Below are 287,495 nucleotides of genomic sequence, written 5' to 3' on the forward strand. Positions count from 1 at the left end.
TTAAGCTAGACTATAAACTACACACTTACCATGAGATCAATGCCAGCTGAGAGAAAAAGTGAAAAGTCAATTTTAGTATCAATTAAAATTAAGAATATTCAATTTGGGTAAAGTGTAGATTTTAACATTAGTTCTGATGGCTATAGTTGTATCTCAGTTTGCACTCTGGTATCTTCTATACCAATGGTCTAATTCAATGAGGGTGGATTATTCTATGAGGGTAATCAGTACATAGGCCTCATGCTGTCCCTAAACACATTAGTGAGGTTCATTCTAAATATTTAAATCACTATGAGAATCAAATATTTGAAGTGTAAGATTCAAATCCGCCCAGATAGTTAACACAAAGGTGCAAGTTATTTCCACATTTTAGAACTCACAAAACAAAAAAAACAAAAAAAATCAATCTGTAACCATACAGCCAGTACTTTTTGCAGTGGATACTATTATCTAATACATGTGTCTGTAAGCTTTGCTAAAAGGATTTTTTTTTAGTATTTATTATCCAGACAGTAAATCTGAATTTAGGAACCAAATAAGAACCAAGCAAAATATGGTGGAATTCAAATCAGCATTCCATAACTTGTATCTATCTCAATTCTAGTTATTTTTGTAGCAAACACCATTCTCCTTAAGAACTTTAAAATACCTTTTAAAAAGATTTAATATCCTATTAATCTTGTATTGTATCCTATTAATCTTGCAAAGGTATCCTAGAAAAGGCATTCTGAGTTGGTACTTCAACATGCAATTAATGGACTACAAAACAGCGATTGTTTTTTTAAACTTCTTCCGTTCAAAACATCTCCACAGAAAAGGTCCAAATGGAAAAATGATGTAATCAGTTTTACCATCATTCCAACAGTGAATTGAGAGCTTAATTTTAGGGTTTTTTTTGTTTTTTAAAAAGACCACACAAAATCTCTCTCTCTCACACACGCACACGCACGGTTCTCCCTAGAAAAGTTTGAAAGTGATGGTTCATGTATATTTAAGGGAGTAGCGTTAGAAAGCCAAAACACGACTGCCACATTTTGTACTCCAAATCCTTTAACCAGACTAAGCCCTGATCTACAGTTACTGGGCGATTCGGCGGCAGTCGACGGGAGTTATGCAAACTACGCAGAGTAGCTTGCGTAACTCCTGTTGACTGCTGTGCTTCCCTTCTGCGCAGCATCTTCACTGCACTACGCCACTTGAGGGGGTAGTTTAATTGGGTCGACTTCTGGATCGACTGAGCGGGTCTTCACTGACCACTCAGTTGCTGCCATCAGTGTAGATTTTCTGGATGTGTGTCTTGGCCTGAAAAACTGTACTAGAGAGTTTTACATTTGCTGAACTTAAAATCGGTCATTGTGGTTTTTAAAGGACACACTCTTGTAATGTAGGGAATAAAAACAAGGGGCTGAATCTAAAGGAGAAAGTTGATCTTACCAGCTATTTATTTGGGTCCAGTGAGAACACTGCATGTGGTTCAATCAAAAATGAAAAGGTGAATAATTAGCGCACTCACTTGAGAATACAGCAATTGTTTTACCTTTTTCTTAAGAGCTGACAAAACTTAAAATTATACATAATAAATAAACCCAAATATAAGCAGATCACTTGTCATGATTTTCCATTATTGTAATGTATAGTATGCATTGCATTACTGGAAAAATGGACATTTCTATAAATGTAGATATTTTACTGCACAGTGTAAGACTTTTGGTACAAAGTGTGCTATTAAGCGTTTAAAAAAAACTTCAGAACAAAATCCTTAAGCTTTGCATTAGATTACTGCGTGTTGTAATTTAGAACAAGCTGAACTGGACAATCATAATTACAGTATTAAATATTCAAGTCACTTTGTATATTAGAGCTGCAAGTTTCAACAGTGAACTTGTTCATGAGGAGTAAGAATATATTAGTTCTAATTCGTTATACGCTGCAGCAAAAATGTCACTATTTTGGAGGGAACAAGTATCCTTATAAACCCTAACGTGAAAAATGCTTACAAAACCTTAATGTAGATAAATATTTAAAGAAAAATTTGATAAAGGTTAAATTGCTCTATAAATATAGTTTAGTAAGATGAACCCTGTACCATTTAGACACTTGTCTAAGAATGCTTCTGATTTTATATTTAAGCCATCATAAAGATTTAGTTCAAACAATGTGTGTGAGCAACTGGAGGTTTATTTTTTAAAAATTAGACTTGGCACTTCTTTCCAATTTGTCTATACTAAAGGTTTACTTGATAACAAAATATAAAAGCATATATACTTTATCCTCCTAAAACTTCATTAGGATTAATTCTGAGAAATCTTAAAGAAATTAGGAAGGTAAAACTTAAATTTCATTTTTCATGTAAGTCTACAGGCAAACTGAAGTTATCTGAATAATATGTTTAAAAATTTAGTGAGATCTCCTCCCATTCTCCACTGTTAAATGCAAATCTTGCCAAACAACAAATATAGCATATTATCACCATTACAGTAAATTCAATGTTGTAACTCAGGAAACATTTAGAATGTGCACTACTGCAGACGTTTCCTCCCAACTGTAAACAAAGCTATCAAACACTGAAAATATTGGTATTAAAGCTAAGGTTCATAGAATAAAGACTGGCCCATGATAAGCAGTTTACAATGTTTCATCCTTTTCACATTATGCAGAATTTCAATACCATCCACAATGCTAGTACAATAACTGAAATGCTAGAAAAGGCAAGTCTATGCTTGCAAATACCATCTGACATTTCAGGGAACTATTCCTCCTATTATGCGTAACTTCCACTGGTGTGAATGGAAATTGTGCACACATGTTGAGTGGAGAACAGACCAGACCCTCTTCCAAAGTTTTGTTTGGTCATTCACACGCCTTTCCCCCAAAAATGTGAAAATATTCAACATAGATAGAATATGAGAGCTTGCAATATTCACATTGAATTAAGTCTTCAAAGACATGCTTTTCTTGTTCATTATAATAAAACTAAATCCCATGTGGCCGTGGGTATCTTAAAATGTATTAAAAAAGTTACGCCACAATTACCTGTACCTCATTAATTCATCAAAAGCAAAATATATATGTACCACACAACATACAAAAGTTACACATTAAAAGTGCATATTCAGAATCCATTTGGCCCATTTCATAAATTTACATTTGGTCATTCTATGCATCCTTTACTTTTCTATGTAACCATACATGTGGGATATAAATAATTTTTCTTGAAATACAATACTATTCTCTCTTCACAGCGAAATCTTTACCTCTCACCCTATTCTCCGTTAAATGTAAACTAGTGATGGACCATAAAGAAACACAGGCAAAAGGTTTATTATGTGTTTCTTTTTTAACATTTGTTGAACAGCTTTGACATACACACAATAGGCATTACAAACTATATTGAAAATACATTTTTGGGCCAAACCATTGCATATTTGCCCCCACAATGAAAAATAAATTACGTTCAAAGCAGTATATTGCCATTAACAGCCTGTTGGCATCTTCTGAAGGTAAACTGGTTCTCCCTATGTATAGTACTTGGACTAGAAAACATTATGTGCTTCCAGTTCAAGTGCTTTTAATGAGAGTCTAGCTGAAACCTTCCAGTCAGCACAGAACCAAACTATAATCTTCATTTTTTTTTTTTTTTTTAAATAATGGAAGATCCCTTTCAAAAGTTAATCTTCAGTTATCAACTTTACTGCGTTATGGAGCTAGTGCAATCCTGCATAGCCTAGTCAAAAAGACAAGGCACAATAAAAAAAAATCAAGATACATTAGACTATATGGACTAGAGAGTCATTGAAGATAATTTAAGGCCTTTCAGTGAATTAGAGAGTAATCAGTCAAATTTAAAGCTGAGGATTAAACCATAAATTATCCAACTGAAAAGCAAACAATAGGCTTTTTCAGCTTCTGTTCTGCGGACAAGGATAACAAAAATTCTTGTTATGGTTTGTGAAAACACCTCTGGACATGGAGGAGTAGAGTCATTTCAGTTTCTCTAAAGTTCATGGAAGATTTCATGATTGCTTTAGCCGTTTGCGTGGAATGCCAAACTGTGGACACTGTGCAGATGCTAGTGCTCGAAAGGCCTCTGCTACTAAGTGAGGATGAGAGTGGATCATGGACTTCCAGCCTGCTGTTTCCATTATGTCTGTTGCTTGGCTGAAAACAGAAGGTTTATGAAGAATCACAGTTAAAATTTAGTATGTCCATTTAATGCTGAATCCTATAAAACCTGAATCTGGAAAATACTTAATGATTTGACACATGGAGTACTGTATTGATTATAGTTGTATGCTATTTGTAAATAACACCATATTCACTTATATTTTAGTGAAATTACAGGTTAACTGGAAGAAATATATTTAACATTGTTCTGTAATCGGAATTTTCCCTAGAATGAATTTATCTGTGCCATGCCTTCAACCAAGACTATACACTAATTGTGTGGCAGTCTTCAAGAACAGTATCAATATATTTTGTATACCAGTTGTAATTCTTTACTACTAAGCTCATTGACTCTGTGACAATACATGCTGTACCCTGGGGGACATATGGATATAAAAACCATTTGTTCCAGGTCTGTAAAGCAAAGGCACACTGAGAAACAGTTCAAAAGCTCTCACTTTGGGAGAATGCATGAACTGACTGGCCAGGCCTACTCAACTTCCTCCTCAAGACCCACTTTAGTTACAATATCTACAGGAAAGCAGGCAACCACGGACAGCTAGGTTGTACAGCAGTATACATTAACTGATTTTTATTTGTTTTTTAAAGTGACCTTTCTAGATGATTTGGAACAGTCAAGCTGTGCACCAGCTACCCTATGTAATTGTGTGATCTTATCCATCTAAGTTCTTATACTGATGTACAGCACTGGAAATAACTGTCACCCTATTTGTCCCTCCCCTTCCTGCTTATCTCACTTATTTGTTGCCTCTTCTTTCATATTAGAATGAGAGCTCTTTGGGACAGATATTGTGTCTGCCTGTGTATTTGCAGAGTGCCTAATACAACAGTCCTGATCCTGGCTGGAGCCTTTGTACACTGTTAACACAAAATAGTAGTCCCTCTCCCCCCCATCTATGTTCCGGCCTACCCTAGCTGCTCTACTCCAGCTGCTCTGGAGCAGGGTCTCTTACTTTGCTGCAGCCTCCACGGATGCAAAGAGAAACGTGGCAAGTCTATATATCAAGTGAGGAAAAGATGCTTTTGCACAGGTTGTTGCTGCCCTCTCACTGCTCCGCACAGCAGCAAACTGAACCCAAGTGAGTGAGTAAAAGTTAATGTTGGCTGCTATTGCCTTCTTCTGGCAGAGGGCAGGCAAGCCTCAGTTCTTCTCCTTTGTGGAAGGGAAAATAAAGTGGGGGTAGAGCTGTGGGAAATATCTCCCAGAAAGCAAGGCTGCTGTTTATCTCAATTATCTCAATGCTGCAAGAATGAAGGTGGCATTGATGTTTACAAAGGACGCCCTCCACTCAAATGGATTATACCAACAGGTTCGTTTTTCTCCCATAGCGGTCACAGCAGAGTGTGGTTCTCTTGTACTAGGGGTAATCTGGGATGTACTACTGTGTAGAAACAGGTAACTTTAAACTTTGAGAGTCATTTTACTTACTTGCTATTCCAGTTTTTCCCATCTTTACACCCAAGTTGTCTAAGAACACTGCACCTATGATAGGGGAAGTTATACAAAATATTTAGAAGGAAGGCATATTTAAGAACAGATATTTAAGGCATTCTTTTAAGTGTAATAAAGAAACATCACTTGCCTGTTAATAAAATCTATTGCTTGTGCTTTCAACTGTTCCGCGCTGTGCAAATCTGCGAGGATAAGAATGTCAGCAACGTTTTCTACTGAGAGGTTACTACAGAGTGCCTCTTCACACATGACCTTCAGCCGTTCCAGTGCATACTAATGAAAGAAAAAACTATACTAATCATTCTTCACACTTATTCTTCCTGCTGTAGTCTGTGAAGTACAACAAACCTAAAAACAATTTGTCCCAATCCTGCAAAATGCTTAGCACCATTCCTCAGGATTGACCAGTGTCCCTCACAGGAGAATTATTGAAACTGCAAAATAAAAATTAATTCTGAACTTTGTACTTCCTCCTCCTATACTAACATGAAGAAAAGCTGAAGACAAATATTATTTAAATATTAAGAAAATAGGAACTGCAATACCAGAGCAGACCACTGGATCAATAATCCAGGAACACATTTGACAGGGGCCGGTCCCAGATATTTCAGATGACGGTGCAAGAAACTGCACAAAAAAAAATTAAGTAAAATTCCACTATAGGGGAAGGTTCTTCCTAAACCCTGCCAGAGATTTGCTTATTCCCTAGAAAGAGTATCCACAATTCCATTATTAGCCATTCAACTCTTTTAAACTCCTCCTAACCTTTTACCCTCAGTGGTGTATTGTGGAAATGAGTTCCAAAACTAATTATTCGAGTCCAAAAATATCCTGGTCAGTTATAAATTTGTTGTTTCATAAAAAGTTCAATAATTCTTGTACTAAGTAAAGGGATGAAGAATAAGGAGTACCCGATTTCCCTCTCTAAAACTTTCTTTTTTTTTGTAGACCTTTAATATCCCTCACTCTCCTGTGTCAGGGCCAAACTGCAATAGATATTATGCAAATAAATGTATCACTATCCAGCTTTAGTTTAAAGAATCCCAAATCTGAGTCACATAATACAGAATTTTTTTCCCATGCCTCTAATAATTTTGTTTTCTAATCTCTGAACCTCTCATATATCTGCTATAGCCTTGAGATAGGGTGATTAGAACTGAACCCAGTACTCTAGGTAAAGGTGTTTGTATAAAGGAATGTGTAAAGGAATTATTTTGTGTATTCTCTATTTCATATTGTATACATCTTAACATTGTTTACTTTTTGACTACTGCTGCACATTGAGCAGATTTTCATGAAGCTGTACCTACCACCACCCAGATCTTTTTCTGTGGTTACTTAATTTCGAATCCATCAATTGTACAAGTAATTCCAAAATCTCCATGACAAATTTAGAAACAATCACTGCATAAAAACACTGAAGCTGCCACATGTATTTGTTAAATATTAATATAAATAAAATGTAAATAAAAAGTATCTGAACAAGATAAGAGAAAACTCCACTGCTTTATTTCTTAGCGAAATTTCTCTATTCTCAGACTAAATTACTTTTTATTTTAGATTTATTGTTGTACTTCTCTCTAGGATGCTTCTATTTTAATTATATAAATAAAAGCCAGTTATGGTAAAGCTATCCCTAACAGACAGCAGAGAAGCGTAATAGAGTTGCTTTTGTAACACTGCAGAACTACTTTCTTAGACTATTTTTCATTCAGGAGAAAGGCAGAGTAAGCAGCCTTTGGCAGTTTCTAGTTATTACACACTCTGTATTTAGCAATCGTGCGTTGGATAAAAGCCTTCATTCATACAGACACACCACTTCTCCAGTTCTCTCCACTCTTGAGTGCCTTTAACATCTGTCTCAGACTCAATGAGATCTCAAATATGAGGCACTGTCAGAGAGAGTTATGAGAAGAAGACTGAACTACTGCATTATCAAAGCCTGGATAGCAGTAATCCAATAGTTCGGAAGGAACTTAAGAATCAAGTTTTTGACAAATTTAGCCACTAAGGGGCAGTCTGTGCTATATGTATGTTAAAGAAGGTGCTAGGGTAGATCATGGGAACTACAAACCTTACTTTAGTACCTGGAAAATTACTTAGATATAATTTTGGGTGAGCATAACATAATGAAAAAATCAATAGTTTTCACAAGAAAAAAAAATCTGCTTCTCTAACTCACTAGGAGTCTGTGCATAGTCAACCAAACAGTTGGTAAAGGACTTAGTAACAGCTACATTATTGGGCATGACAACTGATAAAATGTAGACACGTCTAAGGTAATGCACCTTGAAAGGAACAAAGTGAACAGTTCACATACGGCTGGCTTTTAAATTATCTGTACCCACTTAGAAGAAGATAACTAAGACTTCACAGCAGACAGCTAGATGAAATTTTAGCTTAGTGTGCAAAAGCAGTAGAAAAAATAAAGATGATATTACACTGTATTCTTAAAAGATTTTGGAATAGTATGTTACAATATGAAATGGTATGATCTCACCTTGAATACTGTGTTGTTTAATTCCCCCATTTCAAGAAGAGCAGAGCAGAAGAAGGAACATTTCAGAGGAACAGTGGAAATATTTAAAGGATAGGCTTAAAGGACAAATATTTGAAGGCAAGAATTCAGTACAAGGAGAGATCAGAACTATTTAGGTTAGTGAGAAACAAAAATGACAAAGTTATAGAAGTAGTAATGGTTTAGAGAAGGTGGTCACTAAAGCCCTGCTATTTATCCTGTCTCACAATACAAAGATCAAGGAGACTTTTGTCAATACTGATTTTCTAAAGGATATTTGATGCTCCCCCAATTTCTTCAGAAGAGTCTCAGTAGGACATAGTTCTAGCAGCCATGGAAGGTTTAATATATTTCTAGCCTTCCCACCACTCAAAAATCTGTCCCCCACCTCCCCAGCCACTCCTTTTCTTGTATCTGTTGGTGCATCTGTTGTTGCTTATTTTTCCTAGATGTCAATTGTGGTGGTGTTTATACAATTCAAAATATGCATTTTCTGAACAGGGATTTCTGAAACAACAATTCTGAGGACTTTAAGAGCTAATTACTTACTTTGTCTGCAGCTGCCAACAAGTTGTCAGCCATTTTGTCAAGGTTTGGCGCTTTCCCTGTGTAAATGAACCTCATCATTTCTTTAAAAACCTCAGGGTCTACATCATTTATTTCTACACGATTCTGTTGCAAAAAAACAAAAAGGGAAAACCATAATATCTATAATTTTGGAGTAAAAATGTAAAAACATCACCTGATTTGCATATTACAACTTTTTATTTCACACTGATGATAATGTATCTTACAAGGTAAAACTGGCACTTTCTAGATTCAACTATATTTGTTCAATTTAATAGGGCCAATTTGTTCTGAAAGTGATTTTTAGAGGAAGCCTGGCAAAGACTGTATTCGTACCTTACTTGAATCCCACAGTTTAGGGCTCTCAACTGAGAAAGGCCTTATCCTGGTCTTTGCAAGTTAGAACCTGTATTCCATCAGTATCCCTAAATACAGCTGTTGCAGTAGGATAGGGTGTTGAGACACAGGCTGTAAAAAGGACCAGGATCTTGAAATGGATACAGAATTGGAAAGGCCATTATGAATTTTGAAGAGGCTGTAGTGTTTAGGAGTACAGGGTCCTCACCTGTGGGATTCACTTACAAGAAGCACCATTGTACCCTGCAGGACTCCAAGTCAGAGCCCGAGAACCCTCAGTGAAAGTGAGAACTGCCCATCAAAAATCCTTTGGGATCTGACCAAGAGCAAAGCATGAATCCACATTAGTGAAATTCCACCTACTGCTGCTGCACCATGCAAGCTCTTAGCAGCATAGTGTAAAGAACAGAGTTACTATAAGCATCTATGTCTGAGCTGTGTATAGCCCTATAACCACAGACTTGTGTACACCAAGGCTCACTGGGACAAAATTATTTTGCAAGCAACCCTAATATTGCCACAGAATGTAACTCATTGTATCTTAATGAAATGTACTTCATACTCCATTTCTCACACTCGATGGTTTAGTTGAAAATCCTCATGAACATTAAAATTAGTCAGTGATATTTAACTATGGATTTTTTTTTTTGGTTGGTTCTTCATATGATCCAGCTCCATGGGCTTTCACAGTTGCATTGTTATCCAGGTGGCCTGGGTCAAAATCTTACTTCCCATGTATGTTAAGTAAGGAAGAAGCTTGTAGCCAACTACACTAGCTCAGTTTCTTGGCTCAACAGGCTTGAGCTGCTGTAGTGTTCTCCAGACAGTCCAGCTGGCCATTCTAGTTTATGGTTCTCTATACTCCATGGCTGCAAATTGGATCCTATTTTGACTTCCTGCTGACTAGCTACACAGAACAGGGTAGAGAGCATGTCCTGTAATCCAACTAACACCCTCTTGTGGTGAAAACTGGAGAGCAATAGACAGCTGCAGGAAGTCCCAACAGAGCAGGGAGAAAGGAAAATAAAGAAAACCTTTCAGGCACCTGAGGGCAGCAGAATGGTGAATTCCATGTCATCTTGGAAAAATACCATATTTTGGACTATGAAACCATTGAATCCATCTGTCACTAACTGTGATGAAGGGTACATTCACACCTTTTATAGCTATTGTTACAGGCTCCCGGCAAACCCAGAAAGAAAAATACTACATAATTTTGTGCTTTGTTCATATTTTCAATGTTATCGTCACATCCATAAAGGCTAGAATGAGAACTGAGATTCAAGCACATAACGCTGCTCAAGGGTTGAAATCTATTGCAAGTTCTATAGCTGTAGAATTATGGGCTACACAGGGTCAGGACTATAACAATTCAGATGAGTGTCATCTGCAGATCTAATAGGGACTAGAAGGGCTATAAGGTGATGTTACAGGTAACATACTACTGGAATAGTTTAGCCATTATCTACAGGATAGCTCCAAGGAGGACTTAGAGATTTTGGGATAACTAGCATGTGATTGTTTCTAGAGAATGTATGTCCTTCCTAGATTTTTACATTTGTTAGGTCGCCCTCTCTTAAGAAGGTGATGACATTCAAGAAGTAGTCCAAACACTCAGAGCTAGCTTTCACTCACCAAGAGGAGAAAGGTTCTAGTTTGCATAAAGTAGCACTGATTTACCTCAATGCTTTTACCTCAAAGCTAGCCCAAACCCAGTCAGAGGAGGCAGTACAGTTACCTATTCTACACTAGCTCCCCAATTCTATGGAACTGGAGAAATTGCTAGAATTTGAGGTATTTTTTTTCCATGAAATAGGTAGATGGCTCCTCACATTAGGAAATACTAAGAGTGTGAAGCTATCTGAACTGATTAAACAACTATCTCTAAAGATCAGTTCTATGGGTCAAGAGTTTGTGGAATCTGTGGTTGAAGAGAAGGACATCAGTCTCCCTCACTCAAGGCTTCAGTGCAAAGTTAATTTGAGTTATAACTCTAACCCTAACTCTAGTCATGTCGACATATAAAACCCCTTAACTCAAGTGTGGTGTTGATTTTAACTTTAGTTGGCTGTCTTCTACGAGGTACAGGCTACAGCTGGAGTGAGTGCAACATGCTAGTTGCTAATACAACCACTAGTGCGAATGCAGACCAGCTCCACTTGAATGCCATTAGTTCTCTAGGGTCTTCCCACAATTCCCCTCATATGCTCAGAAAGGACAGATAAAGTTTTCACAATTAATTGGGAAACAACTCGGAGTGGCTCATCTTACTGCAGCACAAAGAACCAGGGGATATGCCCCCAAAACTCTCAGTGCCACACACGAGTGCAGCACCAGCACGGACAGAACAGCTCAACTGTAATTTCCTAACATGGTCACTTTAATTTGAGCTACGCCAGCTTGAGAGAAGATAGCTTGAGTTATTGACACAGGATAATGTCAATTCAGTGATATCTTGAGATATTAAACTTATTGATATAACTTTTCCATGTCTATTAAGTACTCACTTTTATCTCGATCAATCCATGAAGTACAATTGGGTTTTCTATACATTTTTCTTTTTCTTTGGAATCAGAATGCAAGTGGCACATTAAACTTTCAGTAATGCTTACCTTTTTGCTTTCCTCCATTTCATGTTCAAACATTGCATTAAAAACTGGTGAACGAACTGTAGCAAAAGAATTAAACATTTAAGACAATTAAATAGTAGGATTTTAACATTTTTATTTAACAATAAAACAAAATGTTACAATACAAAAGTAGAAAGTACCTGCAAGGACAGACTTATGAGCTTTGAATTCTTGTCCTCCTACATAAAAACTGCAATCTGTAAATCTTGTTGTTTCCCAGAGATTCCCTAAATCTTCTGCTAGTCGACATTCAGGTACCTTCAAAGTGTTTGTATTAGACTGTCCTGATATATTTACTGAGTCTTGGACCACGCTTACCTAACAGAAAATCACAGCAAGATAGAAACTCCTTCATAACTGAATGCCAGCAATCATTAAATTATAGCACCTACACTAGAACTTGAGCAATTCTTAGACAAAGCAAGAACATATTTGGTGTTTCTGTGTCTAACCCACAACCCTAAACCAGTCAAAATGCAATATTGGGAAAGACCCTTCAAGCACTTGAGAAACAGAACACATATTAGGAAACAAACAACACTTAAATGCTCTCCCTTTACTAACTTCAAACAGATTATGTGAGCACAGGAGAAGCAGAGTTTCATAAAAGTGATACTGGGTGGTTCTTATTAGTAAATTTCTTCAGTCAAAATGAACGTGAACAACTTTATTTAAAACTGTAGACCAATAAAGCAAATGAACCAGGTACAAGTAATATACAGCCACTTCATTATTCAGTTTGCCTGTGCTCCACTGAGGAAGAAATCAAATGTGGGTACTTTCCTCTTTAAGAGATGAAAAGTGGTTCTTCTAGAAATGTGAGTCTATCAGTGTAGCAATGAAGGCACCATGTAAACTCAAATAATGAAATGTTTGTTCAGAAGATGTAAAATTTGGTTTTAAATTAAATTAAACCAAGAGGATTGTGAAAGATTTGCATCTAAAGTGGTTCTTGACTTTTCCTGGCTTTTTTTTTTTTGGTCTTTGGGAAGGAATGGAAAGATGATAGTGGAGTTCTTCTGATGTGGACTTTGAGGGTATGTCTATACTGCAATGAAAAACCTGTGGCTGGCTCATGCCAACTGACTCAGGCTCACGGGGATCAGCCTAAGGGGCTGTTTAATTCCGGATAAAACAACTGGGGTCAGGCTGCAGCACGGGCTCTAGAAACTTGCAAGGTGGGGGAGTCTTAGAGGCCAAGCCCAGGCTGCAGCCAGAGTCCAAACATCTACACCACAATTAAACAGCCCCTGAGCCTGAGTCAGCTGGCACAGGCCAGCCGCAGGTTAATTGCAGTGTAGACATACCCTGAGAGTCTCCTCACAGACTGAACACCACTAGGTTTTTAGTTTGGTCTGTTTGCTCTACAGAAATGGGAAAACAAATGAGAAGCAACTCAGCAGGTCTGATTTGGTGACAAGTGCCTGGAAATTAAGTTCCCTCAAGGAGAGTGAGCTAAAGCAGTGTTTCTCAACAACTGGTCAGTGGACCAGCACAACTCCCTGTGATCTCCATCACAGTTTAGGAAGGCAGCAAGTCGGTACTTGATATCAAAAAGATTGGGAAACACTGAGCTAAAAGGAAATTGATCAGTGATCCCCCGAACTAAGCTATAGAAATTTAGGAGTGGAATAGATAAGGTGAGCGCACTCAACTGACTGCACTATTTGGATTTCCAGAGCCACAGAATATGGCTCATAGGCAGAAGGGTGTGGCCAAACCCCATGGACACGTACGAGTTGAACAGTCCAAACTTCATCTGAGCAATCCAAATATCAGATAAGGAAAGGAAGGATGGTCCAGTGGTTAGAGTACCACCATAGTACCTGGGTTCAATTCCCTACTTCGCCACAGATTTCACATGTGCCTTTGGGCAAATTCATTGAGGCCTGGGTCAATACTACATTTTTTTTGCCAATTTAGCTATGTCAGACTGGAGTGTGAGGGAAAGGGGGAAAGAGGAGGAGACACTTTACACATCCTAGCTGATATGGTTATTCTGGCCACACCTCATCCCCACTGTAGATGCAACTATATCAGCAGAAGTGTGTTTCTGTTGGCATAGCTAATGTCATTCAAGGAGGTGATGTGGCTATGCTAGTAGAACTCTTTCTGCTGGTTTACACTGCATCTACACAAGGGGGCTCTGTCAGCACAGGGATGTCGAGATGATAAAAACATTACAGATTGTGATAATCTCATATAATGGTAAGAAGGGCCATATAAGTACCTAGGTGATATAGATCACGAGCCAGAAAAAAGTCTAAAATATTAGCTTAAGTTAACAAGCTATTATCCAACATTTTCATCTCCACAATTTTAACATGTTACGCTACACATTTTATTACAGTAAAAGATAATTAATTAGCTACTTACCTATTACATACTGACTCCAAAAGCTGAGTTTCACAATCTCTGCTATAGCTATATAGTGATTAGTGTCAGTTTCTGGATGCCTGTTACATAGACATTTTTTCCACGGCTGTTTTAAAACAACCCTGAACTATGTTCCCCCTCCCCCCCCGAATCCTTATCACAAGTTTATAACTCAGCAATTAAAAACTTTTTAGGGCAGAAATTTGCAACTACCACATATTCTACTAGTGAAAACACAGTGTATAAGGCTTTAATAGTACTGAAAAGACTGCAATGGCTACATGCCAGAAAGTGGAGGGCCACAGCTAATCTGCATCCTACTCTGTACATAAATGGTGCAATTCTGTAACAGTCCACAAAATCCCAAGCAGTCTTTCCTCTATTTCCTAACCTATCTCGCTCTGTCTTCCTTTCTCCCTTTCATTGACAATCACAACAACATCCCCCTTCCCTCCCTCATTTCTTCTGTTAGGTTTATCTTTGTCTTCTCCCAATCTTCCATTCTCCCTTCCCCTTTTCCTTAGTCCCCTTCTTTCTCCATTCTTAAAGACTCTCAGACTTTAAGGCCAGAAAAGATCATCATGACCTCTTGTATCATGATTTAAAGACTTCAAGTTACAGAGAATCCATCATTTACACTAGTTTAAATCTGCAAGTGATCCATGCCCCTATGCTGCAGAGCAGTGTTTCTTAACCTTTTTGTGCTGGTGACTTCCCCTTGGACTTAAAAAAAATTGTGACCCCCTACTAACACTTGAAAAAATTGTGACCCCCCCCCCCCCCACCTTAATCATCATGAAGTAAATTATGAATAAATATCCAGGGCTGGGATGAGGGGTGGTAAGCAGAGCAATTGCTTGGGGCCCTGCAAAGCTAAGTTACATGCTACAGCCCTGGGTGGTGGGGCTCAGGCTTCAACTTGAGCCCTGCAGCCCTAGGCTGAAGCATGTAACTTAGCTTCGTGGGGTCCCTTGCGGCATGGGGTCCCAGGCAGCTGCCCTGCTTGCCACCCCCTAACACCAGCCCTGCACTTGCGACCCCCCCTAAACCCATCCCGCAACCCCCCAGGTTGAGAAAAACTGCTGTAGAGGAAGGCAAAAATAATCCCAGCATCTCTGCCAACCTTGTACATTGGAGATCAGAAATGCACACATTATTCCAGATGTGGTTTCTCCACATAATGGTGAACCACATAATGTTTCACATAATGCACCACATAATGGTACTAACACTTCACTAATTTCCACTGGAAATACCTCGCCTGATGCATCCTAAGATTGAATTAGCCTTTTTCTGCTGCATCAAATTGGTGGCTCAGAGTCATCCTGTGATCAACCAAAACACCCAGTCTCTCTCTTCCTCTGTCGCTTCCAACTGATTAAATCCCCATCTTAGAGCAAAAATCCTTGTTGGTCCTTAAATGCATGACTATTCAATTTCATCCCATTTCTATTACTCCAGTTTTCAAGGTCATCCAGATCTTCTCATATGATATTCTGGTCCTCCTTCGTATTGGCAATACCTCCCAACTTTGTGTCATCTGCAAATTTTATTAGCACTCTGCCACTTTTTGTGCCAAGATCATTAATTAAAATGTTAATGAAGATTGGTTCCAAGACCAATCCCACTCATAGCCTCCCTGCAGCTGAGAGTTCACCTTTCAGCATAGCCCACTGCAATCTCCCCTTTATCCAGTTCCTTATCCACTTTTCAATTCTCATATTAATCCCCATCTTCTCCAATTTAAGTAAAAACTTTCCATGTGCAACTGTATCAAATGCCTTACTGAAATCCAGGTAGATTAAATCTACTGCATTTCCATTGTCTAAAAAAATCATTTATCTCCTGAAAGAAAGAGATCAGGTAGGTCTGGCACATGGTTTTGTAAAACCATGTTGTATTTTATCCCAATTACCGTTTACCTCTATGTCCTTAACTACTTTTCTTTGAAAATTTGTTCTAAGACCATACTTACAATTGAGGTCAAACTAACAGGACTGTAGTTTCCCAGAACACTTCTTTTCTCTTTCTTAAAGCTAAGTAGTATATTAGCAATTCTCTAGTCATAGGATATGACTCCTGAGTTTACAGATTCATTAAAAATCCGTGATATTGGGCTTGCAATTTCATATACCATTTCCTTTAAATTCTTGGATGGAGATTATCTGAGCCCCCACATTTGATGCCATTAAGCTGTTTGAGTTTGACTTCCACTCAGATGTGGTAATTTTCTACTTCCATATCCTTGTTCCGATTAGCCACCCTGCCACTAGCTCCTCATTAGTCATTAAGTCAAAGTTGTAGAAACTAATTCCAAGCCTCCTCCACATTCAGATTCCTGAGTTCTTCAGTCCAGTACACTTCCCTAATTCCATTAATTTTTTTAAGTTTGCCCTTTTGAAGTCAAGGACCCTACTTGCAAACCTGTTTTTGTTTATCTTTCCTTTTAGTTTAAACTGAATGAGCTCATGATCACTCAAACCAAGGTTGTCCCCTACAACCAGTTCTTCTAGGAGGTCCTCACTACTCACCAATACCAAATCTAAAATGGCATCGCCTCTTGTAGGTTCGGCGACCACTGTGTAAAGAAATCCATCAATTATCACATCCAGGAAAATCTGAGCCCTACTACTGTTAAGCAGCACTTGTCCTCCAATTTATATCTGGAAAGTTCAAATTTCCCATAATCACACAATTCCCAGTCATATTTATTTCATTAAAACATTAAAGAGATCTCTATCTATATCCAAATCTGATCTGGGAGTCGGCAGCATACCCCAAGCAATATCTCAAGAGAGCCTCTGGTAACTCTCTTTCACAAAGTGATTTTGGCTCAAACTGACTGTTTTATCCATTCCATCAGAGTCTGCCTAATTAATATACAATGCTACTCCATCACCTTTAACTTTATCTTTGTCTTTTCTAAACAGAACTGACCCTTCAATATCTGTACTCCAGTCATGACTAGTATTCCACCATGTTTCTGTTATCTCTATTTCATCTGGTTTCACTCCTGCACCAGAAGTTCTAGTTCCTCCATTTTGATACCCAGGTTCCTTGCATCGGTGCACAAACATCTTAGTTATTTCTGCTTTGCTTTGCCCAGACTCCTCACCTGATTAGATACAGTTATTCTACTGCCAGTATTGCCTACCTGTTAAATTCATTGGTACTGGCACTATATTTCCTCTAAATGTCCATTCTCCTATCCACTATTGTTCCTTTCTTCGTTGTTGTACTCTCTTTCTTAATTTTCCTTCCACTCAATATTAGAATCAAGCATGGAGATTACAAATTCCCCCAAATTCCTAGTTTAAAGCTCTTTTAATCAGGTGTGCTAACTTCCATTCCAGAAGTCTAGTTCCCTCCCTACTCAAGTGAAGCCCATCCCATGAGAGCCGTCCTCTATCTATGCATGCCTCCTAGTGGCTGAACATCCCAAAGCCCTCTTTACAGTACCACTGCCTAAAGTCATCTGTTGATCAACATCTTTTCTCGACTTAGTTCTCCTCCTCTACAGACAGGTAGAATCCCAATGAAGATCACCTGAGCCTCAATTTCTTTAAGTGTCTTCCCAAGCCTGGCATAGTCTCCTTTGATGCATTCCAGAGAGAATCTAGCACTATCATTTGTTCCCACATGAAGGACAAATCAGTGGATTCTTTCCTGCTCCCACTAGGATCCTCTTCAGTCTCAGGTCAACATCCTGGTTTTAGCTCCTGGCAGATAGCACCCCTTTTTGTTCTCCAGATCATCTCTAGTGACATGCCTGTCTATTGCTCTTAGTAGGGAGTCACCAATCACGTAGACCTGCCTCTTCCTGGTGTTGATGTGATTCTCCGGCCTTCCTCCTGTTCCTTCTGGCTGCAAGTCCTCTTGTCTTTTGTTCTTTCTTGTAATCTTATGGATACTCTCTCTGCCCTCTCTACACTCCCCACCCCCGCTCTGTTATTTGTCACCTCAACAGCAGGCAGGATATGGGAGCTCTACTTTCCAGTGATCAGCAGAAGGCAGGGGAAGGAGATTGGTGGCAGCAGCTGCTGGCCAGAGCGGATCTCCAGGCCAAAAATCATGTTCGACTGCAAACTTTTGAGGGCAAGATCTGTTTCTTCTAATACATTTTCATAGTGCCTAGAGCAATATAACTCTTCCATCTCAAATAACACAGCTAGAAGTACTGGCTAATCCTTATATATCCCTTATGCTTACTTATGACACTGACCTGATCCCAAACTTGACTGTATCATACTTCTGCAACTGTAGTCCTATTTCTCCTCAAAAAGTACACTGTGGCTGTTATACAATATGTTAAAAAAAAAAGGACTATGCTGTGACTAAATTCTGAGATGCAACTTGAACACAATCTCAATTTGTCTCCTAAAAGTGAATGGCTTGTGTATATGGTATACAGATATGCTAGTGTTATTTGGTTAGAAAAACTTTTAATCTTAAATACAAACATTTACTGAGCTCTAAAATGCCTATTACTACTTGTCAAGGTGGAGTGATTAAAATCAAATGATTTAAATAATTGATTTAGATATCAGATTTTTTTTAAATTAAGATTTAATCAGACAGGCTTTATAAAACTAATTAGACAATTTGTGATACTGTAACCAGAAAGTTTATATTAATTAAATTGTAAGAGCTTTTTTTTTGTTTGTTTTTAAATGCCACTGGAGGTAGAGTTTCCTATTTAAATTTTATAAAACTGACATAGGCAAAAATAGAAATATTGAAAATTAAGGCCCTAATCTTGTAAACACTTCAGCAAGTACATAAAATTACTCAGAGGGATAATCCCATTGACTTCAATGGGCCTACTCATGCTTAAGGTTCAGACTATTTCAGAACACAAATATTTGCAGCAGCAAAGACTAAATTTGCATTTTTTATTGAACTCAGTGATAAAATCTTGGTCATTTCAAAACAAAGTTGCTCCAATGTTAACCATGAAAAGTTATTTAGACTCTCAATATATAAACAAAGCCACTATGACCTTTTTTATATATACACGCCAGGATTTAAAACAAAACAAAACAAAAAACAAAACAGGATCCTATAAGTTAGGCTCCAAACCCATATTTAGGCACCCCTGGGTAGGATTTTCAAAAGCACCTACACAATTCAGTGGCATAAGTCCCACTGTCTTCAAACTCAATCCTGATGGAGGAGTATGGCCCAATGAAGCATTTCAGCTTTCTTGACTTGTGGAAAGTCAATATGTCAGACGATGGTGCTGGTTGCACATATGGCACGGGCTACTTGTTGTTTTGTTGAGTTTGAGTTTTTGAGTACTGTTTTGAGTAAAATGGTAAGAATATTAATGAAGCCCAGGACTTCTCTCTTTCACAACAGATTCATAAGTAAAATTCTAAACTTCTCAGGAGAAGAAAAAATTTCTACACAAAATTTAAAATTCTACTACTGAAGGAATACATCTATGTTAGTCCTTTAATAGTATAATATGGGAAGGAACTAAAGAACTAACAACATGTAAATAAAAAGTTTAAATTAAAAAATAAATTTAAATTAAAAATTGATTTAAAATCATGCTTTTTATTCATCCTGCTACTTATCAGTGGTGACTCAGCTTGGTAAGCAGCTGAACATAACCCTGCTTGGCTTTTTGTCACTTTAGTCTTTGCTGTAACTGAAATCATAACCATATCACCATATCCTGCTGATCACAGGAACATTCTGCAGTGTATTACAAGGGGCATTTCTGTGTGTAGCACTCTACATTAACTCTGAGGCAGACTGAGTAATTCCCCTCCAGCCTGAAGGGAAGTAAAAAATGTGTAAAGTTCTCCCTGCTGGACTAGGAGAACTGGAACCACATGCATTTACCCCTCTTGAAAACCCTGGCTATGTGTATCTACTAATTCTTTTTAAAACTGTGCATACAATAGATTCTTTTATTAGTAACCTCTTCATTGCCAGCAAAAAGTTGCCATTATCTAGCAGATGTTAATAAGCAGCAGGCAGGCCTGTGGGGCTCAAGCCAGGGAAGGAAGTGCTGGGATATGCCTTCTGTGGCTGCAGATTTGTAAAAGGAAATCATGCCTCACTGAAGCCATGTTGACTTTTTCCCAACATATTGTGTTTATTTGTGTGTGTCTGATGATTCTGTTCTTTACTACAGTTTCAACCAATTTGCCAGGTACTGAAATTAGGTTTACTGGACTGTTATTGCCAGGATCGCCTCTGGAGCCTTTTTTAAAAATTGGCATTACATTAGCTATCCTTTAGTAATTTGGTACAGAGGCTGATTTATGCGATAGGGTTACACACCATACTTTGCAGTTCTGCAATTTCATACCTGAGCCCATTCAGAACTCTTGGGTGAATACTTCATGACTTAAAAATTGTTTAATTTATCCATTTGTTCCAAAACCTATTCTATTGACATCTCAATCTGGAACAGTTACTCAAATTTGTCACCTCTCCCTGTGCTGTGAGGTGGGAGGGGAAGCTGTGGGAGGCAGCAGCAGAGAATTGTGGGCACTGGGAGCCCGTGGAGCTGCGTAGGACCCTTCTCCCTGCAAGATGCAGGAGGCAGCAGCAGGGGAGCATGGGTTCTGGGCACCTATGGAGCCACATACTATCTTTGTCCCTGTAGGCTGTGGAGGAGGCCGTGGGGAGAGAAACCATGCAGCTCCACAGGCCCCCAAACACTTTTGGCTCTGAGGAAAGCCCTGGTACCTGGGCTGCAGCCTCCCTCCCCAATGCTACCATGCCCACAGCCTTCCCATCAAGCTGTAGCACCAGGACTTCAGCAGGGGATCCCCCATTGGGTGGGGATATGGGCTATCCAGCCCCTTATCTCCTGTGCAGTCACCAGATGCAAGCAGGTTTGCGGGGCTGCAGCCAGGGAAGGAAGCACTGGGATGTGCAAAGCACTGACACTTCTTTTCCTGATTGCAGCCCTTCAAACCTGCCTGTTCTCAATACATGGCATGCTATTGCCAATATCCAAATCCCACTAACATGAAAGCCAAAAGGATGGGATTGGTTCCTGGCAGAATGTTGCTGTTTACCAGAAGTTGTCAATATCAGGATTGCTATAAAGAAGCATCCACCGTATATCATTGTAGTTTAAAAGTAGTAATTACAGATTTTTGGCTAGGAACAGTCTCCAAGCCTGTGTATAAGTGATGCAAAAACTGAGAATTAAGGCTGAAAAAAATTGTCATTTGTAGGTGGGTTCCTTTGTCAAAACAGTATAAAGTCTTTAATAGCATAGAGGAATGAGTGCAGTTTAAGCATGATTTTTACCTTAGTTATATGGCCTTTGTTTGGGTGTTAAAACAGAAGATATTTTAACAAATTTATGTCTACTACTAAATGTGATGCTTCCTTTTGCCTCTAAAGGGAGAAAATCTCTAACATTTATTATTAGCCAATGATATTTTGAAAATATGGAGAATTTTAAAAGGGAAAAAATATTTGTTTTGAGATTAAATAGTTATGTCTGAACTTATTGTTAGATATACCAATTTCTTAGTAGAACAGATAAATCTCCTATGTTCAAAATTATATATTTATTTAATCTTTAAAATTATATAATGTATGTCATTTTCAGATATAAATACTATCAGGTAAAACTAGTTCAGTGTAAACTATTCGAAACTGAACAGGTTTTAAAAAGAGCTCATGAGAATCCTTGCATAGCCATAAGATATTTGTTTTTATGAACTGTATTCAGAATAAAATCATCATGCAGCTAATTTAACTTGTCTGTCTAAGTGAAAGTAATATACCCTATATTTGCACCATCTAGTCTCAGGGGCCACATTTCAATTTTTCTTCCTACACAGCATAATGACATATAATTAAGTTGTAATCTTGCCAAGACAATTTTACACATTTCCTGTAAATACGCAGATCAAAGCAAACTTATTAGTAGTTAAAGCATCTATCATCCCCCCTAAGCCACTAATCAGTCCATGGCAGCAGTGATAACCTGCCAATGTATATTTAATACCAGCTGCACTAAGAGCACAATCTTCTTCTCTGGTTTCCATTTTCAGAAAGTCAAACTGTCTTACTAGATTTTTGTAAGACAATTTAGGCTACTGCTATAATTTATCATCATTTACATTTTATTTCCTCATATATTTCTCCAAAAGGCTAAAATTAACTCCATGATATACACTGTAAGTACACAGGTATTTATTCTGTTCTGTTTTAAGTAACCTGCACACTTGTTCGGATTGCAATGTTATAAAGGTAATAAGTTATGCAACTATCATGTAGGCTAAAATACAAAATAAAAGTCAATTTTAAAAGTTTAAATACATCAATATTTTAATTCCCTTTCATGAGTAGACGTTGCTGTAGGAACCTTGCCACTGGTTGAGAAATTAAGACAGCTATTCACTGAAGAACTGATGTCCATTTTACTTGAGAAACTTACTCACTTGCTAAAATGTACCAGTCATGAATGTAGTACTGTTTCCTCTGGACATTTAGCTTGTTTTGTAATAACAATCTAGGATCAAGATGTATTTCTGATCTAGTGGAGAACTCTGATTGTTCTTCTAAACAGATGGGTTTTTACTCATAAGAACAACGTTACTACACTTGAATTTCCATATATAGAATGTATATCAACCACCTTTTGCTATAGTTCATCCCCTTGTCACCTGGAGTCCAATAGGTTCACTGTAATAAGACCACACCTGTTTTGGTATTTAGTACATATATAGCAAAGAAGGAAGAAATCAACACACCATATTCATATTTATGGTTTTAAACCTGATAATTTAGGATATCTACAAGAAAGTACCTAATTGTATTAAATAGAATCTTTTTGCTTAGATTTTAAAAGCTGTCTTAATTACTTAAAAACCCGTACCAACCTCACAAAATAATGTAAGCTTGTCATCTGGTAACAAACCATTAGCTTCATCAAGTAAAAAATCTCTTCGGATAAATTTTTTAAAACCCCAATCCTTGCCTTGCACAAATCGATATGCTCTTTGGCTTTCTGGTAAAAAAACAAAAGACAAACAGAACAGGTATGTTCAAACAAATCATTTTGTTAAACAGAAAGCTAACAATGGGTAAAATGAGCTAAAAAAATCAATATTGAGAAAGCTTAAGAGTTAAATTGATTTAATTTCAGGCAGTTTAACAGTCATGTTTTTCATCATTTGTTAGAAAATCCATCATTAAGCACAATCCTACATTTCTCTAAACAATATCAATTATGGTGTTTTTTCAAAGACTTGTCTAGAATAATCTTATTTGTACTAAAGCAAGGACTATTTATTTAGCTATTTCCTCTCTAGCTAATTTGTGTAGTCACTCAAGCTGATTGGGAAAAAAATTTCAGTCAGTCAATTCTGATTATTCAAAACCAAAATTCTTTGGGTTGGTTTTGCTGAATTTTTTGAAAAAAGTTTTGAAATGAGAAAATGTGAAAAATTGACAAACAAGAGAGTCCTGTTTTTCAGATCAAAATGAGCTTTAATTTAGAAATTGATATTTTGTTATTGTAAAATACAAAAATAAAAGCAGTTGTTTTGATTTTGATCTCTCAACTGACCAAATTTGAATTATTTAGATTTTTGGTTAGTGAAATTTTTCCAAGATTTCAACTTTTTGTCCTGTTTGGGTTAGGAAGGTTTTTCAAAATCTTGAAAACAATAATGCAAGCTTTTATCTTAACAGCTATAAATCTACTGAAGTCAGATTGCACATGTATAACTGAATTAATGAAGGTACAATACGCTGTGCAGAACCGGAGTATAATGCACTCAAGAGAGAACTCAGCTTGCCTCTCAGAAACTATATTGAGTTTGTAGGACTGGTAAGTTTGAGAAGCAATCTTTTACTTGCAAAATGACCATATGATCTGAAGTCAGAGACACAAACATGGAAACCCCCACCACCAAATGCCACTTTTCACTTTATCCTGGTATTAGTTATCCTTCTGAATATGATAAAGATCAGAGTATGTGCAAGCCAAAGTTATTCACTTTGGTAAACATTATGACCAAAAAGGCTTACCTGGATTGTATTTATTTGTATATCTGACATCCTAAATGTTTTAATAATCAAGCCTTTATAGTAAAATTGTATAGTTATTCAGACTGCAAAGCCAGTCACTTGAAAGTGAGGAAATGCCATAAATAAGGCTCCATGGGCAACCTGAATTCTCCCTCTTGGGCATTATTATACAATCTAATTCCACAATCACATACTATTTTTCCCCCATAGGACCTGGTCCCATTCAGTGCATTACTCAATATTTTTCCTTGTTGCCCAATTTCTTGTTTACTGCAACATCGAATTCTGCACTTAATACAAAAACACCCAAAAACAACGATAGTCCTGTAGCACTTTAAAGACTAACAAATTTAATTTCTGCAGGCATAAGCTTTCGTGGGCTGCAACCCACTTCGTCAGATGCAAGAAACAGAAATCAGATAGGGGGTATATATACACATCCAAGGGTAAAGAATAACAATAGGGAAGGTAGGTGTTAGCAAAGTCCATTTAGTTACAGTAGATGAGGCCTATTCACAACCATTGATTAGAAGGTGAGAATGTGTGAACAGTGACAATTACTTCTTGCAATGAGATAACCATTCTAAGTCCCTATTCAGACCCAGTTTGATTGTGTCAAGTTTGCATATGAGTTCCAGCTCTGCAGTTTCTTGCTGAAGTCTGTTTTTAAAGTTTTTTTGGTAGAAGTATGGCAACTTTCAAGTCAGCTACAGAGTGTCCTGAGAGATTGAAGTGCTCTCCGACTGGTTTATGGATGTTACCATTTTTTGTGTCTGATGTGTGTCCATTTATTCTTTTGCATAGTGACAGTCCGGTTTGGCCAATGTACATGGCAGAGGGGCATTGCTGGCACATGATGGCATATATTACATTAGTAGATGTGCAGGTGAATGAGCCCTTTTCCTGACTGATTGTGTTAGGGGGCTCTGCCTGTCTTAATCACTCTGGACCCTAAGCTGAACAGCCTGTCTCCTGGGAACCTTTGAGCTGTAGTGAGTGGTGAGAAGCCTCCTCTTCCCCCAACACTTTCTCTCTTTCAGTCCAGGTATAACTTTCTACTTTTGTAATCAAACCTGGGCTGGCCTTCTCCAATACCCCAACTGAAATTGCGTAGTACTGTAAGCGTTTGATTGTTTTTCTCTCCTTGTATGGTATTACTATTAGTATCATAAGTTTTATATACCTTGCAATAAAATAATTGTTATAATCACGCTGGTTGCCAGTGTCTCTCTCCAAATCCACTTACTCCTTTGTATTCTTGGCTTCCCTATCTTGCTCTGCAGCAACGCTTCTTTTACCTAAGCCAAAGATCCCTAGAGTGCCCAAAAATCCTGTGCGGTTTGCTCATCAAGGGGGTTGCTACTAGAACAATTGTAGAGGGGGTGGGGGAGGCAGCTGAGGAGTGCTGCTCTGCCTAGCCTACAGAGTCCAGGGGCATATAAGGGTGGCAGCTGAAAAGTGCTGTTTGGACCCAGCCTGCTCAGAAGCGTGCTCTATTCAGCGGTGCAAAGGGGCATATAAGGGTGGCCACTGAAAGTGTTGTGTCATCCAGTCTGCTGAGTTCAGGGACATATAAGGGGTCTGAGAGTGCTGATAGCCTGGTCTGCTCAGACGCACTCAGCTAATCCGGAATGTGTGTGTGTATATACGTGGGGGTTTTATTTGAATCTGGGGCTGGAGGAACCCAGCCCTGAAAACCTTAGGTCCTGCAGGATAGCTCCATTGGGAGAGGACCTGTAGCCATATGAACACACAAGTAACACAAGCAGTACATTAATAGAATCCCACACCCCCTTCCAGGAAGGTAACCCTAATAAATGAGCAAACTCCGAGGTGACGGGCAAATCTGGTAACAGCTAGAAAGAAGTAAGGATTTCAAAATTCAAGTAGGAAGAAAGATCTGAAAAACTTAGTCCAGGGGGTCTGTCCAAAAAGCCAAGACACTACCCAGTGGTCCTGTGGTGCTCTGAATTTCCAATCCAGAGATCTGCCAATTTGTGCATTGCTACAGACTCTCATGATATTGGTGTTTTTCTTAAGCATTCCAGCTCCTTGAATCATGTAGTTACAGTCATATAAAAAAAGTTTCTAGACCTCATTCTGGGAGAGAAATTTTGAGAACATGAACCAAAGGCTCAAAAGCAAAAAGGCAAATAAAAAACCCCAATTAAAAAAAAAAATCTCATGATCCAATATCATGATTTTTGAAAGCTTGGGATGCACTATACCAATGGTTCTCAACCTTTCCAGACTATTGTACCCCTTTCACGAGTCGTCTTTGTCTTGCGTACCCCAAGTTTCACCTCACTTAAAAACTACTTGCTTACAAAATCAGACATAAAAATACAGAAGTGTCACAGCACACTATTACTGAGAAATTGCTTACTTTCTCATTTTTACCATATAATTATAAAATAAATTGATTGGAATATAAATATTGTACTTACATTTCAGTGTGATACTTAAGCCTGATTTTTACTTGTGAACCGTGTCTGAAGCCTAAGCTCTCAGCAGTGGGGCTGAAGAATGTAACTTAGCTTCGTGGGGCCCCCTGTGGCGTGGGCCCCTGCCTGCCATCCCCTAATGCTGGCTCTGCACTTGTGACCCCCCTAAATCTGTCCTGTGACCCCACTGAGGGCTGTAACCCCCAGATTGAGAAACACTGATCTAGATGAGTTGATATACCCACTGAAAGACCTGAGTACCCCCAGGGGTATATGTACCCCTGGTTGAGAACCATTGCACTATACTACAACTGGGAAGAAGTTGAACAAAGTTTAGAGTTCGACACACACGTAAAGAGATGCCAATAAAAAAGAATTTCAGCTTAACGTAATTAACTGTGGAAATTGATCAGCATGCATCAGCTCATGACACTGCAATTATCAACAAGAAGAAAATAAATCCTTTACAAAAGAAGCAAAAATAGGGTACCAAAACAGAATCCATTACAAGAGGCAGGTAACAGACTAAAGATTGAATCTGAAATGACTGTGGTTAGCAATCTATTATAATTTACAACGTTTAAGATTAGCTCATTGTTCATAGTGGAGCAAAATATGGAAAAAAGTGTTTCTTTTTAAATTGAATGAAGATCCTATGAGGACCTTTAAACATTATAGTTTAAAGTTTGCCTCAGTGTTAAATCCTCTACTTTAAAAGTGAAAGTGAGTTCACTGCAGTTTTATTTCATGGGGATTTCCTTATAAGCTTGCATTACACCATTTGTAATTCCACTTACCCATTGCTTTTGTTTCTTCTCTTTTAGCATTCAGAAGGGAAAATTTGAATTTTGCTCTGACTTCACTTTTTGGACAACTGACTAAAAGCAAATATAATGACAGGTAGTCCTTGCTTTCATCATCTAAACCCTTTGGGTTTACTCTCAGGCACCTGAAACAAATTAAAAGACTAAATTTTAAATTGAACAGAATAAATTTAGAAACATTTTGATAATACATCATTATGATGTAAACTGACAGGTTCATGTTTCCCTTACATACCCCTACCCCTTTATGATTGCTATAACCATGACTTATCTGAAAAACACTAGATACTTAGTATTATAAGCCTTTCAAAAACGTCTCTTGATTCAGTGTTTAATGCATTACTTAACTTCAGAGCCCCTTAAGTTAAAAAAAAGACCACAAGCAACTGTCAAAAATAAGAGATCTTACCACTTCATTTTGTCATTTGGCCCTGATGAAAATGTAGAACTCTTTAAAACTTCACCCATTTCTTCTCGGCAAAAACTGAAGTTATTAATGGTCCACATGTAGGAAAATTTTACTACTTTAACCTGAACAAAAGTTGTAGAAAATTACTTCAACTTGATACTTCAGTTTTTAATTTATTTTTCATATAGGTAACAATTACCGATGAGAACTAGTTGAATTTTCAGCACAGTTCAAATTGTTATAAGAAAAACATTTGCGTAGACTGATCTTGTGACAAGAAAAGCCCAATCTCTGAAGTTTTATATAAGTTACCTGTGTGTAACACCAGCTTTCAGCCACAGGTCCACTGGACATCTCTCCAGGCGGTGGAGGCGTGGGGACTCTCGACATTGCCACCTTTATTGCAGATTTACAGTATCAAGGCAGCAATCCACACTTCAGCAATTTTTCTACAAAAAATAAGATTATTACATTTAATAAAAATAGATTGACCAAAGAATAATTTAATGGGGGGAAAATAAGCCTATTACTACATTTTGGTACCCAGGCTATTGTTTTATTTCTGTAGTTTTCAAATTGCATTAGATAAATTACTGCAAATAACAAAAGCAACATCTAATAGAGAAGGCAATAGTTTGCATTTATATCTACACAAGTTAGGTCCCACGCACGCATTGAGAATCACATTCTACCCAAAGATCTGCAAGCTGGATTCCAATGTGATATTTAGTTTTAGAACAGTAGAGACAACCTATATTTTGTACATCAAAAATAATTGTGCTATTCTAACATTACCATCACCAATTACCACCTTGACCATTCTAGTCATATTATAAGCCTTCCCTTGTGGACTATGTCTTTTGGTTTATAAAGTGTCTTGCACATTGTGTGAAATAAATTAATAATGATAAAGTGTCAGCCACAAAGTTGGCTTGTCATCTCAGGACACGAGAGAGTCAAATAGTACAGGGATTCTTAAAAGAAAGGATAAGAAAAATTATGATATTTTAAAAAGTAGTATTCTCTTCACACTTCTATTAAGTAGTACTAAGGACACAAGATATAAACTCAATTTCTTTTTAAATGAAGGAGTCCCACTTTTAGCAATAAGCCAGGGGTCAGCAACCTTTTAGAAGTGGCGTGCCAGATCTTCATTCATTCAATCTAATTAGGGTTTTGCATGCCAGTAATAGGTTTTAACATTTATAAGGCCCCAGCACCGCCCTTTCCCATGTGATGTGGGCCCAGCGCCCTGGCCAGGAGCAGCTCCTGGCCCCAAGCAGTGCCGTGCAGCAGCCACTCCCCCTCCTGGCCCTGCTCCTTCCCCCCCACCGCTCTGCCACTTGACGTGGGCCCAGAAGCCGCTCCTGGCACCACCAAAAACTATACAACCCTGGCACCAATAGCAGTGTGAGTGCCGCTCAAAATCATCTCGTGTGCCACAGGTTGCTGACCCCTACAATAAGCCATGAGTACATCAGTAGGCAACTGCCACAATTGTCATGTAATTGGGAGCTCATCTAAGTGTCTCGAAGGCATAACTTAAAACTTTCTTGGTATGGTTTACTCTTACATCTCTATAGCATGTTTTCTCCAACACACTAGAAGTTGAGACAAACTGGAGAAGTGTAAAGCATGTTCCTACAATAAAATATTTTCCAAAATTTTCTCAGCACAAAGATTCTTTTAACCAAGTCCCTAAGTATCATTGAAACGAGAACATGATCACCATACTACAGGAGTGACACTATAGCAAGCTAACCATGAGCAGTTTTGTTTCCATTAAATACCAAAATGATTTAAATACCACAACCATTTAATATATAAGAAAGGCTTCACATTTTCTGATAAAAGAGATTTAAATAAGCCTATCATATTTTCCCCACCATTTTCTGAGTCATAATAATAACAAATATAACTTTTTGCCTAACTTCAAGTATATTTGATCAATTTTATCCTGAAATTTTTATCCTGATTGATTTATCCTGAAGCCAAAATTTTAAATTGTTTCAGTATGGTTTATATATAAAGCAACATGGCTAACTCAATGACAGAAAAAGCATACATATTTGCATTAAAGTGGCAATGATTATGACGACAATCCAGATTAAGTTCTGAAAGCTTATTTTACTCCCATTAGAGTCTAACTAGCAACTATATTGACAATTATTGCACTGAATGAGAAAGCAGTCTTATAGATGGTAGTGAAACAGGAAAAAAAAATGCAAGACATTTTCCCAAAGTGAACAAAACACCACCAACAGATTAAATTTTCCTTTGCCTCCCTCCCCTTCCACAGTTCTGCTTTCCTATTAAGTTTTAGTATTTGCCAACCCTTTCAACCAAATTAAAAACACAAATTTGATTAGTTGTGCCTTTTTGCTAAAAATACCAAAATAGCTTTTTTTTCTTCTCCCCCCATCCGCTCAGGTCTGTCCCCTTCTCTTACTTCTTCCTATAACTAAGCTTGTAGATTCTCACTAAATTAGTACTCCCCTAAGCCGCAAAGACACTGGGCTTACGGTCTCTCGTCACTGGTTTCTCAAAGAAGGTACTGGCCTGGAATTCAGGATGAAGTCCACAGAAACTCAATCCCTCTCCATTACATGGGAGCCACAAACACCAGGGGGCTCTGCATTTCCCAAGCAAGCCCCAGCCTGGGATATCAGAGAACCACAGCCAGTCTTGTTATAGAGAGGGACTAGGGAGTTGGGCGTAAAGGCCTCTAACCAGACTTGACAGCAGTGGCAGTATCCATGCCGTATCTAGTGTCCTCCACTGGCAGCCTGAGGGGAGGCAGCAACTGAAAAGGCAAGAGCATGGCTGCTGTTGCAGGCTCTATGGACATAAGCATCATCTTCCCACTGGCACTGGCAACACTCTCTTCATAGTGATGAGAAGGAGTTGCTTGTCCTTGGAGCCAGTTTTTCTCAATCCTGCCCAAGAACAAAGAACTGTGTGACCCCACTCAGACTGGCTATGAGGAGGAACCGTGTACTGTCCATAGAGCAGGCTGAGCTCCAGGAGAGAGACAGATATATCTTTTTGCCTCTGGCCTTTTCAAGCCTAGCTCATTCACTGAAGGGGCACCAGCTTCTGGAAATATCTGAAAAGGGGAAGCAGTGCTGAGGGGACAGTATTCCTTAAACACAAATACTGTCCTGAGGCACAGCTAGGAATTAGATGGACAAATGTTGTCCCAAATTGTCAGAAATTTGAACAAAGTTTGGAATTTCCCTCAGAAAAGCTCTGCAGCAAGGAGGTCTGGCTAGGTCACCACTGGAGGCAGTAAGACTGAAGGAAATTCAGGGAACAGGACATTCCCCTCCCACCAGCGACTGACAGATTTGTGCCCAAGCCGAAACCACGCTGATGCACCCATTGTAACAGATCTGTGAACCTCTGAACAATTAAAGTATTTCCTTTTTCCTGGCCTCAGCTACTGTCCTTAGCTGTGATCTTTGCCAGACTCGGGTCAAATAATTATTCTGCTTCTAATAGCCAGAAATTTTTCCTTCTCCACACAGGACAAGTCATGGTACAATCTTTATCCCCTTCACATTCCCCTAAAACTCCTGGCCTTGGTTTAATTTTCTTGGCCAGCAGTGCCACCAACAGAAGCTCTCCAGCTCACCCCAATCATCCTTTGCAGCCGAGACAATGCAGTTACCCTAAGTAGTCCGCTATAGGAAACTGGAGTGCCAGTATAATGGGGGGGAGGGGGGGAGATATTTTCCACAGAAACTCCTGGATTTTAAGATTCCAGGAAACATGCTACCACCATGCCACCAAGAGAGGAAAGTCAGAAAATGCATCATATCCATATTCTTTGATCCAAAGTAACTAGTTTCCTTCCTGCACAATCTTGGCTCAACAGTTTTAACCTCAAAAGCAGCAGAAAATAAATACTGCCATGATTTCCTTGAAGCAGTATAATCTTCACCTCCCTGTCTCAGACAGGTTTTCAAACAGTTAACTTTTTCTAAATCCATGTGTTAGAGATTTTTTTTTTTTTTAAAGTTGTACATCTCAGTTTTATTGCAGTACACTTTTACTTGGGTTTTCCTTTCATTGTGAACTCAGATCATCAGTGATAGGACAGAAAAGCAGAGAGAAAATAAGTGAATGAGGAATACCTGGATGCAAAAAATGATAGAAGCTAAAGGAATAGAATGAGAAAGGAAGCCCTTTCCAAAAAGATGGTTTCCTAGCTAGTGGATAATTACTGAGCTTCTTTTCCTGACCAAAGCCATTGATTCAGGTAGTTTAATATCAAAACAATCTAAAGAAGAGAGTTTCACAGTTCATTGCCTCCAAGGGGTCTGTATATTTTCTGGGGGTACACAAAGGGCATGAATTTTCCCTGTAAAGTATATTTACAGAAAATAATCAATTATGTTCAGCAGCTTAACTTGTCCAAACTTAAAGGATGGTCTTAACATTCAGAAATAACTACTGGCCTAAGACATTTTATCCATTGTAAAGCATGTTGCCAGCATTCTTTTAAACTGTGTAGATAAAAATAATAAAAAAAGTGCAACTATTTGTACCAATTCCTGCTGGTTGTAGTTCAGCTATCAGAGGGTCATTTATATCTAAAAAGTATTGAAAATGAGTGACAAACACTCAAAATAAGCATACTTAGCATTTACAAAGTGAAAATTGACAGGTGATTAGCCATAAAATTCTAAAGGCTAAAGTATCAGATGTTAAGCATCTTAAAATGAGCTACAGCACATGTGAAACCTTTATAGAAAAGAGTTTTATTATACTATGTTACTGGATTTGAAGTTTAATAACATTTTCCTCCACAAAAGTTAAGCAGTGAAGAATGATTTAAGAAGTCTGTTGAAGACCAGTGTCACAACTTACCCACACCTGTTATCCTGTAAGAACTGTTCCATTCTGACACTCATGGCAAAACATGCACTCAGCCAATGAAAACTTGCTTTATTCTAAACAGATTTTGAAGACAGAAACATTTTGTATCAGACCATTCCATCTTAAAGAAAAATACTTCAATTAAAGAAAATACACTTACACTCATGGCACTGTTTTGCAACGTAGGTAGGTGCCACCCCGCCTTGCAAGTTTCTTTAGTGGCCTGCAAACTTCCCTTTTCTCCCTTTACACCACCATACAATTAAAACTGTACTACTGGCAATTCTTACAGGTCTTAAAGAACTTCTGTTCTGAAACCACTTGGGTTTGTTTCTCAACTATCAATTCAACTAATAGTTTAGTTGTTTTTAGCTACTAATATTGGCCTTAAGTTTAATAGCTGTAGGAATAGTACAATAAGAATAAACAATCTAGAAAGACCAATACAGGAAAGATTAGAGAAATATTTTGCCAAAGGAAACAATGTCATTCTCAGACACTTGGAATGTCTATATAAATATTATATACTAAATCAAATTTTTTTGACTAATCAATTTTAATTATTTTAATTATGATTTAAAGTAGCAAGCAGGAAAGCATTATTTAAATCTTTGATTTTAACTGTGTTTTGCATTTGTACTTCTTAGTTATTTGCATAAAGAAAGGAAGATTCTGATTGGTTGGTAACCATTAAAATCTGATTTCCAACTACACTAAATTTGGTGCTGCTTCTTGCTAACCAAGAGGATACACCATATCAGAACACATTTCTTTGAGCAATTATATCGCTTAACTTTTTAATAGATAATTAAATTTTTTCGTGTGTGATTTGTGTCAAGCTCTGTTTGGATTAAAATTCAAATAATTACAAAATGTACAATTTAATAAAACTATCTTAAATGTGCTATATACAGAAGAAGAAAAATTTATCAAAACATTATTAAAATTAAATTTATTAAAGAAAGGAAGTATCTAATTAGCTAATTTAACTGATTGTTTCTGGTCATTACTTCAAGATTTTGGAACTAGTACACCTCATCCTCTTATACCTAGTTTTTATGCAGATTGGAAGATGAAAAACAAACGTTTTTGCTTTTTCAGCTACCTATTGGTTTCTTAATTTTGAATGAGCTGAAGAAATAGAACAAACTGAAATGAAGAAAAATATTCTCTTCTGTACCCGCAGAAGAAGCTAATGCAATCAAAAGCTAGTTTATCCATTCAAACAACTCCACTTTCAGGTGCTTAGCCACAGACTTCCACCTGTTCAGTGGTTTGACTTTCTTTGAAACTTGGCAGCAAATGTGTACTGCTTAATATTATTTTTTTGTATTTAATTTAAATTACTTTATTATTTAGGCCTTAACATAGGTCCACTTTTTCAAATTTAAATTTTTTTTTAAACGAACCTAGTTTTAGTTTAAACCAAAAATATTCAATTTAAGTAAAAAATTCATTTTTTTATTTAAAAAAAATCATTGATTTTTATCCACCCTGATTTGAATACATATACAACCATCAGAGCAATTCTTCCTTACATTAGCCTGGAAGCCTACTGAAATACAACAGCAGCAGTAACTTGGCAAAAAACGAGAGGTTACCTAAAATAAGGTTGTAATATGCAGTATCATCTTTAGTCAACTGATCCCCCATGAGTCTTTAGATCTTACTGCAACGAATACTGACGGTAGTAATGTTACTAAGAAGATATTAAGGAAAAGACTAAAAATGAAAGTGCTGGCAACATATCTTAACTGTGTATTTTACAGCATGTCTGAGTGGTCATAATATTTTTCTGCCTTTAGATGCACTGAACATGCTTCAAGAACCATCATAAAGAGGTTAACAAACAAGCTGACCTTTTGTAGTTTAGACCTACCCAAGTTTTGTCTTTGATGGAAATTTTAAAAATGCAGACTACTTCTTGAAGTTCAGCTGGTGTATATACACATTAGTTCCACTAATTACTGCTTTCATTTCTATTAAATATCTAAATTTAGAAACAAGGTATGAAGTGGAATCCAACATGCATGTTTACATGAATGAACTTTTAATGTATTAATCTGAAGTCAATACAATCCCCTCCAATCCAATAAAGTGATTCTGCAAACTGATGCATATTAACATGCTACAGCTACAGCAGTTCCTCTGGATTTTAATTTAAGACTTCCTGTGATTGGAATCAACATAATAGTATGACATTTGCTATTTTGGAGAAGAAAATATTAAGTCTTCCAATACCTGATCATTTAAAATCTCACTGGCTCCCAATCTTGGACTAAAACACAGTGCAAAAGCCCAAGTCAGGATGAAGGATGTATCTCACTATCAAACCAGCGCATAGCAAACCCAGACTGAGGGGCATGCAAAGTTATCTTAAATGTCCTCTTTCCTTTGACCACAGCAGTGTGCATGCAGGAGTAGTGTAGCAGCTGTGTCATTAGAGATGTCCCTTACACTAAGGCAATATACCCATGGCTGGTTAAAATGGCTTTATGGTCACTTTACAAGGGCCATCATCTTCCTCCCCAAATCCTACAGATACTTTAAAAAAATTCCTCAGTCATGAGAAACCTTATATTTACCGAGTTGTTCTGTTGAAATATTAGTCTTGTAAACTGATCATTTGTTCTTAAAAATAATAAAATGTTATTGGAAAGAAAATCTGAATATGAGGACAAGATAAGTCAAAAAGCTAATTAAAAGGAACAATCTGTTACCTTTATCAGGACTTACGTCCTTCTGTAAATCACTACACTGAATCATACAAATAATATGATCAGTACACCTGAATACAAAGATTAAGTACACTTCTGTCCAAATGTCAAACTGCATTCCCTGTATACCAAACTATGCTAGACTAAATTTCCTGCTGGAAGACACACAACATTTACTCAACATGTTTTTGAAAAGAAAAGACTATGCAATTTGCCAATTGGTTAATTTATTCCTCTGAAGAGGATGTTGAAAGTAACAGGTAATTCTAAAAAACGCTTACAAAATACTATTTACCTAATATTTACTAATTTAAATTCTTACCACACTCTACTCTGGCACTGGCATCTAAGCACCTAATGAATGCTAATTCAATTACTGTACTTCAACTACTAAACATTTTAATTTTTGTTAAATATTAGTCACTTTTCCATGCAGTTAGAAATATTTTGTGGGCAAAGTACCTATTTAAATTAGATGATGTTTATACCTTAGCAATGTTAGCAATATAAAAAGTCTTCCTCTTTTTTTTCTTTTGGAGGATTTGTTGGATAGTTTGTACGAGGAATAGGAGCTTACTTGCTTAAATGAAGGGATAGGAGTGTCAACTTCTTCAAGGCAGATTCTCTCAAGCACTTTAAAACCGATGTTGACAAAGACAATTTTCTAGTCTCTGTTTTTACATCATTCAAGCCCCACTCTCTCCCTTGCCTACTTTTGCCTCCTTTCCATCTATTTAGTTTCTTTTCTGGCAGATTTACAGCTACATACTCCATACCACACTGAACACCCAGATGTGCCCAATGACCCAGATCCTGATCAGAGCACCAACTGAAGCAGCAAGAAATTGACAAGATGGTTCACTTTCACTTCACTCTAAAATCAAAGCAGCAGAGCATGAGTTTTGTTAAATTTCTATGCACTTTAACTATAAAACTGCTTTAGTCAAGACGCAAGCTGTCCAGCAAAAACATACCACACCCTGATCTTCAATTTATCAGCCTTACAGGCAATATGACTATTCATCTAAGTCACCTATCCTAATTGTCTGCTGTCCCAGAAATAGGATTTTTCCAAGTCTGACTACACCACAGGTAATAAAAGTAGGAAAAAGCAAGGAAGTGCACATCAACTATTCGTACCTTTAGAAAAGTGCCACTTCTGGACAATAAGCACAAGTATAATTAGCTAATCAAAGGGGTACCAGAAACTGAGTGGGGGCATATTCATCTAAAGACTGTTCCCACTGGAATCAGACATGTTTATATAGAAAAGTTTTAAAACCACCTCAACTATATTTACCCTTTCTTTCAAAACAACACTTCTCATTCATTATTTTAGTGACACTGGATGTGTATTATACCCATTAATACAAGAAGCTATAAGTATGTAAGCATAATAATTCTAATATTCCATTTGTAATCCAATATATTTCTTGCCTTAATATGAAGTTAGATTAAAAGTGGCAGAACTAGTAAGAGAGAGTAGTTCATTACAAACTGGTTGATCATAAGCTTCCCATTTTATAAAATGTCATCTTCTCCATGTCTCTCTTGGATGCTATTAGTAAAACAAATTTGAACTTACATTTGGGGAGGTAGGGGAGGTGTTTAAATCCACAATAACTCAGTTACATGCTCCCATAATACGTATCACCAGCCTTGATGATGAGATCATCTATCCACTGAAGTCAATGACAATAAAAGTGGGGAGGAGCCAGATAAAAATTTTCAGTTCTGAACAAATTATACTACAGATGTACTGAGGGTTTGCTAGAGCAGTGGTTCTCAACCAGAGGTAAACGCAGCCCTGGGGGTATGCAGAGGCCTTCCAGGGGATATGTCAACTCATCTAGATATTTGTGTAATTTTTCAACAGGCTACATGAAAAGCACTAGCGCAGTCAGTACAAACTAACATTTCATACAGACAATGACTTGTTTATACTGTCCTATATACTGTATCAGTGTTTCTCAACCTGGAGGTCAAAATTTTATAATTACAGTATATAGTAAAAATGAGAAAGTAAGCAATTTTTCAGGAAGTGTGCTGTGACACTGTTGTATTTTTATGTCTGATTTTTTTAAGCTAATAGTTTTTAAGTAGGGTGAAACTTGGGATACACAAGACAAATCCTCCTCCTGAAAGGGGTACAGTAGTCTGAAAAGGCTGAGACCCACAGTGCTAGAGGATAGGGAACCATTACCATTTTCCTCCAACCATGTATGCATTGCAGGGAAGGACTGGAAACGCAATATCTGAGTTATCTTAATGTATCTTTACAGTTCTTATTTTCCAATTATCATTGTTTGTGCTCTCTGAATTTTCTCTAATTTTTGAGGTGCTCAAAACTACATGCTGTACTGTTAATTGAAGGAAACCCACTGCTGAGAAGAGTATAATAGTATTCCTTCTTGGTTCACATATATGACTATTAGTAAAACTTGGAATTATCCTCGCATCAATTATTTCATAACAGGATGGATGAAAATTTTATTAAAAAATCAGTTTTATTTAAATATAAAAAATATATCTATTTTAAATTAAACTTGAAATCAACTGCCTGTGTTAAGATTATTATAATCATTTAAATTAAGTACAAAAAGTATTAAGCAGTTCATGTTTACTGCCAACTTTTAAAGAAAGTCACTGAACAGGTGGGAGTCAGTGGTTATGCACCGGGAACCAGAGTTTGCTGAAGTGCTAAAGCAGCTTCTGACTGCAGTAGCTTCTTCTGCAAGTGCAGACAGAGTATCTTCTTCATTTCAGTTTATTCAACCACTTCAATTCATTGACTAGTTCATTCAAAATTGAGAAACCAATTGAAGTTGAAAAAGCGGGAATATTTGTTTTTCTCTTCCAAACAATAAATAAATCTTGGTTTGACCCCGTGAGAGGATGAGGTCTACCAGTTCCAAAATCTTCAAGGAATGGTGAGCAGAAACAATCAGTTCAATTTGCTAATTAAATGTAGAACCTGAGAGTTACAAACACCTCTGAAATGGAGATTCTTCTGAACGAAATGTTATGGTGGTTCTTTCGAAAGTTTAAGCTGAACATAGACTTAACACAGCTTTGCAATTTTACTAAGCAGAAGAAAAATGCCTCTTTTAATCACCTTAATTTAAATGAAACAATCACAGAAAGTTTCCTTACCTTGTGAAATCTTTGTTTTTTTAAACTTTTCCTTTATTTTTTTTAGTAGTTGATGTTTAACACAGTACTGTATTGTATTTACTTTTTTCTTTTTTTTTTTTTTTTAATTTTTGTCTCTGCTGGTGCCTGATTGAGTACTTCCGGTTCCAAATGAGGTGTGGGGTTGACTGGTCAGTTCGTAACTCTGAAGTTCTACTGTACTTCCTTTGTTTTATAAGTTACTTAGTTTTAAATGCAAAACATGTTTTGATAAACTTTTCTTATGTATCCAGTACACTGAAGAACACTATTTAATAAAACTAAAATGCTGTTTTTGTGCCTTTTCAATTATATTTGTATTTCCATCCAAACAGAGGTTGACACAAATCAAAAGTAAAAAATGAATCTAGTAAATAAAATTCACCTTTTTCTAATGTAATAAAAAATAAATTAATAAACTGAATAAATGTAATTTAAGCTACATAATTGCTTACATAAATGTACATATATTTAAAATGTACCTTTCTGGTTAGCCAAAAGGAGGCCCAAATTTAGTGTAAAAGACTACATGTAGCTGCAAATCAATATATTTTAATGGTTACCAACTGGAATCAAACTTGCTTAAAGAAAACAAAAGGTACAAATGCAAAACAGTTAAAATATATTATTTAAATCAAGGATTCCTGCTTGCCAACTAAATCATAATTAAAAATCTATTATTTAAATAGTTTTGATTTAAATCAACCCACCTTGCATATTATTATAGGAAACGACTGAAAATACTGATTATGTAATCTAGCCCATTTCCTCCAGGAGACATCTAGTCCATTTCCCTGGGGATCAAAAGTAATATTATTTCTTTACAGCATATTTCTTTTGGATTACCCAGACTAATTTTATATGACCCAAGTGATGGGTGTTCCGGCTCTACTCCTTTTGGGAGACTATCCCATTCTAACAGTTTATTGCCATTAGGATTTTTCCTGGTATACACCAAAATGTTCCCTCCACTGCTTAGTTTCCCCACATTATTCCCCTCCTTACACAAGTTGTTAGCATGTGAAACTACATTAAATTAACAAAAATCTCTTTTCGAACAATTTTAAAGTTAAATTTAAAATACATAAGATGACATTTTGCATACAAAACAAAACTACAAGACTGAACAAGCTGAAAGTTATTTCAACTGTTAAACGGATGTAGAAACTACTTCTTTAGCAAACTCACAAAGAGCATTTCCTTAATTTGTAGGATTTGGCCAAGGCATTGGATTGTATTCTCTAGAGACAGTAGTCATATTTTGCCACAGAAAAGTCGCAACAGGAAGTGCTAACATAATCTTCATCATGCTGTCCTGCTAACATTTCACAATCCTGAGAGTTCATATGAAATGGTACCATATGATCTCAGTGAGCAAGCCTAGGTCACAGCTAAGTCACTAAGGTCACTAAGCCCCAGCCTAGGAAAATTCTACTTGCTTGGATAAGGTATTTTTCCTCCCTTCAGCATCAAACAACATGGCAAACTGTGGGCGAATAAATCTGTGCACCTAGGCTAGTACATTTTCATGACAATTTTGCAAGGCTGATTTAACCCATAGTTGAATCTATGCCCATTCCATTACTAGCCTCTCTGCTGAGACAGCCAACAAGAGGACTTCTCTGTGCCAAATGCGACTGTCACTTATAGACTAGGGAATTGAGAGAAACCCCTCAGAAGTAACATCCTAGTTCCAGGAATCAAGTTTTTACAAACAAAAAGTAGCAGATCATTATTGAACAACACTCACTGCCAGCACCACCAGTGAAGTCTTCTATCCTGAAGTCTTCAAGGGGAGAACTAGACTCTGGATTGCTCACCCTGTCTGCAGTCAATGGACCTATTTGTGTTCAGGATCCAGCAAAGGTACTGAAATCTTATACCAGAAGAGATTAATAGGCTGTATTTACAATCATGAACTGTCTCCCATGGCCAAAAGCATGAATGCCTTCTCCTGTTCATAATCTTCTCGAGGACAGGTTTTTTGTTTCTTTTTTCTTTTTTTTTTTAAAATGAGAAAGAGAAAGACAGACAGAAGTGAGCCTGGTGGCCATATGTTGTCCAAGAAGGTTCTAGTTCTTGTATCCATTTCAGGTGACATCCACCACTCAGCTATGCCTCTACAGGAAAGATCTGCTCTCAACATCTAAATTATACAACCAAGCCTAGAGTAATTAAACTAGCTACAAAATAATTGAGAGATATTAATTAAAATAGTTATTCGTAAGGCTGTAAGAAAATCATGGGCCATAATTTTGTTGCAGAAACCGCAACTTTTAACACGCACAGCAACTCTTTATAGTTGCTGCAAATTTGAGTGTCCTTGAGAACTGCATGTGCCAGGTTGCGCCACCATTCATTCAAATTTGGCTTGGCTGCCCCTCTGTCATTGCAACCTTTGCATAGAGACACAGTGCCACTCAAATTTGGCCCAGCTGTACCTCCCATCATGCTTACCTTCTGGAGCCAAGCAGGAAACACAGCATCTCTCCTGTCCTGCTGTTCTGTTTTGGAAGGCAGGCTGCATGCCTTGAACCATAAATTTAACAAACTGTGGCCGCAACTTTTGAGCCAAAAAAATCACAACTTACAACCTTATTCAGATGTGTGTATATTGAGCTGTCAGCCTTGAGAAGTTATCCCACAAACCGGCATCTTCACAGGGCTAGTCTGTACCTAAAAATTAGGTCAACCTAGCTCTATTGCTCGGGGCATGAACATTTTCACACTCCTGCGTGCCATAGTTAGATTGACCTAATCCCCACTGTAGATGCAGTTAGGTTGATAGAAGAATTCATCGGTCTAGCTACCGCCTCTAAGAGAGGCGGATTAGTTACATCGATAGAAAAGCCCCTTCCGTCAACAGCACTGTAGATATAATACTATAGGGTAGACAAATCTTTAGTCACTAGCATGGACAGATTTGGTCAAGGTAAGGCAACTTTTTTTTTCCAGCCAGAGAGGTGGGGAGATAAGAGTTCTTACAGTAAAATCTTAACATAGGCCTAAAACCCAACATTCTAAAATCCAAGCGGTGGACATTTCCAGCTCCCTAGACAGCAAGTGGGCTTTCCCCTTACCTAGACGTAGCATTTCTTATAGCCACCTACCTTTTCATTCATGTAGAGTTAAGAATAATTCCCTGAGGACCCAGCTCTTGTACTAAACATCTTGACTAAGTATCAATCAGAAGTGCCATTAGGACTTTTCTATCATTGAAGTTGTCCCGGCTTCAATCCCTCCAGAAGGCAGCATTTTCAGAGTTAAGGTCTTATCAGGGAACAGAATTAGTACCCCTCTCCTGAGGTCTAAGTTGTGGAAAGATCATGCTGTTTCTATTATGATCACAGTTTCATGTATGTGTAGTATTCCTGCATTTTTACTTAATAGCTATTTTTGATTCAACAGTACTATTGGGATACTTTTGTAAAAAGATCTTTTGTTATCTTTGTTTTCTTCACATGTATTAGTGATGACCTGCAGCTTTGCTGCTCAAGTGCATGGATTCACTGTATGCATGAGTCAGAGTGAGCAAGTGTGTGTGTTGTGCTGGGAGTTTATGTGAATTTCTGCAGCAAATGAAGGGTGTGTGCTGCGGTGAGGGGCTACATGTAATTGGGTTTACTGGTTATATGTTGTGTGGGTGGTTTTGAAGAACTGTAGCACTTCGGCCAAGTAATCCACCATATGTCCAGTCTCCCTCATAGAACCAATGCAGTTGTTGTAGGCGAATTAGTTGTACAGTAAGGGTGGTGACTGGTTAATTTACCTCTAATATCACAATGGGGGTAAAACTCTTGGCAAGGCACAGATACATGCCCTACTGTCCCAGGGTGTAATTCATAAAATCTAAATGGCTGAGAACTTAAAAACTGGACAGTAACTGACCACGAATCCCAGTGATAATTGATGATTGAACCTGGTGATATTCAGAACAAAAAGAATTCTCAACCATGTTTATAGCTATTTCCATCACTTCACACTGACTCAGACATTCTAGGTTTCAGAGCGACACACAGGCAGGTGACAGTCCTGGAATATTAATATACAGATTAGCATTATATTGCAGTAATTCAGATTAAGAAAGTGGATTTGGGATCTTGTTCTAACAGAACTCATTTCCTTTTTTAGACTATTATAAAATATACATAGTTCAGATATATAGCAGTTGTTCAAAGTGAAGGGACAATGAAATAGCATAAAGATATAATTTACAAGCATATCTAGCAAAAGTAAAATTAATCCCATTCACTAGGGCTGGTATTTTGCAAATGGCCATGTTGACATGTTTCAGTGTAGAACCACTATCAGATAGAGTAAATAATATCACGTTGTGTACCAAAAACCCTGATTTATCAATATTGTGCAGCTTTGCCCCTGCCCCTTCTTTCTCTGGTGCAATATGAAAGAGGCATAGAGAGGTAGGGAAAGTTCCACAGTTTCATTACATTACATGATCATAAAGGAGTGTTTCAAAGTTCATATGCTAATGATTACTCCTAAAGTAGGCTGTACAAAATGCAATAAAAGCACATTTATGTAGCCCCTCTATCTCAAATTTTTACAAATTCATATGTAAACATTAGTAGAATGGGGATGGGAGACTACATTATGGCATCTGAAAGATCACTGAGGCTATGTCTACACTAATGACGGCAAAGTCGCCGCTGCCAGATCAACTTATCTGGATCGACTGAGCGGTCAGTGAAGACCTGCTCAGTCGATCCAGAAGTCGACGTACTAAAACCACCTCCTCAAGTAGCGTAGTGCTGCATCGACGGGAATGCGGTTCCCAACGGCACAGTGCAGTGAAGATGGCACATAGAAGAGAAGCACATAAGTCGACGGGAGTTACACAAGTTCTTTGTGTACTTTGCGTAACTCTCGTCGAGTGCTGCCAAATTGCCGAGGTAAGTGTAGACCAAATCTAAGTTGAAGTGTGGCAACTGTTTAGCAACACAACACAACAAGTTGGGTCTTCTCTGATCCAAATACAGGACAAACCCTTGAATGCCAATCTAGTCTCTGACACTGACTTGTTCTGTGGTCTTTGGCTACTTAACCTCTGTCTCATTTTCCCTATCTGGAAGAGGGATCATACCTCACAAGTTTTGGTGTTGAAGCTTAAGTGCTTTGAATATCAAATGTGCTTTAAAACTGTTTGGCCAAGAAACTGACCTTATTTAAGCTAAAACTGCCATAGGTAAGCAGTGTAACTTGTTTTGACACAATCCATTGGTGGTGCTGGCAGTGAATGCTCTTCCATCATGCTCTGCGGCTTTGTGTAAAAACGTGACTTCTGGAAACAGGATGTAACCTGAGGTGTTTGGCTCATTTTCTAGTGTATAAGTGTCAATCTCCAAATTTGGCACTGAAAGGTATTCTTGTTGGCTATCTTGGCAGAGAAGCTAATTATACAATGGACAAAGATTCAACTATAAGTTAAATGAGCCTTGCAAAATTATCATGAAAATACACCAACCTAGGTGCACAAATTTATCCATGCACGGTTTGCTGTGCCTTTTAACTAGGGGTGCAGTGGGGTGATGAAGTTTCCATGCAAGTAGAATTTTCCTAGGTTGGGACAAACTATTGGTCACTCAGAAACAGAAAAGATTAGATACCCAGAGCCAGGTTGAGGATGAAGCACTGCCAAAGTGTTGTAAACCATCAGCCATCTTGGCTGATTAGGACTATTGTTATGGCTCTTAAGTTATAACTGATTGTTCTCAGCTTGATCCAACTAATACTGTGTTGAGATCTATATTCTTCTGTTAATTCTGGATGAAGCTGTTCCCCGAATGAGCTTCTCTGCTCTTGAACCTGGAACCGATTCTCCACACCAATCCTCTCCAATTCTAACAGATGGTGGTGGACCCCTGATCTCCCTTTTCCCATTACCAAGAGCCAAGTGGAATGATAGGTCCTGTGGGCTCAAGAAATTAGGAAACTTTGGAGAGGACCCATGTGAAACCTCATTCAATATGCTGGTGCAAAAGACCATTGATCTGATCTAAGATATCAGAGCCCCTATAGACATGGCTGAGGAATGAACAACATTGTGTCTTGTGGCCACTAGTTTCTGAATCTGTTTTCCGACAGATATCAACCCCTTTCAGAAGTTTTTCTATGACAACTCCCAAAAGTAACAAGACTACAAAGAGTTATCTGGCTCTTGGTTGTATTGACAAATTCAAATTATTCCAGAATATATTCTGGGTTACGTGATGGCTGCTTTATGGACCTTTTCCAAGAAAACAGCTCCAATGATCAAGACATTTCAGAAGGGATTTACGTGACCCCCTTCTCCATGCAAGGGAAAGTAGAAGCACGTAAACCAAAAAGTAAAGTAGCATACTGAGCATTGTCCATTTCATGTGAAGCTGAGATGCATGTGAAGCTCATATAATGATGTGCAGATAATTGATCAAGAGAACACCTGACAATAAACGGAGGGGGGACCCCTTTGAAAATTGCTGCTATGGTAGAATTTAAGTTCTCCATTCTGAACTGTGCTCCTGGACTAATCTGTTCACGAAGTTTAAGTTGAGCTCTCCTCTGTCTTTGGAACACCTAAGCCTTCTTATTTGCTCGAAGATAAGTTTCCCCACTTTGAAATATATATATTTCAGTCTTCATACTGTTTTTTAAATTGATTAGACTAAAAAGGGAATTGGCTTTTAATTTAAATCTATGGTGCAAGTGAGGCTGGATACCTCTGCTAAAGTTTATTTTTCCAATGTAGTATTGAGCCGACACAGATTCCTTGCTATTTGCCCCCCATTTAGAGAGCACCACATCATAGAGTCATCCTGTAGTCATGCTTGCTTGAAGTATGGAGAGGGTTTTCCTGAAGTATCTCCTTTCTCCCTCATGTCAATTGGTTTATTTGGTCAGCTCGTTAGATATCCTTCCTATAATTATCTGGATTGAAAAGTGCATCAAGACCTATAGTAGGATCTATATTTCCTTTTGCGCTCCAAGGCCTCCTTTAATTGTTTTATTTGCTTAATTTAAAAGTGATTTCTATGACAGTGCTATCTACAGTCACAAGAGAGCCTACCTGACAGGATATTAGAGGTACCTAGTACCTGCTTTGTCTATGGATTGGCCTTCCATGGTTTTAGGCAGGCAGAGCTGATCTTGTGACACAGGATTAAGTACAACACACTACTCTTACTGTGAATCTCAGGCTTGCTGGAGTTGGAGCATCTCCCACAACAGCCACTGTTATGAAAATTTTGCTTAAAAAAAAAGGTCTACTAGTCCAGGGGATCTTTTGATTTTGAATGGCACAGTGGACAACAAGGAGTCTGACCATGTGCGCATGGCTCTAGCACCAGATATGGAGGCAGCATATCTACTAAATGCTGCTGAAGTAGCTTCACTTTATTTTTCTTTATTGTTATTATTTTAAACGAGACTATTGGGAGTATCAGTCAGGATAAGTTTACTTGTGGGTGGGCTTACTCCTTTTCCAGGCTCATCTGGAGGAATGCAAAGTACTCTTGAGAATAATTTCAAAACAATGCTCCTAATTGTTTCTGAGGTTCCTCCTCCATGGGTTCTGGCTTCTAGTCCAAAAGAACAGCCCTTGGTCCCTGGAAGATGAATTGAAAAGCATTCTTTGTGCTCCCTGGGCCCTTTTTTGTCCCTCTTCATGCCTATACACTGAAAGGATTTATATTTATGTTAATTTTGTTTTACTGGGGAGGGAAAAAAAACCAAGCCTTAGAAATGTTCTTCTGTGGAGGAGTAAACCCCATGGTCAGAATCTGTAGTGTCCTTCCCTGATGCCTTTTACTTTCTTTCCCAATTTCTCAAATTTATTGGTGGGGGTGGAGGAGAGGAGGGAGAGAAATGAACTTCTCAGAACTCCGATAATGAGGACTAGTTTACACTTAAAACTGTAAGAGTGCTTATGTAGCCGCATCATGTAATAACGTTATTAATAAAACCAGTTAAACAAATGGCGGTAGTTATGTTGGCATGAGAGCATTTCCCGCCAACATGGCACTGTCCACACACACGCTTATGCCGGCAAAACTTATGTAGCTTGGGGGGGTGTTTTTTTCACACCCGGAGTGACAAAGTTTTGCCAGCAGAAGTGCTAGTATAGACAAGGTCTTTGTGCTTCTTTTCCTTATTGGGATTTTACTCCTTCTTTGTAGGACAGAGGGAGAGTGGCCTCTGGAACCACACCCTGCTACTGTGTTGTAGAAATATGTGTAACACTTGAAAGGTTCACTTTTGAGATGATCCCTAAATGGCCTCAAATTTTACACATTCCCTAAGCTCCTGCTCAAGGGAAAGGCAGCAACATGGAACAGCCTTTTTGTTTTACTTTATCTCAGTGAGTAAGTCAGAGTTACATAAGAGGAACATGAGAAATGGGGTCTTTTACTGCCTACTTGTTCTTCCATGTGTGGGCTGCTCTCCCGTTCATCCCTCCAAGGCTAGCTATTTGAAGAAAGTGAGAAAACAGGGATGGCATGACCAATGGATGATTTGAGAGGCCTCTCGTTAGCACATCAGATGTGGCATAGCTGATCCACACCAAGCTGGATCCAGTTAGCCCAGACATTTTTGTGCTCTGTTCTGCCAGCTTCTCTATTTCTCTGGGTGCTTGAGAGGTGTTCCTGCCAAAGAAGCCTTCACAGTTAGCTGGCTGTAGCAGATTCTAGTGGGTGTTTCCAGCAAGTTTGCTACAGAACCACCAAGGCTAATGCTTATAATCAAATAAGCCAAACACTAAAAATAAAAAGGTTGATTTTTTGGTTGTTTTGTCCTATTTTCTTGTTGCTCAAAGCAGCAGGTCTGGTAAAGCCTTCCTGCAACTGTTGAAGGCAGAATGATCTGGCTGGGTCTTCACAGGTGTGACTGCTGCCTTGACTGACTGCCTGTAAGGTAAGACCCATGCTGGGGTAAGACCCAATGTAATGAATCTGCAAACTTTCCCTGCAAAGAAGAACGTCAATAGCATGGACAAAAACAAAGGCTACATCTACACTAGCATTTTTGTCATTGAAACTTTTGTCGGTCAGGGGTGTGAAAAAAAATACACCCCTGAACAATGTAAGTTTTACCAACAGAATAACCGGTGTAGACAGCACTATGTTGGCAGGAGATGCTCTCCTGCCAACATAGCTACCACTGCTCATTGGGGGTGGCTTAATTATACTGACAGGAAAGCTCTCTCCTACCGGCATACAACAGCTACACAGTAGACCTTACAGCAGCAGAGCTGCAGCAGTACAACTATGCCACTGTAAGGTTTGTAGTGTAGACAAAGAGCAAGTGCGGACTGCTCTTAGAATATCTGATGGAATACCTCCCCATCCACTACTGATCATGTACTATCCCTGTACCAACTATAGCAAATTGCTTTAATAAAAAAGTAAAGGGAAGAGTTTAATGTAATTTTGTAGCTTGAAACCAAGAGGAGAGCCAACACCATATGCTCTCTGCAGACCACAGTTTGAGAACTGTTTGAAAACTGTGGTACTACAATGTATTTACTATATATGTTAATAGATAAATCCAAACTACATTTATCAGATATTTGAACAAAGTACATTTGATGACGCAGCTATTTGAAATAACTGTTCCCTTACAAAATGTAGTTAACTGCAGTGAGTCACTCATTATTTTGGAAGGTTGCTTCTTGCCGCAATTTTTGCTCTGCTTTGCTTCAATTTCTTATTAATCTTTAGACAGGCTCTTTGAATATTAACCTGATCCTGAAAAAATAAGGAATGTACAACAATGCATGTTAACATTTTATTGTAACTTTGCCTTAATAAAAAGATTTTTTTAAAAATAATGCCCATAATTTAATGTAATACCCAAACTGAAGACTAACCAATACTGAGCAAGAATACAAGTTACCTGGTTTAAGTTACATGATAATCCTATTAACATAACATTTGGCTTTTTGTAAAGTTATACTGCTAACTCATCAACTTTACTCACACATCTTGTGGTTTTACTAATGTAGTTTCCCTCCCACCTCTTATATTAATGCAATCCTTGCACAGAGAACTCACCTCAATTAGTTACAGCCCCCAGGAGCAAGGGGTGTCTTTAGTAAGAACTCAGTGTAATTGCCCATGAAATTACTAGCCATTTAGAGTGTCCAATGCTTTGACTGATTCTTCAAATCTTCATTGACTCGTTTTTTTCATTCCAGCCATTTCTCCAAAATATTATTCAAAGTATTTTTATATTCTAACCTTAAATTCTAATTATCTCTAAGCTATGAATCATCCACTAATTTGCTATACATACAGCCCCTTGACACTAATATTTTTTTCTTTTCGAAATCAGGGGGGAAAAGTTGTGTTAACTGTACGCATTCAGAAAGCTAGCAGAAGCACTTTTGACACATTCTGCAGGAACATGAAGGACATAAGTTCTATAAATTGAATTCTGTCCATTCTTCTTCCCTAATAACTACTAGATGCCAAACACGTCATAACCCTAGTCAGGTTTCTCTTCCTGGAAGCCCACCAGACTGAAGACAATCCCAACCTCTATTTCCACAGGTGTTTCAAGCCTCTAGACTCTGCCCAGAGCCCCGGCTCAGGCACTGTCTCAGTTCTGGAATCCTAGATGCACTCTCGGAGTAGACACCCTCCTTTTAATATTTCCTTCTGAAAGCTATTATTACATGACCCAGATGCTTAGCTCATGGAACCAGTACTGATGCCTCAGACTCCCATTGTATCTTAAATACTCTTTTTCTTAGAATTTCATCAGAGAGAGGGGATGGGTCTCAGAGCTCAGCCTCCAGATGAAGCAGGAACATCACTGCTATTTTTAGCCTATAGCATAAACTTGAATTGGCTCGAGACTTGCTGATGCAGCATTTTTTTTAAAATTATTTATTTTTTCAGTGTAGACATACCCTATGGCGGTTTGTCAACTGAGGCAAGCAATCTGATCTGTCCAAACTGAGAGCCCCAGCTGTGTCCGCATGTTGCATATAGTCAATTTAGCCTGAGAGTTTTTCCTCTATAAAAATGCTGGGATAAAGTTGTATGCCAGATGACAACCCACACCACAACTGGCGTGGGGCAACCCAAGGATGAATGCTAGACCAGTTGATGGTGAAAACAGTTGTTGGAACTTCAGTATACACGATGCCATCAATTGAAGCACAATTAATTGAATGTACACAATCAGAGTAGAAATACCCAAGACTCTGGGCTTGATTTTGTTAACATATATTTAGTTTATTGTCAATATCTAACATTTTGGAGAAAGGATGTCTTTTTAAAAGATTTAACACGTTCTAATCCTTCAAGAGCTCACCATTTCCATTCCCTAAAACCATTCACTCCCTAATTCCATTCCATAAAAAGTCCAACACAAAAACAGGGAAGAATATACTGATTATTCTCAATGTATCTGAAGTAACTCAGTTTAGCAATCTTTCAGTCCAGGTAACCTGAATTCAGTTTGTGTAGAGTCCACTTAAAATCAATACTGCCCTGCCTCGGCTTCTGGAAAAGCAGCACAGGGAAGGGAAACAGTTTGGATAAATTAAAAGAGAGGTCAAATTATCAAACTGTTTAGCTAGTTAACATGTTTTACACATCAAGTTACTTTGGTCACTACTTCAACAAAGTATTTTTTAGAAATATAGAACTGCAGCTTTTACACTTTCCTGTCAAAATGAAGAGGTAAGTCAATTTTGAGAGAAATAAGACAGTACTACTGATATAGATAAGTAACACAATTCACTGAACTTGTAGATTCATTCTTTCTAGATCCTGCAGTAGCAATGAATATCTGAATCAGTAGAGAGTGTAACACATTTCTGTCTGTTAAGTTTCCTAAGTAACAACGCATGCATACACAAATCCAAAACAACACTGGCAGTCAGTTAAGAGATTACATTACTTCACATATATACATTAGATCTTGTCATTTTTAAAAGACCTCCATCTTTGACAAATTAACATTTTCACCAGGTCACTGAACCTAGGATCCCCTTGCTCTGTTAAATGTTCTCAAAAATAGGCAAATCAAGTTGAAATTTTCAAAAAAGTTTGCTCCCAAAATGCATAAAACTGCAGCTAAAAAAAATGCCAAAGTTACAAGTCACTGAAAATGGCCCCCTAAAAATGATATCTTCCATTGTTGTATGCAGTGTCACTGTAGGTGTGTCAGTCCCAGGATATTCAATACACAAGGTGGGTTAAGGTAACATCTTTTATTGGACCAATTTCTGCTGGTGAAAGAGACAAGCTTTCAAGATTATACAGAAACATGGTGAAATACCTGGAGTACAGGTATTGAAGAGTATGTGCTGTTTAGGAAAGACAAAAATAAAGGCAAAGGTGGTGGAGTAGCATTGTACATCAATGATGAGGTAGACTATAGAAATTAGAAGTGATGGAATGGGTAAAACAGAGTCTGTCTGGGCAAAAATCACATTGGGGAAGAAAGCTACTAGAGCTTCCCCTAGGATAGTGCTTGGGGTGTGCTACAGACCACCGGGATCAGATATGGATATGGACAGAGACCTTTTTAATGTTTTTAATGAAGTAAATACTACTGGGAATTGTATGATTATGGGAGACTAACTTCCCACATATAAAATGGAGGACAAGTGCTGCTAATGATAGTAGGGCCCATCTTTTCCTGGACATGACAGCTGACAGGTTCCTTCACCAAATAGTTGCTGAACCAACAAGAGCGGATGCCATTTTAGATTTGGTATTGGTGAGTACTGAGGACCTCATAGAAGAACTGGTTGTAGGGGACAACCTTGGTTCAAGTGACCATGAGGTAATTCAGTTCAAACTAATTGGAAGAATAAATAAAAATAGATCTGAGATTAGGGTCTCTGATTTCAAAAAGACTAACTTTAAAAAATTAAGGGAATTCGTTAGAGAAGTGGACTGAACTGAAGATCTAAAGGTTGAGGGGGCTTGGAATTACTTCAGTCAAAGTTGCAGAAACTATCTGAAGCCTGCATCCCAAGGAAGGAGAAAAAATTCATAGGCAAGAGTTGTAGACCAAACTAGATGAGCAAGCATCTCAGACAGGTTATTAAGAGAAAGCAGAAAGCCTACAAGGAATGGAAGATGGGAGGGATCAGGAAGGAAAGCTACCTCTTGGAGGTCAGAACATGTAAGGATAAAGTGAGAAATGCCAAAAGCCAAATAGAGTTGGACTTTGCAAAGGGAATTAAAACCAATAGTAAAAGGTTCTATAGCAATATAAATAGGAAGAAAAAGAAATAAAAAGCACTGAAGGTTAAGGATAATCTAGGCACTGACCAAATATCTAAACAAATACTTTGCCTCAGTTTTTAATAAGGCTCCTGAACAGTTTAGGGATAATGGCAGGGAATGAGGATATGGAGGTAGAAATTACCACATCCGAGGTAGAAGCCAAACTCAAACAGTTTAATGGGACTAAACTGCGGGGCCCGGATAATCTCCATCCAAGAATATTAAAGTAACTGGCACATGAAATTGCAAGCCCATTAGCAAGGATTTTTAATCAATCTGTAAACTCAGGAGTTGTACCGTATTATTGGAGAATTGCTAACATAGTTCCTATTTTTAAGAAAGGGGAAAAAAGTGATCCGGGTAACTACAGGCCTGTTAGTTTGACCTCAGTAGTATGCAAGGTTTTGAAAAAAAATTTGAGAGAAAGTAGATATGAACATGAGGTTAACGGTAATTGGAACAAAATACAACATGGTTTTACAAAAGGTAGATCGTGCCAGACCAACCTGATATCCTTAGAGAAGACAATTTTTTTTAGACAAAAGGAATGCAGTGCATCGAATTTACCTAGATTTCAGTAAGGCATTTGATACAGTTCCACATGGAGAATTATTAGTTACATTGGAAAAGATGGGGATTAATATGAAAATTGAAAGGTGGATAAGGAACTGCTTAAAGGGGAGACTACAATGGGTCATACTGAAAGGTGAACCGTCAGGCTGGAGGGAGGTTACTAGTGGAGTTCCTCAGGGATTGGTCATGGGATCAATCTTATTTAACCTTTTTTATTTAACCTTAGCACAAAAAGTGGGAGTGTGCTAATAACATTTGCAGATGACACAAAGTTGGGAGGTATTGCTAATACAGAGAAGGACAAGGATATCATAGAAGAAGATCTGGATGACCTTGTAAACTGGAGTAATAGAAATAGGACAAAATGTAATAGTGGAAAGTGCAAGGTCATGCATTTAGGAACTAATAAGAATTTTTGCTATAAGCTGGGGACGCACGAGTTGGAAGTGACAGAGAAGGAGAAGGACCTGGGCGTATTGGTTGATCATAGGATGACTGAGCCACCAATGTGATGTGGCTGTGAAAAAAGCTAATGCAGTCATAGGATGCATCAGGCGAGGTATTTCTGGTAGAGATAGGGAGGTGTTAGTACCATTCTACAAGGCGCTGGTGAGACCTCATCTGGAATACTGTGTGCCGCTCTGGTCTCCCATATTTAAGAAAGATGAATTCAAACTGGAACAGGTGCAGAGAAGGGCTACTAGGATGATCTGAGGAATGGAAAACCTGCCTTATGGCAGGAGACTCCAAGAGCTTGGCTTGTTTAGCTTAACCAAAAGAAAGCCGAGATAGGATTGCTCTTTATAAATACATCAGAGGGATAAATACCAGGGAGGGAGAGGAATTATTTAAATTCAGCACCAATGTGGACACAACAACATTTGATATAAACTGGCCATCAGGAAGTTTAAACATGAAATTAGACAAAGGTTTCTAACCATCAGAGGAGTGAAGTTATGGAACAGCCTTCTAAGGGAAGCAGTGGGGGCAAAAAACCTAGCTGGCTTCAAGACTGAGCTTGATAAATTTATGGAGGGGACGGTATGATGGGACAGCGTAATTTGGCAATTAACTGATCTTTGACCACTAGCCGTAATTATGCCCAATGGCCTGTGATGGGACGTTAGATGGGATGAGTTCTGAGTCACTAGAGAGAATTTTTTTCCAGGTGTCTGGCTGGTGAGTCTTGCCCGCATGTCAGAGTTTAGCCAACTGCCATATTTGGGGTCACAAATGAATTCTCCCCCATGGCAGATTGGCAGAGGCCCTGGGGCATTTTCACCTTCCTCTGCAGCATGGGGCACTGGTCACTTGCTGGTGGATTCTCTGTAACTTGAAGTCTTTAAACCATTATTTGAGGATTTCAGTAACTCAGTCATAAATTGGGTTCTATTACAGGAGTGGGGAGGTGAGGTTCTGTGGTCTGTGTTGGGCAGTTCAGACTAGATGATCATAATGGTCCCTTCTGACCTTAAAGTCTATGAGCTTGAAAAGCTTGTCTCTCACAAACAGAAGTTGACCCAATAAAAGATGTTACCTAACCCACCTTGTTCCTAAAACTGAGACATTTCTGCATTATATAGGCTTAGTTTCACACCTCTACTTATACACACATGCACATACAGTGCTAAAAAATCTACTAAGCTACAGTGAGTAGTCATTTTTTCAAGCAGAACAACAACTTCCACAGAATCCAGGCTTTCATTTAAAAAATTCTCTGGCCTTTATGGTGCAAACATTACCTCCCAAACATGGATCAATGTAAATTAAGGCAGTGATGTCTGTCCCAATGTACAGAAAAACAGCTGCAGCAGGATAGTGTGTCTGCCTCTGCTACAGGGGACAGCCACTGCACTGGAAGTAGGGTGCTTTAAGGGGATAACTCTGAAAGCAAAAATATTCTGGGAAACCCAGCTAACCTAGCAATGGGATATGCAGGGTAGGGATAAGGGGAAAGGAGACAAGGGAGGTTTCTGTCACTTCAACATGCAGAGGATTCCCCTGGGGTGATAGTGAAAGCCTCCCACAAAAAGAGCTTTCCACAGGATCCTGCCCTGCTACAGAATCATTCATTAGGTGGGATTATTTTTATTGCAGCAGTGCTTAAGGAGGACTCAAATAACACAACAGACATTTTGATAGGCCTCTTACAAAGATATGGGAATAAGAAAAAATAGCAAACAAGCGGGACAATGGGTATACAGTAAAATTGCCAAAGGAAACCTCAGTCAATGCAAAAACTAGGGAGGGATTCAATTGCTGTCCATCCCAATTAAAATATTTACATGCACCATTCTAGACAGAATAAAGAAAGCTGTAGATTCAAGGCTATGACAATAATAGACAGGGCTCAGACAGGAGAAATCATGCATACTTGAAGTAGTAACTCTACTGATCTCAGAACTGTTGTCAGACACTATGAATTTCATAGATTTGCCAAAAAGCCTCTGACACAATGGATTGAAGTGTTTATGGAAGTTTTTATGCTATTATGGAATGCCCTCAGAAATGACTGCATAGATCATTCAGAGCTTCTATAAAAATATGACACATCAAGTAATACATAACAGGATATTGACTAAGCTATTAGAGCAATGGTTCCCAACCTGGGTGTGGGGCCCCCTTGGGGGGGGTACCAAAGATTACAGGGGGTCCATGAGACTTCCATAATATTGAGATCATTTAGCCCCCCAAGCTCCATGCCGGGTGCAGCCCCCCCAAGCTCTGCACCGTCCGGAGCAGAGGAGCAGCCTCAATCTCCACTCCAGCCAGAGTGGAGGAGCAGCTACTCTAGCCCCGAACCGGTCGGGCGCACGGCTATAGAGGAGCAGCCTTGCCAACCTGCCAGGACCCGCCTCCATTACTGTCAGTCTATTAGGGACAGGAAGAGGCGAGGCCACATGGGGCATGCGGTGGCGGCTGTGCCAGGGAAGACTTAGCTTCTTACTCAGGTAAGAGTCAGTCATTTATTATTATTTATGTAATTTAGTGCTATTATTATTATCATTTTATGTGTTTATAGGGGTTATGTGCATTTATGACCGGGGGAGGGAGGGGCCGCACCTAGTGTTAACTAGTGGGGCTTTCACTCAAAAGGTTTGGGAACCACTACATTAGAGTAATCATTGGGGTCAGACAAGGATGTCTTACATCACCAACGACCTTCCTACTGGTAATGGACTGGGTACTGAAAAAGACCACAGAACATCCAAAAGGGATACAATGAACTTTCACAGAGAAGCCAGAAGACCTTGACTTTGCAGATGACATCCACGTGATGTCCCATACCCATAGAGATATGCAAGGTAAAACAAATTATCTCCAGCCTTATGCACAACTAACAGGGATGAATCAGCACCAAGAAAACAAAAACCACGAGAATCAACACAACAAAAATCACCAACACAACTTACTGGGATTGACATAGACGAGGTCTGTTGTATTAATTCTGATATCATATGGGCCCAAAGAGTCAAAGAACATGATCTGGAAACTGTCCAATATTTAACAGTTTTAAATAGGGTTCCGTATATAGAGACATCAGCCTATTTAGAATCATGGAAACCAAATAATTACATTTTTTTAAACTTTCATTAAAGATCCAGAAAAAGGAAAAAAATTAAAGCATTTGCAACATAAAATATTAAACAACATTTTAATTTAACAGCATTCCTTGTTCCCTTTCTCTTTAGCTAGATAGTTTTTAGAAAGAAACCCTCTGGTCTGCCACTCTCTTAGACGGTATTAAAATGGTAATAACTGTCCTTCTCTTTTCCCTAAAAGAAGCTCGCTGAGATGGGCTGGAGCTGACGTTTTTGTTGCTGTTGTTCCAGTCTGATCCTATTTCCTAGAAGGCAAAACAAGACAAACACACAAAAGGGGAAAGAAAAGAACAGCAGAGATGGAAAATGCAGCTTCTGTGTCTAGTGTTGACTCTCACTTGCAACCTTGCTGATAGACAAACATGCATAGAACAGTCTTATCAACCACTCCAAGACCTGGCAAACTTGTACCAGCATCTGGCTGTTTAGGGCATTGCTTTTAGCTGTCTCTTTGGTCACAGGCTTACTCCAATGTTGTAAAATATAGTCTTTTCCAGATGAGCTAAACTCTTAAACAGAAGGCAAAAGTAGAAGGATGGGGGAAAAACATAAGGTGGGGAAGGGAAAGCGCACACATTGGGCTGGGAGGCTTGTGACAAAATCTCACATCTAGGGATTTAGCCAGAGCTAGTGGAGATGTCATCAGGATCCCTCCCTCTAGCCCAGACTCGTCAGGACATCTATCAGAATTAGAACAAAGAAAAGGTTGGTGGGGCTAAAGTTTCTCTCCTAAACCAGACCCCCTTCTACCCAAAATTGTGAGCATCAGGCTGAGCGCCATGGAGGCTGCCAAGTTAGCAGGGCTCTAACATCTCATTTTAAGGCTTTTATGCATTTTAGTCTATACAGTCTTTGAGAGAGGGATCGTCTTTGTTCTATGTCTGTACAGCATTTATAACAAATGTTGAAGGTGAAAAAGGGATTAGTACAAGTAAAAAAAGGCTGAATGATATAATTCAAGGACTGCATTGATATAATGGCTGGAAAACAAGAAAAGTGGGGGACCAGAAATCAGTGAACCAAAACTGGTGCGTCGAAATTAGGCCTATTTGGTTGCTGAAGTAATTAAGGGATGGGCTGTTCCACCCATCTCTCCCTTTTGGGATCCTTAAAAGGGGACTTTTGGGGGATGGAGGTGAATGCTGACTTATTGAAAGACAAGAGAGGAGGAAGGAGTGAGCTTCACAAAGGTGGCTGCTACGTCCACAGTCTCCTGGGACCCCAGACCACCAGTGCCACACCAGTAGAAGACTCTTAATTGTAATGCAATCTGCCTAAATTAATTGGGGGAGGTAAATCAAGCATTAATGTATTGTTTACATAACCAAGCAATAGTTGATCCTGTATGAGGAGAATCAACATAATTGATTGGTGTGCACGGCTGGGGCAGGAATAACTGGTGATGCAGAGTTCAGCCACTGGAAAGCCAAGACATAGTGCCCTGCAGCAGGAATAGGATCCTGTGGGTCCTGCTGTCATAACAGCGGGACTGGGTAAAATGCACTTTGCTGCAGGTGGGTTTGGGTGGGCCAAAACAAAAAACAAAAAAACAAAAAAACCAGACTGCAGTAATTTGCAGAAAAACACTAAATCTCTCATCAGTTTGTCATAAATAGAATTTCAGCATTGTAAAGCAAGCTTTTCTTTTCTTTTTTTTTAAAAAAGGTTTTAATACTTACATTTAAGCAAGGGATAGAAAGAAATTTGATGTCTATTATAACAGGAGTTAAAGTATTTTTTTACATGAGTTAAGCAACATTTGTTTTATTCTGTTAGTGGTAAAAATTGTGTCTGAATTCTTTTATAAAACTGATTTTTTGTTTATTTGTTTTATTAGTAGCATGTGGGATTTACAGGATCTAAAGTTTTTGCAGGGGGGATAAAAATACAAGAAACAATATGGGTAGGGGTGTGTATTGCAGGGCGGGACAGGAGCAGGATTTAAAAAAATAGTCCTGCGCAGGGCTCTACCAGGATCTTCTGATCCAAGTGGTGCTGAAGAGCAGGAGAGGGCATGGCTGTGGACTCTATATATTTTGATTGACGAGTAGGCGTAATCCTTGCTTTACTCGGTGTTGGGTAAAATTTGCAAATAATTTATATACATATGAATAAATGCACGCGCGCACACGCACAGAGTGAATTCGTGTCTTTTTTTTATTTATATTTAGCTACATATATAAATCTTAAATAAGTTAAGAAGATACCCAGAAAGCAAAGGACGGCTTTAAAATAAAGGACATTGATACTTAAAAATACCATGCAAGTCAGAGTATTTTATAAAAGCAATACCTAGTCCAACATTGCTTGCAATCAGTTAACTTAGTTTAACATCTAGTGGCCTCATTTAAAACGCCCTATTCTGGCAGAAATTCTTAACTTTATTTAAGTTTTGCTCAAGGATTTTCTTTTCCAAAAACACATGAATGCTTCTCAACAGTGTGATCCTGTCAGAGAATGCTTCTGGAGGAAAAGCCATCCCAAATCTATTTCTCACCAGTACAGTGAAAATAATAGAGAATGTAAAAATAATGAGAAATCTTGGTACTAGTAACTTTTGTTATTATATAGTGCCTATCACCATAGTATTTGAGCACTTTACTACAGTAAGAAACGGTTTCAGAGAACCAAGTTATGCAAGGGTGCAGGAGGTAAAGAGAAAAGTGGACTATTCAAAAGGTTGAGGTTGAAAAAAGCTTGTAACTGAAACAGAAGGCAAAAAACCCCAAAACAAAATAAGCAAGAGTCAGTAGAAAGAGAAATCATCAACAAACATTGCTCATATCTGAATCTGAACACCTATTACTACAATAAACAAAAGATTACAGAGAAAAATATTTTTCCAATAGTTTACTTTGTGCATTTGATAGTAACTGGTTTAACTATTTCCTCTGCATAATCAGTCAGTTTCTCTTATTTGCAGCACAAAAAGTTCAGATACTCATAAAAACACAAAAACTGACAGGGGTATTTACTAACTGAAATTATTTTTATTTAATTTTTTGAAAATGACTAGCTTTCAAGCTGGTATCCCTCTAAGAATTGTAATCAGTATCTATTGACTGTTAAAGATAGACAAGCTTTTCCTAATTTTAATTATCAGGAGATTTTTGCCTTTGTTTCCTTTTCTCTTCTTTTGCTGACATATACATTTATGGACAGCTACCGACAGCTTTAATTTGCCCTGGTCTTCTAGGCCTCATGGGTAATCATATATAAGGCCCTGCTTGAATTGCGAGATGACTGTAAAAAAATTGGGGCTGAGTTGCAGATAAGCCATGGAAAATTGAGGAAAAGTAATAATGGATCTTATTATTTGTGGTAATAAAGTCCATTATTACTTTTCCATGATTTTCCGCTGTCGGCCACCCTGGGCTCCCACTGTCAGGTCTGCACACAGCAGGACTCTCACGACCAAAATTGCAGTGGATGCATAATATTGCGGAATCTACAATTATCGCAATATAAATAGGGCCTTAATCATGTACCTAAAAACTCAGCAAGTTACATATTTTGAAAACAAATTGTTAGTTGTTGAAATTGAAATCTGCCAGAAGCCTGTTTAATGGATGTTCAGTGTAGCACAGAGACATCAGTAGTGTATTTCTGTATATTTTATAGAAATGTCAATCTGAAATCTAGTCAGTTTCAAAAGAGTGAGTTAGAAGTAGTGTCAGATACTATACTTGCCCCACAGCATTTTGTGGTTTTACAAATATTATTTTAAAATGTTTCTCTTTCTCCTATGACTGTTGGAAAGATCCACACAAAGGGAAAAATGACTATGCAGCAGAAACAGTGAAACTGGCATACAAACAAAATGTTAAATACAAAGAACAAACCAAAAATTAGGGGGGAAAAATAGGTTTCCCTACTCTCAGGTATAGGATTTCTAGGAGTTAGTTATAACAACATTAAGTAAATTTCAGACAGGAGTGTGATTTCTAAATTTCCTATGTCCCTTTAAGATGCTCATTATGCTTTATTACTTCAGGAACAGTTGAGAAAAACAGATTGATTTGTTCCTATTTTCATAATTTTGCTAAGCGATCTCAAAAAAGCCTTTAGAAATAGACTTGGTTTTGTCTGAAAACTTTAAATAAAAAATCCCCTATGTTATCTCACGTGATTCCTCAACTTCAGTTCCAGAACCATAAGAATTCCTTTGCACTGTTCAAACCACAAGAGACACTGACAACATAATTTATTCTGCAGAACTGTTATAAAGATTAGGAAAGAACCCTGCTTCATTCTCAGATACCAAGTTGACTTTGCATGGCTGACAGCTAGAAACTCCATCTTTTGATTCACATATACACATTTAATCTGAAAGCCACTGAGCCTCAAAAATGGAAAAAACTATTAAAAAAATATTAACACTTAGATATCTATGGATGAATAACACTATACAAGAGCTAGGCATTAACAGGAATAATGACAAAATACCTTTACAGAGCAGAACTGCACTTTAAAAGTAAATTAAGCTATAATATTCACAATATCTTCAAAGTTAATAGAGTTTATTACAATATAATACAAAACAATACATTTCATAAGTTATTCTTTCAAAAGAGTTAGTAATATTTTTGTTCATATTAATTCTATGTAGCTTACTCATAGTATTTTAATAAGAGAAAGAATATATCTTAAAATGCCTTGTCACAACAAAACCACCAACCATATCAAGACACTAAGTTAAACAGCAAAATCTGAGGTGTAAACTGGATTTCATTGGATCACATAACCAAGTGAAAAGCTGCTTTAGACAACTTCATTTCCTGTGCACACTCCAAATTGTAGTTATTTTAACCAGGCAAGGGACAACTGTGTTATGACAATGTCCCCAACACAGTTATATTCATTACAACCCAAATTGTAGTGAATGAATCAAATATGATATTGCCATCATTTAGATGGAAGTTCTGCAAGTTACAAAATCCAAAGACAGGCAGCAACAAAAAGTTTTTTTGTTGTTCTGAGGAGGGAGATGTGGAATTTTCTTAGAATGATGTGGCCCACTTATGATATTGTGTCAGAAAAGAAGTAGGAATGGTCCAGCCAATAAGCATAGCATAAACAAACACCGATGAAATAAGATTTTTGGGTAGTCATATTCCTGTCTCCCTCAGCTTTTCAGTTTAGAGCATTTGTGCCAATGTCTAAATTAATTAGTTCATACTAAACACACACATACTCTGTCTCTCTCTCCACACATACACAAAAAATGCAACACAAACTGACCCTTCTACCTCTGGTAGATTAATGATCAGGCTGAGACAAATTATTTTTGAAGTAGGGAAAGAAACAGACCAGTGTTTTCTACAGTCACAGTTCATTGAGAAGTTTCACAAAATTAACCCATCCCTGTTAGAATAGCACTCATCCACAGAGTAGTTGCTGCAGTATTTGATACACAACTATCAAGAGCTCTGCAAAATGAAGCAAGCAGACACCAACCTCCCTGCCCTGTTTCTAAGCTATTACCCCAACAGGAATAGAAGGTCCACATTTAAAAACAAAGTGTCCATCAATCAGTGGAAGGTGTTTATAGTCACCATTGCCTATTCACACCCTTAGATAGAAAAGGGGTTGGGTATCTGATACATTTCTCTCTGCCTGAAAACTAAGAAGGTGTCTGAGGGAAAGCCAGAAAACCCTGTTCCTGCTGCTTTCCTTGGGGGTGTGTAAAGGAGAAAAGGGATGGAAAAAGTGAGGAGGGGGGCAAAGGAAATGACCTTTTTCTATGACTCTGCCCTGCCCCAACCCCCCAGATAAACTGAACTCCACATGACTTCTTCCCACATCCCTCCATCCTGGGGCGCATCTGGCAGCAGAAGGGGAGTGGAGACCCTGCCTATTTAGAGTCCCAATGTACAGGACTGAGGGCAAGACTTCGCTCCCAACCCCCCTAAGGTCCAGTGCGCTAGGGTGGGTGGGGAGCGAGCAGAGGCCTCGTTCGCAACCCGTCTGGGGTCCAGTGTGCCTGGGGAGGAAGAGGAGGCTGTGCCCGGCGGGGGGGAGGCAGGCAGAGGCTCCCTACCCATCTGGGGTCCAGTGTGCCGGGAGGGGGCAGGCCTCGCTACTCGATGACCCATGCGTTAGGAGAAAACGGCCGAGATCGCGGCCTTTCCTCCGCTGGGGCCCGGGGGCAGGCAGAGCTCGCTGCCCCGAGAGGGCTGACAGGGGGAGGAAGACTCAGGTCTCCGGGAGGGGAGGGGACGGAGCGCCGCGCAGACATGCCTCCCATGGGACCCGGGCGCGGAAGCCGCTGGCTGGGGCCTCCCTACTGCTTGCGGGGCCCGCGACCTCCGGCGGTCCCAGGGCGGGGAGGGGCGACGGAGCCCGGGCGACTAGCGAAGGGCGGGGGACGGAGAGCCCCGGCGGGTGCAGGCTCGGGAACATACCGGAGCGCGGGGCTGGCTGGGCGGCTCGGCGGCGAGTCTCATGCTGGCGGGCGGTCACTGGTGCCCGGCGGGAGGCAAGAGCGGCGAGGCAGGGCGGTAGCGGAGCCACATTTCCGCCCCCTCACGACCCTCCTTGCCACGAGCGCCAGGGCCGGGGTAAGCCGAAACCCCCCTCCCCAACCCGCCCCTGCCCCTACGCGGCACCTCCCGGCTCCCGTATCGCCCCAACAACACACAGCCGCCTCACTTCCGGGAAGGGGAGGGGTCACGCTGCGTGCAGGGATGACCTCACATCCGGGCTCTCGCGGGGAAGAGCGGTACTGCTTCCCACGTGCTGCGCTCGCGAGCGAGGGCTCCATTTCTTTCCCCGTGCGGCGCAGCGCGTGCCGGCCACTCGGCCTGCTCCTCTAGCGGCGGCGTCTGAGCCGGGGGTGACGGGCGGGGCTTTGTCGCGAGCCGGGGGGCGCGCGCTGCCCGCTGCCCGCAGGGAGGGGGACAGTGTCTGCCTGGTTTCCTCGGCGACGCCGCCTGCCTTGCCAAGTCCCTGGATGTTAGCGGAGTGTGGGGCCGGCCGGGGCTGGCTGGACCTGGCCTCAGCAGTTGGGGATGAGAGCTTCCCCCTGCCGGATTGTGCCCGGGGCGGTGTGTGGGGCTGGAGGACTGTCCGGCTGGCGCAGTCTGGCTGGCTGGTCGGGCAGTGCTCCTAAGGGATGATTCCAGCTCGGGCCCGCCCGAGGCGCGGCCCTACCACTCAGCTCCCGTGTCTGGCCTGGAGGGCACTAGCCTCTGCCCGCTGAGGAGCCGTCCAAGAGCCACTCAGTGGGCACTGCTTTCAATTCCCACTACGCTTCAATCCCTGCAGGAGGCGACCTGTCACTTGGCTCTAGGGCATCCGGAGCTCTCAAAAGTCCCACTTTAGAGTGGCTCGTTTTTACACACCGGGGTTAGCAAATACCAGAGTTAAGGTCACCCCTGCAACCTTAGCTCTGCCCCTCGTGCATACAGCCTCAAAGGAGATCACAGTTAGTTTTACTCTGCATCCGTAACTGGAGAGTTTGAATGCCAAACTTACCGCTCCCCAGCATAGACCTCTGGCATTTAGCTTTAGGCTGGGATCCTATACCTGGCCTGACTCCTAGAGGGGAATACAACACACCTTTTATCAGCACAGTACACAGTTCAGGATGACAGCCGGGGAATGGTGGATATCAGGATACCGGGCTCTTGGCATGGCATATGTTCCAGTGGTTAGAAATGACTTGGCCACAATTGCACATATTCTGAAAGGCTGAATAGCTAAGAATCGAATGTGTCATTTTAGAGACCTGTGTTCTAATCCCAGTTCTGCCTCTAGCAAATCAGGTGTAGCCTAGGCTTTAATTTGAGTAAAGGCTGTGTGCCTTGTCTGCAGTAGACCTTTAAAATGCATTAGCTACCATCACATCTTTAAACCCTAGTCACGTTAAGGTCTATGATGTATTGGTCAGTAATATGGGTTGTGAGCTACACCAAAATATTAACACTAGACCATGTGAAACTACAACCCAGTGCCTTCTGGCTACTAATGCAGTATGCCTTCCCCCTAACTACAGGGAGAAGGTCTCTCCTGCCCCCTACCGCATATGCATGATACTTTACCTGGTATATGGGCCAATGTAACAAGATGGCAAGAATGTCATGCAAAATATGGGGTCTCATTGATTTTAATGGGAACTTTAGCCACCATCCTATTCGCCTTCTCCCACTCAGGTTCATATTTCCCCGTTTCACTCTCATAGTGCTGCATCCAAGTGCATGATATCTCATTCACGCATTGTCTCACCAGCACATCTTCCTGTTATATCATTGACATGGCATGTTTGGAAGTGCTCCGTGTATGCAAAAACATCATAGTTATTACATTGAAATTAAATAGTGTTAGGTCATGTCAGGATGATGCCAACCCACATCAGTATTATTTGCATTACAGTAGCACTTACAGGCCCTAGTCAAGATCACTGCCCCTTTATGACATTGTACAGTGTAGGAGACAGTCCCCGCCTCAGAGAGCTTACCATCTAATTACATGAAACAGACAAAGGATGGGAGGGGGAAACAGAGAGACAGATGAAGTGATTTGTCCAGAGTCATACAGCAGGTCAGTGGCAGAGCCATGAGCAGAAGCCAGGTCTCCTGCCTGCCAGTCCTAGTGCCCTAGACCAGAGGTTCCCAGACTTTTTTTGCTGCAGCCCCCCCTTTGAAGATTTATGTCCCATGCACACACCCCTTCTTTTGCCCTTCCCCTCCCCAGCCCTGCCCCCAAACCTACTGCTTTGACCCCCCGCCTCTTTGCTCTCATTATCCCAGGCTGCTGCCCCCTGTTGCAGCCCCAGCCAGCTCGTCTCTCATCCTGTCCAGGCCATGGTCCCTACCAGGCTGCACCTGCTGACTTCACTCACTGAGTCCAATTGCTTTCTCTACATTGCTGCTGCCCAGGCCTTCTTCCTGTTGGGCCAAGTACCTGGGGCAGAGTGTGTAGGGCAAGGCTTACCTTTCAACTCCTCCACACCACACCAGTAACAGGCACTGGGGGGGCCGGCTGGCTCTCCAACCCCTCATCCTGGTGCACCACCTGCCACTGCTGCTCTTGCACATGGAGCACTGCTGCCTTCTGCTCCTTGGAAAATAGCAAGGATACAGGACTGTTCTACTTCATCATGTCCTCTCATGCCCCTGCTAACCACCTTGTGTCCCCTCTCCTCAGAGGGACTCTGCCCCCCCCAAGTTTGAACACCTATGCCCTAGACCATACTGCAGGCCATCACAGTGCTTGAAATATTAAATCTGTAGTTTAGGCTTCTGCCTCAGCTAGAAGATGTTTTAAATCAACTGTTCTGTTTCAATGAGGTTTACATTTGATTATCAAATATAATTGTATTGTTAACCAATGCTCTCAAGTAGATAAGGAACAGAGTTCTTGATGCTAATATGTGGTTTGCCGGATTAGGATATAGGTCGGGTGACCACCTGTCCCGAATTGGGCAGGACGGTCCCAAAATACAGAGTTCAAGTCCTGGTTCTGGGCTGAATGACTGGGACAGCTTTGTCCCCGATTCCCTGTGGCACCACTCTGTGCCTGCCTGAGGCTCAGGAATGGCACCAGCCTCTTCCTGGTAGGGGGGAGGGCAGAGGTGGGCCTTAGTCACCCCTCGCTATGAGGTCCCTTTACCTACTCCTGCTGACCTCCCCAAGCCTCCGTCCCTGGCAAGGCCTGAGCCAGACAGTAGTAAGAACTGTTCAGAGAACCCGGGCTGCTGTGGGGAGCCCCAGACCCTGCACCTGCCCTGGGTGGCTCACCCAAGGGGGCGGGGACACAGGTCAGGGACTGCTCTTGAGCAGCCCAGGCCCCTGCCCAGGGCAGGTGGAGGACTAGGACTCCCCACAGCAGCCCGGACACCCTGGGTAGCTCTCACCATGGCTTAGTTCCAGCTTCTGGCCTGACCAGGGTGGGGCCTCAGGGAAAGAGGTGGAGCAAGCAGGGGCGGGGCCTCAGGGAGAGAGGCAGCGTGAGGGCAGGGCCATGAAGGAGGCCAAGGCTCCTGCGTGTGTCCTACTTTTGCCTTTTGAAAAGGTGGTCACCCTAGGTGTAGGGGGCTGACATTCTTTACCCCAAAGCTATCTGCATTTCAGAGGTGAATCTATATGTATTAATTCTATATAGTAAAGCTCTTTGGGAGCCAATTTAGTAAAAGGCATTATCGAAAAAGGTAATATTACCAGCAGAAAGAGTTGTGGCTACAAGAACATATTTCAAATTCTGCTGTTAGATTTTATAAACCTGTGACATACTGTACCCCATCTTGATATATTTTGTACAAAGTAGGCCTTTGAAAACTCTTGATCTGATGACCCTCATTATGCTGTTGAAATGTATGTATCATCATTGCACATAAAGTATGAGATTTTGCTACATGTTTATTACAGAAATGTGCATCTAGGAAACACCCCAGATTAGCTCTTCAATGCCAACATAGGAGTGACCGATACCCAGCCAGGTGTTAAGCGACCATCACTGGCCATTCACCAGCAGGGGAGTTGTAAACAAGAAATTTACAATTCATAATGAAGGATGGTCAGCAGCTGCCTAACCCCATGACACAGCATGGATTTTTCCAGCACCTGGAGAAAAGTATAAATGAGGGACAGTGACATCACTACTTGGCCTCTCCTCTGTCCCTCTCTACTGAAACGAGATTGCTTGCAAGACTTTGAACTGGAGAGAGTGGTCTTAGGCAAGGGGGAAGCCAGCCTGTGTACTAAGAATTGTGAACTGCCTGCATCATTCAGAGGGATGAGAAAAGTTATTTGCTTCTAGAATTATTAGCATGGTACAGTTTAGGAATTAGCTTGCCATTTTATATTTTGTTTCCTTTTGTAACCAAATCTGATCTTCTGTGTGATTACCACTTAATCGCTTAAAATCTATCTTGGTATAGTTGATAAATCTGTTTTATATTAAATCTACACCAATTGTGTCTGAAGTGTTTTCGGGAATCTGCTCAGGTTAACAAGGTGCATATTTGTACCCTGTGATGGCATGATGAACTAATGAATGATCTTGCTCTGACCAAGGGGGTCTTGAGCAGTGCAAGTGCACATTTCTGGGGTGCAAGGTTGGAGCTGTAGGGAATTTGCTGGTGTCTCCCTATCTACAGTTCATGAATGGCTGTGAGAGTCTTCATGTAACTTTGCTGGGTGTGCCTCTGCACCCTGATGACTAAGTGAACATAGCCTGGAGGGGGTTGGTGTTCACTATCATAGCAGTGTAGGAGACAGCCTAGGCTGGAGACTTAAAGGGGGCACAGTGGTTCCACAGTCCAGGTTGCACCCCACGAGATGTCACAAAACCATAATTTAAAAAAGTCTCAGCCAAGTTTTAAAGTATTAATTTCATCTCTTGTTTCTCAAGCACATTATTTTTTAGTATTTTCAAGAAGTACCTGAGCAGTGGAAGTTATTCTAGAAATTCAATTAGTCACTCAAAATGCCACAGTGAAGCTGTAGCCTTTCCCTTTGTTCTTCAAAAGAAGGTACTTCACAGAAGCACTGTGATAAGTACTGAACATCTCATTTTGTTGAACCCTGTATGCTTTCAAGAAAGAAAATGAAAAATATGGTATGCACAGATAGAGCTATGCCTGAGTTTGCCTTTGCTGTGATTGAATGCAGAATCTGATCTGTGCAAAAAAGAAAAATCTCAACCAAGTTTCTCTGTCTTATGCGCACTTTCAAAAGTCTAAGAAATTCCATTTGCAATACTTCAGTATGTTGCGACTTTGCAGTAGGAGTACAAGGAATTTATATGCTAGGGTAGCCTAATGATTTTTTCCAGCTCTGTGAAATTTAGTATGTTTATTTATAAAGAAACTCATACGAAACAAGGAAAATTATTTATTGTAAATGATGTTTGAGGAAAAAGTAGAGTTGACAATTTATATGTAATTTTATATAAATAACATATAAAGAAATGTTAAGAAGGTTGCTAAGTCAAGCACTCCAGTTAGGCAATCTAACCTTTATTCACCTTGCTTGTGTGGCCATATTATGATGCAGTCTTAAGTATATGATCGCATACTGTTTTCACAGGACCTCTGCCTCATTGTAGAGAGGACACAGTGCCCAAGGCATGAGACATATGTTCAATTTGTTTTTACCCTCATCATTTGGTGAGTGGTCCTATGCCTTATTTATTGCACACCATCTACACACAATTATTCATTTCCTCAGGGGTTTTTCTGTGGCACTTGTCATCATAGTATCTAAGTGCTTCACAAATACTTTATCCCCATCTATCTTAATGTTGTGAAACTTAAACTTGTGAAAGTATTTGCTAAATTTAGGTGCCCAACCTCAGATACGCATGTTATTTTTCAGAATATTTAGCATATCATGTATTCGTCACTGTACAGATGTTAAATAATTAATCCTCCCAACACCACTGCGTAGTAGTTGGTTACGTACTATATTAGTACCACCATTTTATAGGTGGGGAAATGGGGAGAGAGAAGCATGAAGTGATTTGCCTGAGGCCACCTAATTAGTCACTGACAGAAACAGAACTCAGGACTGCCTGAATCTCAATTTCACATCCATTTTTTCAGACCACTGCTTTGCTGCCAGAAGAGTCACAGTTCCCATTAACTTCAATTGCAGCTACTTGGGAACCACTGGTCAAGGCATTTCCCAACTTTCCATGTTTGACTGTACAATCTGAACATTTTTCTTTTAAGTAGTTTGTGTGTGATTTTCTACGTTTTCTTCCTAAAATGAAAGAGAAAAACTTTCTGTTATAATGCATGAGTTGTTAGTTTACACATAAGTTGCCTTCAAATGCTGAAACTTCAGCAATATACAGAGATATAGAGCTAATATATAACTACATTCACTAGCAAAAAGAATAGGCAGTTATCCTCTATGGCCCAGCCACTAAAGGGTGATGCCTGACACTTTGAAACAAAGGATTACAGAGCAGCTTTTGTATAAACCTCTCCCCTCCTTCACTTTTTGTGTTTGTTACTCACTGGTTGTGTCTTAAATTATACAGTAAATTCTTTGACGCAGGAGTCATTTATTCTTACTGTACATGTATGTACAGTGCCTAGCACAATGGAGCCATTTTCCTCATTGGGGTCTTTGGCTGCCACAACAAACAACATGCATTCTTCAGCAATCTCCCCTCCCCTCTGCCCCCAAAATTAAAAAAAATACAAGCTGTCTTTTGCTCCCCAAAAAATGCTCTAATGGAGATATGCTGTGCTGTCTCCAATCCCAAAATTGCACAACCTCTCTTGTCACCACCCCTTGAAATCTCACATACCTTCCTTTTCCCTCTCCCTCACATTCCCCATCAAGCAGATATGCAACACATGCAAGTACCCCCGCAGAATCAACTCACATCTTAGCTCTCCACTCCCCAATCCATACAGCTGTGCTCTCTCTTCCTTCTCCCCATGCTTTCTCTGCTCTCCCCACCCCTTTAACCTCCTAGTGCTATCAGCAATTGGGCAGTGGGGGAGACTCTGTTGCAGGACAGTCCTGCAATATGTTGCATCCTCTTCCCGCTACAGGCTCTAAGCGAGGGTGGGAAAACAGAAAATGGTTTGGTTGAGGAAGCATTAAACAGAAATAAGCAGTAGGGCAACATGTTTTGAAGGATATTTGCATCCCCAGAAAGAAGAAGTAGAGGTTGGGGAGCATTGCCAGAAAACGAGATTTGTGGGTTGTCTCGTGGCTCTCATTTCCCATCTCACCCATCCCCTGTTTGGGGCTATGGTTCCCTGTGGTTATTTAGGAAGATGTAAGGGAGGCTGCTTCACATGATAGGTTCCACGGGGCGACTTCCTCCATAGAGCATGCTCTGTGCAGTTGGAATATTCACAGTTTGTAGCAGCATAATGTAGACTACAAATGGCAATATTTGGCATCTTAAAGTTTTAACTCAGCCAAATCAGAATAAATTCACATGGATGGACAAAGGAACTCCTGGATTGCAATGTTATCACTCTGCCACATTTCCTGTTAAGTCCATTCTGTATAGGTTCATTATAAGTCCTGTTAAATCCATTCTCTTCCACTGGACTACACCCACCCCAGCAGTGGCATAGCCACAGGCCACCCACTTTGAAAGCAGGTCCACCCAATCAGATTTTAAGCAATTCATCCCACATTTTTATCAGCCTCTGTTTTGCTTGTGACACAAGGCTTGTGCCCACCCGTGTCAACCACAGGCCCTGCCAAAAATCAGTTCTGGCTACCCTTCTGCTCCCCGGCTGCAATCAGTGAGGTGATTAGCACTTTCAGGCTCCCTTAACCCTCTCAACACCCCTCACAGCACTTCTTTCAGGAATCCTTTCTACCTTCTCATCAATAAGGCCCTCATTCACCTTATCTTGAACTGCTATACTATGTCTTGGTTAACTTTGGACCCAATTCTGAGAAGTGCAGTGTCTTTATGTTCCATGGATCTCAGCATCTCACAGGACTGAGCTCAAATTGTAAATTCTTTGGATTAGAAAAGTTTTACTTTGTACAGTACACTACAAGTGTAAAACACTATACCCAGGATTTTTAATAAACCAAATAAATACTTAAAGCAAAAGTATTTCCCTTTAACAGATATCTAAATAGTGCCTGCCAAATACACCAGCAAATAACTAGTATGTGCATTAGTTTGTGCAAATGTGCATTCATACATGCAATCATCCCTTTTGCGTGAGGTACTCACACATGCAGTTATCTGTTTGGGTCCAATTCTGCATATTTTACGTTAAAAAAATCGTATTTTTTGAAGTTGTGCCCTTTAATGGTTCTGTTGAATTCAGCACCTTTACCTTCAGCTCAATCCGATCCGTACTTTCTGTGTGAAATCTTTGCAGTAGCTGTGGCTTGGGTTGCAAGTATTCTGAGCTCAGGGAAAAAGAGCAACTAAATAGTATTCTAGTCAGCTTACAGACATGTAAGGCAAGTTTATGAATGAACAGGAACAAATCTGTATAACCTGGGTACAATAAAAGGTGCTATAGGGATATCTATGATGTTTAGTAGAATACTTTCAGAGCTCTATTGGGCAGACATAATATTGCTCAGTTTTCCCTGACAAACAAATTTTTGGAAGTTTAGAGGCTATCTGAATCCTTACTCATTTTCAACTCTAATAATGGTATTCAATATTTTGTACTATATACGAAAAATCTATAATGTCTTTTATCACTGTCTAGAAGGACACCAGTAAAGGTGCCGAATACAAGTCTACAGATATAAAATGATTGTATGGTGTTCACTAATGCAGTTATGTTTTGTATATAAAGTCATGAGGAAGTGTTCTATGTTAAAACAATGCCCAGTTTTGTTTAGAGTGCCTAAGTGTTTTGACTTAGGTGCCTGACAGAAGAATAGGTTGTCACAGACTAAAATTACTACTTTAAAGATAAATATGGTAAAATTTTCAAAAACACTGAACTGATTTAGGAGCCTAAGTCCCATTTAAAGTCAATAGGACCTAAGATCCTATGTTACCTAAGCACTTTTGAAAGTTTTACTTATAATTAAGTAATTTATTTTGAGCCAAAGTTTTAAGATTGCAATTCACTCTTTGTTGAAGCCCAGCACAATACACAAGTCCTATGCACTAATTTAGCTCCACATAAGCCCTCAAAATAAACTCACATCCATGGAGAGGTTCTCATCCTAAAGTAATGTCTTCTAGATTCTAAATATCTATTTTAAGTATATACACTAACTGTGAAATTAATTTGTAAATAGGGCTAAGATTTCAAGGAGTCAATGAAACTGAAATTGCATGTGGAAATTCCGAGAATGCTGCTATGAAGTAATAAACAATGGAGATCTCTCCCCAGTGTTTGATGTCTACCATAGACTGTTACTGCCACTAACCCAGATTTAATATCTTTCTTACAGCTCAGTGTTGTTGTAAGTTCTATGTTTCTCATTAATAGAGGTATCCCACAGCTGATGTTTTCTTGTAGTTTTTGTCCTCATTGTTGACACGCATTTTAAATCTCATGACATACTGTGATTCATAACTCTGATAGTTTCCTTTCACTCTGGGGCTTGATAGATCAAAATGTGAACATCCAGATTCCTAGAGCAGCAGCATTAACTCAAGTAGCACAGAGGAATAATGTAATATGAGTAGAATGCATCATTCAGTACTGTGTATGCCATCTAGATAGAAAGTTTAAAACTAGTGGTCAGGAGAAGTGGATTAAAGCAGACACTGGCCTCTTGATTCAGACTCTGCTCTCGGATATAAAGTGTAATGACAGATAGCTTCTGTCTGCGCATGAATCATTTTGTAATACTGTAATTGGATGCATGCTATATTTGAGATTTTAGGTATTTTATCTTCAACTGCTATACCAAATTTATATAACAAATGCTAATTGGTGCGGAAAGTTAAACATTAAGCTTTCATTCATACTATGTTGAGAAGGTAAAAAAACATTTTTATCAAACGGGAAATTAATGAACGTTTATCTGAAGTAATCTATTGACACTATTGGTTTTTTCGGACAAAAGACATGACTGTACTAGTTGCACTGGATGTATATTCTCATGTGCAAATTTTTTTTTTACTGCTATAATTACTAAAATTTCCATATTTCAATCCATAAAAAGCCCTGTGTTCTTAAAATTCAAAGATAAATAATTTCCGTTGTTGACTGATTTCTGGCATGATATTCTGGCAATGCTTTTCACTAAATACTGGGAGTTTAGCGTCTGAACTGCTCTCCTGCCAGTTTTACATCTGCGTTATTCCACTGATTTCAAGGGAGTTAGACCTGATTTACTTCAGTGTAAATGAGAGAAAATCAGGCCTTCTGGTTCTACAAGGGTCACATTTCAAAAAACCGAGGTTGACTATAGAACAACAATTGTTGCACATTATTCTGTTCAAATAAATTACTTATAAATTATAGTTCAGTAGCATAACCTGATGGGGGCCAGATACATATCTTTGTCCATGAAAATGGTACTGAATTCTGATGAGTTAATTCTTATTCTACACTCAGCTATTTATAACATCAGATAAACTAGAGAAGCAATTCAAGGTATGATTTGAGATATGCATTGAAGACATATATTGTAGCCCTTTTGAACAAGAGTGTATTGCACAATGAATTTTCATATGATTTAAGCAAAGATTAATAGTTTGAACCAACATACTCTAGACCTATCCAGCTACAATCAAAGTATGAGTTTCAATAATTCTGCTTTGTAAGATTAACCTATATGTATTAAAGTATATTTCAGTTCAAAATGGTCTTACAGGCCACCCAAGTCTCTTCCCCCTACATTATCAAAGTGGTATACTGTGATTTAGTCACTCTGCTGCTAGTGATGTTAATGGGAATCATACAGCTAAATCGCTGCACATTGCTTTGAGAATGTACAAGATAGCTTAATGCTGTGGTTGAGCCTTCTCAACAAGACGACAGTCTCACAAAGAAGAATAAGTGCTAGTCTTCATCATGTTTACAGTTTAAAAGAATCATTCTAATCGGAAACTGTGTTCAGAAACATCATTAAGGGCTGGAATAAATCGAAATAATTCAAAGATATTCAGATTTAAAGTATGAAAATCCTTCATAACTCACAGATATTCCATCATATGCGGTGCTGTATGCAAGATTGCACGCTATTTGGAGGGCCTCTAGAGTATGACTGTATCTGTTATATTTGGTAAGGTGAACTTTCTAAAGCATGATTCATGTCTCAGTTGTTGTTTGATTACTTACTGAGTTCTGAATACTGAGGTAACTAGCCGCAGGGGAGAATGTAAATTAAAGAGTGTGGCTCTACCTGTAGTGCAGTGAGTAGGCCTGGAGAAAGAGGGTCAGAATTTTCAGAAGAGATTTAGTTTGGTGTGACATCAGATACACAGGACTGTAAAAGGGACCCAGGCTGCTGCTGCTCTCAATCTCTAACTGTAAAGCCTCAGCACATAACACCAACCACTCAACTTACTTAATAGAGATCTCTTTCCTGCAACTCAGCATGTCTTATTACTTAGTACTAATGAAGCACCCCCTGCTTCCTAACCCCATTATGAGGGAGCCCTGCTATCACAGAACTCCCTCTCATCCTTGGCTGGTGAGGTGAACACCCAATAGGCAAGGGAACCTGAAGTGGGAGCAGCAGGAGGATCCAATGCCTCACTAAGGAGTTTCTGAGGCCCCAAGCCTTTCCAGATAGTAGGTGGAGCAGCAGCTGCTGGGGGAAGAAGTGAGGTTGCAGTGAGGAGTCATGCATCTCCTTCTTTCTTTAAAGGACAATCTGTCCCTCTGCTGGTTCTGCCTTCTTTCCAGGATGGAAAAGGAAGAGAGAAATCCCCTTATGCTTCCCCTTCTTCTCTAGGACAAGATTAGAAGACAGACTACACAGATGCACACACACCCCATGGTGTCCATCTTCATGTGTGAAGACAGATAAATGATATAGAACAGAATGTAATGGAGTGGGAATTTTTTGTAATATTTTGTATGAATACTGTATATGTGTACCTGAGTTTCCCTTATATGCTGCATTTTTAACTAGGTGTGGGAAAGAGGGCTTTGCGGAGGCCTAGAGAGGCAAGTGTGACTGATACCTAGCTGTCTTGGGTTTAGGGCCCAGATCCTTGAAGAAAATGGCAAAGTCAAACACTGTGACATTTACTACAAAGCAATGATCAGGATGACCCTTCCGCTGGCAGGAAGCCAGCTGTGTTTGACCAGCTGGACAGCAAAGGACTGAGGAGGGCCAGTGGGACTGGCCCAGGAATTGTAATAAAGAGGATACAGAGGGACAGAGAGAGACCAAAGGGTAGACACCACTTGGCTGGGGCTCTGGGTAACCAGAATGGGCCATGCTGTAACTTTCTTTTCTCTATGCCAAGGATTTTCTATGCTGTGTTCCAGATATTGAATAGACCCTACTGTTTTTACAACACTGGCTGAGAGTCACTGCAGATGCTGAAGGTCAGGGCGCATTGCTCCCTTTGACTGTACAAGTCTCTCTCAGGTGGATTTGCTGAAGGGAGCTCATGGTGGGAAGCAGAGGTGCTGAAGGCTCCGAAGTTTGGTCCAAGGAGGCAGTGAAACCAAGTGGCTTATTCTAATGAAAGAGTGAGACCCAAAGGGATTCTCTCAGGGACTGTTTCAAATCTGTTCCAGAGCACCAGAACTGTGGATCCATAACAGAATTTGTATAAATTCTCCTGAAATTTCTTAATCTCATAGAGTCACGGACTTTAAGTTCAGAAGTGACCATCATGATCATCTAGTCTGATCTGCACATTGCAGGCCACAGACCCTCACCCACCTACTCCTGAAATAGGCCCCTGTTACTGAAGTCCTCAAATCTTTGTTTAAAGACTTCAAGTTACAGAGAATTCGCCATTTACACTAGTTCAAACCTGCCCCATGCTGCAGAGAAAGGCAAACCCAGGGTTTCTGCCAGTCTGACTTGGGGGAAAATTCCTTCCTGATCCCAAATATCGTAATGGGCCCAGATTAAAAATTTAGATAAAACAGTCCCCATTCTCTTCCATTTGCTGTGCCTCTGTTTACCACAAGATGCAATGCTACATCACTGAGACCTGTGGGGAAAAAATGGCACATTCCCCTTCCACTTTTAACACTAATTAACCCATTTCATATTGGTGGGAATGTGGTTTACCAATTCACTTTGATAGATGCAGCACTTATAACTGTACATAAATAGTTAATGTCCCCGCTAAACAAAGCTGCATATTTACATCACTTAAGGCATACAGTATGTTTGGGGGGTTTAATTTAAAAAAGAGCCTCATGTTTAGGTGAGTTGTTTATGCCTCCAAAAGTTATCCATTGCAGATTCTCCCCCTCCCCTTTTTTTCTGCTTACACTGTGACTAAAAATGGCCATACATATTTTTGAGAACATTTGTTTTTTAAAAATGCTCCTTGTCAGAGACCTTCAGCCCAGAGTGAGTTTTTATGATCGGTTGTAAAAACCTGAAACTCGGCATTTATATTAAAAAGACTGTCAGGCCTTTCACTCTGCCAGTGATAGCAGGTGCCATCACATTTTGCTGTCTCCAGGGAGAAGCCTTCTCTTTGCTGCTTCTATGATTACATTGCCTGACCCAGGAATCTCATTTCAGCTATATAATCAGTTCGATATTTATCTCACACTCCACAAGTGCCTACTGGGAGTGATTTTTAAATGAAATTTTATAAAATGAATTTAAAAAATTAAAATATAGGTTAATTTGCAGAGCAAATGGTGGGCTCCATATGGTTTACAGTAGTTTCTTACTGCTTGTGATAATCTTTTGTTATGGACTCAGATACCATTGAATAATGGACTCAGATACAGTTGTTTGGTAAACATGTATTTGGCAAAGAATTGATTTTCTCTGTCTCAAAATGACCCTGAGAAGTAGTTTAGACTTAATATTAGGTTGTATAATATATTACTATAAATAATAAATACCATTAGTATTTAATTTCAAGAAAAACAGTTTTTGTTTAAATTTAAATCTTTCCCTGTAGTACTTGCAGCTCAGATGTTGATGCCTGGGGTTAGCTAGAATGTCAAGCTGACTAGTCTATTTTTTTTGTATAAACCCAATGAAGTATACAAAGAAAACAAACAGCCAGCAAAAATAGCAAAGAGGAAATTACAGCCCTGATCCTGCAATTGGATTCACACAGGTGAATGCCTGCTTTTCACAGGGAGCTCCAGCTAAGGGCTCCATGCAGAAACAAAGTTCCATGTACACAGATCCAGTTGCAGAAGTGAGGCCCCAGGCCTGCACAGACTTATTATTAGTCTCATAGTGTAAAGCACCATAAAGTTCATCACAAAGAACAGAAAACACAACACTTGGGAGACATTGGCCAGCCTTCACATGGCCTTGAGAAGCACAGCATATCACATTCGATCTAGTGAGCCACTTTGTTGAACCCTGCACCTGGCATCAATCCCTGCAAAACTTGCTTCAGCAATCTTCCTCTGCTCATCTGACCCGTATGTCTCTCAAATCACGGTTTCTATTATATAAGAACATAAGCTATGAGGTATCATGCTATGGATATGTTGTAAATTCAGGTGACTACCTCTTCATTAGTCATGTGCGACATATCACCTATAGTATTTCAATGCAACAGCAGAAAACCTCTTACTGTGCTGTTTCCTTAGCATCCATATCTTTCATGCATACAGCAAGATGCTGAAGACAAGAAACTGCAGGAATTTCATTTTACACTTCATAGCAAAACCTATGTGTGATGGGGGGGATTAGGCTCAAAGGCCCCCTGCTGGAGCTCAGGGTTCTGCCACACCCATCCCAGGAAAGGAGCAGTAGAGGAATCCTCCAAGTATCCTACAGTGGCTGCAGGGGAAAGGGCCAATCAGTGAGGCTGCAGGGAACAGCCAATCAGGGCCCAGGAGGGCCATATAAAAAGAGCTGCTGAGGTAATGAAACAGTCAGTTCCTTGCAGGAGCCAGAGGAGTTCTGTTGATGCCCCTGGCTGGATGTGCAGCACCATGACAGCTCAATGGTGGAGGTGACTAGAGGAGTGAGAAAGTGCTGCTAAACCTGAACACAGAAGAGCCTGGAGGTAAGGGTGAAACATTGGTGAAGGCTGGAGAAGTGGCCCATGGAACTGAAAGCAGTTTTGACAGGGACATGGTGGCATGTGGCTGCTATTTTTAGGGTCCTTGGACTGGGACCTGGAGTAGTGGACGGGCCTGGGCCCCCCTCCATAGGCCCCTGGGGAAGTGGCCTCTAATTGGACAGAATGGGCTCTGAACTACTCAGTGACTGAGCTGCAGCCACAGGGAGGAAGCCCTATGGGTACTGCCTGATATCAGGGCTGGGACTGTTTAAACACTGGAGGAGACACACCTGACCAGAAGGGGCACTTGTGAGAGGTGAGAGCACATGCTTGTAGAGCACATGCTGCTATACTTTGCTTCTCCAATTGTGGCTGAGCAACAGTTGCAAGTCCAATTCTCTGTCAGAGCCTTAAGCAAAGACCTAGGCCTTGATCATACAAATACTTAAGCATATGTTTAACTTATGCATATAAACATTTTTAGTGCATAGATGGTAAGCATGTGCTTAAGTATTTGCATGATCAAGAGCTAATGTATTATGTTCTTTCAGTTTCAATACTCTAAACTGGTCTTAACACGGACAAGGAAACTAGTTATCAGGCTCAACAGATTTTCTTTAAATGTCCTTTTAGAGCAGGTGGTGTTTGGATAAACTTCCTTAATCACTCCTGTTTTTTCTCCCCCTCAAAATTAAGATGCTTATGCTGTTGTGTAAAGAACAGAATTGTCATTTGATCCCCAAAGCAGTCCTGAAAATAGTGTTATCTAAAAGTCACTGACAGCCATGAATGAAACTTTTTTTTAAAAGATGCTTTCAAACTGTATAGTGAGAGAGTAGACTTGTAATCAAAAACATCTATTAGTATACCAAGGTCTAAGATATTAGCAGGTTGAAAATAAAGAGATGCAAAGGAAGCAATAGTCTTGATACATAAAGTAGCTTGAGGCTCCAAGGTTCTTTGAGTCATGTCTCTCTAATGATGATTTTAAGGACACTACTGAATATAAGTGTGTTTTGAGATGCAAGGCATAGATCAGCAATGATACCTAGCAGAAAAGACACTGAGATCAATTGGCACAAGAGAAAGCTTTAGTTCAGTTAATCAAAGTGTCTGTTTAAAATACTTTTTGATTTGTGGCTTTGGCTCTGGCTGTTGTAGACATCTGCTTTTATTTTTCAGCCAATAGTCTGTGAAAGAATAAATAATTTGGTAGTGTCTGGAGAGAGTGTCAAGATCACTAGTTTTAACACTTTGATCAGCCTCTCTTTGTGGGCTTTATCAACCATTAGGGAGCTTAATTTCTCTGACTTATTTTCTTCAATATGGTCTCTCTGCAGCTGCTCTCAAGAAGCTGGGGGCAGGTGGTCAGACTGCATCAATGGAAATTATATCAACCAGTCTGTCGTTTAAACTAGGGACTGTTATGTCCCAATGTTCCTGTCTGCTATTCTAACCCCGAAAGAGGTTGTGGAAGTTCCAACACACTCTGTTTACTTAATCAATAGAGCCTTTTAAGAGCCACTTTTGAACCTGTCCAGAATTACCAAACTTCTAACATGCAGGCCTTCTCCAAGCCATCTTAAAATAACCACTTCCAAGACCAGTTTACACTAACCAGTCCCATCGTTAACTATGTGGTCTCCTTCCTAAGCAAGAGCGCATTCCCAATGGGTTTTAAATCTTAGTTAACTATCCCAGTCATGTAGTAATCTAGAGCAACATTCTCCCTTAGACATCCTCCTGTCATGTGAGGAGCAAACCTTCATAGGAACTGTCATTTGTTTGTGCCCAAAAAGTAAGGGAGAGGTTAATGTGGACAGTAGGATGCCAGAAGAACATCAGCTGGAGAGTGTGTGCATGCATGTGTGCGTGCACATGTGCATACCTCTATCTCAGATGCATAGGACCTGTCATCTCACTTTGAAGGTCTGGTTATTTTCTATTCAAATGCACATGATCACACAAGAGCAAACTGAAAGCAATTGGTGTGTGATGTTCTCTCAGCAGGGGCAGATGTTTCTGCCTGTGAAAAGTCTGTGGTTCAAGGGTATTGTCTGACTTTTATTTAAAAAGATAATTCTAGCAAAATATCTACTTGAAATAGTAAGTATTACTAATCACAGTAATTAGCAATTAAATAGCCCCTTTCATCAGACCATCTGAGTGTTTTACAATCATTGAGACATGCTACCCTCCTCTGTGTTGGAAAGTTTAGCAAAATACGCTGTAATGTAGTCATCCCACAGTAGCAGAGGCTGGAGAAAGAGTACACAATGAGAACTAAGGTTTGTGCAGCTATTTTTGTACAGATGAGGGACTTCCAGGAGATTTTTCTTAGCCATTCGAATACCGAAGGGCCCTGAAAGATTGCCTTGTGCAGCATGGGACAGTTCTGGAAGGATCAATTTGAACCAGTCCTTAATCAGATAAAACTTCTATTGCTATCAGTACCTCGAGTCATAGGTCTCACAGTTCCCTTTTTTCTGAATGTAACCTTGGCTCAGAGGGCTTGGCTGTAATTCTTGTGTCCCCTGCATTCTTGCCTACACCCACCTTCCACTGCCTCTCCTCCCTCACAGCGGGATTCAGGCCTACAGGCTCATGTAAGACTTCCAGATCCTTAATCTAATCACGGCCCTTTCTTATCTTAATCATCCTGCCTTGGTTTGTAAATAAAATACTGACTCCCTGCCCCAGGGGTACAAGCTGGGAGCAGCCCCTCTCCTCTGCAGAACTCACATTCCACACTCAGAATGCCTGGGGCAAGGATGTGCACCAGGATCAAACCTCCTGTATAAAACAGAGAGAAGGGGAGAGAGGATGGCTCCTGACCCACAATTGGTGCCCCTGGAGATCAGTTCTGTGTCCCTGCTACAAGGCAAACACCAGATGTGTAGTATTGACCTCACCAAATTTGCCTCATGGTAATATTAAAGTGCCTCCTCTTCACTGTGTGGTTTTTATTTTGGGGTAGCTGACACATAAATTATCCCAAAGTGAAAAAATGCATCTTTTTAGCAGTGAAGACGAGGCCTTACTCAGAACAAGTGCAATCACAGGAGTTGTATGCATGTTTGTGTGCTACTGCAACCTTTTGTCTGGATACATGACATTTTAGAGGCAAGCTAGGAGAGGGAATAGTTCTAGCAATGCCATAATGTTGCAGTAAAGAGAGGGCTTAAATTGACAGTGGAGGAGAGCAGCAACTCTGTAGCATTTACGCTCCTTTACCCTAGACACTCTGGAAAGTCTTTCATGGGGTTGGTTGGGGCTGAGCGGGCAGGGCAGAAGCTGGCTGAGGAGCCGAGCCAGAGAGCAGCTGCTGGACAGGGCATGCTCTTTTTGGGTGCTCAGTGATTTCCATGCAGAATTTCATCCAGGATCTAATGATGGTTCAGCCAGCAGTAGCCCCTCATGGTTGCACACCAAAGAGGAATTCTGCAGCACCAACTGGAAGATACCATATCCACATGGGGTGCGGGGGAGGAGGAGGGGAAGCCCAGGTAGTTGTGTGGAAGCAGTTGGCCTCTATGGGGATGATTCTGACTCCTACATGGGATCTCATGATACCTGCAGATCACAGGATACCTGCAAATTTAAGGGGCAGAACCCATTGCCATAGGGTTAGAGGGCAAATATAATCTCCCACATGGGAGAACTAGGGGAACTCCATTTCCAAGACCCTCCATAGGAGAACTTACACGTAGCATGTGACTGTTCTTTCAGTGATTACTGAAACTATTGTCTCTTTAAATTGCTGCAAAGAGCTTCCAGGGTGACTCTGCTCCCGCAAAAGTCACAAGTGACACAATTATAAAAGTAGTCCCACAGCCATTAAAACTGACAGGATATAAAATTTTCTGTTCTATAACTTGGATATAAACAGAAAGCTAAGAAGACAGCACACATTTCTACACTTGAAAAACATCCACTAGACTCTTTCAGGGACAGCTTGAAAAGACAAATTGTACTGGAGTCTCTCAATATGTCATAGTAGAGAACAGCTTCTAAACTGAGAGAAACTTTCAAATGAATATCATTTTGTCTTAGAATTTATAAACCCTGCTAGTTCAGGGTCCTCCCCCCCCCCCCCCCCCCTCAAAGTATCACATCAGCCAGCCATGACCCAGTACATATTACTAAATAAAGCTGGAATATTTCAGTAATGCATTTACGTATATTCCCTTCTCAACTATCTCCTAGTTTTCTTTCCAAAATGGAACCATTCCTATGGATTGGAGTGTAAAAATGACCATGCTGTAATGGGAGCTCCAGACTGAATTGCAGCTGACCCAAGCAGAATATCTCTGAGGTCTCCAGGGGGCATATGCTGCAGGTACAACATACATTAAACTGGTTGCAGCAGAGGGAGGAGTAACCTGACCCAACCACTAAAGATGAATTCGATAGGGTCTTATAATAAGTGTCAGAAAAACTTAATGGGTGGAGCTACTAGCCCTATTGATAATGTATGCATACATATATATTATGCATACATATATATACATACATATATATATATGCATACATATATATTATTGCAAGTACTGTAACTTCTGGCAATGGGATACTTATCCATCACATGATACCAGCCTGTACAGATGAGTTGTCCAGAAAGTCAAAACCAAACAAAGCAGTTTCTATATAAATGCCTGCCTGGCTAATGTTTCTTTAATATTCAGAAGTTTCTAGTCAGATGGCATGTACTACCTACATCCATAAATGGAATGAGGCAAATATGTACTCCCCATATCTATAAAATAAGACTTCCTGTTTTTAATGTCACACTAGTTCAATTTAATAGTACGGTTATAGCATTATATAATTGACCTGCAATCTCCCCTCAGTTTCTGTACCCAACCTGGTTAATGATGCTCTTCAGTTACAAGTGCCTTTTCATTCATTGTTGTAATATACTTCCCTCCTTTTTATTTTGTGAGGAATTTGGTTATTATGCTAGGGCATATAGCATTTTGCATGTGTCCATGAAACTATACTTGTTTTCACAGCATATGCTATAAGGTATTCTAAAGGCCAACGGACAAGTTTGCCAGTTGTCCCATTCCTTATCTTTTTTGAAGTCTGAATCCCTATGGTCCTGTATGTTTAGACTGCTTACTTGAATATGCTTTGCAAAATGTTCTAGAATCCTGTGTAAATTTACATCCTAAACAAGAGCCCAACTGGTGATCTCTTTGCAATACTAGAAGGAAGAATGTAAGTATTCATGTTCAGTTTCTATTCAAATGTTCAAAATACAAGGTAGTTCAAGAAATAAATCATTGAAGGTTTCAGTTCCATTAAAGTATCCAAGCTACTTAGTTTGTTTTTAAATCTTCTTGTTCCTCCTAATATATTGGCACTATTGCAATTAATAGTCTGAATTTCCATTAAGTCTTATCAGAAATTATAACTCGGGTATAAAATTTTAATTTGGGCAGGAACATGCTATCCAAAATCTCTGCCCAGAACGATTTTTTTTAAAACCATTTTTGTCACTACACAACTTGCCTTTCACTGCAGGCCTTTCATTTTCAGTTATTTTTAGGATATATGATGCATGTTCCTTTAATCTGGCAGTACAAAAGCCTCAATTGGCAACAGAGACACCCCCCTCCCCCCCCAAGGAGCATCTGTGGGAGTGTGATGGGGTGGACTCCCCACACTAGCCTTGCAAGAGCTGAATTAAGCCAGGTAGGCCCAATCAGCTAATTAGGCTGCAAGCAGGGGACATTTAGGCTGGAGGCAGCTAATTAAAGACAGGCTCACCTGTGCAAAAACAGGAAGGGCCTGTATAAAGCCAAGTAGCCAGCTGCAGGGAGGTGATTCAACTGCCCCATGGTAGGAGTAGAAGGTGTCTCTGTGAAAGAACCTAGATTACATTGTGAATACTGAAGAAAGGAGAACTGCAGAACATTGAGTCTTGTGTTATACAGGCTCGCTATGCTACTTGAGGGAAAGAATGGATGATCAATAGACTGTCTAAATCATCCATGTCCTGGTAGAGACACTGGAGTCAGCCTATGGTGATACAAGACACTGTGAATGTTCTTCAATTTTAGATAAGGACAAATGGTCAAATTACCTCCTGCACTAGGATCCAGTGAGATGACAAATCCACAAAGGTCTCCTCAGTTTTTCTCTGGACTACTCACTCTAGTGTTAGGGCTGTCAGAAGAAGAAAATAGAATGATTTCTCTGAGAAATCCACTCTTTGCCACCTTACAAGCCACTCTAAAAATCAGAGTTGTTTTATTCCATCATTGGTGCTCTTTTTTTATTTTCACTATACAAAGCTGTTGAATGCAGTACAGTAAACAGAATTTTTGATTACATCACTGCAGGAGTACTTGTCATTGTACCTAAGGAACAGGACATTCAGTCAGGGAAAAGGCACTGTTGGCAGAAACAAGTCTTAAAAAAATTCTCACAAGAGATTCTGTTTGTTCCTAGATGTTCATATGCTCATGGGGAAGTATTTTCACAGACTGCCTCTGAAGAATGAATTTTGGTTTTGAAGAGTTTGTGAAATATGGAAAGAAAAAAAAAATCTTTCCTTTATTAAATACTGCTACATTTGGAAACATCCTTTTTGGAACATCCAGAAGAAATACATAGATGACTTAGTTCCTCTACTTCATAAACCATTGTTTCTGTCACATGTCCTTTCCCTAGCCTCTCTAAATGCGAGTTTTCCATTCAGAGGTCAGTTGCAGCACAAGTACCATGAGGCTTTGTAATGGAATTTTAAAAAAAAAGCAACTTTAAAACAGCTGAAAGTTGAGCCAAAGAAAAGGAAGCAAAAGATTTCTATTTTCTATTCTTGAACATTCAGTTTGGTTTTTTATTTATTTGGACCTAGGTCGGTAGCAATGCTAATAATCCAATTTCCATTCAGTGGCCTATGAGAAATACGTTGGAGTTTCTGACCAGCTCCTATTGGACAGGTGCCCACATCACTTTGAGATCCTGATTATTAGTCTCAGCAGAGAGGCCAAAAACTGAAAAGGAATGAAAACTGACCTGGACTTGCAGTTGTAGGGCTGTTGTGTTCAATAGAGCTATAGCAATTTACACCAGCTCAGGCTCTGGTCCAGAGAGCTGTGGGCTCTTCTAGGAAAGAGCACTGTACTGCCATCAGGTCTTGGCACTTGTTCTGAATTCTAGCTTCTTAATATACACTAAATCCACTGATATTTTTCTTAAATGCTGTTAGTTCCATGAATGACACTGGGGGAAAAATACCAGCAATTTAAAGGTTAATGGAACCACTGATACCACCTTAATTAGAGCAGTGTAAACACATCTCTATAATTAGTAATGCTTATCTTTGTTTCTCATATAACATTCAACCAACGAGGTAGGGCCTCCAGCATGAGAGGAAAAATGGGCATCTGGATCTGTTTTGAATGAGTGACATCTAACAGAGTTATCACACTAATGCAGAAAATGAGTCACTTCAGAGCACACTCAAAATCAATCTTCAGGCAACCCACCTGGGAAAATTAGATGCCAGAGTGCCAATAACAAGCATCACAGGAAAAATGTATTTTGTGAAGGTGGGATAGCTTGAAAGCTTGTCTCTCACCAACAGATTTTTTTTTTATTGGACCAACTTCTATTACCCACCTTCTCTCTCATATCTTGGGACCAACAGGGCTACAACAACACAACCTACAAAAGAAGCAGAGTGAAATTCTAAACTGCATTCTGACCAACTAAATTACAGGGAGGACACTCATCTGAGGTGATTGTCATGTAAATTTTCAGACTTAGCCAGTGCTTGGCAAATGCCCAAACTACATACCACAACAGCTATAAAAGGCCCCAAGGCAAAACCTTTCTGTACCAAATTGACTGTGCTCTGTATGAAATCTTTGAGCTGCAGAAAGCCCATAATGCACTGGAACTGAAGTAGAATGTTCTGTCTCTTGTCAAAGCACACTACTCTTTCCAGCTGCTGATTGGTCTGCTCACGACATTGGGGGGGGGGGAAGAGGTAAGGGCACATGCTGTGGGTTTTAAGCAGGCTGCAACTTTATTTGTCCAATTATATCCAAGTTTCCCATCAGGGGACAGCCTCCTGCAGTCACTTGCACACCATGGATCCTTTGCCAATTCTTGGGTTGCTCCCCCTGCAGTGGGAGCCAATCTCAGACTAGGAGATTCTCTGGGTGCCTCTACCCACCCAGTAGCATCAATCCCCCTTTTTGGGGCATTGAGGTGAGGGGCTTTTGACCCTTACCAGCATCGCTGTACACATCAGTGGGGAAGTTATACAGCCCCCTTTATTGCATTTGTATCTGGCCCCCAATTAGCAACTAGGTCCAGTAAAGAGGTAAGTTAGTAAAACTTCATGCTCTTTACCAAACATGTTCTCCTGATCCCTAAAGGGTCAGCCACATTACCAGACCAATGTAAGGTTGGCTCTTATCCAAAATATCACACTGCCAGCCAATCCTCTAGTGACTAAGCTAAAGGTTTATTATAAAGGAAAGAAACAAATAATGTGAAGTCAATCTGATACATACAAATGACTTTAAGGTCCATATATATATATATATCTTTCTCTCTAATATAAGATCTTCAGCAGAGTTGTGGAGTTTGCAGGCTTATACAGTTCCTCTGGTGTACATCAGTACCTGGATGGGTCTCAGTCTTTCGTTTAACAGATTCAGTTATAGATGAGTTGATCCAGAGGTAGGAGTCACAGGAAGCAGGAGGGATGGTGCCTTTTGTCCCTTTGTCATGTGGCTTGTCCCAAACACAGCCACACATCACATGGCATGGAAAAGCCAGAGTCTCCTGTCCCTAGGCATGTTCTTACATGTCCTGGTGACTCATAAGTTGTAGCCTCTGGCTTCTTTCACTGGATTCATTGTACCTTTGAGTTCCCTTGATGGGCCATTAAGCAGGCTTTCTGCTGCTGCCATCTTGTCTGGTATGTCACCCAGAAACACAGCACAAGTTGAAATATAAATATACCATATGTATTTAGAGCTTTGTAATACAAAATTGATACATACATATAACCAATATCATATTTAGCAAATTATAACCTTTCCAATGGTACCTGACATGGCATAGATCATACAAATTACTGTAATTTTGCAATATTGATATCAATATTCTAACAATGGGTCACCCCTCATCCAGATGGTGTCACAGTATGGGCCACTGTTTTATAGCCTGGATGCTCTGCTGCATGCCAACCCCACCAGGTAGCAACTCTTGCAGCCCCTGTTCAGGAGTAGGAGCCTCACTCTCCTGCTGGCAAGCTCCAAAAGGACAGTCCCTTCCCAAACACTCCTGCAAACTGGAATTTAGTTAGGAAGGAACAGTCACCATCCAGCAACAGGTGCCCCTTACTGAGTGACCATTGAGACGTGCCTGAACCAGAGACAGGTCACCCCCTCAACAGAGTGGTGTGGAACAACAGGTTTGCCAGCCTCAATTTGATCATATTTGACCTGCGGACTGCGAGTTGGCTCTACTTCCCACCTCATGTCTTCTAGTTTTGAGAGCCCATCCAGAAGAGTGTCTCTTGACTGAAGGGAGCAGCTCACTGAGCTGGAGGGCCCTGAAAGCCAACAGAAAAGCTGCCTTGAAGAGTAGAACCTCATTTTCCCTCCCCCTTCTTCTGCTCCCAAAGGGCAGATGTGAGGAAGAACCTTGACTAACTTCCTAAGGGTCTGCAAGCTCACTGGCTTCCTGATGTCACTCCATGCCCTGGCAGCCTGGGCTCACCCTCCAGCATCCTGCATGAATCTGACTGGTCCAAAAGACCTGCAGTCAGTCACCCTAGCTAGCTCTTGTCGGTGGTGCAAGCCCCTGCCTAGGGAGTGAACTCATGAACTGCCAAATACGCGGTATAGGCTAGACCCTGGACAGCCCCACGGCCCCCTGGAATACCTACAACTCCTCAAACACTGTCAGGTAAGACTAAAAAGGTGTGTGGTTCAAGTGGTCTTCTGGCCATGGATGATGCTGCTGCTAGCAACCAAGATTCCACAGGGCTGCTGACATCTTTTCAGGCAATTCTATGGCTCAGAATCTGTCCACCTGCATTGAGAGAGACCATAGGCTATGCCATTGTTAAACCCAAGTACATGATTGGCAGTGAAATGAATATTAGAGAGACAAGGTGGGTGAGGTAATACCTTCTATTGGACCAGTGGAGAACTCATTACCCTGGCAGATTTAGCAGACTGCGGGTCCACCATATGGATAACCTCTTGATTCTGGCACCAAAACCTGATCCTCTTGTCCCTGAACTCCCCAACTGAGGATGTCCTGCAAAAATGGAACTTCCTTCCACTCCTAGTCCCTCTTGCAGGCACTCCAGGGCCTCTGAAATACAAGTCAAAAGCTATCCCACCCATTGCATCTGAGTGGACACGCAGGTCAACCTCAAACATATAAACATCCCTCCTTCTGGACATTCCTTTATAGTGAGCGAGGAAGTGGTACCAGGTTGTCAGGTCTCCCTTCATGTCCATAGTGAGCCTTATAAAATGGTGTAGGGCCTGTACCACAATTGTCACAGTGGCGAACCATGAGCATATCTGGAGGTTATGACTTTGCAGGAAAAATTCAAATGGCCCAACAAGCATTGGAGATTCCTCAGACAAAGCTCTTTGGTCCTGCTGCTACTGACAACCATTTTTGTGCCTTGAGCTTGTCCTGAGGAAGGCAGCACTGCTCCTGGACTGTATCGAGCTCAATGTCTAGGTACGTCAATGTGGTAGGAGGGCTTTCAGTTCTCTCATTAGATAAGACCACACCTAATTCTCCCATCAGCTCCTGAAAAACCCAAAGCCACCCTTGTACTCACCTGATCTGGCCCTCCCCACAAACAAATTGTCCAGGCAGTGCATCACCTGTTGGCATCCTGCATGCCTTCTGACCACTCAGTCCAGCATTTTGAATTTTTCAAAGGCCACTCATGAAATACCTGCATCAAGCAACTGCAACAGGTCAGTTAGCCCATCCTGCTGCCAACCTGGTCTTGTGGCATCAGAGTATGGCTGCCTTTTATACTTAGCCCTGGTGCACAATTGTGCCACCCATGGTCCTAGCCCTGTAGCCCACCAGCCATGTGCTCAACATAACTGAACAGGTTTTGGTTGTTGCCACAGCTGTCTATGATCCATGCCTAACAAGGCTGCTGTATATGCTCTGGTCCTCCTGACTGCTGCACAAACGGGCAAACAGGAAGTGGCTCTTAGTGCAGGGTTCCTTGGATGGTTCCAAATCCTGTGAGATCTCCAGCCTGCCCCAGATTTACTTTAATGTTCTCTCCCAACATGGAAGCCATGAAACTTACCCTTTGCTAGACTGGGCACCCTTTTGACTCCACACAGAAGTTTGACTTACCAAAAGGATGCCCCTCCACCCCACCCCTCTAGCATGGAATTGGTAAGAAGACCTTAGTATAAACCAAGTGATGAGATTAAGACTAGTACATTCTATTGTATATGGTGGTTCTTCAGGGAACTGAGATATGAAAGGGTGCTATGGAGGAACACTAAAGACTCCTGGGTGCCACAAATCCAGGTTCTATAGTAGTAATCTCTGCAGGACCATACAGGGGGAATTTATAAGTGGGTTGGGAGAGTGGTGACAGGCAGATGCACTGGCTAAAATCCCTTTGTGGAGTGGGTGCCATAAACCATATAGCTGTAGTTGCAGTTGCAGATTGTGTTGCTTCCCTGAAGCCTTTACTTTGGCTTGGATGGGAGGATTCCATACCCCAGTTTCTAGGCTTGTCCTCCATGTGAAGTTTGTTTACTTGGTATGTATGCAGAAACAAAGATTTCTCCTCTGACTGTATTAATATCATTTGGTGGGTAAAACAAAATCTGAGATTAGAACTGGCGAATATTTTTGGACAAAACTTCCCCCCAAAAAATGCATATTTGTGTTTGTGTCAAATTCACTGAATTATTTCAAACGAGAAAATTCTGGAAAAGTCAACCTTTTTGTACTGATATTTTTAAAACAAAATACTTTGATTTTTAATTCAAAATGACAATTAATTTCAAATTTTATTTTCCTTTAATTAAAAAAAGTTTAAGGAAAAACCCCAAATGTCAACCCCCAAATATCAAATGAACCCCAAAATGGTTTGTTCCACCCAAAACTTTACTTTTTCAGGAAACTGAATAACAGCCTGGTTATTGATATTGGGTATTCACACAGATGTATCTGAAAAGTGTCTGGATACTTACAGAATACATGAACCATAGGAACTGTTACGTCAGAACAGGCCAGTGGTCCATCTTGTCTCAAACAGTGGCTAGTACTAGATATTTCAGAAGAAGAGGCAAGAAACTGCCTTAAAATAATTAGAGTAGCCATCCTTAAAGGAAAATTGTCGTTTTAACCTCAGGAAGATGATAGCTGGCTTATGTTCTGAAGCTTGAGAGTTTAGATTTTTTTGTATTTTTTAATATCTTATCTAATGTTACTGTGGATGTGTTCTCACCATCTGTGTTGCCAATATTTTCAAATTTAGGTGCTTACAGTGAGGCACCCAGGGCCAGATTTTCAAAGGGAATCAAGTGCTGAACTGGTTTAGGTGTTTCTGAAAATCCCACTAGACATTCTCCTGCATCTTTAGTCACCTAAATACTTCTGTAAATTATCCCCTATATCTTATGACACATGGAACTACCCATCGGAAAAGTTATTCACATGCATAAGTGTTTGCAGGATCAGATCCTAATTTATCAGTGCTTCATCTTCACTACCTGAAAAGAGTAGATTCTACCCTTCTCCCAGATTATACATGGTGGAAACTGATACAAAGCAATCATTTAGTATCTCTGTAGTGTCCTTATCTTCCTTAATTGCCCCTTTCCCTCATCAGGGTACAGCATATTATCTTACAGGCTTCCTCTTCCTGAAACTTAAAGAACTCCTGGTTATTTTTTTGTCTTTTGCTACTTTTATATCAAATTCTTTCTAAGCCTTCCTAATTTCCAGTTGACATTTTACCAGCCATAATTTGTTCCTTTCAGTTGGCTTCATTTTGGTTGGATTTATTCTTCTTTTTTTAAGAATACCAATTTTTCTTCAATAACTTGTACTTTGGTTAACCATAGTCTTTCTTTCTATTGTTTTGCTGCTTCCTTTCTCATTTAGGTTTATGTATGACTTTTGTGACTCAATTGTGGTATGTTAAGTGGCATCCATGTTGTGTCTAAAGATTTTAATTTATTTTTGACTTTAGCATAATTTTTATTCATTTAAAAAATACTACTTACTAAAATGTAATGTCCGTGACAGATTTTGTTATAGCTCACTGTGGATGATCATCTTTATTAGATATTGTGGTCACTAATACTTTGTGACTGAAAATAGTTACTTCTTGAACCAAATTCCTTGCATCCTAATTTGCAATCCCATTTGCAGTAACAAAACATGCACCTATACCAAGTCCCTATGTAGAAACACTGCATTGGCATAAAATGATATTTACACCAGTTTAGCTTAAACCAATTTACAGAAGTATGGTTTTACACCAGTATATTTTTCTTAATATAGGAAGGGCTTACATTTACACCACTGCAAATTTTCTTAACAGACACAGCCCGAAATGAGAATAGTCTCTCCTCTTCTGTGCTGTAGAAGTAGCTGTTTCAAGAAGCAATAACTCAAGATGTTGAAAAATTGCTTCCCTAAACGTTGTCCCCACATGACATATGACCAGGTTATATGTCGATTGTTGAAGTCTCCCATTATTGCTGCTTTATTAGATTTAGTTGCTTCCTTGATTTCCTTCAACATTACACACTCAATGTATTTTCCCCTGATCCAGAGGCAAAGTATCTTTGCTTATATAATATAATATTAAAAAAAATAAAAATTGATAGGCTGGAGTTCAAAATATGTGCCTCACTAAAAATATTAAAGTACTTAAAAATTTATTTTCACCTTAGATGCATAAAAATATTTTTGAAACTTCTATGAAACATTTTTAATAAAAAAATTAAATACAAAACCCTCATTAAGTAAAATATTTACTTTCATGCACTATCTAGTGTGAAAAAGCAATAAACAGACATCAAGAGGAAGTATTGCAGTGGAGCTCAGGCTTCTGATCAATCTAAAGCTCTCTTACTGAAGTGAAAAATGAAGGGAGAGCCGTTGGAGTCATGCTGCCCCGGAGTTTGCAGAGAAAGATACTGGGAAACAAAGTACCACAGATCATGGCTACCACACAAATAGCCCTGTAGATAGAATCATAGGCCTGGTCTATACTCACTGGGAAATTTGGTGGTGGTTGACGGGAGTATAGCTTGTGTAACTTACATCGACTTCCTAAATCCTCTTCTGCGTACCATCTCCACTACGCTGTGCTCACGGGAAATGTGTACCCGTCGATGCAATACTACACTTTTTTTTTTTTTTTTTTTTTTTTTTTGGAGGTGGTTTTACTAGATCGACTTCTGGATCGATTGAGGGGGTCTTCACTTCCGCTCAGTCAATCTGGATAGCTCAATCTGACTGGCGAATTTGTTGCCATCAATCTAGACATACCCAAAATGTAGGACTGGAAGGGGCCTCATGAGGTAGTCTAGTCTGGTCTCTGCACCTAATAGCAGGACCAAGCATTATCTAGACTAGGGGTAGTCAATAGGCAGCCAGCTTTCCAAATCCAGACTGCCAAAGGCTTTTTACCAGGGTGCACCAGGATTCAGGGCTTTGGATGATTTTGTTAGAAAACATGAGTTTTTCTGTCTTCACTAGGAGTTGCATTCACGCACCTCAGGGTGAAATTTGGCCCTTAATGTTTGTATGGCCATAGATACATAATATTGACCAATAACTCATTTTAAACGTTAACCATATATTTAACATTTATATATAGCATGACCGTAAACACACACACGCTAAATTTTATAAATCTTTTAAAAAGTTTTTAGATTTTAACAAGCAAATCACTTTTAGCATAAAAATGAGTTAATCATAATTTCCTGAAAATAATCTGAGGCTAGCTCACTCACTCCTCTGCTTTATACCATTCTGTGGCACTCAGACCTTGTGTGGATTTCCATTACTGCAATATGAATTGTTTAGCTACTTGTTCTTAGTAAACATTGTTTCTCTGTCCTACAGATCTGTGTAGATCTCCTAATACTCATTCTTGGGGCCTGCCTACACTTAAAATGCTACAGCGGTATCCCTGTAGCTCTTCAGCGTAGACATCCTATACTGATGGGAGGGGTTCTCCTGTGGGCATAAGTAATCCACCTCCCCAAGAGGTGGTATTTAGTACTGTCTACATGGGAACTTAGTTCGGTTTAACAACGCCACTCAGAGCTGTGGATTTTTAACATCTGAAGTAGTTAAACCAACCTAATTTTCTAGTGTAGACCAGGCTGCAGACCACTATCCCAAGTCACCTCTCCAAATACATGCAGTAGATTTGTATTGACTTTCCTGCAGTTCCAACACTTGCCATTTCTCCTTATAAAACACCGCAGCAGCCACCTGGATAGTCCTATTTAAGACCTCGGTAGTCATATGGTATGACAGTCATGCCTGTGGTGTGCCATAGTCCTGTAAACAATCATTGGTCACAGGGCTTATGTTGAGAGAACTTTCATTGGGGGCACAACATGTACAGTTACAGGGCCTGGTTTTGCAACCATGCATATGAATACCTTTACTCACATGGGCAGTCCCATTGGCTTCATGTGAGTGCTCACATGCCTGTTTGCAAGATCTGGGCATGTAAGTGCTACGGCTCAGCCAGCTGAAAGGCTATGTGTGTGAATTTTGGAAGACACTGCTCCTGGTTGTCCAGTACCAGCTACACTGTTAATATTATAGCCTTAAAGAGGCAATCTTCCTTTGCCAAACCGTAGCATAGCTTTTTCCTTATGGGCTTTTTTTGGGTGCAGGGTGAGGAAAAATGGCCAAGATGAGAAGGGACAATGTTTTGATAAATTATGGCACGTTGTTTACATTTTTCTGATACTGGGCACCATTTGCCTTGATTTCTTTTATACAATAACACATACAAATCCCAATCCTGCAAACACTCACTCACATGAACTATCCTGACCAATCTGAGAAGTTGTTATATTTATTATTTGCATTAAGGTATGGCTACAATGTGCTAGGCACTGTCAGCACATAGTCACTTATGTGCCTCTGCCCTTCTTGAGTCTGACCAGGAGCCTATATTTTTAGACCAGTGAAACCAGGAGGCATATGAAATACCAAAAGAAAATAGGCCTTTGCTAGATTTGTACCTATTTTTTTAGATGCAAGAGGTTGACAGTTCAGCTATTGTCTGGATTAGAATAGTGTTTATCTGGATCAAATTTGTCCTCCAAATCCAGTAAATCTTTCATGCCTTCAATTAACTGACTTTAATTGGATATGAATAACAAAAACTGAATCAAGTTGACACAATGTGAGGGTCTTTATTTATAAGCTAACTCCATCCACTTCATTCTTAGATTCAGTTTCCAACCAACTTCAGCTGCAACTCTTTCCTGCTTTCAGATCTTTTTCTATTTCTCTTTTTTTTTTTTTTAAACTCACCAGGATATTTAAAAATACATCACAGGCTTCTTATAGGGTTGGATCTTAGTGTTTCCTTCCCCAGTGTGTGATGCGTCTGCTACACAGGAAACTACCATTTCCATCATTCCCTCCATGGTGACCTTAAGCTTCCAGTTAGGCACACAGGTACATCCTCTTCTCCTGGCCAGTAAGGGCAAGAGGACAAACTCTTTGGAAGACCCAGACCCTGGAGACTGGGAAGTAGCCCTGTCTATGGGGCAAGGCAGTGGCTGCATGGTGAGTGGGGAAGCTGCTGAGGAGCTGCAAAAGAAGAGGCTGTGCCTAGAGAGGCATGTGTTCAGTGGGCTATGAGTGACACACTGAGTTGGATTCAGGTCCATGAAGAACTTGTGTGAAGTTGCAGAGAGTAGGCAGGCACCCTGCAGCCAAAAGGCTGAGCAGAGAGGAACCTACGGGGAACTTTCAGGGACCCAGAGCTGCTGGCCAGCTTTGGCTCTTAAAAGGGACATGAGCCTGGAGAAAATTACTGCAGACGGTGTCCTAGCCACTTGGGAGTGGTCTGCGAAGTGGGCAGTGAGCTCTGACCAGGGACTGGATCCAAGAGAAGGGGCCACTGTCCTTGTACAAGACAACTGTATACAGCCAGGGACTGTGTGGGGCCTTGTATTCTGATGCCATTGCATCAGAGCAGCCTGCTGTCAGGAACTGTGTAGGAAGTACTACTGCAGTAGCAGAGGGACAACCTAGAAAGCAACCTAGTGCAGACACAAAGGAGTGATGCTGGCCAGGAAACCTCTGGTTGCCTACTTGCCTTTAATAGAGGTACGGACTGGATCGGGCACTTCAGGAACTAGGTCTGAGCAGCCCTTCCCTCTTTTGGACTGCTCCCAGGGGTCAAACTGTATGAACCACTACTATTTTACCTTGAAGAGTAACTGCTTAGCCACTGTAACCTACAATATTTGCAACCTTTCTCTCTCTTGCCACTCCTAGTAAATTATCCCTTCTCCGTTGCTATGTGCTTATTGGGACCCATGAAGACTAGCGCCTGTAGAGTCTGGCAGCTAAAATGCCTTCAGCACTTGCTTCTGAGTCAAGATACACCTGGCATGCTACAGAGTATTTTAAGAAGTTTGTAGCCCCACAGCACTGAGCAGTCAGTAATGGCAAGTGGGTAAGTAGGAGATTACCGTTACCCATTTACAGAAACTCCATTATTTTTTTAAATTATTGTCCGAGCAGCAATTGCTTCATTGTACCAGAAAGTTGTTTGGCTCATCATTTAAACCAAACTGGTGACTTGATGGAGGCTAGTCAACGCAATGTGTCATCTAGGAAAGCCGGAGTTCTCTCCTTAGTGCATGCTTTGGCCATTTGACTGACTGGAATTTTTTATTATTCAGCGGGTCAAGTAAATGAGTTAAGAGCCCTTGGCTCCTTCTGTGAGTGAATTTTGGCAGAAGAAGCAGCAGCAATATGCAGCAACCCCAGCCAATGTTTGAAAACTGGCATCTTGAATTTTGGAGCCTTTGTGTGGAACATCAAAACTGCATGCCTGTCTTGGGTGTTCCAGGAAGATGAAGAGGGGACTGAGCTTTGAAGTGTTTAAAACAAAAAAAAGCTGAGATTAAAATGGAACACTGAGAACAGTGTGACTCCTGCATCAGTTTTGAGGTGGTGGAGAGACCCCCCCTCGCAATTGTGTCACTACTACAATAGCCTACCTTACCATCTTCTAGAACATCCATGGGAGTAGTGGTCATTCAGAGCTCTGCAGGGATCAGGCCTGTGATAATTTGAATGTGTAAATCCAAATCCCCTTGAAACCATAGAGCCAATTTAGCACCTTTATTTCTGGGTGTTTGCAAGCAATACATTCATATTATATCTATTATGGAAGGTCTCATTTAAATTATTTGTGGTGTAGGAAAACCAACAAGCCATACACATCTGGCTTGGCTGAAGTGGCGATCTTGGAAGTGAATCTGACACATATTTAGCACAAATATTAAAAAGTTGACAAGGAGAAATAAAACACTTCAGATACAAACTCTCCACTAATATGGATATCTTACTGCTTTTAAAACAATGAAACATTTTTGTAGAGTGAAATTGCATAAATCGACTTACCATACAGCTCTAAGATCAATAAACATTCATTTTTGTTCCACCTGCACCTATGCATAATTTATTTTCTTTTTACTTAATTCTTAAAAGTCCATGCAGCAAGATTTTAAGTTTTTAGCTAATAAATGGATATGTAATTTATATGCACAATCATTTCAGCCTAATGCCTTGTCAGAATAGCAAAAAGGTAATAGGATTGCTGGTGCAATTAAATATGAGTGATATTTTTTTTAATTTGGCAGCCTTCTCAGAAGGTACTGCACAGAAATACTTAAGCAGAGCTAGATAATCACTAGCAGAGTCTAAACTGACTTTCAGAGGTCAGACTACTACTAACAAAGAAGGCAAAAGAGGTAATGTACATAATCTCCAGAATGCCTGTTAATAATGATGTAATAGCATCAAGTGGTATGCCGAAGAAAAGTTTCAAGATTAGACATTAGGGTTTGTCTGTCACTAGTGACACTTCATAGTCAGGTTAGGCCTACCTTAATATGTTTTGTTGATAGAAGTAGTTTCTACACTTTGTAAAGCCCCGCTTATCCATCCTAGCCAGACCAGCTGGAGTGGCCTAGCCTATATTAGGCCTTTACCTAAGAACCGAGGTTCTTCTTGCACCTACCACCCAAGCCTACATTTCTGACTTCCCTTGCTCCCTGCCTGCAAGCTGGACTCCAGCTCTAGTGCTGCAGCCCTCCCTGCACTGTGGCTCAATGGAACAATGGAGGGAGCATATTCTGTAGTCCAATGAGCTCTACCTTGTTAGGAAAGCTGGAGAATAAGGGGCAACTGCAGGAAAGTCCCAGCAGGCCAGGAAGACTAAACAAAATGCTGGGCACCTAACTACAGCAAAATGTCAAATAGGAAATAAATGCAAATTTGCACAGTTCTGCAGCCACAGAACCTCGAAGTGGATGTGGTGCTGATTGAGATGAAAGGGAGCACTTCACACCACACAGGCTCATTGTAGGCTTAGGCAGAGGGCATCACTGCATCAGTTTACACTTGATTAGTGTTTTCTTCACAATGGTAAGGCCTAGAGGTTAATTTATTTTAATAAACAAAAGCTGAGATTTTTTTAAGGGATAATTCTGAAGCCAGGGGTGATTTCCATGGCAAATTCTGCAGCAGTGGAATAGGTGGAACCTTGCTGTTAACAACCAACCCAGAACAGGTGCTCAAGGTGGCTCAACATGCATGGAAACCAGTGCTTAATTTGTAAGGGAAGAAAAGAGGTGCTGGGGCTCAAGCAACTTTTTTTTTTTTTACATTCATAACTCATGCAGCAAGCCCAGAGGTGCCAGGGGCATGAACTGCGAAGCATAGAGGTGCTGGGGCTCAGTCCTGGCACAAATCAAGCACTGATGGAAACTAATTGCATTCAGAGCCCAACCATAATTCTTTTGGGCCCAGTACAAACTTGTAATATAGGCTGCCTCCCACACACATACCACAATCCCTCATCCCATACATATACTCTCATGAGCCATGAAATTTTTTTTTCTCGTGGTAAGGGGGGGTTGCAGCCTGGGCTGGGCCCCCCAGGGCCTCCAGGCCCCAGTAAAGAGTACCCTTTTTCCCTGCCATGTGGGGGCCCTGATTGCACTACGGTACAGGCCTCCTCACAGTCTCTTTGCCCCCATATTCCCCTCACATTGCTAACATAAAATGAATGAGGGGATGTTGGGTGAACAGCACCCTCTTTTAAATTAGCATTAGCACTCCTCAGCTCAGAATGTACCAGGTAATGTATTAGTGGTAAGAAATAGAGTATGTAAATGGCATACTATGCAATGGCTATATCTGTGCCCCTCTCTTCCTCAATTCAATATCCATTCAATGCCCCTTTAATGAATGAGTCTTGTACTGGACTAGCCCTGCTTTACATAATGAATGTGCAGTCAATTATTTGAGAGAGCTAGCAAACTGGTAGGCAGCCCCACATCTGGGGTTGAGTGATTGTATAACACACTACATGCCATTGGTCAAGAGCATTTCCAATTGGTTTAAAGACAGCCCATGGCTATTTATAACCCTCTTATTTCCAGCTGTTCATATGGATATCTGGACCTTTGTTCTGTACAGGATGCAGGGAAGGGTTAGGCGTTATTACTATGAATTGAGGTTCTTCATAATCAACAAGAGAATGAGACATTTACTGCAGTACAATAAACATGACATTCATTTCCATAGAAAATAAGGCTATAAAATGTAACTACAACATTCATCAGGAGCGCATATCAGAGCTCTATTCCCCCTACATTCCACGCATTGGTAACATGAACAGAAACACTTTCTGTATCATGCTGTCTCAATCCCAGTTTGAATGAGATTTCCTATAAACACAATGCCGAATAGTAGTAGAAACAGTAAGTGCACCTGCTGTATTTGGAATATAGCATATTACTTCACTGCATGAGTGCTATGGTAAGAGAAAAAGTGTGAAGTTATATATTTCAGTAAGTGCCAGTGATCATTCAGTCCTGTACTGTTCACTATATATACATGGTGGTTCTTCATTTAGCCACATGAGAATGTGCTTAATCCTTCATTGTTTGGCAGAGTACTCATGCAGTTTGTATGATTTCATTTCAGGAGTTGTCCTAATTTCTTCATTACCAATGTACAGTGCATTCCATTAAATCCAAACCCCTTGCCTTCACCTTTACTGTAGTTAGTGACGGGCAGATAAGCAGTTCTGAAGTGAGTGACTCTCTCTTGTATGGATCTATGGAGTCCACAAGTAATTACAGCAGCCTGAAATACTTTAAGATCACAATCTGATCTCTCATGACTTGATTGCATTTCACTCAGCAAGCCCAAAAGGTTGCATTAGGTACACAACGTGAGCCACCCATGTATACTATGAGCTCTCTTCTAATATCACTGCAATAAAAAGGGGATGTCCTCATCAGACTGAACTGTTTACATCACACATGAGGATATTATCACATGATCCATTCTGTTAGCATGGCTTCACACTGTAAATAGCTCAAGTAATAAGAATCTAGGACTGCTGTTTATATGCGTAAATATTATTTTTTATGAGTTCAATGTATATACCATGTTTATTTTGCCTTCACAGTGTACCACTAAGTAAGAAAAGAGTTTATTTAAGGAAATCAATCTTACAACATGGATATTGCTGTACAACATTACTTAATTTTAGAGACATTTGTATGGTTTATTTCCTCATGCAAGAAATATACAGTAATCTCCAAAAGGAGGTTTTCACCTGAATTGAAACTACTGCTCATGTGCAATTTTCCTTTAGCCATCTTTCGTTCCATTCTTAGTTTTTGATTTGATGACAGTCAGTTACATTTGTCACGAGGTACTTAATCTTTCTGAAATTCACTGAAAATAGACTCGGGAGAAGACATTTAGTGAGCCAGCGCAGCTTGCTTTCAAAACTCAATGAGTTTCCCAAGCATACAAGATTAATTCCAGGCAATAAGGGATTTAAAAGTGAAAGGGGGCGGGGGGGAATCAAGTCAGCAAAAATACGAATAAAATGATTAGATCAGTTGCTAACACTATGGTAGATGACAGGGAAATCTAATGCTAGTTATTATAGATGTGAGGGGTCATGCTTTATTATAGCAAGGAGGAAGACTATCCTATGAAAATTGCAATGAGGTGGTAGTACACATCCGGTTGCCCTCTACTAGAATGGTTGGCTATATAATGGAAATGTTTGGTCATTTTCTTTTTGATAGGACTGCTGCAAATATTGGTCTCCTGTCCAGTGTTGATTATAGCCCCTTTATGCCCTTGTCCAACCATAATCAGTCATCGTCCCTTTATACCAAAGTAATCTTGGGGTAAATTTTCCAAACAAACTATAGTATATGTTTTGCTATTAGTTTATTTTGAAAACCAATCTAGCAATGAAAGATTAGCATGGCTGGTTCATCATGTACCATATAGGGAAATCAGGTTTTATTTGCAAATGATAATATGAAGCCATTGGGATTAATGTTAAGAGGGACTGTCTGCTTTTGATCTGACTATATAAACTGCACAACTCTGTCAAGGTCAAAGTCTACATCACCATCTGTACCAGCATCTTCTGGGTGTAAGGTCTCGATGTTGTTAGAGGTCAGTTGCTTGGCTACTGTCAACATTCCCAGCTGCAGTGAAGATGGGTTTTGAATAAATAGTGGAAGGAGGACAACTTAAGTACTATAAGAGCAGGTATAATCAAGACAGGCAATGATTTTTATTTTAAAAACTCAGATGCAAGGGCATTATCCAGTATTGCTAAACTGTATTGTCGCTTGGCTTTCTGTTCATGAGAAGTAAATGTAGTATTAATCTTTTTAGGTTTTGATGACTTCAAAGCTGGTAATTACTTTGAGGATAGGGACTGTGTCTTGATATGTGTTTGTAGAGTGCAAAGCGCAGTGTGACCCTGCATCTGACTGCACACTACCTAAATATAACAGAAAAAGACAATAATAAAACATTTCTATTTAGGGCATTACTAATGCACCCATCACCAGAGGATTTTTTCCCGTTGGTTCTCAGATATTGCAGTTCTCTATAAAAACCATAGACAGAAATGTGGATGCCAGTATGTAGGAGCCCCGAGTTGTGTAGAGGAGGAGCTGTGGGAAGTACCTGAAGAAACAGAAGCAGCAAAATTATGACTTTTGATATGCTCTCTCTTGCTTTATTCTCTGAAGTATCAGACCTGCATCGATATCATTTGACATTTTAGTGCCTGGCACCAATAAGAAAAGATGTTTCTGTGGTATCTCAGATCAATAAACTAGGCCTAATAACAGGATTTTCTAGCATTTTAAATTGTAATGCAGTCATCAAACTAAGTATAATGAAATCCAGCCACATAGCTCTCAGCAGAATTTTGTCACCTTTTTGTGTAAGCTCAAAAGCTTGTCTCTTTAATTAACAGAAGTTGGCCTAATAAAATATATTACTTTCCTCTTCTCTCTGCTTTCAGTATATTTATCATCTTCTCTAATGCACCAGTCCTCCTTCCAAAGATTTCAGAAACTCCTATTACTTTATATAGGAGCAGGCATGGGTGTAAGACCTACATCAAAGGTAAATAGGTTTTGTTTTGCTTTGTTTTGTTTTTTGTTTTGTGGTTAAGGATATTAAGTTCCAAGAATGTGCTTAGCTCTGTAACAGAGACAGAAGAAAAGATAGATTGTATGCTCCTTGAGACAGGGACTAACTACAGGGAGACAAAAGTGTACTGGGAGCGCAGGGGAAAGTTCTCTAGAGGCTTTCTTTTTAGTAATGGGTGGGGGCCTGACAGCATTTATATTAACTTGGGTTAGCATTTCCAGGCTTCATGGGAGAAGGGAGTTTAGAGGCAGAATTTGACATTTCATTTGCAGATTTCCTCTCACCATTTGCAGAGGAATTGGATCATTCCGCCATTGGTGCTGTGATAATGTGCCCCCCCCCCCCCCCTCTTCCTTTTGCTTTGTGGCATTTGTGTTCCATTTGTTGATCTGTACTCTGGATTTTACATAGTGACTAATAGGTTACTCACTAATGTGGAGGAGTTTACTTACTGCCAAATGTGTAATTAGCACAGTACTTGAGGCACATCATTGTATCAGTAGAGGAAACTTCCTTAGTTACAGTGATGTCAGATACCACTATATTAAAAAGTTGTCTCCAAGGGAAATAAGCTTTTTTAGTGTCTGATTTTTAGTAAGTCCTTCAAAGTAAAATTGATATATTTGAGCTCATACTTCCTCTTTCTTAGTTATGTGGCTGTGTGGGATTAACCAATGCACTACCATTTATTCCAGTGCTAGTCGTCCATTTTCTGTTTAAAATAAAAATGTCTTTAAAAAAAGTAGTCAGATCTGCTATTAGCCTGAAAACAGAAAACAACACGTTTTTTCAGCTTTTTGAGTTTATTATTTAAACTCTGATTCCACCTTCCCTCTCTCTAATTCTGCCACTGTCATCAGAGAGAAGTAGCTAGTTGCCCTGCCTTGGTCTACTGAGGCCAGGGGGCTGCTTGCTATTTCTACTCACAGATTAAATTAATCCCTGTAGTGCTGAAGGTTTAAAAAGGAGCCTCCGTTTGGAGTAACAATGACGATCTTTTTTTAACTTAATAGGACACATCTAACAATTTTTAAAAGGTATTTGTTATTGTTCCTAAAGTTGTAACTATGGTTTTACATTTATTTCTACTTAGATTGTAGTAATCCCCTTGCATAATTAGTGTTGCCATAGTTTGATCATGATTATTTTATGGGAATATTAATCACCCTTGATTTCTCACTGTCCATTAGCTGATAAAGTAGGCATAAACAGTCAATAATGATCAATTTCTAATGGATTGTTGATCAGAGTTACTCTGTCTTTTTAGTTTTATGGTTCCATATCTGTCTTAGAGAGTGAACTAATATTTGTATAACTGTCAGGCTTGTTTACATATGTCTTCATTTAGCAAACTACTGTTCAATTCTAATGTTGGTGGGCATCACGATTTCATTTAGCAGCATATTATGAATTTGGTACCTGTTTTAATTTTCTATAGCAGCCCTTCTTTCAAAAGGGGGAAGTGGTTCCTATATAGCTGCTTTATTTCTTATATACCATAATGTGTCTTCTACTGAAAAAGCAAGTTCAGGAATTGCAGAAAATTGTAAGTCCTGGAGGGCCGTGTTGTAGCTATTTAGTCCTGGAAGCAGATGATCAGATGTAATTAAAGATGAATACAGTAGGATAAGGCATCCAAACTTTGAGTGAGGTCCGATTGGCAACATACCAGAAACCCAAGGGCAGCACATAATTTGCATGAAGTGGAGCAGTTTGGAACAACACACATCTCTAATAAGACAACAGGTCCCAGCATGGATCATTTCCATCTTAATCTCAGGCATCCTCTAATCAATATCACTACAGAGCTCTGCAGACTTGGACTTGTCAATCACAAGAGCTGCACCTCCATGTTAACTAAAGCTGAGGGCTACTATGGACCATGCTCTGTATGCTGCATTTGTCTCAGGGGCAGCAACTTGAACAGCATTGCGGCCAGACACCTCTAGTGCATTCTAATGAGTGGGAGACTCTTGGCAAAATATTTTGAACTTTGCCAACAAATAAGTGCCATACAGAAAATACTAACAAAATATTCAGGGTCTGGGCTGGAGTTCAGCTGTAGTACAGTGAATCAGCAACTCAAGCTCAGTCCTTCATTCTCCGGATGGCAGGGGCTGAGAGTGCTATTTGAGAAAATGTATTCAGTTGTTGTGGGAAGAAAATGTCTCCTCTCACTTTATATCAGCTCCCTCTGGCTGACTCATTGGCAGTGCTCTTGCTGTTCAAAATGAGACACATCCAACCTCCCTTAGCTAGACTGATGGATCATCGAACACAAGAGCTTTGCAAGTGATGAGAGGAGGAGTCAAGGGCTGTGGGAAAGAAGCCAAGGGATCTTCAATTTTTTATGAGCGGTTTGAAGAAACAGCTGAGGAAACAGAAAAGTGATGTAAAATCTTCTAGAAAACTTTTCCTTTATTTTAAACAGAAGAAAATGCCTTATTGAAGAGTCAGCTAGGTTTGATAGAGCCCAGCTCTTCCTTTTTCAAAAGCCAGAGTAAATTCCCAGCTAAGAATTTATATTGTGTTAATTACAAGTTAGCACAAAGTCATAAGATTATCTTTTTTCCTACAAACCCATATTTTATAAAGATACTGTCAAGCAATTTTGTATAATGTCCATTATTTGTACTTTCTGTTTATAATACTCTCTTAGAAATGTCCAAACTCATGGCAAATGCAAAATCATCTTTCTTGGTGCATTGGCATCTTCACTGAGGAAGAGTGTTTGTTGGTTAATTTCTTCTGACGAGCCAGCAGAAGGAGCACAGAACTCTGATTTTCACAAAAATGTTTACTTTTTAAAAATTTTCTAAATAATAGCATATCAGATATTTTAATTAATATATATATATAATATAGGCCCCATCCTGCAAATACTTAGGTACATGCTTAACAAAGCATGTGAGTAGTTCTGTTGACTTAATGATTCTCATGAGTAAAGCTAAGCATGTGAACAACTGCACAGTTTGGATTTTGGGCTTGAAGGCTCTGGCCCTGCAACGGAATCTTTGCAGTGATAATGATCCATTGATACAGATCCCATTGCAGGACTGGGGCCTTTTTCTGAGGTGCCTTGCGGCATAGAGTATACATGAAACATACTATGCAAAATAGAGCCCCAATCCTCTATCCCAGTGGTTCTCAACCCGTGGGCTGCTTGTGGCCCAATCAGTACACAGCCAGAGCCCATGTGACATCCTCAGGGTCATACAGGTCATATATATATATTGTGTGGATGCGGCCCACATAACACAAACAGCTGCATATGAAGCCCACAAGGTTGAGAACCAGTGCTCTAGACACAAACTTCCCATTGACTTCAGTGGAAAGTCTGAATGTAGCACGGTATTTTCCCTGTGCAGAGAGCCAACTCAAGGCTGATGCACTAATTAAGTCCCATTTAAGCTCTGAAGTAAGGCTTAAGTGGTGCATCAGCCTTGCATTGACTTGCTGCACAGGAGTGAATTTCAGCTGTAGCATCCTTGGAGGATCAGGCCCACAAAGCTATCTTGTGCTGAGTTCTATTGGACATTCCAGGGTTCCTATAAAAGAAAGATACAATCTAAGTAAGATCAATTTACTAGTAAATGAAATGGAGCAAAATAAAACAAATCACATATAATTTGTTAGGGGCTTAATCCTGCAATATAGTGATATCCTCTGCACCCACAGGTGTCAATGGGAGTTAAGTGCTCAGCACTTTGTAGGATCAAGCCATAGACGATCATGTGTACCTTATTTAGCAGGACATATTTACTTTTAAACACTGTATTGTCTAGATGGAATAGGAATATGTAAAAGGGGGAAGGTTCTGCATTTCTTTTTGGCAATGACCATACATATGAGATGTATTCTCCAAACTGGAAGTATTTGCAAGCTAATTTCTCAGACATTTGTTTTTAAGAATCTTTTCAAAACACACACACAATATGCACTTTTAATACATTTTGTCTTACTGGAAAATACACTTTGACACACTACTGTAACCCTTCTGTGTTGCTTGCAACAACAAGGGTTGGATTCAGTTAACTAGAGGACCTCTTAAAACTAACAAACACCACTGGCTCAAACCACACTCATAATTTCTGGGATCACTAAATACCTTTCCTGGGCACCTTAATAGGCAATATTACCCCCATTTGCAAGCACTGAGTCTGTGTAAGAAACAAGGAACACAACAACAATATATCTACATCAGTGTTTCTCAATTAAATTTGGCCGCGGAACCGTTTTTAACTTCTGCGGGGCCATGTGATACCCTCCGCTGAAAAATCCGGGACATCTTCCCCTTTTCAGCAGCACGGTATCAGCTGTTTTCGGCGGCACGCACTGTCGGCTGTTTTCGGTGGCGCAATTTCAGTAGCTTTTGGTGGCGCGGTTTCAATTTTTTGCGGAACCCTGAAATTCATCTCGCAGAACCCCAGGGTTCCGCGGAACACCAATTGAGAAACACTGCATGAATGATAACTAAAACACTCTGCCATGGTAACTGCTAGTTGTCTGTTAATCCATAACTTCTCTCTTCCTCATCCACTCAACCCTACTCACAGTTTGGTGTCAGTGGGTACTATAGGACCAGAGTCCTGAGGTGCACGAAGTCAGATCTGTCTCCAGCCCCTTGGGAAATACAACTTGTTCCTGTAGCTCTACCAACTAACCCATGTATGGTGATTTCAGCTTTATTAGTAGATGGATAGGAGGAACCTGACCAGAGACGATGTGGTTCTGCTGTTGTCCACTGCATTGTCTTCTCTGAAAGCGTCCTTCCTACAGCATGGAATTTTAAGTGACAAGACACCAGTAGTATATAAGACACTTAGGTGGAATCCTTGTCACAAGATTGCTTTTGCTCTTTGTTCAGTTCCACTACTCAACCAATTCTACGTTTGTGCTCATTTATGGCAACTCCCAAAGCATTCTGGAGGAATTCTGGGTAGAAATTTTATGCAAATATAGCCTTGTCTGTAGCCAATGGAAGGGGGCAAAGAGCTCCTTCCACTGTGGAGCTGCTGGCCATCTGGAATTTTGGGTAAATTTCTTATGCAGATAAAGCAATTTTGTGGATGTTCTTCCCCCTGTTCACCAACAGATGGGAGCAGAGAACACCTTACCTTATACAGCTTCAGATCACAGGGCTTACATTACTTTACTTTAAAATCAATACTTGTAAATAAGCCTTTAGGATCTATCTATCTATCTACAAATAAGAGCTCTGTTGGATTAGGAACCTGTAAAAGTCTTTCTCTTTTAAGGTTTCTATAGCATCCACCACTCTAGTACTTAAGTGCTTCTGTTCTGGTCTCTTATCCCTTTTTGCATTGACTTTTATCTATGTTTATCTGCCTTTGCTTGCCTATCTTTCAAACGGAGACATTGACCTGATAGTTGTTCAGCTTTGCAAGCAAGGTGATACCATTTTGATTGTAAAGTCCTGAACTCTTCCTTTGAATGGTGGAAAATGTTAAGAAAACCGGCTGCTTTTGTAACATGCCATTTTTTCTGCATTCACTAAAAAGTGAACATCTCATGTGATGACTGAGAACTTAAGACTTGATCCTGCAACCTTTAAAGTCAGTGAAAAAAACAGTAGCTGGCTACCATGGCCTTATAGGACAGCCAGCTTCTGTGGCTAAGTATGCAGTCAGCTTTTGTGCCATGAGCACAGGCCAAACTTTCAATACTTCAACACCATCTGCCCTCCTTTCTTTCTTTCTTTCTTATTCTTAAATTCCCGGCTGTAGACCCAAATTTGAAAATCCACTAGATACTGCAGAGTATATATATCTCACATATGTAAGTCTGCATGTATAATAGAGAGAGAGAGAAAGATCTGTAAGATTTTAAACAATGATTGTGATTATTGAGGGGAAATGAGGATGCTTTCTTTACCTCATTAAGTTATATTGCTATAGGAAGGACACCAGTGCATGAAACTATGAAAAGCTAGAAGTACAATAAAGGTATGATCCCAGAGCCTTTAGCAGCAGCTGTGATATGTCATGCAGAGTGATGTACCGGTTGTCTGATCAATAGGTTTTACTTTTAGAACTATTATTTCTTGGCAGCCAACCTAAGGTAATTACGTACTTTTTCTGCAAAAAGCTAACACTTTATGTGACTGAGGCAACAGATGCAGTACACTAAAGAGCTTATTTGCATAAATATCAAAGTATAGTTGTCAGAATTCCAAAAATCTATACGTTGTGTAAGGTTATACTTTAATTGTAGACATTATACTAGCTCTAAGCATCTTAACAAACATTTATTAAAGATGACATGGCATTCAGTCATTTTGGACATTCGGAGGAAAATCTATCTTTCAGTATTTGGAAATGTAGCAATTTAGCCTAAAAATACCAATTACTGCTGGTATGAATTACAATGTGAGGAAAGATGAGGACACATCTATTTTAAGAAAGTCTCTCCTGTGGTGTAGAACTACGAGAAACTTTCAGAAAGAAATCCCAAAACCAGGCGTATCTCACCTTATTTCATGTTTAGCCAAATTCCTGAAACTCAGACTGGCTTTGCTGTTGTTTCTCAACCTGGGGCTCTGTTTGGAGTAAGCCTGGGAAAAGATTCTTACAGCTGTGAGCTGTTAACTTTTCAGATGAAAGCCATATGCAATTAGAGATGTTTCCTACATGTTTGTGCATACAATGCCTAGTATAATGGGTCCCCGGTCCTGATTAGGGCTTTTGGATGGCATGATAATGGAAATCTTTATTGTTACTAATTATTGTTGTTGCTTTTACTTATTCAGTGGCTCTGTTATGGATTTGACTGACTCAAGTTGTTTTAGCTGAAGGTAGCTTGAGTGTTGGGGTTTGTTTGTTCATGTCTTAACATCAAAAGCAACACCAAAAGGGTAGACAATATGTAACCTTAAGCTTATGCCCAAATAAATGTGTTAGTCTTTAAGGTGCCACAGAACTCTCGCTGTTTTGCTAAAAACAGACTAACACGGCTACCTCTCTGGAACTCATCAATATGTAACCTTATGCTCCAAGGGAGGGATTATCATTGTATCAAATGGATTATCAGTTTCTAATTGTTCTCTCTCTCACCCTCTTGTAGCTTGAGTACTAAAAAGGGAATATCAACTCTATTACTATTGCTAGCTAATAGATTCTCCTTACCTCAGAGGAGGAGATTTGACTGCATATATGTGTGAGCACAGACTCTCACCTTTGAGAAGGGAATTTGGACAGGGTGAAAGGGATCCTGCAGCAGCCTCTGCACAAAAAAGTATTGTAGCAATGGAAATAAATCATAGAAATTGGGAACCAAGGGCCATGGAATCTTTGTAGAATTGGGAGGGAAGGGGACGCCAAGGCCAAAGTGACCCCTTCCTCTCTGAGGTTGGTGCTCTGGCCGTGAGCCAGTGCTACAGCAGCCTCTGGCGGGCAAAAGGTGTAATTGCAGCACCTGCCCAGAAGAATCTATTATTCTCTGTGGGCAAAAAAATCTGCGGGCAACATGAATTCTTATGTACGTTTCTTTTGTTAAAAAGTGGGGAGGTATGGCCACCTTTCCTTCCTGGTTCCAGCGCCGGTGTTGGGAACTTTTGTTTGTAAATTAGACACAATAGGTATTTTCTTGAGGGACTTATTAATCTTTATGTCAAAAATACTTGTGAAACATTTATAGAAAAACACGAGAAAAAATTATATCCCATGCAAACAAATTAGAGATTTATAGTGTTGTACGATCACAAATTCAAGCATGATTATAAAGGGCAACAATAATGATGACAGATCATCCCTATTCACTTCAAAGAGTAATGTTGCCTCCCCTTGTGTATTATGTCGTCTAATTACATGACCAAACCCTAGGTATCTAATAGCTTGAGACAAACAAATGTTCCCCACACTGGCACTGCAACTGGGAGGGGACAGGCAGTCATGCCTCCCCAATTTTTAACAAAAGAAATATAAGTGCAGAATTCATGTCCCTCTCAGATTTTTTTGAGAATTTTCGGAGTTTCTGAGATTAAGGAAGCTCATTTTGGTCACCTAGTAGATAGTAGATTTTTATATTAGAGCAATATTTCCAACCGAGAATGTCCATAGATGACCTGATTTTCCTTAGGGACAGCTTTGTCACCCAGGAGGATGAACCTTTCTACTGTGTTAAGTGCTTGGGTCATAATGGAGTTGTTAAAAAAGCAAAAAATGGGATAGATTTTTTTTTAAAGCTGCTGGATAACGTAAGGACTGACTCCTCTGATGAGGATCCAAACACTGATGAAGAGTAGGGCCAGAAACTGCAGCCTGCTGAAACTTTTCTTAGTACCCTTAGTGGAGTTTAAATGATTGGATTGTAACCATTCGTTAACATCCTCCATCTTCTGTATCTGTGAATGGATAAATAATAATAATCTAAATAAACTGTGACATGTCTAGAATACACAATATCCTTTGTCTGATTAAAACCAACATTCCATGTGATTTGCACATTATCCCCTTTTCTTCTGTGTGACAGACATGATTCTTTGTGCAACCGTTTGTATGTTAACTGTTAATAAATTCAGATAGTTATTATTTAGAAGTTGAAAGACTAGAAAGAACTAACATCTGATCTCTTAGTGGTATGGTATATAATCTTAAATTAAGGCTATTACACAAATAGAATCCAAAACTATTTCCCTTACTCACACGAATAGTTCCACAGACTTCAATGTGACTGCCTGCACAAATAAGGTTTATTCATGGGAATAGAGGTGGCAGGTTGAGGCCTGTATTTTTATGATTATCCTACAGTTTATACGATTTTATTGTTGTGAAGTTATATCGGCTTGTTTCTTTAACTGTACTTTGATATTTAGAAATAACAGTTCCTCCTTCACATCACCAATCTTTAAAATCTTAAAACATATACTCTTCTACAAATGTATGAAAGGATTAACCCCTTTTTGGGTGCCATTGGGCAGTAAAAGGGGTGATAACGCTTACCTACTTCATGGGGTGTTGAGAAGCTTCTCATTAAACTTCACAAAGTACTTTGAGATCCATCTATAAAAGCACTATGGAAACGCAAAGCATCATTCATTATTATGACATCTGATTAGAAGGAGCTAACAAAACAAGCTGGGCTAATTGTAGTACTGTTTTGTTTGTGCTGCTAGCTAGCTGGTCTGGTGAAGGATTAAAGCATCTCAAGATTTTCTACAAGGAAGCTGTAGTGAAGAGAGTAAATGCAGTCCTTTCTCTGCAAGAAAAGCTGAAGGGAAGTCTCCAGTTGTATGCTTGAGCCCAACCAGATTAATTTGTTGGGCTGACCATGTATTTAATGCTTTCTTTCTTAAATATATCATTCCGGAACTGTCACTTGTCACTGCGTTAATACACATAATTCATTGTATTATGATCATTGCAAAAAGCAGGTAGCTACAATTATGAATGAAGGTTTTGTTCCTGTTCCCACTGAAATCAATGAGAATTCTGCCACTGATATCAATGGGGGCAGAGTCAGGCTTGTAGAAAAAGCTAGAAGCAAGAATAAGATACAAAGAAAAAAAAAAACATAAAAAGAAGAAATCCTGAGTGGTCATGATTTCAGAATTGCTTGGACCAGAAAATACTGACTGAGAAGGATTGGGGGAGGCTGGATGAGCTAGTAAAAGAGCTGCAGTTAGGAAGATAGTAAACTAGTCATTGAGGGGGATAAAGAAAATGAATGTTTCAACAAACTATTTCGTGATAGAGAGTCCTGGATAGTGAGAACATTTCATAATGTCATCCTAACTGTTCTAAACCTAGTTACAATTAGAGATGAGCCATACAGATACCAGAGCTGTGTATTTCCTTGCCCAAGCATTCCTTTGCTTCAAGAGCTAGGTCAACTATTTTGCTTTAACCACCTACAGTGCCTCTGAATTTGCTTGTCTTGATGCTTAGATGCTCTAGCACTTGATGGGATTCCATTGAAGTCAATGGAAATGATCCTATTGACTTTAATGGGCTTTGGACCAATTTCATAATCCCTGGACATTCAACCAGGAACAATACATCTGTGAGGATATCACAACAAAACCCAGTGCCATGACATACTGGGTTCTAGTAGCTAGAAAATGTTTGGGCTGAAAAGTTGAGTGTTGAAAAGTTTGTGGCTTGGAGCTGGCGAGTTATAGGTCAAATACAAAAAGAAGAAAAGTTAAGCTTTGGTTTCAGGTTGAAGAAGGTACTGTACAAGATGATACTACTAAAATATTATTATTTAAGTGTATTGCCAATCTAAGTAAGACTTCCTTTAGAAAAGGAAAATAAAGGCTTGGACTAGAGAGAGCACCAGAAAAGGATATGAATTGCAGGGAACAGAGTAAGTGGTCAGGCAGAAGATAAGCTGAAATAGCAAATGGAGCTGTGTGTTTGTGAAATGTCTAAATTACTTATAGACATAAAATAATGAAAAACGTCGTAATATCCATGTATTGTGGAGAAATGAGAAAAGTGATAGCAACCCTCTCCTGCTGCATGAGAAGGGGAACAGGCATCTATATAGGAATCAAAAGGCATTAATCTCCTCATTCTGCCTCCTGGGTACTCTTACAGCTCTTAGAAGCTGCAGGAAAGTGTGTCTGTCTGCAGGAGAGAATGCGTGTGCTTTATAGATGCTCTTGCTGAGATGAATAAACAAATAGGACTGGGACTATGGAAATGATAGGTGGATATGTTTTTTTGGAATGTAAACAACTGTATTATTCAGTATGGAAAGATTGTGTCTGGGAATTGATGGAACTCTGCGGACTCACTAGAAAGATTGGATACATGCAAAAGAATGATGAGTCATATGAGAATTGATGCTGAAATGGTAGACTGGTTTAAAGTGAGGTTGGAAATGCATCAGGTTTTTGTCTTGTCCCCAAAGTTGTTCAACACTCTGAAGGGTAAGCTTCTTAACAATTTTATTGGAAGATGACACACTTAAGGTTATCAACCTGAAAGTTTCAGGGTAGGCTAGAAATTAGGAATGGTAATTACCATGGCCTCACATATAAATAATTAATAATGGAGTTTATTTCTGAAACCCCAAAAGCGTACTTTTCGTTGTAGAAGATACAAAAGCAGATATTTCCTGCCCAAGGAGATTTCAAGTTAGGAAACTATAAAGGGAAAGTTTAAAGGAGGTTATAGGGTTGTATAAGAAGGACAGCGAAGCTGAATCAAAGATGTGAGCGTTGTAGGCAGTGATCCAAATTTTACAAAACTGGATTCCTCATGTTAAACTCCAAAAAACATGTGTATGAACCTAAATAGAAGTGGCCTGATTTTTAATAATGCTGAGAAACTCCAACTCTTGTGGGATATACAGGAAAAAACTGTGGGACGTTTCCACATCCCCTCCCGGTTTCTATTTAGATATGTATTAATTGCTAATTTCAGCATTCAAGTTAACACAAATTATTCATACCTTTAAAATTTGCAATTTAATAGCTTATTTGGGATTGCAACAATATTGTTAAAAAAATTCTCAGATAAACAAATCTGTAACTGAGCAGAGTGAATTTACATAATGCACAATAAGTACACCTGAATTTTAATTTAAATGTAACTGAAGCGGCAATAGTTCTGAAATCATTAATGGGAAGAAAATGAAAAATCATGAGTGACATTAATTGGATAGGGAATTTGGTCATAATTGGTTCCATTGCTTGCCATTAACATATGAAACTTTTTAGAAAAAATTCCTTTCTGTGACTAGGTTCTAGGTCACTGGTTCTGAGTATAAATTCCTGTGCACTGGGACTTTTTAAAGAGCAATGAATATCCCATTGATATAAGAGTTTCATGGAAAATCCTTGCACTTGACTCAAAATATTTTGTAGTGGGCATTACTTTTAAAAAGCTAAATTCCAAAGAACTGCATGTAGGATGTGCGTGGTACTGGAGGAGTTGGTTATATACCATTAAGAAAATGTGGAAATTGACGTGCCCATATTGGAATTTTTCCTCTTTCTTAACCCATGCATATTACACTGCTCTAGAGTTTAAAGGGGATTTCCTTGAGAGATACTAAGTTAAAGAACTAAAATAACCAAAAATCCCTTCTTAAAAAAATGAACAAAAAGATAAGCTCTGTTTCAAACTGGATATACTTTTCCATGTGTATTTCCCCCCCTCAGGACTGGCCATGGCTCTAGGGATTGCAGAGGTTCCTGATATTAAAAGGCTTTGTTCATAGATGTTTTGTTCATTCAGCAATTATTCACATAAATAATACTGTATGATTGGTAAAGCTTAGGGGCCATGATCAGGTCCCATGGTGCTAGGTCCTATACAAACACACAACACTGCTCCAAGGAGCTTATATAATCTAAGTATAAAATGAGAGAACAGGTGGATGCAACCATTCATTGTCAAGTGCTACTAAAATATGCAAACTATACAAGTATCCTCTAGGTTCTCTGCCACTTTTGGAACATTCTCCTATTGTTCTATCGGGAATTGTGGACATTGCTGAAAACGGGTTAAATTAATAAAACTAAGTGGAAATAATTTTATTCATTGTGGGCCAACTCCAGCAGTAATGACTAAAAGATTTGGCCCCTTAAGCTTTTCCACTGCTCTCTTACTCTTATTACCAGGAAGCCCTGAGGAGGTTTTAGAATGCTTCTCCTATATTTCGTTGTGTGTTTAAAGCTCAAAGGCTACTTAGCATGGTACATGGTGCCCCAGGAGATGCTCTGCACTGTAGTAGGGCTTTTGAAAGGCCTACATGGCACCATTGTTACCAATGAGTCCTTTAAGGATTATTTTGTATATTGAAATCAATCTTACTCAGAGTCCTCCACTGTTCAGTGATCTTTCCAATTAGTGTCCACTTTTACTGAAACCTGTGAGAATTGGTTGCTAGTCACAATGTCATGTTAAACTGCAGTGATGATGAAGGCTGTTCTGTTGAGAAGCTCCCAAGATCATTTTCCAAAAACATATCTGTCCTGATATACATTTTAGAAGGAAATAACACTTGATAGGAAACAGTTTCCTGTTAGAATTTCTTTCAATTTATATTTTTCAGTCTTCTCTATTATTTTATTTGTGAGATTATAAATGTACATGGTGCCCTGAGGGTACCACTGTTCATATTATAGGTGTTCTGGTTCCAAGCTATTGGACTGCAGAGCACAGCTGAGTGAGTGTTCTATTTTATTGTTTTTTCTTTTCAAATGTCATTTTGATTCAATTTTCCCCCCCTCTTTACTGCCAGATTTTCCTTTCTTTCTTCTGCTTGTTAATAGCTATGCATTTAGTGTCTTTATATGGTTTGCACTTTCCCCATAAATGTTGTGGATGAGCTTTAATACATTTCCTAAAGCCCTTCCCCTGGGCTCAAATACTCTTTTGCCATGATTCTGAGCATAGTCAAGAGACCTTGACCCTGCTGAAAGTGAATGAGTGGAGAGAGTTTAGGATGTTACAGAATCATGTCCCTGATGCCAAAAATGATATGAGTAATATATTAGCAATCCCATTGACTTTAGTGAGCAATGGATTGGGCCTTAATCCCTGCAATTTCACAGTTCATCTAGAACTCCATATTATGATTTGCAGAGATGGTGAGAGATTAGAGGTGCCATACTACAGGACAGAGTGTGATATCAGAGTGATGTCATGCTTTATCATCAGCCATGTCCTTGAGGCTGTTGGTCAATACAGGTGAGATGGGCAGCCCTCTGCTTTTTCAATAATGCTTCATGTAAACTGTCTTAAGTATGGTTCCAGCTAAATGAGTTTCTAAAATTGTTTGGTCAATTTCTACAGGCAGAATTACATACTAATTCAGGGCCTTATGCAGTTAGCTTTGGGGAGAAAAACTAGTTCCCCCCCCTTCTCTGCCACATTGCTATAGGTTTTGGTCTTGCGTCTAGTATGGTTTGGCCCTATCCGCCCTGGCTGGTAAAAATCTTATTAGAGTTGCTTAGCTGGAATCATATTTAACTTAAATCGAATGTCAGATTCATCCCTGTGGAAACTCCATCAAACCCAGCAGACTTACACCAGGATGAGTTTGGCCCATTTTTTAAAATCCATTTGAAATAAAAGTCCTTAGCACAGACTTCAGTCCTGGTGAAGTCAGTAGAGTAGCTCTTGCTTATGCAAGAACTAAATGTGGCTCACCCTGGGGCCAGGCCTAAAAGCAGTTTTTCCCAGTCTCACGACCCTAGTCTAGCTGTGTTTTCATTATATGCAGTATTGCCTTGGCCTCTGAAATTACAATTACAATTTATTTTACAGCTAGTACAGTACTCAGCACATACTGTGCTCAGGGTTTTTCATCACCGGGGCTGAGAAACTGCTCCTCTCTTTACACACTGAACAACAGCTGAAATGAAGTGATTTTGCCTTCAGTGACTAGATTTGAATTTCTGGGGTTGGTGACTGGGTGTTCAAAGCTGAAGGTCCTTGACTCTAGAATTTGCTTCCCTTTTTGATTCAATTGGCTTTCAGGCCATAGTAGAAACTCTGTCAGTAGGTAATTGTAGATTAAGCTTAACACTTGATTTCAGGGGTTAAGTTTATTTACATTTAGTTAATATTGTTTTTCTAAATAATTTGTATTCATGAACTCAGATTTAAAAAATAGAAAACTTTTTAGAAGTAAAAATGCTTTGCAAGCATATTTCAGTTTTACAAATCTAAGAAATATGTTCTGAACTTGAAACCCAAGCAGATTTTTTTCCCTTTTAAATTAAGGAAATATTTGCAATATTGTAACAGCATTTTGTCTTGAGATTTAAACAGCAGCTATTGTTGAGAAAGATGTGTCAGAAATCAGAAAAAAATGAATTGTTTTTGTCACCAATCAGCAATGTTTTAATTTAAGGTGATGTTGTTGTTCCGACAGGTAAATGATCCCCCAGAGTCAATAATGAATCGATTAGAAATAAATGAGTTTAATTATAAACACAGGAGTAATATAGGTTTAACTAGTTATAAAAGGACATAAAAACAATAAAGCACAAAACACAAACTGATATAAGAAAGTATTAAACAGGACTAGTTATAAAAGGACATAAAAACAATTAAGCATAAAATAAACTGATATAAGAAAGTATTAAACAGGCAACTAACTACAAAGACCTAAACTAATATTAACCAGACAGTGGTTCCTTGACCAGGAAACAAACCCTGGTCTTCCACATGGTAGACAGGGACACTTACCACTATGCTACACAGACAACTAGTTGCTTTTAGGAAACAGAGAGGCAGAAGCAATTAACTACAGGACTAGTTGCTTGTAGGAAACAGAAAGGGGTTACACAGACTTAACTGAAAAGCACAGAGGCAGAAGCAATTAACTACAGGAGGGAATGCTCCCACATAGAGATCTCACAGACAATGAGTTAATTACAAGGCACAGAAGGGGTGGAGGGAGTCACATGGGCAGTCAACTGCAAAGGGGGCAAACGGGCAGTCAACTGCAAAGGGGGCAAACGGGGTTTAAAACAGAAACTGCACAGAAGGGGGGTCACACGGGCAGCCAACTGCAACGGGGCAAACGGGCAGTCAACTGCAAAGGGGAAAACGGGGTTTAAAACAGAAACTGCACAGAAGGGGGGGTCACATGGGCAGTTAACTGCAAAGGGGCACACGGGCAGTTAAAACAGAAACTAAATGAGAGAGAGGGTTAGCAATGGGGGGAGGGGCGGCTTCTGCTTTCAGAGCAGATTTAAAACAGAAACTGAAAGAGAAAGAAGGTTAGGATCTTACCAGTCCCAGGAGGGAAAGTTGCAACATCACCCCTGAAGCTAAGTAGCAACACAGAGCAGGCTTACACGTTCAGGCTCGGAGTCCGGAGTGGGAGAGGGAAAAAACAGGGCAGCTGGTGTGTCTAGCAGATGGTGAGTTCTCTCTAGAGCCTGGGGCGTGCCCTGGCTTTAAACTAATCACTTCAGGTGGCCAAGGTTACTCCTGATTGGAGGGGAGACATTTGAATCAGGGCAAACCTTTGGCTGGGAGGTGAGCCGACTGTTAGGGTGGCTGTGCTTTCAGTCAGGTAGACAGCTGCTCCCAGTCACCTGGTCAGTTTCAGGAGGAGTGAGGAAATTGCCTAATAAGGTCAGTTTCAGCAGGAGTGAGCTAATGGCCTAATAAGGTCAGGTCGAGGTTTTACTGATGCACCAGGTGGGTAGGTGGGGGCGAGAGGTGGACATATCAGGTACTGCGTTGCAACATGCCCCCGTGGCCAGCCCGAGCACCCACCGGTCACAGCTACACCACAGACCCCCCGAGGCCAGGTGAACAGAGGGAAGAGGGGAGGACGGAGGGTGGGTAAGGGGAAGACTCCGAGCACGAAGCGATTACACCGATTTAAACAATACAGAAATGGGGTTAGGGGTTTGCAGATCTTCCTCCACTGGGAGGGGAGTATACCTAACTTGCACAGGTAAAGCAGCAACAGTTTTAGAAATAATGTTTGATGAGGGAAATACCAACAATAAGGGCAAATAACATAAACAATGCAAGGATTAACCAATGCTTGAGTGAGGCAGCCCACAACCCAAGTCCCAATGAGGTGAGGCTGATTTGCCACCAGTTCCATCGTTCGTGATTCTCGCGGGTGTTAGTAGACAAGGAGATAAGGTTGTTGATGACATGTGACCAATTATTTCAGCCTGATTTAAGGCGGGGACAGTAACGTCCGGCAAGATGGGGCATTAAGTTCTTTAAGGGTAGGCAACAGTCTTTCTGTAACATCGTCTGAAGCATGAGATGATTTCGTTAGGTAGAGTCAGCAAAATGGTGAGAGGTTTCCACTCATGAGAACCCCTCGAACGACAGCCTCTTCCCAGGTTCATGGAGGATGTCGTCGTTGAACTTGGGTAGCCAGATTTGGGATGTCCAGTACCTGAAATACAACTTAGAAATACACGGTTTGGATGCCCCCGTGTGGGGCACAGATTAAATCTTGAGCGGTTTTTATGCTTCCTGATGGGATGTGAATGCCTCTGACCATCATATGGATGTGGAGGAATGCAACGGCTAGGGTGGTTAACGCCCAGACAGTGTTAGCAGTTACGCCGTGTCCTGGGAGCCCCCAGGCCCAATTGGCCATACGAGCTATGGCCATCGCCTCTTGCTGAGTGACCCAATCCTGCCCGTTTTCCAAGATGAGGCGTCCCAACCAAACCAGCGGCGGTCCGTGGCCCATATTACGCATGAATTCTTTTAATTTAGGCGTGGTTTGGGTATGCGCCTCAGTAACCTGGGTGGTATTCCCTTGGGCAGCTATTTTACTTCGTGTGACCACTACTGGTAATGCCTCAACCGTAGGCATTGGGGTAGATGGGTGAGGATTCTCTGGGAGGGGTGGGTACAATGAGGGTACTACGGGCGATGGGGACCCTTTACGTGATTCTGTGCTATTAAGCCCCTGGACATAGGGGGTTGTTTTAGTGGGCACATGTGGCACTTGGGCTTTAACGATGGACACTTGTGCCCCCGTGTCTAACAGGAATGAGATCGGTTGCCCACTGGCAGTGTAGAGGGTGGCATACGGCCGAGTGTCGTGTGGGAGGGTTGTGTGGTTGGCTAGACACCCGGCCGTGGCCCGTTTTTTTGCCTGCTCTCCTGACTGCGTGTCGTACTCCATCCATCCCAACCTAAGGGCTAGAGCTTCTTGTTGTTTGTCGGACAGTTTACGAATTGCTTCCTTAGTGAGGTTTTGGTTAAGGAGGAACCCAAACATGGCCCGTTCGGCCTTAGTGCGTTCAGGGAATCGGGACTTGCCGGGTGAGACAGGGGGCGGTGAAAAGGGCGGCTTTGGTTCTGCCACCAGTGCCTGTCTGGAGGTCGGGGGCGACGGGGGGGGCCACTTAACACGGTCCACGGCCTCGTATAATTGGCTGATAGGGCGCCCATTATATCCCCGCAACCATAACACAGTGCCGGTGTCTGCTAGATTACACCCCTCCAAGGCCCTGTCTATTGCCCCTTCGTCGATGGGGATTAGAGTGATGTCGGTAACGTGCAGGAATGGAATAGGTGATGCCTGCTGTGCTTGGGTTAGGCCTATGGGGTGCGTTTGGGGGTTCCATACCATGGCAGAAGCCCCGGCTATAGCGTAGATTAGTTGTTGCGGGGTTTTTATGCTGCCTTCTGGGATATGTGTACCACGCCATGTGTGACAAAGATGTAGAAGGGCTACCGCTGGGGTGCACAGTGCCCAAACGATGTTGGAGGTAACGTGGTGTCCCGGGAATCCGCGGGACCAACTAGGGGTCCGGGCTATGGCGGTTCCTTCGGCGTGGTCAACCCAGTCTTGCCCATTTTCTAGCATAAGGCGCCCCAGCCACACTAGTGGTGGTTCGTGTGGTCCGCGAGCCGTCTCGCGGAGGAAATCTTTTAATTCGGCTTTGGTTCGGGTTCGGGACTCAGTAATCTGGGTGGTTACACCCTGCGCGTCGGTCTTACTGTGCGTGACTACCACAGGCAGTGCCTCGACCACAGGAGCTGGGGCCGAGGGGCAGGGCTTGTCTGGTAACGGCGGGTATAACGACGGGACTTTGGACTCGGGGAATTGGGGATTGAGTGGCGGGTTCTCATATGGTGAGGGTTTGGGGGTACTGGGGATTGGGTCCTTTATGGGGGTTATTTCAGGTACAACTTGGGGCAGGGAAGGGTTATCCGTGGATGGGGGGGTAGTGTGGAGCGCAGTCGTAAGGGCTCCGTAAACTACGGTCAATTTGTCCAAGGTTTGCCCCAAGGTGTGATATAGCACTGAGACTATGTCCTTAGGCTTGTAAACATCTGGTCGCAGTTTTTTGGGTTTCTTAACGTCCTCCATGGCCGCAATTAACTGTACCAGGCGGGCGTGCCCGGGGGACCCGGGGTAGACTCGGGGACTCGGGTTCAATTTGGGTAGGCTGCTCCCGCTCGATTTTATTACTTGGGAACAATGTGCCCAGAGCTTTTCAGGGTCGGAGTCAGCTGCTCTTTCGCCCGCGGAGGAGCATTTGGGCTGGAGGCTGCTGTCAGCGGGCGTTGCCCGTAGCAACGGGTGAGAAGACATTAAGCACCCAGCGTCCCATATTGTTAAGGGGACCGTATAAGACCTGCAAGCCTGCCCCCTACCAATAGAACACACCCACTCAAGGGTGTGTCCTTGGTCTTTACTGGTAAGGAGGTGAAGCTGGAGGTGTTTAAATTGCTGTTCCTCATTAGCATCCTCTGTGACATTTTTCCACGGGCAAACATAATTATTGCCAATAGGGGATCCTGTTCGTGACGCCATGTTCCGACAGGTAAATGATCCCCCAGAGTCAATAATGAATCGATTAGAAATAAATGAGTTTAATTATAAACACAGGAGTAATATAGGTTTAACTAGTTATAAAAGGACATAAAAACAATAAAGCACAAAACACAAACTGATATAAGAAAGTATTAAACAGGACTAGTTATAAAAGGACATAAAAACAATTAAGCATAAAATAAACTGATATAAGAAAGTATTAAACAGGCAACTAACTACAAAGACCTAAACTAATATTAACCAGACAGTGGTTCCTTGACCAGGAAACAAACCCTGGTCTTCCACATGGTAGACAGGGACACTTACCACTATGCTACACAGACAACTAGTTGCTTTTAGGAAACAGAGAGGCAGAAGCAATTAACTACAGGACTAGTTGCTTGTAGGAAACAGAAAGGGGTTACACAGACTTAACTGAAAAGCACAGAGGCAGAAGCAATTAACTACAGGAGGGAATGCTCCCACATAGAGATCTCACAGACAATGAGTTAATTACAAGGCACAGAAGGGGTGGAGGGAGTCACACGGGCAGTCAACTGCAAAGGGGGCAAACGGGCAGTCAACTGCAAAGGGGGCAAACGGGGTTTAAAACAGAAACTGCACAGAAGGGGGGTCACACGGGCAGTCAACTGCAAAGGGGCAAACGGGCAGTCAACTGCAAAGGGGAAAACGGGGTTTAAAACAGAAACTGCACAGAAGGGGGGTCACATGGGCAGTTAACTGCAAAGGGGCACAGGGCAGTTAAAACAGAAACTAAATGAGAGAGAGGGTTAGCAATGGGGGGAGGGGCGGCTTCTGCTTTCAGAGCAGATTTAAAACAGAAACTGAAAGAGAAAGAAGGTTAGGATCTTACCAGTCCCAGGAGGGAAAGTTGCAACATCACCCCTGAAGCTAAGTAGCAACACAGAGCAGGCTTACACGTTCAGGCTCGGAGTCCGGAGTGGGAGAGGGAAAAAACAGGGCAGCTGGTGTGTCTAGCAGATGGTGAGTTCTCTCTAGAGCCTGGGGCGTGCCCTGGCTTTAAACTAATCACTTCAGGTGGCCAAGGTTACTCCTGATTGGAGGGGAGACATTTGAATCAGGGCAAACCTTTGGCTGGGAGGTGAGCCTACTGTTAGGGTGGCTGTGCTTTCAGTCAGGTAGACAGCTGCTCCCAGTCACCTGGTCAGTTTCAGGAGGAGTGAGGAAATTGCCTAATAAGGTCAGTTTCAGCAGGAGTGAGCTAATGGCCTAATAAGGTCAGGTCGAGGTTTTACTGATGCACCAGGTGGGTAGGTGGGGGCGAGAGGTGGACATATCAGGTACTGCGTTGCAACATGCCCCCGTGGCCAGCCCGAGCACCCACCGGTCACAGCTACACCACAGACCCCCCGAGGCCAGGTGAACAGAGGGAAGAGGGGAGGACGGAGGGTGGGTAAGGGGAAGACTCCGAGCACGAAGCGATTACACCGATTTAAACAATACAGAAATGGGGTTAGGGGTTTGCAGATCTTCCTCCACTGGGAGGGGAGTATACCTAACTTGCACAGGTAAAGCAGCAACAGTTTTAGAAATAATGTTTGATGAGGGAAATACCAACAATAAGGGCAAATAACATAAACAATGCAAGGATTAACCAATGCTTGAGTGAGGCAGCCCACAACCCAAGTCCCAATGAGGTGAGGCTGATTTGCCACCAGTTCCATCGTTCGTGATTCTCGCGGGTGTTAGTAGACAAGGAGATAAGGTTGTTGATGACATGTGACCAATTATTTCAGCCTGATTTAAGGCGGGGACAGTAACGTCCGGCAAGATGGGGCATTAAGTTCTTTAAGGGTAGGCAACAGTCTTTCTGTAACATCGTCTGAAGCATGAGATGATTTCGTTAGGTAGAGTCAGCAAAATGGTGAGAGGTTTCCACTCATGAGAACCCCTCGAACGACAGCCTCTTCCCAGGTTCATGGAGGATGTCGTCGTTGAACTTGGGTAGCCAGATTTGGGATGTCCAGTACCTGAAATACAACTTAGAAATACACGGTTTGGATGCCCCCGTGTGGGGCACAGATTAAATCTTGAGCGGTTTTTATGCTTCCTGATGGGATGTGAATGCCTCTGACCATCATATGGATGTGGAGGAATGCAACGGCTAGGGTGGTTAACGCCCAGACAGTGTTAGCAGTTACGCCGTGTCCTGGGAGCCCCCAGGCCCAATTGGCCATACGAGCTATGGCCATCGCCTCTTGCTGAGTGACCCAATCCTGCCCGTTTTCCAAGATGAGGCGTCCCAACCAAACCAGCGGCGGTCCGTGGCCCATATTACGCATGAATTCTTTTAATTTAGGCGTGGTTTGGGTATGCGCCTCAGTAACCTGGGTGGTATTCCCTTGGGCAGCTATTTTACTTCGTGTGACCACTACTGGTAATGCCTCAACCGTAGGCATTGGGGTAGATGGGTGAGGATTCTCTGGGAGGGGTGGGTACAATGAGGGTACTACGGGCGATGGGGACCCTTTACGTGATTCTGTGCTATTAAGCCCCTGGACATAGGGGGTTGTTTTAGTGGGCACATGTGGCACTTGGGCTTTAACGATGGACACTTGTGCCCCCGTGTCTAACAGGAATGAGATCGGTTGCCCACTGGCAGTGTAGAGGGTGGCATACGGCCGAGTGTCGTGTGGGAGGGTTGTGTGGTTGGCTAGACACCCGGCCGTGGCCCGTTTTTTTGCCTGCTCTCCTGACTGCGTGGCGTACTCCATCCATCCCAACCTAAGGGCTAGAGCTTCTTGTTGTTTGTCGGACAGTTTACGAATTGCTTCCTTAGTGAGGTTTTGGTTAAGGAGGAACCCAAACATGGCCCGTTCGGCCTTAGTGCGTTCAGGGAATCGGGACTTGCCGGGTGAGACAGGGGGCGGTGAAAAGGGCGGCTTTGGTTCTGCCACCAGTGCCTGTCTGGAGGTCGGGGGCGATGGGGGGGGGCCACTTAACACGGTCCACGGCCTCGTATAATTGGCTGATAGGGCGCCCATTATATCCCCGCAACCATAACACAGTGCCGGTGTCTGCTAGATTACACCCCTCCAAGGCCCTGTCTATTGCCCCTTCGTCGATGGGGATTAGAGTGATGTCGGTAACGTGCAGGAATGGAATAGGTGATGCCTGCTGTGCTTGGGTTAGGCCTATGGGGTGCGTTTGGGGGTTCCATACCATGGCAGAAGCCCCGGCTATAGCGTAGATTAGTTGTTGCGGGGTTTTTATGCTGCCTTCTGGGATATGTGTACCACGCCATGTGTGACAAAGATGTAGAAGGGCTACCGCTGGGGTGCACAGTGCCCAAACGATGTTGGAGGTAACGTGCAGTCAACTGCAAAGGGGGCAAATGGGGTTTAAAACAGAAACTGCACAGAAGGGGGGGTCACACGGGCAGTCAACTGCAGAGGGGCAAACGGGCAGTCAACTGCAAAGGGGCAACGGGCAGTCAACTGCAAAGGGGCAAACGGGGTTTAAAACAGAAACTGCACAGAAGGGGGGTCACACAGGCAGTTAACTGCAAAGGGGCACACGGGCAGTTAAAACAGAAACTAAATGAGAGAGAGGGTTAGCAATGGGGGGAGGGGCGGCTTCTGCTTTCAGAGCAGATTTAAAACAGAAACTGAAAGAGAGAGAAGGTTAGCAATGGGGGGGGGGGGGCGGCTTCTGCTTTCAGAGTAGGTTTAAAACAGAAACTGAAAGGGAAAGAAGGTTAGGATCTTACCAGTCCCAGGAGGGAAAGTTGCAACATCACCCCTGAAGCTAAGTAGCAACACAGAGCAGGCTTACACGTTCAGGCTCGGAGTCCGGAGTGGGAGAGGGAAAAAACAGGGCAGCTGGTGTGTCTAGCAGATGGTGAGTTCTCTCTGGAGCCTGGGGCGTGCCCTGGCTTTAAACTAATCACTTCAGGTGGCCAAGGTTACTCCTGATTGGAGGGGAGACATTTGAATCAGGGCAAACCTTTGGCTGGGAGGTGAGCCTACTGTTAGGGTGGCTGTGCTTTCAGTCAGGTAGACAGCTGCTCCCAGTCACCTGGTCAGTTTCAGGAGGAGTGAGGAAATTGCCTAATAAGGTCAGTTTCAGCAGGAGTGAGCTAATGGCCTAATAAGGTCAGGTCGAGGTTTTACTGATGCACCAGGTGGGTAGGTGGGGGCGAGAGGTGGACATATCAGGTACTGCGTTGCAACAGTTGTGTGGCTTATAAAATGCCTCAACTAGTAGTCTTGATTGATGGAGGCTATATTAGGAGAACTACAAAGAGAAATGGTTTTATGTATCAGAATGATATGGTAATTTCATCCAGTGATTTTGAAGAATTTTAAAGATAATGTATTGCCGCAAACAGGATTAACTCTGAACTCAATAATTTCTGTGGAAATGAGGCAAAACTACTTAAAATATTTAGCATTTAAAAAAATCAAACTCAGATCCTGTAGCAACGCTAAAAATGCAGTCACTTCATATTCCTGTGTACAGGCTAAGTGGTTTTAATCAGATACTCAAGGCCTACTTACTGTAAAATATTGTGTAAAGGAGATTTATAAACTTATACGTTGAAATGGAGCTCATTATACACTTTCATTGATTGTTTTTAAAAATTTAGGCGAATTAATGAAATATTGTGACAAAGAAAAGTAACAACTGGATAAAAGACATTAGCTAGACGTTTAATTATATATTAATTCATCTATGGACACTTGACAATGGCTAGTCAGTTGTGCTGTGCTGGTGGGCAGTGACACAGCCGGTTTGCTGTTATCTTGTGCTTCCCTTCTCTCTGTTTGTATCCGTTTGGTGTCTATTGTCCTGAGCTAAAATCAAAAAGGCTTTGAATCAAGGACTCTCTCTCCTATTACTAGAGCTGGCTGGGAACTGGAGTTTCTGTTCCATGGGAAATTCCAACATTTTAAAAGATTTTTTTGTTCTGAATCAGAATGAAATTTTGGAATTTTGCACAAAACAAAAATTTGGAAAATTTTTGATTTGGGACTATATTTTATTTTGATAGCATCAATGCATTTTGTTTGGACTTTTATATTATATTAATGTTAAATATAATATATTTATATACACAACATTAACATAAATTATTAATTTTTATATAACGGTTAAATATAAAAAAAATATTCTGACCTTGTCAAAATGAAACATTTAGAGTTTTTCCTACCAATAAGTTTAATCACAATCTATATGTTTCTGCGAAACATTTTTGATTTTGACTAAACTGCATTTTTCAATGGCAAACTTTTTTTTTAACCAGCTCTAGTTCTTACATGTGTGTACAGTACCTCACATGATGGGGCCTTTAGATGTTACCCTATTACAGACAATAATTTCAGTAGTGCAATAAATGCCAAATGGAGAAATGCCTCATTCAGAGTGAATTAAGATAATCAGATTGTGTTTCACAGTTATAGCCTACTGTTCACCCAAGTATCTCTCAGGAGGTTAAATAAAACCACATGAGCCCTGTCTGCACTACAGCATCCAGCAGTGTTACTACTGATGGAGCAGCATCAGTGGTGAGTTTTGGGCATGAAGACTGGCAGTGGAGATGCAGCTCAAGAGAGGTCACTGATACACTATCCTAAAACATTCACACAGAGATTAGAGAAAACACTCACACGTGAACATCTCGCCCTTGCCTTGGAAGTCATGCAGGCTCCCTTGACAGCTGAGCCACTGCTGACATTCTGGGTGGCAGGGCAAGGGAAGATCAGTGGCAAGTATCCTTTGTTGTGTGCGGGTTTCTGTCCTCTGACCCCTAGTGGGGCTGCAGAGTTTACTCCACCAATTGGGCTGGAATAGCTTCTCTCGGGCCTGGAGGATGTAATCTTCTTCCTCTTCCCCTCCACTGCTCCCTCCATCACCCTGCACATCTACCTGCCCCAGCAATATGGGCTGAATGTGTGTCAGATGATTTGCCTCTCTAAGAGTTGGCGTATAATTTGGAATAGAGAGGGGTGATCTTGATATTAAGTAGTTCTGGCCCCAATCGAAACCACTTAGGAGGCTGCCTTTATCCATGCAGTATTGCAAACCCTGATTTTTCAGCTAAACCTGCACAGGACCTTTGGCCCAGTAAAATCTCTCTCTCATGCTATAAGTTCCGTATCTAATTTTGTCACATTACTGTCAAATTAAAATGTGCATGAGTCTTTCTGACTTTGAAAACCATCTCTTTGCATGTGAGGGAGTATTATGTAAAGTAGAAGTTTCACATCAAAACATTGCTTTTTATTCTGTCTGCTTTGACTTTCAAAGATGATTCAGAGGGCCCCTCATATGTACTTAAATCAGACGTCCTATTTGTGAATAGATAAGGGCCAGCTATTGGAAATAAAGATTCCATACTATAGGCTGACAAACTAGCCATGTATCTGATTATGCTTGAGATCATTTCAATGGCTAATCAAAAAATGAATCTTCACTTGATTACATTTGTACAGATTACACTGGTATTAGCTAATCATGAAACCAGAAAACATACTAAAAGAGATGCCAGTTTTAATAACACTTGCTTAAAGGTACAGTATCTGTATGGCGTGAAGAATAAAGGAGAGGGCAGAGCTGCCCACTCTCAGATTTTCTAATCAACAGTTAAAATCTGGTACCAGCTATTTGAAAATATATGTGGAAAGACATATCATTAATCTAAAATAACATTGTTTTCTGGTGACTCATTACCACTGTTTTAGGAAGGGGCTCGTAAACTAATTTGCTGGTTCTTAGAAAAGATTTGAGTACACTGGTTAGAAGCACCCTAAGCCAATATTTCAAATGCGGTCTATTGGTAGGGCCAGTTTATCAAATCAAATGCTCTTTCAACTTCCCCTTAAATTGCTACTGACCAACTGTCTGAAAAAAACAGCATAATGCTGCTCCTTGTCTTAGTGCCGGGGAGGCCAGGGGAGTACCAGTGCAGTGGTAGTGGTACCACAACCTTGGTGTGAAGTGGCAATAAGATGCTGGAAGCCTGCATGGGTATGGCGACTGCACACTCTGCACCTCTATAAAGCTCTGCAGGGAATCTTTCTGTATGTTATGGGGGTTGTGGATGGAAGATGGAGCAGGATCAGTGGATCCACATCTATGTGGATGTACCAGCTGTTCTTTGTGTGGAGGGAAGGAAGAAGCTGGGAAGGTGACAGATATACAGCCTACAGGATCCCACAGGCTACAGTACAGGCTACAGAGTAGCTGTGCGACTAGTCCATAATCAGGGGTGCAGAATAGATGCCTCCCTGCCAGGATGTATGGACTGCAGCTGTTCAGGTTGGGTTCTGATACCTGCAGTTAACCCAGATGCCCATTGGAGAGGGGAGCATACTTTTAATTCATATTTTTAAACAGGACTTATGAAATACTAACTTGAAGTACATAGACTGATCGCCATTCTTCTCTTTGGATAGGGGCTCGTGTGTGTTAGTGCACGAAGCTGTGCACCTTTTCTTTTAGATGATAGGTCACTGTCCTACCTACACCAAATGTGCACATAAGGAGTCCGGGTAGTGGTAGCAATCTGCAGGAGGTGTGGGTCCTAACACTGGTGCACAAGTGAGCCGGTTTCGAAGTTCATTGCCTGTCAAACCATAGTAATAATTGGCGCTAAAGAATGTGCTGCCTATGTACAGGGCCAGCTTGTGGCCGGCTCCACAAGTGTGAACCCAGATGTGGGAGGGGAAAGAGTTCACCAGGGATCTCATTGCTTTTTGTGCATATCCTGTCCTGATCCATAGGCTCCTGCTATGCAGGGACTGGCACTAGATTCCCCAGAGAGGGTAACCTCACTCGCCTGCCATACTGGCTGGCAGACAGAAGCCAGCAAGTGATGAAGGCATGCTGCATCTTGTTAAAGGATGAAGCAATTCTCTTTGGGATATGTGTTCACCAGCACTTTTAGAGGCTTTGGGCTTGGCTCAGACCCAGTAGTTGCTGCCATCAGGGTGATGAGCCTCTGCATGCTCCTTACCAGGGTCTACGCCTTAAGGCACAATAAAAGCCTCTAAAATTATTATTTATGTCACAGTTCAGGACACCCACACCTGGTCCACCAAGGGCACCAATCTTAGACTCCCGGCTCCTTTATCATCACCTTTCTTGGGCGGAGACCTCTCCGGCCTGAGCAGGGTTTTTTCAGGCTGCACAGTTCCCTGTGTGCACTGTGATATCTCCAGCAAGCCAAACCGGCCAATATCTGCACTTTGCTTTCTCTTCTACGGCTATGAACAGTGTGATTGCCAAGCACATTGATTCTTAAGCGTCACAGAGAAAACATTAAAAACAATAAAGGTTCCTATACGCATGCTAAAAACATACCAGAGGTCACCCATCTGGATTATGGAGTCTCCGTAGGCCACAGTCCTTCCCAGGAAGGATTGGGGCCCTCTTGGAAGGAAGGTCCTGTCCGTTTACTGGATCAGGAAGCAGGCCCTGAGTCAGTTTAAACTCAGGCTATTTATCCAAAAGTCTTTCTTTGTCTGTTGGACTCTGGAGAATCTAGTTGGAACTAATATATGCAAACTTCTCTAGGTAGTGGTACCTCTCTGGAGGTGTTTCAACCTGAGTGAATTTGCCTAATCACTGCCCACTGTTCTTACTTTCTGGAGGAGCTGTGATCACCCTCCCTCATGGATTATAGAAACCCTGGCCCACAATGATACACAAATGTAATGCAGTAAGATACTGAGAGACATTGTCATGTCTGCCACAATTTAACACTTAAATTGGTCAAATAGGTGCTCTACAAACATATAGACAATGACAGTCCCTGGCCCAGAATATTGACAATGTAAAAATATGCTGATCATTTCATTGGAAAGGTAAAGAGGGGGAAAGGCTGAAGAGGAAAAAAAGGAGGAAGTAAAAGGAAAGCACTGTGCTTTGCAGCAAAGCCTGGGGCTGATCCTTCTCTTTTTGAAGTTCGTGGGAGTTTTCCCTTTGATTTCTACAGGCGTAGAAGGAGCAGGATCTCTGACATAATTTTCGTGCAATGAATCCCACAAAGACAAAATGAATCATAATGGTTCTTTACAACAGCTCTGCTAAAATATTGTAATGAGAAATGGGCCAGGATTGAAATAAGTGACTGGATTTGATTCCTGTAAAGTAGTTCCAACATTTTAAAGTTAAGAGATCAGACCCTCAGTTGGTGTAAACCACTGTAACTTCATTAACTTCCACAGAGGTATGCTGATCTATAGTAGTTGAGGATCTGGATTATCTTCTAGTTGTGTTAAGCCACTGCTGGAACTTTTGCCTATCGAAGAATTTACAGCAATGACATTAAAACATCGGCCAGTCAGCCTTGCCCAGATTCTGGTTATTCTCAGAAACACTGTATGCTGCTATTGTATGGTCAATTAGTACTAAACTGATCTTCAATATGTACCTTAAGAAAATAGAGCAAATCCAAGAGCAGCTTTCTTAAGGGTCTTTAAACCATGTCTGACCTAGTCTGTGCAGTCTAACAGGTATTACAAGAATCTGAGGACCAGATTCTCAGCAGGTGTAAATCTACGTAGTGCCACTGAAATAAATGGAGTTGTTCTGAATTACTCCAACTGACAAGCAGTTTCTGGTTCTCCAACTGCTGCCATTTTAAATTGTTGATTTTGATTTGAGTCCTTTAAAAATGGTAATAATCACCAAATTTATTCCATTAAAAATGTCATCATTAACCAATACATATGTATAGTATAAGTCTCACTATATCTTCTCTTTTAAACACTAGCCATCTGTACTTCCCTTACTAGTTTTGAAACACGTTCATTCTGAGTCTTCCTTTCAACTTTCAATATAGGCTTATAAACTGTAGCAAAGCTAATAGGTTTTAAAAGGGTAAACACAGTTATAAACACCTCATTAAAAAGTATGTGTCCTTCCATTTGTCATTTCACTGCTCTTATAAAATGTGAGTGCATCAAAATAAAGAAATGTAAAGGTGCCATCTGAAGAGCTTAAAGTTATTTGAAGTAAATTAATTGAATTGCTAGAGTTACATAAACAAAAAGCAATCTGGTGCTTTTTTCCTACCTCCAGGCTAAAACTAAGGAAATAAAGGCCCAATCCTGTAGGGTGCTGAATACTTGCTATGGGCTGCTGAGTAATCCCAGATCTTATTCAGTGGGAGTGGAATATGCTCAGTGCCTCCTACTTGATGCTTAGTACCTCACAGGATGATCACTAAGAGAAATAGTAAGATTCAGAGTTAAAAGTAGAGTTTCTCTTTGTGAAATGAGTTGGCCTTTATAGATGCACTGTATATTCTGCTGCAAAAATTATTATTTTTATTATTATCACCATTGAAGGGATGCAAAGGGACGGGTGACTCGGTCAAAGCAATGGGCTAAAAGAATTACCTTTGCGGCAGCATTCAGAATGGATATGAGCAGGGGAAGATTACATTTGTCCAGGCCAGAGAAATGTTACATCTGTCAAGGCCACATGTTGCAGTAATCAAGGTGCAAGATGACAAGAGCCTGGAGCAGGTTTTTATCTATGTGAATGGGTGGGAAGGGCTGTACGTTAGAGATGTTATGCAGAAAGAATCTACAAGACTTAGACATAGCCTGGGTGAGAGGCCCTAGAGAGAGGTCTGAGTCAAAGATGACATACGTGTTACTGGCCTGAGTGACTGGTATGATAGTGGTGATTGATGAAGGAGGTGGCAGGGAGAGGGTTTTTGAGGAGTGGGGGGACGATTAGGATCTCTGTTTTAGCCATGTTTAGCTTGAGTTGACAGCTAGACATACATGAGGAGATGTCAGAGAGACAGATGGTGATTTTAGTTTGAATAGGAGACAGGTCTGGGTGTAGAGATGGAAGATGAATTTGTGTTTGCAGATGAAATTATCCAGAAATGTATAGAGGGAGAAGAGAAGGGGAACAAGGACAGAGTCCTGTGCAGCTCCCACAGAAAGTGGAAGGAGGGGTCCTCTGAAGGACACACTGAAGAAGCAACTAGAGAAATAGGGGAGGAGAGCAGAGTCACAGAAGTTAAGGGAAGACAAGATTTCAAGAAAAAGAGCATGGTCGACAATGTTGAAGGCAGCTGACAGGTCAAGGAGCTCCACTTAGTAATGTGAGTGGCTACAGTGAAACGGCCCAGCTTGGAGAATCTGCCCTTTTACAAGTGAAGTTCTTTATTTCCCCACCCCTGCCAAATAGTAGCAAATAGCCCATTTAACTGCAGCTACTCATACTGCACAAAGGTGTTTTTCAGGGTGGACTAGATTAAAGATTTAAGCACCAATGATAATGACATTACCTGGAATGAGTAAAAATGGCTATAGATGTGATATTTGTAGTACAAACACATTGGCCCTTGAGTGGATAAGTGGTTCATAAAATTCAGTGCAGCATAATATGAAGTAATGTAGCCAATTACCAAAAAATAAACATAAAGATTATAGTATAAATAGGAGCACAACATGTTCATATGAGAAAGAGACTGGGAAGGGACTGCAGATAATAAAGTAAACCATTAGCACTATTTTTTGGTAACAACAATAATAATGAAAAAAGAACAAACATGTTTCTGAAATATATCTCTGTAAGGGTGAAACCTGAAGAAATTATTCTGGCATGCTACTGGCCTCATTAAAAAAATACTATTCTCTGTTTTAGCCACCTTTCTATAGAAAGACATTGAAAAGGTGCGGCAGAGTGCAATCCAAAATGATTAAGTAACAAGGATATGATTTATGAAGATCGGTCATATTTGTCACCTATAGCATATAAAATCCTGAACAAATGAAAATGGATTGGTGCCAACATACAGTTTCCATGTCATGAACTAATTTAAAACAAGAGATTATGGATTTATGTTAAGGAGGAAACAAGCCTAGAAGTAATCCAGGCAGATTTTCTTTGTCCTGATGGTGAGAGAACATAAAATGAAAGGCAGAAACAGAAATAATTCTAAACCCATCCGAGAAGAGAGTTAGAAATAATTTAGAAAGAGAGACTGATTATAAATGTATCCTGCAATGAGAGAGATTATTGAAATTCTCCATCCTATTAAAAAAGAACAAACAAGAAGCAAGGTTTTAGTTTCTAAATTTTGTTTGCTGCACACTGATGAAGAAATTGCCGTACAATAGACGAATACAATCAGATATTTATCAGAGCACTTCAGATCGCAGAGAAACAAATTGTCATAATCTGGAACTCAGAATTTTTACTCTCAGCTACCGGTGACTTGAAACAGCTTTTTCTCATTGTCTTAATAGAAAGGGTAATAAAACTTGCAACAAAGTTGACAGGCTTTTGTTCTGATTTTACCGCTGTGGGTTGCCAATGATAGCAGTGGGGTTTGGGCCCTTTAATCAGATTAGGGATCCACTCAGTTCAGGCTCTGCCTGAAGGGCACTCAAACATAGAAGGGCACTGAAACTGGAGAACAACAAAGTCAATCATATATGGCCCATTTACTTCATCACCCAGGTACGAATTCCTACCTGAGATCATACATAGGAATTCCCTGAGATCATACTGCACTGTAGGGCATGCCATACATATCTATAGTAAACTAGGTAGATGAGATGTTAGTCTATTCAAAACCTGCACTTACCTTTTCTATTGATTTACTGTGGGTCTGAATGTACCACTACAATCCACACGTGGAGGACCCATTGCGTGTTCATCTACCCCTTTGGTGCAGAGGAGTAATTCAGCTGGTTTCTCCCCTTCATCCATATCATGCAATGCATTGTCTTTGGGATTCCAGGGGACAGGGAAGATAGGGGGAGGCCTGGGCAGACTGTGGAATGGGGATGCAAATCATCCCCGCATAGAGCTTGGGGCAGAAATGCAGAGCAGCAAGACTTCCATCCACACAGGGATGTTGTAGGATAAATCCATTAATACATGTGTGGCCCTAAGGTACTACAGTGATAAATGCCAAAGAAATGCCTATAAATAAAACAGATAACCACAGAGAGAACTGTCTGAACAACGCTTTGAGCAAAATGTGTAACAATAACTCACATTTTTAAAAGACAAAGCACACTGGCAAATCTGATAAAGGTAGAAGAACCTCCAAATGTTTTGGATCTCCTGCTTAATTTAATGGGTTGAGTAACAACAAAGGGTCATAGTCTGCTCTCACGTACACTGATGTAAATCTGGAGTAACTCCAGTAAAATCAGTGGAGTTATTTCTGGTTTACATTGATGTGAGAAAAGAATCAGGTCCAATCAGTTTTATTCTGTAAACTCTTACTCATGTGGTTGGTCCCATTAATTTCAACAAGACAACTTACACCAATAAAGGTTTGCAGGATTGGTCCCAATAGGATAGCTTAAAGGCTTTAATCAGGAAAAGTTTTCCTTTCAAGTTAATGGGAGTTTTGCTTAATTTAAGGATCACAGCATTTGGGCCTAGAGTGTCAGGCACTATTAGATTTAGAATCCGGCAGTGGTTGTGTAAAAGACCTGATGAAGATAGGAACAATCTTGCTGACAAATTCAGTAACTAATGTTGGATCTTGGAAATTAAAACTTTGGGCCATGGTATATGCAGGGTTTGATGCTTGCATTTGACTACAGATATCTGTGTAGAAATTGAGCTTCCATAGACACATCACTGGAAAAATCTTAACGGAGAAATTTTTACAGGTACATAGGGGATTTGGGCACTTCATTCCCTTTAATTTTATTGGGAACTGGGCAATCAAATCTCATATCTTGCTTTGAAAATTTCAGCCTTAAGGTTCAAAAGCCATTAGGTTTAGGAGCCTATTATGGGCTGAGTTAAAATGTCATGCACCTTTCAATTGGCATAATCAAAAAGGGTAAGTTAATTACCAACCCCCTACCTAAAACAAAAGGGTTATATGAACTGGTCCAGGAAGTTTCGTCTGTATGGATGGGTCACACGGGCTTTTTACTGAGTATTGGTTGTGAGGTGTGTGTGTGAGAGAGACACACACACAATAAGAGGGAAAAAAAGGAAGAAAGTCAAGTAGCCACCTGTGAGCACAGTGTATGACCCTAGAAAAAAGCTTGAAAGTGAGTTTTTGGGTCTGTTGGCTAAAGAGGCTGGGGCTCTTACATTCCTTGTAAATAAACAAGTCTGCATCAAAGAAAATACCTGACTCCATCATCTATTTCTTCTCCCTATTGGAACATCCTTAGGGCCCTGTACTTTGACCAGCTGCTTGGGTAGAAAAGGGGTAATAGAGCCCATTAGAAGAGACATGCAGTGCTCAGCCCAGAAAAATAACTTATGATGATGTTTTTTATTAAATTACTTCAGTTCCCTTGTCCTCTATCTCCCTGTTTGTCTGTCTGTTAGTAGTAAGTTCCTCGGAGCAGGGCAGGTACTGCCCTTCGTGAGCGTTTGGAAAGCAGCTAGCGCATAGTGGGCACTACCATCAATAAAAAGTTATTTTTATAAATTTAAAACTAATTTACTCCTGCCTGCAAAAAGTGCTGGGTTGATAGCTTTGAAAACTGAGGTCTTTTATACAAGCCCTATCTGCAAATTCAATACATTGTGGTAGATTCTCAGGGTGTCTGAGCATTCTGCTTCAGCTCAGACCTGAAGGGCTACTGGTAAGGGTATGAAGGAACTTCTCCCTCCAAGCCTATTTCACCTCTCCTCTTTGCTGACATCCAAGAAGGGGGTCATTAACATGGCCAGGATTGTCTAGTGAACATATTCATATTATTCTGTCTTAAGCGGAGTTAGCATTCGCCAGACACCCACCCTGTGGCCAGAGGTTTTTCCACAGACTCCTCACTTAGCTCTCTCTCTTTGGGAACCCTTGGGAGCACTGTATAGTCTTTTTCAGGGTTATCACCAGCCCTCCCCTGAAACTGGGTCAGTAGCCCAAAGTATTTCAAAATAGTCCTCAGTGTCCCAAATACAAGGTCCATGGAAGTAACCCCATAACTCCTGTTATCCACAAAGACTTTCTTCTCCTCAGAAGACGCCTAGCTTTCTGCTCAAGCTACCTTCCTGCTCAAGCTACCTTCCTCTGTCCACATGCTCCCTGTTCTGAGAGGGTTGGTGGCACATATACTACCCCCCATCTGAATGCTTCTCCCAATTGGCCAGGAGAGAGAGGGGCCCTGCCTTACACTATAGAACTCCTGATCCCGGCTGGGTGCGTTAAAGTGACAGGGTCCTGAGATCTTCCTTTCACACTGCTAGCTCCTCAAGACCCCCTCCACTTTTCTGGTTTCAACCTGTGCTTACCAACATCACTGGAAAGGGGTTTTCTGGCCCCCCCATAGGCTTAAGGGCAAGTCCCCCTGTCACACCGCCAAATATTGAATGGTTTGGCAGTGGGCAGGCAAGTTCGATTTTTAGTCTCAGTCTCACCTCCTCAGCTCTTATTGGCAGTCTTTTGTCTGTAACATAACGGTGGGGGAACTATGCGTCATAGCTTTTTGGTAAGAACCGCAACAAATTCATTATTAAAAAGCTGTGCATTGCTGTGCCACAGTGGTGAACAACAGTCAGGCTGCTCCTTTCTGGCCTGTGGTGCTAAGCCGTTGTAAATACATGCTGAGTCACTACAAGAATTTCTGTGGGAAATGCCTACATTTGGAAATGACATTGACTCATTATTGGGGTCAAGCTCAGCCATTAGCTAGCAATAACCAAAAAAGACAGTGCACGTTACTATGATGCAATCGTCCAGGGCTAAGGAAAAGTAGGTTAAAAGAATCAAAGAGAATCCACTGCGAAAAGTAAAAAATAAAGAAATATATAAACCTGAATCCGTCTACATTTTGAAGAGGATCTAGTAATTACAGCTGCCTCAGCTCTTTGTGTTCAACTAGAGATACCCTAATAGTGCCTGATTTTCAGAAGACCAGTGCTCAGCACTTTCTGGAAATCCAACCACCTTCTAGGTGCCTCAGTTTGGGAATCAAAAACAGAGGATTCCAACATTACTAGTGACTTATGAAAATTTAGGTCATTACATGGGCTTTCTTTGGCATCTGAAAAGGGACTCTCAGGAGCACATGACTTTAAACCAGAGGAAATGTCCTTAGGTATTCTGGTTAGTTGGAATTATCTTGTTAAGTAGTTTGTTTGAATGCTATGCTGTGTTTGGTGATACTACATGATAACTAATTTTGCCCCATGTCACCTCTGTTTATGTACTCAGTTATGGAAGGTTATAAAATACTCTGAAATCCCAGAATGTTCATCAGATGGGGAAAAGAAAAGTGATTTTGTTTAGTTTTGGAAACCTAACTGGAGATGGGTTGGATCTTGTTTCCATTTTAACTGCATCTGCCCAGTTCCTGTCAAATAAAACGTTTCTAGTCTGGGACCTCTTTTTGTTTCAAATAGAAATCCAGGTTTTCTTTTAGTTTTGTAGCATTTTACTTGTCACAAAAGCAAAATGAGAGGGAGCTCAAAAATGGCTCCCATTTTAATAGAACAACAGTTTGGTGGGGGAGAAGGGTTTAACAAATGGTTCTAGATTTTGCTCGACTCTTCTTGTCATACTCATGACAGGGTGTGACAGGAAAAGATCAGCAGAGGGAGGAAGGCTGGCCTTGCAACTAAGGCACTGAACTAAGAGTTGAGAGGAGGGTTCGGTGCCTGGCGCTGACACAGAGTCATGTGACCCTACCTGTGACCTAGCCAGTTTCATTCATACTTGAATTTTGTAATTTATTTATTTATTTAATCTGACTTGTGGAAAAAACACCTCTGAGGATTCAAGCCTTTAAATAATAGCAATACAATTATTTCTTAGTTACCAGATCAGTATGGTATCTTTTGTGCCATTAAATATAAAAGTATGTTGTAAAGTTTCCTAGTTTTATGGCTGTCTTGTCCATGGTAGGAGGCTGATTAATTAAAAGTTAAATGTACGCTGAAACTACTTTTTCTTTTTACACATAGTTCAAGCAAAGAGACGTTAAATTACTCACAGGTCCAATTTTAAATTTAAATAAAAACTCATTTAATTTTACTTTGCAATCAGGTAAATTAATGAGATGGAATCAAAACAATATGCTGTAATTGCATTTATAAATTATTCGTTCTGTCCTTCATGGGTGTTCTTTCTGTTTAAGATATTGAAATTTGGTATCTAAATATAAACATCTGGTTCTAATTGCTGGTTTGAATAATATAGACAGACCTTCAAGCATTTCATTCTTTTGAAAGGAGACTTTTAGTGGGAGGTTCTGAGTCAAAGGTTGTAAAAAACTGATGCCACTAAAAATAGCTAATATCTCAAATACATTCTAGAACTAAATGATCACTTTTATATAAGGGTCCCACTTGAAAGGATAAAGTTGCTCTGCTTTTATTATTTAGAAAGAAAACTTATTTGTGAGCCAGTTAGATTAGCTATGCTTTATGGGTTCATATTATTCGTTATTGAAAGTGTTCAGACACTTGCCTGGTAAGTGAAACGTATTCATTCATTCTCATGAATTTAAGCACAAAAGATTGTTCTTCCAAAACTGTGTACTGGAAGTGTGCTTTTGATTATTTGTTACTTATTATTCTCCTCTTTAAAATGTTTGTCAGCCAATCAGGAAGCAGGACCAATAGCATGTGACTTTCATGACCAGCCACACAACTCAGATAGCAAGTAGTAAAAGTGAACCATTCACAAAATCTGAAAATTATTCATACAAGCTTTTTGCTAAATACTTAAGAACAATGAATATGGCTGGAAAAAAATCAAGATTGGATGGTCATGTGTCAGCATAACCCATCCACTAAAATCTGGTTTCTGAACTTCCTTCCTATGCTATTAAATAAACGTGTAGAAAAAAAAAACCATGGACCTGACTTTTCACTGCCTTACACCATGTGTAGCCAATTACACCTGTGAAAAGTGGGTGGAAAATGTTACTATTCAGTTTTAGTAGCTTTTTACTCCCAGTTGTGTGCTTGCTTTGCACAGGCATAAAGGGATAGCCAAAATGCAAGGGTCTGATTCTTCATTTGCTAATATTCCCTTGAGACAGTAGACAGATAAGAAGCATTTAGTGGCCCCTTTCCCCCATTTTCCAGTCTTTTTATTTAAATTGTAGCAACAAGGGCTATGCTTTTTACCGTGAGATCTGAGCCACTTACAAAACTATAAAGTTTGCAGATGAGCTATTTCTTCTTCTTTCTCTTTGTCTTCAGAGACAAAACCTAATCAATCTCTTTCTCCTCTTATTTGTTCTGGGCTATGGCTACACTACAGAATTTACAGTGGCTCAGCTGCACTGATGCAGCTGCTCCGCTGTAGTGCTAATGCAGACGCTCCAAGTCGACGGGAAAGAGCTCTCCCATGGACTTAATTTCTCCAGCCCCTGTGAGTGGCGGTAGCAATGTGCTTAGATAGGTGTAACTTACATCGCACAGGGAGTGGCTCAATCAGCCTGAGTGACATAACTTATGCTGACCTAAGGTGTAGTGTGTACATAGCCCCGGATTTTTACTACTGTTAACCCCATTGACATCAGAGAAGTTACGTCTTCTGTGGACCCCCATTCTGCCAGGTATTTAAGCTCATGCCTGACTTTAACCTCTTGAGTTGTCCTGCTGAAGCTGGTGATGTGCACTGGTGGCAGAAAAGAATCAAGCCCAATGTGTGTGTGTGTTTAATTGACTTGGCTTTATTTTTTACTTGGTTTTGTGGGAAGGCTTGCTTGAAATGGGTTTGCATTTGGCTCTGAAAGCATTTCCAGCCTCTTTCAGGAGTGCGTTAACTTGCATGTTGGCTTTTAATCTGTTCCCATGAGTGCAACAGCAACCTAAATAAAAGGGCTCGAGTGATAGTGAATGCTCTGTGTTTCAAAGGGCCATCCTTGCTGCACAGAAAATATTTCAGTACTATTAAGAGAAATATACACTGACCCAGATTCAATGTGCATGTTAACTTTAAAGCTTGGATTGCCTTAGGCTGAGTGAGGATGTTTCCTTTGTGTGGAGACTCATGCGTGTCTGGCAGTAGCACTGATACAGTATAATTCTCTCTCTCTCTGTACAGCCCAAATGTGCCACCTGATAGCTACAGGCTGATCATTCAAGAGAGACGCTTTCAGTATCCAGCATGAACATTTTGACATGCAGTGTTTGTAGTGATGGCAATATAGCTCACTGCATCCTACACAGCCAAGGGAAGCCTTCAGTCTTCCAATAGAAAGTAGCCATCTGATGCTAGTTAGTTGATGTGTTGCACTGATAGCTCTATGATCAGCCCAGACTGTGCATGAGCCCCAGACATTAAACAAGGGTGCACACATATTACTAGTCCTTTCTCAGTCTAAATGCACAGCCAAAAATGGTTTGCAGTGAGGGGGAATAAAAATAGTTCTGCTGTTCTGATCAACCGAACTTCTTTTCCTGAACTTTGTTTTTACTGAACAAAGGCTGATCAATTACAACTGAATATTAGTAGTCAAGATATGATCCTCTCACCTCCCTGCTCACTTTCCATTGAGAGAGTGTCTGTTAGGTTAGAAGTAACGATGAGCCCTATTTACACACTTAGGGTCTAATGCCACATTTTTCCACTGTTCAGTGGAGGGGGGGATTCAGATCTGGGGTGAAATTCTGGCCCTGTTGAAGTCAATAGGAGTTTTTTTAGTGACTTCAATGGAGCAAGGATTTCAACCCTGGGGTTTTGGCTCAGCCCACTGTGGGTATGTCTACACTGCATTATGGACATTGAGGCATGGGTAGTGGCTTGGGCTAGCCACCCAAGTACAGTTTTGCCTGATGCCCTGGGTCTGAGCTTGGGTGGCTAGCCCAAGCTATTTTTAGCCAGCTAGCTTGCATGCACCTGGTGTGAGTCTGTACCAGCTGCAGTGTAGACATAGCCTGTGAAGCCAAGGGCAAACCTTGAAGGCTGGAGTTTTCGAAGGAGCCTAAAAGTGCCTAACTCATGGAAGTTCAGATCCAGTTTCCAAAGTACAGGGATGTTTGGATCTCTGTTTTTGTTTAGGCTCATCCCAAGTTACTTTCTTCCTCATAGAAGTACATTAAAATAATGTCCATTCTTTTCTGCTGGCAGGGCAGGTATGTTTATATACAGATATTGTTCATGTATGAAGGCCTCAGTCAGTTTGTTCAGGCATATGATGTGTCTGACAGTACTTGCTATGTAATTGCATCTGTGCTAAATTTCAAATATGCATCCCAAATCAGTCCTAACTCAACTGAACATTTTAGTCTAAAGTCTAATTAATGTGTTGAGTCATTGATGTCTAAACTTGGATGTCTAAAGCAAGGCACCAAAAGCCATAATTAGGCATCTAAACAAAGTGGCCTGATTGCCAGAGGTGTTGAGCATCAGCAGCTCCTACTGAATTCAGAGAATGATGATTGAATCAGGCCATTTTTTCATTTAGGGGCCCCTGTGGTGGGGAATGCCCCTATTCCAATCAGGAGAAGGCTAAGGAGCTCATCTGGGCTCAACCGGTTATAAACTGGCATGCCTGCAGAGCCTGCACCACGTGGAGGAAGCAAGCTTAAAAGGGAGAACTTCCCACAGGAAGGGGTATGCATTGAGGGGAAGTTGCTGTGTCTTAGAGTTAGTTGACTCTTGCAGGGAGAAAGCATGTAAACCTCTACTGCCCACAAAGACCCACCAGACCAGATGAAAACTGATTGCCTCAGGGAAGGGTTGAAGGTGAACTTTGACATAGGGTTTAGCTGTACCTAACTGCTATAAATAAGGTAGTCCTGTGTAGATTCTCTTAAATGAAAAATCAGAGACTGAAAGTCTGAAGTAAGGTTCTCAAAGGGAGAAAGGACTTTAGAAGGGAAAGAGACTCTGAAAAGTGGGACCTTGTAAAGTCCCAGCCTATCATAGTGCCTAAAAACATGGACTCTGGAGCAACACAAAGCTGCTGTTATTCAGGGCAGGGGCAGGCCCACTGTATTCTGTTGCTGGTGAGTCAGCCAGCTAGCAGAGGGAACAATAATAGGAAGCACACCCAAAATTGCACTGACACTGTTGACAACAGAGCAATGTACTGGATTGGACCCACAGGCAGGCTGCTATTAAGACTTCTCAGCTGGACTTGAAGGAAGGCTGGGTTGATTTTTCTTCTCCCCCATAGCCTCTAATGGATAAACTGAAAATGTAAGGGATAGTTGAATGTAAACTTGCACTAAAAATTCCACTATAGAAAAATGTCTAATCTTTTTCTAATATCTAGGAAAGGGCATTGCAGATGTTTATAGGAATAATAATGGCATCTATAGTTCTATTAGTGAGGGTGAAAATTAACCTTCATGCTTCAGAGCAAAACCTGACCTATCAGCTGGGCTAGGAAGAAATTCTTCTCTTACCCATGGTGTAATATCGAATGGTGAGCAGTGTGACATCTTTCTCTGCAGCCTATGGAGTTGGCCGTGACCAGACAGGACAGAGGACTAGAATGACAACTGCTCTGTTGTAGTGTGATAATCAGTTCATTCCTATTTAGCCACCTAAATTCAGAGAGACGTGACAGATCCTATTTAGATGATGCAAAAATGTGATCATGCTTTTTTCTATCTTGCTGAATCTAGAATGGAAGGTGCTGCAAGAGTTCATTGTCTGGCTGTGCTATAGGTTGAAAGATAAAAGGCTACCTTAATTAGAGAATAAATTACAGATAGCAAGTAAAACACTAAAATCACAGCTTTTCAAATTTGAACTGATCAAACACCTGTTACTTTTTTGTTTAATATTTTTGCATGAATAAAATTATTCTGACAATATTATACAACTATTATTAATTGTCTAGCCATCCTTCATGCTGAATGCATGAGCTTCTCTATTTATTTTATTTTTTAATGCCTCATGCACTGAGCTGACACTGTACGACTTCAATAATTGGATTTTTTTCCACTTTAGCACAGGGAATACAGATTATTGTGTTGCTTCGTTGGATGCTGGATGGGCCTGTCTTTCATGATTGCTGAAAATCAGTGTACAGGGTAGGAAATGGCATTGCATATTTCTAAATAGTAACTGTAGTCACTGAGGCTATGGTAATGATGTTTGGTTTTTGAATGCTCTGATAAAGATGATGATAGCGCTATTGAAAAATACACAAATCATCAGGCATTCACAAACAGCAGGTAAGGTAGCAGGCAGCCTTGTTGAGACGTGCAATGAGAATCCCAAATCTTCAGGCTTGTATGGCTTTAGAGGGCCAAAACTTTGGTCCCAGTATAGCAAAGCACTTAAGCATGTGTTTAAGCTGCCTTGAAGCCAATGAAACTTAAGGCACATGCTTAACTTTAAGTAAGTGCTTAACTTCTCTGTTGAATCGGTGTGTTTGAAAGTAAATGAAGGTAGAATCAAAATAAATATGCATAAATTTAATGCTTAATTGCTGATTTACCCTCTTTCTGCCTGTACTGAACAAGATAGGTGAACTATTGTGTTTACTTCTCATATGGACCAATCTATTTGCTTCTGATTATTCAGGACCCTATGAAGATTTATGCTCCTTTCAGGAAGACATTTAAGTATGTGCTTATGTTTATGCCTGTTCAACAAAGCACTGAAGCATGTGTTTAACTATAAGTGCATCCTAAAGTGTCATTGACTTCAACAGGACTAAAGCATGTGCTTACAGTTAAGAACATTACTTAAGTACTTTCTTGAATTAGCACCTTAAAGCATTCTTTCTTACAAAGAGCAACATGTTAGTATGTAGTTGGTGATAGTCCTGAGCTTCAAAATTTGGAGCTGAGAATAGATCTGGATTTTGAATTTCACAAAAGTTGGGGGAGGGAGGGGATAATCTGAATCATTTCAGCTGATTACAGAGAACAAGGCCAGCTGCAAAATTTGGATTGGAATGTGGCTTCACCACAAACTTTAGGACTCTTTGGTTCCACGGTTTTTCTCCACATCTGTCTTAGCTCAAAATAGCGAAGTTTGTGTCTTATGTGATCTCTCTCACCATAAGGAGATTGTATTCCTAATATGATTCTTTGGAGTATTTTAAGATTTTAATAAAACTTTACTTTATTTCATTTACTGATGTTGGCCACCGTTACTTTCCAAAACAATTGTGAATCAAACTCATTTTAAAGCCTTTTGAATGTGCATTAGGTCTGTTGTAAACCCATTTGAAACTTCCTGTTACCCTGGAAGCTGATTGAATTGTGGGTTAAGTCTGACATCAAGTGGTCAGATGTATTGTATTCCCAAAGGAATTATCATGGTGACTTTCTTTTAGAGTCTCAAAAAATATCACTCATCTCAATGTTTTCTTCTTATGTCACCTGTTTTCCCTCTGGTGTCGGAGTCCTTTCCCAGCTATGGCTTCCAGCAAGGTAATGGAGTGTCACCCACAAGACTAATCAGAGCAGACTGAAATACTGCAGCTGCTAAATCTGCCAGCAGAATGATGTGCTGGTGTAAATAAGGTCATCATGCCACCGTCCTTTTCCTAATAAATTCTAATAAGATCTACTTCTTTCTGTAAGACCCTTTGCTTTCAAGATACTTATCCACATGTCAACATTTCAATAAACCCTAACAATACTTATCATTTACATAATGCTTTACATTATTGAAGCACTCTGCCAACAATAATTTATTAATTCTCACAATTCCACAGTGAAGAAGGTCCATAGTATTATTATTCTCCATGTTACAGATGATGAAATGGAGGCAGAGAGGTTAAGTGATTTACCCAAAGCCACTGACAAATCTGAGATCAGACATCAGAATTTCCTTGCTGCCATCCTCAATTCACTCTTCTAGCCTTTTGTTATGCTGCCTTTGCATTTTAATTGATTGCTTCCAAAGAAAACTTTTGGACTTAATCACGGCTTTGCCACAAGCCCATGTATGGAGTAGCAAGGAGATGCACTGGCCCAGTAGGAGACCAGGTGTGCAATTGTGAATCAGAGTCACAGTCTGAGGGCTTCACCCCTCTGAGATGTTAATGCACAGCAAGCTAGGATGTGAATGTACTGCATACTAGCTATTCCACACTTAATTTTTAATTGATGATTTACTTTCTTGCTGCCTGTGCTCCTTCTGCACTGAAAGTGCCCTTGGGAGGTTTAGGTAGGTGCACTTTACAATGTACTAAGCTAAAGCGCACAAAGGTACTTGTAGTGGTCTGTAAGAATGGCCACACAGGGAATTAGTGCAGAGTAGCTAGTGCCCAGTAAATTCACACCCTAGCTTGCTGCACATTAATTGCCTATGTAGACAAGTCCTGAAATCCATTTTCTTTCTGCGCTGGAGCAGGGGAAGTATCCTGCATCAGCCCGGATCCATGTTAGTCTCCTCACTCTCTTAGATGACGTGCAAAGTGAGCCACAATCTAGCTTGCTAGTAGTTCAACATTTTTTTGACAGAAGATAGTGGTAATTAAGATATTGTTTCTTCACTGCAATGTTAGCTTGTCCACAAATCCTTTGCTTAAAAACCAGCTGTTTGTGTCTCAATGTTAACCTCATGTCTATAGTCAGCTGCACAGGTTTACACTTCCACTTTCTCTCAGAAAAGACGCAACTTGATAAAACGAATCTCAGTTTTGTTTCTGCTTTCAATTCTCTCAATTGGCCATTAATAGGCCTTCCTCAGACAGACAGCATTGGGCAAATCCATTCCAGGGTGGGGCCATTCACTTCAGTGGCTTTACTCCTGTGGTAAATTTGGCTCTGTCTTTGCCCAAGATTGTCATTCATGACACAATGAATTAATCTGGACAAGCGTCTGGTTAATTTTCATTTTAAAACTGATTACTGGTGTTTAAACAGAATTCACACACTGCTAATTTTGATATCTTAACACAGTTTAATTTCTAACTCTCTTTGGGCTTTATTGCTTAGAACACACTGTTATGAAAAAGCAATGTACATCATGATAAAGACCAAATGACATTTAATAAGTCTGTGTATAATATTTATATAGTTTGTCTAGTAAATGTTCGGTTTAGTTGGAAAAACCATAGGCATAAAATGTGGATGTATCCCTTTGAACTGTTATCTCAAATATATTTATTTGAGGGTGTACTCTTTGAATAAAAAAAGCCAGAGCTAGGCTCTTATCCAAAAAGTCAATAATACCCACAAATCTCTGAGGATGTAATCTGGTTTATTTTGTTGTGATTACAAATTATATTCTTATGAATTTCTGTAGCTTGAGTGTAATTAAAGGGGAGGTAATGAGATCCACATTCTATAGACTATGTCTTAGTCATGTATAGTTGTAAGCCCAAATTAACTGTGATGGTTTTCATGGCAATCATATACAGGCAATGTGGTAAAATCATTCATGTCAAGCAGTTAATTGTCAGTGGTTTCAGGAGTGGGTATGAGACAGTATATATACAAAACCTTTAATTCAATATACATTATGGCGCTGTGTGCTCCACAGAAAAAGTCTACTTCAGCTGTGTCTACTTTGTCCTTCTATACAGTGGACCTTTTAGTAAAGATGTGCCTCACCCAGAATATTGAATCCAAATAGCCCTGAGCTTCAATGGTTTTGAAATCTGGACAGGAATATATGCCTGAATTTTGTGATTAGGGTCTGTCTATTTAAGGGATGAACTGAAACCCATGTTCAAACACATTGCAGCTTTTGATCTCTGATCCTGAACTTGAATGCAAATTCAAGTGGATATTGGGCAATTCAGCTACTCCTATTAAATGAAAGCTGTCTGCTATATCGGGAACTCAGAGGACCTGTGTGCTGTGATGCCTTTCTGTGCTTTACTATGCTGACCCATATGTCTTTTCCTGTTGGATCCCTGATTATATCTGTTAACTGGTGACAAAACTGCATGATTTTGGTATTGCCCATGTTCATCTTCACTAAATTTCAGTGAATTGTTTTGGTTGGGGGGGGGGATGGGACTTGACATTTCAAAATGGTTAAATTTTTCATTTTTTGAAATGAAACATTTTGATTTTTAGGCCTAGATCATAAGGAGAACATAGGCACCATTCACAAATCCAAGGAGAAAGGGGTATAGCATTCCCTTATACCCAATAGTCTAGTGGTTAGGGCAGTCACCTGGGATGTGGGAAACCCATGTTTGAATCACTGGTCTGGAAGAGACCACTTCTTTCTCTGATGTATCTTCTCTTTCCCTCCCCATTTTTGGACAACAACAGTGCAGACCTTACGTTTCAGAGAAGGGGAAATTGCATTCTTTATTCTCCACGCCTTAAACTTTTGACTGTATCTGCCTCAATATATTTCACTACATCAAACTACAAGGAATACATTGGTTGAATGATTCTGCTACAATGAACAGCAGTGACAAAATGAATGTTGACACTTTAAATTGTCATTGGAGACCAGTGTTTGAACAGGAAAATTTCAGTAGTCTCAGATATATTGTTTTAGGCTGTCTGCAGACTCTGGCACACACCAATGCATCAGTTAATCGTCAAAATATTAACCAAATGTTGTCCTTGCAACCATAAGGTTTAGAGACTCTTCTTTTAATGAAAGCTTAGATTCTGTTGCACAAATTATGCAGCAACATAAAAATCTGCAATAATACAGCAGTTACACATGTGGTTAATTGTATTATTCAGAGTCCTCCATGGGACTCGTAACTTCTATAGTTGGGTGGAAATGTTCAAACATAACATTTTCCCATTGGAAAATGCTGATTCTGTCAAAAGCAAAACGTTTCATGTAAACATGAAGCATTTTGAGAAGGGGTTCAAAAAAGAATTAGATAAGTTAATGAAAGATAGATCCATCAATGGCCATCAGTCAAGATGACTGTCAGTCAGTCAGAAGATCAGTCAGTGACGCAACCCCATGCTATGGGTGCCTTAAACCTGTAACTGCCAGAAGCTGAGATTAGATGATAGGGACTGGAAAGCTCAGAATTGCCTTGTTCTGTTCATTCCCCTGAAGCAACTGACAATGGGCACTGTCAGAAGACAGGATCCTGGGCTAGATGAACTATTGGTCTGACCCAGAATGGCTATTTGTATGTTCTGAAGGTGGAAACGTTCCTTTTTCAACACTTTCAGAACAGAACATTTTGGCTTTTTTATTTTGAAATTTTTCCATGTTGAAATGTTTTACTCTCTCTCTTAAATGTTGAAACTGGAATGAAAGATCTTGGGTTTATCTGAAATATTTAGATTTTATTGGAATGAAATATTTCATTCCAGTTTCACCTTAAGAACATGAGAATGGCCATACTGGGTCAGACCAATAATCCATCTAGCTCACTACCCTGTCTTCTGTTGAGGTGGTTGGGGACTTTTTTTCTTTGTAAAATGGGAAAATCATGTTTGAAATTTTTCTGGTTTTCCATTTGGATAATTGAAACAAAATAGGTCATTTCTAGTAGGGTTGGCCTGAATTGAAATATTTCATTTTGCTGAGCTGAACTAAAATGTTTTATTTTGCGTCATTTTGACATTAATCTGTATCTACCTGTACTGCTGTAGTTCAGGAGCCTCAGGCCCTCATTGTTGTCTATGAACAGGTTTCCCTGTCTGGGCTATCTCTTCCATGATATTCAGTAGTCTCCCTTCAGGCTGAACCGCCACAATACAGCAGGGGAGGCCCACAACTCTGATGAACCATGGGAGAGATGTAGTCTGGCTGGGGAGCCCAGCTCATAAGGGAGCTCCCATGAGGCACTGTGGCAGCTCAGGTAGACAGAGTTCAATAATGAACAGAGCTGAAAGCAAATGTTTAGATTCGATTCCACATACCAAAATGAAACATCTTGATTTGGAAATGTCAATTGTTTGTCTTGATAAGATTTCTCAGAAGGGATAGTTCTGAGAAATTTCAGTTGAGAAAGTGTCAATGTTTCATTGCACCATTTTAAAAATATTTTGACTTTTCACACTGATTGGGATGAAAACAAACGTCAAGATATCTGAATTTCCTGCAGAACAGACATCTTGATTTTCAACCAGCTCTATCTATCCATCTTTGATGGATAAAGAGAGAACTGCAGTTTCCACTATCAGTCTAACTCTGTCCAATGGGTTCTTTCCATGTCAGTCTTTTATGAGCCCACTGCCTAGATAGAACAGTGATAAGATCAGTAGATACATAAATGGACACATTATGCTCAGAGAGAGATGTAATTAAAAAACCATGACTTGTGAAATAATCTAATATTGATTATCATTTGATATTATTACTAGCCATTTAAAAAATTTATTTATGATGTATATTGCAATAGTATCAAAAGGCCCCACTCTTGTTTGGGGACCCACTGGTCAGGCACTCTGCAAACACAGAAAAAGACATGGTCCTTGCCCCAAAGAGCTTACAATCTAAAAAAGAGGTGTAGAGGAAAGAGATACAAAGCAAGTAATCAGGCAGGCAGACATCATGGTAGTGCATTTTTATTGTTTCAAACATATTTACTTTTGGTTGTTGTGTGTGGTGTGCAGGTACTAGGTGGTGTTGGTGGCCTGTGATGTACAGGTCAGGCTAGATGATCTTGTGTGGTCAGGTTGTTATAGGGAAGACAACCAAATTCATTGTCGCAAATTCAGTTATCAAAGAAATAAATTCAGACTACAAAGGTATCTCAGTGTACATAAAAATGTCTATACTATTACTTCCTAAAGCTTTCTATTACAATTTTTTTCTATGGCGTCACCAATGGGTTCTGTAAACGGGATATTGAATCTTCCTACCCAAAAAAGCAAGCTTTTCTGTAGAAAATGTACCCAAGCTGCATCACACTTTGAGAGTGTTTTTTGTAGTGCACTCATTACTGCCAGACTAGTGGGTGCATTGAGGCTCACCATAGAAAACAAACTCACTGGGTAAATGGCAGAGCTGCGTGGCCCAAGCTACATCTTGTGAGCTTTTAGAGGGATGTTGACCAGAGTTCACCATTGATTCAGAGTTTATTGCAGCTCCAATTGAATTTACAGTAACAGTGGTAGAATCTGACCACATGTATACCGAATGGGATAATAATATTGAACAGGATATACAGCACAAGTATGTGATTTTTAGCAAAGCAAATTATCCTTTTGTAAAATAAACATCACCACCCCCTTACCCAACCCACTATATATGTTTCTGAGATCCTCTCAGTTCTTTATTTAAAGTCACTCACCAGGCTTCTTCTGCTCTGATTAGCTTATTAGTTAATGCTGGATCAGAAAGGCAGTTTTGGGGCATAGTCTGTCAACTTAGTGGGAATTAGGACAGGGAATGCCTTCAGTTGTCTTTGCTCATTAAGCCATGTCTCTGCAGATGTTCAATGTTCTAATATTGCTTTACTTGTAAAACAGTCTCAATTTTTTTCATCGAATTAACTATACAACTTCTTAATAAAGATGGAAAAGGCAGGTTTGCTGCTCAAAAGAATATCACCTTGCATTTTAATATATTAGCAACCACCAGTGCTAAGATATATTTTCATGCCTCCAACTATACGATGAATGTGTTTTTAAAAAGGAAAATTTCTATGGATGTCTCAGGAAAGGTACCATGAATCTTTGATTTAGTTGGGCGTGGTCCTGCTTTGAACATTGGGTTGGACTAGATGACCTCCTGTGGTCCCTTCTAACCCTAATCGTCTATGATTCTATGAACCTACTCTTGCAAATTAAGTAATCATTACTTATGAGTGATCCAATTGAAGTCAATGGAACTGCTTGTGTGAATAAAAGTTTGTAGACAGGTCCCCAGTAGTCTCATTTACCTTAGTAACTGTATATATTTGACCACAGTCCATAACTTAATGTATCTTGTAACAGCAGAGGGTCTAGTAGAAAGCCAGATTGTGCCTTGAATAACCTTCTGTGCTATCCCATGGACATCAGTGTGTCAGAATTTCATTTAGGTTTTCATTTTAAGCAACCTAGATTGCCTTTCTCTTAGCAGTAAAATGAAAAGATATTGCTAGTTCAGAGACTCAGTGTCCTTAACCTTTCTTCTAGTGGTGATTGTTTCATTAAAAGGTGCATTAAAACTGAGGCAAACATAGCACTGAAATATCTTCAAATATCTGTTTGTAGTACTAGGACAGGTTTGGGATGATATGTCAGTACTTTACAGTTATAAGTTAACTAGAAAGTGAACTATACATGATCTGTATCTCTGTGGGATCCTTCCTGAAGTGATCTGTAACTCATTTCTCAAGATCCATTTCTTCTTTGATGCAAAAAAGTCATAAGCCAGTTAAGGATAGGTTGATGGGCAGTTAGGTGTAGTAGATACGCAATTATTTAATGTATATGATGTGCACAGCGTGTATAAAAGCATGCATATCTTGCTTTGTATTGTCTTCTAATTCTTATTCTGACTCTAGCCAGTTGTGTGGTATTAGGAGTTTCCCCAGGGCCCAAACATAATTTTTTCGGGCCCAGTACAAACTTGTAACATGGGCCCCCTTCCACACATGTACCACAATCCCTCATCCCATACATACAATCTCATGAGCCATGAAAAACGTTTGAATTCTGAAATTACTGTTACATATTCTACATTTCTGAAAAATGTCCCCTTTTTGCTATTTTTGTTTAACATAACACCCAGCCTGAGAGTCCTACAAGTTTATTATTTTGTAACTTTTTGGTCATTATAAAGGTATTACATCTTGTCAATGTCTTGATTTTTTTATTCTAATGGACCAATGTGATTGCAAACATTTTATAATTAGGCCAATTAACATTAAAGCTTTACTTTTCTGGCTTTTTTCATTGCAAAATCATGAATTAGCCCCCCAAAGCCATAATCCTCAAGAGTTCCAAGAAAGTTACCATTGTGTGGGTCACCGATCAGATTATTATCTCCTTGGAATGCTAAACCCCGTGAAGCAAGACATAAGGTAACATCCAACAATCCTTCCAGTATTTCTTTCCATCTTGTAGCTTCTCTTAATATTTTATTTAAAATCTCACTGTCCACTCCATGTCCACCTCACAGTGGCTACTGTAATTGCTTCCACCAGCAGTAGCAAGTTTTATGTTCTATGCTCTTTTCATGTTCAGGAAGTTTTGTATATAGTTTATGCCCTGACTTTCCCTTAACCTCTAAGTTTCCTTATGTATAAAACAGGGAACTGGATATTTATGTTCTTGTAAAAACTGTGTGAGGCATACCTAAATTATGTTCATCAATTACTTTATAAGGGCAAAAATATTGTGGTCAAAAAGTGGCAAAGGCAAGTCTAGAACTAGAAAAATAGGGGCTTTTAGCCCCATGCTTGAGACACTAGCCCAAGCAAGCCTTTACCTATGGAATAAATAGGTTTTCATTTAGTTGGAAACTCACACCTGCAAACTCTTGAGTGAAAGTGATTGATTTTTTTGCATGGCTCTTTGTGAAAATGTATTGAAATTTCAGACCAAAGTTTTTACCAGTGTTTCCCAGCTCTACTTAGCCCAATGTTATCATCTGAAAGGCAAAGGCAATAGGAAAAGAAGGCATTATTTCCTTCAAGTAAATAAAACAACGTGTTCTTAATATCAGAGGTAATGGTGTGTACTACCACACACCATCACATACTTTCTATGTACATAGACATAATAGTATATATATATTGTTATGAAAAAAAGGTAACACTATAATAACACATGTAAAAATATTAGTGGAAAGTAATGTAATACAACTGTCAATTGGGAGAACTTATGCTTTATGGAAACATAAGATGGGCAGACTTTGATAGCAGAAAGTAAGGGGACAGTTACAGTAGTTTGGTATATTAAAAATGGCAATTATACTACCATGAATTGTTTGAGGACTACAGTCTACAATGCAACGAAGCTTTTTAACACAGTGTAAAATATAACAGATCCTACAATATTTAAATGCCTACAGGCATTTACTTTTACCCTACACTGCTCATTTCAATTATATGAAAATTTTATGTGCTCTATAACAGCATTGAAATAGAAACTTATTTGTAAAGTAACCACAATGGAATCCAGCATTTTCAAGATGTAGTATTTGATCTTCTTAATAAGACAAATCTCTAGAGAAAACTAACAATTTGATTAATGTGTTTTGACATATAGAGGCTAGTCCTTAAAAATATAATATGATTTAGTAAAATATGCCAAAAGTATTACTATTAAGCTAGACATGTTCCATTTGGCATATGTGATCTCTTAAAATCCACACTCTGATTGCCAGATAATTATTATGTTGTCTTGGATTGTGTGGAGAAACAATGGCATCCAGTGGCTAGCGAGCAGAGATGCTGTAAAATGGGTTAATTCTAGAAATCCATCCTAAGAAATGTCTTTCCCCGTTTACCATCTGTACCAATCCTGTCAGTAGGGAGACATTGCTGGACGAACTTGTGTAACAGCCACCTTAAAATGTTGCACTCTTCATAAAGTTTCATTGACTTCCTTGGTAGCTCCTCATGCATACGGATGGCAAAATCAGGCACTAAATTAATGTGTTAATATTGTGGCAGGGAAAGGACTCCATTTGTCACCTCTTTCCAACATCATGCTGAATATGTAATAATGTATTCTAACTGTGGTAACAACTGTTTCCACTTTAACCATATTTTCATATTATCTACACTCTTACTTTTTTAGTTTCCCTTTGAGTATATCATATGGAAACAAAAGAATGGTCTGCCCCAGTATGGCTAGTGTTCCATCTAGCCTAGTATCCTGTCTTCTGACAGTGGCCAGTGCCAGATGCTTCAGGTGGAACTAATAGAACCAGGCAAGTATGGAGTGATCCATCCCGTCGTCCAATCCCTGCTTCTAGCAGTAAAAGGTTTAGAACACCTGGAGCATGACTGTCTTGGCTAATAGCCATTGATGGACTTATGCTCCATGAATTTATCTAAATCTCTTTTGAACCCAGTTATACTCTTAGCCTTCACAACATCCCCTGACAAGGAGTTCCAGTGAAGAAGTACTTCCTTATGTATGTTTTTAAACCTGCTGCCTAGTAACTTCATTGGGTGACTCCTGGTTCTTGTGTTAGGTGAAGGGCTAAATAACACTTCCCTATTCACTTTCTTCACACCATTCATGATTTTACAGACCTTGATCATATCCCCCTTAACTATCATCTCTTTTCTAAAATGAACAGTCCCAGTCTTTTTAATCTCTCTTCATATGGAAGAAGTTCTATACCCCTAATCACTTTTGTTGCCTTTCTCTGTACCTTTTCCTTTTCTAAGGCATCTTTTTTTGAGATGAGGTGACCAGAACTGTACAAAGTGTGGGCAAACCCTGGATTTGTATAGTAGCGTTATGATATTTTCTGTTTTATTATCTATCCCTTTCCTAATGGTTCCTAGCATTCAATTAGCTTTTTTGACTGCCACTGCACATTGAGCAGATAATTTCAGAGAACTATCCATGATAAGTCCAAGGTCTGTTTCTTGAGGGTAACAAGCTAACTTAGACTCCCCTCATTCTGTAATGATAACTTCTCTGCAACAGCCTTGTCTTCCTTGAGTGCTGCTTTAGCACTTTGATCATCCAGTGGCCTCACTGACTGTGTGGCAGGCTTCCTGATTCTGATCTATTTATAAAAAAAAATTCCTGTTGTGTTTTGTCTTGCTAGTTGCTCTTCAAATTCTTTTTTGGCCTGCCTTATTATGTTTGCCCAAGTTTATTCTTTTCTATTTTTTCCAACTAGGATATGACTTTCAATTTTTTAAAGGATGCCTCTAGCACCCTCTTTTACTCTGCTGTTTGGTGGTCTTGTGTGTGTGCATTTTTGTTTTTGTTTTTTTATTTGAGGGTATACAGTGAATTTGAACCTCTATTATGGTATTTTTAACTAGCTTCTGTGCAGCTTGCAGGCATTTGACTCTTGTGACTGTACCTTTCATTTGTTTGATTAGATTCCTCTTTTTTCGTGTGTAGTACCCTTTTATGAGGTTAAATGCTATTGTGATGGATTTCTTTGGCATTTTCTCCCATACAAGGATGTTAAATTTAATTACATTATGATCACTTTTACTAAGCGGTTCAGCTACAGTCACCTCTTGGACCAGATCCTGTGATCCACTTAGGACTAAATCAAGAATTGCCTCTCCCTTTGTTGGTTCCAGGATTAGCTGCTCCAAGAAGCAGTCATTAATGGTGTCCAAAAAATTTATCTCTGCATCCCATCCTGAGGTGACATATATACCCAGTCAATATGGGGATAGTTGAAATCCCCCATTATTATGGTGTCTTCGGTTTTTGTAGCCTCTAATCTCCCTGAGCTTTTCACAATCACTGTGAACATCTTGATCAGGTTGTCAGTAGTATATTCCCACTGCTCTAGTCTTATATCGAAGCATGGAATTTCTAATCCTAGAGATTCTACAGTACTATTTGAGTCAATTAAAATTTTTACTATATTTGACTCTGCTTTCTTTCACATAGAGTGCCACTCCTCCACCAGCTCAGCCTACTTTATAATTCCTATATATTTTGTACCCTATTATTATCATGTCCCAGTGATTATCATAATTGTTCCACAAATGCTCTGAGATGCCTATTATATCAACGTCCTCATTTAATACCATGTACTCAAGTTCACCCACCTTAGTATTTTGATGACTTCTAGTATTTGTATATTAAGCACTTATAACATTTGTCAATATTTAGTTATCTGCCTTCATGTGAGGTAATTGAATGGGACTTTTGTTCATTTGATTGTTTTTCAGTTCTTACATATATTTTAACAACTTCTATCCTATCCTCTTTATTAGGATACAGAGTATCCTCTTCAATAAATCCTCCAATAAGGGATGTCTCTATCTGAACTGTGTGCTCCTCTGCAACCTGTCATAATGTGTTTTTTGATTATTAAATATTGAAATATATGTTCACTGTATTTCCAATAGTCACTAGGCTTGTTATATAAAGAAAAAACTTAAGGGCCAAACCATCCCCTCCTCCTGGAGAAAGACTGCAAAGATAGGAAGAGAAGGAAGAAAATTCTGCGGAGTTGAACTTGTGGAGTTTCTAGTAAAGTGTCTTCTCAAAGGTTTGAGTGGCCACAAAATTTGCAAGAGGCTGAGGCTTCCCTGTCCAAGGATCTGTGGGATTCCTTGATCTGTAGAGGCAGGAGTCAGCCACATTTTCATCTGGCTCTCTGTTATTCCACTGCCTTACTACCTGGCAACATGTCTTATGTATGAGCTAAAGAGCTATTGGCTAAGTTCCTTTGTAGTTCTAAGCTTTGCTGGATTTCCATGGAGAAATATGGCAGATCTTCAGGGGATGTGAGTTAATTGATTGCAACATGAATTATGCATCCCAAGCCAAAAAACGAGGGTGCATAAGGGAAGCCAAGGTTAGTTGTATTTCAGAAGTATACTAGAGCAATTGCAGCCCTGTATTAAAAAGCTGAGTAACTTTGATATGAGAATATATGCCTGATCTGACTTCCATTGAAGTCAGTGGCAGAACTTCCATTGATCTAAAAGAAGCAGAACTGGAGGCTAGTCAGCATTGCCCAAAAGCATCAGGTTACTGTTTGTCATCATTCTGTTGTTTTTTTATTGATTATTGTGGTACGGCTAAGGAGCCCCAGTCATGGACCAAGACCCCATTGTCCTAGGCCCTGTACACAGAACAAAAAGAATCCCTGCCCCCACACAGTTTGTCTATTATACATCAAACAAGACACACTGAACAAATAAACTGAAAGGACACAGGAATACAGAGAACCTTTCACCAGCACTGCTTAGTGGAAGTTAAACTTGCACAAAATATGCTCCTGGCAATTCCCCAGAGATGATGTCCAGCAAACCCTGCACTAGTATTTGACTGTAGGTGCAGTCCTAACAGTGTTGGTGCATAAGATCCATCATCCCAAGAGTCGTAATGCCTTCCATCCTCCCATCCCTCCCCTAGCCGATAGCAACAGTAAATTATCCACCCCTCCTCTCCCACACCCCCCTGTTGGTTCAATGAGTAGATAGGTTGAACCAAAGCTCCACTTTGTCCCTACTCACTTGCATCTGGACTCAAGATGCGCGCAGCCCATGGAGAGGTAAAAGCGGAGCTCTTATTTCCCATATGGGTGTGTCATCCAATTTTAGTCTCATCCTCTGTGCCTGTGCAAGCAGAAGTGTTATATAAATGGATCTACATCTTCATAGATTTTTTTTTTTACATCATGAAAAAATAAGAATTAAATAGAATTAAAAAGCAGGGTCTGTCTGTAAATACAACAGCAGTAAGAGGCATGCACAACTACAAAATAGCTAGAAAAGCCAGTCAAAATATTAAGAAAATTGTCATGATGAAACAACCAGAAAAGAGAGAGAGAGGTCAATGAAAGGAGATAAGAAGTTCATGGGTCTGAACATCAGTAAAGTTTATTTACATGAAACACAAATGGTCCCCAGATACAATAATATTAACACTCATCAATACATAGTCCAAGGATTTCAGACTGTTCAGTAAAGGAGGATAATAATCCTTAACCCCATTTTATAGATGGAGCGGGTGGGGAATAAGACAGAGAATTGAAATGACTTGCCCAGTGGCAGTACTGGGAATAGGAAACAGCACAAAGCCAGTTTGCTCAGCCCTTAGAGGATCTTGCTTTTGTGGTGGTCCCTTGAGTGACCGAGCCACAGCAGCAGCTCCTAAACCACCTCCTTCCCTCTGGACTAAGGGATTTTGCTGGGGATTCCCTGTGCCCTCATGCTCCATGGCTGTTGTAATAGGCCCTGTGGCTGGACAGAGTTGTGCTGGAGAACAGAGTGGCCCTAGGAGTGGGTGGGCTGGGAAGGGACATTGCAAAGATGGCTTAAAACCACTTTTGCAACTGCTCTCCTACCTTACCCTCCTGCACACACCTCGCGCTCTTCAGACGCAGCTTGGGATTTGGCCATTGCATGGCAACAACAACAAAGTCACTTTCTAGGCTCAACAGGCTCTTCAGGAAGGCAGCAATCATGTAATTTCATCTTCTGTTTTTATAAATAAAGCACATTTCGGAAGTTTCATGAAGGACATAAAACATATCAATTTGCCTTTGATATTACTTAAGTGGGTTACTATAAATGTCATTCAATGTTGGACAGCCTATTCATTATAGAAATTTTGAAATGTAATCTAAGCTTAGATGGAGATACAAGTCAGAGTTTGTGTTTTTATATATATATATTTTGTAATTGCAAATTTTATATTGAAGCTGGAGCGAGACTTGATATAAGTGAACAGGGAGTGGGGAAAGCAGAGATACTTCAGACCTGGACTGTAATATTTACTGCTGAATTAAAAATAGCTCCAGAGTGCAAATGATTACATGAACGCTAACAGTTATTTGAAAATATTCTCAGTCGCAGGGGACTCAAGGCCAATATCTGAAATATACATTTGGCACACGGAGAACACAATGGTGTATGTAATCTGTAACAGGGTTGTCAAGTGTCACTCATCTTTTGTGACTGTAACATATTTGGCATCCTGTCGCACCTGCCCATGGCTTAGCTGGAATGTCACAGCTGGATGAGCTGCAATTCTCCTGAAGTACCTACAGCGCACTGTGGAGTCTGGCTTCAGGTGGTAAAGTGGTCTCTCTGTCTCCCTTGCTAGATCCAAACGGTGAAGCAGCCATTGACAGCATCAATGAAACTAGAGGAGGCTGCGGAGGTGGCAACAGCAATGGGTAGTGGGTCAGCTGGTGGTGACAGAAGCTGGTGAGGCAGCTCACTAGTGTCCCCATGCTCCATCAGCCAAACGCAGCTCCCTACCCAGACTCCTGCCCCTTCCCCTCCAGAGACTGACCTGAGACACCTGTCCCTCCCTCCCTTTCCCCGAGAGAACCCAGATCTCGGTCCTCCAAAGAGATTGTAGCTTCCATTAATTTCAGTGGGCTTTGGATCAGGCCATAATACTAGTGTAGCTCCATCCACTTTCTCATTTACATCAGTCAGAGGGATCAGACCCTAAAAGACATAGGCTGCCCTAATTCACATCCCATGCCATCTTGTTGAAGTCTTGAACTATTGATGGTAAAGGACAGATACATGTCTCTGGATCACTGGGGTAAATCCAGAGTAATTTACCTGTGTAAATGAGATCAGAATCTGTCTGTATGTGTTTAAGTGAGATGTTAATTTGCCTGGGGGTGTATGGAACTCTATCCCATCATTGGAGAAGTTAAGGGTCAAAGGGCCTACGAGATCAAGATGTCAGGTTAACCTTTGCTCATGGATAATATAACATGATCAGTTATTTCAGTAAGGCATTTACTATGGTTCCAAATGGAGAATTATTAGTTAAATTGGAACTGTCAGGATGGAGGGAGGTTACTAGTGGAGTTCCTCAGGGATCGGTCATGGGACCAGTCTTATTTATCCATTTTATTACTGATGTTGGCACAAAAAGTGGGAGTGTGCTAATAAAGTTTGTGGATGACATAAAGTTGGGTGGTATTGCTAATACAGAAAAAGACCAGGATATCATACAAGAAGTTCCGAATGACCTTGTAAACTGGAGTAATAGAAATAGGATGAAATTTAATAGTGGAAAGTGCAAGGTCATGCATTTAGGGATTAATAACAAGAACTTTTGCTGTAAACTGGGATTGCATCAGTTGGAAGTGACAGAGGAAGAGAAGGACCTGGGCCCAGTGGTTGATCACAGGGTGGCTGTGAGCCACCAATGTGATATGGCCATGAAGAAAGCTAATTTGGTCCTAAGATGCATCAGGCGAGGTATTTCCAGTAGAGATAGGGAGGTGTTGGTACCATTATACAAGGCGTTGGTCAGACCTCATCTGGTTTACTGTGTGCAGTTCTGATCTCCCATCTTTAAGAAAGAAGAATTCAAACTGGAACAGGTGCAGAGGAGGGCTACTAGGATGATCCGAGGAATGGAAAACCTGCCTTATGACAGGAGACTCAAAGACCTTGGCTTGTTTAGCCTAAGCAAAAGAAGGCTGAGGGGAAATATTAGTGCTCTCTATAAATATATCAGAGGGACAAATACCAGGGAGGGAGAGGAGTTCAGCACTAATGTGGACACAAGAACAAATGGATATAAACTGGCCATCAGGAAGATTAGACTTGAAATTAGATGCAGGTTTCTAACCATCAGGGGAGTGAAGTTCTGGAACAGAACTTCCAAGGGGAGCAGTGGGGGCTAGAAACATAGCTGGCTTCAAGACTGAGCTTGATAAGTTTATGGAGGAAATGGTATGATGGGACAGCCTAATCTGGCAATTGTCTGATCTTTGACTACTAGTGGTAGATATGCCAATGACCTGTGAAGGGATGTTAGATGGGGTGGGTTCTGAGTTACTACAGAGAATTATTTCTGGGTGTCTGGCTGGTGAATCTTGCCCACATACTCAGAGTTTAATTGATCACCATATTTGGGGTTGGGAAGGAATGTTCCCCCAGGGCAGATTTCATAAGTCCTGGGTGTTTTTCACCTTCCTCTGTAGCATGGGGCACGGGTCACTTGCTGGTGGAGTCTCTGTACCTTGAAGCCTTTAAATCATTGTTTGAGGACTTCAGGAACTCAGTCTTAGGTCAGGGGTCTATCACAGAAGTGGTGGATGAGGTTCTGTGGCCTGCATTGTGCAGCAAGTCAGACTAGATGAACATAATGGTCTCTTCTGACCTTAAAGTCTAAGAGTCTATCAGCACTTCTATCCTTGGGAAGTGTTGCACCTGATGCTGTATCACCTCATCTGTTACCTAGGTGCATTATGCTGACTTGTGTGACAAGAGGTGCCTCTGTTGTTCAGAGGCTGAACATGACAAATATTGTCCACATACAAAGAATAGAAAACTCACCTTGACACCCTCCTAACATAAACTCCATCTCCTTCCCTGCCGACCCCTCCCCAAAACACTCACAAAATCCATCCCCCACAAAAACAAGTAAACGCCAGTGTGCGAGATGGTGCTTTGGGCTCCCCGCAAACAAGGAGGGTGTTGGTACACTCCTGTCCTGTGGAGGCCCCAAAGTGTCGTGCCTCACCTCTGGCTGCCTATCACGACACTGTTTGAGATTTTTCCCTGGTGCAGTGGGGCCCAGCAACCCCCCAGTCTGAGCAGGAGGCAGTCCCGGAAGCCCCTCTGGGCATGGCAGGGCTCACCAAACAGTAGTGTTAACTAGCTAAAGGGGTCCTGCAGCCTCTCTAAGCATGGCATGGCTTCATCTCTTCTGCGGTTGAGTCTCTCCCCCTCTATTCTCCTATCCCATTCTGAGGCCTCTGCTGGTCTTTTAACCCCCGCCTCCTGCCAGGGAATGTGCAGCGTATGTGATGGGGAGGGGCCTTTCTGGCCACTGAGGAAACTGAGGGCTCCCCCTTCTGGCAGGAGGGGCTGGTACGCCCCATCACAGCCCGACAGAGACAAATCTGCTTTCACTAATCAACAAGTAACCCCATTAGATCATATATTTTATTCTGATGCAACTCCAATAAAATCAGCCAATGCGTGAACTTGTAACTGGAAGTGTAAACACCCCCAGGGGTTACCCCAGCATAATGAGGTCAACTTTTGGTCCATGGTCTTGTTAAACCATATGCAGACTGAGGCTCTTACATCTGCAGTTGTCAGATAACAACTCTTTGCTGTATCTATTCCAAAGCCTTGAAAACTTTTAAATCTGCAAAGCCTTCGTGCAGTTCTTTTAGAAGCTTTTCTAAAAGCCCAGAGGCCAAATTTAGCTCCAATTGACTTCAGTGGCGTTACTCTGGATTTACGCTCATGTTAAAAAACAATTTGGCTCAATCTCTTTTATGACCCTTCTACCTATTTTCCTTTAAGTCACTTTGCACTGCAGGGCTATTTGTTTGGCTCTCTTAAGGAATCAAATGACTTGCATTCCTGGGCATCCCCCAATAATTTTCATTCAGAATTTAACAGGCAATTATTGGATCATCAATTACAAAATTATGCCTAAGAATTCAGTAAATGTTCTTTGAGTTCAGGAAAGAATTCCCTGTATTAACTCAAAGCCCTCCCCGTCTAGTGTCCTATCACTGGCCAATGGGGATATTTTCTACTAGCAGTCGCAGATCAGCTACATGCCATTATAAGCGGTTTCATCATAACTGGATGCCTCATGACCTCATTCTTCCTGTTGGGATGGGTTCCCTGCGTGGATTACATATCCCATGATGCACCACATCAGGTGGCTCCCATGATGCATCATGCAGGTTCAGATGCAGGTTCAGGTTCCAATGCACTGCCCATAGTAGGTAAGGAACATATACATTTTGAAGATATTGCATTTTCCATTAAAAAGTCATTATGATGAAAAATTCCTAACTAGTGCTCATCTCCTGGGACAGCCAGTACCTCATGGCTAGATAGACTAACTTCTAGCCAATGGATTAAGTCTATCACTCTCACCTGGGCCAAAGCAGCTCACTGTGACCATGTGCTTTGAGGGAGTATGTTGGCGAGTGGAGTACCTGTTGTAAATTTTGATTATCCAAATGTAACTTTGTGCCTTAATGTTTCGTTTGCTGCCTTCAATTTTCTCTATTGCCTTTTCTTCCCTTCCCTCTACCATTATGAATCTGCTCCTGTCAGCAGGAACGAGGACTTTGCTATATGCTCTGAACTTTTCTTGGTTTTTTATGAGCATCATTTTTTATTTCATTTTTCCTTTGCTCAGTTATTCTCCAAATGAAATCAATTCTTTATTGTCAGTTTTTCCTTTTGTCATGTGGTTTTAAGTTTCCCCTTAAAGGTAATGTCTGTCGCTACCAACCTGTAGAAGTGCAGTGAATCTGTGAGTTTGTGAATGTGAGGGCTAAGGCTGTCGCACTACAGCGTCTGGATAAGTGTTAATAATGACAGACACATGTTTTCATGGCTCCTTAAGGGAGGATTTCAATCTAAAAGCTTTTATCTACCTCTTTACCATTGCAATTTCTCTCATGTGATCTAATTATGATCTTGAAAATTGAGTGTTCCTTGCAGTTTGCCACTTGTGCTGTAGCATTTATGTTTTGAGAACAAAACACCTTCTTAGCCAAAAAATGACATTCCTCCCATTACCATAGTATCTGAGCATGTTACAGTCTTTAAAGTATTTATTTTCACAACTCCTCCGCCCATGTAGTTAGGGAAGTGCTCTCCTCTCCATTTTACAGATGAATAAACTGAGGCACAGAGCGACTCTGGCCTGGATCCATGAAGGGACTTAGATTTAGCAATGCGGCACCTAGAAAATCATAGGAACAATACCATGATCCACAAAACCTTGAATTAGGTGCTTGGGCTTCCTATACAATGAATGGGGAGAGACAGGCACCTTCAAAAGCCAGCAAGCCAGCTGGGGAATCATCCAAGCTAGCCAATAGGAGATGCCAATGACAGGGCTGTGTCCTAAGCCCCACCAACCATCTCTCAGAGATAGGCACCTACCTGCACCCTGAACTTAGGCACGTATCTCTCTGAGCGATACACGAAGAGGACCCCACCATCTGGAGGCAGGCAGCTTAGGCACTGAGGTAGTTTCTCATGGGAATGAATTAGGTGCCTGCCTTGCTCCACACAAAACAGGTGGAGGAGGAGGTGCCCACCTTAAACTTTTAGCGCAGTAGTTAGAGCACTTGCCTGGGATGTGGGACATCCAGGTTCAAGTCCCCTCTGGGTCACTAACCACCAAACTGTAGGATATTCTGATATAGGCCTCCCTTAGTCTTTCGTGTTTGAAGCTGTTCCACTCTGGATCAAATAATGAAAGAGTGATTGGATTTGGAGCAGGGGGAGTGGATTCTGGCTCTCCCAACTCCCATGTGGAGGTCTTAAGTACTGGGCTAGAGAGTCATTCTCTTTCTGACCCAATGACCGTTCCACTGTGGACAGTGGACCAATAACTGTTGGGAGAGCAAGAGGGGGAAGGGGTTGGAGGAAGAGAGATTGGGACCTGGTCTGGTAGGTTGTCAGAGCCCGCCTACTGAGTTGGGGCCTGTGTGTGACTCAGGCAGCCGAATACCTGTCTTCCCCCTGTTTGTGAATTGCTCTGGGGCTGAGGTAGGAGATAGGCAACTGGGCACCTAGAGTGAGGCAGGAGGGTGCATGACCGGAGTCAGGAGCCTAGGCGCCAAAGGATCTTTTACCCTGTAAAAACTTTGGCCCTGAGTGAGTGTTGGGGCCTACAAGGTTAGGTGGGAATTTTGTGGATGACAGTGGAGCCAAAACCGGGATTTAGGCACCTAAACCCAAGACTTAAGTGCCTACTTTTGTGGAGCTAGGCCTAAGATTTGCCCAAAGTCACAGAAGAAGGTTGCTGAGGAGCTGGAAATTGAGGCCTGGTCTCCTTTTCTTCCATGAATATCTCAGTGAACGGTGTTTCAGGCAGGACTGTTCATGGAAATTGCAAAATTTAAGCAAGGGGTGTGGAGTTTGAACTAGGAACTGCAAGAGGGGGAGTTATTTGCTGCAGTGGTGATTGCAAAAGGAGACTCCTGTGGACAAACAGCCTGGATTGGACAGGATGGCAAAGACCAGACAGTCAGACTCACTACTTTGAGCTCACAGCACACACCTACATCAGAGAGCATGGACAGGCTGGATTGACATAAGGAGGTTTGCTCTGACACGAGGCAGAGAGACTGAATATGTGGAGGGGCTGTATGTTGTTCCAGAGGCAAGAGAGTTCATGCAATCCTTCAAAGAGGTCCTTGTCTGGTTTTACGCCTGACTTTTGCCTGGGTTAGATAAATGATATACTGTTTCCAGGAGGTTACTCTTATCCCCCCCAGGAGAGAGGGTTGGTGTTTCTTCAGAGGTCCATGGGTGGGCCCAGGGTCCTCTTCCCCAACCCTGGGAATCCCCTACCTGACATGGAACTAGACTTGGACAACATGCCTGTGCAGGGGTGTAGAAACCCTATTACATCCCCGTACAGTCTCCTTGGATCTGAGCACGAATGATAAGCAATCTCTCTCAGCCTCCCCACTCTTGGCTCTGCCACCAACATTCCAGCCAGTACAGCTGAATCAGTGGGGGTATGGATGATGATTTTGCTGCTGGTTATATGCCAGCAGCAAATTATTACACACTACGTGTCCTCCCACTTGTTTCCTCCCTCCCTGTAACCAAAGGGAAATGGAGGAAATTGTGCATTAGAGGGATGTGTCTGACATGCATTGCCTCGTGCGCTATTCCTGGTCTAAAGCCACAATCTAGCCCCCAGTCAAAAACAGAAACCTACTATGTGTCTAGTCAAAACAGTTCATATTTAGAGTACCTAATATTTGCTCATGAACAAGCTACAGACTAAGAATCACTTGCAAGGATTTTTCTGTGAAGGTGTTCAAGTAACAAGCAGTTTGTGACCCGAGAAAAAGAGATGGAATTAATTGGATAAATTATGTGTTATGAATGGATTAAATCTTACGTTACAAATCCTCAGCTCACATTTTTGGGAGCTCTCTCAATTCTAATAGGCACAAGCAATTCTGGAAGCTACACTGTCACGTGCTATGTCTGCTGCTGAGAAAATAGTTGTTAAGAAATAATATAAAGACCGCTGTGGATGCCTAAAGGGGTTTGCTTCTCCCACTGGCTATTATCTAAATTGAATGTTTTCTTGAAAGACAGGCTGAATAAACAGAATAATGCTAGCAGTGCCAATACTGTAGGGCTAAAGATTCAGAACCTTATTCTGATCTCACTTATATCAGTTTTACAGTGACTTACTCTGGATTTACATGTAAGCCCTATGTCCTGAAGCTTTCAAGAGCATGGAGCTCTCTGCTTTTATCTGTTGAACGGGGGAAAGAAATGCCACAGAGCTGCTTCAGCTGTATAAGTTATTTACCTGACCTCTTAGATGGACAGAGGCTCCGTAAGTGAAGGATCTCTGCCCCATCTGTTTGTAAATGGGGGAAATACAACTAAAAAAGCAAAATTTGCATAAGCTTTCTACCCAAAATTCCTCTAGAGATATTTTGGGAGTCACCATAACTGAACATAAACTCAGAATTGATTGGGTAGTGAAACTGAAGTAAACAATGAGAAAATTGATTCTACTTTATGGCAACAAATGCACTTCTGAATGGCTAGAACTTTGTGTAAGGGTTCTATGTGCTACTGGCTCTTCTCTCCTGAAGAGTCTGTTCTAAAGGGAGGATTCTTTGATGGGAGAGGACTGTAGCAGAGTTGAAAAAACTCCAGTGAGGTCCTTACTACACAGTTGCTAAATAAAGCTGAAATCATTATAGCTGGGTTAGATGATGGAGCCTCAGGATAGGATCATCCCAGACAGCACTACCAAAGGACTGGAGTGCACCTCAGGAGCAGAGCTCTCTGCTACTCACTGCCACCAAAGTGAGTAGGGTATAGCAGAGGGAGTGAAAGGGATGTCTGTTACATGTTCACACTGACCGATACAAAACAGAATGAACAGGCTTCTGCCAGTTATTTTGGGGAGGTGTCTTATTTATCATTCATGTAGCTAGATTGTTGCTGTGTTTTCCCAAGATGATGCTGTTTCCTTTTTTTTCCCCTGGTCTCATATACAGACTCAGTGTTTGCGGCTGGGGAAGTATTGTCTATTAAGGGCACCTAGGGAAGGCATTTAGAGATCCCAGAAATTCGGGGGGGGGGCGGAAGGGAGGGCCGAGCTGGTGGTATTGGTTAGTTTTAAGCAGGACCTCTAGCTATTTGAACCCAACCCTTGTTATGACAGCACCTGGCAGAAGGGTTATTTACATAGGGTGAGTTCAGAATCAGGCCCTTAAAGGAGATTATGGGTCAAATTCTGCTTTCACTTGCCTTAGCCAGAAACTCATTGAAACCACCCATTCCTAGTACCGAAATCTGGTGTGGATGTGCCAGTGCAACTGAGAGCAGAATCTGGACTGAAAGACCATGGATGAGGTTCTGTACTGCATCACTAAGAGTATGTCTACACAGTGACTGGCTGAATATGTGCCTAGCGGGTCGGGCTGGATTGTACCTGTGCTGCTGCGTGACTGTCTGCCCAGACAGGGAATCACACCTCCCATCTCCTGTATAGCCGTACTCGGAGGCTAGGCACAGAGCTTGCAGCTCAGATGAAGAGAGACTAAAGATGCTTTAGGCTGGAACTGGGCTTTTACAGCCCCTTTAAGCCATTTTGGCCTTCCAGCCTAAGGAAGCTGGAGCAGGCATGAAAATCGCACACACTGATTTAGAACAGAATCTAGATCTTGAAGTTAGCAGACCAAATTTCTCCCAGTGTGACTGCCCCCTTTCCCTCCCACCCCCTGAACACATACAGTGGCATCAGTGAGTTATGGCATGGAAGAATTTGGCCTATTGGGTCCAAGTAGGTGAGTTTAATCATTAGGATTTTTTCACAAGTGGAAACCATTTTCAGTTCTGCGTTGGTGGGGTTGTTTGTGTTAAATGTATTAGTCAAGGCAGAGTACCTCAGCTCTCTGGAATATCTTGTGTGTTTGAAAGAGACATCGGAAAAGCATGTAGGATTTAGCCTTATTGGTGGTAAAATACAAGATTAGAAATGTATTGAGATCTCTTTGGATGTGGAGTAAGCGGAAGGAAGTCTATTTAAATTCCATAAACAAGACAGAAATCTAGTAATAGAGTGAGAGCATACATATTGCAGCTATCAAATGTCTCTGATAGAATTGCAGCTGCAGGTTGAGAACTGTAACAAGGTTTTTATTTCCTCTATAGTAATAGCTACAGTACTCGGTTTACTTGATTTTCTTTTTCACTTAATAATGACACCACATTAATCTAATTGGCTGTGAAAAGGAAACTTTTCTAGGAAAACTTCATCCCCCACAAAAGTAACTTTCTCTCTGTAGGAAAGCCATTGAGGACACTGACAGGATTTAGGGGCTGACTGATGACAGCAACTGATACTGTACTTCCCTTTTAAAAGGGACAATGTTTATTTAAATTGGGCCCTGATTACTTTTCTTGAGAAGGGAGAAGAGGAACAAACTTTTCTCAACTTAATACCAGTAGAAATGTTTCCCCAATTTGGTTTTAAATTCCATTGAGAACTTCAATTTTAAACAAGTAAACAATGAAACTACAAATTAAATTGACTATAAATAACAGTGAAACTGAAAGAGTTGATGTTCAAAGACCAAGCTAAGAAAAATGTTACCATGATCTTCGTTACTTTCAAGTACTCTGGATTGCAAAGATAGAGAAATTTTAAACTCTAAGATGTCCCCAGTAATATATGTGGAGCCATAATTAAGCATTTTAGCACCCAGCAAGCAAGCGTATTTGCACCCGCTACCACTTTTTGTCATTTTTCCATCCCCGCAGCTTTGTGTCTTTGGTGGCTGCCCCGTTCACCACCGTCCTGCTTCAGTTACGGCACTGAACATATGTTTACAACTTTTGATTTTTTTTTTTTTAAGACGACAGCGCCCTTTAAATAGAGATGGACTTCAGCAACGTTTCACTTTGAATCTGATCCAAAGTTTTAGGGTGTTTTGATGTAGTTCTCTTATTCAGGTCCATAAGAACATAAGACTGGCCTTATTGGGTCAGACCAATGGGTCCATTTAGCCCATTTGCATCTCTGCAAATGATGTCTTCCGACAGTGGCAAATGCCAGATGCTTCAAAGAGAATGAACAGAACAAGACAATTATCAAGCAACCCATCCCCTGTTGTCCAGTTCCAGCATCTGGCAGTCAGAGGCTTATGGATACCCAGAACATGGGATTGCATCCTTGCCCATCTTAGCTAATAGCCACTGATGGACCTATCCTCCATTAACTTATCTAATTCTTTTTTTGAATCAACTGTACTTTTGTCCTTCACAAAATCCCTTCAATGAGTTCCACAAGTTGACTTTGTGTTGTGTGAAGAGAGACTTTCTTTTGTTTGTTTTAAACCTCTTGCCTAACCATTTATTTTGTTAGGTGAAGGGGTAGATAACACTTATTCACTTTCTCCACTCCATTCATGATTTTATAGACCTCTATCATATATATCCCCCCCCCCCCCCCCCCCCCCCCCGTTGTCTGTTTTCTAAGATAAATAGTTTGAGTCTTTTTAATCTGTTCTCATGTGGAAGCTGTTACATAACCTTAATCATTTTTGTTGCTCTTCTTTGTACCTTTTCCACTTCTAATATATTTTTTTATGATGGAGTGACCAGAAATGCATGCAGTATTCAAAATGTGGGTGTACCATGGCATTACAATACTTACTGTCTTGTTATCTATCCCTTTCCTAAGGGTTCCTAATCTAGCTTTCCTGACTGCCACTGCACACTGAGTGGATGTTTTCAGAGAGCTATCCACAATGACTCCAAGATCTCTCTTTAGTGGTAACAGCTCATTTAGATCCCATTATTTTGCATGTGTAGTTGGGATGATGTTTTCCAACATGCATTACTTTGCATTTATCAACACAGTGGGGCAAGCAATCTGTAACATCTGCTCCTTCTGATGCAGCCTGGAAAGTGCACAAGCTTGTCAGGGAGTGGAGTGTCAATGGCGTTTGGGAGCATCTCTGATTCAGCACTTCTCCTGAGCAACATCTCCTGTGAAAGTCCAGGCAGAAAGCTTAAAAGTTGCCCGCCTCTCTTGGAATCTCTGAGGGAAGTTAGCAGTGGAAAGATATTTCCATGGAGTTCTTCCCCAACCCAGTGACTTTGTGGGGTGGGTGGGGGTGGGATAATTGAGCCCCAGATGTGGAAGAAGGCAGTCACTGTTGCCATAAGTCTAAACATTTTCTTTCCTATGATACCTTTTGCAGTGCATCATAGGAAATTAGGTAACTATCTATATGCTGCTGTACTCGGTTCAAGAGAGATCTGCTTTCTTGTTCATTATGGGGCTTTTAGGAACATTTGTGTATGTGGTGTGGCAATGGAGTCAGTGTCATGTAAAGATGGGCTCTTGCGAGAGCCAAGAACTAGTCTGGGAGCACAGCGCATAAGAGTGGTACCTGCCCTGTAGCACCTCCTGTTGGGAGAGCATTATATTGCAGGCTCTCCCTTCTTCAGTCTCCTCTTCCCTGCTTTTCCTCAGCCAGGGATTCATGTGGCTCAGCCCTTCAGGGAGGACACTCTGAGTTCATTCCCCTATGAGGGGACCCAAAGTCCATACAAATAAAATTTGTTTCCCCATTTGGGCTCCTCTTCACCCTGCCTTCTGGGCTCCCTTTAAGTCTCTTTTGCTCTGTGATAGAGAGCTGACTCCCTGAGTCCCCACACAGTCTGAGCCCTTCTAGGCTATGTTTATTTTTTTGGTGCTCTGGGATGGAGCACTGATTCCCGGGCTAAGTCCTTCCAGACAGTACTTCAGGGCCCACCACAAGGGCCTAGATTGCTCCCTGTGGTTCCTCCTCTATACTGAGTTCTGTGCCCTTTCATCAGGCCCAAATGTTTAACAGGCTGTCACCTGACCCCAATTAGCCCTGCCCCCTCAGGCTGGGATGCAACTAATTAAGGGACAGGCAGGCTAATTGAACAGGGTTGGCTAGCCCCAGGCCTCCTAGCCCTTAAAGGGGCAGGCCACCCTCTTATAAGGAGGGCTTATGCAAACCATTGGATGTTTTTGCAGGAAAAAATGTGAAGTGATTTGCCTTTATTAGCATTCCTAGGAAAATTAAAACTAAGATCAATTTAAAGGACACGTGACGTGGTAATATAAAAGGCCTTCTTTGAAAAGTGTATTGTCTTCCGTATTTTGTTTAACATTTACAATATTAAAAATTTGTTTTAACTTCACTAACTTGGCTATTAGCTTAGATGCTTCAAACCCTTTACCAACCCATCTAGGAAATAAATGTACTTTTCAACCTTAGCTAGCAGACCTGGCACTTCACTATAATGTGAAACAAATACAAATTAAATATATTGCCGACCACTCCACCTGATTCCTTATATACTGATTATCAATAACAAAAATGGTCGTGTTTAATAAACTTCAATAAACACTTTGTAAATAGTTGTTCTACAAACACTTCTTAAAAGAAATGTCAATTAATTTACACCATACAGCAAAAGTGTAACATGCAGTAAAGCAACATGCATACCAGTTAAAGGGCTGCACTGATTGCATCTCCCCAGAGCTGTTAAAACGTGCTTTAGCTCTGTAGTGGAATCACTTCTGGCCGTCTTTCGTCTGGTGCGGAGAACTGGAACCTGGCCACACGCCTGGAAGGACAGTGTTGTGATCTCACTTTATAAGGGCAAGGGACTGCTCAGCGAATGCAAGAGCAATGGGCCGATCACCTTGTTGTCTGTGCCAGGGAAGGTGTTTGTGCATGTTCTGCTAGCGCGTTGGGAGCCCCTGCTACATCGGAAGCATCACCCCCAACAGCCAGGCTTTACGAGCACAGTATAACTACCTAGGTAGACAGGTGATAAGTTCTTGTACACATTGAGATTGTTGTATTGTTAGTGTACAGCTATATTAGTACAGCAATAGTATGAAAAAGGTATTGACCGTGTAGAGTAAACTTGGACTGAAGAGTTGTTTTGGGGCAATTTTTTAAAATGGAGACCTAAAAGTTTTTGATCTTGTCAGTCCTTCTTTCTTCATCATCGATCTATTGCTGTAGAAATGACATGTAGTGGGAAATATTAGCAGAATGTTTGTCTTTGTTTTGAATATTTGTATTTCAGGTCTCAGTGTCAAAATCTGTATGTAGCTACTACTCTCTATTGTGCTGAGTGAGGCGCTGACAGCATCTCTTTGGGGGGGGTCTATGAATTTTTGTCTGCAAACTAGAACTCACAAGCTGGCAGTGAACACCACATACTAATGATGTCATCCATGTCCCTTTCCCCCTCTTATCCAGTACAGTTTTTAATTTAAAAAAATTCATAATTGTTAAAAATGACAGATTCTGCCAAAATAAACGGAAACAAAGGTCTCTCAATATGACTAGTAACATCCTCTCATTGCTCCCATATAAAATACACACCATTGTTCATAAAAGGTCTGAGTCTGCTAGGCACTAAGTGCTTAGTAGAAATGTTCAGCACCCTCAACTCCCATTAAAGACGATGGCAGTTGGCAGGTGCTCAACACTTCTTGAAATCCAGGATCAAGTCCAAAATTCTTTCAACTATATTTCTCAAGACTTTCATTCTCTTCTGCATCGATTTGCTATAAATGAGCTAATGTTCGTTAACAAGAAATTCAGGGCTGTGTCGTGTGGCCAACTGCATAAACACACAAATATTTTGAATCATTAATTCTCTGACTAGTTATTACACCTTTCATAGGCTAGACAAAAGATTAAGTTCACAGGATGAGTTATTTTCATCTTTGTATTACTAGCCCTTAAAATAATTTTATCTAAATGTTTAATCTAAAGTGACTTTCTTCAGAAGGGATTATATTTGTAAGATTTTTTTTTTCAAATAGACCCTGCATTTTCCAGCATCTTATTTGGCCAATATTTGATGGTGATACAGGTCATATACAAGCTGGTTTGTTGTCTTTAACTGAGTATGTTGTATAATCAAATTGCAAGGTTTGTGTTAAACTACAGCTTTGGGAATCATTACTGTGAGATGTTATCTACTTTGAACTGGCTTCTTTTTCCATCTTAAACAAATTCAATTTCTTCTTTGTGATAAACAAAGCTTGTGGTTTTGTTGTGTTTTGGCTTCTTATCAAGCTGACTTACATCTTACCTGAGATCATTTAGATATACATATACGTATGTGTAGGCACACACAGAGGACAATGTCCATTCAAAAAAAACAAGTCAAACTGTGGAATTAGTTCTTTAGTCATTTCTGTTGGTTGTTTTGGTGCCAAACTTTCAAATGTGTCTACAAAAATATACATGCACTTTTGTGTTTCTACATCATTGGCATGCAAATATTCCAATGCATGTGCAAAAGCAAATTGGTCAGAAAAGTCAGTGGTTTCATTTGTCCATGTGAGGTAAATGGGAAGAGGAAGGAAAGCATGTGCTCTTTCTCTTTGGCCTTTAGTTAGTTTGTTTTGGCACTGTTATTTTTTAGAAACATTATGAGATTTGAATCATAATGCAATAGTTTTAAATACACAAATAACAGTGCTTACCCAAATAGTTCAGCTACTCTGTGTCTGATAATGTATAAGCACAGCTGTGTATTAACAGAAAGTTTGTAAACAAATGCTCCACAGTGAATTTGACACATTATCCATTAATTTAAGACACTTACATAGAAGAAATTCCACAAAGGTGAATTTAAAGAACTAGAGAGGGAATATAAATTGGTGTAGCATGCATTTTCCTCTGGCTCCCCTAAATACCCTAAAATATATGGGTTCACAGTAGATTTATTAGATGGTTGTTATTCCAAAATAAGGAAGCCTTCTTCCTGTTGAGCTTAATGCGCTTTGAAAGCACTTTCTTGTTCTAGAATAAGAATGTCCACTCATGGAGTTATTCGGTAATAGCTGTTCCTGAATAACTCCGTATAGACAAGCCCTTAGAATCACAAATTCTGAGGTGATGTGTAAATTAGTTGCCCATAAACTAACTGAGATTCACTTAGACCTACTTATGCCCACACCTTCAGTATCAAAGGGAATCTAAATTAATGCAATGTATATGCCAAGCAGCTGTAAGAGCAAAAATCAAACAAAAAATATTGAAAGAAGGTGTATGTTAAAGTGGGGTGAGAGCTGCTTCCATTTACACCTCCTAACTTTTCAGCATATAAATTACTCCAAACTGCATGACAAACACTTTAATCTCAAGCCTGTTAATCCAACAGTTTTCACCAGCAATACATTCATGAAGGGCAAAATCGTGGATCCCTTTTCAAAGCCTGAATCAATGGGCATTGCACAGGGAAACTGCCTGGATTTAAAAGGAATAGAATTCTGATAGGCTGGAAGCAGAACTCTGGAGAATTGAGGGAAATGCCTGTCATTTTTTTCTCCAGGGCAAACCTAGGATCAAAGGGGATATGAAAAGTTAAAGGTGCTAGTCTAGGCAGGAAGTGGGGCTCAAGTGGGTTGTCAGCAGCAGCTGGATTTGAATATCTGACAGAGAGCATTCTGAGACAACACAGTCTGTTTCTCCCACCTGAGGTGGAGGTATCTGAGTGGAATAGAATTTATCAAGCTTGTAAGGCAAGATGAAGGTTTAGATCAGGGAAAGTAGGAGTTTAGGTCTTTATTGTTTTTACCCTTTGCTCTGCATGCTCTGTGTCTTTGGGTGAATGAATAACTAATGCTTTGTTTTGAAGAAGCTGGTTTTCGGTCCACTTTGATCAGCTCTCTCATTACAGGTCCCCAGAAGAAAAGCAGTGACAGGTGCCAACACAATTGGGTCTGTCATGTTAACACAGAGGGAGAAATGGGCGGCTGCCACATGGAAATCCAGTCCAAGTGTTGTTAGACTGTGAGGTTCCCCCTTTCAGTGAGGTGCAGGAAGCTAGGTCTGCCAGCGAAGGGGTGTATTTGAGAGGGACTAAAAAGGGTCTAAAGTGCAGCTTGCCCTGTAACCATGACAAGGACAAAGGACATCTGTGGCGAGACTCCCTAGCTGCTACCATAGCCACTGTGTGCTCTTTCATCTCCCAGCAAGTTTTGGCCAGTGGATCATGATAAGAAAACCCACTGGCAATGCCTCCACCATGCCCTGCTCCCACGTCATTTTTGGTTGTGCCGTGGAGAAATGGAGCTCTGCAGCACGTGTGTGTGCAATCACACTACACAGCCCCAGCTGTCCCTGGGCAGCCAAATCATGATGATGCAGTTGTGTTTGCAGGATTGTCAATTGCAGAGCATGGGAACTTGCACACTGTTCTAAGTGCAGCGAGTACGGGATGATGCACATTGATAGCACTGCTATCACTGCTCTACACACAGATATACCCACCCAACTTTTTTCAGTCAATACAATTGAAGTCTAGACTTACTAATGAATTAAAAGTTTAAGGGTGGTAGTGAGAATTCAGAGAGAGAACATTGTACTTAGGATGCACTTTGCAACACAGGAAAAGTAACCTTTCCCAACACCAAGCAAAATCAATAAGAAACAATCAGTATTTTCAGAGTCGGCCTTATAACCCTTTTTATATGGTTTATCTAAACCAGTGTTTCTCAACAACCGATCCATGGACAGGCACTGGTCCCTAAGATCTCCCTGACACAGTATATGAAGCCTGAGAGCTCCCTGACACAGTATAGGAAGCCGGTCCCAGGTATCAGAAAGGTTGAGAAACACTGATCTAAACCATCCATGATCCAGCTTGACATGTAGTATAGGTTGAAGACATATTGGCTTCTTGCTATCATGCATACCTTAATATTTAGTGTTGATTGTAACATTGAATGTGACATTGAACACAGAGTCGTTGACTCGCCTTTGCTGAAATAACCTTTAAATTATCCTAGGCCTTAAACAGAATATTTTTTGCACAAAATGGAGTCCTGTGCTCTATTTATATCGTCTCATCTCACCTTGGCCACCATTGCTCATCAACTGTTATATACTATAGGACATGAAATTTTACTTTGTTTCTTATTCTTCTTTAAGTTCAAATTTTCACGACCTTGGTTCTCCAGGCCTTGATTTACACATAACAGCGTTATAAGTCAGGGTTTATTTGCTTTATTGCGAATATACAGAACAGTATTACTGATATAATTACCAGTTGCTTTTTTCCTATTGTTTTTGGCATGTGCTAATGTATCAGTGATCTGGAATCCTAAACAAGTAATTAACTTGCTTCCATTATTTTTCTTTAATAGAAGATAAATGAGCTCCTGGTATTTCTTTCTTCAGTAAGGATTGAGTAGATAGGAGATCTGTTACTATGGTGTGGTTAATAACATCATCATTGCAACATAACTTACTTAGAAGGACTTGCACATGACACTATAGCAGTTGTGTTTCTACTAAACTGCAATCTAAGTGAACTGTATTTCAGGTTTTTACATCCTCATTTGTCTACTGTAAAATTATTACTGTAAGAGTCCTAGGTTTCTTCATAGTCATACACTATGAGCTGTAAAAGTTAAATCAGTTCTTTTTGCATGAAGAACAGTTTGCATAAAAACAAGTAATTATATTTCAGATAGAGGAATTAATTAGTTCATCAAATAAATGCATTGCAGACCAAAATTATGCTTATAAGAGATCTTTACTGCAATGAAAAAAGTTCAGTTTCAAATGGAGATCTGTCCTCAAGAGGACAAGGAGAGAAATGGTCAAATATTACACCAGGTATGATGCCATCATTTCTGGGCATTAAGGGGACCAGGGGCTGTATGGATGAACTTGGTAGTCAAGTCAAAAGCAACTTTGTTTTCCCAAGTCATATATGGGTGCCAGAAAAGTCCACTGGGGCTCTACAATTTGATCCCCTGAATTTTGCAGAAATCTTCCATACCTAATTCCTCCTTGTTAGCTAAATCTGTTTGTCACAGAGGTGCAGAGCTCTAGAGAAGTGGTCTATCCCAGTGTTTCTCAATGATTGGTCCATGGATTGGTGCTGGTCCCCGAGATCTCCCTGACACAGCTTACACACAGCTTAGGAAGGCAGCAAGCCGGTCCCTGGTATCAAAAAGGTTGAGAAAAACTGGTCTATCCTATCTTGCAAGAGCTTGAATAACTCAGCATCTAGTAGTCAGTATTTGATGTTCCAGAGTTTCACCTATTATAATTATTTATTAATACTACTGTCATGCCTAGCAGCCCTAGTCATAGACCAGGACCCCATTGTGCTAGGCACTGTACAAACACTGAACAAAAAGGCAGTCCCTGTCCCAAGAGGCTTACAATCTAAGGACAAGACAAAAGATAACAGATGGTTATAGACAGAGGAGAAAGTACAAGTAAAACCGAGACAATATTGGTCAGCATGGTAGGCCATGGTCTCTGCCCACTAGTAACCTAACCGTTGTCAAGTCTTTTGTAGGCATCACTGCAAAGGAAAGCTTTGAGAAGGGATGTGAAGATAGATATAGATTAATTTTGTGGATGTGTATGGACAGCTCTCCCAAGCATGAGAGGCAGCATGGGAGAAAGCAGAAAGGTGTGTGTTTGAAAATTTTAACAAGTGGGCAAATGGAGGAAGAACCAGAAGCAGACCTTCTCATAGTTCTGCTCTCATCATAGAATCATAGAATCATAGAATATTAGAGTTGGAAGGGACCTCAGGAGGTCATCTAGTCCAACCCCCTGCTCAAAGCAGGACTAACCTCTGCTATATCATCCCAACCAGGGCTTTGTCAAGCCGCAGCTTAAAAACCTCTAAGGATGGAGATTCCACCACCTCCCTAGGTAACCCATTCCAGTGCTTCACCACCCTCCTAGTAAAAAACTTTTTCCTAATGTCCAACCTAGACCTCCCTCCCTGCACTTGAGACCGTTGCTCCTTGTTCTGTCATCTGCTACCACCGAGAACAGCCTAGCCCCATCCTCCCTAGAACCCCCTTTCAGGTAGTTAAAGGCCGCTATCAAATCCCCCCTCACTCTTCTCTTTTGCAGACTAAACAAGCCCAGTTCCCTCAGCCTCTCCTCATAAGTCCTGTGCTCCAGCCCCCTAATCATTTTTGTTGCCCTCCGCTGGACTCTCTCCAACTTGTCCACATCCTTTTTGTATTGGGGGGCCCAAAACTGGACACAATATTCTAAATGCGGCCTCACTAATGCCGAATAGAGGGGAATAATCACTTCCCGTGACCTGCTAGCAATGCCCCTCCTAATGCAGCCCAATATGCCATTGGCCTTCTTGCCAACCAGGGCACACTGCTGACTCATATCCAGCTTTTTATCCACTGTTACCCCCAGGTCCTTTTCTGCAGAGCTGCTGCCCAGCTTGTCGGTCCCCAGTCTATAGCTGTGCATGGGATTCTTTCTTCCTAAGTGGAGGACTCTGCACTTTTCTTTGTTGAACCTCATTAGATTTCTTTTGGCCCAATCCTCCAGTTTGTTTAGGTCACTCTGTATCCTATCCCTACTCACTCTGTATCCTATCCCTATCCCTGTCCTCTCACAGTGTGTGTGTGTGTGTGTGTGTGTGTGTGTGTGTGTGTGTCTGCGGGCCTGTTTCCTGCTCTTCCCCACTCCTGCTCCCTTCCGCACCCACCACCCCCAAAGTGTGTGTGTGTGGGGGGGGGGGGAGATGGGCGAGAGCAGGAAACAGGCCCACAGACATACCCCCCACAGGGTGTTGCCGCCAACTGGGGGGGGGGGGGGAGGGCCCACAAATCTAAGTATTGGCCCTCGAGTGCTGGATACCCACAGTACTCCACTGTCTCCAGCAGTGGCTGGGCTGAATTTCAAACAATCCATATGGTCCCCTTCTGTACTTCTTGTGGAGCTGGGGTTGTGGTTTGAGGCAGTTCCTCAATCTCACTTTCCTTAAGCAGTATTTTCCCCAAGAATTGAAATTAGAGGGCATTTGAATTTACAGAGGGCTGAGGGCAAAGGTGGGCTGCATGGCACCATAGTATAAACTGAAAAATGTTTCACAATCATTTTATTAGATTTAACTCATGTTTTTAAAATTATCACACAAATGAAAGTTAGCTATTCAAGTCTTCTGTGAAGCATTATATCTATATCATTCTTCATTTCTGTTGTAATTTTGCACAACTCTGTTAATGCACATCTCGAATGCAGTGCGTTCATCTTTGGTGGCTTCTAATGTGTCTGGTACTTCCAGTTCTTCAACTGATATACTCATTAGTTCATTCACATAATCAGGTGACTTCTTTCAGAACACAAAATTTTAGTCAATGACAAAAAAGAATGGGCAACTGTAGCTGTTGTGACTGGGAACAGCAAGAGATAAATTCCTATTTCTTTCATCCCAGGAAACAGCACAAAAGCCGAGCCACTAACGATGGAAAAAAAAAAGTTGAATTCAAATCTTCATTCATTCATCATATGACTTTGCACTCTGTGTTCAAATTCTCTATTCTGTCCTGATCAGAGGGCAGCCCCATTGCTGATAGTGCTTCACTCCACTCGACTGTCAGTGTTTTATAAGACAGGCATCTGTAAAAGCTACGTACAGGTTGAGTAGAATCCAGAAGTCGCTGTTATAGGTTTCTAAGAATCAAGTCTATGTACTTTTTAGCTGGTTTAACAAACATTTCTTGTCCTCTTCACTTAGGGATTCAATACAAGTGCCTTAATTAGTTAACTTCTGGACTGAAGTTGTACTTTACTTTACAGTCCAGTACATTTTCAATGGATATCTCTGTGATTTGAGCCAAGTTTAGCTTCTATTGCTGGACAAAGAGCTACTACTATTGTAGCAGATGCCTGGATGGCATTGTTTAATGACCCAAGTGATTTCAACAGTAGACTTAAAAGAGAGAGGATGGCAATTTGTCTTCTCTAAATGTAGCAGCAACAGTCCCCAGCCTCACTACTTGGATCCATCCCATATTGGTAGATGACTGCAACTGACTTCCAAAGTCAGTAATATGAGTTGCAGTAATCTTAAGACAACAGTGAAGGATCGCTCATGAGAAAGCCAATGGGTTTTCCCAAGTTGGACTAATTTGAACTGCAGTCCCAGAGCACTTCCTATTTTTTCCAAGACGTTCAATCTTTTTGAACTCCTGTTGAAAAAAAGAGTATAACGAAGATGTTAAATTTATGGCTTTTTAAATATCTTTTGAAGATTCTGCAGCTCATACTAGTGCTAGTAGAGTCAATCGTAGAATGGACTGGAAGGGATTTTGAGACGTCATCTAGTCCAGTCCCCTGCATCATGGCAGGACCTAGACCTATTACCTAGACCATCTCTGACAGGTGGTAGTCTAACCTGCTCTTAAAAACCTCTAATAATGAAGATTCCATAGCCTCCCTAAGCAATTTATGCCAGTGTTTAACTACCCTGACAGGAAGTTTTTCCTAATGTCCAACCTAAACCTCCCTTGCTGAAATTTAAGCCCTTTGCTTCTTGTCCTATCCTCAGAGGTTAAAGAGAACAATTTTTCTCCCTCCTTCTTGTAAGAACCTTTTATGTTTTTGAAAACTGTTATCATGTCCCCCCTCAATCTTTCTTCTCCAGACTAAACAAACCCAATTTTTTGAATCTTTCCTCATAGGTCATGTTTTCTAGAACTTTCAACATTTTTGTTGCTCTATTCTGGACTTTCTCCTATTTGTCCACATCTTTCCTGAAATGTGGCACCCAGAACTGGACACAATACTCTAGTTGAGGCCATATCATTGCAGAGTAGACCAGAAGAATTACTTTTTGTGTCCACTACAACCCTCAGATCCCTTTCTGCAGTACTCCTTCTCAGACAGTCATTTTGTATGTGGGCAATTGATTGTTCCTTTCTAAATGGAGGTCTTTGTATTTGTCCTTATTGAATTTCATCCTATTTACTTCAGATCATTTCTCCAATTTGTCCAGATCATTTTGAAGTTAAATCCCATCTTCCAAAGCACTTGCAACCCCTCCAATTGAAGATATTGAACAGAACTGGACCCAGGACCAATCCCTGAATGCCCCCACTTGATATATCCTTCCAGCTTGACCATGAACCAGTGAGAACTACTCTCTGGGAATGGTTTTCCAACCAATTATGCACTCACCTTATATTAGCTCCATCTATTTTCCTATTTTTTTTCTGAGAAGGTTATAAGAGATAGTATCAAAAGGCTTATTAATGTCATGTTATACCATATCTACCACTTATATCTTATCCACAAGTCTTGTTACTCTGTCAAAGAAAGCTATTAGGTTGGTTTGAAATGATTTGTTCTTGACAAATCCATGTTGACTGTTACTCACCACCTTATTGCTATCTAGGTGTTTGCAAATTTATTGCTTAATTTTTTGCTCTATTATCTTTCTGGGTACTGAAGTTAAGATGGCCTCAGTGTGTATATGAGAGATTAGGGTTACACTTTTCTCTGAGCAAAGCTTATACTCCACCATGTCTTCGAGAGAAGTTTGCAGCTCCATCAAATGCGCAAGCAGACATCTGTTTGGGGTCCAATTTACAAGCATTTAGCACTCTAAGATGTGGGTTGTCACAGATGCAGCTGATTGTGTGTTTCCTATAACCTGAACATCTAGAAATGCATCTACTGGCTTACCACATACATCAAGGTAACATATGGAATGACTTAATACTTGACACCCGTTGCATCAGTGCATTCTTCAGCTATGTATACAGATTTTGAAATTAAGATCCTTACATAATGGAAGCAATAATGAAGGCTATGACTCATGAATTTCAATTGTTAAATTATGTCAGTGGGAAAGGTGACTTGACATTTACCAGATTTTTAAGGATTTTAAATTTACACTCAACAATAATCATAGTTTCTTAATCCGCTTATATTAAGAGTTGAATATGCACAGGGCATTTCCAGTCTTCTGTATGTGGGCCATGAGCCTCTGACCAAAGTTTTCTTATGTTTACCAAAGTTCAGGTTGTAGATATGATCTTGACAGACTTTTTTTTTAATTGGATGCCTGTTTGCAAAAGTCTCATGATACAGACATCCTTACTGTGAGCAATTGAACTAATGTAACCAATAAAATGTAAAATGAAGAGAGAGGGGGAAAAAGCTAATGATTTTTAGAAAATTTGACAGAAGAACAATATCCTTCAGTGAACATGAGCCCTTCTAAAGAGCATTTCTATAGATCATTAAATCGATAAGATCAACTCATTCCAAAGTCAATATCTGTAGAATATCTTTAGAGTTCAGTGGAAAGAGTTTCTTGCAAATCAGAAATTCTAAGTAGAGAAAACCAATCTAAAACATCAGAAGAAGGTGATGGACATATTAAGGAAATGCTTTAAGGATGCCACCAACATGACTTCCATGCAAGTGATAACATGAACAGCACCTGCAAGGAGAAAAAGAGGTGAACCTAGAGAAACATTACCCAAAATAGAGAAAGCAGTCCAATCCATTGACATGTGCTGTTCTGTTCAAGCTTCTGAATGACAAGGTCGAAATAAATGGAAGAAACTGATGGTTTCTTTGGTCCCTCAGATGTCAAAGCATTAAAGACAAGAACACCCATAAATGAACAAATGTTACTGTCACCAGTTATTCAACAGAGGAATGACTATATGTTTATCCATTGCATTTGAAGTTTAAAAGGCCCTCTGTGGCAGACCCCACCAGGGTCTATTGAGTTGTGTACTCTTTGGGACAGAGTTTGTGTTCCTCTGTATTTAGAAAGTACCTAACTCATTTTTGGATGCTATTATAATATAAATAATAATGACAATAGCATAGCATTGCAGAAAGCGGTGTTTGTAACCATTTCTGAAACATGGTAGTGAGTGATGGCCATATTTAGGCAGACTGCTGATGTAGGAATACAGAAACTGGAAAGATATCAACCAGCTTGATTTATGACTTGTAGAGGACAGAGCCATGAGATCAATAGTTGGTTGAGGTCCGTGGCCCACATCAGAGTTCTTAGAATTGATAACATGCACAGCTATCAATCTGATAGCAGCAAATGGACTGCTATTCCCTATTAAGAATGGGTCATGTTAAATACCCTGACATTGACCAGATTGATAACTGCAAAATGACTGAGTACATGTTTGTAGCAATAATACAGTGCTGATTCTTTACATAGTTTGTTGAGCAACTTAAATAAAATCAGCAGCTATTCCAAGCTCAGCTTCAGGAAGTGGCAGGTCATGTTTAGAATAAAAATAGATGGAAGGTGGTGAACATCTATGCTATGTAGGCCTTTTAAAAAATAAAAGTCACCTTATTGAAAATAAGAAACAAAATTCATTACATAATCTGCTATTTTCCATTGGTCACCCACTAAATATTTTAACCATTTCAGCACACTAAGCTTAGGATGCATTTTCCATTTATAATTGGTGATCTCAGACTGGTCCTGCCTTTTCATCTGTTGGCCCAACTGCCAGCAGTAGCATTTTATGTGTGAAGTCATGAGCAGATCCCCTGTGAAGTAAATGGGGCTTGACTCAAGCTTAGGGGTTTGTCTACATGTTTGCTTGCAGGTTCAGGGACTTTGTTTTAATCATGAAATTTTAGTTCCATTTTAATCATACATCCTCCTTCGAAGCCTCTACACAGTGTGGTGTAGAAAACCATGACTTGATCTCACTAACATATCAGTTAAGGTGGAATCAGCATTCTTCAAGGCATCGGTGCCCTGACAACCCGTACTCAAGGAAAATCCACTCAGACCAGGTTACCAGCAAGTCAGTCCTCCAGAGCCCTAGAAGGGCCAAGAGGAAATACTCACCAATCAAGAGCCAGCAGGTCAGTTAAGACAGCTTGCCTGCTTCTTCTCAGGACTATGTTAGGGTCAGACTGGGACAGAGCAGGAATCCCTCAGTGATAGCCCAGAACTCCAGGGCAGGGCCTTGCCCTCAAGCAGTGCAGATAGGTGTTTTTGTGGTGTTTGTGTATTTAAAGGCACAGACAACCACATTTGAATTTATTATTGAGCTGGTTGTAAAGTGATGCCAAAATGACAGCCACAACTGCCGGATTAAGGTAGGAAGCACACATAGTATCACACTTGGCCCAGCTGGAGTACTACAGAGCAGCCCCACTTGCCACACTAACAATATATACCACAGGCTAGATGTGTAGATGATCATAACTGCTTTTTAAGTTAGGCAGGTCTGGTGCTAGTGACACAAAAACAACAAAGTCAAAAGACATCAATATGACTAGGAAAAAATGTGACTCTTTATCCAAAAAGCTGAGAGAAGAACTCAGGGAATTTGGGGATTTCCCACACTCCCAGAGATCTTCAGAGTTTACCCAGCAGTTTAGTTGTTCAGCAAAACATTTCAGAGCAATATTGAACTTTCCCCAAACACATTGGTCTTTATAAGGGAATTTATTCGGAATACAATAAAAACATATTTTTGACTAATTGCATTTGGTGTAGTGTGTGATTGGAAGACATGTTTAAATGGGATTGGAGAGGGAGCAGCTGTGACTTCTCCTGTTGCTGGGAGTTCCTTCCAATTATTTGTTACTACTTTTTAGACTTGGCTCTCTCACTCTATGGTGCTAGAGTCTCTCTCGCTCTCTTTTTTTCCCCCTCTCCTTTCACATTCCTTGTCTTTGTTGACTCTTGCCTAGATCTTTGCCTATAACAGAGTTCTACAGAAGCATTCTCCCCCTGAATATCCCTGTGTCTTTCTCCTTCAATGGCCCCATTTCTACTTTCGAAACCCCATTTCTTCCTCTGACATATCTGAAAATCACATTGACTGTTGGTCACAGGAAGATCTCTTTTCCACTGTCTCAAGACTGGGATACAAATAAAGGACAATAAAAAATTCAAGATGATATTTTTTCTATGAGAAAGCATTCTGTTCCCATAATCAGTAGAATAAATTTGAGATGATGCCACACGCATTGGTTTGTTTTTAGAGTTCTATATGTGTGTGCTGGCTGTTGGCATTTAGTTTTGTTAGGAAAATCATCCTTAAAGCAAGTTTGTGTGTGTGTGTGTGTATAAAGAATTAAATGGGCTTTTAGCATACTTACTGTACATGACCCAAAGCAAGGCACAGTAGGCCTAATTTTGAGTGCATAGTGTCTCTTAAGTCTCTGTTTCTTTTAGTAAGATGGATTCCAGAGGACACTAGCTGCTAGCTCAGTGGCTCAATAAAAAAACTCAAGTTATTGCAGTCTCAGTCATTAAGAAGGACATAGCAGTGACTGTACTTAGATTTTGAAAAGGCATTTCATAGTGGTCTATATGGAAATTTGATGTCAAAGGTGCAAACTAAAAGTTAGGTGAAGAGTAGTTATTGATCATACTCCCGCTATAAATCTAGATTTACTAATGAATGTTGGAAAAAGGTTTTTACTGAAACACAAATAACACATTAGTGTCAGATTCTGCTGCCCTTACTCCTCCACAAGTCCCACTGAGATAAATGGAACTAATAGTTCATAAAGATTCTATTCAACATGAGCAGAATATGAGCTTTAATTAATTTAAGTAGTTGACTCTCCAAGTCTCAATGTCAACCTAGTGCATGAAAAAAAACAAAAAGAATCCCAAATATATAGCAAATAGTATATTGAGAGCTACTGTAAAAGAGCAAGAATAGTTCATGTGGGAAGAAATCAAGATAATTTAAATGGTGCTTATCACTGACAAATGAAATTTAGCGCTGGTATCTGAGAAACAAAGAATAAAAACAAAAGCTGCCTGTAACCAGGAAAAAGTGCTGATACAGATAATTAAAGCAATCTGGGAATTTCTGCATTAAAAGGATCCCTACAGTATTCATTCCAGTGTGCAGTGAAAAACAAATCAGAGTGGCCTGGGTTGTTTTACTAGACCAATACAATATAAATTAAAGGGGGAAACAGGCAGTTTTATTGCTCCATCGGGTATAGTTGGGCATTACCTAGAGCACTGTTGATAATACTAGTCACAGCAAAGTAGAAAATATGTAATTGTTTTTGAGAAGGTGGATCACAAAGCTAGCAGATGTAAGAAACGAGGGGAGCAAAATCTGGATAGATCCTATCTGCAGTGAAACAAAGGAAACCAAGATGACCATATTCAAGTTATCCATATGTGAAAAAAGAGTTAAATGAATCCAAGCAACGTCCCGACAACGAACCAGAGAATACACTTTAAAAAAATTTGAGGAAGTGGAAAGCCAAAGGAGGTTTAGACAAAACTACCTCGTACAAATAAGCACATTAAATAACACTAGTTATCCCAATACATAAGCATATGAAAACAGCTAGCCATACTCAAGCCACTTGCAGTGCCTACATTTCTAAACAGCAGCAGAAAAAGCTAACTGGAAAACAGCACAGAAAAAAATGACATGCTTCTAAGATAAACGTATGCTGTTACGAACCATTCTAGATGCTAGCCAGCAACATGCAAATATTGCATTAAGTTCACTGCAACTGTTAGTAAACAACGAACACTAACGCTGAATACTAATCATCTATAGTAGTACTGATGGAGTGGTGAAGGAGTGGAATCGTGACAAGGGCCCTCTTGAGTCTGATGATCATGTCCATAAAATAAACAATTATTTCTGAAAAGTAGTGGTCATAGCAGTGCCTGCCTGTGAAAAAGGCATCTGAGCAATCTAAGAAATTATAGATGGTTGAGATTCACTTCTATGTTGGGGGAACAAAGAGAATCATTAATTCCTTGACTGCTGCCAAACTCTCAGGTAGGATGCACTTGCTGCATAGTAAATCAATTACATCACTGAAGTTTTATTGATGTCAGTGGAATCTTAATGAAAAGATGGAAGCACAACAAGTAACCTAGAGGGCCAACAGAGAAATAGTTAAGGACAGAGTGAATCACCTTGCTATATATCTGCTGATGGAGACAAATCAGCAGAGCTTCTGCAAGGGTAAATTGTGCCTGTCAAGCTTGTTAGAGTTCTTACAATCAACAGAATAGTAAATAAAAGAAAACCAGTGGTTCCTCACAAAGCCAATTAAGGACACAGAGGCCCTGTCTATACCACCATCAAACCTTGTTATCCAGAAGTGTTCTTGCTAGGAAGGTTCTAGCACAGCTGGTCTGTGAAAAGGGAGCTGAACTGAGGGAAGAAAGCAACCTGCTATAGGCTATTCTATAGTACGTTGTTATAGGTCCAACCAAATGGTTATGGAGTCTCAGGCTCTACGTTCCAGTGAAAATAGGCAAGGGGCAGGAATTTCTCATTCCATAGCAGTGGACCATTTAGGTGTAATGCTTCAAGACGTGTTTCCTTTGCTTGGTTTATTCCTAATCTGTTTTTTGTCCCCTCCCTTGATTAGTACTCCTGGAATCCATTGTTCCAGCTTTCCCCTCTCCATTCTTTTTACCAGTGGGGATTGATCCCTTTTGCTGATGCGTGGCTATTGAGTTTGCCTTTGTTTGAGTTGTCAACACTGGCTAGGGAAACTATGGACTAAATTATCCCATCAAAATGTGCATATGGAGGGGAGGAAACCCATGCAAAAACCACCCTACCTTCTCTTCCAGACAGGTGGATGCCATGAAGAGTGAGTTGAAAGTTATGGAGATTCCAGATCATAGACTCTCTCATGGAAAGGAGATTTGGCCTGCTTTAAGCATCTTGGTAGCAAGAATGATTTTTAAACACAATTTAAAATGTTCAGTTCTACAGAACATAGTTTGAAAGGTAACATAGATAGAACCTTAGAATCCATGATGAAAGTTTGGGAACCGCTGTTCTAAACTAATTTCTGGTTTTTTTGCATTGACAAACACATCAGTCAGAATGAGGAAAATAGAAAACATTATTCAGTGATCCCATAAGACTCTATAAAATTAAGCTGATAATCAACAAAAGTTGATAGATAATGAATGAGAATCATAATACCAGATAAAACATGGACTCTAACAATACACTACTCAGTTAATTTGAAAGACCTTAAGAAATTACTCCATAAATAATTCTACCTCATACTATCTTTTAAAAAAAAATGTCTTCACAACTGTTACCTTTTATGAAAAAGGATTTTACTTAGACATTGGAAAGATCCACATCTTTCCCCACTGAGAGTGGAACTCTAATTTAGCATCATGTATAGTACAAAAACAAACTACACCCTCTTTGAGGAGCATATGGCATTTGTTCTGTCAGTCCAGGGAGTTGCTGCAAGACACTGCAAGATACTGCAAAAGCACTTTTATAATTACATTTATTGCCAGTCCTCATTGCTAAGGAGAATGGATTTCTGTCACTTTGCTTATTTCTCCTCTCTCATTTCCTTTCCTGTATCTAACTTCATTTTTGTGTTTCTTTCTCCCCTGTCTAAGTTTTCACTCTACACAGACTGATAAGGTGTTAGCTAGAGTTTGTTGAAATTTTTTTTTCATCTAAACTTGGTCAAAAAAGACATTTTCTGTACCCTTCTCCCACCCAATAAAAACTTTTGTGGAAAGTGACATTTTGTAAAAATGTCAGAGTTTTGTCAAAATTAAAACTGAAAACATTCTTGGCTGCTGAAATTTTTTTTAGTTTTTCAACAAAAATTGAAAGTATCGGCAATGAAAAATTGAGAGAAAAAAACAACAAAAAATTGTGCAGGGAAAAATACCCTGAGCAGTTTAGAATTAATTGAATATAGTTAGACTGCTCTCCAGGCTCAGACACCTTTGGTGATGAGAACCATATAAGCACATAGACAGTCAGATTTCAGTACAGTTATACTCCCACTTTTTTTATTTGGTTAATTTCTACTTTTTTCCTGGTTAAGAACAGACGCTGTGGACCAATTCAAAACTTTCAAAATTCCTACTTAGTTTGTCACTCATCCTTATTTACGCATAGCAAGTGAGGTTTATTTGTATATACTATTAGACTTGCTCATTTTAGACATATGTTTTCATGACCCTACAATATTTAAAATAGAAGAGACTATCATACTAGACACCATAAACTCTGTATCTTGTTATGACATGGATATAGTTTAAAACCTTACTTTATATTTGTTAGCATGAGAGAATAAGGAACAATACTAACTTGTTTTTTTTTTCCTAGTGCATAGACGTGTTTCTTACTTTCTGAGTAAAATAATAAAATAGCGGCATAGGACAAACCCCTGTGATTTAAACTAAAGCTATGGGTCTGCTCTTCAGCTGCTGTGCTATCTGCCCTGCTCCATTGAAGTCAATGGTTTGGATCTGAAATTATGAAAATGCATTTAGAAAGATACGTTTTTAGACTACTGGAATACAAAATCTTCTGGAGAGCCATCACCCACTCCCATTCCTACACCACTGCACTTACATAATGAATTTATAAATCCTAGAAAACCCAGTGCAAAGCTGCAGTTTTCAGTGTAATGCCATTGAAGTCAGTGGATTTTCTTTTGACTTATACAGATGTAAATGAAATCACAAGAAGACTCTGTAGAGTATGTAGTAGCGTTAATTTTTATAGTTAATTTTTTTATATATATAAAGTTTACTGACCTTATAAATACTGCATGTGCATGCATGCGTGCATGGAAAGAGATTGTTACGGTTGGTCCAAAAAGGATCTAACAGTACTAACCCTAACACCTGCAAGAGTGCATCAGTACGCCCATGGGAGTGAGGCCTGGCCATGCTCCTAAGATATCTTACTGTCATAGTTATGGGGCAAGCAGCGCCTTAGACCCCTTTTAAACTCTGGCCTTTTCTACGCTAAAAAAATGTCAACATATTTATGTTGATTTTCAGCCACCGCTATAATTACAGCAGTGGCTCATGTCCACACTGCTCTCCTTGGATTGGTAGAGTGCATCCTCACCAGGATCACTTCCACCGACCTACAGGGCAGTGTGGAGGGAGCTGAGAGACCCTACAGATTCCCAGGCACCCTGTGGGCTGCCCTCTCCCCATCCCCACTCCCGGTCCTAGCCAGGAGTCAGGGCAGCCACGAGGGGCCTTCTCCCCTTGTCCTGAGCTGGGACCGGGCTGCAGCCGCCCGCTTTCGGGGTTGGGGCTGCAGCCTCCTGCGCCCTGGCATGCAGCCAGGCGGCAGCTGCCCATGGCTTGCCCATGTCCTGGGCTCACAGCGGGACTGCAGCTGCCTGTGCCCCAGCTGGGAGCCAGGTGGCAGACTCCTACGACCACGACAGCTGCCTGCTGGGAGGCAAGCTGCTGGCATCCTGGGAAGCCAGGCAGCAGCTGCCTGTGTCCCACCCAGTCCAGCTCCCAGCTGGGAGGTGGGTGGCAGCCGCCCATCTCCTGGGCTCGCAGTCCCAGGCTCACAGTGGGGCGGCACCACCAACAACCTGGTTTGCAACTGAGAGCCGGGAGCAGCCTCCCACTCCCCAGCTGGGAACCCTGGGGCCACGGGCTCCCAGCTGGGAGCCGGCTCACAGCCTCCTGTGCCCGGCTCGGAGCACCCATGCCTGGGCTTGCCCTGTAAGCCAGGCAGCAGCCTCCCACTACCTAGCTCATAGCTGGGAGCCCAGCGGCTTGCAGAGCCAGGCTCCAGCCCCTCTCTCCCCCACTTGTCAATTGCTAGAGCAGTGAAATTAACAAGTATGACAGCCCCTCCACTGCTCTAACGGGACACAGTGTCTACACTGACACTTTGTGGCCTTAGCTCTGCCCTACGCCTCTCACAGAGGTGGTTTTATTTTGTCGGAAAAACAGGGCGGTTTGTCGGCAGAGAGGTGACTGTAGTGTGTACGCTAGCACTGTTTTTTTTTACCAAAGCTGACTTTTGTCGACAAAACTCTCTAGTGTAGACCAGGCTTCTCTTGTGTGAGCCCCTTGGGTGACAGGCTTGACTTCCTGCACCTCGTTCTGGGTGGAACCAGGGACTGACTACTCTTAGATCGGATCTCTGGGTTGCAATCCCGACTGTTTCCTAACCATTTTAACAAAACAGGACCAACTCTGTCTGCACCTGGCAGCACTTTTGCTTCAGGCACCTATGCCCTGCGAGCAGATTGTTTTCAAAACAAAGTATTTTTTTGTTCCTTCCCCCAAAGGTAGTCAGCATGGAGAACAAAGGGTAAAACAACAAAAGGCCTGAACACATGAGCATGAGCCTTACCTACACCTTAATCTTGCCAGTTTTTGCAAATTTCCCTCAGCCCTGCTAACCCCTCTCTCTGGCTAGGAAAAACAGACCGTCCTGCTCGCAGCATGTGCTGTCCATCTCTGTATCACCTTGCCAGCCTGTCCACCTCCGCTGACACTTCCTGGGCAACATCTGGCTGCTCATGCAATCCCCTCTCTTTTCTAGGCTCTGGGGTCCTGTAATGTTTTACTGTTCCTTTTGATTTTTCTCTCTCTCGCTTTCTTCCCAGCTGTGGCAAAACAGCTATGTCGTCAGGGTTGGGAGACCACAGAGTCATCCCTTCATGGCTATAAACCTGGCTATTATGTGGATGTGTCGGGATGCTCCTTATCTTGGCATTGCTTTATTTTGCCTGCGTGGTTCCTTTAACAACCTCTTTTGATCTAACTCCATAGTAAGTAACCCATCATAAACACACACCCCATATTGATAAAAAGTACAGCTATTTCCCAGTTCCTCAAACTGACCGTGCCCCCTCTGGGGTTACAGAGAGTAGCCAGAAACATTAGACCAACCTCACTTAGGATGAAATTCACCTCCGTGGAGAGGGCCAACTCAAGGCCTATGCACCACTTCAGGTTCACTTAGAGTCTTCAGAATACTCAGTAGTTTGCTCATAGTTCCTGTCCAGGTGTGTTGAGGGGAAGAAGTTCTCTGCCTTCCATTCTCCCACTCCCTCCCCCCACTGCACACTCTCACATGATAAGCAGAACGTATCTATTTCTGTGGAACAAATACAAATATTACTAAGCTGACTATTGGGAATGAAAGTATAAGACAAAGCTATTAACAAATAACTGTTGTTCCATTAAGGTATGCAATGAATTGTACAGAGCAGAATATTGTGGCTGATTTAATATAGATTTCTATTTGGCACATGTTACAGTACCTGTAGAGTATTTTGGTAAATTACTGATGTCAGTTGTATTTCTCTTGGAGACTAGGGAAATAGGTTATTGGCACAATAAAACATCTAGAGGCATTTAAAATGTCAGTCTAATAGCAAGAACCAGTAAGGCTTTTAATTACCTTCTGTGCAATTTTTTTAATTGCTTTGATGGCTGCAGCGCTTAGTGAGCTCCTGACAAAGCAGCTGCAACTGACTTAGTGTAAACATTTTGTGAGGCTCTTGGAAAAAGTATTAGGAGATGTACTAGAACTATTGGTTGTGCTGTGGGACATGTATGTGGTGCATGCAATGTCAGGAAAGCTCATGCTCATTTTGTATCATGTGTTTGCCCAGCTCAGTTAAATGGCTGTATAGTTACTATACAGCTGGATCTCCCCTGCCTGTGCAGAAAGGGGTGTCAGTCACTGCCTATGTGGAGCCCTCTTCCTGCTATGGAGCTTCACTGTCAGATGGAGGAAAAGCCCAGTCATCATGGCCTTGGAAGTTGGGGGAGAATTGCAGAGCTTCATGAGGCAGAGTGGAGGTTAGAGATGGCCTTGGCCTCTGAAACATTTCTCAGGTGTTACACAGGCTTGGGGTTTGCATTCTAGGGTCAAAACTCTCTCTGTTTTGAATATTGGAGAACAAACCTGACTCTGACTTCACTCCACTAATAGAAAACTTCATGAAAATCTTCCTCTTCACTCCTGTTTTAATAAGTGATTTTAAAATAAAGTTGTTGCAACCCTTCCTCATTCACATCATGTGCACAGACTGAGGCACAGATCTCGTGGAAGTAATATGTAATCATATGATTATGTATGCGTTATTATGCCATCTTTACACACCTTTTATATTCTTTCCTAATCCCCACACATAAACATGTGTTCTCTTGAAAAATGGGTAGTATGCTGCTAGCTTGTTGTTAGTTCCAATAAAAGGCCTTATACATAAAGATTTGGAAAAAAATACTTTACATTTATATACTGTCTTTCACCTGATGATTTCAAAATATGAATGAGCTAATCCCTACAACTCTTCTCTGAGTAACCCCACCATTATTATATTCAGATGGGGAAATGCATCACAGAAGTTAACCGAATGTTGCCCAGAGTCATTCAGCCAGTCATTGGCAGGACTGGGAATAGGACCCAGAATACCTGAATTTCTGTCCTGTGCTCCTCCCTGCCCCCCACTCCTCAAAATTGTCTTGTTTTGTAGGTCCCACTGAGATTTAAAAACAAAGCCAATCTATGGTGTGACACCCTGTGTCTGAGAAAAACACCCCAGAAATGCCGTATTCACCAATGTCATGTAACTATGAAATGTTTTGTCGAAGGTACACCTTGTTTAGTATTATTTTAAAAGTCTTAATCTGCTAAACGGTAATATCCTGTTGGATTGTATGTGCTACCATAGTATGTGAAGTTATAAAATATTGCTGAAAATGCTACTAGAACATGTTGTGAATTGGGAGACACCTAAACCAGCTATTCAGGTACAACAATGAAGTGGCCAGATGTGCTAATGGCTCATCAAGGGGAATCCGCTTTCTCTACCCCCACCCTGGAGACTTCATCAGGAAAGCTCATACACAATGGGATACTGATTGACCAATGGGGAACAGCTCCCACGTCACATACATAGATTGTTCTAGCAAGCTGGAACGGACTATAAAAGAAGGGGAGTGACATCACATCTCTCTCCCCAACTCAACACCTGAAGTATCATATGGAAGACAAAAGAACTTTGAAATGGGGGAGGGAAGTCCCAGGCAGGGAAAGTTGCCCATCTTGCATTTTTAAGAAACTGCTTGTACCAGCTAGTAAGGGTGAGACATTGCTAATTCAAGAACTTGTTAATGTGTAGAATTTAGACTGTAATCTGTTTATTTCATTTGGTAACTTCTTTTAATCTCTTTACACTTACCAGTTCTGATCACTATTTTTCTGTAGTTAATAAACTTGTTTAAAGTTTTATCTTAACCAGTGTGTTATAGAATGAAGTGTTTAGACAAACTGCTCATTAACAAAAGCTAGTGCACGTTCCCTCCACTTTCAGTGAAGGGTGGACTGGATAATAATTTCTACTGGTCAGGTAATTTGACCAGGGTTAGATGGTGTGGTTTTGTGGTCCAGGGTTAACGAGCCAGCTGGAGTTTCTCTATTGCTGGTTTGTGAGAGGCTAGAAAGCATTTGATGAACTAGCTTGGTCACTGCCTGTGGAGGGCTGTGTAAGTTCAATACCTGCCAAGGATTTGTGGCCTGTCACAGCATCACTGTGTGAGAGGGAGCCCAAGCTGGTCAGACAGAGAGGGCTCAGAGGTATCCCAGCTACCAGGCAGTACCCAGGTGTTCTGCATACCATCACATATGGAATGTATATTCAGCTGTGAAACATACAGAAGTAAGGTTGTGTAAGAAATACCAATGTGTTTTTACATATTGTAAAGTTTGACAGAATGTAAAAATATATACAACAAGATTTTAACTTCTAAACACAAGGCTCAGAATCATGGATACTTTTTTAACCATAATGTTTTGTGAACACCAATGTGTTGCATGAAATTTCATATATAGATAGGTAGTCACAGAATACCATGGCCTCGGAAAATCATCTATAAACTAATTTACATTGACCTGTGTGCTTAATTAATGAAGATCCAGTTGATTAACTATATATATCAATGCAATTGCCATCACAAGAATATAAACATGCAAAAATCTTTTGGCAGATTGTCCCTGAAATGAAGCCTAGTTCTCTTTTGTTTTGTTTTTTTGTGTTCGTTTTTAAAAACGAGCCATTGAATTATTCTATACCGTGAGATCTCTTGTCACAATTGCAGGTTAGGCTCTGTGTATGCTGTTATCCACTAGAGATAAACAATCAGTAAGAATGATCAGACAGGCAATCAGTTAAATAAATTGGAGTGTAAAAGCAAATTGCACACTCCTTCAGAGATGAAATATTTAGATTTTTGATCAAATTACATAACTAACGGAGATCTATAGCTTGCCTTTGTTTATACTTTCAATTTATTCATTAGCTGTTCTTAAAAAAATATGGTCTAGTGGCTGGGATCTAGTCTGGGACTTTGGGGATCTAGGTTAAATTCTCTGTTCTGCTAGGGATTCTCTGTGCCTCAGTTTCCCATCTGTAAATTGGGAATAATAGTGCTTCCTACCTCACAGAGCTGATGTGAGGATAAATACATTAAAAAGGCATTTTTATAATATAAAAGCATAATTGAGGTACTCGGGTACTGTGGTTATGGCAAGGAGAGCTATAAGTAAATAAAATTAGATAGATAGTTACAAAGATTGACTCACTTGAAGGGCAATACTGGTAAAATTTTGCCCAAGGAAAAGAAGAGTACTGAGATTGTAGTAGCAGTATATTTGTATTGAGCCTTATAAGAATATTAAAAGGTACATATCCCAGGCTCTGGGCACTTTTCTTTTTTTAAAATCAATATGTAATCAATATGTACAATCCAGATGTATACTCCATCATCCAGAGGCCATAAAGTAAGCTAATCATAGAATCATAGAAGATTAGGCTTGTAAGGGACCTCAGGAGGTCATCTAGTCCAACCCCCTGCTCAAAGCAGGCCCAACCCCAACGAAATCATCCCAGCCAAGGCTTTGGCAAGCCACACCTTAAAAACCTCTAAGGATGACATTCCACCACCTCTCTAGGTAACCCATTCCAGGGCTTCACCACCCTCCTAGGGAAAATGTTTTTCCTAATATCCAACCTAAACCTCCCCTACTACAACTTTGGACCATTGCTCCTAGTTCTGTCGTCTACTATCACTGAGAACAGCTTATCTCCATCCTCCTTGGAATCCCTCTGCAGGAGGTTGAAGGCTGCAATCAAATCCCCCCTCACGCTTCTCTTCTGCAGACAACACAAGCCCAGTTCCCTCAGCCTTTCCTCATAAGTCTTGTGCTCCATCCCCCTAATAATTTTCATTGCCCTCTGCTGGACTCGCCAATTTGTCCACATCCTTTTTGTAGTGGGGGGCCCTTAACTGGACACAATACTCCAAATGTGCCTTCACCAATGCCAGATAGAGGGGAATAATCACTTCCCTTGATCTGCTGGCAATGCTCTTACTAATGCAGCCCAATATGCTGTTAGCCTTCTTGGCGATAAGTGTTGACTCATATCTAGCTTCTTGTCCAATGTAACAGATCCTTTTCTGCAGAACTGCTGCTTAGCCAGTCAGTCCCCATTCTGTAGCCTGGGATTCTTCCATCCTAAGTGCAGGACTCTGCACTTGTCCTTGTTGAACCTCATCAGATTTTTTTTTTTTGGCCCTATCCTCCAATTTGTCTAGGTCACTCTGTCTCCTATCCCTACCCTCCAGTGTATCTACCATTCCCCCAGCTTAGTGTCATCTACAAACTTGCTGAGAGTGCAATCCACCCCATCCTCCAGAACCAGCCCCAGCACCGACCCTTAGGGCATTCCGCTTGTTACCAGCTGCCAACTAGACATTGAGCCGTTGTTCACTACTTGTTGAGCCCAATGATCTAGCCAGCTTTCTATCTACCTTGTAGTCCATTTATGCAACCCATACGTCTTTAACTTGCTGGCAAGAATACTGTGGAAGACCGTATCAAAAGCTTAGCTAAAGTCAAGGTATATCTCGTCCACCACTTTCCCCATATCCACAGAGCCATTCATCTCATCATAGAAGGCGATCAGGTTGGTCAGGGATGATTTGCCCTGGTGAATCCATGCTGACTGTTCCTGATCACCTTCCTCTCTTCCAAGTGCCTCAAAATAGATTCCTTGAGGACCTGCTCCATGATTTTTCTGGGGACAGAGGTGAGGCTGACTGGTCTGTAGTCCCCCGGATCCTCCTCCTTCCCATTTTTGAAGATGGGTACTATATTTCCTTTTCCCAATCATCCCAATTGCCCCCAATCGCCACGAGTTTTCAAAGATAATGGCCAATGGCTCTGCAATCACATCAGCCAACTCCCTCAGCACCCTTGTATGCACTTCATCCGGCCCCATGGACTTGCTTTTAATCCTTAAAAGCAATATCACAGTGTCACCCAAGGCAATGCCTCCCTCCCCGGGTCAGAGACTGGTTTATCTTTTCAAAGGGAGACTTGGGAGAGCCATACTGCCATTTTGACCCGTCTTTTCAAAGAGTATCCATGTGTAGAGATGTCAGTTGTAAATTGCTTAGGAGGCCAAAAATACACATTAAGTTAGGGTCATGTGACTATCCTTAACTGATCAGACAGTATATAAAATTCCTAAGGGAGTATAGATGTGCGTGTCTCTATTAGATCACATATATGATGATGTCCATGTGATATACATAAATAACATTGAATCAGACCTTTGTTCAGTGGGCTGCTGCATTCTGCACTAGTTTTGTGGAGCCATGTGACATATTGTATTAATCATGCACCTTTTGTTCCCTCACTTGCATTCTGCCTACTAAACCATCTCCCTTGAGGCTTATGCTCACATTCCATAGTCCAGGGCAGCTTCACACAGCTGCTATTTAAAAAAAAAAAATCCACCTGACCGTTCCCCTCCCAAATCTTCTTTTCCTCCCAACCACGTATTTAAAATGTCCGATACCCAGGTTGAAAAATATTTAGCATGAGTCAATGGGAGATTGAAGGTCCAATATCTCATGATCCTGCTAGAAACAGGGCATTAACACCATTGGAAAGGAGAGATGCCCAGCTTCTCAGTGGGATACACAGTATATATTTCTATCCCTGGAAGATCTTGTGATACTAGATTTCAAAGTTCTGACATTTTTATGAACATAAAAATTATTTTCGGTCACTTTTAGAGGTTTTTATGGCTCCTCCTGAGCAGTTGAGGGGTAATTAAATCACCTAGCTTCATAGGTAGGATACAAAAAAGGTCCTAATAAATGCATTTAATGCTCTCCAAGACATTTCTAAAATAATTTGCTCTGTGAAATATGTAGCATGAACACAATACATGAAAGTCATAAAATCTTTTATTAACACTCATTGGCATTGATCAGCATAACATCCTTATGGCTTCACCAATCAATTTTTTCCAAACTCATGCTGATTTAAACCTTTTATACCATCACACCATCATTCATTCCTGCTATAAATAATATGGTATTAATCCATTTCTAGCCCTGGTATTCTTTGGTTCGGCTAAGCAACAATCACAGCCAGAAGTGGGTATGGCTGCAGGTATTATTCTATTCTCTTTAACTAAGAAATCTCTCCTTTAGCAGCACTGAAGAAGTTGCAAGTATTCAAGTAACTTCCTGCTATTTTGCAATTTCTGGAATCCATGGATCTTGTCAGAAATTCTATAAAATTTTGCAAACACTTTAATTAGGAAACAAAACTTATAGCCAATTAACTTTAATTGAGAAAGAGCCTGGAAGTGTTGGAGTGAAAACTTAGCTGTTTGGGTAGAAATGTAAAGTTGTGAGCTAATTCGCTGATGTTCAAAGTAATTTGTGATTAAGGTTATCTGTAATATCTAACCTTTTAGTAAATGCCAGCTGCATAATGACTGTCGGCTTTCTCTCCTCAGATATTACACTGCAGAAGGTTCTGTCTGACCATAAGAATCTATTTAATGAGACTCTAATGGGAAATGACCAGTATCTGAATACTACAGATTAAAAGTGACAATGCTAATTGACTGCAGAGGTATCTACATGAAGAGGGACCAGAAAAATCATTTCAGTCTAAATGAAATTGGACTGATTTGATATTTGAAAAAGCATTACATTCCTCTTGTGTTTGGCAGGGTGAATTAATTGCTTCATGTTTCGTAGAGAATAGGCTTCTGTGGAACAATGGGCTAAGGTTGTTGGGGAATGAAGAACATTAACTCAGGGTGGGGGATTATGGCTGGAGTTAGTTACTGCAAATACAGATTATTGTATTGAAATTACTAATATACATGGAGTTCTGTATTAGTGATACTTGGTATGGGTATTCTTTATGGCTAGATATATGTGTGTGTGTGATTGTGTGTGTGTGTGTACACAGAATAAACAGAACTATAGAAAGGTTTAATAAATTGATCTCAGTCATTGTGATTTCAACTAGTGGAACCTGCAAACCTTCTTGCTTTCCTCTTAAGATCTAAATTTATCCCATTTTCGTCTTTATATGGGTCTGATTTTTGCAGTGTATTTTTAACAACCCCTCCCCACTCCCAATTTCAGCATATCTAGAGAAAAAACATAACTGAAATGATGCTTTAGAAAAACAACTTGATGATATATTCATAACTAATTTTACTGAAGAATAAATTAAATCTGGCATATGTCTGTCTCATCTCAAACACAGCCAGATACCTTTGTTTTCAGATAAGTGCTGCTAAACTGTTTTATATACCTGAGCACAGATTCTGCTCTCAGTTATCCTGGCTGAAATCAGGAGTACTTCCACTAAAGTATGCAGTGTTACACCAGTGTAAGACTGATGCATTTGAGAGGAGAATCATGCACATTGTATCTAATTCTAATGGCATATTATAGATGCACAGAAAAAAATGCAGTATTTTCCATATTTTAGTTACGTGAAAAAATCATGCTAATATTTCTTTAGAAAAAAAATTGTAATAAACATTCTTTAAAAGTTCCAAACTACTGAGTCAAATTCTCTGCTGACATAACTTCCTGCACTTTAATGCAGTTCTGCCAATAAAGCATTTGGCCAATTATATGCAAATAATTTTAACATTGTGACAAAAGCCTGGAAATTCAAAAAGAGACCCCAACTATTTAAAATTTAGTCAATGGTTTTCAAAAAATTAAAAGTAATTTCAGTTACTACACCTGCTCCTGAGTTTCCTTGCGGATTTTTCTTGTTTTACCTGGTTTTGAAAATATCTTTTGACTTCCTGTGGCTGTTTGAAAGACCCACATGATTAAAGGGAAAACTGACATGCTAAGGCCTCAGTCCTGCAAACACTTATGCATGTTTTTAACTTTCAGGAAGTGGGCAATTTCATTGAAATAATCTTTTGTTTTCCTGTGGCTGTTTGAAAGACCCAAACTGGAAAAGAAATATTTCTCTAAACTTCTTCCATTATTGGAATCTTATGTATTTCTTAATTTTTGGCTGCTATTATTACAAGTGAGAGGTTTTTTTAGAAGCCTTATTTTTAAAACAAGAATTTGTATTCAGCTTACATATTAGCCTGAGTTAAAGATAAGATATTAACTGAATTCTTTCCATAATATTTCTGTATATTGGGAACATTTACTATCATACTATATATGATAATTTATTCTTGTAGTTTCAGCATATAAAATAAGTAAATAAATAAAATAATTATTTTCACAGCATGGAATTGGGAAATGTATCAAAGTAATCAGCATGAAACTGAACTGCAGGACAAGTTGCAGTGAAATATATGGCCTGATTCTTTCCTCTCTCATTTTAGTATTACACCAATGTAGCTACTGCAAAAATAATAATATTTGATGTATTTCCATTGATTTCAATGCATCTAGTATGGATTTACACCAGTATAAGTGAAAACACTGTGGCCTTTCTTGGTTTTGTACGTGTCTATGAATGTTAGTAATTACAAACAATTCATGAGTATAACTGTTTGAATATTAAAAGCAAAGCCATGTGAATACTATGACTTTGGTTAGATTTGGCTGTATTGGTCTTTGAGAACTTTATTATTCAGAAAGCTTCAAAATTTCACTTTATAATTTAGTCGAATATATTAAGTTAAAGAAGTATAGGTTGGATGAATGGACTATAAGGTGGTTAGAAAACTGGCTAGATCATCGGGTTCAAAAGGTAGTGTCAATGGCTCGAAGTCTAGTTGGCAGCTGGTATCAAGTGGAGAGCCCCAGGGTTTGTCCTGGGGCCGGTTTTGTTCAGTATCTTCATTAAATAATCTGGAGGATGGGGTGGATTAAACCCTCAGCAAGTTTGCAGATGACACTAAACTGGGAGGAGTGGTAGATACACTGGAGGGTAGGGATAGGAGAGAGTGACCTAGACAAATTAGAGGATTGGGCCAAAGGAAATTTGATGAGGTTCAACAAGGACAAGTGCAGAGTCCTGCACTTAGGATGGAAGAATCCCATGCACCATTACAGTGGACAAGAAGCTGGATATGAGTCAACAGTGTGCCCTTGTTGCCAAGAAGGCTAATGGCACATTGGGTTACCTTACTAGGAGCATTGCCAGAAGATCGAGGAAGTGATTATTCCCCTCTATTGGGCGCTGGTGAGTCCACATTTGGAGTATTGTGTCCAGTTTTGGGCTCCCCACTATAGGGGGGATGTGGACAAATTGGAGAGAGTGCAGCGGATGACAATGAAAATGATTGAGGAGCTGGGCCACATGACTTACGAGGAGAGGCTGAGGGAACTGGGATTATTTTGTCTGCAGAAGAGAAGAGTGAGGGGGGATTTGATTGCTGCCTTCAACTACCTGCAGAGGGATTCCAAGGAGGATGGAGCTAGGCTGTTCCCAGTGGTGGTAGATGACAGACTAGGACCAATGGTCTCAAGTTGTAGTAGGGGAGGTCTACGTTGGATATTAGGAAAAAGTTTTTCACTAGGAGGGTGGTGAAGCACTGGAATGTGTTACTTAGGAAGTTGGTGGAACCTCCATCCTTAGAGCTTTTTAAGGCCCGGCTTGACAAAGCCCTGACTGGGTTGATTTAGTTGGGGTTGGTCCTGCTTTGAGCAGGGGGTTGGACTAGATGACCTCCTAAGATCCCTTCCAAGCCTAATCTTCTATGATTCTAGGTATCAAATTACTCAAACTTGTATTTGTGATTCAATATTTGAAGTGAAATACCTGTATTTAAGTCATTGTTGTCTTGGCTGGTCAGTTCTGAAGTTTAAATAACAAATTTCAACATTACATGCTTCATAAGTAAACAACAAACTACCATTTTTTTCTGATATTTGAAGAGTATTTAAAGAATAGATTTGCAAATAACTGGTTGGTTCATAAGTATTTTGAGAAGGCCAAAAAGAGGCCATTTTAGCTGGCAAATACCAGTTGAGTAGCTCTGTACCTGATTGGAAGAATGAAGTCATTTAGCTTTTCCCAGAACTTCTCTGGGCTTCTCTAATATGGTACTTAGTCAGTTCTGTGTCAAGAACACCCCTTCATGGGGCATTGTTTATTAAAACAACATCACAATTCAAATGTCAGCTTACATCAAAAAACATTTTTCCCTCCATCCACAATTTCTTCAGCCTCTTGCTGGGCTCAACAGCTTTTTCCCAAAACCCAGGTTCTGATGACTTGTATTTCCTCAAGCCTCTTTCTCTTAAGTCTTCTGCTGCTGCCCTCACTGCAGATAGGAGGCATTCCTTTCCATGTGGCAAGTATGGAAAACCCAGTTCTCTCTGGATTCCCAGCAAATCACTCTCCCTCTCTATCTCAGCAGGATCCCACTTCTAGGAAGCATTGCCCCAAGCTACCACCAGATGATGTCTAGTCACCTGACCCACCCGCCCACTCAAACCAAATCCATCACCTTTGACCAGATACTAAAGCCCAACTCCCTAAAAACTCCCAGAGCCCAACTCCCAGTCCACTCTCTGATACTCTCCTTTCATGCAAACCCCCATCCTCATGTAATGCTCATCTCTGGATATGCCCACCGTAATACATCTATTCCCATATATATTCTGTCTCCTTACAGTAAACTATCTCCACATTTACTCTACATTCACTTATTTGATATGGACCTGTTTCCCCACTGTAAGAGAGAAATGTGCATGGCCTCCTGCACCTTTACCTACCAGAGCATCAATGGGAGCAGTCAGCCACTCTCAGCACAACTTAATAAGAAAGAGGACAACTTCCTCTGGCCATAGCCAAATGCAAAGAGACAGTTCTCAGGTTTCCGAAAGAAGAAGATTGTTAACCATGAGAGATCATAATAGCCAGAATTGGACAATACCTGTTAGCGTGACTCAGCAAATCTGCCTGCAAGGACAGGACATGATCCCTTAACATGGGATATGTTAGATCTTAAAGGAGAGATTTTCAAAAAATGCCTCAGGGATTTGGGAGCACAAATCCTAAAAGACTGAGGACCCCTAGACACTTTTGAAAATCTCCTAAACTGAATCAAAAGGGTGATGCTTCATTTGTAATGAGGCCCCCATAACGTCAACAAAATAGCGTTTAATATGAAGGTAAGAAAAATTCTTTAGATGGATTACTTTTTTGAAAAGGTGGAAAACACCAATATGGAAAGGTGTTAGATGTACATAGAAGTTATATAAATAGGTCTAGCAGACAGCATAATGATAATTTGCCTTTAGTATCACAGAACTGAAGCAATAAAAAAAAAATCTGTTAACATTATTTTTTACCTTACCTATCCCTTTTATATAAGGAAAAATGCAATTTATCCATTAAAATATTGTTTACTTTTCACTTTTAAAAATGTCACTATCATTCCAGAATCATTTTTTACCTCACTGCAGAATCCATCACTGTCATTAGATATAGGAATGGCTTCAATTTTTTTCTTTCCACCAACTTACCATTTTGACATGTAAAGAAGAGTCGTTTTGTAAAATTCTAAATTTTTACAAAGGTAAGAAATGGCAAAATAATAACAACATTTGTCTTCTGTCAGGAAATATTGACATGGTATTACTATAGCAAAATTGGTTTGTGTTGTGAAGTGTGTCTCACAGATAAATCAGATTTGAGACTTTTTTTAAATTGACTAAATTGTTCTTTAGTGCTGATCTATCTATCTATCTATCTATCTATCTATGTATCCAATCGGGACATAAGTATGATATTAAATTCCATTTTATTTTTGCAAAAGTTAGATAGGAACACTTCAGTTTGTACAAGCAGAATTTTCTGCTACTTGATAGTATTTATGCATCACATGCAAATAAAATCTGATGTAATAAGCAGACAATGTGTGCTTCAGTCTAATGTACAGACATGGTAATTTGAAAATCATTTTGTCGTGCAGAGTAATATGTGTAGAATTTAAAGGGGTGTATGTATGTTGATAAAACGTAGATTGGGACACAGATGATTAAGCAGACTGGGTGAATAAGAATGTTTTTATACGGATATATCAACTAAGATATTCCATTGATGCCGATGAACATTCACTTCAAAATCTCAGCAGTGAACTCTTCTGTCTTAACTTTAAAATTTTTGTAAGGACCTTATGGGAGATTTTGGAAGTGCTACTACTTGGAGTCATGCTTTACTAGTGGCTGTTAAAATAGCATCTGCCATGTATTTTCTTGCTTCAGGGTCTTTCCTATACCATCACAGGAGACACTTGGTCACTTTGCCAAATGTACCATTTGATCCAGTTTCTTCATGTCTTGCTCTGAAGAACACCAATGTTTTTTTCCCCATGAACTTGAGAGAAACAGCAGCAAACAATTAGGCAATTCTTTAATACTATAAGATATCCATCTGCTCTTGGCACAACTGTCTGTTACCATATAAATAGCAATGCTACCAGCAAATGAAGCAGTGCTCTACATCTGGAGAGTGATTCCTTTTCTAGCCATGCGAGTGGCACTTGAAGCTGTGCAAAAGAATTAATCTAGTCACAAAAAAATCAATTATTTCTGGATTTCTTTTAAGCAAAGACTTGGGCAAACAAAATCGGACAATGGAAATACTGTGTGTTTTGATGATTTTGGGCTAACTTTTCCCATCGTTCTTTTTAAAAATTGGGATAGGAAATATGAGATTATCATGGGCTGCGTTTAGTTTTTGCTTTAGCAGATAGCTGCTGGTGTCTTCTATTGGCTTCTTCAGTTTGATACTGATTACCCCTAGCTAAGAAAGAAGAAAAAAATGGTATTTTTAGTCAGCTCTGCTTGCCAACTAGCTGTTGACCATAAATGGAATTTCTTTTTTTATTGTTAGCAACAAGACTTTATATTGCATGATATTGGATAAATGTGTCTTCTCCTCCCCTAGAGTTGTGGTATAACAAAATATGGACTGTCTTTGTAATGAAAAAGCTTTCATACCAAGTACATACAGAAGAGAAGCACCAAAAAGACTATATCTTCCATAGTTGTTTACAATGTTGTTGTAGCTGTGTGGGTCCCAGGATATTAGAGAGACAAGGTGGGTGAGGTAATACCTTTTATTGGACCAACTTCAAGATAGGTATTTAGAAATTTGGTCACTGTTTTTAGCATACCCAGAGGAGGAGGATTCCCCAGCCAGCAAGCCAGACTCTTTAGCCAGGTTCTTTGAATACAATCTTGATCCTGAATAAGTAATGTACAATGTAGTATCTTAACTCCAAGTAATAGCCCTTTCAAAATCTCCCATAAGGTCCTTACAAAAATTCTAAAGTTAAGACAGAAGAGTTCACTGCTGAGATTTTGAAATGTTGCCTTAATAAAAGTTTCAGAGGGAACTGATTGTGAGATATGAGCAATGGGATGAATCTACTGCTCAGACACTACTAAACTTTCCAAAAATGCACTCATTGATTTGTACATTTCACACTTTTATAAACAAATTATTTTCAATTAAAAACAAAAAGAAACTATCCATGATGGACTCAAATGACTTTGCTCAGGGAATCTGCTAATGCTCAGAAAAAAGAGAGAGCTCTCAGAATCTGAAAAGCCTGTTGCAGACCTGGCCTGGAGAGATTTTAAAAAGTGAGGTTGTTTAGCTTCCAAGTTTGAAAATATTAATCCACAGGCCTAGTGACCTTCATTAGAAAGATGAAGAATCAAATGGCAGGACAGCAGATAATAAGAGGGAAGACAAATTACAGTTTGCTATCTGTGTTCCCATACCCAGCTTCTGTGCAGTGGTTTAGAAGAGGATTTAATAGAGATTTTAGTGAGATTTCACTTTATTAATATTAGGTGAAGATATAAACAGCAGAGAAGCAGATACAGCAGTAGCCACTAAAAATAAACATTTACCCTCTCTGTGTTTTGTGAAATAATGCTGCTGTTTCCTGTTCTAAGTAATGAGAAATACTGTTGTTTCTCAGATATCAACATAAGGTAGCAAATGTTGCTTTTTCAAGGGCACTGTAGTTTAGCAGAGAGTTGATTAATGTCATTTTGATGATGGTCACCTTGGAAGACACCAACATATTTCAGCAGAACTAGTTCATAACCTGGACAAGTCATAGCTGAGCCAGATATCAAAGACAGATCTTCTAGGGGGCAGAAGTTCAAATTTGAGTTTTCTGCTATTTTGGGGTACAAGGAAGAGATGGTCTGACATAAGTTAAGGGGCCTGTTTCATCTTACATCTTCCTGTTAGTTGTTTTTCCTGCTGTAACTGCTTTTCCCTCCATTAGTCTGCAAGTGCTGCTCATTTTGGCTGCCTACTGAATACCAAATCAGTGAATGTTACTCTGTTTTAACACTTAGTGCCATTTTCCAACCAAATTACAGCATTGTTTGTCATTGCTAAGTCAAACCAAGAATGTTCCATGGGAGTTACACCTTTCACTCCAGGCTGCATTTATATAAATGGTCCTAATTTGCTATACTTTGGTTTCATTTATACCAGTTCGATATCTGTGGAGTTTCTCTGGGTATAATGTGCATTCCCATTGATGTAACTGAGATCAAAATTGCACCAAAGGGATCTGTTAGAATGGGCAGGAGGGCCAGAGTCTGTGTTCTTGCTTCGACTCCCCTTGTAATGAACTTAATAAACATGCTGATAGTCATGTATGGATGAAATCTTCTACAAATGTAAAAATGTGGAGGACTCCCAGGAGGTCCTCCAATTCCATTCCAATTTAGGGTTTAGAACATGATATCTCTTGAGCCAATGGGCCAAATTCTGCTTTCAGTACACTTGAATAAATTTTGACTAACCCCAAAGAGCCTCATTCTAATCTCACAATAGTTTTATACAGTTGTCAATCCACTGATTTCAGTCGAGTTACTTCTTATTTAGATTGATGTTCCTAAAAGTACATTCTGGTCTGTGAAGCTAATGTTCCTACAACATGATTTGGAAATGGAGCAAATTTTCGTTGCTTTTTCAGGCTAACAGAGGTCCTCATACTTCTGAAGATAACATGAAACTGAAAATAAATAATGCAGACTTAGAGAGACAAGGTGGGTGAGGTAATATCTTTTATTGGACCAACTTCTGTTGGTGAAAGAGACAAGCTTTTGAGCTTACACCGAGGTCTCCTTCAGGTCATTTATAAATGGCATTTATTTCACCAGTGCAGCTCCGCATATCTGTGCACTCATGATCAAACTCTTTGTTAAAATAGGGAGGTATGTGACGCTCACATTTTCAAGGGCCTGAAAGCCGCCTCTACAAATGACAATTCAAGGAGATTCTTAGCATTTGAAAGGAAGGGTTCCTCACTTTAGCCCCTAACTAATCTCTTTCTAAAGTAGCATCCACTGCCTAGGACATGAATGAAAAAATATAGACCTATCCTTGTTCTGACAAAAATAAACATTGCTGATGGACTGGCTATATGCCAGCTATTTATGTCAATCATCTGAAGTCCACAGGCTGGGACCCAGAGGGCCTGCAGTTCATTTAAATAAGCTGGCAGCTTACTGGGTTTGCAAAAGAATAAAGAGCAAAATATGCACTTAGCAATTGTGTAAGGGTGCTGGCAGCTGGCCAGTTTGCATACAAAAGCTCATCATGCTCAAAATACATCTCCAGGGTTGGATGCCTCTGACTTTTTCTAATTTTTCTGTGAATTTGGTGCTCATCAAAACTAGAGACTAAACATGAGCCATCTACAGTGCAGGCATGACTTTAGCAGGCGTGATTTAAGTTTCCCTCCAAGCTCTGTAAGAGCATTTCCTTCCTGACCTGCACAACCCTCCTGCTGTTCCATTTCTGTGTCTGTCACAGAGAGAGTGCCAGGCATGTTCAGTTGAACTGTAGCATTATGTACTGGAGAAACAGAAACAATCTTTTTGATGAGAGTTCCAAATTAATTTCCACTTAGGCTGAGGATCTGAATTCAAGCCTCCAGAGATTAAAAGCTAGTGTATTAGTCCACTACGCTTCCTGGCATCTAGTGTTGGTGGTAACCCACATGGTTAGTGGAGATGAGTCTGAACTGCAGAGATTATATCTGGACATTGGAACTCCCTGTAACTCTTCTGCCAGATGGAATCCGCAGCAGCAAGGGCCAGGTTCAATATTGTGGGGTTACTCTTAACAATATAAAACAGAACTGGCTTGAGTCCCTACCCTGTAATCTGGGAAAACCTACTGTCTCTCAGAGGCCATGCTTCCCCATTTGCAAGCATTGAATCTGTGTATAACAACAGAGAACTTTTATTAAAAGGGAAAGGGAACCTAGCATTCATTTAGGAAAACACCCACAACCACATTCAAAAGCATGTGTCAATGAGCACACCCAATCCCACCGTGCATTGGGGAGTGTCCTTTCCCTTGTGGTAGGAAAGTCTGAACAATTGTCCCTTACCACATTGTTCACTCTACCTCCTCTGCGCCCCATTCACAGTGGGTTAGCAAAGACCCAGGTTCAGGGTGCATTCATGGGGGTTCACCTTCCACCTTTGGCGGCCATTGAGCAATGCCTCTGCTACTGTCCCTCTACCAGTGTCCATCTGTTACCATTCTGTCTCTGCTGCTGCCGCTGGCTACTGCAGAAACATCACACCCTGAGGTTCCACCGCTTAGCCCAGCTCTCAGTGATTTCAGCAGAAAGTGGGGAACATCACTGCCAGTGCAGTTTGTGTTGCCTTGCACTGTTCCCACACAAGGTCTAAGGCTTAGACCTGCTCAGCAGTGAGGACAGCTCTAGGAATCACAAACTGGAAACAAGGAGTCTCAGTTGAGTCTAATCAGCTGTCATAAACTGCTGGAGAAGAACAGGTCAAATGGTGTCTAGGACTCTTTAAGCAGCATCCACACCACCAGGTAGGAACACCCATCCCCACCCGCTCTCAGCTTTGCTAAGTTTTGGCCTGCTTAACAGGAGTGGTTTGGCTTAGGGTGACACCATCAGTCAAGGCATGCTAAGCACAGTTCTGCTGCCCTGTAATCGTACAACAAGGATAACGTCTCATTACCCCTGTATTCAAATACTAGAGTGATTTGTAACCCAAAACTTAAAGCAGCTTCATCTGCTGCACACCTAGGCAGAGCAGACATGTCTATATTTAAGTCTTTTCCTCCAGTCCATCCCTTGATGTCAGGGGAGAGCTCATTCACACCCAGCTTACATCCCTGAAGTTCAGAAGCATTTGGATCTAGTTTGGCTCATTATTAAAGGAGGGGCTGCTAAAAACTGTAGATCCAAATCTAGATTCATTTACCAGACTTTGAGCATGTTCAGCTTGAGTCCAAAGCTTTGCTTCAGGAGCATCTCTAACAATTAAAGGAACAAGTAGTTTTCTCCTAACCATACCTTGCTTATGTGTTGTAGGCCACTTCATTAATTTGTGTGGGAAGCTACCTGAGAGGACAAGTGGCCATTTTTTCAAGGTTGGGATAACTGTGGTATATTTGAGACATGTTTGCAGAGTACAATTTAGAAACGTCCCGATATTCCAGCTAGAACTGGGGCGACACCATGACCTGTTCCAGAAAATCCTAAAATCCCTGTCCTCTTGTCGCATTGATAACTTACACAGAGCGAGAAGGTTGTGCCTCATTTGCAAATACATTTACACACATTGTCATCATAATAAATGCACACGATATTTCTTTGTACTCATGTCTCCCTTGAACTATTAGAAATTGCTTGTTTGAGTCACGAGCAAGGAAAACCTGAAGCTGATCCACTTCGTTCTCATGGTCCAATGGTATCTATAAAGGTGGTTGAGAGCTGGCCTTCATGTGAATAGTGTGTATTCCTGCCAAGTACGAGAGCATTACGCTGTTCAGAGAGCCGAAAGGTCTCTCTCTGCAGAACTTGTTTAGTTTAGTTCCCTCTATAGCACCATATATGAACATTTTATATAAGCTTAAAAAACTAAATTAACATACTGCCTTTTTTTTTTTTTTGAAGAGTAAATCTAATGGGTAGACTGCCTTTCTTCAAACCTGCCCTTATAGAAATACTGACTCACCTCTCTAACACTTATGTTTCTCAACAAGATTTCTAAATGCTAATACATACATATATATAATACTATATATATACAGGGATCAGACTAGGGCATACAGTAGATCATTAACCAGGATCCTTGCCTCTCAGTTAAGTGATCTCTGAAGCATTAGAATTGTGTAGCATTACCCTGATGCAAAAATGCAATGGTCTTACCAATTGACCTTTTAAAGAACAAGTGTTAAGTGCTTTGTGAAAATTCAGTATTTTTGGTGTCTATAGTACTCCTCTCAAATTATTTTCAAGATGCTGTGGAATTAGGTGCCAGTGAGAGCATCGCTGTGTCATTTGTCTTTAATGTAGTCTTCCTGTGCACGACTGATGGTGAGTTCTGTGTTTGCATAACTGGCTTCCTTTAAGAGTTTTCCCTCTTTCTTGCAGTGTTTGAGTTCTGTGAACATTTCTATGGAAATAAGTCATTGCAATTTTTTTTATATGCCATGGATGATAGTATTGGTAGTAAGTGCCATACTACAATACAAAATCATAAGGTTAGTTTTCCCAGGTTTTAAGTAAAAAAAGCAAAAGAGACTGCTGTGATCTTGAGTACATTTCCAGGAGAGAAATTTGGCACCGATAACATATCCTAGCTATTCTGAAATGGAATGGATTTTGAGGATATGTTGAGCAGCTGTTCAGTCTTTTATCAGAGAGCAGCTTAACACCAGATTCATGCTGCAGGTAATGGTAACTTCCAGATGAAGAAAAGTATTTGGTAAATGCTGATGCAACAGCAGTGAAGCAGAATCCAAGCAGGAATATCAAACTACTCTTTAAAAGGCTCCCTTACAATGCCAGCTCTCCTTCAAATTAACTAGTGGATGCAACATTGGTTTTAAGAGGGAGTCAGGCATTCAAAGATTAATGGATATTTTCCAGCTTTTTCAGATGAATAGTTATGTACATGAAGATAACACATCTATCAGCGCACGTTTCTCAACACTGAAAGAGGGATGAAGCACAAAAGCTGTTTCTTGCTGATCAGTAAATAAAACCTTCACAACCTGTACTACTAATGGTTCTAAAACAAAAGCAGGACTGACTGCATGAAAAATGATCACTTGTTAATTAGTAGGAGCCTTCATTGTAACCAATGTCATCTAGCCTGACCTCAAAGGAATAGTTCCCCATTGCAGTATTGAGTTCCTCATGTTTTCTAAACTTTTTAAGTAACTGCCATTGTAAATGCAAGCGCTATAAAATAATCTATTGAGACAAATTCTTCTCTTTCCTGAGTGGAAGCTGGGAGACGTGATAAAAGGGTGTAAGTTATCTAGAGCTATGCAGAGAACAGAAATTCCATTTTGCTGAGCATTTTGAAGTTTTGAAATTTTGTTTAGTTCCAATTTGGAATGAAATGTAAAGTGAAATTTCCTCTAAATTTTATTTTTAAAACAAAAATTTGTCTTGGACCAACTAAAACATTTCACTTCAAAAAAATTGGAATGTTGTGTTTCAATTTTGGCTTTTATTTTATACTATATTATCATATATAATATAATACCAAAAAAAATTGCAACCAGATGTTGTTTTGAAAAATGAAATCAAAACACTGTGTTCTGACAAAGTCAAAATGAAACATTTTAACACGGACCATAGAACTTTCCCAAAAGAATTCCTAGAGCATATATTTTCCAAAAAATCCAATCTTGATTTAAAAATTGCCAGTGATGGAGAATCCACCATGGACTGTGTCAAATTGTTCCAATGGTTAATTATACTTGCTGTTAAAAATGTATGCCTTATTTCCACTCTGAATTTGCCTAGCTTCAACATCCAGCCATTGGGTTTTGTTATACCTTTCTCTGCTAGAGTGAAGAGCCCATTATTAAATATTTGTTCCCCATGTAGGTACTCATAAACTGTGATCAACACACCTTTTAATTTTTTTCTTTGTTAGACTGAAGGAGCTCAGTCTATTTAGCTCATCATACGAAGCAGCACCTTCTCTTGGCCCCCTACCCAAGTTCCATCCAAGTGAAGTGAGCTGTTTTGGTCTGGTGTAATGACACAATGTTCATATCATGACAATTCATCAAGAGGCTACAATGTAATCATCATGACAGAGTTCTGGTATGGATCCCTGTTCACCAAACTTTGTGGTAGAACTTGAAGCTGATTTTTTTTTTATTTGATCCATCCTTGGTTTAAATACACAGTTAATCTGATTCTCCTCTCACTTAACCATTTTACACTTCAGTAATGTTATTTCTCATTTGCTCCAGGAACAATGAGAGAAGAATGAGGTCCATTATTTTTAAAAAGCTGGTGAGTCTTTCTGTCTTGGTTTTCCTGAGGTGGGCCTAATTCTGAAGTGATTGCCACTTAGATCATAGTAAGTCAAGAGTAAGTCCTTTGAAGTTGATGGGAGTACAATGGTGTCAAAAGTTGTAATTTTCCATTGTGTATTTCATAGGTTCATAGAGTTTAAGGCCAGAGGGGACCATTAGCTCATCTAGTCTGACCTTCTGTATATCACAAGTCATTAATTTCCATTTAGATACACCAATATCAAGCCCAAAGACTTTAGTTAGACTAAAGCATTTTGATCCTCAGAAGACTAAACTGTGTCAGAGGCAGAGATGAGAAGAGACAGAGGTGCCACCAATGTCTTCAGTCCTTACAATGGCAGGGAATTGATTTAAGTCAAATATCCCTGGATGATTTCAGTAGGTGAACCACATCCCATGCTACAGAAAAAGGTATCTTCCCCCCATCCCCCCAGGTCCCTGCCAAACTGAGCAGGGTGAAAATTCCTTCCCCAGATTTGGCATCTGGATCAGTATGACACTGAACATGTGAGTGAAACTCACGAGTTAAGCATCTAAGAAAGAGAATTTTCTATACCACTTCAGAGCACTGGTGTCCTAACTCCAGCTGTGATCAAGTTCTGATTATTCAGAAGAAGGTGAAAACAAAACACAACAAAAAAACCCAACCCAAAGTAGAATACACTTGGTCAGTGGCCAATTGTGAATGTAGGGTGGTGGGTGGATTCTTACCTCACCCCTACAGGGACTGGCTGAAGCCCTTAAGTACGCATGGCTGAAACTAAAAAAAGGTCAGGGTCAAATGAGAGAAGACATAGGTTGATGGTGTAATTTACATTTGAAATAAGTGAGAAAATACATATTTATTTATTAAAACTATCTACACTTATAAGGCTCCCATTGCCACAGTATCTGAGCATCTCACAAGGTAGGGAAGTGCTATTATCTCCATTTTACAGATGGGGGAATAGGGGCATAAAAGAATTTAAACTCCTAACTGAAATCAGGAACTTAAATACATTTGTTTGTGGCTGTTGGCTAGAGGCTGAGTGACTTGCCCAAGATCACACAAGAAGTCTTGGGTAGAGCAGGGAATTGAACACAGGGCTCTTGAGTCCCAGGCAAGCATCCTAACCGCTGGACAATCCTTCCTTGAGAAGTACGAGCATGTGAAATACATGCATGAATGTTTGTAGTTTTCAGACTATAGCATTCAGGAAATTCATTTTTACCGCTGGTGGTGTTTGTTTTTTACATTATACCAGTGCTAATATAAGTAAATGTTGACTACTCTAAACTTAAGTTGCATAAGACTTTAAAGATATTCTTTCATATTACCTAGTAAGAACAACCTTGATGTAGTTTGCCAAGCTTTGAATTATAATGTATGTCATCAGTAATGTAAGTTGTTATAATTTACTTCTGACATTAAGATGTTGCTTTTGGGCATACAGTTGCAAATATATCCTATCCACTTTCTTGCCTTCTAAATGCCCTTCATGTTTCAGTAAAACAATCCAATCAAAACTAAAGACCAGAAGCACAGTAAAACAAATCAAGCATACAAACAATTCCTGTTCTACTGGCATCCCTGTTCTACGTTAGCCTATTTGCCCAAGGCTTTTAAATTTCTTAAGTTGGGTAATATTATAGCTCACTAAACTTTCCAAAGAAAATATCTAGACTGTGTGTTACTTTCTATGTTACTTAGGCTAAGGGTTCATAAAAGTAGAATTATCTATGCATAAATTTAATCCGCAGAGTGTAAAATTCCCAATTACAAAATATTCATTCTAAGATTTATTTTGATGGTTTTCCTAGTTTATAATTTTTTTAAAAAGAAATGTGGCAGTGTTGTTGTGTGTTGATTATTGCCTTAGCTCCCAAAGTTCCCAGTCAGAATCAGGACCAACTGAGCTGAGTGTTATGCAAGCATGAAGAAACAGCCCCCCTCCTTAAGAGATGTTTTCATTCAATGTGATGGAAGTTATGGTTTAAAAAAAATACCGATTTCTTTCCTTTTAGTAAATTTAAGTCCAGAAGGGCCTATTAAGGACTGAACTATACATATGTGCTAAACTATGCATGTGGCTTTCACTAAAGCCATACCATGCATGTGTATTTGAGGATAGAATTTGGCCTTTGTTGTCTTTTGGGCTTTTTTCCCTTTTTATGCACTCTCACACAGATTTTTTTCCCCCCAGGATACCCGTAAAGTTAATTATAATTCTGTGGCAGATGGCTAATTTTGATGTGTTTGGTCTAAACAAAAACCTGGCCATAACCCATCTCTGATGGCAGAGACGTGGCCAGATCCTCAGTTACTGTCAACTGGCATAGTCCCAGTGACAGTTGCTAGTTGTTTTGGTTGTGAAGAAAATCTTGAAAAAGTGAACGATGCGTAATTGATACAGAGGTGTCTTCCAGAGTTTGCTGGGAGCCTGACACAAGTGAATTGCCCCAATCATTTTTATGGAGTGCTAACTCAGATGCTCAGTGATGATATTCAAATGTTAATATGAACTATTTCACTGCTGAGCAAAGCATGGAGGAAAGGTGAGGGAGGACCAGACAAGGAAGATCTGTACAGTTTCATTTTGGTGACACAAATGACCAGGCTTGGGAAAATAACCCCATTTTGCCCCTCCCCCTACTCTAGAAGGAGCCAGGTCCAACATCTCCAATAGGGCATCTGAGTCCCACAAAGTGGGATCCAAGCTCAAGGTGTCCAGGAACGTCCCATGGTGTAGACAAACCCCACTAAGAAAAACTAAACTCAAGTAGCCCTGTGGAGCCCAGAAGGCATATATGATCACGTTTTGAACACCTGCACAACCTAATATGTGTAGCATCTCATTCTGGCATCTCAAGGGATTTATTTTGTGGACAGAGTATAGTTTGTGGAAGGAATTTGAATATTACCGTTGTAGCACTATCTTTTTATTCTTCCCACTCCAACCACCAAAACTCATAAATCAACTGATGCGGGGGAAGGGAAGGGAGAAGCAGAATGTCATTTCACAGAAAGGAGCTGAACAACATGTGTTTGCAAACCATCAATAAATAAATAAGAGAATCTAATACATACAGATGTTGCTCTGAGCATGAACAGAGATGTTTCTAGTGTATGAGACTTTGTTGTTTTTAAATCACACCTATTGACTTCCCTGGGCTTGGAAGCAGTCCCATAAAGCATATGATTGGACTTTGTTGTAGCAAATGTGCTGCATTCTTCAGCTATGAATAGTTAAGTGAGACTCAGTAAATGTGATATAAGATCAGATCCCTAGAGGTTCTTCCAAAGAGCACTTATAAGGCATGACTTAAAGAAAGGTTGAATTGCTTTGGACCAATAGCTGATTTCTTACAGAAAGGCTCCTTCATTTAAGCACCTTGACATTTTGTTAAAATTTTGCTGGACAGATTAGATCACCTCACTTAACTCAATAATGAAGAAGTGATGGTGATATTTGCACTTGATTCAAAGGTCACAATAAATTCTGTGCTTCATGCAGATCAATGTGTTCTACCTGAGAGAGAGCATGATTTTGCCTCATTACCACATTTAAGATCTAAGATGATATGAGATGAATTTATCTTAAATCCATCATAAAAAGGCTGACTTTAGTAATTAGCTTATGTGTTGATAAGGAACTTTACTCTCATCTGAATATATATTGAAATCTATCGTCTGCTTATCAATATGTCTGGCCATCTAAAACAGTGGTAGCTGTCAACACATTAACATACTGTATGAACAACTTCCTTGTTAACATTGTCAGTGCCTCTGAAATACCAATAATTATGAAAGAACTTGCAGCATTTCTGCCTTAGATTACATTTGAAATGATACAGCATGTAAGACAGATGTGGAATCATATCAATAATCAAGTATTTTGGGTGGTGGCAGTCAGGGACTCCTTTTTGAGGGGGACAGAGACATCCGTCTGATAACCTGACATCCTAGGACAGGGGTCGGCTGTGCCCAATCTTCCCTCCAGTTCCTCTTCCAGTGCTGCTGGCAGTGTCGGCGGCAGGGATGGTCTGGAGCTCCGTTCCGATGGCAGTGGCGGGGGCGAGCATGGAGCAGCGTGGCTCAGGCCAGGGCGCCACCTGCCGCTCAAAGTCGGTTGCCATGGGTTGCTGACCACTATCCTAGGAGGTGTGCTGCCAGCCTGCAGCTGGCCTCAGAGGTTACAGAAAGATTGCTGAGGCTCATCCATCCCTCTGGTCACTACCCCACTACCGGTGGTGCTCACTGATGTGGGTCATAACGATACTCCCAGTTCTGACCTGAGGAGATCAGCAGTTTTCTGGGAGCGAAGGTGAAGGGGCTGGGAACACAGGTGGTGTTCTTGTTCACCCTCCTACTTTAGAGTACAGGTGCAGCCAGGGACACGCTCATCCTGGAGATGAATGCATGGCTGTGCAGAAGGTATCAACAGGAGACCTTTCGTTTCCTTGACCATAGTATGCTGTTCCATGAAGGAGGATATCTGAGAAGAGATGGCATCCACCTGACCAAAAAGGGGAAGAGCATCTTCACACACTAGCTCTCCAAACTAGTGAGGAGGGCTTCAAACAAGATTAAAAGGAGACAGGTGACAAAAACCCACAGATAGGTATTAAAAAGGTAAATTTGATATAGGGCTAGAAGTTGTAGGTGTGGGGAATGATAAATCTCAGTAGGGTCATAGGAGTAGCAAAAGGGTTAACAGTGATGGAATCTGTTCAATATCTTAGATGTCTATACACAAATACAAGGAATATGGGGAATAAACCTGAAGAACTGGATGTATTAGTACATAAATTAAGTTATGACTTAACTGGCATCACAGAGACTGGTGGGATAAATCTCATGACTTCTATAGATCACTAAATCAGGTGAAGGAGGTGGATGAGGCATTATTAGAATAAATAACAGAACCACAAGACCTGGTAGCAATGGGGGACTTTACCCTGACACCTGCTGGGAAAGTAATACAGCAAAACAGAAAATTTCCAGTAAGCTCTTGGAATGTCCTGGGGACAACTTCTTGTTTCAGAAGGTGTAGGAAGTAACCAGGGAGACGACCATTTTAGAATTGATTCTGACTAACACAGAGGAATTGTTTGCAAATCTGATGTTTGGTAATTTGGGTGAAAGTGATCATAGATTTCATGCCTGTAAGAAAAGGAAGGAGTGAGAGCAGCAGAATAAGGAAAAATGGACTTAAAAAAAGCAGACTTTAACAAACTCAGAGAAGTTGTAGGTATGGTCCCCTGGGAAGAAAATCTAAAGGAAAAAAAGGAGTTCAGGAAAGCTGTCAATTTCTCAAAGAGACAATATTATAGGCACAACAGTAAACCATCCTGATGTGAAGGTAGTACAAGAGGAATAGTATGAGGCTAATATGGCTCCATCAGGAGCTCTTTAATGACCTGAAAATCAAAAGGAATCCTACAAAAAGTGGAAACATGAACAAATTGTGATATTTCTTTCGTACTTCCTTAACAAACATGTAGGGATAAAATCAGAAAGGCTAAGGCACAAAAATGCCTAGTAAGGAACACAAAAAGCAATAAGGAGAGATTCTATAAATACATAAGGAGCAAGAAAAAGATGAAGGAAAGGGAAGGAAAATAATAACAAACAACATCAAGAAGGCTGAGGTGTTTAATGTCTATTTTGCTTCTGTCTTCACTAAAAAGGTTAATTGTGACCAGTTACTTCACACAATATTAACAACAAAGGGGAAGGAACTGGAACATAAGCTGGTATAGGGAAAGCATTAGTTAAAAAATATTAAGATGAGTTAGATGTATTCAAATTGGCAGGGCCTGAGGAAATTCAGCTTACGGCACTTAGGGAGGTAGATGAAATCATCTTGGAACCATTAGTAATTATCTTCAAGAACTCATGGAGGACAGGAGATGGGCAAATATAGCACCTATCTTTAAAAAGAGACACAGAGGATCTGGAAAACATAGAGCAGTCAGTCTAACTTTCATACCTTGAAGGATACTGGAACATTTTATTAAACAATCAATTTGTAAGCACATAGAGGATAATAGGGTAATAAGTTATGGACAGCATGGATTTGTCAAGAACAAATCATGCCAGACAAATATAATTTCCTTCTTTAACAGGGTTACTGGCTTTGTGGATGCGGAGAAGCAGTAGACGTGATGTATCTTGATTTTAGTAAGGCCTTTGAGACATACCCAAATAACATTCTCACAAACAGACTAGGGCAATGTGGTCTAGGTGAATTACTCTAAGGTGGGTGCAAAACTGGTTGAAGGACCGTACCTAAAGAATCATTATCAGTGGTTTGTTGTCAAACTGAGAGAATGTATCCAGTGAGTCTGTAGTGTTTGTTGTCAAACTGAGAGAATGTAGCTAGTGGGATCCCATGGGGTTCTGTATTAGGTCTGGTACTGGGCACTCTTTTAATTAATGATGGGGATAATAGATTGGAGGGTGTGCTTATAAATTCTGCAGATGTCACCACACTGGGAGCTGCAAGCTTTTTGGAGGACAGGATTAGAGTTCAAAATGACCATGACAAGTTACTGAATTTCATCTTATTGATTTCAGACTAATTCTCCAAAGACAAGTGCACTTAGGAAGGACACATCAAATGCACAACTACAAATGGGGAATAACTGGTTAGGCAGTAGTACTGCAGAAAAGAATCTGGGGGTTATAGTGGATCACAACTGAAATATGAATCAACAAGTTGATGCAGTTGTGAAAAAGGTTAATATCATATTGGGGTTTATTAACAGGAGTGTTGAATGTAAGGCACTCAAGGCATGTTCTGTTTGGCACTCGTGAGGCCTCAGCTGGAGTACTGTGTCCAGTTTTGGGCCCCACACTTTAGGAAAGATGTGGACAAATTAGAAAGAGTCCAGAATAGAACAACAATAATGATAAAAGGCTTAGAAAACCTGACCTGTGAGGAAAGGTTTAAAAAAAAAAAGAAAGGACGTGTTTAGTTTTGGAAAAAGATGACTGATGGGGAACCTGATAACTAGGTTTGGGTTAAGTCACACTGGGCCCTAGTCAGATATACACTTCTGGGCCGCTCTACTGGCCAGCTAAGCTAGATGCTGTCACAGTATGGATGGCTTTATATTGACATGGTTCTGGCTGGCACAGCTGCACTAGAAATCTTCTAACTCAGGCATCTCTGGTTCCTGATGCATGGATGTTACTTAGCTAATGCTCTCCTGTCCAGTTCAGTCAGAGAGTGGCTTGTGCTGCACAGACACTGCCCCATTAGCTCCTTCATGTCCACCCCACCCTCAGGGATCCCTACCACTTCTTTGGTGGCCTTATGGGCATTTATGGCAGCTCCATGTATTTGAGGCTGTTGCTAAATAAGTCCTGCGGGCAGAGCAGAGGGGACGTGGAGTTGACGGAAATGGGGCAAGGTCGGGCAGGCCTCCAGGGGGGAGCCCTGGTACAAAAGCTGGCCCCACAGCAGCAGCAAGGAACAGCTACTCTGCTGACCACTCAGGTTTGGCCCAGCCACCCCTCCGTCATGATTTGATTGAGTGGGATTGCGAGATGGTGCATGGGGTTGCAGTGCCATTCAGGTTTGGCTTGGCTGCCCCCTCTGTCATGATGGGGTAGGTGGGTGAAGGGGTGGCTGGGCCAAACCTGCGTGGTGTTGAACATAAACATAAGAATGGCCATACTGGGTCAAACCAATGATCCATATAGTCCAGTATCCTGTCTTCTGATAGTGGCCAATGCCAGGTGCTTCAGAGGGAATGAACAAAACAAGGCAATCATCAAGTGATCCACCCCCCTCATAGAATCATAGAATATTAGAGTTGGAAGGGACCTCAGGAGGTCATCTAGTCCAACCCCTGCTCAAAGCAGGACTAACCTCAGCTATATCATCCCAGCCAGGGCTTTGTCAAGCCTCAGATTAAAAGCCTCTAAGGATGGAGATTCCACCACCTCCCTAGGTAACCCATTCCAGTGCTTCACCACCCTCCTAGTGAAAAACTTTTTCCTAATGTCCAACCTAGACCTTCCGCCCTGCAACTTGAGACCGTTGCTCCTTGTTCTGTCATCTGCCACCACCGAGAACAGCCTATCCCCATCCTCCCTGGAACCCCCTTTCAGGTAGTTAAAGGCCGCTATCAAATCCTCCCTCATTCTTCTCTTTTGCAGACTAAACAAGCCCAGTTCCCTCAGCCTCTCCTCATAAGTCCTGTGCTCATCAACCCTCAGCTTCTGGCAGTCAGGCTAGGAACACCCAGAGGATTCCTGACCATCGTAGCTAATAACCATTGATGCCCTATCCTCCATGAATTTATCTAATTCCTTTTTGAGCCCCATTATAATTTTGGCCTTCACAATATCCCCACTGAGACCTAGCACGCAGAGTCACGGTGCCACTCAGGTTACCTCTTCCCTCTCCCAAATTTGGGCCCTAGGCACATGCCTAGTTTGCCTGTGCATTAATTTAGCCCTGCCTGTAAGTCTCGAAATGTGTTAAGAACTGTTATAAAGAGGATGCTCATCAATTTTTCTTCATGTCCAGTGGAGGTAGGATGACAAGTAATGGGCTTAATCTGCAGCAAGGGAGATTTAGATTAGCAAGTAGGAAAAGCTTTCTAACTACAAGGGTAGCTATGGTCTGGAATAGGCTTTCAAGTCGAGTTGTGGAATTCCCATTATTGGAAGTTTGCAAGAATAGGTTGGACGAACACCTGTCACGGATGGTCTATTGGTCCTGCCTCAGCATGGAGAGATGGACTAGATGACCTTTCAAGGTCCTTTACAGCTATCTTTTTCTGTGATTCTAAGATTCTATGATTTTAGAAATAATTATTATTCTCATTTTTTAAAATTATGGACCAGATCCTCCAATGGGACTATTTCTATGGGATTTTTTTGGTCAATGAAATTACATGCACAAAGAATTGCTACTCATAGATGTAAGGATTTGCAGAATTGGGTCCTATATTTACATTTGTTCAAGTGTACTTTAGGGTTCAATTCTCTGTGCCCTAATAAATAAAAAATATTTGGAGCTAGATTTACTGTTACACTTCATTTACTTTACATTGTTTCAGCAGTGCAAAGCAGCCATAACCCCATGACAACCAGCCAGTTATCTGCTTTGCATTACTGGAGCAGTGCAAAGCAGCTAGAGCTACCAGTGAATCTGACTCTTGATTAGCTGACCAGGACCTTAAGATTCTTTCAGACTGAGTTTTATGTGACAAAAGGGAGAGAGTTTTTCAGTCTAAAAAGCTGAGAAAGTATTTCCTCTTTAATCCTCAAGCTGAGTGTTCCATGCACATGAGCAGAGATTAATGCTCTCAAGATCCACCATATGGATTTACAAAGAGTTTCATCTGAAGTATTTTTGGCAAAGTATTTTTATAATTGTATACCAAAGTTGTTAACATCAGTGGTGGCTGGATGTGGCCTATATTTTTTAGCCTGCCTGTTGTTAATATTTGAAGATGGCTCCTAGTAAACCAGTGAATCAGATAAACCAAAGTGGTAGATTACATCAAAATAATACTACTTTGAGATTCAAACTTAGCAGTTTGACATCTTATTCTTTTAGCACCAATCTAAGTACTAGTGGGTTCCTCCTTCAGCACAAAACTCATCTTCTCATCAGTGGGTACCCTGAGCCCAGAACTAGGAAGGACAGCTGTGTGTTTAGGGCACTAACCTAGGACCAGGTAGACCCACCTTCAAGTCCCTGCTCTACCACAGGATTCCTGTGTCACAAGAGGCAAGTCAGTAAGGGTATATCTATGGGGAATACCTAGGGCCTCAGATAGGATTGTATTTGGGCAACTAGCCTGTGCTGAGGCTACCCTGCTATTTTTAGTGTGCTTGCTTGATCAAAGCTAGCATGTGTATGTCTCCAAAAGCTGGAAATTACACCTCCGTCTGCTGTGTAGATGTAGCCTTGGTCTCTCTGTGTCTCATTTCCCATCTATGAAGTCTCTGTGTATCTCACAGGGATGTTGTGAGGATAACTACACTAAAGACTGTGAGACACTCAGATACTATGGTAATGGGGCCGCATAAATTCCTAAGATAGAAGGCTTCTGGGATCAAGCCCTAGAAAGTTTTTTCCTGTGATTATTATAGCAGATTGGGAACCAGAACGTTTCCAATGAGTTCCCAAAGCATCACAGTAAAAATCCATTATCACTTTTCAAGAAGATGGCTGCCCACAACAGGAGTCTGATAATGAAAATTGTAATTAAAATCTTGAAAGAAAACTACATATCACAGTTTATTCATGGTGGTAAGTTCTTCGTGATTATCAAGGCTCAGTTTGTTGGGCTGAGCAAAATAGGTGCAATTTCCTTAAAAAATTAAATTATTTTCCATCACAGCAAATGCAGCCAAGTGTGGTACTGTGAATAACCTATTTCTGAGGGACTCACCTCAGTATGACGCCGCTCTATTGGTGTCATCAAAATTAATAGGTAAAACTTGCCTTAAGCTTAATTGGTATATTAATGCCTACATTTTTACATTACTTGAACATTTTCTTAATTAAATTGGACCATTCTAAATCACACTGCTTCTTATTTTATATTGTTTTCTTAATATTGCAATATTTCAAAGATAATTGCAAACAGTTTTGGAGAGATTTTTTAGATCCAGTGCTCAGTACAACATGTTAATTATAGGAAGGTAATAACATGGAAAATTATTTGAATTAGATATCACAAAGTTCAGCATTGATTTCAGTAGAAGGATGGAGAATAGCAATTGTTTCCCAGCTGTTTAGACCATAATCTCATTATGGATATGTATTGGTTTCACTGACTATATCTTTAATATCTACAAGGACAGATGTTGTTGGGGTTGTTAAGACAATTCAGGAAACTTGCATCTTCCATCACCATTGTCACAGACTAGAGGTCCGGAGACCTTAAATTGATGTTTCAAACTCATCTTGCCAATGAGACAGAATAAAGACATGCATCTGTTTGTCTTCCTGGTGAGTTTAAGGAAAATGAAGCCAATAATGATATTTTTCAATGTCAGTAAAGTCATTCTCTCCTTCAGCTTGTAATGTATCTGTGGTTTTATTTAAAAGGTAACTTCTGGCATGTTTCTAATCTTTGGACTGCTTATAGTAGGAGTTAAAAACAAAAACTCCAAGAATATTCCTACATCCCACTTGCCATCATACTGAATTAAACCACATACATCAAATAGATTTATCTTTATAGCGCAATACTTCAACTGGGGTGAGGGGGAGGGTTGTTGTGCAATTCAAGGTTTTGCAAAGGTTCATGAAATATTTTCGAGCATTTTGTCAAAGTTTTAGAGTTTTGTCAAAAACAAAAGACTTAAAAAATACAAGAAACCACACATTCCTAGCTACCTCAGACTTCTGACTCCCCATTCCCTAAGGAGTCAGGAGCTCCCTCAGACAGAAGGAGTAAGGTGAAAGATGCAGAAAAGTTCCTACCCTGAGGTGGTTGAGGAAGGACAATTTCACACAGGAGACCTCCATCCATAGATGTCAACCTTTGGCTGGGGAAAACAGGGTGACACATTCCAGGCAACCCAACCTGAAGGTGGTGTTGGAGGCAATAAGGATAATCCCCAATGGCTTTGATTATCCCCTCCCAAAACAATTCTTTTACTCCCCATCGGTTCCTCAAGGGGAGGATGCCTCTCCCCACTGTCCCTCTGTGGAAGGAAGGATATTGGGAAATTTTTATATATTTTTTTGGAGGAGAAAGTGCTAAGAAGCACTGATTCACATCTATCTGCCAGAAGTATGGATGGACCCTTAAAACTTGGCAGAATGCAGAATTATTGCTGTTCTGGTTTCCTGCATAACTTTAAACCTGCAATGTTCAAATGGCCTTGAAATTATGTACTGTGTTCGCTTCCAGCTCAGCGTACAACCACGATGACTAGAAATTATATACTTTTTACTAGCGAACTATTTACTTTCAGAGTTTCCAGCAAGATTCTCCACAAAGTTACACCACTGAAGCCAATAGGGCTACACCAGCATAAAACCAGTCTAAGGTAGGAATCAGGACTACTGATCTCTCTCTCATGACATAACATAACATACTGCCTGAAAGGAACCAGTGTTGTTCATCTGCCCTGCCCTAAGCATTCATTCATTTCATTAAAAAAATTTCCCCCTTCCCTCTGACCCTCATCCCATTATCATCACTCATTGGCCCCCCTCTCGCTCCATGAAGTGAGAGTCCAATCTGATTAGGGAGATTATTATATTTGTGTTTTCTTATCTCGCTTTTTCCACATCTGGAAGAGACTGAATGGGTCACTTTCCTTTCATGAGAGGGAGACTTCTATATTGTGAGGCGGAGTTGTGCCCATGGATTTTGGGGGCAGGGCATTGACCAAGAGATGTGTGCCTTGTGAGCCAGAGACCCACAGGGCTCAGAAGAGGAGTGTGTGGCTTGGGTTTTAGTGTTGGTGGAAGGAAAGGAGTGGAGAGTTCACTACGTCCGTCCTATTGGCATCCAATAATGTGAAGTGCGAAAGGCCTTCTTCCTCAAAACTGGATTGAATACAGTGGGCAAATCTACATTGTCTTCAACAGAGCAATACCAATTTACACCAGCTGATCTGGCCCGTGTGTCTCTCTTGTATGTGAGGGTGGAATTAAAATAGGAGTGGTTCTTTTGTACCAATCACCTTGCTGTGCTACAGAGTTGTGCATGAGCTTTGATGCACCACACTGAGTTGGCACTGGAGGTGCCGAATCAGACAGCACAGGACCATCAAAACTTTTGAGGTTTGCCCATCAGTCCGTATCACTTATTTAAAGGAAGATTTTGCTTCAAGTGATGTCTTCTAGTCCTATATTACGGGTGCTATATAACAAAAGAATTGTGAAATTAATAAGTATTTATTTATAGGAATTACAACTTTTTCTTAATTTATAACAGCTATGGGCCCAATCTGCAAACCCTAACTCGTGGTAGAACCGGTCACAATAATAGGACTACTTCTGTAAGGTTTGGCCCTAAAATTATAAATATCATTTGTGAGTTTTAGGCAGAACATATTTTTGTGCTGCTTGGTTGAATAAATTGAGTAATTGCCTATAGGTAACAGCTGGATATAAATAGTTAACTAGACCTTTGATAGAGGACTTTAATATCAGCATCTTGAATTTGAAAATGCTCGCATTTCTTACTTCGTTGTTAATAACTGCTGAGGCTTAAGTTTTACTTTGTCATTTATGATTATATTCATATTTAAATGCAACAGATTAATTCAAAAACGACTGAATGGATTTGATAAAACAGACTGTACATGTAGATGAAATAAAAAGTTCAATATACTGTATGTGGGAATTTTAAATTACCTTTAAATAATACACAAGGTAGGACATAGAAAATTCCACTGAAACAGATTATGAAGGTACTTATCAATGCATGACTTCTTACATACTTTAGGAGATGAGGCCCAAACCTCTATTCTGGAAAGCTTTCATGTCAGGACATTCAATTCAAGTGTCTTCTGTAAAGTTTCCAATGATGGTTACAACAATATAAGCCTTCTTGTCTATCACAAGCTCTTCTTTCTTCCATTCTGTTTCTGTAATTATTCTCTCTCAACCATACGCTCACATTTATCAACATGGCCAAATCCTCTCCCTGCTTAAATGTTATAGATTCATAGATTCCAAGGCCACAAGAGACCCTTGTGATCATCTAGTCTGACTTGTATAACACAGGCCATAGAACTTCCGCAAAATAATTCCTAGATCAGATCTTTTCGAGAAACTTCCAACCTTGATTTAAAAATTGTCAATGATGGAGGATCCACCACAACCCTTGGTAATCAACTGTAATCAAGGCACCTATTAACCTTCTCTTTGTTAAGCTCAAATGATTGAGCTTTTTGAGTCTGTCACTATACCGCATGTTTTCTAATCCTTCAATCATTTTCCTGGCTTTTCTCTGAACTCTCTCTAATTTATCAATATCCTTCTTGAATTGTGAGCACCAGAATTAGACACAGTATTCCAGCAGTGGTCACACCAGTGCCAAATAAGAGGTAAAATAACCTCTTTACTTCTCCTCAAGATTCCTCTGTTTATGCATCACAGGATCACATTAGCTCTTTTAGCCATAGCTTCACACTGGTAGCTCATGTTCAATTGATTATCCGCTACAACCCTAAAAACTTTTTCAGAGTCAGTGCTTCTCAGGTTAGAATCTCCCATCCTCTAAGTATGGCCTACATTCTTTATTCCTAGCTGTATACATTTTCATTTAGCTATATTAAAACACACATTATTTGCTTGTGTCCAGTTTACCAACTGATCCAGGATCACTCTGAATCAATAACCTGTCCTCCTCATTACTTACTACCTCCCCAATTTTTGTGTCATTTGTAAACTTTATCAGTGATAATTTTATGTTTTCTTTCAGGTAATTAATAAAAATGTTAAATAGCATAGGACCAAGAACCGATCCCTGCGGGACCCCACTTGAAACACACTCGCTTGATGACGATTCCCCATTTACAATTAAATGCTGAGACCTATCAGTTAGCCAATGTTTAATCTATTTCATGAGTGCCATGTTATTTTGATATTTTTCTAGTTTTTTAATCAAAATGTTGTGTGGTACCAACTCAAACACCTTAAAGCCAAGTCAAACACCTTAAAGAAGTCTAAGTGTATTTCATTAACACTATTACTTTTATCAACCAAATAACTTGTAATCTATGTTTTTTAAGAGTCCATGTTGCAGCTCCTGAGCAAAAAAGGTCAGTGGAGGCTCCAAATGGTGGATAGCCTGAGCAGATTGTACCACCTTTATGGTGAGTCAGATGCAGTGTTATCCACTGCTGGTCAGAGAAACTTGAACGGACCCACATTCCATCAGAATATGTGATTCTGGCTGAATTGAAATGCTTCACAAAATCTGGCCAATTTCTTTTTTTTTTGTTTTGTTTCCATTTTTCATTTTGAAATGACTTCCCATTTCAATTTTTTTTTATTTTTGTATTTACACGTTAGAATATAATACAAAATTTTTCAAAAGTTGCTTTGATTTTGTTGAAACAAAACATTTCAGATGACCCAAGAGAAAAGTGTTTTGGAATTTTCCTTCACAGAGAATTTTGAATTTTGCAGTTTTCACTCCAATTTGGAATGTAGCCAAACTTTGAAAACTCAAAATCCTTTGCAAAATGGAACTTCTGTCCTCAGAACAGCTTTAGTGTTCTCTTCATCTTTTTCTCTTGTAAACTGACTTTGGGCAAAAGACAATTTTGCTTTCCTCCACCATCCTTTAAGTCACCAGCCTCCATTCTGGAACTCCTTCTGTGAGACACAGCAAAGATAGCATAATGCAAGGATACAGGGGGCAAAGGTGGCTTTATGCTACATGTCCATCATTTGGATTTTGATACAGCTTGGAGCTGATACAACACCCAGCAGAAATTACAGCAGTCTTACCTGAGTTTCTTATGTGCCACGTTGCAGTCCAAAGTAGCCCAGAATCACTGTAGTGCTATGGAGACTTTCTGCTATCTGTGATGTGATCCTTCTCATCCACAATCCTGTCACCCCTTCCAGGATGCCCCCTGCTCCAGAGACTGGGAGGGAGCTGCGTAGGGCTGTGAACAGTGACCCTTCCCTGGTCTTGGCTGGTGGAATTCTTCTTGTATGGCTATGGCACCTTTTCAGCCCACATATATTGGAGTGGCATATAGGGGCTAGAACTGGAGCCAAACCCTCTGGTCTGAAACAATGGCCACATGTTATGACCACAGAACGCTAATGGTTCATGTACTGCAGTACTGATATAAACGTAAGTGGAAGAGATTCTGATGCCTACTTTGATAGGGGCTCTGATTGTTGCTCTCACTAGTTTTTGTTTTCTCTTCTTCCTTTATTCTTTATACAGAGAAACAACTTTGTTGCTCAGAGCTCTCAGGAATGCCCTCTCATTTTCTCCCTATTAATTATGCAGTTGAGCTTGTGGTATTTGATGCTGTTGCTGCAAACACTCTGATAAAAGTTGAGGAGCTTTAGAGCTTGAAGATTGAAGCAACCAGCTTTTCTCATTGTTGTGTATCACTACCCTATGGAGTCATATAGCTCAGCAGCGTATTTTAAATTTGTTGCAAGTGAATATATCATAATAGAGAACTTTTCACTGATCACCATTTTAATATCCTCCACAATATTCCTGCACACAAACAACTATAAACATACAGGTAGATCTTCACAACAGCATTGGAGTTTACTGAGCAAAACAATTCTTTACCCTACTATGGTAAAATGCCATAAAAGCTTCAGATGATAGGAAAGAAAGGAATGACCACATAGAGAAATTTGTTACCAGGAATGGTGTAATATTATTGACAGTTTTTGTCATTCTACGTGATAATTTGCCTTTTTGGATTTGCAATAATATAGTTCTTTAACTCACTGAAAAATGGTTATGAATTTAAAATTTCACATGAGTGACTCACAATAGAAAAGCTGAAATGAAAAAGAGGGTAGAACCACTACGATTTTTCTTTTGTTGGGAAGGAGGGGGGCAGAAATTAAGATTCTTCTCACATCCTCTGCTTTCTTCTCTAATCACAATGCAGGCACTATCAGTGAATGTAGAATCTTTGTATTATTTCCAAGTTTCCTCTATTGTCAGTCATTGTGACAAAGTGCCGGACAATCTGACACAATGATGAATCACTCCAGACATTGAGTTTTCATATGGCTGTCAAATGATCTCAGTAGGCTGTGTCACCTGAAAATGCCAAAAGACTAAAACCGTGTTTTGCTTTAGAATAAAGGCAGAGTTTTCTATAAACTCCATGGATTCAGACGAGAGTCTAGAGGGCCAATTCTGATCGCTCTCTTACCCTGCATAAATCAGTGGAACCACACCAATGTGAATAAAGTCAAAATCAGGCCCTTTGGATTTAATAAAGACTAAACATATATAATATAAGAATTTGTTGTTTTAGTTTTAAAATTTCTTCATATCACAACTTTTATCATAATATTTTTAAATACCCATTTTCATGAAGTAACACCAAATTGCTGGGTATTCTATTCTAATTGTTTCTAATTCTCATATACAAAATAGAGTATCTTTGTTTTTTACAGCATGTCAAGTTATCCAGCAAACTTTTCATTTTCCCTGTGGAACAGGTAAGATGTTACAGAATTGATGATAACTGATTGATATATAGTCAAATGCAAATATGTTTATTTAAATACAGGCCTTAGTTTCATGTAGATTCGCTTGTTGATGCTACTGTAACTCCAGATCATTTTCTCCATGAAAATGTTGTGTTCTCCCAGATTATTATTCACAAAGGCAGCTTTTTGAGTTATTTCTGCTCCTGCACAATATTCATGATAGCAATTTGATACCTTAGCAGTTTCAAGGTTATCAAATGATTGAAAATCCTACTGCTTACTTCAAGGTGTAACATATAAAACTGTACTGCCATCCATTATAGCAGTATAATAGTTTTTCTTAATGCCTTTCATGAACTGCTGATTTAAGAGTGTAAGCTCACTTCAGAAAGGGCTTACAAGTTTCAAAATTTTTAGGTACTGTGTGACTATGGAATGCAGCCCCTTGATTTTGTATCACTGTATATATTACTTAAGCAAGCAATATTTAATCTTTTTCACTACATCAGCTGCAGAATGAAGACATTATGCTATATTTATAATGAAAAACAAATAAATGGTTATTTATCTAATCTCTTGAAGGGCTAATGCTGGTTTGATATGAATTTCATGAGTAAGAATTGGATACTGTAGATCTTAGAGATTAACATTATACCAAGAAGCAGTTACTAAGCCATAGGATACAGTAGAGTTTGCTAACTGATGCATGCAAGTGAACCCATAATAAGGACTTTGAAGAAAAAACCATCATTTCTCAATCCGTTTTTGGTGCTCCCAACCACCCATTGAATTTTAGTTTCAGATATAATTTGGATGGTCTCTGATTGGCGAATAGTGTTGCTTGATTGAGTTTACATGGTGGCATCTGCTTAAGTAACAGATGTCTGTGCCACTAAGGTGCTATGTTCTCACTTTTTATATATGGGGAAATTGCTTCTAAAAGAGATTTTATTTCTTTATGCAAATGAAAATACAATATTCCTATCCTTAAAGGATCCTCATTATAACAAGAATCTTAAATAATCAAAAATGCATATGCAACCTCATAAAATCTTTTGCTATTTTGAATATTAAGGAAGTTTCTTATGCACTGTCAATTGTGCATGAAATGAGTTCTTATTTTAACTACTGGTATAAAGATATTAGCTCTTATTCAATGATACCCCACTGGATTTCTAAACAAATAGTGCATAATAATGTTTGTGACAAAGTTTTTCAAGTAATAACTTCACATTCCGTTTCGGGGAAGAGATATATTTATTCAGTGGAAATATAGTAAAAATACACATATTTTGTATTTTCTTCCCTTATAGGAACAATGTGTTTTGGTAACTATGTGTGATCTCTTTAAGGATTTGTTTTTCTGACCTATACTAACTAAGGTTCAGAATACAATGAGAGCAGCTCTCCAAGAAGATGTGTACTTCTCCACAGATGCTGATTTAGTTAATCTGTAACTGATAGAAATGTGTCTGGGAAGAAAAATGGTGTCAGAGTTAAAGCATAAGACTGAGTGTTAGGAGAGTGGATTTCTATTCCTGGATGTGTCACATATACCCATGTGACTGTTTGTATGTCTACACTGGGATAAAAGACCCAGGGCACGGCCATGGCTGGCCTAGGTCAGCTGACTTGGGCTGTGGGGCTAAAAATAACTGTGTAAACATTCGGGTTTGGTCTGGAGCCCAAACTCTGGGAGCCTTCCCCCTTGTGGAAGCCTTGTGGAAACCTTGCCCAAGCCTGAACATCTACACAGCAACTTTACAGCCCTGCAGCCCGGGCCCACTAGCCGAAGTCAGCTGGCCCAGGCCCAGCTATTGGTATTTACTGCTGTGTAGACATACCCTGTGAGCCAAGCACACACGGCAAGACTCTGCCTGGCCTTTCTGTGAGCTTGCAGTGATGGAGAGGGTACAAGGAACCTTCTCCTTTTGCATGAACCGCATAAGGGCTATGCAGAATTGTGGACTCTGTGCTCAGCACTGGGGTGCAAAGTACCTTAAACAAGACAAAGAAGGGAGTGGGCATGTTCTCTATCTCATTCAGCACTGGCTGATAGGGTGGGACCAGACATTGGTACGCTGCATGCCATAAAGGGGAATATTAACAGACTAGCACCTACTGTGGATTGGGGAGTTCAGGGAGGCATCCCCGGATGTGGGGTGACCCACAGACATGCTGTCTCTGGTGAATAAGGAAAAGGGTTTTACAGGAGAACAATTCAATGATTAACAACAAACTAGACTTGTTTTCCCCATTTGGTTTTGTTGGGACCCTGAGACTGGAACACTGCTAGAAGGGTATGCCAGAGCTTCTCTTTTCCCTGGGGCTGTAAGACTAGGGTTACCTAATTTTGGGACTCTGTGGGATGGGCACCAAGAGGTAGATCCTGAAATGTTTATTCTTCTTACCTCAAAAGTCGTTTCAGAGCTTAAAGCAGAGCAGGCTAAGTCTGCAACAGAGACGACAGAGAAAGTCTGTTGAGCTATTCTGGTGCTAACGTGAGAGAGGAGAAGACCTAGCTATCACTCTTTTCACAGCAAATGGAAAAGCATGCTGGGAAAGGGGGAAAGCACTGGGCTCTTAACATATATATTCCCTTACCTCTCAGGGCTGTTGATGGGAAATCAGCATGGATAAAGGAGGCAGCCACTTGAGACCAACTCCAGGAGCCATTACCAGTAGGGGGACTAGGTAGAGACACAGGGGGTTTTACATTCCCAAACCTTTTGATCTCTAACAGCTACTCTATTGTGGATCTTCTTGGGTATATGTAACTTTGTGTGTACATTAGTCATTTTTTGTGCCTTGTGATGTAATGATCTTGACCTGCTGCTATGGTAATGCCACACCTGGCTTTAGGCTGTGCCAAAATGGCATGAACTCATGGTTAACCTCATCTGTAAAATGGAGAAGATGACACTTCCCTGCCTCACAGGGGTCTTGGGAAAATTCACCACACTGTAAAGTGTTTTGAGGTTTTTGATTGGTAGGTGCTGTGAAAATACTAAGATCTTCACAGAAGGAGTCTGAGGAGTTGGGCTGAATGTAAAGAAACCAGATAAAGATAGAACTTGAGTCACTTCTCATGTCGTCAGACTTTCTTAAAGGAATCCTGGGACAGGGCCCTGGCAGTGGAAATACCTCATGGAGCAGGAGTCATCGCAACTCAACCCACCCATGATTCCTCCTTGCTGCACTGCCTGGAGCTGGTCAGCACTGGCAGCGGTTGCCTGGTTGGACTGACTGATCAGTTGCAGTTGCTAGGGACTCAAAAGTAGGCATACAAAATGCTTTGGGCTTCTTCCAAAAACCAGGCTGTCACAGTGCAGCTGTTTATTGCCAATGGTTGTAGGACTATGAACTAGTTCAATTTCTAGTTTTGCTCCCCAGGGGGGAATGGGAAAAGCCTGCTCTGGCCAGCTTGATTTATAATGTTTAATCATTCTTCTGCCTACCGAGTTTTGTGGTTTTGGTTGGAATTTGTTTACATTTTTGTGAGTGAATGTGATAACAGGTCATTATCCATGCTGTACTGATGAAAGGGCCTAGGATTTGTGCAGGAGGTACTTGTGCAGGAGGTGTCACCCGGACTTTACGAGAAATGAGCATTCGTTGGGTAACGAAGCTCAGGCTAGCATAAGAGAAGAAGGGCTGTGGAAATGAGGAGCAATAGCCCAGGGACTCTATCCAAGGGTCTTGCTTCACTCTGGGTTCCCCACTTGGAGATTCTACGCCCTGTGGTAGCAGAAGCACAGCTGAATCCATAGTGAGGACAAAACAGCAGGGTGGGGAAGACTCCATAGCAAGCAGCCCAGTGGTAGCAGTGGAGTCAGAACAAGGCCTTATTGGACTGATGGCAGCACAGCTGACTTTGAATCACAGAAATGTGGGGCTGGAAGGAACTTTGAGAGGTCATCTCGTTCAGTCCCCTACACTGATGCAGGACCAAATATTTTTAGACAATCCCTGACAGGTGTTTGTCTAACCTGTTCTTAAAAAGCTCCAGTGATGGGGTTTCCACAATCTCCCTTGGAAGCTTATTTCAGTGCTTTACTATTCATATAGTTAGAAAGCTTTTCCTAGTATGTAATCTAAATCTCTCTTGCTGCAGATTAAGTTGATTACTGCTTGTCCTGCCTCCTGTGGACTTGAAGAGCAATTGATCACCATCCTCTTTATAACAGCCCTTAACATATCTGAAGACTGTTCTCTGGTCCCTGCTCAGTCTTCTTTTCTTGAGACTAAACATGGCCAGTTTTTTAACCTTTCCTCAGAGGTTGGTTTTCTAAACCTTTTATTATTTGTGTTGCTCTTCTCTGGACTATATCCAATTTATCCACATCTTTCCTGAACCGTGGTGTCCAGAAATAGACACAATATTTCAGCTAAGGCCTCACCAGTGCCAAGTAGAACAAAACAATTACCTTGAGTGTCTTACACATGACATTCCTGTAAATACACTCCAGAATAATAATTGCCTTTTTTTGCAACTGCATCACATATTCCATTTGTGATCCATTATAACCCCCAAATCCTTTTCCACAGTACTACTGCCCAAGTTATTCCCCATTTAGTAGTTGTACATTTGATTTGTCTTTCCTAAGTGAAGTACGCTGCATTTGTCTTTATTGAATTTCATCTTGTTGATTTCAGACTAATTCTCCAATTTGTCAAGATCGTTTTGAACTCTAATCCTGTCCTCCAAAGTTCTAGCAATCGCTTTCATCTTGGTGTCATCTGCAAATTTTATAAGCATGCTCTCCACTTCATCATCCCAGTCATTACTGAAAATATTGAATAGTAAAGGACCCAGGACAAACTCCTGTGGAACCCCATTATACATGTCCTCCCAGTTTGACAGCAGACCATTGACAACTGCTCTTTGAGTATGGCTTTCAGCTAGTTTTGCATCCTTCTGATAGTAATTTAGACCACATTTCCCTAGTTTGATTATGAAATTATCATGTTGGACTGTGTCACAAGTCTTACTAAAATCAAGATATATCAAGTCTACAGCTTCCACCATTCACAAAGCCAGTAACCCTGTAAAAGAAGGAAATTAGGTTAGTTTGGTATAATTTATACTTGACAAATCCATGTTGGATATTAGTTATAGCCTTAAAATCCTCTAGGTGCCTGCAAACTGATTGTTTAATAATTTGTTCCAATATCTTTCTAGGTATCAGTTACACTGACTGGTCTGTAGTTCCCTGGGTCCTGTTTGTTTCCCCTTTTAAAGATAGGAAAATATAGGTATAAGTTTTCACAGTCTTCTGTGACCTCATCTGTCCTTCATGAGTTCTTAGAGATAATTGCTAATGGTTACCAGATTGCTTCAGCTAGCTCCCTAAGTACGGGAAGATGAATTTCATCATGTCCTGCCAATTTGAATACATCTAAATGATCAAATCTTTTTTACCTTGTTTTCCTTATTTTGAATTGTGCTCCTTCTTCCTTGTTGTCAATTTTAATTGTGTTAAGTGTCTGGTCACACTTTACCTTTTAGTGAAGACTGAAGCAAAATAGGCATTAAACAACTCTGCCCTCTTGATGTCATTCATTATTAGCTCTCCTTCCCGGCTAAGTAGAGGACCTACACTTTCCTTCATCTTTCTCTTGTTCCCAATGTATCTATAGAACCTTTCCTTATTGCCTTTTATGTCCCTTGCTAGATGTAACTTCTTCTGTCTTAGCCTTTCTGTTTTGTCCCTACATGTCTGTGCTATTTCCTTTATGCTCAATCTTAGCAATTTTTTCATATTTCCACTTTTTGTAGGATTCCTTTTGATTTGCAGATCATCAAGAGGTCTTGATGGAGCAACAGAGGCCTCATACTATTCTTCTATCTTACCTTTGCATCAGGATAGTTTCCTGTTGTGCCTTTAATATTGTCCCTTTGAGAAACTGCCAGCTCTCCTAAACTCCTTTTTCCCTTAAATTTCCTTCTCAGGGGACCTTACCTATCACTTTTCTGAGTTTGTTAAAGTCTATTTTTGTCCTTACTCTGCTGCTCTCATTCCTTCCTTTTCATGATCACTTTTATCAAAATTGCCTTCAGTCTTCAGATTCACAACCAATTCCTCTGTGTTAGTCAAAATCAAGTCTAAAATTGCTGTCCCATTGGTTACTTCCTCCATGTTCTGAAACTAAAAGTTATCCCCAAGACAGTCCAAGAACTTTACTGAACATTTTGTGCTTTGCCGTATTACTTTTCCAACATAGGTCTGGGTAATTAAAGTCCTCCATTACTACCAGGTCAGGTGTTTTGGACATTTCTGTTATTTGTTTTAGAAATGCATTATCCACCTCTTTCATCTTATTTGATAGTAGACTCCTGCCATGATATTGCCCCTAGTTTTTTCCCCTTCTATCTTCACCCAGAGATTTTCAAATAGTGTGCCTGACACCTCCTTCTGGACCTCAGAACAAGTGTATAATTCTTGATATAGAATGCAACACCTCCTCCTTTTTTCCAGTTTGTCTTTCCTGAACAAGCTATACCCCAATATTACAGTCATGAGACATATCTCACCAACTCTCCGTGATGCCAGTTAAGTTATAATGTAGTTTATGTACTAATACTTCCATTTCTACCCCATACTCCTATCATTTGCCTAGTTGGGAAGATTCCTGCACTGTTATCTCTCTTGTTGCTCTTATAATCCTTTGACAATTTGCACTTTTTTTATACCTATCTGTGGGCTTTTGTCCCCTGCCACCTTTGAATCTAGGTTAAAGCCCTCCTCACTAAGTTGGAGTGTTTGTATGTGAAGATGTTTTTCCCCTTTTTGGTCAGGTGATCCTCATTTCTTCCCAGCAGTCCTCATTCCTAGCATCCTGCCCCACCTCGCCTGTCAATGCAGAGCTGAAATCAATGAACTGCACCAGGTATCTGTGCTTACAATGGTACTTGGTGGAGCAGTTCTCTCTGGACTTGAGAAGACCTGAAGAGAAAAGCTATCCTTGGATGTCACTTGACTACCACTAAGACTAATATGATCTATGCTTTTAGGTGGCTGAGGATTGTGGGGAGACAGAGCTCTGGAATTCCATAAACTGGCTGTTTATTATTTGGGTCAAGGGGGTTGATCAAATTTCTGATATACTGATTTAGGTTACTCAATTTCTTATATGTAAATATCTATACAGAGTATCTTATACATTTTCTTACTGGAAAAATACTCCTGTTCCATATTGCCAAAGGACTCTGAGCACTTGTGACTGGGTAAAAGCCTCCTAGAAAGATGACCCCGAGGTTATATTTTCATTTCCCAAAGCCAGAAGTAGGAGAATGGCTCTGAGTGGGAACTCAAGCCATAATTTTAATTCAGAAAAGGACCCTATCCACATTGAGTCCAGCCTTTGTTGTGCCGTTGCAACCTAAAAGAAGGGTTACATTTTACTATGTCACAAAAGTAGCATTAATATGAGCAGAGAGCAATTCTATTCACAGTTCTTTTATGCAATCTGGGCAGGCGATGCCACCTTGGCATGTAGCCATGTGCCTTCTATTGTGGACCAGGATGTAAGTGGTTTGGCCTATTGCACAGAGCAGGAGTCAGGGCTAGTGGGTGAAGCAGGTGTCCAGGTTGGGGAATGAAGCCAAGGGTCAGCCCCAGAGTCAACTGTGAGTTACAAGAGCCAAGAGTCAAGCCAGAGTCAGAACCAGGAATCGAAACTGAGAGTCAGAGCTGAGGTCAGGTACCAAATGCCAGAGCCAAAGTTCAAGCCAGCGTCATTGTCAGAGTTGGAGGCTGGGGTCAGAGATGGGATGATTGGAGGAAAGGTATAAGGGCAGGAACTGGAGGAGAGGCAAGGATCGATCATAGAGCAGGAGCATACTGGGAACAGGAGCGAAGGCCGGAGTGAGGCAGGTGCCATGAGCAGAGCAGGATTCAGGAACAGGGTTGGGTGAAGGAGGCTGGCACAAGCAGGGTCCAATGCAGCCACAAAAGGAAATCACCCTGTTGCTCAGACAAACTTCCTATGTCTCCTTCTGGCTTACATAGTGTGGCTGGACCAGTTGGTGGAGCCGGGCAATCCCCCAAACAGGGCTCCCATGTGTTTGTCTTGGCTAGAGCTAGAATCCTAGTAGCATCTCAGCCTACCAGGTTTCACCAGCTATTGGGTAGATGCCAGGATGTGGCAGCTGTCTATGGGCTCCCAGGCCTGGGTTCAAGACTTGGGACATGACTCTCTCTCTCTAACAGTGCTTAACAGTTATGAAGGACTAACAGCACGGTCTCTGACTTCTTTCAGGAGGCAGAGTCCAGTACATGCAGCAGCCAGAATATGGCCTTTGTGATTTTTTAAATACTTTGCATTTTGGAATAATAAATCCAAGTATTGAATGTGAAAGGGAGTGCGTAGAAATAAGATTCTTTGATCCTCTTCCATCAAGACTGTAGGGAAAACTGAAGCTTGCCAGTGGTTCAAAGTTTCAACGGAAACCTATTTTGGGTAGATATGCAGGTATTAAACTCTCCAAACTATATTTATTCAGTAACTTAAGTAAGATGGTAGCTGAGATGCAATGGATTGTCGACCTGCTGGCAGCAGTATTAATAATAGAGGAGTGTGCTTTATTCTACTGTTTGCATTCGCATCTGCTTTCACAAACATTATCAAGATAATCACATTCCTCCAGCAGCTGCTTTGCTTTAGCTCACAAAAATAATTCAAGGGTAATGCACCTTGTCTAAGTTAATTCCAAATACATACTGCAAATAAAACAAAAAGTGCACAGTGCATATTTTGACCCACTGCACTACATCAAAGATACAAAACGACTGGAATAAAGTTGGGCAAAAATCATTATTTGCCTAATAATGTTTCTGAACAGCAGTAGCTTGAGTTTTTTATTTTTTGTACATATGAATTAATATCAAACTACAGCCTAAAGGGTAGCTTATTCAGGTCCTCAAACATCCCATATGAGAAGAGGCAAAGTATATTATGTGGAGTTGAGATGATTTATGAAAGTATTGCCCATTGAAAGAGGAATCATAGGCCGAGAACCAAGAAGCTTACTTCTCAGGTACCTGTACACCTTCAAGGAGATTGTCTGTATGCAGCCACGCTTCTGAGATGACTCACTCCCCCCGTGAGCAAATTTGGGCCCCTCTGAATATCAGTGTTTGTTGGGGCTCTGCACATGCTCCCTAGTGCATCCAAACATCTGTACCAAGAATACCAGGCACACAGACTCAAATGCCCCTCAGTTCCTTTCCTGAAAAAAGAACCAAGCAGATGTTTCTGAAGAGTGATCCATATAAGCCAATTAAGGCAAAACTACTCATTTATTGTAACAAACAATGTATTTATTTTTGTTCATTGTTGATAAATTGTATAGTCAATTGCATTATGAAATATATTCAAGAGGCCAAATAACCAGTATCAGTGAGGTTTATTGCTCTAAGTCAATAATAATATAGTACAAGGAAAAGGTTCTGTATGATACCAGTCTCTGGGAAGCCGTCTTGTGCAGTGATGTTGTAGTCATCTTATGCTGACCAATGTTGCCAGCTGACCAATGCTGCCAATGTTACACAATTCAACTGGTATCATTTATACATTGATTTTACAAGTTACGCATCATTTAGATCCAATACATCAGTTTGTCCCCGTTTCCTAGCTTGTTGCTCTGTTCCTTCCTTATCTTTGTTTTGGGTACTAGCATTTCAGGTACTGCTCCGTGAAGACACTTCCCTAGCTTGTACTAAGACATAGAATGAATGTATCTTGATTTTGACATGTTTCCTATCTGCTTATGCCAAATGCTTACTTCAGCAAATGAAGGAACTATGGAACAACTTTGCATAAGTGAACTGGATTATGGTACAGGCCAGTTTAGGCTATTTTACTGTTTCAATATTTGTGCTTAATGCTTTGGGTGCTTTATGCATATAATGCATATATATATGAATGAAACTTATATGTGGATAATAGATATTATTAACATTTTTATAATATATATATGCTAACCAGCATATATTAGTCAGCATCATGAATGATCTGCAAAAGGGCCACCATTTGTTCATTCTAACAATATAAATGTAGAAGGCCTTTAGGTAGCCATCTGTTTCACGATGAGACTCCATGTTTATTAGATTTTACTTACGTTGTCTATATTCTTTTTATTATTTAGTTATTGTGTTCGTCAGTGATATTGGCGGTTCCTGTATTATTTGTTGCTCAGACAGAAATGCAAGGCTTGAAAATGCTAGAATGACTTCATTCCACTGAGGAAACAATGGATTTTCTGACAGCATCGTTAGCATATTTTTTCAACCACATGCAGTTTTCTCGGGAGAACGTATGTTGGGACGACACTAAAACATATCAAAACAGAAATATATTGGCATGTGGAACAGAATGGAGTCTTCTTCCCAGCATGACAAAGATCACACTGGCTACCATTTGTCACTTGCTAGCAGGTGTGCCATATGATGTCTGGTAGCTAAAATTTAGTTTCATCTGATTTGGATTATAAGAAGTAACATTTAAGGCAGATAATTTTTAGGACTGCCCAAGTTTGGAAACATACTTAGCCAAGCAAATGAGACCAATAATATGTAGCCCTATTATGAGTGAGGTTTATTTACAATGCCTATCAAGATACAAGAACAATACAGAATGAATATTCAGACATGTTGACCACCTTCTCAAATTCTACAGATACCAGAAACAATGCTGATATGCCCTAACATGAAAATAATATATAAGTAACAAATGCAGATGTGAAGGATTAGCCCCTCTGGAGGATTTACAATAGAATATACTTTTTTAAGTCTATCCTCAGGTTATTCCCACAACCCAGATTGTCTCAGAATTTTGAATTTCTTAGACAAAAGCATCACAGGGAACCTATATACCAGAAACAGCAATTTCTGCTACTGCTTGAATCAAAACTTGCATGTATGGAAGCAGTGAATTACCTAGCAGCATGGACACTAGAAAAATCACCTGTCTGTTGGGTGCTCTTCACTTCTGTGATGCAAGAAAGATCGGATTTTTGCTGTCTGAGTTTACTATGTGAAGAATCATGGCTGGCTTGACAAGTTGACATAAACAATGTAGGAGCCAAGGGAAAAAAGAAAAGAAAAAGCTTGCAAAAGAATATTTGCTCATGAGGAACATACTGTATTATTTATCTGCACCATTGATTTTAAAAAAGAATGCTTCACTAGGGCTGATCAAAACCACTACCTGTTTTATAGATTGGTGTGAACTTTAAATAAGCAGGTCTGGTATACTAACTTCATTCTCAGCCAGATCGGTATTACAGATACTGTACTAAAACAAAATAGTCTTAATTAGCATAACACCTGAGGGACATTAAGGATTGAATTTTGGTACATGTAGTACTGGTGTTTGCTTAATTACATTGCTTTAAGTGCTATCTCCTGCTCTTGCTCCCACTGAAATGGCAGAAACTACCCTTGATTACAAAAGAATTGTAGGTAGGGCTCATAGCATAGTCTGTTAAGGTCGCCTGGCACTTCCCATTGTAAGACCATGTTTTCAATTGTTTTCAACTTTGCCAAACTTAAATAGACATTTTCCTTTGCAGGTGTCTGCCTCAGGATGATTTTTTTTTTTTTTTAATTTCCGCCAAAGCAGTTTGGCTGTTTCTGAGAACAATACGATGCTTTGCCCATGTTAAAGAATTCTGGCCATCTTTTCTTTGAAAAACTGTAGTGCCCCCATACTTGGGACCAAGACTTGAAATTTGGCAGGGGCGTGGCCTTTGTGTCAGATACATGCTTTTTGCTGTTCCCATTACAATCTGCTTGAATTTGACCAAGTTATCCTTTGAATCCATGCTCAGACGTCTCAGAGTTTAACAGCTAAAATCTCTGATGATTCCGTCCTCATTGAGCATGCTCCAGCCTCCTACAGCTCATAATGCTGGCCAGACTGTATACATACAGTGACTGAGAACGCTCAATCCACCACAGCTCCAGTTCATGACTGGACTGTGCATGCACCATCCCTATGAATGACTTAGTATGCACCAGCCCATTGCATTACAGAGAATGACTCTCTCTGTAATGGTTGCTCTGAGCTGGGGTAGGGCTGAGCACTGGAATTGAGAGCAGGGCCTGTCTCTCCTGTGGTCTTGATGTACCCACTGCTGCCACCTAAACAAAGTGGAGGAAGAATCCTTCTGATTCAAATGCAGAGAGGACAAAAACTGGACCATGGGGGAGGGAAAAGAGAAGATTGGAACAGAGTCTGGTGAGATTGGGACTGGAGGATGGGAGGAGAGAAAATGTGATTGAAAGTTGGAGGGGGCAGATGGAGACTGATTGTACAAAGAACCTGGGAGTTGGGGGTAGGAGGGCAGGCTGGGACTGGCTGGTTGACATGGTTGGACTAGGAGCTGGGATAGAGGAGGATAGGCTGAGACAGGAGCTGTGGTGGTGGGGGGTGGGGAATGACTGCCACTGGAGCTAACCAAGTAACCGATAGCAGTAAGAGGTTGTCTTAGCGCAAGTGACAGAGCTCTGTGTGGTGGCTCTTAAGGTTCCAACCTGCTGATGAGCCATGTGGTTGTTGATTTGATGCCACAGGATGGGATTTCTGTTTTTTCAGTTTGCTTTAAAAAACCAAAAAACAAACAAAAAAAACCCCCAAAACAAAACAAAACAAAACAAAAAACAACCTAGGAAATTACACACAAAACACTATATTAAAAGACCATTACTACCCAGTTACAAAGTCAAGCACTCGAAAGTTAGGAAATGGCAAAATTAAAGTTGCTTGTGCCTCTGTTAAGTTTTTATGCCCGTTGATGTTCTAATTAAACCATAGGTTTAATAAACCCAATCTTGTCTCTTAACTATAGTTTTATAAATGATTAAGTAACACAGAAAGAGAAGGACAGATTTATAGAGAATGACCATCAATGGGAACACATAAGCCCCATAAACCTGACACATCTGTTGTACCAAACATGCAGATCAGAAAAATATATCATTACAACACTGTCTTTGGGAGTAATGCGTGGGGGGAATTCAATTTTCAAACTTCTTGGCAGCCTATGTTAGAAGATGCATTATACATTTGAAAGCCTGAAACAGGCATTTGGACACATATGTCCATTTTGAAAGCCAAAATGCGGAACTGGATACCCTAACTGCAGTTTCACCTAAGTTTGAAAACTGGGCCAGCAGTCAAAAAACAGAGGAACTATGTATTTTTTCCTCTAATGGTGAGACTGTTTATTATTACTGCTCTAGGGATGGCCTGATAGCTACTTTTTAATAAAAGTCAAACGAACAGGGCTTCAGCAAAAAGTGCAGAAATTTGTCATGAAGAGAGTCCTCATTGAAAACTAGCACCTTTGCCTAGTATGGAGGAATATGTAAAATGTTCTAAGAATAATTGCCCCAGGGTTCAGAATATCTAATGTATAAACACCTATTGAGTTAGATTGTTCTCTGAGATCCATTTTAACACTGGGATAACACTATTGACTAAAACGGAGTCAGTCCTAATTTACAGCAGTATAACTGTGAACTGAAACGAGCCCATTATATTTTTCCTGCAGTATCATTTCTTGATTTCACTTTTATTCTTAGTTCTGTCTTTCCTCTGTTTCCCATCTCTTCTACTGTTGTCATCATTATTACTATATATTTTACTGAAGTGTTTTTATTACTTTGCAGTTTTTGTAATTCCTCCAAGAAAGCCAATAAAATGCCAGCACTAATTAATTAACTAAATTAAAAGAGTTATAAGTGATTGGATAACTTTATTTCTGAGCATGCTCAGTGGTTTTCAGCTGAGATTTTAGAAGAGCCTCATAAATGCCTTCTCCATTTGTGACGTTAGTGAGCATTCTCCTGGCCTAGCTTCACCAGGGGGCAGGATCAGTGGCTGGAGTTTTGCAGCTCAGAGGAGGGAGGTTTTACGTGCATGATTGAAATACATGCACACACAAAATGCTGCCTTATCATTGGGAATAATAGGGAGCAAAATAATACACTCATTTTGGGAACTGAAAATAAGAAGTACAGGAAACAGCAATTAAGTAATTTCAAGCCTAAATGGTAACAGCAAAAAAGTAACTCCCCAGCTGCCTCTACAGCCTTTCAAATGATCGCTGGATGAGTGCTGCTAGAAATAAAAACAGGAAAATCAATAAATATGGCCAAGAAAACACAAAACTGCAAAACCAAATTAAGATAGACTTATATATAGAGAGAGCATTCATACCCTCCCCCTGCGCAATACAAGTGTACACGGTCTCTGCATACATATAGAGCATACCTTCCCCCTGCCCAATACAAGTGTACATGGTCTCTGCATACATATAGAGCACCATACCTTCCCCCTGCACAATACAAGTGTACACGGTCTCTGCATACATATAGAGCACCATACCCTCCCCCTGCGCAATACAAGTGTACATGGTCTCTGCATACATATAGAGCACCATACCTTCCCCCTGCCCAATACAAGTGTACATGGACTGTGCAGGGCCAAGGGGAGTACTTCTGACCCCAGACAATGGAGCACCAATACAGCAGCATGGCCACATTTACAGCCCTTGAACTGTACTTGTTTCAGTAGCTGTTTCACGTACCTCCAGCAACGATTTGGGGAATTTGTCTGGACAACCTCTGAATTCTAGTTGATGGTAAGCAGTTGTTATGAAACTGCTGTATTTGTGAATACCTCTGTGTGCATGTGGATTCCACCCTTTCTGACAAGGGATGTGTCAATGGGGGTTGTTAGAACTCAATTGCAGTCAATTCAGGTGGCAGTACCTTCGGACAATAGGTTATCTCAAACTTATTTCCCCTTCCTCTCAGCAGGGGGCTGGTGGTGGGGAAAGAGTAGAAAATCCTTAAATGCAAATGCAAAGCAGACACCCAGGTATCGATGCTAGCCTTTAAAAACCACACAGGCTGGATAAGTCAGGGGACGACTCAAAGCCACAGAGGTGGGGAAAAGGCAATCATGGGTTCACAGCAACAGAGGCACCAGTTTAGTTGTGCCAACTAAGGGCAGAGGAAATAAGCTGACCTAGCAAGAGAGGCTCCATGGTTCAGAAATCTAGCCAGGGACTGCAGTAGGAGGATTCTGGATCCCCAAAGGACTCTGACCCCAGCCCCAGGAATGCTCTACAGCATTCTGAGGAAAGAGAGGCAAGGAAAATGTGTGAAGGGTTTATGTTTTTTGTCTAGACCTGTGCATTTCTTCTTACTTAGTAAAGAGCAATGGTGTTTTAGAATCCTGTGCAAATTCTAGTGTATGTGTGTTACACCTATCATGTGTCCTTGAAGAATTACACTGTGGCTGCATGGCTGGGAGAGAATGTATTTAAGCTATGGGGGAGTCAGCACTAGTTCCAGGGACTAGGCAGCTGAATCACAGGGTTGCAGCTCTCACAAGGGAGCGCCACAGAGAGGATCTGCATCACAAGCGAGTGCCTAAAGACCCCAAGCAAGGGGCTCTGTTCAGATTCTGGAGGCTTAAAGGACAGGGGAGATTCAGTGTGTGGATCCTCTTGCAGCAGTTTGGTGGGTGCCCAGGACGGGGTATTCAACTAGATCTGTGACATGTGGGTTTTGACCAGTGGCTCTCTGTAATTGTGGAGCCATTGGTCATGCTCTTGCACCAACCTTAATCTCTGTGTGCATGGTAGTTCCAAGTGAGTCCCACATGTAGCAGTGCATCCTACTGCACAGGGAGGTCTAGATAGCTCCATGTGTTAACTCTGAAGCCACACCACCATGCACAGCAGATTCACAACAATGCCGTTGGCCCTATGCACCTCCAGCATACGGGGAGCAGAAGTAAGCCTTGGGGTTTAATTTGATAGTCACAAAAACCCAAAAGTCTTAATAATTTCTTGCTATTGCCCAGTAACCAGACCAGCCTAAAATCTCTGTATCATTCAAACCTTGGAAAGCGGCAGATCCTGGTCCTATGGCAGGTGGAGAGGTTGGTCTGCAGAAGAAACTTCATAAACACGGGCTTCATAGGTTTATGTTGCAGAGCTGCCTTGAAGGCTCCAATTTCATATACATGAGTTCTCCAATTTTTACTTGCCATAAATAATCATCTTCACTCCTGGCAATCCTCTAGCTACATCTGTGCTACAAACAGAAATTACTTTTCTAAGCGACTGTAGGTGGGTTCAGTAGTCCATCATTAATAGAATCTCCATATAGTTTGACTCCTTAATTCGGAGTGCTAAGGATCTCCTTCCCTGATGGCTGAAGCACTGCAGTTGGCCATGCTTAGTTTCTTCCTTTCTCTTTTCCGACTAACAGATCCAAGCACAACTCATGATCACTAAGGTTATTCAGCAAAGGACTTATGCTCAGTTTATCTTTAAGCACATGGACAATCCCATTGGGTAAAATCATAAAAAGAAAAATGAACCTAATAGGAAATAGCAAACATTGTGAAGCTACATCCTTTAACTCCAGATAGTGCGATTATTTTAATATCTGTTCCTGCTCATCTGCATGATTAATTGGCATCTTGTTAACTGCTCATTAGGGACACTGAAAATCATCACTGAACAAAATAAACACATTCCAATAAAGGAAGTGTCTCTAACTGTGAATTGTACTGAAAACAAAACCGGTTTATTTAAAAAATGAACACATTTAAAGAGCCAACTTCTATAGCAGGAGACATAAAACAGAAGTTGAAAAGTTTTTGAATACATCTCTATTAACCATCTATAGACCTGGTTTTGATCTCGGTTACACCAATGTTACACCGATAGAATTACAGTGACTTCAGTGGAATTAGCCTTGATTTAAAATGAGATCAGACTCAAACCCTTATGTGTTTACTGTGTGTGATCAACCATCTGAATACGAAGAGATTGCATTCATAGAAAATTAGTTAAAAATAAAGTATTCACTCTCACGTACACATTAGTCTCTGATATATAGTACTGATGTATTTGTTCATTTATAGGCATAGAACATTTTATGTAGGTGCTTGTGTACCAGTATAAATGTGCCACACATACCTGATATAGCTAATCCACAACAGCATACATGTGTGGTATAGATCAAGGCAAGAATGCTACAGTGATGTAGAACATAGATTTAAAACACTATTATCTTTTAGAATGCCCTCGGCTACATTCTCTCCAGGAGCTTTTATCAGATTTCATTTACTTCAGTGAGGCTATTCACATGCTTATAGTTAAGTATGTGTGTAAGTGCCTTGCTGGAACAAGGTGTATGTTACTGGATAAGTCAGTTCCCTGACAGTGTAGATTTGGCAATGTAGATTCTCTTTTAAATAATCAATGTTTTTGAGCCAGACCGAGGTATTCAGATGGAGGGTGCTGGAGATGTACCAGGGATTATTTCTACTCATAGCTACGATAAACTTTAGTACTCATTTAAGTATCACTAACAAATTCTATTAACACGACAGGCCTGAATTAATTTTTCCTTTATTGCAAACGTAACTATATCAAAGGAGTTTAGCACAAACACCATGCAATGGTTTGAAATGTAGAGGTTGCTTTAAGAAAACGTGTGTGAATGTTTTAGACTTAGATTTTGGAATAGATATTGCTGCTCTTTCCACTGAGAGCTAAATGGTGTTCTGCTGGTCCCTGGGCACTTTGGTAAGATACAAAGAGCACCCTGCACACCTCTGGGGCACAGCGGAAGTCCCCTGTTCCTGAGCAGACTGGGTGGTACCATGGCTCTGCCCACTGTGCATTGGACCATGTAAGGGAAAAGTACGCTGCACTTCTAGTAGGTGAAAGAGTGGACATGTTCCCCTTATGCACCTCGGAGCCTCAGCAAGTTCTATCTCCTTGAGAATTCCCTTGGCAGTTCTGACTGCACTGAGATGACCCCCACACCAGCACCAGCACATAGATGTCTGAGAAGGAGTGGGAAGGAGATTATGGTGTCTTTCCAAATGCAAAGTAATAAAGCTTACTCTCTCACACCCACCATAGCAGTGACATTGGTAGGTCTCCCTTCCACGCCCCAGTTGTGAACTGGCAATTCTAGTGGGAATGGTGGGATAAAATGACATTTTCCTTCCATGTATCTTAGAGTCATTTTATTTGTTTCCTTGCCTGCTTCTGTTGTATTGCTGCAGTGGGAAGGACAACAACTGATAAAGCAAGAAAGAAAGAGAGAGCCCCATAAGTGATTTCTCCCTTTATTTATGATGACACCCTCTAGCAAAATATAAAAATAGATTACAGTGGCTGACAGTTTTGTTGCTTCTTGATCTCAAGCTGGCACTTAGGAGTTCATTTCACATGCATCTGTGATGTGCTGTACCTTACTAGAGAGCTCGTGTAAAGGACAGAATCCATTGAGCAGGATGAATCTAAGGTAAAGAAAATAAAACCTAAAAACTATCCACAGCTTATTTCTCTTGGAGGAAATACAGAGGCCTAATCTTGCTCTCCTGATCCTGAAATTAAAGGGACAACTCATGTGAATGAAGAAAAATACAATAGGAATTAGGGACAAAGATCTCCCCTCACCTTGGCCTGTCAAAGGAGAGTGCTTAACGGATTAAAACGTTTTATTAGAGGAAATGTTTAAGCACAAAATAATAAAGCGATAGTCAAGGTTCAAAAAGTACAGTAATACAGCAGCCGGGGTTGATATGCAGTGGGGGGGAATGGGGGGTGATCGAGGATGAGCTGTGGCCCCGTGGGAGGGGCTGGGGGGTGGGGCTTGAGGGTTGCAGGGGGGTATGCGGGGGGGGGGGGGGACGGGACGCTATCTAGCGTGGGGGGGGGTCCCTGGGAGGCATTTGCCAGGGAAGGTAAGTGAATCCATGTGTGGGGGTGGAGGTCTGCGGAGTCCAGTGGCGTGCAGGGGGATATGTGGGGAGTGGGGGACGCTATCTATGGTGGGGAGCATCCCTGGGGGGTTGAGGAGGGAGGGTCCCTGGGAGGCATTTGCCAGGGGAAGGCAAGTGGGTCCATGTGTGGGGGTGGAGGTCTGCGGAGTCCAGTGGCGTGCGGGGGGATATGTGGGGAAGGGGGGACACTATCCAAGGTGGAGAAGATCTCTGGGAGGTCGAGGAGGGAGAGCCCCTGAGAGGCATTTTCCAGGGAAGGCAAGTGGGTCCCTGTGTGGGGGTGGGAGTGGAGGTCAGGGGAGGACGATACGAGATACATATGTGGGCATGAGGGCACATTTCAATGCATAGCAAAATCATTGGGGGTATGATCCAGTAGGAAAAAGTACAAAAGTCCATACGGGGTGAAATGATTCTCATTAGTCCAGAGTTCCTTATGGTCGACTGGCAGGTCAGCCCCGTCTTCTTCAGCGGTGAGTGAGTCCATGCGTGGGCGTGGGAATGGAAGCTTGGGGGGGCAATGATGATGGGGTGGGATGGGCTGCAGTGTCCCGGATGGGGCGTGGTGGTGTTGGGTTTAAGGTTTACAGAGAGAGAGATATATGGGCATGAGGGAGCATTTCAGTGTACAGTGGGGACATTGGGGGTATGGTTCAGTAAAGAGAATATATAGGTCCGTACAGGGTGAAATGTCTCTCGGGAGTCCGGTGCCTCTCACGGTCGGTTGGTGGGCCAGTCCCGTCTTCTCCCACGATGGCAGTTATAACTGAAAATAAAAGCTGCTGGTTTCCACTATGATTTTCTCAGATAATATCCTATATGCATGAGAAATGAGTAGTGAATCTCCTTACTTGGGGCTATTTGTGTGAACAAGAATTTTCAGGCGTAGACTCTAATATTGGGCTAGTTGAAATCAATGGTGGTACAATGAGCAAGGTATCAATCCTCAATGATCAGCTCTGGAAGACATATTCCATATTCACCTGCTCTCCCACTTGTGGGATTATTAGTGATTAGAGCTAGCTGTGAATTTTTCTAGGAAACTAGGATTTAATGGGAAAATGCTAATTTGTCAAATCCAAAATCTTTTGTGAAAACACATCAGGTTTGTTGAACTTCCCATAAACCATAGGAAGGGTTCTGCCTGACTATTTCCTGCTAGCTTTCCTGGAGGGCTGCTGGGGATTCCCAGCTTCCAGGGCCCACAACTCCAGCCCTGCCATGCACACTGCCCAGGTCTGGGGACCCTGGTCTTGCAGGGTCTCTACTGCGGATCTGGGCTTGAGCAGGGGCTCTCAGCACTTCCAGGCTTCCTGATGTGGAGCTGGGAAGTGGGAAGCCCTGGGAATGCCACCTAAGTTGTGATGGACTTCCAGAATCCACAGCAGTTCCACCATGCAGACTGCTCTGGGGCCAGGCAATGCAGGTTTTCCAGACTTTGGGGGCAGCTGACTCCCCAGGCTGCAGGAGTCAAACAGCTCAAAGAGTCATCTGGCTTAGAAGTTTGGAAGTCCTGGAATCTCCAGCCCCAGGGCAGTCTTCATTGAAAGGCTGCCTGGAGCCACAGACCCCAGGATCTGCAGCATCTACTGAGTATCATTGATTTTTCTCAATTTCACTGTGGTGAGTAGCCCTGAAACCGACAAGAATCATGTCAATTTCACTCAATTTCAATCATGTCAATTTCACTTCATCTCTGAAGAGATATGGGGGAGCTTATTTTGTTTCAAAAACACCATGTTTTGTTGTTTCCTAAATGAAATTTTTCAGATGCTCCAATTTGCAGGAAATTTCAAAATATCAAAATTTCACACAAACTGGCAATTCAGCGTTTCGGGTTGCTCTTTTAGTAAGCTCCCTAACTTTTCTTGTGAACTCCTGTCTCAGAAAAAAGCACACCAATTCTCCCAGCTCTTGCATAATGTTACCCTCACTCTCACTGATTCATTGAAAAAATTAGACAAATAATAAAACCCTCCAAACCCCCTAAGTCTGCCTCTTGCTATCACGCTATGAAGAAAAAGCGAGAATACTCATTTTTTATAACTCATAGGAGGTGCTCAAATACTATGGTGATGAAGACCATGTAAGTATCTAGGTGGAGAGACACACCACTATTTAATTGCACTGGTACGTCTGTCTTACTCTTATTTTTTATTGAATGCTGCTCTAGGGAGTACCTTAAACAGTTTCTTTAATACAACAGGTGCAATTCAAGTATTACCATGCTTGGTCAAACTTTTGATGTTCCCTAGGGATTGCACAGGAAATGACTTTGATGGATCACAGTTTCATTTGAAACAGAACTAAGAAAGATTAACGTGTCTCAGGCACAGAGATTCCACACACCTAATTTTTTTTTGTTCTGATGAGATAATTTTTCCAATTAACCTTGATAACATTTCTCAGATACACAGACCTATTCACACATAGATGGAAATGTATTTTGAGAGGGAATGTTTTTATTCTCCTTTGATAGCCTTGGATGCTGAATGTTAACACCTTGATTGCTGACTGTTGAATACATTTTTGGGATCAAAAACTGAAATTCTTTAACCCAGCATCATAGATCTGAATGGCATGCAAGAACATACACCATACATTTATAGTTATCCAACTTATTGGATACACATTCCTCAAGTAAGGAAAGAGGTAAGTTCCATTTAAAAAAAGCCCCAAAACAATTATAACTATTCTCCCTAAAGAAATATTTATACCTACTTCAGACCTGAAATGTCTGATGAAATCATTATTTATGAGGAATAATTTGTAGCATGTATGATTAGGGTAAAGGTTCATTATCTTATGTTTTGCCAAATGCTCACAGAACAATGTAACCAAATGTGCATTATCATTAAGTGTTAGATGTGCTTGGCATTGTGCAAAGCACAAATATTGCCCCATCTCAGAGAACCTACACTCTAGATCAGGGGTGGTCAGTTATTTTTTGTCAAGGTCCAAATTTCTTGGTCAAGGTATAGTCAAGGTCCAGACTCCAAAGAGACTAATATAAAAAAATAATAACAATAATGATAAGTAAATACTTCTTAACAGTCTCAATATCTGGCTCTCCATCCTGGCTGGTCCAAAATTTTCTACTACAACTCCGTTTCCCCTGCAATGGGAAATTGGGTTTTTGATTGACTGAAAATGTTTGCGGAAGGTGCCTGCATTCCTCAAAATTTTGATATATTTTTTTAAACCCCCCAACCAGAAATTTGGCAGTTTTGGAGCAATTTTTTTCAGTGGCCAACCCTCCTCTTCCCCTCCCCCCAAAAAATCCAGTTTTCAATGTTTCAATGAATAAAAAATGTTCATTCTTTTCAAAATTTTCCAGGGGAGGGAGGGGAGGGGATCCATTTGCTAACTAGCTCTGCCTTCCATGGATAGGGGACAGCATGGAAGAAGGTGCACAAAAAAGGAATGGCAGAGTGGACACAACAGTTGTGTACACAAGGCTGGCTCACAGTGAATGGGAATTCGTTCATGACAGTGTCAGTTCACGTTTCGGAACACCAGACTACAGCGCTTACCCATTTACATGTGCCTAAAAGATTTCTAAAATTCTTAAGAACTTTCTCTGTCTCCCAGAAATCTTCTGCAACAGAAGCAGAGCAAATTCAGAAACTCTAATAATGCAATTCACAGTCATTTTTCTGCTGGAGTCTGTTTTTTAGCTTAAGGAAAAGAAATATAGATCATTTTCTGGACAAACTTTACAAAAGTTAAGGGAGAGGTGTTGTGTGGTTGCCTTTTGCAAATTAAAAATAAATCAATTCTGGGGAATTGGCATTATTGCTTTTGACCTCCTCAGGGAAAACCTATTCCAACTTCCATTGAAGTCAGTGGAAGTCAGGGTTGTATCTAACCAGCTTTCCAGTTATATGTGACTTTGCAAGTCTTTAACCTTTGTGCCAGCAAAGCTGTGCATTTGTGGATGGTGTCTGGTCAGGTAACAATATTCACTTTGTGGGTAGATTTTGTTTACCTGTGGCATGACACAGGGGTCTGGTAACAATGGAAGTTTATTACACTGCCTCTTTCTCAGCTTGACATCCAATATCACAAAATAAAACATATTAAAATCATTTTTAATGATACAGTAGATAGAAAAGAGGAAACTACCTCTTCTCTTAAGGATCCACTGTGATACTGTGATGCCTTTCACTGCAGTGCGATCGGAAGATATCCATTTCAATTTATTCGCCTGAGCCACAAGTACATTCTTCAAGATAATTCATGGAATCAAATGCAAAAATCTCAGGCTCAAAGGTATCATGTATATTTGTCACACTCACTGGAGGACACTGTCTTGAGAATGCATTACATTCCTCCTGTTTTTTAAATTCTGAAGCATATTGTCTTTCTACCCTAGCAGCCTTTGCCATAACTTTTAAAGAACTCTGTTAGGGAGAGAATGATGGAAATAATGATAATTACTTACAGAGAACATTGCAACAAATAAATACACAATGCATATGAGATCTGATCCAAAGTCAGTAGAAAGACTGTCTATCTATTGTACTGATAGTGCCTTCATTACTGTGTAGTATCAGCACCTCGGCTTTTTTTTGTGTATTTGTCCTCATCATCACCCTGTGAGGTAGGAAAGTACAATTAATCCCTATTTTATAGGTGGGGAACTGAGGCTCGGAAAGACTAAGCGTGTAGTCCAAAGTCACACAGTGATGGAGCACTGGGAATGAAAGCTGGGTTTTCCAAGTCCCAGGCTAGCTTTCTAAACACAGACCATCCTTCCTCTTGAATTCATTGGGCTTTGGATCACGTTGACTGGCTTTAGTTATCTTTACTTGGCATACATTTCAAACTCTATTTGGAACATATTGTGGGGTATTATGGCTGTGAAATAGTAACAATTATTCATAATCTTGAATAAGGCAAGCATTGGAGCCAAAGGACAAACACTGACCAAGAAGCTTCATGGACTGTGAAGAACATTATCTGATTAATAGTCAACGTGTACCTAAAACCAGCGGACTCCCAACACTTATCCTTCTAGAACATCACACACAAGCTTTTCTTTGCTTCAAGGCCTTGCATTGTCTGATCCCTACTGACCTCTCTCGTCTCATCTTTCTGCTCCACTTGTTGCACCTTTGCTCCACCCAATCCACACAACTAACTGCCAGTGTTGTGTCTTTCTGCTGCTCTAACCAACATGCCCTCTCCCACCCTTTCCACCATGCTTGGAACACCACATTAGCCTTTCCTCATTCAGGACCATGCCATTCTTCCAAAAGATACAGCAGCAAATCACTCTCAGCCTTATGCTCCCATGGCATAAAAGAAGCTAGCTGTCCCCTGGAGAGGGTACCCCTGGCACGGAGGAGTCCTCAGCAAGCAATAGAACCAGCATAGCTGACTACTTTCACTGCTCCCCCACTACAGATTCTGCTGTGGGGTTCATGTTGTGGAGGTGAAGAATCTGTCTCAAACTATACATGTAATTTGTTCTAAAGTTCTCTTTGTTAAAAGTAATAGTACATGGCAACTTAGCAATATAGGGATTGAGTTGTGACTATGTCTCTAGTGTTTCAGACTGTAGTTGTGGTAATCACATCTGAAGATCTCATTCTGTTACTGGTTTCAATTCTTTGTTCAGGCACTAAGTGGCAGGTCTTACCTGTTGTGTTTTACTCCTAGACAAGGAAGAAAGCAGTGTATACTTTCTCTGACAAGTGAGTCTGCAGCAGATTAAGTGTCACTATGGCCCATGAGAGTGATCGTTTCTGAAACAGGAGAACACTGGGACTGAAAAGAATGAATATTATAAGCGATACAGAGGAAGAAAAATCAGATTTTTGTGTTAGAGACTTGGCTGATTTTTATTGTAAAGAAATGAAAACAGGAATAATGAATACAGCAGACATCAGGAATCTATCTAGCTATCTATTTTTCTGTGTATTGAATATACAATGTATACATCAATATAATTTTCTGGGCATCGTACTGTACACAAAGCATAATAGATATTAGTTTAAAGTTGATGTGTATTGTACAAAATGCTCGTGAAATTTGCAAGCACTGTATAAAATAACATGAGAGGTTTAGCCATAGAGAGTGAAACAGTAAGGAGAATAAGGGAAATAGAGAGTTAAAGAAATTAAAAGAACATCTAAAAAGATGAACCATCTTATAGGATTTAAGCTTTCTATAGGATTCACAGAGCTTAATCAAGAAAAGGAGCTTATTCCATCAGTGTGGTGAGCAATAACAGAAAAGGCAGAAGAACATTGTAGAAAACAATGTCTTCAGTTATAAAATAAATGTCAAGAGAAATCAGAGACTCCTCCCAGGTCTGATGACCATCTGGATGGGTTTTCCCACAGAAACCTTACCATGAACTTGAAGCACATAGAAATTCACTCACAAGGTAGGAAAAAAAATAATACTGTGAGACATTCAAGTGCAACAAAAGGTGTGCTGTCAATATATTTATTTAGTGAATAAAGATGCCTTTGTCTGCCTGTTTCTGTGACTCATCTTGCAAAGCACTTCTTCTCTACTAGCCTCTAGAGTGTCAAAATCTGTAGGAAATGTGCTTATCTTTTTCACATCAGATATTCATTTCTGTAACACACACCTGTCCTCAAAGGCTGTTACTATAAGGCTCTCAGAAAGTATTACAGATTCTGAGAGTTTGTTTTACTCTGTATGAGTTACCTCCAAATATCCTTCGCTGAAGCCCATTTAAATATCATCCTGAGCCGTACTATGCTCTTCAGTTTATACTTAAGGCCAGATCCTCAGCTGATGTACATTGACCTGTCTCCACTGAAGTTCAGTGGTTTGAATGGAGCCATGCTGATTTACACCTGTGGGTGATTTGGCCCATCGTTTCCAAATCACAGAGCACAATGAGGAAGCCTGACTGGACTGGAAAAGGCAGACTGGCTTGTCAGTCTGCTCTCTGGGTTCACTTGCCCTCGAGTCCAGTTAAGAAAATTCTGGCTAGTTTGAGAGAAGCTATGTTCCAAGAAATCTGAAAACCCAGGGCATCCCCTTCACTGTGCTCTGAGTTTGCAGAATCAGACCACAGATAGTTCAGACAACTTGCTAACTCACTGATTGATCACAAACCCAATTAGCTGAAAGTTTGGGGTGCTATTGAAGACTTTTAGATAAACAGGTTTGTATCCTAAACTCCATAACTGGAGGAAGTAATGTAAAGAGGTAGAAGTGTTTATTTTAGTTTCCTTTGTGTGTGTTCGTTAACTTTTATGAATTCTGGTAATGTTTTTGGACAGTTGGAGGCCAACTCTCTCTGTGTTGCAGCTAGCGGAGATTGTGACTCAAAAATGGTAATAATAATGAATATATATAAACTAAAATGCTAATTTAAAAGACTGGTGAAAGAGCTGATGGTTGTACTCAGTTTCAATCCATCGTTACTGGCTATTCCTGTATTAACCGACATATCCGGTATGTTGCACCCATTGAATCACTATCTGCTGCAGTATACATGTAAAAAAAACCAGGCCACCACTAAGCTTTTATAGCTGCTCAAACTTCACAATCGTCAGTGCTTGTTAGAACTCTGGACTTTTTTCTCTGAAAAGACAGACTTCTAGTCAAACCACGTAAACTTTCCAAAGCCAAAATGAGGGTCCAAAAACATTGATCATGTAGGAAGTTTAAATTGTGGCTCCAGTAACATTTTCTGCAAGAGAAACAAGGTGGGTGTGATAATATCTTTTATTGGACCAACTTCTGTTGGTGAGAGAGAAGTTTTTGAGCTTACACAGAGCTTCTCTTCAGGTCTGCAAGGTTAGTTATATGATCCGGCATTTCTGATATATATAATTCACAACCATATAAATGAGAGGACACCACATTTGTGTGAAACATACATTTAATCTGAAGTTAGTGATATCCATCTGTTATCATTTCTAAGGTTTTTTTGGATGTAATTGCCAGTTGAGTCATATATATCTCAGCATGAGCATGCTCAACATTTAGGCTCACTAAATTTGCACCCAATTTTGCATGCTCAGGCATTGTGCCTACAAAAAGTGGAAACCATTGTTTGTATTATGCACATCAGATAGTTCAATGCTACTCTGAAAGGGCACAGCCTGACTGCACATCGTGCATTCTTGCCATCATGAATAAATGCATAAGCAAAATTGGGGAGGCCAATTTAAAGACCAAGTCGAGATATATATTTTGTTTTCCTTAATGACAGTTGTAGTCTCCTTTAAAAATTGCCTTAAAGTACAAAGGACCCAGAGTTAAAATAAATGATAAAGTTATAGAAAGGAAGTGTAGACTTTAAAGTGCTTCCTAAAAGTTTTAAAGCAGATGGAGTGCACCTATGCTAGCAAATATTACCTCAGGGCTGGCATTTCAGACCTTGGGGGCCTGATTATTAGAAAATCTCTTTTGCTGGATCTCAGACAAATCACTGTAATATGCCAAAATTGATTTGGCATGAAATCATCAATGGGATCATCAGCATACTAATAATGTCTAAAGAACTGGGTGTATAACTAAAAGGATGAAAACAAACCTAAATAAAATCCTCTGCTTTTTAGTGGTGCAAAGTATCTGCAGTTCTCATTGAAGAGGCTGCTATTATTTAAAGGATTCAGCCTTGAGCTCAAACCTTTGCTTAGAGGTCTCAAACAACCTAACTGGTCTCTGCCTCTGCTAGACTCATCACTGCATCTTTCATGTGCGTTCCTTTCTTAGAGAACCATAATGCAGGTCTGGATATGACCCCCTTCGCCACACCTCAGTTCTACAACCATTTAAGAAAACTTGTAAGACGGGCATGATCTCTAAGTGGGCCAAGCACAGAATTTGGAGCTAAGAACTAATGTCTTATCCCAGCTTTGCCATTGATTCTCTTTTTGGCCTTGGGGAAAACCACCTCTCAGCTTCCGTTTTTCTCATCTGTAAAATGGGAATGGCTCTCTCTGTTTAGCGTATGTACTGGACGGATTAATTATATTCAGATAATGTCCGTGAAGCACTTGGATTGTTGTGCAAAAGGGCAATTTTCCCTCCACAACCTTTTCCTTTAAGAAGTTAAATTCCACACCATTTTGTAAATACGGGAGTATGAAAATCAGCATTTTGGACCAGTTTTTAAGGCAAAGAGATTTACATGATATTTCTGTGATTAGAAACTTGGGCCCAGAGTCTCAGCTTCCCCGATGTCAATGAATAAAATCAATGCATTCTACACCAGCTTACCCCAGCAGAAGATGCAGGGCTTGATCTTGTAGGTAGGAATGTTTCTAAAATGTTAGGAAAGGTATAACAGTGAAGGGAATCTACTGCCAAAACATGACCCAAGGGAGCTAAAAATGTCTGAAATGATTAATGAAACTGGAAGCCGCTCAGAAAGAAATTTAGCTGGGAGTTTTTGGAGCAGAGGAATTAACTGAAGGGGGATTCTCTTTATACTTCCTTTAGTAGGTCAAATAGTTTATCCGTTAGGATGTCTCCAAAGCTGCAAACACAAAGAATCAACACAAAAGGCACCATTTGAATGGTTGGATGTATCAATGAATCAAGACATTTGTTTTCTTACGATCACCCTGTTCTACCAAACCATAGGTAAACAGTGATTTAACAGAATGCCACTAGCCAGAAAGTAAGGAAAGTAACATTTATGACAGGCAATCAGCTGAGTGTAATATGTAGCCTTTATTAACACTCATATACAGCTCAGGATGAGAAAGCTGAAATTCTGATTGCTTGAAGTGGATGGCCAGTTTGGTTTCTGTCTCCTTCACTCAGACATGCAGTATTTATACCTTCACTACATAGTTCTACCAAAAACCCAGACTAATGAAGTCAAACGTGAAACAATGGACTCCCCTTTTTGGTGGTGCAAACTGAACTAAGAAACAGACTGGGTGAAAGTTAAAATAGGGAGATGATGGTTTAGTAAAGGTCTGATTGGATTCCTCTGAAGCCAATAGATGCCTTTCCATTGACTTCAGTGGGATTTGCATCAGGTTGTATATAAGAAACTTCAATTAAGGAATGACTAGTGGCATTCAGATCATGTATATGGGAAAAGGACAACAGTTCCAATTCAAGTTAATGGGAGAAATAGAATTAACTAGAGTTGAGATCCAAGAAAGTTTTCAATTGAAAAACTCAGATCCTGAGCAATGAAAATAAAGCGGTTGTTTGAAGATATTGACTATAGAAAAGTTCACATCTTAAAGCTGCATCCGTTTTTAATACAGACAGTCATCATGAACTGTTTTTTCCTGAAGAAACTAGGAATTAGCGGAGTATTAAGACTTAACACTCTTGCTTCTCCTGATTGCAAAGGAATAGTGGTAAATTACAAAGTTTTCCTGCTTACGGTATGCAGCCCCTTAGATAAGGAATTGCTCATCCTTCACTGGTAGTAAATAAGCTTTTGGAAACAGAAGAAAAGGGGAAGCTGTGGCAGAATATGTCATGTTTGGAAAGTAAGTTGTTAAAACAACATTTGTTTTGCCCATATTTTTCAATACCTATAGTTCCAAAACCCATAAAGGGAGCATTGTGTCACAGTGCTGTATTATATTGTATTTATTATTTTTTTCCAGCCTAAAGTACTTTGTGTGAGATTAAAATGCTGCAAGTCTCAGGCCATCTGGCCAACCAAATGGATTTAGTGTACAGGATCATTGCCAGATGTAAGTTTAATTTTTGAACATATAAAGTGCCTGGGGTGCTGTGTCTGTTATTCAGGGGTAACCATGTTCCAGTTTTCCAGATGAATCTAGATATAATTTCAATCTAGTCATCTGGCCTTCTCTCCTTCACATGGTTTTAGGGCATATTCTTTGTCTCTCACCAGCAAAAACTATTGAAAGCGAATTTTGCATATATTTGATATATTCCTGTATATCAGATCACATTTGTCTTATTTTACACAATGTCAGTAAACACAGTAGTTATTTTGATTAAGAAATTTCACTAAAATTGCTTCATTGAGAGAGAAATCTCATTGAATTCTCTAAATTAATTTGCACTTGTACTTAAGTGCATCAACATTTATAATAAACTTAAAGGGTAAATATGCCAACAATATATTCTAGTTTTTCAGATGTTAATAGTAAAATGTAACTGATTTCAATTAGACTGAAAGTAGAAGTAATGAAAGATTTGCTGAATTTTAATTTTGCAATTCTAAGGACTATAAAGGGTGTTTTTTATTTTTGCAGTTGAATTTACATAACAGGGGGTCTGTGCTACATCTGGGTTCTATATGGGCATTACAGAGCTCAACTGGGTATCCCCTGTAAGAGTGGATGGCTGGGGGCATTGGAAATGGGTAGCAGAGCCCTTCACTTCAAAGTGATCATTTGAAATTCAAACTAGAATAGGCATACAGGCAGGTGAACTTCCTGTTGTGGAAAACAAGAGGCAAGAGCAATTCAAAGAGGGTATGATATGGTCAGCACAGTGGGCAAGGAAAGTAATATCAGCAGAAGGGTTTTTTTTGTATCATCAGATTTGTCAAACTCCGAATTCCAGCTCTGGGAAGGAATGGCTGAAAGTTGTTTCAATCTGTAACATGAGTTTTTGTCTCAGGGGCTTGATCATCTATGTTTGCCCAGCACTGAGCATTCTGTTGGCCCTGGGGAATCTGATTGGTTGCCTATGTGAAACTGTTGTGTTGATCTCATTCTAGTTCCTAATGGACAGGTGTCCACATCCCAGCCATCAGTGGCAGTCTCAAGATATGGACATTGAATTACCTTTCTGCACCTTTTGGGGGGCCCAGTGAATCACAGATGAGACCATTTGGAAGGGATATAAACTCACATGCTTCAGGGCATAAGTCAACTTCTAACTAATGGGGGTTAGAATGAACCTATTCCTAAAGGGAGATTATTCCATAGCTACCCGCAACAAGATGTATTGCACTTTCCTTTCAAGCATCTGGTACTGGCCACTGTTAGAGACAGGATACTGGACTTGATGCACCACTGTGTTCAGATCAGATATGGCAATTCCTATGTTCCTGTAAGGCTTTATAAACTTAACTGTATGCCAGCTAAATATGAGCACAAATATTTGATATGTCAGAATAACAATAATTGCTAATATTTAAAGGATGCTGTCAAGCGTAAAAGACTTTAGCCACAGGGTAGCTGGTCCAAATCCAGTCAATTAAAGGGGGCTGGGTCCACACTGCTTCTATAAAGGTTGGCCAGAGGGCAGGAAATGAAGTGGTATGAGAGACCTCTGACTGGGGAAATGCATAGGGTTTCAAGTTCTCCATTGCAAAACCCAAAGACTTGATCTTTACAAAAAGGTAAGTTACAAAGGAATCCAAATGGTGTCTGCATGGAGAACAAATAGATATAGTTAAAGGGTTTAAATTCTTAGGGGTAACATCTGATACTAAATTACATTGGAAAGATCAGACAAACAATGTTAAAGATAAATGTACAGGAAGGGCTAACCTGCTTAAAAGTCTTGCTGGGACTAATGGGGAGGAGATAAGAAAATACTGTGGATAGTATACAGAGTCTTAATCAGACCAGTTATTGACTATGGCTGCCAAGCTTTTGTGTCAGCCTCAAAATCAGAACTTAAAACATTAGATTTAATTCAAGTCCGGGCACTATGAATTGTGTACACTGCATGTATCACAGCCCCTATATGTGCTACAAATAGCTTCTAGTGAAATGCAGTTACAATATGAATGAGACTGCTGGACCTAACTTTCTGGACCAAAATTAATGGGAACTGCAAAAGGACCAACCAAATATAGGGGCTTGATGGGAATTTGATAGGCGAATGATAGCAAACGATGTTAGAACTCCACATGCTGCTCGAGTTAAAGTGTGGCTGCAGGAGTGGAAAGAAAAGCTGAACAAAGTTAAAACTTTTAGTCATGAGAAAATTTGTTATGGATGAAAAGTCGCATGTCCAAACATGGATTTAGCTTTATTTTAGAAACTTGAGGGTGAAAAAGAGACAGTAAGAATTTAAAAAGAAGTGTATCAGTATATAGATGAAAAGTGGAGTTGGTTTTGTGAAGTATATACCTATGGATCCATAAAAGAAAAAAAAACCAGGAAGAGTGAGTAGGGACAGCATATTGTATCCCAAAATTGGGAATCAGTACATCTAAAAGAATATCTGATTATGTAGCTGTTATGACAGCTAAAGTAGTAGCAATGACGCTAGCATTAAATTGGATCTGGGTTGTAACGTCCAGCATCAGTGATCATTTTTTGGGATTCAGTCTCAGGCCTTATGGCGATCCAAGAGGTGTCTCAGTATGTAGACGTGATTTCATCAATAAAATAATATTTCTAACAGTTAGTACAGCTGGAGATATGTGTAGCATTAGCTGGGATCCGAGCGCATATTGGGATAACAGGTAACGAAATGGCAGACGAAGGAGCAGCTAAGAAATGGAAGGATTGACACAGAAATACCCTTGAGTAAACAGGAATTCAAAAGCCTAGTACAGAAAAATTTAAAAGAGGAATGGAAAATTTGGATTAATAAAAAGAAGAGGAAGAAGACTTTTTGAATTGTGCCTTACGCTATGGCTACACTGATGGCGACAAAGTCGCTGCCATCAGATCGACTTCTCTGGATCGACTGAGCAGTCAGTGAAGACCCGCTCAGTCGATCCAGAAATCCATGTATTAAGACCACCTTCTCAAGTGGTGCAGCGCTGCGTCGACGGGAACGTGGTTCCCGTTGGTGCAGTGCAGTGAAGACGGCGCGCAGAACAGAAGCAGAGAAGTCGATGGGAGTTACGCAAGTTTTTCGCGTAGCTTGTGTAACTCCGGTCGACTGCTGCCGAATCTCCGAGGTAAGTGTAGACAAGCCCTGAGAGTTGAGAATAACAACACACTTCAGTGCCTGGCTAGGACTGACAAAGTGCTTTTGTTTAGAGTACTAACTGGCCATTGTAGCTTAAACAGCATTTTTTTCGTGAATAAATGGACACAAAGATAGACCGTGTGCATGCTGTTAGGTGGAAGAAACAACTGATCACCTATTATGGGTATGTAAGGGCTTTGATAAAGGAAGGGAAAAGCTTTCTAAGGAATTCATGTGTCTTATGGTAACAAAGTACATTATATTATTTAATAAAAACATCAGGGAAATGGGGTATTATTAAAAAAGACACAGGGCAGAACAAGAGACCATAAACTGCTAAGTATTAAGGAATTTTAGTTGGTGGTGGCTATAAACTATTCAGTCAAGTTTGCTTCATCATAAACAAGAAATGGGCAGGTGAAAGAGAATGATTGGAACAAGCTGTGTCTGGGGAAGGGAAGCCACAATGGAACTGAGTAATGTCTGTGGTGTGTTTCTGGAGCAAGGGCCAGGCGATCAGGAAATCAGCCCTGGGGCTACTGCTCCAGGGAGGAAGCAGAGCTGACTAGAACTGGAAAGCTGCCAGGAGCAAGAGTGCCTGAGAACCTGGGAGAGGTGGCCCTGATGCCTGAGAGAAAGGAGTGAGTTAAAAGACTTTTCTGTTGCTTTATTTGCCTGTGTTAAGAGATTAAACCTTCTTAAAATAGAGTCGGTATGGCAGTGAGTGTTTGGAAACTGGGGAGAAGCGCTGCCCTTTCACAGTCCCAAATATGACCCTGTCCTGTAAAGATTTCAGTCTTCCTTTAAACACATCTCTAATAGTCTTTTTGCTACCAGCCTTCCTAAACAAGGGCTACAGTAGCCTCCAGATCACTGAGCCTCATTCTAACCCTACACTATTTTTTACACTGGTATAACAACATTGCATTCAGTGTAGTCACTCCGGAGTTCTATCAGTGTTGGATCAGAATCAGGTACAAGGTTTTTAAGTTACACAGCCTGAACATAACTATTCTGAATCTTATCATGCACAGCTGTCTTGCAGGACTTTGCCAAATGTTTGTCATGAAATATGAAACTCAGCAGGTTGATCACAACCTCATAACACAGCTCAAGTTTGTCAAAGGGATTGCTGAGCTTTCAAGAACACCTATGCCCTGTTGCTCTTTTATAGCTTCTCACTGCAGTGACGTGAAATTCACAGGTTCTAATTGTTTTGACGTGAAGCCAGGTGATACTCAGTGGTTTCAGCTGGTTTTTACTTTGAGTTCTTGGGTTTCTCTGAACCTGAGACTCACGTGACTCTTAAGGGGTGCAAATTCAGGAAGTTCAAAACCAAACCAAAACAAATGTTCATACAAACCCCTCTGAACTTAAACTCCAGAACTGTGCACAGTTGTACTCCTTTGCTGTCTCAGGCCCAGGAGTGAAGAGGATATATTTATGGTGTGGTTTATTTATTTGTACAGAGAAAGCGAGAGAGCACGCAGGTGGCTAGGCAAGTGAATATTAAAATTTAGAGAATGTGCAGTGTTGTTCAGTAGAAAAGAGAAATGAAGAGAAGTAGACAAAAGCAAGCAGCAGTGCTATGTAAGTCATCATTAAACACAGAAATGAATGGCAGGTGGTAGACAGGGTAAGACCAAAATGAGACTCACAGTGAATAGTTACCTCACAAGGCCTGGAATAAAACCATTGCACTTGTTTGCCCTTCCCCCATCTCATGGTGATTATAGAATGTGTAACTCAAACAAAATTAATACATAGGCCTCCTCCACATCTGGCCACATCTGGAGGAAATGATTTGCCAGTCAGTCCTCTGATGACGTCACTTTTAAGAGGGAGGCAGCCTACCTGGAACACTCACCTTGTAGAGTCTCAGTGCAGTAGCTATGGCATCTTGGATTCATCCTTCAGATGGACCCAATCTTTGAGGCTACAACTTTTGAATTATTTGTCCATATATATTGATTGATACTGATATTTGCAAAGGTGTCCACCCACTACCCTGCTTATTTAACACAAATCCCCACAAGAAGAAACTCTTGTCCGACCCCAAACCAGCAGGAAATCTCCAATCTCAGTACAGCCCAAATAAGTGGGATTGTCCCCATAAGAACTCCATATCTATCCCCCTCTCCCCCAACAATTTGCCCTACCCTCTTGAAAAACCCACCACAAAGACAGTCCTTGCAGTGTGCCCTTCAGCCCTGGACTGTTTTCAGACAAGGGCAAAAACCTGTTTCACAGCTGAGGCGGGGGGCTCCTCTTGGAGCACACTCTGCCACCAGGCTCCTCTCTATTATGTCAAGGGGGCTGCAGCTCAGGCAACTTCACCGACACGAAATGCAGTAGTATGGTAATGTGGTCTTTCTGGGGGCAGGTCCAAGCCATTTATAGGTCAGAACCAACACCTTAAATTCCTTCCAGAGCCCACCAGGTTAAGATGCTCTTAAATCTCCCCACACTTAGTCAATCCTCATTCATTCTGCATAGCATCTCTTCCCATGATGGGAGCGCCTTGTCCATGCATATAAAACAAGTGTCCTCTTAACTGTTACTTCAGAATGTGACATTGTTTCCTTTTTCTCCCTACCTTGAGTCTCATTTGTCTTTAATACAAGAGACCATTGGACTAAAGAAATTAAAAATCAGAGACAATTGAGAGACTCTGATGCTGCTCCCCACCCTCTTAAATCTTCCCCTCTTTCAAATGTATTCCTTTCCTTTTAGACTACAAAAGGAGGGACTTGACTGGCTAAGGGGACTATGCACTGATATTACACCAATGCTACAGTCAGACACAAAAAACAATGCCAGAGGGAAGCTGTCTTTTTCAGGGGAAGCATATCCTTATGTTAGTTAAAAGTTCAAGGCTGTTAACTCAGCCAAGAAATAGGTGACCCACCCCCGCTCCCACTGAAACCAGCGCTAGTTTTGTTGTGAACATTAATGGGAATGGGAGCAGGTCTAGGCTTCTGAATGTCAAGCCACCACTGGCTGAGGCATCATCTATCCTGTTTGTCCCATAATAAATGTGAAGGATGGGTAGGATTGGATGCAGTGATACTATAGGAAGTGACACATTCACACCATTGCTAAGCATGTCTGAAAGGACAGCATTTTTGCCAGATTCAACCCTTCTGATTCACTGGGCCAAATCCTCAGCTGGTGTAAGTCAGCCACAATTCACACCATCTCAGGATCTGGCCTACTGAAGATAAGGAGGTTGCACAGTTGTAACTGAGAGTGGAATTTGGCCCTTAATATTTACAGAAAGAGAAAACACTCCAATGTTGCAAATTCTGGTATTACAAAATTCCCTTTTTCTGAAATGCCTTTGTGGTCCCCTCTCTAGTAGCAGATTACTGTATTTGCCCTCACGCTCATCCCCCAACATAGAGCCTTACATAAAATCAAGAGTTTCATGTATTCACTGTGAGAAGAATTTGCCCTAGTCTGCACATAGCAGCATAACAGATTCAAGCCCATTGGACGTTTTAGCCCCACGTCCTCCTAGGATATGTTTACACTGCATCTGGAAGTGAGTCAAAAGATTTGCATTAGCGGGGCTCACACTAGTGCACTAAAAATAGCTATGTAGACGTTGCTTTGATGTTGCAACTTGGGCTGGAGTTTGAGCTGGAGCTCAAACCTGGGAGACAGAGGGGATGGGCTTTTAACGCACTAGTGCTTGTGGGCCTTGCACAAGTGTGTGGACCTAGGCTGGGAAGCTCGCTCCCAGATGCTCTGTAGACATGACCCTAGGGCCTAAAGATTCCAGCGCTGGGCCTTAGGATGTAGAGAATCCTGCACTGTTCAGGAGAGAGAACTTTGCAGTTCAGGGGATGTGAGTGGAATACTCAGAGGGGCTGAATGTGGACAGACTGTGGTTTTGGGAAAAGCTAGGCTGGTGATTTGTGACTAAATGCAGAGAAATTTTCAGAGGTGCTGAGCACACAAAACTCCAGTTAAAGTCAACGGGAGCTGCAGGCACAAGGCATTTATGAATATCAGGCTCTCACTGTGCATATTTAAAGGATAATTGAAAGGTTTGTACTTGAGTATTTAGAGACAGAAGGGCTGGCAGACACTGTTCTCATTCAAACTAGCTTTAATCATCATATGTTTTTCGTGAGATAAATGTGCAGTAACAGTACTTCAGTGCAATAAGAATAACACGAGCACAGCAAAAGTATGCAGATTATACACTGAAAAAGAATACATGTGGTTTTGGCTGCTGCTTTCCAAAGATGAACCGTATGAGGGGAGATGGCATTTCAAAAGATGATGGCCCTTGAAAATAATTTGTCCTGAAATATTAGCAATTTTTTTTTTCTTACGAAAACTCATTCAGAAAAAAAATCAGGGAAATTAAATATAGTAGATTCCATATAAATGAGGAACAGCAAATTGAGCAAAAGGAGGATTATGAGAACTAAATCTTTTGTTCAGAGAGTGTTTAAAAAGCATTAAGTTGGATGAAGTCAATCTAGAGCTTAACTCTTTGAACCGGCTGTCTTGTTTTTCTGCCATTGGGTTTGTCATATATTAAGAAGTGATTAGAAGGCAGCTCTTGAAGTGGGTTGGAGCTGGGCAAGTTGTCCCACTTTTAAACAGTTGGGCAATGTCACTCAGCAATACGCTTTATCTTGCTGCTGTTCAGACATTTATTGTTTTTGTCCATTAATGATCACAATGTCCTAGGCACTCTACACACATGAAGGAAGGCACTGTCTTTTCCTGGAAGAGCTGACACTCTTAAACATGTACTCTATGGATTCCAACAGGCAATGATATTCTCCTTCTTGGGGTCAATGGAGAATTTCCAGTATAAATCAATTCCCCTGTCTATCCACGAACAAATACAACTACAGTTCACAATTGAAATAATGAAAGTATCAAGCTACTTGCATTTAGAAGGTCTTTTTCCTGCTCTGTACTTAGATTAGATCTGGACAAGCCAATGACCACCATTCAGGTCAACTCTGCCTCACGTGAGCCTGTCTGTGTAACAGATCATCCTTGGTTTACAGCAGTGAGTAAAAATATGAAATGAGAGTTGACTGATGGCTTTAAATCATACAAAGAGGAGATGTAAAAGACCTATTATCCAACCATCTGTTCCCCACTTGTCCACTGCTCCCACGAATATCTCCATGCTTTTTCAATGCTTTCCATATGCATAGAATGACCTTCCTTACACCAGGTTATATAATAAAACAAGTCCATCCCTCCTGTGATTGTAATCTAACTAGACAAGCTAGAGGCAGAGGAGGGCAAAAAAAGGAATACAGCATTAAAACCAAGATAATAGTTGGTGTGTTGCTTAGGTCCACAATCTCTTTGTTGTTTACTGTCTTCACTTGATTGTTTGATATTCCTTTTAAAATTAAACTTACACTATACATTAACATTAAAAAAGAAACTCATATCCATTTCCTGTTGGTTTTGTGGTATGTATGTTTTCCCATCTACTTTTTTCTTCCTCAGTTGATCTGCTGACAATCCCTTTTTAGTCCCATGATTTCTTTTGACGTACAGCATAATTTAAAAACATTTTTGTTTTGTTTTGCAGCATCAGAAACTATTTCTGATCTGTTTATTAAAGGGTTGGTTTGACTTCATATGACATCCCAATGATCAGCAACAGTAGATAACAGTGATCTCACTTGACTCCGTGTGACGGGGAACAGAGAGGGTGTATTAAAGCTGCGCAAAACTGTACTAGCCTTGCGTCTAATTCTTCTTTCAGTTAAATCAGTATAATGCTGGTGTAATTCCAATGCAGTCATACATTACATTAGATGTATTAAGGGCAGAATTTGCCCAAAGTCCTCACCCCTATTAACTCCCTTCCTCCTGACTGAATCACATTTTCCTTTGGAAATGCAGGCTGATGAGAGAGGCTTTGCCCAGAGCATTGTGAAAGAAAGAGGAGGACTTCAAACTAGTGTTGGGTTGAAGAGTGCAGAAATGTTGGTTATCTCTAACCATGGTGGATATTTTATTTTTGCAGGCATTTTATTGTCTTCCATGTAATCTGGATTATTACACAAACCAAAAACTCATGATATCCATTGCAATCACATTTTTTGCTGCTCTGGAATGTATCAGCGTCTGATTAGCAATCACTCTCTAATGAATAGACTGGTAGAGGAAATGTGCTTGTGCCTTTAAAATAGTGAAGGAGAAGTTCATTATCAGATCTTCTACTTCTGTGCCAGAAGCAGCAACAATAAAATGGAAAGGAGAGAGATAGCTCATAGCGTTTCTCGGCAAAAGTCACCCTTGTTTCAAAGGGGTTTGTTATAAATATTATATTAGAAGTATTAGTTAGGCCAGATTGGATTGGAGCAGGTCCAGAATGATGCAACCCTAAGGCCTGTAATAAAGATAGAAGAAGTGAAACGGTTTCGCATGAGAGATTTCTGCATGAATCAGGAAGTGAAGAGGAAAGAAAAAAAAATCTTCCTTTCTTGGCACAAAGTCTTGGGTTGAAAGGAGCTTTTTAGAAAGCTATATTGCCCCCTTTATAAAATCTTATTCTTTTATAAACAAAGAAAAGAAGAAAAAGTACCTGGACAGACAAAATGACACAGATGGTTAAAGGGATACTGTCAACTGGAAATCTAGTTCATTTTTAAAAAGAATTTAAAATATTCTTAAATTCCACGCCTGTCCCTGCCAAGATTTGGGCTTTTACAACCTGTTCTTTACAAATGTTTCTCTCTCCCCTAAGATGGAGAATCATCCGGTGCTTAGGGTGTTAGTTGGGGCTTCAGGAGATGCAGGTCCAGTTCCTGTTCTGTCACAGATTTCATGTATGACCTTGGGCAAGTCACTGAGACTATGTCTACACTGCCCTGCAATTCAGACTACAAGGATAAATAGCAGTGCACACCACATTGCAGAGCTTTAATTCCCTCCTGTGAATGCTGCAGGTGAAAGATTAAAAGGTTCCTAGTTTGTGTCAGCCTTTTAGTTCGCACCTGCAGCTTCCACGTGGAGGAGTTACAGTGAAGCAGTGTGGTGTTTACTACTATTCATGCTCCCATCGACCAAACTGCGGGGCAGTGTAGACAGGCACAGAGAAACTCAGGGTGTCAGTTCCCTGTCTGTACAACGGGGATAACAGCACTTCCCTACCTCACAGGGGTGTTCTGAACATGAATGCATTAAAGATTGTGAGGTGTTCAGATACTATGGTGATGGGAACCATATAAATGCATAAGATAGATAGGGAAATTCACTGTTCAATTTGAAATGCTGTCAAATGCAGAAAGTAAGCAAACAGAGGAAGAAAGGTAATGAAATATATTTTTCCTGTAATCTCTCTCATTATGATAATCTTAGGTGTTACTTGTAACAACAGTAAGTAAAAACTGTTCAGACAGAAGTGTGTTTTAAGTTGACAGTGTCACTTTAAGAAAAAGATCTTTAGCACTCTTCCTCCAGCTAAGAGAGAACAAAGCAAGCAAAAATAATGTAAGAGGTGGACATCTCTAAACCATTAAATAAATCCTCTGCCTTGGTGATCACAGAGGATTATGGAAGACAGATGCCAGAAACAGGCATAGAATATATTTCCCCAGGGGCAGGAGGAAATATTGTGGGAAATCACAATCATTCCAGAACATGTGATTAAGAAATTAGGATTTTTCTAAATCTTAAAAATTTGAGAAACTGGATGGGATGCACTTGAAAAATCTGAAGAAAACAAAAGCAAAAAAAACCCCAAAGCTTTCTGATTACTATATCTGAAATATGGCCTTTCATCATTTACTGAATAGCATTTTTTATCATTGCAAACCTCTGCTTGGGTCCAAGAACACTCTTGGTCCTTGAAACAAAACAACACATTTTTTAGAGTGCCCTATATTTGCACTCTGCAATCCCTCCCTTCAGTTCTGCAGTGGACGTAGGTCTAGCAGACTCACCGATAAAAGCCACTTGAAATTTTCTGTAAGTGGATGTGCAGTGACAGAGCCTCTTTGCACAACCTGAAAATAAGCATTGTGAATTCTAAGTTAGAAGAAAGAAGTTGTGGTCATCTGAACATTTTTTCACGTCCCAGATGGAAGCTGTCTGACCTTGGTAGATCAAAACTGTTGGGCCGCTAAGCAAACAGCACTGAAATCTTGCTGAGTGCTTTGCCCATGTTTTGCCATCGCTAGTGCTGAGACTGGCACATAAAATATAGTTGTAATAACGTGATTGTGGCTGAGCTCAGTTTTTAATTCTGTAATCTCAATATAAAAGTAATAAAATAAACTCAGTGATTGCCCTGTTCTGTTCATTCCCTCTGAAGCATCTGGCAGTGGCCACTGTCAGAGACAGGATACCTGGCTAGGTGGACCATTGGTCTGACATAGTATGGCCATTCTTATGCTCTAAAGCCAATGCAACTATTCGCTTAGCACTTCATTTACTGAAAATTCTCCAAGTTGTGGGCATTTGGCTTTATATTCATTGTTGAACTTCCTCAGGCAACCTACCTGCTACTTTCAAACTTCCAGTTGCTGTCTCCTTCGTTGCAACTTATTGTGATGCCTACAATTTATTGATCCCAAAATGTATTTATGCAGCTGTATTATCAAGAGCGCTGAGCAATTCTCACCCTGATCTTCCAAAGTGACATAAACTTGCTGTTTCATACCCAGAGAGTCTTGTAGGCTTGAAAGAATGCCTGCTTGAAACTTCCCTCATCTCCTGCCCAGTCCATTACATGATTTCCTGTCATGGGTCCTGCTCACATGTGACCAAGCGTAAAACGTAAAACGTGGAATTTGGGGTTGAGGGGAGATGTGGTTTTAACAGCTAGACCAACAGGTTTTGCTGCATGGCCTCTTGCTAGCCCATTGTTATAGCTGGTTTCTATGAGGGGCTAGTATTTATGTTCCTCCTGCTTTCCAGAGTATTCAAATTCCTTTCCCTTCTTTGACTTTTCCTTTCATCCTAGACATCTACAATTGCTGTTTTGGCTCTATTCCTAATTACTATATTATTAGATCTGTTCTCAGCTGTTTAGCTTTCATGGACTTATTTTGGTTACTCAATATATAAACAAATAGGGAAGCTGAATTAATTGCACAAATGCTAAAAGGAGAACCACATCTAATAACACATTATCTGACCAACATAATTTTAACCCCACTAACATCCTGTGCCTCTTTGCATACCCTGGGCAATCCAGTTGGAGCCCTAGTACATTTCTGAATATACAGGAGCACAGTTAATAGAGCGGCCATATGGCGTACAGCAGCTGGGCCATATGAGTGTCCATTAGCAAAACGTAGACCGCACATTCTAAGACACAGAAGGTGTTTAATATGTTATGTGTCACTTTATAAGCTATTCCAGGCTTAATTGTAAGGTATAAAATAGCCCACGCAAAGCTACCATATTGTATATGTTCATTGCCTGGGATCGTGACAAACAGCAGAAATTATTTGTTCTTCTCTGTTAGGGTATTTATTCATTTTTAATCCATACCATTTCTTAACAAAACTCCACCAGCATAGGAAAATACAAGTGATGTTTGCCACAACCAGGGTGGCTTGTCCTACTGTTCTCTTATTCCATTACTTAGCCATTCCCTCCTCACTACCTAATCAGTTCTCTAAGTTTTCCATGCAATGATTGCTGATAAAGGGGAGTCTCTGTGTAGAGAGTCCTGTTTCCGTTTCAGTTTCCTGCCCCTCTTCCTGAAAGCACTGGAGAATAAAAGGGGGCCTGGAGGAGAAAGAGTGACCTCTTTACATTGCTATCTTCTCCCAAAGTGCCACTCCGCCATTTCATCAGTGCTTTGGGGACCTCCGGCCACTTGCAACCCACTTCCTAGAGAATTGAGAACCATTCAATGTTGCAAATTTAATTTTTATAACAAGGTAAGTTGAAAATAGCTGTTGCTTACCAACCAATTTTGAAAGGGCAGCTGGGCTGTAAGTGATTGGAAGAGAGACGGGTTTCAATTACGCAAGAAACCTGACAAAATTCGAGAAAAGACTATAAACAATATATATATATTGAAAATAATATTAAAATGTGATAACAATTATGTCCCTATTATTTTCTCAGAGTTACAAGGTCAGCCTCACCTGAGACATTCACTAAAGGCCAGATTCAAAGCGTATTAAGTCAGTGGAAAGACTCCCACTGACTTAAATTGGCTTTTGCAGCAGGTCAAGATAGACATTAATGCACCACTAGACATGGCATATTTCCACACTGTGTACACCTTATCAGGCCTCTTATTTCTCCTAGATACTGGTGAAGTGACCTTATCCACTGTTCAGACCGAGGCATCATGCTGATTTCTGAAAATTGGTGCAGGCAAAATAAAATAAAATAAAGACGTTTCCATCTTTTTTTAAAAAAAGCCTTATCTCTATCTGTATCTCAATACGAATTGAAACTCTGTTTTACATTTCCCAGTTTCTTTCTGGGGTTCTAGCTAAGAGATATCAAGGCAGGAACTGTTATGCACAATTTAATCTGCAAATTTGTAGATCCTGAGAGGAGTGTTTAATTTAATATTGTTTCTAATGATATTGTCTTTATGCTTATTTGTTTCCCTGGTGTTTTTCTCTTTTGTAATTACGTGAATGGGCATCTCCAGGTGCAGTGCATATATTAGCCAGTGCATGCATTTTACTAATGAGTTTTTGTGCTTCTATCTTTCCCTCCTTGTTGCTTTAGTAATTTTAAAAAGGCCCCAAATCTTTCTGTGAATTTCTGCCTCATTCCCTGTTCTATCTCACTCTATCCCTCTGAAAACATAGGGGTTAGAATGCTTGCCTGAAGAAATGGGCCAGAACTGATTGATTTAGAGGATTAAGAAGGGACTACATTTAAAACCCAAATCTTTTTAAAGCATTATACAGCACCTGGATGTGAAATACAACTATTAAAAAAGTCTCTCTTTATTTTATGAACAGTTCAAATAATCAATGAGGGCCGGATCCAAACCTCAATGAAATGAATCCCATTCACTTAAACGGGCTTTGGCAAAGGTCCAGATCCTAAAAGGTATTTAGGCACCTAACTGTCATTGAGTATGACTGGTAGTTTAGTGGTTAATCACATATCCAGAATGCAGGAAGCCCAGCACCAAATCCCGACTCTACCTGATGTGGAGCGGGGGTGTGAACTTGGGTCTCCCCCTCTGCCAGGAGAATGCCCAAGCCATTGGCAGATGGGGTATTCAGGGACAACGCTCTCTTTCAAGCTCGCCTGTTGGAGCTGTTCCATTTTGTAGAAATAATTATTCATCGGAGTAGGGGGAGTGGAACCCGGATCTCCCAAGGGAGATCTCTGGCCTGGAGAGTTAATCACCCTTTCTCTGGCCCAATGTCTGTTTAATTATTTCTACACAGCAGAACAGCGCCAAGAGGAGGAATTGAGAGAGAGCCCTGCTCTAGAATACCCCAGAGTGCATTGGCTGGAGCATACTGATGGCAGGTCCAGGTTCTAGTCCATGCTCCTCATCACGCAGAATAGAGATTTGAGCCTAGGTCTCTCACAGCTGGGGTGCATGAGCTAACCACTGGACTGCTGCTCCTTAGCTTTTCTTGGAAAGGGGCTGCCATGACTTACATGCCTAACTCCAGGAGAGGGTTCATAGCTATAATCCTGAGTCGAGTTAGGTGTCTCCCTCCAGCCCAGATTTAGGCACCTAACTCTCTTCGAGGGGCAGGTAGGTCATACTCCTCTCTTCAACATTTCCTACTGGCCAGCATAGGCAGCTCCCCACTCAGCATGCTGGCTTTTGTCAATCCAATCTTAGGTTCCTAACTTATCCCATGCATTGCATAGGGAATTTGGGAGAGTAACTCAGGGCTATGGATTCCACTAAGCAGCAGAGCACCTAAAATGTATCTTAAGTCCCCCTTGTGACTCCCACCTTAAATGCTTATTCTTGGATTTTCAGTTATGTGGGTTTTTTTAAACTGAAAACATTCCCCTGGCATCAGGGCTGCTCTAAACTTTGCCTTGTTGGCTATGGCCCCCAAGAAGCCATCTACTAACAGGGGTTGCTGGAGTTCAGAAGTACTCCAGCCATGCTCCCTTACTTCATAGGAGTCCCCTCAGTCATATGCTTTGGGGTCACAAAGATGGGTGTCAGCGAAGGGGCTGTACCAGGACTCAGGATTTAGCCCACATTAGATCCTACAGCAGCTGGGTATAATTTATTATGTGTACATAATATCACTCTAAAACATGCTAATCTAATCTTTACATTAATTGTTTATTAACATTATTAAAAATATGGGTCGTCAGCAGCCACTTACAAGGTACTGTTCCCACCATAATCTTTCATGACGTCCATAAGGAAATGTCTGTTTCACTAAATAACATAGCAAATGTCAAACTTCCTCTGGATTATTAGATGCACATTTTACATGTTCTCTTTATTAGGCTTTTGTATCTTGAGGGCACCCTAAGCCTATGGCATACAGGTTTTATAGGTGCAGACTAGTGTATTTGCCAATTTAAAGGAACATTTAATTAAACTGGATTCAGTGCCTGCATGGGGCAAGTTAAATGAAAACTAAATAGATGGCATATGATTACATATTATTAAGAAGAGAGACCGCTCCAGAGACCAAGCTCTTTTAACACAACATTAAGCTGAACTCATTTCCTATGCACAGTTTAGCAGTGGCCTATAAGGAGAACATATTTTGAGAAAATCAGCAGAATGGTTATAGGCACTAAACAGATTTTAACAATGCAATGTTTCAGAGAAGAAACCACTTCTAAGCTAGACTTAAATATGCTAATTAAGGTAATCAAAGCTTCCCAATGATTTTAGCTAACCTTTTTAATTAGCCACAATTTTTTGTTGTCAAAATAAATGTAAATTATGAGATTGGTTTTTTAAATGATTTTACTGGCTAGAAAGTAACAACTTAAGGGTCACAGGAAATACCAAAGTAACTAATTGGAGGTTTGGGAGGCTTTAGTTATATGATGGCATTGCAACTTTTCATCATTTTTAGGAAAACATAAGAATGTAAAAGAAAAAACGACATTAATAACTTTATTACACATAGTCCTTCTCCGTGGTGGAAAATCCTCCTATTCCATGACTTTATTTTAATACTGTGGATCCCATTAGGAAAACTTAGAGGATTGTTCTCTGGGCTTCTTCATTAGAACTCCTGAGACGGTGGTTGTGAGTGTGTCACACTGCCCATCAAATCTCTCTTTAAGACTTGACAATGGCTAGGCAGCTGACAGACGCTTGTAACACCAGATCTCTCGCTTTTCTTGTGCTCCACCTATTGTCTTTCACCACATACTTAGATTGTAAACACTTTGGAGCAGTGTGCAGCTATGTGCTTGGTGTATGTACGGTGCCTAGCACAGTGGGCCTGACTGGCAGCTTAGTGATACAAATCACTAATAATAATCATTACAATAACACTTATCCTTGCCTGTAGGGCAGACTTAGGCCCAATGTTGCAGACAGGTGCACACAAGTGACACTCGTATGGAGCCCAGGTCAGTGGGGTTCCATATGGACAGAGGTCTGTCCACGTGGAGCTCATTGCAGGAGTGTACAGCCCATCTGTCTGTCAGCATCCATCTGTTGTTTTTTCTCTTCCACTTAAGTTGTTAGCCCTTTAGAGCAGGGACTGTTTTTTTCTATGTTTGTACGGCACCTAGTTCATCAGGGTCCTGGTCCTTCTAGGAGCTACGATAATTCAAATAATGAGTAATAAGTTAGAGCTTGAACCTACTTCCATTTAGGTTAGTGAGAGCCTTAGCTGTGTAAAGAATGAAGAATCCGGCTCTAAACAGGAACAGGCCCTCCTGTTTTAAGGCTCTTTAGTTTGTTTTTCATGCTACAGATGATAGCATCTGGGAGGGAGCCCTTCCTTGGGAGTGCTCAGCTGCATCTTTACACTTCACCTAGTCTGCCACCTCTTCTGAGAAGGCCCTGAGCAATAACAGTCTTTTATATAATGATATATAGCTACAGTGTTGGTTTTGCTTTTTATAATCTGCATGCCTAACTCACATCCCTCTCTCCCAGTGCATCCCATCTCCTGTGTGTCTGCTTTTAGACTGTGACGGGAACGGTCTACTTTTATGTATTGCTAATCATCGATCACACACATGATACGCAAATAATAAATAATATAGTGGTATTAAATTTATTTTATTAACTAAACAAATTGAAATGAATGGTTTATTTTCAGAAAAAGCTGCTCCTGAATGGAGGTAGACTTGCCCAAATATCAAGCTTAACTAGGAGAAAATTTTGAGCTTAGAAATAGATTTTTAAACTGAGGCCCTGCCTCTTTCTACAGCAAGTTCTGTTATTTGTTGACACATTTCACCTTCAGGGCACAGGGATGCATCTACAGATTTTCAGAGAGCTGTAGCCACTACTGTACTGTGCACAGAGGTAATTAGCAAATATTGGAAGGGTTAGTATGTGCAGATGGGAACTGAAAAGGTTGTGCCTGTGGTGATATCAGCTCTTACACTAGCTAGACTATAAATGCGTGACAGATGACCTTACATATCAATAAGCCATTTGAATAGTAAGCCGTGATATCTGTGTTCCCTTGTTTTGTTACAGTGCAGTCTTATCCTTTCTCGTCAATCAGAATGGAATGTGGTTTTTCTTAATGATGTATGGAAAAATCTGAGGGACAAGATGGATGAGGTAAAATGTTTTATTAGCCCAACTTCTGTTGGTGAGAGAGACAAACTTTCGAGCTTACACAGAGCTCCTCTTCAGGTCTGGGAAACGAACTGAGGGTCACTGCTAAATACAGGGGGGAACAGATTATTTAACATTAGTTAAAACATATTTCAAGGGACCATTCAAGGTGAAGTGGCCTATTAACACCCATCCAGTCATAGAGAGGAAAGGAAAAGAGAGAGGGGAGAAAGCAGCTGAGGATGGGGGTTGTTAATGGGTTATAGATTTCTGTAATAAACCATAAATCCAGTATCTCTATTGAGTCCATGATTTTTAGTGTCTAGCAAAGTTATGAATTTAAGCTCCCAGGCTCGTCTTTTAAAAGTGTTGTGCAGGTTTCCTTTGAGGATGAGGACTGGTTTCACCCACATAGTTACTGTTGGGGCAGTTAGTGCACTGGATAAGATACACCACATGTCGTTATAGGCATGTGTAGGACCCATGGAGCTTTAGAAATCTGTCTTCTGTCATTTATGACATGTATTTCAATGAACCCCAGTAAGGAGGGTTGGAGAGAGCTATGTGAAACATGTCGATTTCAGCCCATAGTGGGTTCACATAAACATTCTTCATTGTTTTGCTCTGCATGAATTTCCACTTTGAGGCCCCGATTCTCAGCTCATTTAAATTAGCATAGCTCAGTGGAGTTTTAGCCTTGAATATGAATGAACCAGAAAGCTGAAAGTGAAACTCAGCCAAGCTAACCTAGTTTCAATTGCAGAGTATCCCTTGGATTTGAGCCCTGAATTAGTCCTCTTTCTCCCCTGCCAAGATCCCTTTCCTCTCAGCAGACCTTGGGTCCTATGCTAGAGACCCAAACTGCCTCTCATTTGACCCAACAGGCATGCCCCAAATCCCTGCAGTCACACATGGGGCAGAAAAAGGGGGGTGAGCCTTATGCCACCCTCACCTCCCTAGCACAGACAAGTAGTATATGAGGGTGAATTTGGCCTTACCTTTCCCTTATGGGAATACCCTAAATAATTTCATAGGAATTAAACCAATAGGATTCTATAGAAATAATGTCTTTCTTTTTTTTTTTTTTTTTTTTAAAGAACATAAGAACGGCCATACTGGGTCTGACCAATGGCCCATCTAGCCCATTTAACCCACCCTGTAGAATTCTATCATGGGATATAATTCTCTATTAAATTCTATAAGAAAAGTTTGGCAAAATTATCGTCTTCTATTCCATTTTATAGGGCAATGACGCAAAGGTATAAGCCTCCACTAACAGAGAGAGTAGAGAAATTCTGGTATCAAGAGACAATAGACCCCACATTCATCCACTAGCAGTAAAGAAAGGGGAAATACCCCTGAAAGGACCATATGGGGATAGGAAGAAGACTCAGAGAGGCAGTGGAAGATGGGAGATGGGTTAAGAGGGCAGAGATAAGAGACTGACAGGGGAATCCCCAACCCTCCTATACCATTATAGAAAGGAGCGTTTTGGAGAGAAAGTTAGGAAACCTCCCCCCTTCATCCCACAGATTATATGTAAACCCCATGGCCTGAAGCATTAGAGAGCAGGGAGTTCACTACTGACCTGTAGGTGAACAGAGTGACCCAGAGCTGCTTGAGATCTCTACACGGACAAAGGCTCCATAGGTGAAGAACCTTTCTGCTGGTATCTGTTGGTAAGCAAGGGGAAATGTGTGACTGAGCCAGGATTCTTTTGTAGTTCCGATATGTGACCCTTGGGGCATGTCACACGTTAGTTGGTCCTTATGCATGGAGCAGGCCTAGCTCCCTGTGTTAGAGGAGGTGGGCCTAATAGCGCCAATTAAAGGTGTCAGGGCTATGCCTGAAACTATAAGGGTCTGTCACACAAATGCAACAACGCCCCATCACAACACAGATGCTCGAGTCATCTGTGGGGAGTAAACCTGGAACTTCTGAATCAAAAACTTCATTAGCATAGGTTACACAAACACCCCTTTGATTTGAGAAATACTCACTCAGGGCAAAAGGTGCCCCACTATGTCATGATGTGCTACGCCCTGCAGAGTGTCTTGAATGAGTCCTGAATGCCAGGGATTACTAGGAGGAATGGAATGAAGAAAGGGGAATGTAGGCCGAATATCACACTCACATTTTTATGCCCTGGAATAGTTATCTTTCACGTAAGATGACAAAGGACCCGAACACTTTGTGGGAGATCGTGACCAAGGAGCTGGTCAGCCATCTTGCTGGAAGGAGGTGTGGTGAGAATATTCTCTTGAACCAAGGCTGTAGATTTGTTGAGTCTTGGTCACTAGGAAGCATTTTCCACTTTTATTTGCTTGTAACCATTTCTGGCTTTCTCTCTTATACCTGAACTCATTTAAAACCTCTCTCTCTTTGGCTAAATCAATTCTGTTTTATTTTTATGCTAAATCAACCCAATGCTATATTTGATTTTTGAGCTGATTAACTCCAGCTAAAGCAACGAGCTGTTGTGTTTTTGTCTCTTTAAAGGAGCAACAGACCTTATTACTCCTTTGAATGTTCCAGGAGAGGGCTGGGCACTTCAGGGCAGACAGTTTTGGGGAAATTTGGGACTAGAGATGTGTTGGGGTCACTTGGCTACTAGTAACCAACTGGTGGAAACCAGTGTGTGGCAGTGGTGTAACAAGCAGGCTGCTGGAATCAGAGCTGCTGAGCCAGGGCTGCTTAACACACAGACACTCAGTGCATGCTTGTATGCTGGCTGGGAGCATCCAGACAGGGACCTACAGCAGCAGAGCATTTTAAGGCACTCAGATTGACAGGAGAAGCAGAGACTCAACCTCTCACTGGTCTGTTTTGCACCCCAGAATGTGACAGTTTCCCAATAGCAGCCCCACTGTGGCCATTTAAAATTGGCCATTTAAAATTGGACTAGAACAAACTCTAAATTGTGTTATAGGAAACACTTTTCTGCATTGGCAGGAAGAACTACCTGACTTAATAGGACTTTTCTAATAATTGAATAGATCTGGTCAGGAAATGGTATATTTTCCTGAGGAAAAATGTTTGACTTTTCATTGAAAACCAATGGTTTGGTTTGCTTGCTTGTGTTGGCAGCTGAAAAACTTTTGGCAGAAACTTGCTGAAAACTGTTTTGACTGAAAATGTTTGGTTTTCCAATGAAAAAGCAACTTGCAAAGAAAGCGGACACTTTCTGAGAACTTTCAGTTAGTTACAAACCCAATTTTCTATCAAAATAAGTTTCAGTGGAAAATTTTAGACAAACTCTATAGATTAAGCTGTTTTCCTTCTTCTTGGACTATAGTTAACTGACTATATGTATTGCTCAGGTTTACTCTCCCAGCTTTGAGTTTGCCCTCTTGTTTTCTTCTGAAATGTAAACATATGGGATGCATACAGCTAATCTTATGTTTCTTTTTAAAACGTATAACACTTTTTATTAGGATATTAGGAAGAATTATGCTAACTATGAAGAGTGGATTAAAAAAAAAGTTCTAAAATTTAGAGAGAAGATTTTAAATATCCAGTGTATATAAGAATACATATCACAAATTAACCTATAATAGTCACCATTATGCTTTCTTTAGACTAAATCCAGGTGTCCTATACATGTTATTTGCCGTATCAGCATCCTTCGTGGACTCTATTTGTGGTGGAAATGTTCATTTTTTAAAGGCAGTTTATAAACTATAGCTCTCATCCCTGTATAATTTTAATCTTTTATTTTATTGACTGATAGCCTCAGCAGTGACTACTAATATAGAAGGGTTTTTTATTCATTTGTGGAACAAATTACTAAGGATTGCTGTTCATAAACTTTGATAGTACAAAGTGTATGTTTCTTTCCTAAGTATGAACACACTAATGGTATTCCTGTCCCAAGCATGGCTAAATTAGACTTTGTCCATGCTCATGTTTCTTAGAATCCTGCTCCAATCTCCTTCACTATATGTGAGGAAAGAGAGATTTTCAAGTTCTACAGCTAGGACAAGAGGAATGGTAGGGCAAAGATTCAGTAAGACACTTGGGGGTTCAGTTTGCTTACATGGTGTGTGCAATTCAAGTAAATTCATACGCAACAATCAGTGGGAAAAGAATTGTCCACCAAATATTCCAGTAATGTATTCCAGTAATGTCTAAAAGCACCAGTCACGATCTGGGCCTCATTCTAGTAGGAACGGTACAAACTCAGTGTAAGTGTCCCTGCCCCAAAGAGCTTGCAGTGTCAATAAATGATTGGCTCTCACTGGAGGGGATGATCACTGAGAAGCTTGACAGATTTAGTTGCATGAGAAACTCAATATGGATGTTGTTCTAAATAGCGTACACAAACCACCACACATACAAGTTAAGTGCATATGCTGGACTTGAAGGCTTCCCAGATAAAATATTTGTGCAAGTAGTGCAGCATATTTCCATTGATTCTGAATCAGTGATTTCTTTCTTTATTGGGAGTATAATACGCACAATATTTCTCATTTTACATATCAGAGCTGATGTGTCAGTGATGACTTTGTGCCTAGAGGATGCCTATCCAAACTATTTAAAAATAAAAGTTTATTACTGCCTTCATAGATCTGTCCAAAGCAATATTTTTTAGTACAGCTCAACTGCTTAGCTTAGGTTGGTACATTCTGATGCAGTGTGTTCTAAGCAAGTCATGTCCACTACTCTAATATGACATGAAGCCTGATAGAAAAAATCTATGATCGATTATAGGTGCAGGACTAAGAGATATGAGAGGAAAGCAATGCAGAAGAACAAATATCCATCACTGTTTTGCAATGAGACTAAAGAAGGTAGCTAGTCATATTATAGAATTTGAAGTTAATGTAGCACATCTTTTTTGCTATGTGTAGGTAAACACTCTATGCACTAGACAGTTTGTCTTACAGACAGACCGATTTGGTATGAAAAGTGGATTCTGAAGTATGGGTTTTGTTGCAAGTGAACAAAATACACTCTCTTCAAGTTAACAAAATAGTTCATCACGTAATAAAGAATACTTTCCAGCTGTTTGACTGTTGCTTACTAAAATTATTTTTAAGCTTTTAGAACATGTTATAGTTTACAATTTAAAAATAGCAGAATATTTAATATGGAAGAGGAAATACCAAAATATATTGAGTAGAATGAAAGCAAGTCTACTGGCTTTTTAATGGCAAATTAAACTGGATTTTGTTGGTTGGAAATTATCATATTTCAAAACAAATTAATAATTGAAAGTCAGATTTTGGTGTCAGTGATGCCTGTGGGTGTTTTGCTATCAACCTCGGTAGAACTAAACTCTAGGCTTTGAGCCTAATCTATTCCATCTAATCCACAGGTGTCTGTCTCCTTTTTCTATAAAATCTAATCTATATAGACAGGAGATAAATTGCATTGGACATGCGCTTTTAGCTTGATCACCTGCACTCTGACCACAAATCCATTTCCACGGGGAATTTATTCTAACTTTCTAAACCTTTTGAAGCAGCTTCCACAAGCTGCTATATTTTTTTCCTTTAAGAAAACTACTCAACCTATTAGAGAAACATTTTTCTTCCCCTCCCAAATTACAGGATGGACGGTACTAAATCTTTCACTAATTGAAGATGTGATCTCACATGATGCATCCAGACTACAAATTGGAGCTTTATGGCATTAGAAAAATAAAAAATGCAGTCCTGGCCCTCATCGGATCTCTCGGGTAACAGCTCTGAGCCACATCAAAATCTGGCAAAAACCCAAAACATAATTTTAAGGTCTTATTTTATTGTGGGTTTTTTAATAAATGAATATTAAACGTATCTTTTTGCAGTAAAATGATATGAAAAGTGTAATAATATATATGTGCAGTACTCAGACACTACGGGCAAGACTGGCCCTGGCCCTGATCCTTGCTCCAGCTCAACTGGGCTGCAGCTCCTTCTGCTACGCATATGGGCATGGGTGGAAAATGGGCAGAGTCAAATGTTTTTTGTTTGTTTGGTTTTCCCCCTGTTGCATAAGGAGAAATAGGCTGCTATTCAGATAGACTTCACAGCAGAGGGGCACTAGAGGTGGGACATCCTGCTCAGCAGAAGACAGATGTTGGGAGAGCCATTTGTGGTTCTTTGATCTTATGAATCAGTCTATGCCAGTCCCAGATGTAGCATTAATTTGGCTGCTCTAACACATGCTACTGGCAAATGGACCCTTTGGAACTGTATGCCAGTGGAGGCTCAGTGTTACAGAACTTTGCCATGTCCTTTCCTCAGGGCAGTACAGATGGGCAGGAGCATAATTGTAAATCTGGCCTCAAGTCTATTGAGTAGATTCAGAGATACCTGTGCTTATGTCCTAATTTCTAGGTATTTTGTAAAACCCCAGATCTGCCATGTCAGGCTTTGATCTCATTCGCTTTGCCTATCTAAACAAGATCAAGACCTATTGAGTAATTGGGTGGCAACATTCTATTTTTTCTTTTTGACTGTTGCTGTACACTAAGCAGATGTTTTTAGAGAACTATCCATGACTCCAAAATCTTTTTCTTGAGGGCAACAGCTAATTTAGATTCCATCATTTTCTATAGATAGTTGGAATTATATTTTCCACTGTGCGTTACGTTGCACATATCAGCACTGAATTTCATCTGCCATTTTTGTTGCACAGTACCCAATTTTTTTAGATCCTTTTGTAACTCTTCAGAGGCTGCTTTGGACTTAGCTATCTGGTGCAATTTTATATAGTCTGCAAACTTTGTCACCTATCTATTCAACCTCATTCCTGACTATGTTATTAATAGATTGACTAGCACTGGTCCCACTACAGCGCCTTGAGGGACACCACTAGTTACCTTTTTCCACTGTGAAAACTGACCATTTACTCCTACCCTTTGTGTCCAGGAGAGGACCTTCCAATGACTGCTCATTTTGCTTAAGAGTCTTTGGTGAAGGAACTTGTCAAAGGCTTTCTTAAAGTCCAAGTACACGGCATTAAATTGATCATTCTTGTCCACATGCTTGGTGCTACCCTCAAATAGACAGATGCAGCATGACCTCCCATTACAAAAGCCATGTTGACTCTTCCCCAATAAGTCATATCCCTCTGTATGTCTGATAATTCTGTTCTTTACTATAGTTTTAACTGATTTGCCTGGTTCTGCAGTTAGGCTTACAAGCCTGTAATTGTTTGAATCACTTTTGGAGGCTTTTGAAAAAAATTGATGTTACATTAGCTATCCTTCAGTCATCTGGTAGAGAGACTAATTTAAGTGATAGGTTACACACTGCAATTAGGGGTTCTGCAGTTTCATATTTGAATTCCTTCAGTCTTCATGGGTGGATACCGCCTGGTCCTGGTGACTTATTCCTCCATTGACATCTTAAGCTGGGACAGTTCCTCAGATTTGTCACCTAAAAAATGGCTCGGGTGTGGGAATTTCCCTTCTATCCTCTGCAGTGAACACTGATGCAAAGAATTAATTTAGCTTCTCTGCAACAGCCTTGTCTTCTCTGAATGCTCCTTTAACACCTCAACAGTCCAGTGGCCCCACTGACTGTTTGGCAGGCTTTCTGCTGATGCAATTAAAACTATTTTTGCAGTTGCTCTTGAAACTCTTTTTTTTGGACTGCCTAATTATACTTGACTTTCCAAAGTTTATGCTACTTTCTATTTTCCTTAGTAGGATTTGACTTCCAATTCTTAAAAGGTGTAATTTTGCCTCTAACTTTCTCTTTTAATCTATTTAGCCATTGTTGCAACTTTTTGGTACTCTAACCTTTTTAATTTGGAATATAGCCCTAGTTTGAGCCTCTATTATGGTGTCTTGATAGTCTCCATGCAGCTTGCAGGCATTTCACTCTCGTGATTGTTCCTTTTAACTTTCATTTAATTCCTTATTTTTTCTATAGTTCCCTCTTTTTGAAATTAAATACTGTGGTAAGTTTCTTTGGATTCCCTCCTTTCCCCCTCCCCCGCAAGGGTGTTAAATTTAATTACACTATATTTGGTATTATTAAGCAGTTCAGTTATATTCACCTTTTGGACAAGATCCTGTGCTCTATGTAGGACAAATCAAGAATTGCCTTTCCTCTTACGGGTTCCAGGACTACCTGCTCCATGAAGCAGTCATTAATGGTGTCTAGAAATGTTATCTCTACTTCCCAACCTGAGGTGACATGTTCCCAGTCAACATGGGGATAGTTGCTATTCCCCATTATTACTGGGTTTTCTGTTTTTGTAGCCTCTTTAACCTCCCTGAGAATTTCACAACCACCATCATGGTCAGGTGGTTGGTAGAATAGTTCTACTGCTATACTCATTATTCAAGCATGGAATTTCTATCCATACAGATTCAGTGGTACAGTTTGAGTCATTTAAGATTTTTTACTATATTTGACTCTGCTTTCATTTACATATAGTGCCATTCCCCCACCAGCATGAACTCTTCTCCCTTCTGTGTATTTTGTACTCTGGTCTCCTTGATTAGTGTCACCAAGTTTCTGTGATGCCTATTCGAGCAATATCCTCATTTAATATCAAGCACTCAAGTTCACCCATCTTAGTATTTAGTCATCTTGCATTTGTATAGAAGCACTTATAAAAATGTGTCAAAATTTAGTTGTTTGCCTTCATGTGATGTAATTGAATGGGACTCTTTCATTTGACTGTTTCTCTTCAACTCCTATCTGTACTTTATCAACTTCTATCCTATCTTCTTTGTTAGGCAATAGCATATCCCTTTGAATAAATCCTCCCCGTGGTATGTCTCGGTCTGAACCACATGGCACGTTACACCTGTCAGCTTTCCCCCAGCCCTTAATTTAAAAACTCCTCTATGACCTTTTTATTTTTACATGTCAGCAATCTGCTTTCCTTTTGAGTTAGGTGGAGCCCATCCTTCCTACTTAGGCTCCTCCTTTCCCAAAAGGTTTCCCAGTATCTAGTAAATCTAAAATCCCTCATCCATGCACATAGTACCTGCAGTTCTGCCTGTCTAACTGGTCCTGTAGCTGTTTCTACCAGAAGAGAGCAGTTAGCTCCTGTGTCCTGGCTAAATTCCAATTTGAGTAATTACATTCTGTTTCTCTAAATTTCCTCATTTTCAACTGCTTACAAAATTCTCCACTTCCTGCCATAAATTGTTTTGCAATGGTGCTGTGAGCCATTAAACAGCTGCTAAATTTCACCCCAGAGATTGCTGCACTTTGGTGGTAGAGGAAGTGATTTTTTGCATCTAAAGATTTTTAAAGCACTTTGGAGCATCGAGATGCAAGATACTATATATATGAAATATTATTATTATTATTTACTGTCAGATCTGTTATGTAGCCTATCCAGACACATGTTGTACTTTAAAACTGATTACATACTGTAGTTATGGAGTGAAATCCTAGTCTTACTGAAGTCAGGGGGAGTTTGCCACAAATTTCAGTGCGGACATTTTCATCCTATAATATTTTACACATAGCTCTCAATCTATCTAGTTTGACATATGGTTCCTCTGAAATATGTTAGACACATTCAAATAGACAGCTATTCCTGCTGTGATTAGATTACTTCAATTATTAAATTAAAGAAGGGAAGATTTGGACCCAATGACATTTATACTTTTGACCATAATTAATATTGATACTTCATAACTCCTTGGTAATTTTATTTTAATACTTATCTATATAGAGCTTTGCATGCTTAAAGCATTGTATAGACATAGACGTGTCTGCAGCTTAGCCATGATTTTACCCTTTAATTATTAGTCCTTTGTAATGCAAGCCGATAAACGTTATTATCCCCATTTTACAGACGAAAACAGAAGCAGAGCGATTGTCTCACGTCATAGCTGGGATTAGAACTCAGGATTTTCTGATGGGAATCCTGTAATCGTTCATCTGGTCATGTGCAACCTTCTTCTTGCTTTATTTTTAATGCTAACACAAGTTTTAGAGAAAATATTGGCCAATTGCTTGTCAACTTTCATGTTTTCCAGTAGATTCAATTAAGATGTGTTTTTTTTTCCCTTTTGTATTTCTATAATTTAACTACTTGGCTTCTCCTTGTAAAACTTAAATATGAGTGAACCTAAAATCTCTCAAAAACACATACAAACATCCCCTACCTCTTGGGCTGAGGCCTTGTAAGCCATATTTCAGCTTGTTGCAGATTTTATGGTTGAGTCATAACTCCCTGAAAAACAGGGTTTTAAAACGGAAGTGCTGACAAAACTTTAAGCTGCAGCAGTGCAAATGGCGCTGCAATAATTTATAATCTACAGGCAGCTCTTGGGTTTATTATCACTATGACAAATGCACTGTCATTGTTAATAGGATATTTCCCAGCAAGGACTTCTTGTTATGCAAGCCAGGTTCAGTATGTCATGCAGCATGATAGCAATAAAGTCTACAAGAATTTGTAATGAACTTCAATTACTAATAGATTATGGTTAATGGGAAATATGTGCAGTAAAGATATGGGTTTTTATATGCGCCTTCTGGTACTCTACAAGGCAATGATTTATGATACAATTTATGCTAACATTCTTCAGTATGAAAAAAGCCTAAATTGGTGGAAAGCTACTTCATCCATAACAAATATTTAAGATAATTTTGCACATCATGTAAATGAAGATGTAAAATTAGATATTAATCCGTTTCATTTTAGCATTTGTATTTTTATTAATATGAAGACTTTGCCCTACTGTGTAATGACATTAAAAATCCCATCATGAGCTGCAAGCATGAATTACGTGGATTTTGTAAGAATGACGATAGCATCTGAGATGTAAATGGATTTGTTCAAATTGCTGCTGTAATTAACAGCATGATTAAATTGTACATATAAAAATATTCCAAAGTGACAGGCTTGAGGCTACTCAGACAAATGGAACTGAGCCAGTTTGTGAGAACTGGGTTCCTTTTCAGCAGTGTTAGTGTTTGGGGTCCACATACAGCAGGAAGGAGGCGTATTTTGGAACCAGCCTTTTCACTGTCCATTGCTGTACTCTTTCCCTACGTCTTGCTCAGCTTGTATCATTCCAACAGTTCAGTCATTACAAGTTCTTTTTGATCCAAAGCCACCCAGTAACATCCTTCCAATAAACAAAACCTCTTGCAGGAGCCATTTCTGGGAATGATCACATCACACAGCATGAGAGCCACAAGCCCACAGTTATTTGCAGGTGAGGCAGACAGCTGGAAGTTTTGTCAATAATTATAACACATAAGTCACACTAACTCTCCCTCCCTGTGATTAAACCCCATGCACCCCGGGTGAATGTACTCATAAAATAGAGAGGTGAGGGGACATCAATCCATTAAACTGAAATGCTTCATCCTAGCCACAGCTAACGGGACAGACAATGCCACTTGTGAAACAGACATATCAAGCTGCACTTACCTGGAAATGTTTATTTTTAGTTCTGAAAAAATATACTTGGCCAAATAAATGGGAATGCAAGATTGTGTCTTGTAGGTATATAGATAGTACCACACTAGGGGGTCTGTTTTCCCTTTGATTTACACAAGTTTTGCACTGGTGTAGCTCCATTGACTTATTCATGATTTACACTTGTGTGCGTGAGAAAAGAATCCGGTTCTACTATTGAGCCGAAGTGGAAGTGTAAAAGATGGGAAAACCTTAACTCTCCCTCCATGCTGGAATATGCTCAACGGGTTTGGACCCTTGTGGTTCTGTACAAATGTGAGCTGATAGATCAGTTTACATATAAGGTTCTTTTGGAAGTTATTTTAACAGAAAACAAAAAAAGCCCATGTCATTTGGAGTGCTTCTTTAAGAGAGAACCTAGTTTGTTAACTTCTCCCTCTCCTCTGCTTTTACCTACCTGCTTCTTTCAAGTGTGCATCTTCTGTTTCATTTCCATTCTTATCAATTTAAGTAGTGTGGTTTTTTTAAAACACCAAAAATAATATTTTCTGCAA

At 40.4% G+C, this 287,495-nt stretch overlaps 1 protein-coding gene and 2 long non-coding RNA genes across 5 annotated transcripts; 2 read left to right on the forward strand and 1 right to left on the reverse strand.

The window, feature by feature from the left end:
• Nucleotides 1–3,305: 3,305 nt before the first annotated feature.
• On the reverse strand, nt 3,306–63,230 carry SPOPL (speckle type BTB/POZ protein like). Of its 3 annotated transcripts, XM_067549513.1 has the most exons (12): nt 40,300–40,727; nt 39,260–39,343; nt 28,093–28,229; nt 27,781–27,902; nt 27,345–27,496; nt 22,951–23,078; nt 11,851–12,028; nt 11,693–11,748; nt 8,706–8,828; nt 5,769–5,911; nt 5,615–5,668; nt 3,306–4,158 (listed from the first exon to the last, which is right to left on the reverse strand). In XM_067549513.1, the coding sequence occupies exons 3-12, from the start codon at nt 28,168–28,170 to the stop codon at nt 4,014–4,016; spliced, it is 1,179 nt and encodes a 392-aa protein (XP_067405614.1). In that variant the 5' UTR covers nt 28,171–28,229; nt 39,260–39,343; nt 40,300–40,727; the 3' UTR covers nt 3,306–4,013. The 3 variants fall into 3 exon arrangements, with proteins under 3 accessions (XP_067405614.1, XP_067405613.1, XP_067405615.1); XM_067549512.1 differs by lacking the exons at nt 39,260–39,343; nt 40,300–40,727 and adding an exon at nt 62,373–63,230; XM_067549514.1 differs by lacking the exons at nt 39,260–39,343; nt 40,300–40,727 and adding an exon at nt 62,620–62,634.
• Nucleotides 63,231–66,618: 3,388 nt separating this feature from the next.
• On the forward strand, nt 66,619–68,795 carry LOC137154216 (uncharacterized). Its single transcript, XR_010920159.1, has 3 exons — nt 66,619–66,739; nt 67,998–68,077; nt 68,513–68,795. It is a non-coding gene; the product is annotated as an uncharacterized lncRNA (long non-coding RNA).
• An 8,604-nt stretch (nt 68,796–77,399) lies between these two features.
• LOC137154217 (uncharacterized) lies at nt 77,400–238,576 on the forward strand. The gene is made up of 3 exons (XR_010920160.1): nt 77,400–77,517; nt 228,234–228,278; nt 238,420–238,576. It is a non-coding gene; the product is annotated as an uncharacterized lncRNA (long non-coding RNA).
• Nucleotides 238,577–287,495: the final 48,919 nt, after the last annotated feature.

Source organism: Emydura macquarii, unplaced genomic scaffold, assembly GCF_026122565.2.
Source record: "Emydura macquarii macquarii isolate MOO-44397 ecotype Brisbane River unplaced genomic scaffold, CSIRO-AGI_Emac_v2 contig_1253, whole genome shotgun sequence".
Taxonomy (NCBI): domain Eukaryota; kingdom Metazoa; phylum Chordata; order Testudines; family Chelidae; genus Emydura; species Emydura macquarii.

What these genes read in the sequence shown, in the direction of transcription:
- SPOPL (XM_067549512.1), bottom strand. Translation starts at nt 28,170, where the DNA reads ATGTCGAGAGTCCCCACGCCTCCACCGCCTGGAGAGATGTCCAGTGGA. An exon ending in AGAAGAAACAAAAGCAATGG is followed by an intron (nt 23,079 to 27,344) that starts GTAAGTGGAATT and finishes TTTTTTTACCAG; the next exon opens with AAAGCCAAAGAGCATATCGA. An exon ending in AAATGGAGGAAAGCAAAAAG is followed by an intron (nt 8,829 to 11,692) that starts GTAAGCATTACT and finishes TTTTTGCAACAG; the next exon opens with AATCGTGTAGAAATAAATGA.